General features: G+C 45.6%; 5 protein-coding genes and 2 long non-coding RNA genes across 17 annotated transcripts; 1 reads left to right on the forward strand and 6 right to left on the reverse strand.

The window, feature by feature from the left end:
- Positions 1 to 1,269: 1,269 nt before the first annotated feature.
- DUSP14 (dual specificity phosphatase 14) lies at positions 1,270 to 16,117 on the reverse strand. The gene is made up of 3 exons (XM_052804205.1): positions 15,958 to 16,117; positions 4,906 to 5,004; positions 1,270 to 3,401 (listed from the first exon to the last, which is right to left on the reverse strand). The coding sequence occupies exon 3, from the start codon at positions 3,281 to 3,283 to the stop codon at positions 2,687 to 2,689; it is 597 nt and encodes a 198-aa protein (XP_052660165.1). The 5' UTR covers positions 3,284 to 3,401; positions 4,906 to 5,004; positions 15,958 to 16,117; the 3' UTR covers positions 1,270 to 2,686.
- Positions 16,118 to 24,351: 8,234 nt separating this feature from the next.
- TADA2A (transcriptional adaptor 2A) lies at positions 24,352 to 51,637 on the reverse strand. The gene is made up of 16 exons (XM_052804233.1): positions 51,578 to 51,637; positions 49,450 to 49,634; positions 48,523 to 48,629; positions 47,353 to 47,412; positions 46,630 to 46,721; positions 45,003 to 45,160; positions 43,468 to 43,556; positions 42,612 to 42,684; positions 36,155 to 36,218; positions 34,136 to 34,179; positions 33,489 to 33,599; positions 32,027 to 32,098; positions 31,265 to 31,397; positions 30,511 to 30,554; positions 27,805 to 27,878; positions 24,352 to 25,934 (listed from the first exon to the last, which is right to left on the reverse strand). Exons 2-16 carry the CDS (start codon positions 49,472 to 49,474, stop codon positions 25,749 to 25,751), a joined length of 1,332 nt encoding a protein of 443 aa, XP_052660193.1. The 5' UTR covers positions 49,475 to 49,634; positions 51,578 to 51,637; the 3' UTR covers positions 24,352 to 25,748.
- A 1,439-nt stretch (positions 51,638 to 53,076) lies between these two features.
- LOC128149331 (uncharacterized) lies at positions 53,077 to 56,339 on the reverse strand. The gene is made up of 4 exons (XR_008237610.1): positions 56,270 to 56,339; positions 55,587 to 55,726; positions 54,606 to 54,773; positions 53,077 to 53,445 (listed from the first exon to the last, which is right to left on the reverse strand). It is a non-coding gene; the product is annotated as an uncharacterized LOC128149331 (long non-coding RNA).
- Positions 56,340 to 56,731: 392 nt separating this feature from the next.
- LOC128149332 (uncharacterized) lies at positions 56,732 to 63,143 on the reverse strand. The gene is made up of 3 exons (XR_008237611.1): positions 62,939 to 63,143; positions 57,761 to 57,841; positions 56,732 to 57,126 (listed from the first exon to the last, which is right to left on the reverse strand). It is a non-coding gene; the product is annotated as an uncharacterized LOC128149332 (long non-coding RNA).
- On the forward strand, positions 60,985 to 202,077 carry ACACA (acetyl-CoA carboxylase alpha). 9 transcript variants are annotated; one of them, XM_052804410.1, is made up of 56 exons: positions 60,985 to 61,083; positions 68,861 to 68,907; positions 70,925 to 71,177; positions 85,434 to 85,566; positions 86,213 to 86,351; positions 86,581 to 86,690; positions 87,153 to 87,234; positions 88,375 to 88,473; positions 89,072 to 89,178; positions 89,931 to 90,041; positions 90,548 to 90,757; positions 91,308 to 91,478; positions 93,764 to 93,925; positions 94,221 to 94,384; positions 95,157 to 95,307; positions 95,838 to 95,941; positions 96,831 to 96,912; positions 98,097 to 98,242; positions 99,219 to 99,369; positions 100,701 to 100,835; positions 101,742 to 101,888; positions 102,402 to 102,590; positions 103,187 to 103,287; positions 103,884 to 103,972; positions 105,380 to 105,504; positions 110,041 to 110,154; positions 111,729 to 111,842; positions 112,515 to 112,604; positions 113,103 to 113,221; positions 120,748 to 120,771; positions 123,452 to 123,595; positions 124,210 to 124,306; positions 125,617 to 125,724; positions 127,950 to 128,006; positions 128,316 to 128,360; positions 130,993 to 131,034; positions 131,645 to 131,860; positions 132,384 to 132,539; positions 134,363 to 134,566; positions 136,974 to 137,129; positions 137,732 to 137,878; positions 150,286 to 150,555; positions 150,921 to 151,018; positions 152,228 to 152,348; positions 152,790 to 152,900; positions 166,930 to 167,073; positions 167,839 to 167,959; positions 170,415 to 170,511; positions 174,293 to 174,389; positions 175,075 to 175,210; positions 181,471 to 181,648; positions 183,478 to 183,590; positions 193,463 to 193,617; positions 194,371 to 194,541; positions 197,908 to 198,044; positions 199,400 to 202,077. In XM_052804410.1, exons 3-56 carry the CDS (start codon positions 70,951 to 70,953, stop codon positions 199,524 to 199,526), a joined length of 7,044 nt encoding a protein of 2,347 aa, XP_052660370.1. In that variant the 5' UTR covers positions 60,985 to 61,083; positions 68,861 to 68,907; positions 70,925 to 70,950; the 3' UTR covers positions 199,527 to 202,077. The 9 variants fall into 9 exon arrangements, with proteins under 9 accessions (XP_052660370.1, XP_052660376.1, XP_052660377.1 ...); XM_052804416.1 differs by lacking the exon at positions 60,985 to 61,083 and adding an exon at positions 64,074 to 64,178; XM_052804409.1 differs by lacking the exon at positions 60,985 to 61,083 and adding an exon at positions 65,517 to 65,760.
- A 6,214-nt stretch (positions 202,078 to 208,291) lies between these two features.
- AATF (apoptosis antagonizing transcription factor) lies at positions 208,292 to 265,162 on the reverse strand. 2 transcript variants are annotated; one of them, XM_052803901.1, is made up of 12 exons: positions 265,047 to 265,162; positions 262,343 to 262,531; positions 261,278 to 261,694; positions 260,474 to 260,611; positions 243,980 to 244,094; positions 243,422 to 243,626; positions 242,492 to 242,656; positions 241,631 to 241,714; positions 230,671 to 230,738; positions 228,567 to 228,647; positions 225,198 to 225,269; positions 208,292 to 208,390 (listed from the first exon to the last, which is right to left on the reverse strand). In XM_052803901.1, the coding sequence occupies exons 1-12, from the start codon at positions 265,129 to 265,131 to the stop codon at positions 208,327 to 208,329; spliced, it is 1,683 nt and encodes a 560-aa protein (XP_052659861.1). In that variant the 5' UTR covers positions 265,132 to 265,162; the 3' UTR covers positions 208,292 to 208,326. The 2 variants fall into 2 exon arrangements, with proteins under 2 accessions (XP_052659861.1, XP_052659862.1); XM_052803902.1 differs by lacking the exons at positions 208,292 to 208,390; positions 225,198 to 225,269; positions 228,567 to 228,647; positions 230,671 to 230,738 and adding an exon at positions 232,565 to 233,773.
- Positions 265,163 to 271,067: 5,905 nt separating this feature from the next.
- On the reverse strand, positions 271,068 to 279,790 carry LHX1 (LIM homeobox 1). 2 transcript variants are annotated; one of them, XR_008237663.1, is made up of 6 exons: positions 278,733 to 279,790; positions 277,296 to 277,522; positions 276,565 to 276,842; positions 275,620 to 275,785; positions 274,291 to 275,191; positions 271,068 to 271,207 (listed from the first exon to the last, which is right to left on the reverse strand). XR_008237663.1 is itself a non-coding variant. In XM_052804846.1 (5 exons), the coding sequence occupies exons 1-5, from the start codon at positions 278,900 to 278,902 to the stop codon at positions 274,812 to 274,814; spliced, it is 1,221 nt and encodes a 406-aa protein (XP_052660806.1). In that variant the 5' UTR covers positions 278,903 to 279,790; the 3' UTR covers positions 273,006 to 274,811. The 2 variants fall into 2 exon arrangements, 1 of the variants encoding a protein (XP_052660806.1); XM_052804846.1 differs by lacking the exon at positions 271,068 to 271,207 and having other exon boundaries at positions 273,006 to 275,191.
- Between the last annotated feature and the right edge of the window lie 5,825 nt (positions 279,791 to 285,615).

Consider the following 285,615-nt stretch of genomic DNA (forward strand, 5'->3'; position numbering starts at 1 on the left):
CCCTGGTTGCCATTTAACTCATGATAAAAATAGAGAGATGAGTAGAATGGATTTTTTTTAAATGGACAGTCAGTCTCATGTCTGTTTGTTTGTCACTGAAACCGGGACACAACCGTGAAACCTGAACTGCGCACAGCTGATGGCAAAATTCATTTTTATTTCAGTGGGCCAAAACTTCATTCTTGCTCATCTGCAAAAGCAGGAGGAGACCTCGCTCTGCCAGCGCGGGGCTGCGCTTTGTACTGGTGATACTGAAGGACACCGAGATCCATGCGTTGATACTGTTGGAAAAACTGGTGTTGAAGTATTTGGGTTTTTTTATGTGCGGTTTTGTTAAGCGCATCCTGGATAACAGATGAAAGAAGGGTTTGCAGGGGGAACGGGGGCAATATATACGTGCGTGCAGGAAACTTTTGGGCTTTGGATGCCCTTGCAATGTTGAGGAATTTGCAGTAACTCTTTTCATAGCGGTGTCTCCGTGCGCAGGTTTGGCATTAATGAAGCTCTGGCCAACCTCGTGACTTCCATGCCCGTAGGGGTTGAGAGAGCTCTCTTGTGCCCGCGTGCCACCAAGCCCCCCCAGTAAGGCCTTGGGCCTAATTCAAAGTCTGTGAACTCCTACAGCAGTCCTCGCTGACCTTGTGGACCTCTAACTGGAGCCTGGAAATTACAGAGCACCGTTTCCTTCCCCTGGTGAGTATAAGCAAGTGGCATTTGCCCAGTCTGGTAAAACTCCTGTCTCTGCAGTAAATTTGAAAATTCTGGGTCAGAGCCGGTCAAAGCCTCTGTATCAAATTCACTCTGATCTAGACTTTCATTCCAACCAGGTCTGGTTTTACTCATGATCCACATGAGGTTGAGGCCATTTGTGCAGTTTTGTATCAGCGATAACAGTATTTCAGCCCTTGTGGCTTTTAGTCTGGGGAAACCAGAAACCTACTTGTGCTGCAATCCTCACCCAGTGTGGTTCAGCTTGGAGAAAAACTTTAACCACGTCTACTGTTCCTTAAAACCTCAGCTGTTCAGCTAGGATTTCAGAAGATAAAAATTTTGAAATAGCCAAATTAAATGCCTGGCTTTTGTGATGAGGACCAGGAATTGCAGGACACCTGGACAGATTGTAAACTGATTAGCCAAGTGACGGGAACAGATCACAGTATTTTTCTCGAGACTGAGGTCCAGATTTGTTTAAAGCCACTGCTCAGTATTACACCATGTTCTCGCAGTTACTTGAGATACATTAGCACAGTCCTGAATAGGAAACCAACACATGTTCTTGTTTAATCTTTATTGATTTTTTTTTTTTTTTTACAAGTATAGAATCTCATTTAAATCAGATAGCTATCTCGGCATCCAGCAATCTGCGTATTCCTCCTTCAGAGATGCAACAGAGGACACAAATGTCTCATCGAGGAACGGACTTGCCTTGCTGTCCTGGTGGTCCAGTTAACACTTCAACGAAACCAGTCCCTTCCCATCTGCAGGGAGAGGAGCGACGTCCAGGAGGCAGTGGCTACGCCACAGAAAGGCTTCTCCCACGTCTCCGGTTGGAATCGTTCTTGTCACACACAGAACAAGGCAAAGCCTTCTCCGTAAAGCCATCCTTGTCTGGGAGGTTGAACAGATCGCCATTTTGCGCAGAATAATTCTAGAATGCAGCATAACCTTAAGGACATAATGAAGTGATTTAGAAATGGGCTAAGGCAGATCACGACCATACTTAGAGCTAAGTAATCAAGCGGATTTACCTACTTCCAATTTACTGGTTGATTGAATATTAGAAAACACAGCCCAGCCCCTTTGGAAGGTGGCCATGCACACACAAGTTTCCTAAACATGTCTTTGGCTGTCCAGTGCGGGGAGGGTTAACCTCTCGCTTCGGTATTGAGCCACATTTGGACAAGATCTCTGTTTACTTTCCACCCACAAAAAACACCAGCATTTTTCAGTAGTGTAAGTGTGTTCCAGGACTATTGCCCTGGCATGGAATGAGTGAAAAAGGATCTTGTATTTATTTGATTTGAATCATTCAAATTTTATTTTACTTGTGGCCGACACGGACTGACTTCACTTTTTTTTTTTTTTTTTTTTTAAACTTTTAATACAGATTAAGAGCTGACTAAAGATCTCAAACACTATATACTGAGAGTCACTACGGATGTTAAAGAAAACACCAGCACTAGCACCACAACCCTGCACGCCTGCCTTCCTCCTGGCTCTTGAAAAACCCAGGGCCGTACAGTAGGACCTCGCTCGTTCTGTGCTAGTGCCGCTCCCTAGCCACTACAGGATTTTGCAAGGAAGCAAACAAGCTATTAACGAAATATCCAGGCTACCGCATCACAAAGCGCACTTTGTTCATTAACTCTGCCAAATGCCTTTTAGGCCTTTCCTCATAGGATACTAATAAACTGACTAAAAAAGGGAGGGAGGCTTCATGAAAGGAAGAAACTTATAAGGAGACCTCATTCTGCTAAATCAGAGAAATGCGGATGGGGGAATCCCTGTAGAGAGAAATGCTTTGAAGGGAATCGTTGGCCTTGCAGGTTAGTGAGGTGAGAATTAGTTGAGGTTCTGCTGTATGGTAAAGAACCAAAGTTGGCTGTAGAAGGAGAAGGGAATGTCTCCAGTCTGGTCGACTCAGAACAGCTCGTCCCTTCTGTTGTGCTTCCTGTCTGCAGTCACATTAAATTCCCCAGTAAGGCATCAGGGGTCTCCTCTCTCTCTCATAAACGTCTGGGATGATGCCATATGGTGTCTGTACCATTTTAACCGTCGTCTTCCCAAAGAGCTTCCTCTCGTAGTCTATCAGTTGCCTCCAGAAGCCCACGTTGGGGCGTATAACGGGGCGTCTCGATTTGACCCAGTTGTATGCCTCAAAGAGGGACACCTTGTGGTACTTCATCAGGTAGGCGATGCAGAGGGTGGCCGACCTGCTCACGCCGGCGGCACAATGGACTAAGGTGGCCCCGTGCTTCCGCGCCACGCTGTTTATCTTGTCGGCGACGCTGTCGAAGTACAGGGAGATGGGGGCGTTGGGCATGTCAGCCAAAGGCACTTTCACGTATTCAAACTGGGGCCAGTTAAAATTGGGAATCTCGATGGTCGCATTGATGATGCAGGTGATTCCCCGGGAGAGGAGCAGGTGCCGGTTGGAGGCGACGCTGCCCCGGCTCAGGTACAGCGAGGGGGTGATTTGGGCGATGCCCCCAAGGGCACCTTCGGAAAGCATTCGTGGAGCCATCAGAGTTCTCGGTAAGGAGTTGTGGCTTCTGGAGGTCATGGAGGATCTTGGCACTCACGCTTCCATTATGGGAAGAGATCCAACGGGATCTTCAGCCAAGGGAAGGATTGTCTGGCCCGGTGGTGCTAGGACAGCAAGAGCTTCCTCCGCTTAGTCACTGCAAAACACAAGCAACTCCACATGAGCGGGGCAGCTGTCCGATGAGACCGTGTCTATGCAAGAGAACAGGAAAACCCAACTCGCCCTGCTGTGGCCTGGACAACCTCCTACCGGCAAGCCTCCGTGGGGTAAGGTGGTTCTGGGTTTGCACAGTGCTTATTACCACGGGGCCCCTAGGCATTGCCTGGACAGATATTAACCAAAAAAATCTTCCAGCCTAATTAGCTCCAATTACTTGTCGAGGGTTTAGGCAGCCTACCTGTGGGCCCGGACAGCATTTCACCGGGATTAGCACGTGGAAGATTAGCTACGCCTCTCCCATGCTCAAAAGCAGCAACTTCACAACTGGCCGGAGTCCAAAGGGATGGTGAGAAACAGCTCACTCGGGCTGGATGCAGATGCCAGCAATTTAGATTACCCTGCCCTCTCCCCAATGCCACCCTTCTCCTTTTTTAGGTATATGAAAGGCCCTGCCAAAGTACATCAACAGAGGAAGGTTGCTCATTAGAAAAGGCAGTGAGTCATGTCCATCCAGATCAGTCATCGGCTCTCATCTAGGCAGGGGAAGTGTGGAAAGAGTGACCTGGTTATGTCAGAAGCTGGGAGTAAAACCGAAGCAGAGGCTGGGACAAGGGAGGCTCTTTTCCTGCTGCTTTAATGACTGACTAACGCTTTGGAGAACGACACGCTCTGCGAAGGCTTGGCTTCGCCTGCGTGAACCACGCATCCCCGGCTGCCTCCGCTGTGGCTCCCGGGAAGGACCCCTGCTTTTATTTCCCCTACTTTAGGACTTCTCTGAAGCCAGTGGAGAAGCTGCAAGCAAGAGGACGAGCCCCGGCACATTAATAATTTGCCAGTCCCTTTTAGCTGTGTGTTCTCCAGCTAGAAACGGGCCGTGGGAGAGGCTCTGGTCCGTGCGGGCTGGGGACTCCCTGCTCTGCCCAGGTACGTCTGAGCCCACCAAAGTGTCACTGGGCACCGCGGGGAGGGGATCTGGGGGATGCTCACTGAGAGGGTGTCTGTCCCTCCAGCAGTTAACTCTCCCGGTCAGAGAGTCCTCAAAGGGCTGAGAGACCCCGACTGCGGCTTCCCTGGCCCTGACTCGACAGTGCAGCCATCTGCATCCCGCGCTCCGGGAAACACCGGCAGGTCTCAGCAGCGGCTGGTAATGCTGGCAGCGGATTTTTGGCATGGCTTTGCGGTACGGTAACTTAATGAGCATAACACAGTCTCCTCTGTGGCTTGTTCCCTGCTGGCAGCTACTTGAGCAGCTCCTGAAACCACGGGCCCAAAGTGCTGGTGCTGCAAGAGTTCATGCCCCAACAAGATTTTTGCTGCAGCTGTGAGTGCTCGGCTTTCCCTGCGGACACCCCCACTGCAGTCACCCAGCTGGAGCAGCAATGAAAGGCATGGTTTTTCCAAAGGAATAAAGTCCTTTGAGCAGGGGAAATCCCTGCTCTCAAATAGCCGTTACTGACAACGCAAAGGATTCAGGCACTTACGCTCAGTAACAAACTGTCCTCCTCCAAATCACCGACCGGCACACGGATGCTGTGGGCTGCCGAAGCTGGGATTTCTCATAGACCGTGTCCAACGCTGAGCTGGGGAGAGAAGAGAGCATGGGCTTTATTGGGATCTGTGCTGGACCCAAACAGGACACCAGGCAGCCTCCTCCGCTGAGGTGCATTTAAGCCACCCAATTTAGGTGGTTGTCCAAGAACTGAGAGGGAGGACTACGGCTTCCCTGCCCGCTCCCCAGGGAGAGACAGAGGCCTTGGGAAGGCACTTGCTGCCGACAGCATAATGCCACCAATTGCTGCCAACACAGCATTCAAAATCAGGGTAGGCCCAGAGGAATCCGGGGCTGGCACAAAAGTCATGACTCAAAAAAAAAAAAAAATTAAATAGTTTAAGTAATTAATTTGCTCTAACGTCTCCTTTAGCATCCGCCAAGACGCTCGCCTAGTCCCAGACAGCTGGTGCAGGTCTGCGTTTCTTCCAACGGTGCCTAAAGCACATTCCTGGGAGCCTCGCTGCCGGGGCTCTGCTACCTGGTCCTGTTCCCCGAGGCACTGCTGGAATTACAGGGGCAAACGAGAAGGGGCAGAGCTGGTGCTGTGAGCCACGGCATCCCGCTCCTGGAAAGCGAAGGACAGGGACAGCATCCCTTTCTTTTATTTCTCCAGCCAGACCAGAAATAAGACAAGCCACCAGAGTAAAGCAGCTGCCTGCTGGGAAACGCTGCCGGACGACGGGAGAGGGAGAGTAATGTCTGCCCCCCCCCCAAAATGGCTCTGAGCAAGGCAGACCCTCCCTGCTTTCCTGCAGCTCATCCGTTGGCCATTTCCAGCCCAGCGGGGCTGACAGCGAGGGGCCGGTGGCTGCTCCGTGCCCCCTCCCCAGGGCAGGGGAATGCGGAGGGAGAGCCGGGGAAAGGACTCGCTTTCCCAGCGCATGGCTTTACCACGACGAAGAAACCGCTGGCTGAGCTCCGGGGGGGGGAACTGAGGCGGAAAGGGGCTGGCTTGGCTTTGGAGATGGGGGTCAGAGAAGGGAGGGCTGCCGTGGCCGGTGGGTCTCGGCGCTTCGGGCGGGCTGCGCGGCACGATGGCTGGCCGGGGAGGCTTCGCACGGTGCTGCGGAGAGGCTGGTTCTGGCACGGCGACGGCACAGGGCTGCCGGGAGGCAGGGCGGGCTGGGAGGCTCTGGCAGGCGTTGGGGAGTTGAGACAAGTCAGCCGGAGGCCAAACGACAAACCCAAACGGGATTTTTTTTTTTTTTTTTTTTAACGCCGCGCCGCCCTTGAAGATGGCTGGGAAACGTTAGCGGAGGGCGATCCGCAAACGCGCGGCGGGAGAGGCCGACGGGTGCTGCCGCCGCGCTTCTTGGGAGCAGGGCAGCAGCATCCCGGCTTCGATCCCACGGACCGGGGCACCCACATCTCTGCCCCCGCGGGGGGCCCGAGGGGCTGCTTGGGGTTGAGCACTCTCGCCCGCCCCACGTCCACGCTTGCTGCACCTGGGATCCAGCTGCTCCCCGGCGGGGGGACCCGGAGCGCTCCTCGGGGCGGTTTGGGAATGGCTTTGCTGCTTTCCATAAAGTGGTTCCTCTTTGCAGGCAGCAACTTATCTGAATGTTTGCATGTGACAGGCTGGGCTCGCTCTGCAAACTCCGAGGCCGGCGGGCTGGCAGCAAGCTGCCTGCGAGCAGCCTGCTCCTGAGCAGCCACCTGAGACGGCATCGCGTGGCGGCCGAGACGGACGGTCAGTCCGACGGGATGCGCTGGTCCCCCGGGAAGAGAGGAGCAGCTCAAGGAAGGCGCCTGTCTGTCCCACCTCTGCCTGCTGTCCGCAGCAGTTGGGGAACGGGGTGGATTTTGGGGCTAGCTGGGAACGCAGGTGGGTGCCCACAGTCCCGTGTCCCAGTTTACACACCACTTCTCTGGGGCTCCAAATGGCTGACAGCCAGCAGCACTGCCTCTGCTCGAACCAGAACGGCTCTCCTCCAGAAAGAGTTAATGTTTTGGAGATGAGTTCTTTCTATAAGTGAGAGAGAAGGCTGCTGTGCTCGTCAGACCAAATGCCCGGTAGCCGAGGATGCTGCCCGGCCGGCTGGGGCAGGAGCAGATGCTTGGGGGGGGAAAGCCACCAAGGGAGAGGGGCAGATGCCAGCATCCCTTCCCGCGTTCCACGGCTCTCGCAGCAGGAGCTGGCTGGGATGCCACCGACTGCGACATGCTGTCTCAGGCATGTGACAAAGCCACGTCCTCCTGCCCACACATACCAGGCTGAGCAGCTGCCGGCTTGCAGGGAGCCTGAAAATGAAAGGGGCCTCGTCTGCCTCGGATGGCAGAGGCTGCGTGCTGGGTGCGGTGCCTTTGGCTGACGATTAGGAGCTACCACCAGGCTTGCAGGTGTGAGTCCTTATCTGTCCTGATAGCTGCACCTTCTCCTAAACCTCCTGCCTGGCCCCAGCCAGCTTCAGACAAAGGCTTGCCTAAAGTCTGCTGTTTCGCTCCCGTGAAACTCCATTTGCCTTTCTCAACGCACCCGCTTTATCCTGCCGCGTCCCTGCTGTAATCCAACACTGTTGCTCTTCATGCGGTAGTTCCTGTCATTGTGCTGGGGCACAGAGAGAGAGGAAAAGAGTGAAAAGCCTCTTCCCAGGCGTTGCTGCGTGCGAAAAAAAAGAGAAAAACAGCTGAAGATCGAATGAGGTGCGCACACAGCCCAGCCCTGGCCGTGCCACCTGCAAAGGACAGTGGCAGAACAGGCCAGCACAGCAGCAAACAGGCTCCTTGCACGGGCACGGGGAGAGGTGCTGGCTGCGGGTCCAGCCGTGCCTCATTCAGCCTCTGCACAGAGACTGGGAGAGCTGCACTGATACAGCCAGTTTGCACCATCTCATGCAAAAAAAAAACCCAAACAAAAAACAAACCACCACATCTCCTCCCATTTCTTCTTGGTTTGCATTTCTGAGCGGTTGCGTAGGCTGGGGTGGGCACACAAGCCTGAAGTCGGTGTCCTCGGGGTGCCGGAGCCCGTCTCGGGTGGCTCGTCACCGCATGTCACCCTGCGAAGGGGCCGCGGGCGCTCGCCGGCACGCTGCGCCCGGGCTGCGAGATGGTGCTGGGCGGTGGCGTGGGCTGTTACGCCGAAGGGTGGGAGCCAGGGCTGTCTCTAAAGGAGCAGCTGAAAGGTGCCTTCCAAAGGAGACGGGATGTGGTTGTGGTTTCCTGCAAAGGGCTGAAATTCCCAGAGGGTGCAGCGCGGTCCTTCGGGCAAAAACCAGCTGGTGGTGGGCCAGTAGCAACCAGGTATTCCTGCCATCGCATCCTCGTTTGCTGAGCTGACTCCAATTAATGGATTAATTAGTCTTGTAACAGCCCTGACCCACAGCAAATCCCTTTCTAGACTCTCCCTTGCTCTTCCCCGTGCAAAAAGACCAGCTCCCGCTATATGCTCACCCCGCTGGGCTGCTGGGGAGGGCTGGCACCCCCCGGGGTGGCAGGGGGTCCCTGGCCCTAGTGATACAGGGGCAGGACCAGTGCAGCCTCCTCCCTGCCCGGCAGATTGGTGGGTTCTGCCATTTCCCTAATCTGCATAATCAGGGGTGGGGGAAGCAAGTGGGTAATTACAGCCTGGAGATGACTCTGGTCTTCAAAGCCTCCAGGTCCTCTCCACGCAGCTCCTGGCCCAGCACTGTCCTTGGGTGCAGGTTTATGGAAAGGGGACGCTTCTCCAGCACCCACCGTGGCCGGGACCTCATCCTGCATCCGCTGGCTCTCCGCAGACCCACCGCTCCCAGCTGCGCTGCTCCGGTAAGTCTGGCTGGCTCGTATCGGGCGCTGCGCGTGTCTCTGCCGTACCTGGAGGCTAAGCTGCGTGGTTCACCTGCGGTCGGGTCTGCTGGGAGAAGGGGCAGGCGCTTCGCCCGTGGTCGCTGCTCCCGTGGAAGGCGGGTGGTGTGTGCCTTCGTGGGGCTGACCAGTTTGACACTGGGTCATATCCCAGCTGGGCTGGATTTCCTGGCTTCAGAGCGGCTTCTCTCCAGGCAAGGGGGTTTCAAAAGCAATACAACAATACTGACCTAATGGTTTGCGTAGTGGGTGGTCCGGTCCCTTGGAAAGGTTGTTGCTGGCATCGCTTACGGCTCTGTTCTTCCAAATCCTGCGATAGCTGGGGTTTGTTTCTCTTGCTTTCGTTCCTGGGAACACAGTCCTGCTAACAAAGGCTGAAATTCCCACAGGAAAGTATTCCTGCTTCCTGGACCTCCTGAGAAAGGCTTGAAAACACCTCTGAAAGCTCAGAAGACAGAGGCAAACAGGCAGATATTAGTTAAATACACTGTGATCTCTAGGACCGGAGGAGAGAGCCTTGCTGCTTGGTCTCTAGACCATGAGGTGGCAAGTCTGAGCTCCTGGTTTCTTATTCTGGTGCTGCTAGGTGGTTTTCTCTGATTTTTGGGGTTTGTTTTTTTTACTTCTTTTTTTTTTTTTTTTTTTTTTTTAAGGGCTCCTCTGGCTTGAGAGCAGAGGCTGTGACTTGTTCTTGAGGGACTTGAGTAAGACTTGCAGTTGGTGTCGGACTGTACGTCAGTAACACAGCAATGTAGCTGGTACCTGGCAGAGGTGAGATCATCTCCCAGGCCCTTTTTCCCCTGCACCAGGTAAAATTCTGCAGATGTGTGACTCAGTAGCCAGCTCACCGGGTGGGAAGGGACGGCTGGTCCTGCTCCCAGCTTTGCTGCTACTTGCTGGGTACCCCCGGCTTTCTGGCAGCCGTTCTGCTCCTCTTGCCCTAACGCTGCTGGGAGAGCTGTGGCCGAGCAGGGTGGTCCTCGGACGGGTGCGGAGGGCACGGCCCGAGAGGTACTCGGCAAGTTTCGTGCGTGGGGAGGACCAGGTGAGTCGAAGGTCCTGCTCTGCTGACAGAGCAAAGACACCAAAGCCCCTCGTTTTATCCCCAGAGCAACATCTGGGATTCGAAGCAGGTTTGTGGGCTGGGTGTGTGAAATGTCAGTACTGAAGCAAGCCTTCTCCCCCTTCCCAGGAGAGGAAAAGTTATTCATTTTAGAGATGACAAATGCTCTCTAATGCTGCAGTAAAGAGAAGAGTCAATACTGCAGGCGCTGAATGAATGAGCCTGCTCAGGGCTCTTCCTAGCCAGGCTGAACAGCAAATTGCTTCAGAAACGGTCCTGGAGAACAGCATTTAAAATAAATTTCAGCAGAGAGCACAAACTGCGGCCGTTCTCAGGGTCAGGTCTTGCTTGTGCTGAGTCCATGGGAGTCTGAAGTGGGCTTGAGGCCGTGGGCAGGCCCGCCTCTCCCGGGCATCACAGCAGCGACTGCAGCTCACCGTTTAGCTCCGCTGGGGTTTTTGCTTTCCTGCCTTTGGCTGTCGTGGATGTGCTCCCGAAGCCGTTCCAGACTCCTCTCGGGCGCATGGTTCAGAGCCATCAGCACACCCTCGTGACGGAAGGGACGAGCAGTTTGGTTTTGAAGCGGAAAAGAAGGAAGGGGAAGCAGGAGGGGATGGTGGAGTGATTTGGGCTGTGACAGAGGATGCCTAGACCAAACCCTGATTGATTCCTGCTTGCAGCCTGCGTTACCCTCTCAGGCGAGCAGAGGATGGAAGCTGTCAGATGTTAAATCAAGACAATAATGTGTCTACCCGAAGCTCTGAGCAGGCCTGGCTGCTCCTGCAGCACACAGCACAAACTGGGTCTCCCACACTTGCAAGAACACACTGGTAACTTCCCAAAGCTTTCAATGGCGTGCGTTTCAGGCATGACTCCCCTTTACACGAGAAACTCGCAGGGTATGGCTGCAAAGGGTCCGAGGCTTATCCTTGCTCAGTGACCCCAGACCAAACACATTTAGTCCGTAAGCACAAAGTCTTGTTTCCCCTGGTATGGCGCTGCCTCCTCCACACACCTGGAATTCCGGCTGCTCCCATGACCTGAGCCAGCTCTCCAGGCTGCAGGGCTGACAAACCCTAATTAGCCCGTCCCAGCCTGCTGTGACGCTGCCTTTGGAGGGGTGACAGCAGACGGTCCTGTGTCACGGCTCGTCTCCCTTCCGTGGGCATGGATGGCATGCCTGGTGCTGTGGGCAGGCTTGGGTAAGGGCAGGACTTTGCAAGCCTCACCCAGCTGCCTCCTACAGCCCGGGAGCAGCATCCTCGCTCTTGCAGCCAGTCTCTGCTCACGCTGCAGGAGCATCGCACCGCAAGCCTCGGTCTGTGACCAGGCTGCTGAGGTTAATACACTGAGCAAATTTATGTGGGATTAATGAGCAATTGCAAAATGCGTGGGTAGCTTTGCAGACCATCAGGGCATGCCTTATGGTTGGTGACTTCTAAATCAGCCCAACGTGCCCAGCTGATGAGCTCCTAAATGTCTAGCAGTGCTCTGCCAGACCCTCAGCCCCTCCTCACTCTGTGAGCCAAAGCCTGGCTCCCTGATGTGCTATTCTCCCAGCGCCAAAGGAGCAGAAGAAAAAAAAAAAAAAAAAATGGGTGGTGAGGTTTTTTGGAAGGATCCATCCGAGGACGCTTCTTGGCCCATCGGCCAGGGTCCCCGGCTGCCCGCGTTCCTCTCCCAGGCAGGGGGAGGCAGCTCCGCTGACTCTTTATGCACGCTACCACTATTTCCTCGGCGAGGCAGCGCAGCCTGCCCACGGGCACGTTACACGCTTCCCTGCTGCGCAGCCGCCCCCTCCTCGCCGCCGTGGAGTGGGAACAGGCAGGGCTGCTGCTTCTCCTCTCGACAGCTGGATCCTGCCAGCTGCGAGCAAAACCTCTCGCCACCAGGAGAGCTCCCGGCCGGTGTGCGGCGAGACAGGGAGCAGGCGCGGGTGCAACCGAGAGCACGCTGATATTTATAAATTCCTGCATGATACAGCTGCTCTGCTCTGGGGACAAGCTTCCCTCGGCAACCAGCAAGAGGATTTTATGCAAGAAAAACAAACCATCTTTCTTTTTAAAGCAATGCCTGTTATTTCGGAGCCGCCGGCCCTAACGCGCCATGCTCTGGGTGCCAGTTGGTCGGAGAGAGTGGTGGTGGCACAGGGCTCGCCTGCGGGGCCCCAGTACAAGCCAGTAGCGTGGCCATCCGCATCTTGCTTAAACTCTGGTGGGGTGCACGAAACACTCTCTAAAAACCAAAATTAAGCCTTGAGGAAGCACGAACGGGATCCTACAGTTGCGTGCGGCCTCAGTTCTGTACTCAGCTGAACACCAAGGGCTGGTTTTGAACCCCAAGCGGAGATATCATCTGTTCTGAAGCGCTACAGCTTTTTTCGGCACCAGCTGATGGCATCTGGATTGCAGGTGGAGTTTAGAAAAGCTCCCCTTCTCCATCCCCTGCTCCCTGTGTCCGAGTGTGCGTGACCCTGGGGGGATGCTCGGGGAGCAGACCCACGCCTGGCTCCGGCTCCCGGGGTGCTGCAAGATGGAGCCTTGTTTTTCCTGGGGACGGGCCCTGTGCAGTCACAGCTGACAGGAGGGACACAATTTCTTCCTTATTAGCTGAGCAAAACACAGGGACCTGGTGTGTTTGCTCGTGTGTGACCCTGCTGGGACCGAGGCTGCTCGGCTCGCACCGCAGGGCTCACCCGGGTCTGTGCCTCTTGCTTATGTGGCAGGGTTGTGCACTGGGGCAGCAGCACTGGGCTCTGCCCTGTCCCTGCCGGTCCACCTCAAAACCCAGAAAATTGAAGGCAGCTGCAAATTCACTGCAATGTGCCCTGGAAACTGTCCGGTGCTTCCATGCTGGCACTCACCCGGACCTTTTCCAAGGGCACTGCCAACGGGTGCACGCTCTGAATGGAGCCCGACTCCTCTGGATGAGGGGGGGGTGGGTCTCAAAGCCTGGCACCCCCGGTAAACCTGACTGTGACATAGCCCCCGCCGCAGGAATCCCCCCACAGGCAGGCAGGCAGGGGCTGCCCACGCTTTCCGAGGCCAGGCAGTGGTTCGGCACGGGGCAGTAAAAGCAAGAAGCAAGAGCTGAAGGGAGAGCAGCGAGAAAGCAGGATGGGAACGGGCTGGTCGGCTGTGCCCGGCCACCCGCCCGCAGCAGCTGTAAGGAATGAGGTCACCTTCTGAGCACATCGATGGGGTTGCTTAGGGTAACAGGAAGGGAGGCCAATTTTAATCAATTAGTTGGAAATCAAGTTTACATGCGGCAGCGAATGCTTCCTATGTAAGCAGCGCGGGGCCAGCACCCCTCGCCTCCCGGTACGTAGCTCTGTCTGCTCAAGGCTTGGTGAAACTGTATTTTGCTCAGCAGAAGGGACACGGACCAAATTCAAGTTTCCTTCGTGAACCGGGACTCCTGCCCCCGTGAGCTGCTGCTGCTCAGCCTCCCCGTGAGGGGAAGGGACCCACAGCCACCCTCCGTACCGCAGGGTGGGATATTATCGACAGAGGGAAAAACTAAGTCTCATCAGTCCAGGTACCCCAGCGTGGCCGGCTGTGGGGCGCAGGGCCGGAGTGAGCGCAGCGGCACCTGTTGAGCCTTCCTGCTGGGAAACTACAACCTGCCTGATTTTTTTATTTTTTTTTTTTTTAAAGTGGGCAAGTAGCTGTGTGAGCCTAGCCCATGAGCTGTAGCGGTGGCACCAGGGAGTGCTCTGCAGGCACCACCGCCGGGGCAGCCACCCCCAGCCCTGCGGTGCCCAAGGAAGGGCAGGCAGCACGTTTGCCTTCCAGTTTAAGGCTTTATTCCCAAGCGGCTGGGGAGCCGAGGCCGTTGTTCAAAGGTTTCTCGGCTATTTCCAAGTGCCAGAGCCTTATCTGCTAGATGGTCTCATTTCTGCTTGCGTTACGGTTGCCCGGCGTGTCTTTTTTGAAGGGATAAATCAGCATGCGTGCGGTGAGGGTTGCGTACCTGGAGACGAAAGGGGCTGGGAGAACCTCCCGTACCTGGTTTAAGGCATTACCCCACCTTCTAGGGAAAACCACCCTGGAAGAAACGTCCTGCAGCGGTGGCAGGAAGCCTGGAAGGCTTTTCGGTTGTGCTGGTGAACAGCCTTGTGTAGATGGGTCTGCTGGGGACAGCGCACGGTCAGCGGGAGCAAAGCTGCTCCCGGTACCCGCTGCCTCGCCCGGATGCCTTTTCCCCCTCCTCATCCCTGACTTCTGCCTGGATGCCCAGATGTGCCACGTGGCTGGTTCCCTGGGACAAAGCTGGTACCGACTCTCAGAACAGAGGTCTGTTTGAGACTTTCTTGTTTAGACTTCTGCATTTCTTTCCTCCCTCCCGTAACGTCTGGTTTAGACAGAAGATTTATCCCCCACACCCTGTACATTTCTAGCACTCGAGCAGCGTGAGTTCTCTGCCTTTCCAGCTCTGAGATTCCAGCTGGGATCAGGTACTGAATTAAGCCATGCAAATGTCAATATTGCCCTGACCAACAAGGAAGCAGCGCCAGAGCCCGGAGCAGGCATCGCAGAGCAGCGAGGGCTTGGATGAAATCCCTGGGATTTCACCTTTCCTTTTGGAGGAAGGATGGGACGTGCATGCCCCCGTCCGGGACCCAGGCGAGCCCTCGGGGGCAGGAAGGACAGGCAGAGCTGCCTGTTCATACCTTCTAGGCGTAAATCGATTAAAACCTGCTGCATTACTGCTCCCCTCCTGACGTTCACCAGGGTCGCGTTAGCCAAGTCATGGCAGCAGATCTCTGCCGGTGGGGAATGGCACGCGCTCTCCAAACTGGGGACACTTGTTTTTCATTGCTTGGGAACTGGAGTGCTACAGAACCTGTCCCAGCCACCCGGAACGCGGCACGCACCGAGGTGGATGGGGAGGCCTCGGGGAGGAATCTGCTCCCTGCCAGAGCAGGGCCAGCTGATCCGGTGTATGGTAAGGGAAAACAGTGTTTTGTCAGTGCTAATCCCTCCACCATTCCTGTGGCAGTGGCATTAGGGATAAACTGAACTCGCAACATGATATTAGGACGTCTGTCAATACTCAGAGCTTCAGAATAAAAGACTCATTTGCTGCCCAGTCGAACAGGTTATAATCCTTCCCAATCTCCCTGCAGCCAAATGCCGCTCATTGATTACTAGTGTTGCTCAAAGCAGCTACTTCGGAGCTGAGTCAAGGGCCGCGGCACGCAACCGGTTCGGTTTTGAGGCCAGCCGGCCGCAGGCACGCGCCGGGGTGCTCCGCGAGCCGGGGGGGTGCCGAGGGCGGCCGGCACCCCGACGGGCAGGAGCCGGAGGGATGCTCGCTCCGCTCCGGCGCTGCCAGGAGCGCGGTGTGGGCCGAGGTTTGTTTTCCACGTCGAGGAAAACACCCGACCTCCGCGCTTGGCTATTCCGGTGCGGATCTAGAAGCGAGTCAGTCCCTCTCTCCAGCCAGCTTTGCTCGGGGTTTAACCACCCGCGACCGGGTTTTTGCTTTGCCCTGTTCTTTTGGGGACCTTCTGGCCGAGACCCCTCGGGTGCTCCGCACCGTCCCACCGCGGCCAGCACCCTCGCTGGACACCGGGTCGCCGTCCCGACCCTGACCCTCGCCGCGACCACGGCGCGGGCGGCCGGACCGAAGGCCGCGGGGGCTGCATCCAGCCCCTCTGCGCAGGGTTTGGGGTGGGGTGGGGGGGGCCCTGATCCGCTCTCCCAACGGTACAGCCCCGGTACCCCGGTGTGGAAGGGTGGGTGGGCATCCCCCCCCCCGCTCCGTGGGGTGAAGGAGCAGCGCTGCCCCCTCTGCACGGGCAGACCTGAGGCCACGATGAGGGGCTGGAGCACCGAGGGGGGGGGGGGGTCCGGTGGTCTCCCAGGCAGAAGCCAGAGCTGCCCTGCCTCCCGGGAAAGAAGCACTTTAAGCCCCATTTACCAGGACGGAGCTGTAAATAACACCGAAGCAACATTAGAGCGGCAGGGAAGGCCGGCTGCCGGGGGCTGGGGGGGGACGGGGGACACCCCCGCGGGGCCGGGCAGCCCCCGCAGCTTCCTCGCCCACCGCCTCCCTTCCCGGCAGAGGCCCGGGCGGGCACCTCTCCCCCCAGTTCCCCTTCCCCGGCTCGGCGAGGCCCGCTCTTACCATGGCTCTTCCTCGGCGGCGGCTCCGCGCTTCCCTCCCGGTCGTCGGCGGCGGCGGCGGGGCAGGACTTCTTCTTTTATCCGTCGGCAGCCGGGCTCCGTCTCCCTTCTGGGGCTGCCACCTGACCGCGGCGCTGCCGGGGCCGCCCTCCGCCCGCCGAGCGGCGGTTACCAGGCTACGGCGGGGCCCGGCCCGCCCGGCTCTGCCCCCGGGCGGAGGCAGCTGGCGCCCGGCCCAGCCTTAAAGGCGCCGCTGCGCGACCGGGCCCGGGGGGGGGGGGGGCAGAGATTCCCTCTTCCGTGAGGGGGTCCCTGTGGGGATATGGGAGGGGGTGTGGGGATAAGCGGGGGTCCCCGGGGAGGGGGGGCGGGTGGGGATGTGGGTGGGCCCGTGGAGGAGCATGGTGGGGTCTCTGTTAGGGATGGGATGTGTCGTGTCCCCGCGGGGTCCGTGGCAGAGCGTCTGGGGACACGGTGGGGGTCCCTGTGGGGACACGGTGGGGTTCCTCTGGGGACAGGGATGTGGCAGGGTCCCTGTTAGGGATGGGACATGTCGGGTCCCCACGGGGTCCCTGCCAGCGTGTGTGGGGACACGGTGGGGTCCGTGTTATGGATGGGACATGTCGGGTCCCCACGGGGTCCCTGCCAGCGTGTGTGGGGACACGGTGGGGTCCCTGTGGGGACGGGGATGTGGCAGGGTCCATGGAGGGGCATGGTGGGGTCCCTGTTAGCGATGGGACATGTCGTGTCCCCACGGGGTCCCTGCCAGCGTGTGTGGGGACACGGTGGGGTCCCTGTGGGGACGGGGACGTGCCAGAGTTCCTGTGGGGCCTAGGTGGGTGCCCAGTGGGGAGGGGGACACCCTAGGAGAGAGATCCGAGCCTGTTTTCTGTGGACTCGGGATATCCCCGAGCCACAGCCACTGCTCTCTCCTCCCTGTGCTGGGAACCTGGGTAAAGGAAGGAGGGTGACCCGCGGAGCCCCTCGCTCCCGTTGCTCCCCGTGGGCCCCGTGGGCCCTTGGCAGCGGGAGGGTGGGCTGGGGTCCCCACGGAGGGATGGCGTGGGCAGGGGGACCCGCACGGCAAAGGGGAGAGTTTGGCTTCGGCTGGAAACCGTCGGGCTGAGGTGGAAGGGTCTGCTCCCACCCACCTCACCACCATGGCAGGGATGGGACAAGGCTGCCTGGCACTGGGGAGAGGAGGAGGAGGAGGAGGAGGAGGAGGGCAGCCTTCCTCTTTAACCCCCTGGCTGCTGGAGCGAAGCGTTGCCAGCTCGGCCCGCTTTTCTTCGATTTCTGCTTTTGTTGTCGCACGTTCAGACTGAAATAGCAAAAATCCCTAATAGGAAGCTTCCCCTACCCCGAGCCCTCTGGCTCGTATCGCACTTCAGCAGGTTTCATGACTCAGCAGCCCAGATGGAGCCATCCCTCACAGCCCTCAGCACCAAATCTGTTTATTGCTCCAGAGGCTGTTTTTCCAAGAGCCTCGCTGCTTTGTAACAGCCAGCGCTCTTCCTTAAAACCCTGCCTCTCCAGCGAAGGCTCTCGTCACACTCAGCGCGGAGGTGGGCGAGGAACAAAAATAGACAAATTAAGAAAACCTCAAAAGGCCAAAAAATGAAAATGTAAGGATTTCGGCTCTGCAAGCTCAAGGTTTGCTTTGCCTCCACGTTGCATCGGGCTCTCCTCTGCTCTTCCTCTGCCGCCTTCCTTGGAGCTGCACCATCTCGGGGCAGAGATGAACCCTCGGGTGATCTCAAGTCTACTGAGAAGCTGAGAGACAGCTGAACCTCCGGGGGTGTCTCCTCCTCGGGAGCTGGGCTCGAGGGGGCTCCGAGCCCTTGCAGTGCAAGCCTGGGGTAACGTCGGCCACGGGCGGCGTAGGGAACGATGAGGATGGGGTTTGGGTGGCAGACTCAGCAACCTGTGGCATTTCCTCCCCAAGCATCCAAACCCCTCATTTCCCCCTCATTTGACCGTCATTAAATGAGAAATAGGCTCTTGCACAGCCCTAGCCGCGCATCCCGGACGGTTCTTAACTACTTGCCCAACTGTGGACGTACGTTTTTAATGCTGGTGTAACTTGCGCTTTTAACCTTCATCCTGCCAGGAGCTTTATGTGTTTTTAGTGTGGGTTGAGGGTGCAAAGAGGGAAACTTGGGAGGCCTTTGACCCAAGGACGCAGCAAATGCAGCAGGTACCGGAGCTAAAAAGGAGATGTCGGCTCCTTCCCGCGCTCAGCCCCGGCAAAGGGTTTGCTTGTGGGCAGCTGGGAGCGAGCACGGGGAAGGGGGGGACCCGGGGGCACTCGGTGGGCAGGCTGGGTGCTGCCCAAAGGCTGGTGTCCTCCAGCCCTCCTGCAAAGAGCCATTTTGGCCAGAACGCACGCACGGAGGGGCAGGTGGGACCGCGAGGGTTTGCTCTTGAGCGCGGGCGAGGTGTCGGGCAGCGAGTGCTTTCTCTGATGCCTGCTCGCCCTCTGCTCTGGCATGGGGGGACAGGGGTGCCTCCGTGAGACCCCCCCCTGCCCCAGGAAGGCAGCCTGCGCTCCCATCAAGTACGGTCCAGGTTATGCAGGACAGCAGCAGCTCTCCTGTAAGGCAGAAGTCATGTTGTGGGCCGGTTCCCCCCCTTCCCATAGGAATCTGTGCAGAAGAGGTACGAAGACCGTGTAGGGACAAGATGCTTGAAGCGGGACCGGACCCTCTCGATTACACCCCGTGGTGCTTTTGGGGACAACGGCATTGGAAGGGCTCAAACCCACCTTACCGCAGCCCAGGCTGGCAGATACGCGCCCGGCCGTGCCCAGCGTGCTGGGGTGAGCGCAGCAAGGTGCAGTCCTGGGCGCATTCCCAAAGGGCGCGTCTGGCCCGCAGTCTATTAGCTGGTCATTAGGGCTATTAGCTTAATCACCCGGGTGTTTTCCTGCCACGCTCTGTGATCGGCAGCAGCCGCAGGGTCACGCAGGCCGGCTGAGTGGGGAGCAGAAGGCTGCTTTCCCCACGGCCGTGGCACACGCGTGTGCAGGGATCCGCCGCCATCCATCCATCCATCCTCTCCAGTTTCCATGGCTACGCCAGAGTTTACTTTTCCCCGCCTTCGGCCGCCTGCACGGGCGTGATGCAAAAAAAGGTCCCCACGTGATGCCAAAAAGCCCAGGGACGTGGGACCTCCTGGTTTTTGGTAGCAACGACTGCATCCCGGGGTGGTCAAACCACGGAGCAACAGGCACTGACCGTCCCGGCAGCACTCGTGTCCCAGCCGAACAGCACCTTTACAGCGTTCGGAAGAGCTGCGGCACGGTTTTGGGGTGCTGCCTTCTCCTCCTCGCCTCCCTAACGGCAGCAGGGACCCGGGGGAGGCAGCGAGTCATGTTCTGGGGATAAATCCAGCCGCGGAGCCATCGGCCACCTCTCGTTCAATGCGAGGTGACAGCGTGGAGCAGAGATCCCTGAGCAGGCACTCGGGCTATGGCTTGTTAACGGGGGAAAACAAAACTCGAGCTTTAGGTCACCGCGTGCGATTTAAGCGGCCAAATGGGGGTCACCGGAGGCCTCTCTGGGGAGGCAGGGGGATGTCGCAGCACGGCAGGATTTTTGTTTGCTTTCCAGTGGCACAAGGAGCAGAGAGGGTAGCGCATCCCGACCCCGAGTTCCCCGGGGAAGGGGGAGATTTTGGCTTAGGGGCTCCCGGGACGTGTCTGGGGCGCAGTCGGCTGCGAGGGTGCGTGACCGTTTCCAAATCCACGGGGTGCTCAGATTCACGGGGCCGGTGGGCGAAGCGAGAAGCGTTTCCGTAGCCCAGGTGTGTCGCACCTGGCCGCGTTCGGCTGCAGGGAGCCACGCGTGCCGCAGGCTTGGTCACCGCCGGGGCAATCCTCGTGCCTTGCCCCGGCATCCCGGGCATCCCTGCCTGCTCCTGGCTGCCCGGCCGGGCTGCCCGCGCTGCACAGGGAAAAACACCATCCCCCAAGGCCCGTTTTCCCTCTGCTCCCCTGCCTGATGGGCTATAGGTGACCGTGGACTCTATAGGGTCAGGGGAAGCAGCTCTGCTCCGTATGTTTGTTGCACGGAGGGGTACCCCTGTTGCATGGATGTGCCCCTCGTTAGACAGCGGGGGAGCAGAGACAGGGCGCCTGGGCATGTTGCGCAGGCACCCTGTGGTACGGGCTGCGTTTCGGCAGCTCCTTCGGCGAGACGCTGGGCGCAGAGGGGTGCCGGGGTGCCGTTTGGTCTCCGGAGGCTGGGGTGAGCTTCATCCCGGCGCTCACCTGCTGAGTCACGGTGTGCGTGCCTCCGGCCTGGCTGGCGGGTGATGCTCGGCGTCCTTCCCTGACCCCTCTCCCCGTGCCCCGGGGGAAAGGCTCTGTGGCCAGGCGGGGAAGCGAGGGCTGACGGACTGACGTGGCCCGGCGGCTCAGCTTCCCCGAAGGCGCTTGCTGCTCCTTGCACCTCTCCCGCCGTGGCTCCCTCCCTCCCCATCCTAGCCTGCACATCGCCGCCTGCCTCCCGGGCAGCCGAGCTGGGGTCTCTGCCCCATCGCAGGGACCTCAGACATCTCCTGGAAGCCCAGCCTGCAGCGTGCTCCTGCAGAGCTTGCCCCGCCAGCGCTGCGCAGGGATGCTCCGAGCTCACGTCCCCATCGCGTTTAATGGGAAGGGTTGGGGAGCGCTGGTGCCTGCAGATGCTGGTTCACGAAACATTGACTTTCCAGACAGGCTTTGCAAAAGAAATGAGGTGTTGGTGATTGTACGGAAGGCTCAAGGGATGCCAGGTTGCTTGCTTTGGTGCAAAAGGGTGATCCTTGCTTGGAGCCGGTGGGGAGCCCGCGATGCAGCAGGCGTCGCCTAACAGCTCCCATGCCGTAAAGACCCAAAATGCTGGGCACCCCGCACGCTCCAAGCTCGTGCTTGACTCCCTGTCTGCGTTTCTCACGCTCTTTCCTACTCCATCATTGCCCGTTGGGTTCCCACACGGTCCTGACCCAGCGCTGCCAACACGCAGCTGGGATATATGGTCTGGCCTGTGGTTCCCCTGCGGAAGCACATACGGCTCCGTGGGGAGCAGCCAGAAGGGATGGGGGGGGGTTGCCGGCGTTCATAGCGTGAGGCTGCCGGTGGGTTCGCTCCCTGGCACCCTCCATCGGCTCCAGTCGAAGGGAGCGGGGTGGAAACGCCTGCGCTTTCCCTGTGCCGCTGCACGCACTCTCTCCATGCTCGCTAATAAATCCGCGCTGGTTTTTCCCCGGAAGGTCGCTGAACCTGTTTGTTGGAAGAGCAGAGGAGATCGCTACGGGGCATCGCCGAGTGGTTTGGATTTTTCCCTTTTTCGTGTCGCACCAGCCAGGAGGGCGGCTCTGGTGTTTCTTTAACCGCAGCTGAAAAGCTGCCGTTCCAGCGGGGTGGTGTTTGTCTCCAAAAGTAGGTGGTTTAGGTTTCACCGGCCCCACCTGACGGGAATTCGAGCAGGCGCTAAAACTAGGGCTTCTTGCGCCTTCGTTATCGGCGTTATCTGCTCCGCTGCAGCGGTGGGGAGCGGGGGAGCCCGGTGCTGTGCCGGGGGTGGCGTGAGGCTGAGTCACCCACGGGCCGAGCGCGTTCGCTGCTGGTGTGACGGCAGCTGAGACCCAAAAAAACCCCAGCGCCGATGCTTTTAATGACAGGCGAATAACACAGCCCCGAAGAAGATTCATACCGTGCATACCTCATGCGACAGCTATTAGTGGTGACTAAGACCGTGCCGGGATGGAGCGGCGACAGCCTCCCCGCATCACCCGAGTCCTGGTGTAATTAATTCTGCAGGTACCTGTATCGGCACATTAACCCAAACTGGCCGTCTTCCCGCCTGTCCCCAGCCTTGTTCCATATTTAATCTTTCATGTTCACCTGAGTCTCTAATTAAGCCAACTGCAATCCTTAGCCGAGAGCCCGCAGCGTACTAACGAGGTCTGGCGTTCCCGGAGCGCTGTGTGTGTGAGACCCGCACAGCAGCCCGCCAAAAACAACTCCCAGGCTGATGTTTTTTCCTTTGTTTTCTCTTTCTCTTTCTTCTTCTTTTTTTTTTTTTTTTTTTCCCCCCTCCCTGAACTAACACTGGTCCCAAAGCAGGGTCTGAAGTGAAGGCCCATTAACAGCAAAGCTCTTAAAAAAAGGTGTGTGGGGACTGTCTGGTTTTTTTTTTTTTTCTCTCTTTTTTTTTTAATAGCAAAGTCATGACCGGTTAGTTTGAGGTATCTGAAAAGCGCTTTTATTGGGTTTCTTTTCACTGGCAGCAGCTGTCCGGAGAGCTCGTGTCTGGGTAAGGCAGGGCAGCACGGAAATCCTGTGTGCTGCTTCCCAAGCCGCAATCCAAGCATCCGGCAGCCAGCGGAGGAGCCGGCCCATGGCAGGGGCAGGAGCAGCCGCTGTCCTGCCCCTGACGTCCCGCCTGGCTGCCTTCCTATTCCAGCATCCAGGTTAAAAATAAAACCACACGCCAAGGCGGTGAATGGGGTTCTGATTTCCCTCGGTTGCTGCACGGGTCTGGGTGATGGGAGAGATGTGCGTTGTAAATAGAACAGCATATCCATGGCAACCCCAACTTTTCATTATTGTTAATTACTTGCACAGTGCCAGAGCTGCGCATGGCGCTTCCCGGCGCGGATAAAGATAGATCCCCCCTTTCAAAGCCTCTCCAAATGACATCGAGGCGACAGCTAGCTCTTGGGAGGCTGGAGCTGGGTCTGGCAGGCAGCGACGGAGACATTTTGTGAGGAGTCGGAGAGGAGCCGGGATTTAAAGGAGGAGGGACCGGCGAGGCAGCCAGGAGCTCGGGGGCAGCTTTTCTCCCGAAAAACACCTTCCCCGAGTGTCGGGAAACGGTTCAGAGGGGCCGTAGCAGCGCGCAGCCGGCTGGGAGGAGGGGGACAAAAGCGATGGGGAGAGAGGCCGTCCTGTGCCCGAGCGCTGGCTTTTCTTTCCTCTCCGTTTAATGGCGAGCATGGAGGGGAGGAATCGCCGGCGGCGTTTGTCGCTGAAGGGGCAGGGATCTGTTGGTGTTGGCTTGAGCCCTTGTGCCCTGGAGGAACCTCCTGCAGAAAGCCTGCTCTGTTTCAAAACCAGCGCAGCTGAGCTCGCTTCCGAGCGGACGAGCTCGGCCTCGGCCGGCACCGTTTGGTGGTTTTTTCTTGTCCGTTCGTTGCATTTTGCTTTATTGGAAGTGGTTTAAAAGCTCTTGGGTGAAGAGGTCCCCGTCCTGCCTCCTGCCCGTCGGCCAGTCTGACCCCAGCCGGCCTTACGAGCGGTCAGATTTGTACCCAAAACCCTGCCGTCGGCGTGTCTCTGGTGACCGATCGCTCGCCCGTCCTCAGACCGTGGGTGTGAGCGGCCACGGGATGGTCGTGCCTCGGTGGGCTGTGCACGGCCACGGCGCTGGCCAGCCCCCACGCGCCTCCCCCAGCCCCTGGTCCCCATCTCACCCCCGAGCCTGGCACAGGCACGGATGGAGCTTTTTAACCCGACAGCCTTTTCCCGATGTGACTTTTCTGGCTCGCTTTCTGCAGCACAACAGTACATTGTGTTAGAGCCTGGCAATTAAAGGTAAGAGGAGCAGCGAAGAGGCACTGACCCCGGCATAGGCGTGCTGGAAGCCTGTTATCTCCCTGCTTGGGAGATGCCCTGGGAAAGGGGAAAACCTGTTGCTTGTGTACCTTGATTGCTGTTCGAGGGAAACATCCCAATCCTGCTTCCCCACTGCCTTGCGCTCCCTTACTTACCTTGGAAAAGTCTCTTTTCTGGTTCCCCTCCTGGCCGGCTAAAGGATCGCAGTTCCCACCTTTCCAGAGATCTTTTCTCCCCAGCATTTTCCAAATGGCCAAATTATTTAGCACTGCCCAAAGTACAGGGCTCAGCAACAGCTCGGATTTGGGTAGTTCTGTGTTTGGTCAAAGCACGTCACGCTCACGGTCCCGTTTGGGTCCCTTTGGGGCAAAGGAACGTCACTGAAGTTTGCTGAGTGGAGATGTTGCTGGTCACAGCAGGTACCAGTGTATTTGGCTCACCTACTGCTTTTTTGTACAAGTCACGGCATAGGAGACGGGGCAAGAGGAGAGGTAGTTTGGCTGTTTGTTTAATGTTAAAAGACAACTGGGAAAAACATTCCCAAAGATTTATAGCTTACTTTCCCTTGGCATTCCCAGTCTATACAGTCTCCATTTCTACAGACTTTAATCTTCAACACGTAGTCTATTGCTGTTGCTTTTCTTTAAATAGTAATATATTCTAGGTAATTTAGTGGTCACATCCATACAGCCACTGTTCTGCATTTATCTCTTCTCTGTCATGGTAAGAAGCTGACAGATACAGATGCAGGCAGTTGCACGACCTTTACAGTCTCACTCGAGTCCAGGAACACGGATGTAAAACTGTTTCAAGTAATTTTGATTTTATTACAAACCAAAATACTTCACGTTCAATGGCACCTCAGGTACACAGGATAATTACTCTTGGGGAAAAAAAAAATCCAAAACCTCAACACCTTAAATACCTATCAGTGTAGTTGTAGCTCAGTTAGGCTTTTCCACACGAGACCCCAAACTTGAGAGCACCCAACATCCCACCTGCTCTGGCTGTTAGGTTAGTTATGGGACATTATTTCAGCATTATACGTTAGCAACGGAAGCTGATAAAGACTTTACTGTCTAGTAAACCATGCCAAGCTGCATCTGAAAAGAACCATCTTCTTCACCCAATTATATTTTCAAGTACAAATGTTTTGTCCTGAAGTCGTATGATGGATCATCTGATGTGACAGGGTGGGGGGTGTGTGTGCATAGTAACTTTTTGCACCTCATCGTTGCTTTGTTGGTCAACTGGGTATGTCACCGCTAATGCGGTAAGCTGAGAGAATAAGGCCCCACGAACAGGAGGGCAGGAAGGGCTGAAGTGCGTGCTCTGGGCGGTCTGTCGTGCTCTTTGCTTGTTATCTTTCGTGGGAGAACGTCGGGGCACTGAGCGTGTTTTTATTTACGTTCCGAAAGGCTGCTCTGGTTCTAATATCCAGCCTTTCCAACGAGCTGGAGCAATGAAGACTTAAACTGAGGGATTATATATAACTTGACAATCACAAATCAAGTAGTGAGCAGATGAAGCTTATTGGTTTGTACAGTGCTCTCATGCTGTGATATGTGCTAATATCACATAAAAGTAACAACTGTTGAGGAGCTTCCCTGCAATGTCCTTTCCCATCCTTTATCACAATTAAGTTAAAAAGACTGGACCACTGCAAGCTCTGTTTTTATACCCCCAGGCATGTGCTATCTCCTTTGAAAGCTGCCACTGTTACAGGAAGGAGTACAAGAAGGGAAGGGACTGCATTTCTATACCCCTGTACTCACACAAAGTCAAAGTGTGACTCTCATTACGTGCTGCTCTTCTGTCCTTATTCTGTGTCACTGTCAGCATAAAAGTACCGTGATTCTCTTTTTAGTTAGAGGAGGTGTTAGAAATGAATGCCCATTCACATTTAAGATTAGCTTATACGGCATATGATTCTTTCCAGCGCTACGTGGCAGCATAATTCTGACAACAGCAGTGTTAAACAGCAGAGTCAAAAGGAAACCAGACAAAGAAATGTCAGTACTCATACAATTTAACAAAGCTCCCTACTTGTTTTTACAGAAAAAAAAAGCCCCAAAAGATTTTAAACAAAAGGAAATGTCCTTCATTCAACACTGTTAAAATCTTTCAGCGCTGTCAAAGTGACTTCAAAGCTTCTCCACATCTGTCTGCCCCAGCCAAAGCGCTGATGTCTGTCCTCAGGCTTTCGTGATGTACCCTTCTCTGATAAGGAAGTCATAGATTTTCCTGGTTTTGTTCACATCGATCTTGATGAGTGCTCTAGCCTGCGCTAGTCTCAGGCCTCCTTGTTTGTTACACTCATTCACTAACGCAGCTTTATATTCTAAATAGGCTCCAGGGACCAACCTCACCATCTGACAGAGCTGGAAGACAAAAGGTGAAGTTAATAAACACTAACGCTTGTCATCCTCTTTCATTCTGTGATCCCCGTTGGGGGGGTAACACTGTGAATATTTTTCTGGAAACATTTTAAATGTGGTTTGTTTGGGTTTTTTTTTTTTGTATGGGGGAAGCATACAGTAATTGCATTATGAGTTGTTTCGATCCACAGGTAGGGAGGGGAGGAGCTTGCTGGCTGCTGCATTCAAAAACATTCCTGACTGAAAAATAAACTAGGAGGATGAAAGCAAGCTCTCGGCTCACAGGAGCGTAACTATGAGTGTGTGCTGTGTGGGCGTTGTTCTTTACAAACCAAGGGAAGTACACATGCCAAAGAGACTTGCAACCAGCAATTCAGCATGCTGGATGAGAGCCAGGGAGGGCATCTGTCTATTAATCCCCTGCAGACTAAGTCTTTAATACCTTTCTACAAAAGCAGCTATGCGCACAACGCCTGCCCCCTCCGGAAGTCTAGGATGGAAACGGTGCAGGGAGGGCATTACATATTTGGAAGTTTGGTAGAAGGAATCGCTTTCAGAAGCCCCTGTGCTCTGCTGTTAGGTTGCAATGCTCCTATTTAGCTTCCAAATACCAGCCACCTTCTAGACGGTGTGCTGTATTGCTCCCAATGGAGATAGTGTCTCCTCCTTTTAATAAGGAAATGCTTAATGATTGTTGCTCATTGATAGGAAATTGCAGAATTCAGAGGATCTCAGACTTTATGTCTCAGCTGACGAGGAAATCAGATTCCCCATATACACTAATGCTCTAGTCACGATTATTTATATGCCGAATGGAGCCAGAAATGCCATGTTCCATGGTGAATCTGTGATCTGATTTTCAATGCTGCCATCTCCAGTGAAGGGGAAACAGCTTCCACAGAGGGAAAAGTCTGAAATACATCTGCGTTTCACATACACCGAGATCTGCCTTGTGGGCAATCTAAGGACATATTATGACTTCTAGTAAAAAAAAAAAATCATCTTTTATTTCAATATCTTTCCAGTGTTACCTTTCACTGAATTAGAGGACAGGCCTACATTGGGCTGCAGAAGAAACTGAGCCATAAATACACGGCAGGCCCCTTGCTGTGTTGTTTACCTCTCCTGGGGGTTGCCGGATGGGTTGCATTCCCATTTCTGTCTGCTCTGTTGATCTTTCCTGTGCCTCTGATTGCTTTAGGTGACTGTGCAAGAGCACTCTATATGGAACTGCAAACCTCAACACCAGGCCCAGCTGACAACCCACGGCTCAGAGAAAGCCATTCCCTGCCATGTGTGCATACAAAAAGCTTGGTATATGTACTGTAAAGCAGAAATATGGAAAAAACATGAAAAGAACACTACACTGTTATCACTTCCATGGTTCACATTAGTGTTACAGTGAAAAACCAACCATAACTTGTTGAGGTTGGGCTGTGAGATATCTAGAATATAGAAAGAGCTCTGCTATTCAGGTTCAGTGATCTGTCCAGTGAAGCCCTTGACAAAATCCTCCACCAGTTTTAAAAACAATGTTCATTAAGAAAAAATAACCCTTCTGCTTACCCCAGTTGCACAATGAAGGAAGAGAGGATGTCATACTCTGGATGTTATAATAGCACATAATAGCACCTTAGCACGCTCTGCCTTTCTTTGCTAAATAAGCTAATCTGCTGCAGCTATGCTGTACCTATAGTACAGTAACTGAAATTAAGAAGCCACTGGAAAACCTGAATGATTTTTGTGAGCAGGAAAGAGGAGTCAGGGCATATAACTGAGGTGATATTCACAGCACCTGAGACAGATGGTGGGAGCACCCCTGCGCTGTGAAGATAAAGTTTGACATAGATTATCTTTCCATTCCTTTCCTCACCTCCTTCTCCTTCTCATTAAGTTTCTCTGTCCCTGGGAGACCTGTGAGGTTCAGTGGTGGGGCACTCCGTCTACCTGCGGAGACAAGAAAGGAAAACACTGAAGAACCCCGAGCAGTTTGTTCCTTAGGTGTGTTATCGCAGAGGCAATTAAATCCCCATGATGTTAACCCAGTATGGTCCAAGTGTTTATAGACAGGGTTATTTAGGGCTTAACATAAAAACTGCACCGATTTGATAACGGGTATGATTTTGCAACTGACATAGTTAAGCGCTGTGAGTACTTGCACGAGGACTCTTACGCTGTTAACCCTGGCTCGCTGGCTCTTAGGAGGAACTGAAAGACAACAGCTTTCTGTCAAATTGGCACTGAGCGTGGTTAAGCTGGGCTGTACCTCCTGACTAAAGTGACTCTTCCAGCCGGGGTCAGGGCAGTCAGTGCTGCGTGGAGGGTGTGCCCGGGGTGTGCACAGCGTGCAGGACTAACTCCCAGCAGGTGCGAAACCAGTACCTTGCAAGGATGCTGAGATTACTTATTGGTGTGATTAACAGTGAATTTCTCTGGCATTACTGACAAATTCATGAAGCAGAGTTTTCTTTAAATGCCTTTAAATATGATGCAGATACTGTGCAGCAAATGCAGTTTGTGGATTTATTTTTGTCTGTTATGATAAACAGTACTGAAAAATACCTATAACAAGGTAGTCTGATAGCTCTCACTTTTGCGATTGTAACTGCTGAACTTTAACTGGTGCAGCTTAAACTTTCACCAGGGCCGTCTACTTGCAGGTTTGTTGTTTTTGGTTTTGTTTTTTTTTTCTAAATAGTATTTTTTTTTTAACTTCCAGATCTCAGAACAAAGCTAGGGTTATTTATTTACATTTTTAGAAAGTCTACTGCCCCTGCGCTGTGGGTTGCATATTTAGCACTGTTAGAGGCAGGTCTCTCTATCTTGGGACAGACTTCCCAAATTTGGCAAAGTGATGAGATCTTAGGAAATCTGGAGCTCCATTTTCCCAAGGATTGTGCTGGCTGCTGCTCCAGACCCTGCCCTGCCTGGGTCCTGCCTCTGGGACTGGGGAGTCTCTCTCTCTTTCTCCTGTGCATCTGTAGGAAACAGATGGGAGTCTGGCTGGGTGAGGGGAGCCTGATCAGAGAGAGAACTCAAGAACTAGAAAGAAGCTGGAGTAGTGAGTCTCTGGTAGGCATAGAGGAAGTTATTTCCCAGCGCTGCTCCCTCTTTGTATGGCCTGGAACGGGTGTGCTATGATGAGACATGACAGAATTTGGTTTTACTCTTTTATAAACCTAGGAAATAACACACACACACACACACACAAACTACATTAAAGAAAACATATTAAGGCTGCAAAGTCAAGATCTCAGAATCTAAAGTAAAGTTAAGCAACATTAATTTGCCCTCTTGTATATTCAGTATGATGCAGCCTTTAATTATATAGACACGTGGCAGTTTTTCCACAGTATCCTTGCCTTATTCAGTATGCAGGATGTTTGCTTAATTAGCAACTATATGGTATTTTGTTTGGGTTTTGTTCAACATGTGATACTGGTTGTAAACACCACATGCTATCTGAGTTCCATAGGCAAAACAATTTATGGTTTTTTGGGCCCTTCTCCTTCATGGGCCACTGAATACTTGACAAACAATTTCATTCTTCATACTAGCCCTTCAGCTGGGGGGATACTGTCCCCATTTCATGGACTCTGGATGACCAGCCTGAAATACACAATGCTATTTTCTCTCCAAAATACCAGCTCTTAGCGATCACCAAACATGTTTAAAACATAGCGCAATGATTAATTGCTTGGTATTCTGACCCAAATTTCCAAGGCTCCTGGCAGAAATGAGGAAGAACATATAGACTCAGTGTCCACCTCTGAGAAGTTTGGTTCAAGTGGTTTATTAGCATCCACATAAAAACTGGATGTAGAGGCAGAGCTAGCTAGAAGCTAGTTTTCCCTGGCAACATTTAAGAGCTTTTTTCAACTTTATCCTAGTCTTATTCATTGCATGCCACCCTGTGACCTCAACAAATGAGACGTGATTTTATAGAAGTCTTGTTCACGAGGGCCTTGACTGACCCCTGAATCTGTCCTTACTGGGCACTGAAGTAAGGGGTCCTCTTGGTGGAAAAACCCCATAATTTGTGATTACAGAATTAAAGAATATAAAAGCATATTCATAGAAAACTGAAGTTGCATAGGCAACCTGTATCATCTCATTCTGTCACTCTGGAGTGCTTGATGCTGCAACCATTACCTGCTTCTCAGGCAGCTGGTTTTTGGTGTTCTGCCCTCCCAAATCTGCTTTCTGTCAGCTTCGTATTGCTATGGTACGTGCCATACAGCTTCATTAAAAACCTGGATTAGCTGTATCTTTTAAAGATAAAATTTTCTTCTCAGGTTAAAATTCTTTCCTTTCCTTTCCTGCCTTGTTAATGTAGCTTTAGGATGGGTTTTTCACCTGTAGTCAGAAAAATCTAGAAATTCAGCAAAAAATCCTACAGGATTTGCACGTGGAATGAGTTGCAGATTGAGGTAATGTTGACTTAAGCGATGCTTAACCATGAGGCTTGAGGACTGACGCTTTAGTACTCCAGCAAAAGAGTCACTCCCCAACTGGCTGTAAGAACGGTATTACTGATGTATGGCTGGCTTTTTATCACAGACCATCATCTAACAGTTACCTGAATTTGAAGGAACTGGTACCGTAGGACTCAGGCCGGAATCACTGAAAAGAAAGGGAATTTTCAAATTGCCTTCATGGATTTTTTAAGAATAACTGCACATATCGGCCCTGAAACTACTTTTTCCCCAACTTCTAATAATTATACAGTTCAACTTGCATAACCCAGGCCCTGATCTGAAGTCAAAAGAATTTCTAAATATTTAGCACTCCCAGATTGAAGACCAAGTCTGAAACGTGTTTTTAAAAAAAAAAAAAGGGGGGGGGCAGTGGACAATAAAAAATTCAGTGGAGACTGACTGGGGAGATTACAAATCATCTTCTCAGGCCATGTGGCATACTGGATGCACTTCCTTTGCATTGCAGCTTGCTCCTTAAAGTGCTTGTGCAGGGTGACTACACATTAATAATGCTGCTACATCTAAAATAATCTGAAACATTTCAAGTGTCATCTGTGCCCTCATTAATATCCATAATGACCTCATTTCCCTCCATGACTTTATTAACAGCAGTTAAGTTCCTGAAATATAAAATACAGAAAACTGAGATTTTGAGCCCTTACTAGTCACTTCCTTGTCTGCGCTTCAACAAGCACTATTGCTGTTACCCACAGTTTCTTGCCCTTCTGAATTTTGCAGACTGTTCCTACTGTAATAAATTGGGAATGCATTTGTTACTATCGCACAGAAAAATGTGTTTGCTGCACCCGACTAAAGCATAGGTACGTAAAATGCACAGTCTTACTGTAACCGTACATATCAGCTTGTCGACTGAGCCACTGCTGGCAGGCACTGCTGTCCTGGATGTACTGCAGGACTTCAGAAAGCATAGTGCGCTTCAGGCGTTCCTCATCTCTCGTCTTCTTAAGGTGATCATATGTTCTGGCACCTATGGCAGACACATACCACATTCTCACCCACTGCCTTGGTCAAAGTTTTCAGACTGTTGTTTTTCTACTTTAGGAAATAAGTGAGAAACTGTTCTCTAGCTCTGGACCAGACTCTTCTATTCTCCCTCATGACAACTACTTGGCATCAGAAGGTATTAGATTCCACCCTGCACCCCTCCCTCCATTAATTTCAGGCCAAAACCAAACAAAAACGGCTTCCATGATCCAATTCCAGGATAAAACAGGCCATTTCATTTATGTAGAGGTCTTACGCCTCTCTCCAGATATCACACTTGTTGATAGCCAGTGAAAGTGTCCAGAGATAAAGTACTGGAGACCACTGTGCCATGACATGTTTGGTTTTTTTTTTTTCCTGAATCTTTTGCAAAGTGGTGACTAAAGCAGAGCTCTGCTAGACAGCGTGTTCTCCAAGCTGATGGCTCAAACTAGCTTTAAAGAAGCACAGCTGGACTGAAGCATTATTGCTAAAGCCTTGTTCAGTTAAAGAGCTAGGCAAATGCATTTCAAAAATAAGTGTCTTTTTATTCAACACATCCTAAATGTTGTAAAATCATCCTTCCACACCTTGATGAATGGGAATGGGCTGAATAATGCATCAGGTACTTACTACAGAAATTGGTGATTCCTGCTGCTCTGTATTCCTGTAGTCGCTTTATTTCCCTCCGCAGCTCAAATTCCACTGTTTTACCCCAAGAGTAAGCAGAAGGGAAATCCAAAAAACAAATGTGGGTCAGTGGGGGTGGCAGTGAACTGTGGTGTACTAGGTACATTGCTACTTCTTATTTGTCTACACAGTTTGGATATGAAGTATACAGAACCACAGACAGGGTTTACCTCTCTGCACAAGTCTGTATCAGATCTCAAACTCACTGTGTCCTAACACTCCTTGATCACAGATTTAAGCTGGTTTCTAGTATTTGTGTGCTCAGAAAAGTTATTTTGTCTTCATGCTTTGACAGTTCCTTTGCCATACCCTGGGCAAGACAAGTAACAATAACATAGGATTTCCGGAAGGCATTTCAACAGGTTTGAAAAACTACTCCATCCAGGCTCCTTATAGCATCTAATATTGTCTTTGAACTATGATTTTCATAACTGGACCTTCCAAAATTTTTCTTTGCAGACAACTCCTTTTCTGCAGTCAGTAAGATTAAATACCCATGTTTCTTTTGCTCAGAGATATTTACTGCCTATAGCTTTTATCAGCTGGCTTCCAGGCATTGCTTAGTTTTACAGTGAGCAAGTTGGCTTGCCTCAAATTTGTTTACTCATACTAGTCAGGACATCTGCATAATGCATGTACTTGACTATCAGGTTAACTTGAGGACTTCGCTGTCACTACAACAAAACTAGGTTCTAGGACTAGCACCCACATGTGGGACTCATGATTTTGCAGGATCATGCTTTTGGTATTTCACACAGGGTGTCCTGAAAATTTAGTTGCAACTGTTTAAATGCTTTGTTCCTTCTAATGAACAACAATTTTCCCAGTTTAAGTCACAGAATTAAGCAGGATGTAATGACTCGCATTGGAATTTGACTAAATGCATGCTATGATTATGCATAAAGACTCGAGATGATTCGGTGATGGAACAATGCCTCTCCCTTTAAGGTAAGGGACATAATGACAGCTGTACTATACAATTATGTACACATATAATAGTTTAACATGTATCTTTCAAAGAATTCACAATTTGCTGGCAGCTCCCGATCTCTCAATACGGACATAAATTTTAGGGATTTTGTTCTTTCAGTGATACAGAGTCCCAGTAAATGAACAGTGGTCTTTTGATAAGAAAACACTCCTTCTAACACATGACCAGAATGTTCAGTCAACTGAGAAATCAAACAAAGAACTCAGACACAGTTTAGTGGAAAAAAACACTTCCTGCTCATTTAATGTATCAAACCACAAATGTATTTGTTTTTCTGAGGTAGGTAGATGGGGGAGGAGAAAAATAACTTCCTGCCCTCCAGGAGTGGTATATATTTAGGAAAGATTGTAGGTGATGCAACCCCTCATTATGCCTATTGAAGAACATATATGCTGAAATCCTCAAAATACTTACATGCATGACTTTCAATGAACTTATCATGCTCTACCGGTCCAAGAATTCGTGCAAATCGTCGCATTGTTTCATAAAGGTCTTGAACCTCCTTTGGATATCGCCTTTCCAAAACTAGAGGGGGAAAAAAGTGACACACCTTATCACTCCTACTGTGAGAAGAAAATAAATTCAGTGGAACCTGAAGTGACTACCAGCCTCTGTGAACTGCCCAAAGATCCAGATTTGGTAAACTTCTTGGCCATTTTGGTGGCACAACTACAAATTGCTGAGTAAAAAGCAACAAAATCATACAGCCCTTAAAATTCTAAAAGCATAAAGGATGATATTAAAATGTTGTTTGATCATTTCTTAGAATAGTGAGATGCACTTGAAAGGCCTAGATTTCACCTTCACCGCTCTCCCGACTCAGTGGAGCCCAAAATGCTTCTGAAGAGCAATTCCGAGGCAACAACTAAAACACTGAGCTGGGAGTAGTTAGAGCCAGCCCATTAGAAACAGTCGGGGCAGGAAATCTGCTGGAATTCAGACCATCTGAATATGGTCCAGTATGAATAAACCACACTGGTGCACTGGAAACAGTGAACATGCAAAGATTTCTTCCCAAGCAGAGGCCACTCTAAAGTTAAGCAGTTACACCTGATACTCACTCTGAAATTTTCTGAGGTTGATTAGGCCATGATCTCTTATAATTCTGTAATTGAGAGCAAAGTGGTATTAATAAAAGGCATTAACTCGTGTATTACCTCATAAATAAAAGGCTTCAGAAGAAACTTTGATTTAGACCATCAGAGGGGTCTAAAACTAAACATGTAAGAAATTTCCATAACCCTTGAGCTGGCTAGCTGAGAAACATGGTATAGTGATGCAGTGAGGCTTTAATCAGAGTAAATTTTGGATAGTGGTGTGCATTAGTCCAACTCTGACAGCACTAAGCATGAAGAGAGCTACAATCACTTTAAGAGTTCGAAATTGCTTCTTTAGCCACAGATTTCGCATTTACAGTGTCTTACAACTTGTCCTTCCAAAATTGGAGGTAAAGGAATGTCTCATGAAGCATGATTTCCAGCTTCAGAGAGAGACAAATGTCCTTCTACTAGAGCAAGGGTGAGAGATGGACTGTAAATTTCACCACTGGGAGCAGGATGAAGGAATTTTTCCATGACAGCTTAGATTTTAAAAAGAGGAATATGATTTAGGTAACTCGTAAGTTTGAAATGCTCCTGACAGGATCAGGGAAATGAGCAGAGTAAAAAGGCAGGGAAGATATTTACAGGTGCATGACAAATACATTTGTCACAGGTTTCAGCAAATGTCATGTGGTCATTGCTATGTGGCGATTTGATAAACACCCAACTTTTGCAAATGATAAGAGATACTACAAAGTTGGGCTTGTCAAGGTCAGGTTGGAATTTGCTCAATAAAATCCATTACATTTTCTTTAGTATGCACAAAAGAATATTCCTGTCCCATGTAGAGAAGTCTTTCTGAGAATGACATCAGCATTTTTATGTCATTTTCCAGATTTTTGTCCCATCCTGCTGTAGAAACTTTTCAGAAACTGACACTGATTTATGTAACCGAGCCTTATGGCACTTTCTTTTAGTATGACATGATTTATCGTAATGGAAATCATACCACATAAATATTTTTTATTTATGAATTATAAAGAACCAGGTCAACACATACCAACTCTCACCTGTCATTCAGCAGAACTATGCTGTATTATGAGGAGAAGGAATGGAGGAGTCTTACTCCAAATTACCAGTTCTTCCAGGAGGGAGTAATACAGCAAGATATAATTTTAAATATTGAACAAAGTATTTGAAAGTTATAATAAAATTGAATTTAATGAATAGATTGAGTCATTCTAGAAAGCTGTCAAATGAACTGAATAAATTATTCAAACTCACGTCAGCAATATAGTTATCTTCATTACACATTGTGGAAAACTAACTTATGGACCACTAAGAATTAAAAATAATGATGCAAACATTTCTATGGAGAAAGTGGGGGTCTAGCAATTAGTCACAGACTGGCAGCTTCCCCCCCCCCCCCAAAGCAGAAAATAAATTATGTGTAGTCCATCAGCATTACAGAGGGAACAAAAAGAACAGAGATTTGCCTCTTTTTCTGGTTACTAGCCCTGGACCTGTGACTAATTTCCCAGATAGTATTTCAGTTTCTCCTTCTGCAAAATGGCTACGTGATCTCATAAGGTGTGCTAGAAGCTTAGTTACCAATGTGTAACTGGATTTGGGATAGTAATATGAAGAGCACTGCGTACATGACTTTCATGCACTAAAAAGGACTGGAAAATAGGCTTTTCACAATTAATGACTTGTTTTGAGAGTTTAAAGGAGAGTTATGGTGTGTAGAGGTCCTTTGTCAACCATGTGTGCAAATAAGTATCAGGGTCTGGTAATCTGTGTTTTCTGGGCTGGTTCCATTGCTAAAGCCATGTGCCTGATCTTAACCTGTGCACAGAAGGAGAACCACACATTCAAGATGAAGCCTGTCATGCAAATCTCATAGCAGAAGGTCTCCATGCATAGGAATTGTCTGGAAGGATGCTATAGGAAATCAATTATGTTTTAGTATTAGGACGACACTGGGGACCAAAACATGGTAAAGAAGCACAGGAACACCGTTATTGCTTGAAAACTCACTTTTTTCTTCTCTGTCTTTCCTTTAACCTGGAATGATAGATATCTACAACTGCAATCTTCAGAGCTGCAAAATAATTTAAAAAAAAGATTACAGAATACATAAGTAATCACTGTATTAGGCTAATTTTCAAGCCTTTATGTTCATGGTAGGCTGAAATGCTCACTCTACTTTGCTGTTTTAAAAATCCTGTGGTAATTTTACAGGGCCATAAACTCACTAGAGGCTAACCTTCTGCAGATTATACATGCTACCTGTAGAACCTTTCTTTTGCTTACTCCTTCCAGATACATTACTGCCTGTAAATATGAACCTGTGTAGTTCCTGACAACACTCTTCCTCTTCCTTCTTGGACTGTTTTACTATTAGCACTTATTTGTTCCTTCATACATGCAATTGTTAAGTATTCCTCCTCCTGAAAAGCAAATTTATCAGATTTAAGGATCTGAGGTATCATCTTTGGACAAAGGCTTCTTTGCACAGAACGAGGAACTCCAAAAAAATAGAGACACAGTTCTGAACTGTGAAGATTCAGAGTAGCCTTCGCTACAGTTTTTAAAAACATCTACAAAATTTTAGCTTGTTAACTTCTAAACTTATCTGTCTGCCAGAAGAACAAAGAGAATAGTTCACGACAGTGAAGAAGCACAGGAAAAAGCCATGCTCATGAGAAATCGTATCCTTTTCAAAATCAAATCTATGTGCAGTCTGGCTGATCCACTTGGAGATCCTTTAGCTTCTTTTTCCTGTAACCATTAGGTTAATAAACTTTTTTGGTAAATCCTTGAAAGAAAAGATAAGGAGACTCCTATCACCTTCCCTTCCCTCATTTGGTTAACTAATGCAAAAATTCTAGGTCATTAAATAAGCGTAGAGTTGGCCGATTTCTTGGTTGGCTTTTTTTCCTTTACGTTAATCATTTCAATATGCTCTCGGAAGGAAGAGGCTTAAGACTTGACAGTGGGTTTACAGTCTGTAGAGACAACATGCAGTTCTTTGAAACTAAGCAAAAGCATGTCCCCTTTCAGCCCACGGTGCTGTGTAAACAGGGGTGGCCCAAGTGTGACAGAATCCAGAATCCATTCCTTTCTCTGTAGTTACAAGAAAAGAGCAAAACTGATACCGGCAGTTTATTGATTGCACTCTCCAATAAATAATTAATAAGGCAATTCAAAAAGAAGTGTGGTTATGTGTCTATTTTAAAATATGTATTTATATGTAAACACCAGGAAGCCCCTAGCCTCTAGGCAATTCACCTGTGCAGTGCTCTGGGTAATAAAATTTCTTATGAACAGGGACAGCTAAAGCCCAAAGGCTGTGTGTATTAGCTCAGGAGCCAACAGTTTTGAGTTACACTTACTGATACTGTATTAGCAAAAAAAATCTTCAATTTATACACAACCGATTTGATGTTAATCTAGGAGCAAAAGATTACATATGAAGATAGGAGGGGTGCTACAATAGTCTTGCTTCTTTTTGCAAATTTCTTGCAAAACCAGAGTGTTCAAGAATCGTCATGTACTTTCATGAAGATGTATTTAAGTTTCCTAATTTAAGAACAAGCACAGGTAGCAAATTCTCCTTCTTGCTTAAATGTGGGGACAAGAAATTGGGAAACGCAGCAAGTTAAACATGAATGAAATAGATTAGCAAGTGTTGGAATTGGTGCCAAGTTATGGAAAATATTTTTGTATTTTTAAACCCTCTGCAAGCTAAGCTAACATGTTATTTTCTGGGGTTTGTGTGGGCAGAACTTAATAAGTACATGCAGAAATTGCATTGGGGAACCTCTATAAATATCACAAGTAATTATGCACCTATAACCATTGCATTTTGATGCTTTCACCTGAGTGCACAATATTCTGAAAGAAATTATGATCAACTGGGGAGGGGAAGGAACATTCATGAGAACAAATGAAGGAAAAAAATGGAGCTTCTGCTTACAGAAAAATTAGTATTTGCTGCCACATGCACTTTTGGAGGGGCTTTTGTTTTTAATAGACATATTCACACAGGAACAGCCGATTACAAAATCTGGAATGCATGAATAACTCAGACTACTATACGGTTACATGCTGCATTGAAATGAGAAAAGAGATGCTGTACGAATGAAAATGATTTGCCTGTGCTTTTCCCCATGGATTATACTAGGGAGGCAGTTGTTTGTACTGGTAACTTGAGACAATCCAAGCTGACCGTCTTCAGAGTGTCCATTTTGGGAAATGATAAGGTTCTTTGAGATGGTCAGAGTTAGCTTTGAAGGATCCAGTGATAGGCAGAAATTCAAGGCTCCTTTCTTCATTCCAAAAATTCAAAATATTTTGGTTTCTCAAGACTGTGTCCAAAACAGTTTCTTTGTTTTTCATTCCCCTTCAGCCTCATTTGGTCTGCAAAAACTTTTTTGAACACTAATGAGTGAGACCTTTGTTTCATGCTAGCTAACCTGTTTGGCATGCAAGGCCCAAATAATGGGAAGAATGCAAACTAATCAAAGTAAACAGGCTGTGTATCCAGCGTGTGCCTTGGTTGGTACAAATTTAATGGCTACAATCCAAATTCATCCTCCCTAGAGGAAAGCAGGACCCTAGGCAAACAGAGTATCTGCCTTCAGAGCATGTCAGGAATTTCCACAAAAGAATAAACATCATGTAATATTTAGAAGGACATTGACTGCCTTGTATCTTATAAAATTAAATTTCACTACGGTACAGCCAGAGTTGCAGTCTATTTTCACTCACTTCTAAACTTGTGGTTTCAGCAATTACTTTCCAGTGTTAGAAGTAAGAATCATTTACATGAGGAGGAAAGGGGAGAAAAAGCCAGGAAAAAAGATAAATGACTAAGGTTATAATTCGGTCTGATGAAAACTTGTAATTCATGAAATATTCAAGCACTCCGGCCTGAATTAGATTTGTAACTAGTTGTTTCTTTTGATCTGTCCATTATGTTTTTGTTTAACTGCAACATATATTTGCATGCACTTATTATATTGCAAGTACTGAATAAAAATTAACAGTTCAAGAAGTTAATTGAAATATGAGAGATTTCATACAATTTCTACCATCTCACTAATATCAAGAAACTGAACAAGGTCTGTGACCTCCTGCGTGGTGGGAGGAGCTGGTGAGTCAGCAGGTACAGGTTTCTGTGTTCCTCATAAAAGGCTGCCTGGGAGTCTTTCCACCGAGTATTAAATTGCACTCTTCTTTCTTGTGGGAATACCGAGAACTTGTTTAGAGTGACACAGGAAAATTTAACAGGGAAAATGCAATGATATCAGGAAACAGAGGTCAAGCGGCTTAGATCTAAAACTTTTTATAAAATGATTTCTACAAAATTTTAAGAAAATTTTGCAATGTGGAGGAAAGGGAAGAAGGGGAATTCCGTTCCAATGAAGGCATCAAATATTCCTGTGTTATGTGAAACCTAGACACTGCAGCACTGATCTGTGACTTGTGAAACGAAAGGAAGAGAGACCATAGAAATTATTCTGGTCGGTGTGTTCTCAGGGTCTAGCTTGAGTAACTTTCAGAAAATGGAATATAAAAGTAATTTTCAAAAATTAATCTTGAACCCCGTGAGGTTTAATGTATAGCAGGAAAACAAACTGAGGATTTTTTCACAAACCTGATACTTACTCTGTGCTGCAAGACCCCATTTGTGTTTCTCTGGGCTATAAAATGTGTTAAAACCCTGTTTTGCATCTTTACCTTTTAAAAAAAAAAGTTTGCTGTTTGGCCAGCAAAAATATGTCTTGAGCAGGTGTGGAAGACAGCCACAGAGCTGCTTTTCAAGGACATTTCTCTAAGATCTAGTGTAAGAAGTTTGCCAGTGGGCAAAGCTGGGGTAGAGAGGCATGTTAGAGCCGCTGCCTGAAGTAGTGGGACAGGCACTCTTGGGAGAGACTACGAGAACCTGGGCCTCTGGGGCTGCCTCACAACCTCCTCTGCCTGTTAACTAGAAAGTACGAAGGTTTCTTAAATCATCCAAATGCCCGTCCCTGCCTTCAGATCCAAATGTTGAGCCATTTTCTACAGTATGAAATCCTACAATTAGGTTGCAAAATATTCTCAAGCAATCAAGCAAAATCAGCTTCTGAGATCTTTAAAACTGCAGGACAGGGAGGATGTGGCTCATTCCTTTTTTTGTATTAACTTGGAGAAGGGAAAGATCTAATTCCAAAGTTCTTTAGAAAATAATTCTTTCTCTCCCCAAGATGCCTCATGTAAAAGAAAAACAGCTGGCTAGACCCTGGGACTTCATTTTTTAGAGGCAGTCTCTCTCCCGTGGGCAGATCTAGGACAGCTGTGGGAAGGAAGATGCCAGAGTTCTTGAGCTAAGAGATCGAAAATGTAGTTGGTCACGCTCCATAACCTCTGCCAAACAGTTTTCACAGGGCAAATGCCTGACATCCTATACTAAATACTGAAGACAACTGAAGAATGGACTAGAGAACATCCAATGAAATTATCAGGCAAAAGATATGACAGACAGAAGGAAGTATTTTTTCACACAACACGTAATTAAATTGTAGAACTCCTAACTCAATTGTGGAACTCACTGCTACAGGATGTTATGGGGGCAAAAGTACAAATATATATAGTTCTAACAGTAGTTAGCTAAGTTCATGGAGGACAGGTCCTTTGGTCAAAATGGTCTGAACACAACTTATGGCTCAAGAAGTCTCTAAACTTATCACTGCAGGAAATGTGGAAGATACGCCAGGAAAAGTGTCTGCCTATACTTGCCTCTTCTTACATTCTTCTCCTGCCCATCTCCTATGGGGTACTAACAGGACACTGAGCTAGACAGACTGCAGGGTCTGGCCCTGCATAGCTTTATGATACTCTGAAGAGATGAGGAAAGCTGATTTTTGCATTCACATTGATAACTTAAACAGAAGGCTGGTAGGAGATACCTTAAATGGCTGAACTGTGCAGTGGAAGACAGGTGTGAGGGGTATGGAAGACAGCGCTGGTAAACCAGCTTGAACGAATATTAAGCTACCAATTAATGAACAGAACTAGGAGATTATTTTGCTTTTTCAGTTTACCAGGACTCAGAATAGGACATGGAAGCAAGAAAATGTATCTTTTAATAGTAATAAAAAGAAACAGTAGAGAGATGGCACGATGAATCTGTGGCATGTCCGCAAGCCAGTCCCCTTTTCAATAAACATTAAAAGGGGAGAGAGACTGACATACGATTCTCATAACCTTTTTTGAGCCAAGGGAGTTTGCATTCCTTAAAGCTCTGTGTACACTGCTAAATTTCAAACTGATTTTTTAAGTTGGTAGAGACTGTCTGTACATAACAGGATTGGTCTGTCAACAAGGAATGCTAAGGCTTTAGCTTAGATCTGCCTGACATACATGGGAGAATTCTGAAGCATAGACACGGTACTTTTAAATGCTATATGTACTTACAAATGTGGGGAAAAGTATGATCCTCTCTGTGGATTAAAATATCATTTTAATAACTCCTGTTATTTGGTATTATTAAGGCAGCTATGTTTGCAGAAACTCATTAGCAGCAATTGGACTCATACAACAACTGTCCTCTTTGCAACAAAAAAGTTGTCACATACAGCTAATGCTGCCATAACTCAGTGTGCATGTTTTAACGCATGAAAACCCACACAACTTCAAGAGTAGAACAGTTTCACATGAGTTGCACATAGTCTTAAACTATGTAACTCCTTGCTGCCTGTATTAATACCTATCCTGATATCAGATTTCCTGAACTAACAGAGGTTAGAATAAGTGACAGATCTTCTAAGAAACTAGATATAGTAGGGGAAAGAGGTATTAGCAACAGAGAAGAAAGTGTTCCTCTGTCTGAATCAGAACAAAAGTTGTGCCTTGCTCTGATGCTCTCAGACATTATGTAGATGGAAAGAATATCTTTCAGCAGGGGAGGGGAAGTAATATCAAGGCGTTGATCTTTCTGTTTTTTAATAGGCCTGTAGATCTGTTTATTCAAACACCGATGTACTGCTAGCTGCTTCCAGACAAATTGCTACCTCAGATAATTTGCTTCTACTTAGCTGAACCTTCTCTACTTAGCTGAACTTTCTCTACTTAGCTGAACTTTCTCTACAGTTTATACTGGATAAAACATCATTTGTGTCTTTCCTAAAGAGATGCCTGCTACTGGTGGAGACTATTTGATTTCAGTCATGTTCTGCTTTACAACTGGCTACATTTCAGCAGTGAGTGAAGTGCATTATTCTATATATAAGTACCATTTGTATGTCAGCTGATTAAGAGCTTTTGGAAGAGATTTGAAAGTGAGGACTATAGAAATGCCAGTGCTTAAATCCCAGCACACAGAAGTGAGATCATTAAAAATGTATGTTCCCTTTTAAAAAAGTGTGTAGAGAAAAAGAGACCCAATGAAATGCTCTGTAGGCACTCTGAAACATTGTTTTCAGACAATGTACAAAAATAGGGGACTTACCATGCAAAATGTCTGAATCATCTTCTACAAAATCAATATCTCTCAAATCCCATTCAGCATAGTTGTCAAACTCCTGTTCAGAGGTGATTAATAAATTGTCACTAACTGGCACTAAAAAATTGGTATCAAGTTTCAGTACATGTAGAAGTACGGAAAACAGAGATATTTACTCATACGCAGTTGTACAAGGTTCCATCCTTGAGCAACATACATCACAGGGGAGTTTTAACTAGGGATGTATAATATGCACCCCCATGGCTGGAACTGGAACAGGATGCTGCGATAGGATAATGAGAATTAATCAGGTAATCTCCATGACTCCCAGGCTGTGGTGGAAATTCCGCTCAAATGTACAAAAACAACAAGCCCCTATACGGCTGAATTCATTACTTCATGTACAGGAGCTTGTTTTGCCACAGGAATTGGGGCCCTGGGCCCACCGCTAAAAACACTGAAAACAATGCAGGTCTTTCAAGTGATCTTTGGATCAGGCTCCTGTGTGCTTCTCTGAGGCAAATGAAATAGAAGCGTGCTGAAGCTGACCCCTTTTGCTGAGCATCTAATTCACAACATCTAGTCCGCTTACGTAAAAGCCATTCATGGCTGGACATCTGGTGGTAGCAGCACGCCGTACAGCCCGTCCAGACACAGCCACTGACTCACAGATCGCCTGCTAGCAGCTTCGTGGGCCTGCAGCGCCTCCTCTCTAATTAAATCCTTGGTTTAATCACCCCGTCCTGTCCTCTCGTCTCATGTTTTTTCTATAAAGACCTATAGGCAGGGGCAAACAAGCGTGCGTTTGCTGATCTTGCATTCAGTAGCAGATTTAAAATAATGGGAGAAGAGAGAGTCTTACCTCAACAAAGTCAGCTCTCGCTGGCATGTACCCAGCCATATCCCTGGAGAGCAAGGAATCAAAAGTAGGCCGTGGGGGATCATCAGCAGCTGAAAAAATAAAGGTTTTTAGTTGTTGTGTAGGGCTTGGGGCCTTTTTTTAACAGAAAACGATCTGTAAATAGGTGTTTCTTTTGCAGGAAAAGTGGGAATAATTAGTTGAAGAAAAACACCCTGATTGGGCTTTTGTTCAGCATTATATTCAGAAAAGACTGAGTTCATCCACAGAAAAATGCAGTAATCCGAGATCTTCATATTATTCTCAAAAGTCAAACACAGAGGTAATAAATAGGTTATAAAATGTAAACTCTACATTTCAGAGCTCAGCATCCCCCTGGTAAACCTCTGCAGATCACTCCGACTCAGCGTGCAGGTTCTTTTAGTTAATAGCAACAGGGATGTTAAATCTGCCATCTTCTGGGTGCCATTTACAGAGAGCTGCAATTAAAGCTATACAACTCTGAATTTTTACAGCGCTTCCCAACTGAGGAGCTCAGTGTTTTACAGACAATAATGGACCAAGGCTCACAACACACTTGTGAAGGAGCTAAGCGTTATAAGTCCCATGCTACAGATAAAGCAAGCTGAGGCACAGAGAATTTGTCTTGGCCCAGGTCACATAAAAAAATCAATGACAGCCAGGGACAGAACCAAAATTGTCCAGTTCCTACTGCTTTAGCTCTAACCACTTTATCATGAAATTTAAACCTCCAGATACCAAGAAATCTTTTTACCCAGCCATTCTGGGGAGCTTTGTAATGGAACAGCTGCTAGACTGGGGGAATTCTAAAGATGTTAAATTTAAGGAAAACTGAAAATTTGTTAAATTGCTGAAATTTAACATACACTTTTTAAAAGGTAGTTTTAAAGAGAGAGGTGTGAAATCAGCATAGTTTAAAGGGAATGATTTTATGACAAGTCACATCAGCAGTTAGGCCCAGTACACAGTGGATAATCAGGTGAAATATTTTAAAGGTAGAAATCCCTTCTCAGTTAACATTGCTACGCAGGGTCTGGACAAGACACGTAACTGCCCCAGCATCAGGGTGAGAACTCACACTGGTATTTGCCTCGAAGGACACACTGTTATACTGTGCCACATGTGAAGTAGTTTTGAGGTAGCTTGTCCTTTAAATAAATATGCACATCCAGCCTTTTGCTGTGGTGATGTCTGTGAGTGACCATTTCCATTGGCTGTGCAGGAACTTCTGGTTTTGAGAACCCGATGTTTGTATCAGACCACTCTGTTCCCTCCCTTTTCCCACTGAACTGGCAGTCTGGTTTATTTGATACACCAATGATTTAATACAGTGTGAAGAAAACCCTACTACTAACATTATTCAAGTTAGCCATCAGAACAAGCTCTCCTTTTGGGAATGAAAGCAAACTGCATGTGTGGTGCATGCATTTCTCCACAGGCTGCTCATTCCAGTTTTGGAAGAGCAGAGACCTTGCAGGGAAGCTCCCTGCACATGCTAGCGGGCAGGGGATACTCACGGTGGAAAGGAATGGCTGTTTCGTTGTGCTGCGCCTCCTCCGCCTGCTTCAGGTTCAGTAATGTAGATGCAAACAAGGGATTGTTGATAAAGTGTTTCATATAATGTTTCTCACACTCCTCCTTGGATTTTGTACACATCTGGTTGGCTACATCCTGCCTAAAGTGGGGAGAGGGGGAGGTTTAATAAGAAGAACATAGAAATGTTAAGGGTGTTTTTCTTTCTCTGGTGGGAAAAGATAATTTTGGACAAGAGATTGATCGCATTGTGTGCAGAGAACTGATCTGTGATGATGTCTGAATTCACTTTTTGTGTACTAACGCTGAGCCAATACTTACACCTTTGATACAGTGCTAGGGAGCACTTTTTTGGTGGTCATGAGTAATGCAATTCACTGTCTTCACATGAGAAACTCCCTGGCTGATGGAGTGTACCGAATATTTTATATGCTTGAAATTTAGTATTGTTATTCAAGAGCTTTTTGTACATTTTACTAACTCCAGGTAATGGTAAATTCTAAGTCCAGAATTGCATTCTGCTTCTCAGGTTTCTCTTGCAATTTTAACTGGACAGTGGTTTCCCCTTTCGTGTAGTGATGTTAAACAGTTTTTTTTGAAACACCAAAATGGTTGTACAAAACACATTCTAGAAATCTTTGCCAAACTTTCTTGGAAAAGTGGTTGACTAGAAACATGAAGTATTTTGTCTTAATAAAATGGCTGTGTAAGTTGAGGACTTTAAAACAAACAAAAAAATCCACCAGCAGCAATCATTTTAATTTCTGTTAAACTAAAAACTGGATGCAAGCGATTCCAGGAAGAAAAGTCAGTTTTTCCTTTATTTGGCAAAGGCTGAAAAAAGCCAAGTGTTTAAGGAAAAAGTTAAGATTATTTGTATTGCTAAGTAGGGCAAAGTGTACTAGACAGCATACTCGCAGAACATAACTGCAAACAGTTTTCAGTCTTAATTATGACAGCAATGTACATGTAAGAACTCACAGTTCTGTTTCAGTGAAGTCTGGAGTTCTGTACTTTTAATACAGCTATTTTTTCATGAAGGAGAGGAGAGGTAACTCATGACTACAGATCTCCTTTATTTACGAATGCATAAAAATCCTATAGCAACTACAGAAATTAACTTAACAGAACATAACATAAAAATATTTAATATTTCCAGTGCTCTATCCTAAATATGACAGAGAAGCAGGAAAACTCCAAAAATAACAATACCTAGCTAGTCAACTGTAAGCAAACCGAAACCACAAAAGATAACAAATTCTGTAGTTGGTTTTTACATAGGAGTAAATTGAGGCACAGAAAACCTTGTGCAATAGTTGAGCTCCTTCAAAACTAGTGACTTTAATGCAAACTGAGGGAACTTTGTACTTCACTGGAGGTGCCCTGCATCTCGCAAGAAGCCTTCAACAATTTCCTCGTATATCTAACAGCAGATTTGAAAACAGAATCTGCTACCCCAGTCTTCCACTTTAGCTGCTAAATTAGTGTCTCACCCACAGTAAGTCACTGAACATTCAGTGTGCACCGATGTATTCAACACTAAGATCCAGTGAAATGAAAAGAAAAATCACCCAACATTCACTGAAGCTGGCTGATCTACTAAATTCTCACCAGTTTCCAAATCCACAGTCCATCACAGCTTCTAGGAGAGCCATTTCCTCTTGAGCTGTCCAGTTAGGATCCAAAACAGGGAAATCGGAAGTCTAGAGAAGAAAAAAGCAAATCAAACTGCTGTGATCCTCTGTTATAATCCACCACATGAAGAGCAAAGTTCTAAACTACACGGCACCACAGTATGTAATACTGGTAGTTTTAAATTTTTACTGTGTCCCATGAAACCTGATCAAATAATCGTTGAATTATTTAGGCCATTGGGTCATCAACTACAGTAAAAACTAGTTTGTTGCTACAGATCTTCTGAATATACTGTTACATGTTTTATCTACCAGCTGTAATTCAACAATGTTACACTATGAAACACAATACAAATTACTGAAGACTTTTAAAATGATTTATTTTGGGGAAGAAAAAGAATACAGAAACAGAAGTTGATTAATGTGGTTAAAGAATTGGAAGTCTAGTGGGATGCACTGTGCTATCTAGGCACAATAAAAAAAATGTAGCTTTAAATGTCTCCACTATTCCATTATGTTCCAGGTGGATATTTTTCTTTGCTCTCAAGGAGACTTTTTCTTTTTTTAATAGTTCTAAGCCTCTGAATTAAAGAATTGTATCACTTAACTTTTCAGTGTAGCATTAGTAAGCAAGGGTCTAATGCCTGGGAAGTTATGAAAGCTCAGGATTGATTAGGTGTTATCTAAAAGGAATATTTACCATTATCTCGTAAGTATGATCACTTTGATGTTTCTTGTATTCAAATCCTCGTGTGAAACACTGTAGAACAAAAGATTAGCATTATGTTAGTCTCTTACTTCTGCCCTGAAAACAGTTTAACTGGTTCCTTTTTGACTTGTATTCTCTAACCACTGGGTATCCAAAACTGACCACCTGATATGCTGAAAAAGATATTCGATTTTTCTGATTTCATTTTAGAAAAACCATAAAATGATAGAAAAATCTTTGTTAAAATTGTGTGAAATCTGTCTTTGTATCTTACTTGTCTTTTGCACCAAGACATAACTCCTGTGAATCAACAGAGACATACTTTTTTGTTAAGTATTTATGGCAAAGTTAGGCCAGCGAAAGAAGCTTCGTGGCATGTTTTAAAGTGGATCATTCCAGGAAGAGAGCACAAAGCATTTCCTAAGTATTGAAAACACGGGTTCCCTTTAATCGTGGTTTTCTGTTTAAAAAGCACCAGCACGGTTTGCAGCCATTTTCAACAGTTAAATTTATGGGTTTTTCAGTACAGGTAAATGAACAAAAATATACAAAATATGGGTTTGTGTATTTTGTACATATCTGAGCACAAGGCTAAGCTCCTTTTTCAGTTTTAGAGGTTATTGCCATTTTTTAATCATAAATAATGCAAACTTATTTATTTAATAATTAAAACTAGCACTACTTTCTGTGGTTATCAGATCACACACATAGTTTTTAAAGAACTGTATCTGGTCACAAACAATTATTGTCAATATTGCAAACTTTCCCCAAATTTTCTTTTCCATTTGGGAGGAAAAAACCAACATGTGGTGACAGGGAAAGGGTGTTTCTTGATGGCTTTTCTTCTCCATGCCATAAAAAATGGCAGAAACGATACCTCTCTAGACATGCAGCGGCATGCTCCGTTACACAGTCAGGCTGACTGCATGTCTTTAGGTAGCTTTGACTGCCTTCACAAAGATCTCCTTCAGCTGCTCCTGCCTCAGTTCTTCAGCCTCCAACATTTTCTTTGTCATTTCCCTGTCCCTGAGCAAATAAGTGTGTTGATACAAGTTTACAGAGACCAGTTATTAATGTGTTTATGGAACAGCTTGGCACCGGACAGGCCTTTGATGACTTTCTCAAAGAAATTAATGCCTTTGCTTTTATCCTTGCACTCACCTGCAAACACAGGAGGAAGGGAGGAGGCCCACACTCAGCACACTTAACGTAGGGCTCTGTGAGGTACGAAGAGCAACCTCGGCATGGAGGCTTATCAAAAGGGTCATCTGTGAAGCCAAAAGCAAATCTCATGCAACACAAACAAGGCACTGGTTTTGCAACCACCTAAATTCACTTGTGCCCAGTAATTTTAAGTGAACTCAACTGTATATAACCTCTTTCCTACTGCAGCTTCTCCAAATAGCTGTGAAAAGTTCCTTGTTCAGCTAGAGTTGTGAGAGAGATGTTGGCACTGCATCTCCAATAGAACCAATACACTGAGGGCTAAACCTAAACTTGTGCAACAGTCAAAGGAAAATCTCTGTAGCAGCCTCCTGGTACAACTCAGCAAGCTGCGCTAGCTGGTTGATTTGATCCCGTGCCCACGCTCATCTTCTGCATCGAAGACCAGACCCAAGGCCTTATTTGTGGAGAATGCTGCACAGACAGCTGCAGTCTCCCATCCATCTACCTCAAGTCAGACTCGTAAAGCATATTGCTGTGGTTTCAAAGGCATCAACAAGATTGTTCTGTAACCCGTCCAAACCTCAGACTCTGCTCAGATTGCTGAATGAGGAATGAAACACTGCTCTGCAAGTTTTTCTTATTTTGTTCATTGCAAAGTAGTCAAAATAAATAGACTGTCAAGTTACATGCTGCATTTTTTCCAAGAAAATGGATTTGAACTAGCCCAACTATAAAAAGTAGATAAAAAAAAAGACCTGAATTCCCACTGCATCATTCGTGTACTCATGCTCTTGAGAATTTGATCAAAGAAGTGACCCTGTGGACCAAATATTGCTAGTTTTCCATCTCTCTCCCCCAGATGGCTGCTAATGTCTTTAAACAATGGCAAACACTTTCCAAATGTCATCTTACGGTACTTACTACTGAAGGAGGCCAGGCGCTCCATTCCTTTCCCTTGGCAGTGTTCTTGCTCCTCTGAGTAAAATTTGTCTTGCCTAAAAGCCCGTAGTGTAAGCCTTGCCCCAACCAGTATGTCCAAAACCAGTATTCTCTCCCTGCAGACGTCTCTCACGCAGCCCTCGCAGATAAGATCCTCCCAGAGCGTCCTGAACACAAAAGCAAAAGGGCTGTCAGCAGTCTTTGTAACAGAGACCATCTGACATGGCTGAGAGTCTGTTTGCTGTGTATGAGAAGAAATCAAATGCAGAGAGATGGCATACAGCGTAAGAAGAGATGAGAAGTGATGGGGATATAAGCCAATCCTGAACCGAGGCTTTCAGTGCGAATGTATGTGCTGAGCAGTGCAAGAAAGTGTTTTGCACCTCCAAGAAGCACCGGGAAGAGAACGAACAGGTTAGAGGTGGCATGGACACAGCAGTGCAAAAATCTACCACACTCGTGTCAGCGTTGACTGTGTGACAGCTCCCGTGAACAGGCCTGATTCCCCAGCACCTGTACAGTGAGGTTCTACACCGTTGTCCACCATCAGGGAATTGAGTTGCTTTCCATTGCGGGACCTCTAACACGTCTCACTTTTACACGGTATTTTTGCTGGGAATGGCTCGGGCTTCTCGCTTATTGAAAATCATGTTTCTCTTTCTGCACATGAGCAGCACATGAGGAGACATGGTCCTGCGTCCAGGGACACCACTGAAGCTGTGCAGCCCTCCCCCCGCACATGGCAGCTGCTTCAACCCAGGCTACACATCCCTGCACCTCTGCTTGGATCCTCAGAGAACCAAGAGCAACTTCCAGGCTGGGCTTTTTACCCCGTGGCCCTAAGTGACACCGCACGGCCACCTCTGGGCACTCACTTCACTCTCTGAATTGCAAACCGCTCTAGCCCCGTCTACAGGGCTGCCTGAACCTGTGCACCACTGACCTGCCGGTGCACTGCCAGCACCAAAGGACGTTCCTGCAACAGCCCCGTGCACTCCTCCAAACTCCACTCCCCCATATCCCACTCCCCAAACCCCACTCCCCCATATCCCACTTCTCCCTATCCCACTCTCCCAAATTCCATATCCCACTCTCCCATATCCCACTCCCCCACATCCTACTCTCCCAAACCCCATATCCCACTCCCCCATATCCCACTCTCCCAATTCCCATATCCCACTCCCCCATATCCCACTCTCCCAAACCCCACTCTCTCAAATCCCACTCCCCCATATCCCACTCTCCCAAACCCCACTCCCAAACCCCATATCCCACTCTCCCATATCCCACTCCCCCACATCCTACTCTCCCAAACCCCATATCCCACTCGCCCATACCCCACTCTCCCAAACCCCACTCTCCCAATTCCCATATCCCACTCGCCCATATCCCACTCTCCCAAACCCCACTCTCCCAAATCCCACTCCCCCATATCCCACTCTCCCAAACCCCACTCTCCCAAACCCCATATCCCACTCTCCCATATCCCACTCCCCCACATCCTACTCTCCCAAACCCCATATCCCACTCTCCCAAACCCCACTCTCCCAAACCCCATATCCCACTCTCCCATATCCCACTCCCCCACATCCTACTCTCCCAAACCCCATATCCCATTCCCCCATATCCCACTCTCCCAAACCCCACTCTCCCAATTCCCATATCCCACTCCCCCATATCCCACTCTCCCCTATCCCACTCTCCCAATCCCCACTCTCCCAAATCCCAAACCCCACTCCCCCCTGTCCCAGGCCCCGTCCAGCCCTGGCGGACCCTTCTCCCCATCACCGCCAGGCAGCGCCCTCCGCCCCGCCCGGCCCCGCCCCCTCCGCGGCCCCGCCCCCGGCAGGCGCTAGCGCGGCCCCTCAGGCGGGCGTGGGAAGCGCGCGCTCCCGGCAGCCCGCCCGCTCCCTCCCTCCCTCCCTCCCTCCCTCCCTCCCTCCCCCCCCCCCCCGCCCCGCCGCCGGCTGCCCGGACGCCGCCCTTCCCGCTTCACCCCGCCCCGGATCGGCTCCTCCCCGTTCTGGTACGGTCCTCGACTTCCCTCGCCCCTCACGGGCCAAACCGAGCCGTCGCTCCGCGCCTCTCCCGCCGTCGCCGTCCTCCTCACCTCAAGCCGGGCGGCGGGGAGGGCCCCCCGCGCGCAGCCACGGGCCTTCCGCGGCCGCGCCCCGCGCGTGCGCGTGCGCCGGGCCCGGCCCCGCCCTTCTCGGCGGCAAACGGCCGCAGGTCCCGGCTGTGGGGCTGGGGGGGGGGGGTGTCCGTGGGGGTTCCCCGTCTGTTTTATCCGTCGCTTTCGCGGCTGCACGGTGCGGGGCGTAATGAAGAGGCCTCGGCTCTCCCTGGGACAGGGCGCTGTGCTGCGCGGCAGATCCACCAGGGAGGAATTTAAACTCCTTCCCGTAGCAGTTAATACACCAGGTTTCAGATGGTTCCTGCCAATGAGGTCGTCTTTTTCGGGTTCATCCTTTGAGTTTCTGAGGTAATGAAGGCAAATCCTGGCTGACTTTCACTGGAGAAAGGGCTCTCCGGTCCCTTCCCTGTCTGCCTGCAGGCACTACCCTGCCTGCGAGGTCGTCTGGTGGCTGCGGGCGGCCTTGTGAACTAGGCACACGTGTGGGCTTGGGCGTGTTGAGAACATCCAGTCAGAGGGATTTGAATAGGGCTTAATGAGTCTTGCATTGCATAAAACCCTAAAGCTCGGGAATGGTTTAGCTAGTTGCTTTGTTTAAAATAGTCATTTGTTTTCGTATTAGACAGTCTGCTCAGCCAGCCTGGCGTGGTGGCAACGTACACCTCATGGTATCCCTTGTCGCCTCTGCGGTAGCCTCGTGTGCTGTATGGTGTTCCCGTGGGGACGTGGTACTCATTCAGAGCCTGGTGCAATTGTACAGCAATGCTGACAATTAGAATGTGGTTTAACACAGATATTAAGGAGATTCTCTGTATGTTTGTGGTGCCTTGGTGCTGGCAAATGCAACTGGTATTTCATGGATTTCAAATACTTGCTTATACTTGAGTGCTGTCCTTGCAGTAAACTCGACCTGCCTGGAACACCTCGCATGGCCAGGGCTGTGTGTGCCCCACATAGCTCAGTGACCCCATACCTCTTCCACAAAAACCTGTCATTACTGTTTCTGCGCAACATTTTTTTTATGCTGTTGTGAGATACTAATTTTGTGTGAAATTCTTCTGGTGCCCCTCAGAGCGTGCATGATGTTGATTTAGATGAACAGGATCTGCAGCACTGGGGGGAAGTGGTATATTGTTCACTGCGAGGCTCGAAGGCTGCTTCTGTTCATTTATGCAGATTCTGGGAACTTGAGATGAGAGCCATTCCCTGAAGCAGACAGATGTAGCCTTTGGCAGTTCATATTTGAGAGCTGAAGATTGCATTAGTTATAAGGAGCTTGCAAATAGAGCAGAGATTCATTTTGTATCAGCACATGAAAATGTGATGCACCTACTCAGACTGAGACAAGGGCTAAAGCTCAACAATGAATACCTGCATTATTCCTGTTGAGGCTGGAGGAGAAGGTCTGGTCCTGTAAGATGAGTTTGCTACATGTATGCTCCTTGTCTGAACAATTTAACAGCAAGACTAAAAATACTGGAAATTATTTCCTTTTCCTTTTGCCCAGGTCCCAAACGCATGTGAAAAATTATGGGAAAAAATTAAGAATTTGAGAGAGGCAGAGTTTGGAATGCCAATGAAATATTTATTGCTTATCCTAACAGGTTTTTCCTGTATCTGGGAATTAAAATAAGAAGCTGGGTAGTTAATGGAAAGAATCAGAGTATGGGTGTCTTCTTAGCAGTTGGTTTCTGCTGTTTCCAGTAAGTGGTGAGGGAAAGGTGATGCATCTTTGCAGGTAAAAAAGGTGTTCGTCTGAGGCCTGCAGCTTTTCATGGGTAGGTTTCAGGAATGACAATGACTTTGGATCTTCGTGTGTAAGGGTCTTGCTAGCATGCATCTGTCTGGCAAGGGAAGAAAAAATATTTGTGAGGAATGTTAAACAACCCTACTCCCAGAGTCTTACACCAGTGCTCGTGTTTTTCAGATCAGTAATTTAGTGGTGCGACATCTCCTGGCTGAACTGAACTAAAGAAGTTACAGCACGCCTGATGTCTCCAGGAGGGAGCAATGACATAAAAAATCTTTTGCCTTAAGTCTGTTCAAATGGTTTTCAGCTTAGCAGAGGCCCAAAGGTGTTACCACCTGATGGCTGTTCAATGGCTTGTGTGAAATGGCTCTTAAGGGTCTCAGTTCAATTTCCAAACCTCTCACTATAGCACATTTCTCACTACAGTTACACTCCAAGATCTAAGTGGATAATTTGTAATGAGTAATGTGCTCACATGCTGCCTTTTTCTACTCGGAAGTTTTAACAAATGAGGTAATTTTCATTTGCTATTTGAAATTATTTACTGATAATTTCTGCAAATTAAATGCTTTCAAGCGGTTTGTTCTGCCTGTGTAATATCCAGAGGGCTTCTTGTGTGTCGACAGGGCTAAGCTCTCCGGTCTCACTGCAAGGCAGTTGTTAGAGCTGGGTGACAGACAAGTAATTGGGTAAGCCAAAGTTAAGTGACTTGATCCCAAGTCACAGTGAGAGGTGGGAGTAGAGTATAACTGTTCAACCTCAGCAGTTCACTTAATGGGGTAGGAAGCACAAGATTAAATCATTTCTTCATGAAAAGGCACCTTAATAATTCAGGGATATGTAATTTTTTGCGGGGGAAAAGGTAGGTCTATCTTTAAGCATAGTAATTGCTGCTTAGATGCACCTAAAGCCATGTTACCCTGTGAAGAGCAGAACGGATGAGCCCAGACTGGCCCCATACATCCTCAGCATGCCGTCAGTCCCAGCTTCCCTCCTGTCTCCCTTAGCTCCCTCCCATCTCCGCTTGTGACCACGGGCACGATGGCACGTGCTGCTTGTGCTGTTTGCCCAGGAGGTACGTGAGGCTTGTCACGTGGCTGCCAGCCACCCTGGGGATGGCCGAGCCCACCCAGCTTCCCCCAGGGACAGATTTGGCTGTCTCCTTGCTATCTAATCTGATCTTCACTTGGAAACTTGCTTGCATCGAGGCCTGCTATTCCTTGGTCAAATTTGGTTGACACTGACCAGTAGTACCTGGGGAATGGAGGCAGAGGGTCAGACAAAAGCTTCCAGAGGCTTCTGTTCTGTGCCCTTCAGAAACGAGATTAAAAGTGTTGCTGTTTTGTCATGCACTGAGACACAGGTTGCAGACAGGCTTCTTCTGCTGCTCCATATGCTGTGGATCCAGGCAGGGCACAAGCGCTCGGGAAAGAAGCAAAAGCAGTTAGGGGAGTGTAGGGGATGGTGGGGAATACCAACTGTTCAAAATTAAAAAACGGCTATGCGTTTCTGGAGGGCCTGTGGTGAATGCTACTGGATTTTTAGGCATCAAAGTAATACAGCTTCACAGAAGGAAGTTGGCATATTGCAGCCCCAGATGGCTTTTGTTCTCAGTATCTCCCTCTTGTATATATGCTGTCAACCAGCATGCTTAAGTAGTTCATCCTGCAGCCTAGAAGACTAGAGAGGGTTACCTGTCCTTTGAAAGTCTTGCCTTTTCTCTTCTACCCCTAAACTGTTCTTCCTCTGGCATCAGGAGTACCTCTCCCAGCTAGCCAGCAGCTGTCCATGCACAAGATTGTTCTGGGCTGCGTTTTGACAGAATTGCCTCACATTGACAGCAGTAATTTGGGGAGCAGTTGATTGCAACCAAAAATCAGACATGCCTCCTGTAAACCAGTAGCTGGGTTGCCAGGGGGCTAGTGAATTACTCTGCTGCTAATCTCTGCTGAGGAGGAACAAGGTTTCCTCTAGGAAGAGCAGTGTCCTGATACATCAAGAAGTTTGTGAGATGCTTGCGGTCATCATAGCACAGTAAATTCAAGAGGTCTGTGAATCTCAGACCATGTATTTTTCTTGTCTCACTGTATTGAGCACACAGCTTCTGTCTATATGCAGTTGTCCCTTCCTGAGAACTTGGTAAACATACTTCAACTCATCAGTAATACTGACAAGACTGTATTCTGGGTGAGCGTGGGGGATTAAGACAAGAAGCTATCATGTTCAAAAACTTACCGGGCAGGGAATTTCATATATAACAAACACAATATAGGGTATTGCGAAGGCTAACAGGATGCAAGCGATGAACACTTTAATGACGATACTTAGTTTTTGTCTGTTCAGCATATCTTTGTCATCTGTGGATGGAATTTGCTCTAAAATGAGATAGAGAAGAATATTTAAAATGTGTTTACAAGTCTTTGACCGTTCAAAATTTTCTTCATTTTGGTTAGGTTGGGCTAAGTTAGGGGGACCAGAGCAGAGGAACAATTCAGAGTCTCCTGTAGGCTTTCACAGGAAGCTGTAAATCTCTCTAGAATCTTGGAAACTTTTTATTTTACAGTATTTCAAATATCTTTCAGTTCCTGCCTGGTCCCTGAATGAAACTGGCATATGTGACTTCCCGCTGAAGTCAGGTGAGGTTTTTAAGGGAAGCTAGGAGCCCTGGTGGGGCACGCTTGAACATGGGTAACTTCTTGTGAAGGTCAGTGCTTAAATACTCTTTTCTCATTACAGCCATAGATTCACAAAGCACCTGGGCCAATGTGTTTATTGGTAGAGGCAATACTGCTATTCAAAGAAATTGCTGTTTGGGAGAACTTTGTCAAAGTTGTGTGTGTGAATGCCAGTATCTTTTTCTATCCTTAGACCTACCGCTATGCTACTTTTGTGACTCTGGAGGGAGAATTGGCACTTACTCTCTAAAGTTTGGTTTTCTTGGTGCACACGTGGGATAGTCAAACCCTCTGCAAAAACTTTCAGCTTGGGCAGCTTTGCCGTTATAACACAATTTGATATCCCTGCTAGAAACACTGGAAATAAAAAGAAGTTTTAAAACCAGATGTTTGTTTCTGTTTAAACTGAAGAGCCAGAAGCAGTCGAAGGCTAGAATTACTTGCACGCCAACACAGTTGGCAAGAGGTGGCAGCGTGCCTGGCAATTTGCAGTAAAGTACTAGAGACAGTTAGTTTTCTTGCTTCTATGCAATTTCCCAATGTACAGAATTTTCTATATGTATTAATATTGGAAACTATATTTGCCAAAAACTCCTGGCCCTCCCAAAAGAAGGGAGAACAACAGCATGGAATTGTTCCAAAACTTGAAGATTTCAGTAGTGTTAATTCTGGATCATTACTTTCTCCTAGTTCTTCCCCCCCCCCCCCCAACAAAAAGGTACAAATAGTTTTTTTTTTAATAACTGCTAAGGTATCAGCTATATGAAATTGAAGACTGCCATCCTCTGACATACCTAAACATATATTTGCTACATTGAAGTTTTTACCTTTTTCTCTAAGAATAAATTTTCTCTGAAACTTTTTCCTGGGGCGTGTCAGTAAAACACAGGTGTGGCCAATAGCAGATTTCCTGTCTGCACTGGTGATGACTTTCAGGCTCTGCAGGGTACATTTCTCTACTCTCTGGTCTGTCAAATTTCCATGCATCTTCTCCAAATACAGCAGATTTACTTGCATGGGGCTTCGAAGACTAAAGCATTCCAGAGTGATGACTTTTTGGGTTCTGCTTAACTTTCCCTTGGTTGCTGCTATCCCAGGGGCTGGAAAAGGATAAGAAACATTAGAAATGGCTTCTCTTAAATAATGTGCAATTCTTCTTACAAAAGGTTCAGGCCAGCACAGTTAGCTGTGAGGGATGTACTGCTGTAAAGGAACTTCAGAGACAGCTCGCTGTTCATGTTACAATGAGGAAAATTCAAGCAGGTTCTGTGTGGAATCCCTTTGGTGGTTCGTTCTTGTTGGACTAGCTTTATTCTTAATGCCAAAGCACACAGTAAGTTGTTATGCTCCGGAGGACAACATTCACACTGTTTATAGTAACATAACTACCTATGGGCAACTCCCTGAATAGTTGACAGACCGACCCCTCTGTTTGGGGTCCCTCTTGCCTTTGGGGACTCAAAGGGCTGTGTGGGAGCTGGGGCCCTTAATCGAGACACTCAGATGCTGAAATCTGAAAGTTTCAGATTTTATGCATAATTACTGACAGCAAGTGTCACCAACCCATCAAAGGTTGCTATAATGGTCTTTTTGTTTTTTAGCAAAACAGGTAGAATTTTGCATCATCTTTTATATCCTTTTTGGTCAGGTGGCTGAGGAATAGCTGAGACAGCTGAAAATGTTAACCACACCATTAAGAGCCCTGACAGCTTTCCTCTTCCATTGACTCCTTACCTTGCAGGGAGATGTTCAGGCTTCTTACACTGCCAGATATTTCTGAAGCATTTTCCACATGACATTTGTAGTCTCTGGGGTCTGAGGGAATGGAGTGAAGGGTGAACCACGTTTAATTACAATGCACAGTTAAGTCAGTACTACCCTCTTTGAGTGACTAATTTTAAATGTCAACATTTTGCTGACAGCAAAGGTGCAAGAATTTGAGGTGAGGGCGTATAGATTGAAGAATTAGTTCAGCATATGGTTGAGGAGAGAAAGTTAACATACAAAGATATATTTATTCCTAATACTACATAAGTTAGTCTCTTACAAAATCTTTAGTTTTATTCAGTTAGAACTTGCAAGTATGTGAACAACTCACCTTTTCTGCTGAGATTGTTGAGCACAAACACTAAGCTAAATATTAATATTGTGAACATAATTACATCTTCTCTTGATAATCTCAAAGCCCTTTTTGCCTTTGCTGCTTCCTTTGAGTAATGCTGTTTAAGCAGATACTGAGCTGATGAGTAGAGATCCCCGAATAGCTCTGTAATCACGTATTCCCATTCAAAACTCCTGCACCTTTAACCTGGTCAACATATGGAGGGTTTAAAGTTAGAGCCTTAATTCTCTGTAAATTGTACTAATTTCTAGTTTTGATCCAATCAGGAGAAAAGTGGAATTTGGTAAAAAATGGACCTGAAAAAAAAAAATCTTCTCTGTAGGTCAAATTTCCTTTCAATAGGTCTGTCCTGAACACAAGTCCTAGAGTTAAGCACTGAAACGGGTGAAACAGGTGAACCTGGCGTCTTGTGGGAGAGGGGTCTGGGCCACACTGGGGTCTTGGTGTGGGCTGGGGGCCACTGGTTGCCGTGGGGCTCAGCTCCTTCTAGAACAGGGCACCATGGCAGCCACCCCATTGCTGAGGGGCAAACAGAACCCTTTCCTGAAGCCTTCTGCCCCAAGGAGAGGGTCCTCAGCAACCTCCTGAGAGCTGTGGGGAGCTGCGGGGGGGCTTGAGCCTTCCCAGGCCCTGAACAGCCACAGGCCAAGGGTGAGCCTTGGTGCACAAGTGTGGCTAAATACACCATGCCGCTTGGTGAAGTAAAACCAGCACCACATAATCCCTCAGCCGGCATCGCCTGCCCTCACAGGTCTTTTGTAAAGACGAGCCTTCCCTTGCCTAGGGCAGCTCCAAATGGGGGCAAGGAGCGTGCTGCGAAGGGTCACAAGTGCTGGCAGGGATTTCCACCGGGGCTCTGGCGTGGGGAGAAGTGATGCCAAGCAGGCTGGTCCCAGGCCATTTCAGGCTTTTCAGATTATTGATAAAGCCTAAAACTGCTTAGGAAATGAAGGTAGCCTGTGCTTATCTGCTGGCCCTGGCGCAGGTTGCTCCCAGGAGCTGCGAGGGAGCCCACGCTGAGCCCCACGTGCCGCTGGGTGAAAAGTGATAGCTCTCGGGGGCAGCTGTGCCCAGCAAACTCAGAGGCAGTACATAAAGGCAACATACAGAGATAAGTGGGAAAATTAGCAGGCTACTGTCGGCAGGTTTAATCAAAAAGTTCTGGTGAGATTTCTTTAGGCCGTTGGGTTGATTGTTTTTGGAGAATTGGCATTTTCTATATTAGACACAAGGTGGCGATGGAAATCACTTTTTCCTCCAAAGCCTCTGGCTTTTAAATGCTCAATAACCACAGGTTTATGTCCCCGATCACAGGAGGATAGAATATTGTTGTTCAGTCTAAAATAACCGCTGACATTTCAAATGACTGATACTCTAGAGACTCAAGAAAACGTTTCCATAAGCATTGATAATGCCAGAAGATGTTTAAGTTTAAAAAGAGAGTAGATGGAGTGGCAAGGGCTTGCATGTCAATATTTATTTTGCATGCCTATTTAGTTTAGATATTCATGGTGGGTAAGGATGGATTTTAGTATAAATATTTAATATTTACAATCTGTCAGGTGGTATAAAAAACAGATACTCTTTGCACTCTTCTGGGGGTTTTTTATTTTAGTGTATTCAGCTGCTTTAGTTCAATGATTCTTTTCATTTAAAATTGAAAAGCCAATAGTAGAATTGAAAAAAACCCCCACGATGGTAAAGGTGTGAGAAGGTAGGATAGTTTGAGAATCTTAAATAGCATGGCCAGTGTGAGGTACATTTGATCTGCTTTATACTTAGGAGGGCTTCCTGATAGATTGGCCCTCATATTTATGATTAAGTATTTTTCTGAAGTGCTGTGTTTGTTCATAATTGACATCCAGTTACCGTAAGCTGCAACTTGACAACAACCATAAAGAATGAATGTAGAATAAGGATACCATTCACCATTTGCCAGTGTAAAAAAAATAAGAATGTGAATCTTCCTGAGAAGTATAAAACCCCACACAATCCTCCCTGCGAGTAGCTGCAAATCACACATTTAAATGCTTATCCAGTTGAATGAATCCTTTATTTTGGAAACGGTATATTAATGCAAAATTAAAAAAAAAATGTTCACTCCCATTTCTCTGCCTGTGAAACACAGTGCATAGATCAGGGGAGACCTATTAGGATCCTTTACAGACGAGGACTTCATCAGCTTGTCAGTAAGTGTGTTCTCACTCAGCTAATCAGACACTTCTGTATCCTTTTTTTAAGCTGTGTTTCCATACTTGCTAATTTTTATGCAACTTTCTGAAGATAGAAACCATTAGGAATCCAAAATTCCTCAGCCTTGTAAATAAAACCTCAAAAATATTGGAAAGAGAATAGATTATAAATAATTCCAAACAACTAAATGTTTATTTTTAACATGGTTATCCAATACCATTACTAAATGTTCACCATCCCATCTACAGTGCTCCATTTCACTTTCTGATGAGTTCTGCTGCTTCTCTTCCTGGGCTGGCTATGCCGAGACAAGCCTAACTTTGCAGTTTCACAAGATGATTTAGGGTGCTTCCTGTAGCTGTAAGAAAACTTAGGACCAATAACAGCACATCTTGTGGACCAAGTTAGCGATGGCAGCTAACCTGCTAACTGGAGAGAATGAGGGATTTTGTTAGTGATTATCCTTCAAAACAGGCAGATATTGTCAGCGTTGTGAGGATTAACATTTCATTTCTAATGTTTGACATCTTCTGTAACGTTTTCCAAATAGCTAAAACATGATTTTGCTTTAAAAAGCGATCTGACCTTTCTCTCTTTTACTTGCCTGCCAGGACATGAGCTGTGCCAGGATGGATGGCGTCACTAACCCCCCTAACCTAGGATGATCTTTCCTGTGTTTGCACTGGTGATATTATCAGAGCCTGGGGAATAGATGTGGAACCCTAACTTGGCATCATAGAAGGTAATAACATTTTCCCTGTATTTTTTTTGGCAATTATTTACTTGCATTGTAAAGGCTACACTTGCTTTTTTGAGAAAACGTGTGTGTGGGCGTGTGAGGTTGCACATGTAAACGGTGCATGCACTTGTTAAGTCGTGTGATTAGAGTAAATAATGCACTCTGTCCAATTTCTGAACATAATAGAAAAAGGACATGCATTTAACTGCTCCCTTCCCTCCAAAGCAGAAATGTGGTTACAATTCAAAATCTGATAAAACTATTGGAAAGTATGTCTGAACTTTGTGGAACACTATGTTCGTATTAAAACACACATTATTGCTGCCCACGATGTGAAGCTTGAACACATTTTTAATTAGTCCTTTGTAACTACTTCAATCTAGAATTGAGGGAAATTTTGAACCCATTTCTACTCCTATGTAAGTCAGCTTACAAAATTCACTGCGTGTCCTAAGTGCAGGATTTGATTCAGCATGGCCAGTAATAATTGCTGGGTATTCCTTACCCTGCAGTGTATTCCAAATCAGTTGTGGTAATTCCTCCCAAATTGTACTTCCTTGTAAAAAGTGTTCCACCAACATTTGTTCACAATGAGGTGAGATTTTATTGCTGGCTCCAGTGGGTAAAAGCAGGTGTGAAAGATACAAAGCCCAAAGCTTTTATTTGCTTGTGTAAAATTCACATCATGGAATATTTGGGGATCTATTCTGTGCTGTATGTATATAGGCTGTTAACAACTGTCCTTCTGTATGATGTGCCCTAGGATCCATCTGTGAAAAAGCCCAACAGTTAATGTTATAATGATAAATGAAGTGCTGCTTTAAGGCCATCAAAGCTGAGGGCTATTATTACTGTTTAATTTCAAAAGTATCTTCCAAATCCATGCTTTATTCTTAAGGTTAATGTATTTCATTTGCTCTTTTTCATGTGTTCTTTTCTCTCTTTGCCCTTGAATGGGAGAGTTGCTACAGGATTTAATTATATGTAGCAATCACTCCTCCAGCAGTATTTGAACAGTATTTATTAACTGAATGGATGAAATGGGCAGGGCAGACAAGCAGCATGCAGGTTTTAGCACGACCAGAGTACTCGGAACACTAGATGGGATGAACTAAGCTCCTGTCGTAATCTCTGATTTTGTAAGTTCTGTATATAGTTATTATCAGTGATTTAGGACACAATCCCTCAGCATGCCAAGTACTCCCCCTCACTTTTGCATGAGTTGGGATTTAGCACTGTACGTGATTAGGCTAACATTGACTCGCCTTTTCTTTTAGCTCCTTCATAAAAATATTTAAATGCAGGAAGATTCTTTATGTAAAAGACATATCTACAGAGATATAAATAAAAATGTCTGTGCCTGGAACAATTTGCCAGATTTAGTCCTGAGGGAGATGAGAACGTGGTCTGTTCCCCCTAATAATATTATTAACCACAAAGCCCCAAATAAGATTTTCCAGGTGTGTAATACTTGCCAGCAGCAGGCACATATTCCAGCATGTGCTCCCAAGTCAGTGTACGGTTTCCTGGTAGAGCACAGTCTCACATCCCCAGTAACCATTGGCTCGGTCTTAAAACACATTTTTAAAAGAAATTGCCTGGAGTTTTAAAGGGAAGTCTGTGGCTGAGGAAATTCACTGTTCTGTTATCACTCCTGCTGCTGCAGTGGAGTCTCTGTGAGCCCCAGACAGCTGTCCCCGAGCGGTTCCCCGAGCCGGGACAAGCTCCCTCGGGAGCATCCTCTCAAACCTGACATCACCCTTTAATCGAAGCGCAGGAGTCAAGAGCCCAGCACACATATAAATCGTACAACGAAACCCTATTTCCTCTTGAAGGAGAGGAAGGTACAGTGATGTACCGGTGTCAGTTCTGTCCCTCTGAGCCTGAATGCTGAATAGACCCCGAAACTGTCTGCGCAGATACTTATGCTTTTATACCTCCTGGCACCACTGCCGCTCCCAGCAGGAAGAGGCTCTGCCTCCACAGCGTTAGGAATCCAGCAGCATTAGGAATTAAACTTGCATTGCTTGCTGGATTTACGTTTCAGCAACTCTGTCATGCAACGATCTTGAAACAAAACTTAAAGAAAGCAGAAGGGGTAGTCCTTTAAACCATCATCCGTCTACAGAACAAGCGGCTGAAGGTGAAAGAACAACCAAGGTGAGGCTCTGGCAGCGCCTGGCCCTCTTCGCCGGGCGTTATCTGCTCTGTCCCCCCGCCTCTGCCCCGGGAGGGCACAGGTCAGCGACAGCACGGCGGGCCGGGGGCCGAGGCGCCGGGCCTTGCAGGGCTGGGGGTCGCTCCTGCTCCACGGCCGGCGCCTGATGGGGGCGAGGGTCCCGCTGGGTGCCGGGGGGTGGTGGTGGTCCTGCTGCCTGGGCCAGGCCCCGCTGCGGGCCGGTGTCCGGTCTCACGTGTCGGGGCCTTGGTGGTGGGTGTCCCGGCCCCGTTGTAGGCCCCACCGCCTGCGCCGGGCCCGGGGGTGGGCCGAGCCCCACCGGAGGCTGGGTCCCGTTACCGGTCCCGCAGCCCTCCACCCCTCCACCGTGGAGGTTCGGGACAGCAGGGCCTGCGGGGGCACGCAGGGGACGAGGCCCGCTGCTGCCGGTACGGCCCGCCCGCCCGCGGCTGCCGGGGTTAAGGGGGCGCGGGGGACCGCGCCAACAGAGGCTGGGGGGGGGGGGGGCGGGGGGGGGAGAGGGGCGAGGGGAGTGTGTGTGAGGGAGCCCAGCCAGCAGCAACTCCCCCGCGGCGGGAGCCAGTGGGCGCGCCGCGGCGCCGTCCGCTCAGGCCATAGGCATCTCCTCATTGGGCACGCCCCGCTCTCCCTGCCTGATTGGTCACGCCCCCCCGCCGCGTTCCTCCCGGGAGCCAATGGAAGCGGCGCAAGGGCCGGGCCCGGGAGGGGCGGGGTTAGAGGTGGCTGACCTGAGGTAACCTCCTCGCATCACACCACCGCGGCGGCGGAGCCGTTCGCGGGGGGGAGAGGGGGCGTGGCCGCGCAGTGAATGGGGGGGCCGCGCCGCGCCCCCGCCAGCTCCGCTGCCCAGCGCCAGGCCGGGGGCCCGCCGCGCCTCCGCAGCACCCGGCACCCTGAGGTGAGCGTCCCGGTGGCGGCGGCGGGGCTCGGGAGCCCGCGCCGTGGGGGGACCGGAGGGGAGTCTGTGGGCGCGGGGCTGGGCGGGGCCGGGCCCGGGGGAGCGCGGGCCGCGCCGCGCCGCCGGCTTTGTCAGCGCCGCGCTGGGCGCGGTGCTCGGGGTCCGCTGGCGCCCCGGTTCCGCTCTTCGGCCGGGGAGCGGTCCCGCTCCGCCCGCATGCGGAGGGCGGGAAGGAGGGTTTCTCAGCCGCGGAGGGGAATCCGGCGCGGAGCCGGTTCCTGCCGACCGGAAGCGCCGGGCGGTTTCCTGCCGGTGCCTCGCCGCTGACCCGCGGCGGGGCGAGGTCTGGTGGGGGCCGGAGGGCCGCCGTGCCGCACCGGGGGCGGCTGGTTCCCGTGCGCTACTGCTGCTGCTCTGGTCACTCGCGTGGCCTCCCCGGTTCGTCGTCGTCGTCCCCGTCCCCCCCCCGCCCCGCGCACCTCCCGCCTGCCTCGGCGGAGCTGGTGGTCGCGGTAGCGGCTGCTCCGGCAACGGAACAACAAGTTGGTTGTGGGTTTGCCTCGTGCGAGTGAGTTAATTCGGAAAAAAAAAATCAAATCGAGCGTGTTGGAGCCATCAGATCAGCGTAGGACTAGAGCATGAGGCGCTTGCTTGGCCAGCTTTGGCATCCGTCTTCTCCGTTGTCATCCTTCCGCCCATCTCTGATGGGATTTCGAGATCTTAAGGGAAGAGTTTGGGGCCTGGTTTTTCCGAGGGGCCGAAGGGAGCCCTGGGAATGCCTTCTGGAAGGTGCCGCGGGGCGCTTGAAATAATAAAGTTGTAAAAGCAGATTTGCAGAACAAACCACGCTGTTATTCTCGCCTTGCCTTTCGTGGTGTCTCTTAAATCTTCCTGAGAAAGTTTTAAAATGAAATATACCAAAAAATCCAAAGTAAAATTGTAGTCTGTTCCAATTTAGCAGCCTGTGAATATTCAGCAAACCATTTGAGTTACGACCAGTTCTCTCAAAGACAATGGGATTTAGACACAGTCTCAAGTGTTTTAGCAAACTAGCACAGCTGTAAATATAGGCTCTTTTTTGTCTTTATGTTCTTTCTGGAAGTGACACAGACATATTTTACCTGAGGAAACCTAGGAAGCATGTGTTCCACTTGTATATTTAGCTTTATGTGTCTAATGTTGATACAGTAAATCTGAAAACTAACTAACTAGAACTTCTAACCTGTGGACATATAGTTTGTGAAGTACCTTTCAATACATTAGAACCAAAAGAACTTTACAAGGTATTTGATAGCTGCTGAGAACATTTTGGGATAGGAAGTGAAGCAATGCACGGTTATTAACCAGGAGGCATGGCTCAGGCGGAGTGGAGTTTGAATCCTGGCCCACTGGTTGCGTAGAGATACAGCCTGGCGAAGTTTTGAGACTGAGCGAGTCTTAAAATGCAGCAGCAGCTGGCCTGACAGAACGCAGGCAAGGAGCTCTGCAGGTAAATGGTTTGATGCTTGGTGGCCCGTCTTGGCAGAAAAATCATCCCTTTGACCTCTCCTGATCTGGAAACTCACTTCCAGTCCTGGTATTGGTGAGCATGTTGCTGATTTTTTTGTGTTCAGTAAAAGCAATTAAGTAGTCAACTTGTTACACAGATACCATCTATTTTTACTTTGTTTTTACCTTTTTTGTTCCTTTGTTTTCTATTACCTGTGTTCATTCAGTTAGGGTGGTGAAAGTACACATGTTCGTTTCATTGTTTTAAAATTATTTGTGCTGATTAGCAATACCACAGATCCCTGGGCTTTAAACAGGAGATGTTTAAATAAAACCAGCTTTGTTAATTTCCTTTTTATATGACTTACCAATATTGTAGAGGTGCTATTCTAAGTCTCATTTTCATTGAAATAATAATGTTCTTTTCAGTAGTGTAATTGTCTTCAGAATGGGGTGGTTTGAAAATAAATAGAAGCTTCATTTCCAACTGACATTATGTAAGTTTCATGCCTGGGTGTATTTTACGATAAAAAAAAAGAACTTAAAGAGAAACTGTTATAAAAACTTATGAAGCCTAATATTTTTATATGTGCATAAAAACTTATGAAGTCTAATATTTTTATATGTGCGTTTCACTGTCAAGCCAAAAATTTTACTAATGATAGTAGTAGAGCTGTGGAGAAGTTTCACCTCAGGCAAAACAAGATACGTTACTTTTTGAATTTGGATTGCAGAGTTTTCATTGCTTGTAGCGTGAACACAATTTGGATCTTAAATACCTTGATATCTGCAGAGCTGGGGAGTTATGAAAGTGCTGTGTGTCTTCAGACCTCTAATGTGAGCTGATTTCTTCAGGATGGGGGAGGACAGCATGGCTCGGGTTCTGTAAAGATTCAGCTGTGATTAAACATATTTATGTAACTGAGCAGGCTCAGAGTGCATGATGTTGCCTGTTCTTAAGTCTTTGCAGGATCTCATTCTCAATTTGTATACTTCTGTAACATAAGAGTTTTTTTAGCAAAAATTTTTCTCTCCGCAAAAGTTAGCCTGTTTGACAGGCTATTGACACCTGCAAAAATAAGTGTAGGGGCTGTATATAGTTGAGGATCCAGACAATTTTGGTTTTTAGGGTCTAGTTCAACATTATTAAAACAAACAGTACATCTGCTAAGGTTCGTGGTATACGAACGTTGTCTTGGTGGTCAGCTGAATTCAAGATGCTCGTTAGAAATGGTGGCAGTTACTCTTCAGACAGCGAATACAATAGGCAGAGGTTTGGTGAGACTTGTGCATTCTGTTTGCAGCATTGAAAGCAAAAGGCTTCTGTGAGGAGATCTCTGAGAAAGTCCAGCTTTTATTTGGCCCCAGACAATGCTGAAATTAATTTAAATATGAATAATGAATTTTAGCATGCTGAGAACAAGCTGAGCTTGTGTCTAATTCAATGCAATGTTGAGTTACCAGCCGATTGCAAAACATTGGCGGAACTCATGACTTTGGGACTGGACTACAAGGGGTTGGAAGTGCATTGGTAAATGGACTTGCATGGGGCTTCATGGATAGCTAACTGCTTTTTTACTGAGTTGTACAAACAAGATGTTTGAGTCAAGTTGTTTGAGCATGCCATTGGGGATCAGGAGCCTTGGCATTGGTTTGGTGCTTTCTCATGGAGTATTTGAGTGAAATGTTTCACTGCCTGTTCTTCTGTTTCCTTCTCTGCTTAGAAAAAAAATTGGCCTCAAAACTTGCTTATTAACGTATAAGTTCTTCAAATTAGAAAAAGTTATTCTTCGTTAAGAAAGGATTGAAGTTAGTTTGGCTGTATCCCAGATCCTTCAGCACTGATGGTTGTGCCAACAGTAAATCTGTCTGGATGAAATTCTCCAGGAGTGATCTGATACCAGGATAAATATACACATAAATATTGTCTTCGTGTTTATATGCACAAACAAAATTTGATTAAACTTTGTGCTATCATCTGAGCTGTAAGTCCTGCCCAAGCACCTCAGTTAAAGCAATCTTCCTGTATGGCTTTAGTTTCTGCACGTCAAAGATGGGTATGCAGACTTTACAGTCATGCTTGCCCTTCTTGTCCATCTCTAGCCTCAGAAAAGAGAGATCGATCCACCCTTTTAATGCCTATGTCAGACAGGTATTTGTGGCTTTTCAGTCATAAAATGGTTAAGTACGTCTCTGTAAAATGAACTGCCTGTGGCCCCAGTGAAACTGGAGTTTGTGGGAGTAGTGATGTCAACACAGGGTTTGATCTAAATAATTCAGTCAAGTACCTTCATGGCAAAAGTACATAAGCCAGTTGGATCGGTTTTTAATTCTGAGATGCTGATGAAAAGGAAGAGCATGGTGTTTAAAGATTGCACTGTCTATAAATTCCTTGTCTGTGCTCTAATTAAAACTATGATCATGTCCTATTTGTGTTATAACATGGTCCAGTTTTGCTTGTGTACCGGATGAAAGCTGTCATGTTCATATCAAATCAATTATGCTGCATCCCTGTACTTGGCATAGCATAGCTATAATTAGCAGGACTGATGAGGTTTTGGCACTGGTTTAGGATGTCAGTGTGGTGTGAGAGTTAAGGGTATCAAAATAGACTTTTCTGCATAGTGAAGTACCTGTTGGGAGAATGGGGCCCTGAGATAAATGTCCCCTTGTCTCGTCCTTGTCTGTATTGCTGTATCACAGTTTGTTTTACAGGTAAACTGTTGGGTGTTTTCATGTAAAAATATCATATGTCAGCTGTGTCTTCTAGCCACCAGTTTTTCACGAGATTTTCAGTTATCATTGGGATTTACTCCTGGCCATCAAATTCAGCTGAAATCAGCCAGCAGATTCAGAAGTTGACAGAGAAAAAAAGTTAGGCTTAAGTAGATAGCAGTGGCACAAAGCATAGTTTCTTTTAGAAACAGAACCGAAATATATGTGGGATGATCAGGTGTGTGCTAACACATTGCTCGGAAGTTGCCAGAACAATCGACTAGCAGGAGGTGCCACCGCTTGACTTGGACGTTGCAGGTTCAGTTCCCGGTTTACTCTGTGACCCGGAGCAAGTGATCTAGTCTGTTTTGTACCTGTGTTTTCTTCACGACAGTTTTGTGTTCAAAGATTCACATAGTTGGGAAAACACACAGGGTATTCTTCATAATAATAATATTTACTTGTTAATTCTTTTTCAGTTCATTTTGGAAGTGGATAACTGCTCAGGTTGCAAGAATAACAAGAGGTTAGTGCATTTCTAATTTTATAATGATGTGATTTCCCGCTGTGTGTTGTTATCATGTAAGTGCATCAAAGTCAGGCAGAGCAGGTCGTATCAAATGTTTATTCCCCATCCCACCTGTCTTTGTGCTGTGAGGTGCTCCTTTGTTTCCTCCATCTGTCATGCTCTTTCTCAGTTGTAATTATTACTTTTTTTAATTTTGAAGAAAATGCATTCATTCCCTGTTGGAACAACGCTGAATTTTTGATACTCAGAGTTCCCTGTATTAAGAGATTCTTCTCTATGTAATGATCTTTTTAATGGAAAATGGAGACCTGAACTTCTGTGTTTTCCTCTGACAATTATTAAGTCATGCCGCTAAGTTTCAATATATTACCATAAAGTAGATAGTCCCCTAATTGACACGGGTGATGTGGGACCAAGAGGTTAAAGTCAGGGTGAAGTTACAGAAGATGGCTGAGCCAGTCTGACTGCTCACTGCTGCCAAAAAGGGAAGGTTTTACTTCTGTCCCCATCATTCCTTACCAGTTATCTTCCCATCTGCTCCCTTTGTTGCTCCAATTCCACTTGCTAACCTCGCAGGAAATTACCTTGTTTTGTTGGTTACGGTTCTGATGATTTTGTTGAATCAGATCAGAGAGTGGTCTGGAAAGCACCAGAGCTGGTGGGTAGTAGGCAATGTGAACACACAGCTGGGGTAGAGAAGGGAAGAGGTAGGTATGAATGGAGTGAGACCGTTCCCTTTTACATTGGTGGGTTGTCAGATTTGTTAAAGTCATCCTGGTGGTGACTTACCCTCAGACTTGAATGAGCTTTGAAGACTGAAGTCTTCCTAAAGCTTGATCTTTTCAGGTTAAGGATAAAGCAGATGGCACAACAGTATGTGGAAGAAGCTTAAAATGAATTGCTGCTGATGTTATACCTGTTATGTGTATCGAGAAGTCTTAGAGAATCGTTTTTTTATAAGATATTCAGTTAATCCTATAGTTGTTCCAGAGTCTGTGGATGCTTCTTTAAGTGAAAACTTGAAAATTACTCACTTTGCCTCAGTTGAAACTTTTCATGCCATTAAGGGCAAAGGTAGCAATTCTGGCTTGAGATGTGTTTGAGCTCTTGGCATAGGAAGCTGAGGTCATGTTTTAGGGAAGCAAACTATATGTTCAGCCCATTCTTTTTCTCTTGCCCAAGTGTCTGCTGTTGCCCCACAGTTGGAGGTGGGCTCATGTGCTGAACAGATCTGAGGTCTTGCATAGCCCCACGTGGCTGGCAGGCTGCTGGCCAGTATGCTGTATCTGCTCCCCAGTGTTTGGTAGATCAGCTCAGATTCCTAGAAGAATCCTAAGAAACATGAAGTCTTCTGAAAAAATGTAAGAGATAACGTGTCTTGCACCTGGCAAGGGCTGGGAAAAGGGTGGTTTTGACCAATCAAATCCATCATTTAAATAGCCGTAAATAATGCTATATACAGTACCTAGCACAATGAGTCCCAGTGTTCAGATGCTGTTGAAATTGAAATTTTTAATCCCAGAATCCCAGAATGGCTGATGTTGGAAGGGCCTCTGGAGATATCATCTAGTCCAACCCCCTGCTTAAGCAGGGTCATCTAGAGCAGGTTGCCAAGGACCAGGTCTAGTCAGGTTTTAAATGTCACCAATAATTATCTAACCAAAGAAAAATAGTAAAATAAAAATTTTGGATTTCTAGTCATGCATTTGTATGTGATTTTTTTTATTGTTTTTTTCCTTTAAATACCTACTGCAGCTTTGTCTAAACTAGCAGGTTCTGCAACAGATCAGAACGACCAGCTGCTTTGACCTTACAGTCCTTGTGCAAACAGAAAAGTCAATGATTATAGCAGAAGTAACTATTCTTGATCCTGGACTCCTATCTGGGTTCAGCTATGGTGTTTTAACATTGCATTTCCTATCAGAAGTGAACCTTCCTTTGTCCTGTTCTTTGTTCTGCAATAGCAGGTATTAACCTCAGGTATTGTTTTTTTGCTTTCTTTTGCCTCTTACAGTGCTGAGAGCCCAATTTGTAGGAGCCATGGAAGAGTCTTCCCAACCCACTAAACCCCTGGAGATGAACCCTCACTCTCGCTTTATTATTGGCTCTGTGTCAGAGGATAACTCAGAAGATGAGACAAGCTCCTTGGTGAAACTTGATCTGCTAGAGGAAAAAGAGAGGTCTTTGTCGCCTGTATCTGTCTGCTCGGATTCCCTTTCTGATCTAGGACTTTCTAATGCTCAAGATGGCCTGGCAAGCCATATGAGGTAGGGATAAAATAGTACTCAGATTCAGTCTTCAGTCGTCTTACCCCATCCATTCCAAAGATAACCCAAAGATTCAAGTTTATATCTGGGTTTGGCCTCAAATATTTTTGTTGTGCCAAGACATCTTCCAGCATTCTGTTTCAAAATGACCTCTTGTATGTTTATCTGTATCAAAACCTTCTGCTTTCCATTGGTTTTAATGAAATATCTGTGCCTAAATTCCTTAAGCACCTTTCAGACACCTCAGCTGTTGAGTGTTGTGGTGGGCTTGCTTATACTGCCTGTCTCTTCTCCCGGCTTTCAGAAAATTGATATGTGCTGACTGAGATCTTCAAAGTTTTCACTTGTGTGTGTGTTTTAGATGGGCCGTGTTTGTTGAGAACAAGGACATTATTTGCTTATTTTGTCTTGTATGGAATTTGCTGCTTTATATGTAGCCAAAGAATTGGAAGGACCCCTGGGTAAGATAACAACTCCGTATCACTTGGAATGTTTTTTTGTTTTGGATAGAGAAAATTTTGTTGATAGTTAAAGAAAAGGTTGATGTCCTGCGAAGTGGTGATAAGCCAAGACTTGCAGCTCAGGGAGATGATGGTCTCATGGCTGGTAGAAGGGCTGCTTTGCTCCTAATTCTTTGTGGCTCAAATGAGCTATGAAGTTGGGCTTTTGAGATTGTGCTGTTAATGTTTCCTTGTCAGAAGGCCCCTTTATTTTTATGGTGTTGCTGATTTGCATACCACTAGTGGGATGTGCCCATGGGATTTCTCTGTTATAGGCTAGGTATCTTGTACTTTTCAGTGTGTGTACAGATCGTAGTTCCTCGGTGTCTGATCAGTCTTTTTTCACTCTTCTATGTCCCCTTCATTTGTTTCCCACATTCCAGGAGGTCTGGTGCCCAGGCCTGTACACAGGACTGTACATGAGGCCTTCTCAGTGCTGGGTAGAGTGAGGAGGTATTGTACATGAGGAGCAGCAGTCCATGAACAGTCACCACGCTGAATATTGATAAAGTTATCTTTTACTAGGTGTAATATTTGCACTTGTCACTACTGAATTGCAGCAGCTCATTTCAGGTTATTTTCTCACCTTGTCAAATTCCTTTAGAAATAGATTCTTGATTCGGAAGTGTTTTCAGTCATTCCTAGTTTGATGGTAAGCTCATAACTGATAAATTCAAAAAGAAAATGTTAACCAGTTTTGGCGTTGGAATGGATCCTTACCAAAGCCTCGCTTCTTACATCCTTCCAGTTTAACAGAACAGTTGCTCACCATTGTCTGAATTTCCGAGTACCTTGCAGTTGTTTAACATATACTTGTTCTATTTATGAAAATGTAATTTTGGACAGTGTTAAAAGTCTTCCTAACATCCAAATTTACTGCAGCAATTGACAGTCCCCTGTTTGCAAACCTTTTTAGCATGTAAGGAAGGAAATGCATTTTTGTTTAGGAAAGATTTGTCCTTGACATCTTCCAGCTGGATGTAACTTCCTACCTTTTTGTCTGCTAGGTCCTTACAAATAGGTTTGTGACTGTTCTGGTGCCTTTCAGCCACTGGTTCTCCCAGCAGATCCTCCCAGTGGTCAGAACCAAATCTAGAAGAGCTTCCTCTTAAGCTGCTCTTTCTGCCTGCCTTTTTAAAAGGTGTCATCCCATTCCAGGAACATACAGGACAGTCTGAATCCCACTATCGTTTTTACTGAACAATCCCTCACTACCTTTACTTTGTTGCTTTTGAAGAAACGGTTGGTTCCAAAAAGGCTTCTGGCTTTTACTGACCAGTAGTAGATATTTATATGACCAGCTAATCCTTTTAGTTTGATCTTCTGTTTTGCTGGTTTCTTTGCTTGCGCAGATTAAGGATTTTTCATCTGTCCTTTTATTGGTGGTTCCCTTCCCAATTTAGGGAGACATTCTCTGAAAACAAATAGTAGCAGACTCGTTGGGTTAGGGCACAAGGGGGATAGTAGTCCATACTTTACAGAGTTGTTATGGTCGTACTGATGGATATGTTTAGCCAGCTGGCGCTAATATAACAGTTACAAAATCTTAAAGCAAATTTTAAGGAGATTACTGTTCCAAAGACTGCCAGCTGTAATACTTTGGCAGCACAAAAGGTAAGTTTGAAGCAGGAAAAGATCTAGCCCTGTAACTATATATATTTTAGGAACAGAAGAAACTGGATGAACACACAACCGTTAGTGTGGAAAAGACAATAGGAGAGCAAGAAAATCAAGCAACTTCTAGGACACTGCCTGGCATCAGAGAGCTATAATGCAATAGGTGTGCAACCTTGAGCACCTCTGTTGTAACTTGCTTACTTTGGCACTCTCTTTTGAGGGTACTTGACTTTCAGTTAAATTGGAGAGAAATGCCAACTCAAATAAAAAAAGTTACAGCATTATAGGCTGTTTTTCTAAGATAAAGTAAGATGAATTGAAAGAGTTTTCAAGGATGGTAGTCTCTTTCATCAAAAGATTTCCAAATAATGTTTACAGATGGAGAAACTGAGACAAAGACAAGTTCAACAACTTGCCTGAAGTCACTCTGTGACAGTGAATTAATGGAACACAGGTATTCTTGCTTCCAGCTTCCTCTTGGTAGTTACAAAGGTACGACACTTTCTGAAGTGACAAAGATAAATTCATGGGGAGTTCTGTACGGTTTGACTAATGGGTCAAACAAGGTCCAGGTCCAAGGGAGCATATCTTTTTGAAGAAGTTGCCAAAAATCTTTCCATTTGCCGGTTAGTTTCACACAGGAAATTTTGGTCAGCTGAAGATAGAGATAAGCTTGTATTTGAGGTGAGGGGCTTTGCTGCAGAGAAGTCCTTCTCAGGGAGCAATTATGTCTAAAATCCAGAATTTAGTCATCTGAAAAAGGGTTTGTGGCTGTACCTGAACTATCCTTTTACTTCTTCATAGAGCCTGTCAGGTAGTAAGTCAGTTGCTCTGATAGCTAGAGAAAAGAGATTTCTTCTTACAGCGCAAGAGAGCTAGAAAGTAGTGTTGTCAGCCATCTAATCAAGTTGTTTTTTCCTCTCATACTCTAGGTCACTGAAATTTAGACAGTAAAGCTTTCTTTCTCCTCTAAACTCCATTTTGTTGCTTTGTGGAGGTTGACTGTAAGACTGTCTAATCCATCCTATAATATTCAGTGCCAGTGATTGTTTGCAGCTTTTGTGCAACAGCTGTTCCAGCCCTTATCTTGACATCCCAAGCAGATTTTCACCCCTCTGAGGAGCACTATGTCAATATTAAAATGCCTTTGATAATTAGAAATGCTCTTCCTTGGTCATCAGCTCTCATAAACTGTCCTGTTTGTGCTATTTCATAGCAAACAAACTCATTCTAGTGGAGGCCACATTAACTATCTTTGTGAAAGATGCTTGAGCCTCTGATGCCACAATGGGAGTCTCATGGCAGTTGTGCCTCGCATCAAATCTGGTCATCCGAAAGCCTCTTTCCTGTAGTAACAGGCATTGCTGCTTCTCTCTTGCTCTTAGACATAAGAGCAAAGTGACATCACATTGCCAGTTCCTGAAGCACAGATGTTTCAGTAGACTGTTTGGCATATGTTCAGTACCTGAGATTTGTAGGTCTCCTGCCTGAGCTGGAAAACATTGCTGAGAGCCTTATCATCTGACGGGGTTGTGATGTCTAATCGATATATCCTGACCCAGCTATGGGTAGTCTGTATGCCAACTCATGTTTCTTCATTGGAGCATGCAGAGTGTGTGTGTGTGCCATGTTGTTCCATCTATCACCTTATTGATCTTGTTAAGTGTTTATGCTGTTGCTAAAGACAGTCTTGCTGGGACAGGTTGTACAATAGAGGCTTCCATACCTCTAGAGATCTATGAAGACCTTTGATTGTGCCAGTTGGCTGCTACTACATAGGATTGAGAAAGCCATGCTCTGATAATGAACTTTAAATTGGTGTGTGGAACATCAGTGCTTAACAGAAATTGTGTGTTGGAAGAGTAACCGTGGAGATTAAAATGTTCTGATTCTTTTCTTGCTTGTTGTTCTGCTTTATTTAAAGAGTATCAGTAATAAAAGTCATGTAAATGCCCTCCTTTCTCTGTTAGTTATAGCATCTAACATTGAAAACAAGTGTCTGTGAAGAAAATACTCTACTTGTATACAGTGTACATCAACAAAATTTACTCTTTGTTGCATTTTGCACCTTTAGATAATAAAACCATGCATACCATTTTTTCTTAATCTTTTTGCTTCCAGGCATAATTGTGTTGTCTTTGAGTTCAGAAATTTCCATCACTACTTCCAACCGAAGGCAGTAGTCCTGTTGGGATACAGTTTTTGCTTGTAGTGTAGTGAGCTGTTAGACAGTTGCTATGCTCCTTTCTGAAGTTTTAGTGGTAGGTTAAGTTACTTCTATAAATGCCACTTGGAAAGTACTTTGGGTCTGTTTGTTTTGTTTAAAAAATTGTTCTTGACTATTGCTAAATTTAATTCCTAGCTTCAAAGATGGTATCTTGTATCAAATTCTTGTTTAAAATAGAATAAATCCTGCATGTCTTCTTGTATTTATACATCAGGGCTCTGGTTTCATAAGCAATGAAATGGATGTACAAGGTCACCTGACAATCCACTTGCATCAGCTGAAAGCCAAATTTTTGGAAGTAGCTCAGCTGTTACTCCTGACATTAAGCCCACAGAGACTTTAGCCCTCAGCACCTAACACTATTTGGACTTCTCAGTAAATAGTCTCAATAAATTACTGAGATGCTTAAGAAGAACTAATCATCTATTAAAGTAATTTTGGAAGAAAGCCTCATTTCTAGTCTGGACAGTAGTGTGTAGAATACACCCAGCCTGGCACTGGGACAGGGTGCCTGCTTAGAAACCAGTCGTGGAGTGATTGCACAGAGTACTAAAAGTAATAAAGGATCCTTTTGAGCTTGTTCTGAATTTAAAAAAATTCCGTTCCAGTCCAACTGTTTGTGGTTAGGAGTTTACACTATAGAGCATTGATTTTGTAAAATTATAAGTGCCACTGTAATTTTATGCACAGATGGGTGCATAGAAGTACAAGTATGCTTTAGTGTCTGCAAGGCTGATGCTTTCAGTGCCGCATCCGAGGCTGGTCCAGCTGCATCAAAAAGGATTTCTCCTTTGCTGAACTGATTCCTTCCCGTTGCAGGCTTTCTGCATCATCCTGGCTGTGGGGCCGCTGCTGGAGTTGAAGGCTCCTCCTCTTGCTCTGCTGTCTGTGCTATCAGTTGCCATGGTGCTGCTGAGGTTTTTGTGGAGGGTGACTTGCATGGGTTTGCATCTGAGGGACCAGAAGGCCGTTAATGAAACTGGAATTGCATGCTGCTTCCTGAGACGTTTTCCTTTGCATGCAATCAATTGCTGTTGGCTCGGCAGATAGGGGAGTGTGATAATGCTGCGTATTTCTGCAAGTTACTGAAATAAAGCTAAGCATCCTCAAGGAACCCCTGCCAAAACAGAGGATTTAGTTCCTTTTTGTTGCCAGTACTGCCAGTGAGTGATGTTGTGATTTATGTTTTGAACTTCATCCACCTGGAGCGAAAAGTTGAATTTCCTCCTGTATCTGTTGAAAAAGGAGAAGCTTGTAAGGTGTTTTGGATTCGTAGTTGTTTCTGGTTATGCTGATAACCTGTGAATAATAACTTTTTTCTTCTCTGGAAGCTACTGTTCAGTGAACAAATACACTTTAAAGGACCCTTCGTCTGCATACCTCTCAAAAGTAGCAATCTTATTTTAGTGTAACAGATATTTTACTCCCTTTGACCTCAGTTAACAGGAAATGTCATCTCTAAATTCAGGAATTTCTAGGGAGATTTTGCAAAGATCAGCTGGCTGAGATACCACAGCGGTGACAGTGTCTCCTACTTGCTTACTTATCTGATATTTCTAACTGAAAAGATAACAAAGTATATTTTTGTCCCTATCAGAATACTTTAGGGCCCCTTCCTGTATTTTGCCGAATGCCCTCGCTTTTCACCTAGATTGGGACATGTGGCAAAGGCATTCAAAAACAGCTTTTGCAGAATCCCCTCACATCCTAGTGCTTGTATTTTCAGTGGCTGCAGGAGAAGCTGTCAATGAATGTAGGCTTGCAACAAATCTGGGAAAAGAGTAAGTGTCATTAAACCTGTTGTAGGTAGGGAAAGCAAAGAATCTCCAGGCTGGGGAATAACTTGGATCTCTTGACTCCATGTCATAACTCTGTTTCTAAGACTAGTAGCTGAAATGGGCTTGCACCGTCTTTCTGTACAGGATTCTCTTATACTAGGCAACACCTCTTTCAGTGATAAATTTTATGTAAAACTCCCTCACCTACCCCTTTAATTCTGGTTGTTAAAAAACTTGGATTCTCTCATTCATGCAGATAGATCTGTTCAACACTTGAACTTTGTCAAAAAGCACTGGCAGGCTCCTTGCCAAAGACTTCAATTCTGCTCTCTTCTCAGTTGCAGAACTGTCTTACTGTTGTTGTTATTAACTTTTATCTTGGTGGCAGGGCTTGACCTGGAGAGCATTAGGCTGTTGCTCCAGGAACATGTGAAATTTTGTACTTCATGAGGATGTAAAAGTAAAGATCTTTCAGTACTTTGTGATTTTAGGAACTGGAGTACAGATATCAATTTGATTTTAATTTGGCTATTTATTTGGATTGACATTTAGATTTACTGGGTATTTTTGAGGGGTGAAAATTTGGTGCCATGGATCTAAGTGGGAAGGGCATGATGGAGAAATGGGTTCTGAAAGATAAATTTGAAGGAAAAGGAAGGGGCTTGCAGCGTGCAGGAGGCTAGAGGTTTGTCGAGCATGAAAGTCACAAAGTTGAGCGCAGAATACCTTGGAAGGAACAGTCAGAGGGAATGGGGTATGTTGAAGAGCCTCAGGAGTGAAGTGGTTTTGATCATAGTCCATAAGAGGGTGTGATCCGGTGGAGCTCAGTGATCTTTAAATCATCAGGTTCCCCTCCATGATAACAGCTGTGATGTTACTTTGGAACTTGCAAGGAACACCAGTGATTTGGTGTGTGCATCTTGTGGGTATGGTCCAGTTTAAAATGCGTACAGCATGGCAGATAAAAAGCCAGATACGTGGTTTAGGAAAAGAAAATACCTGACAAACAAGTGTCTCAGCACTTAAAATCTGCATACATTGCAGCTGTTGGTACTTGATTATTTGAGAGGAATCCTGGCAGCTTGTGCCAGTTTGGGCTCTGTAGTTTTGGAACCAAAGTTACTGCTTTAGGCTAAAGACCTGCCTTGATGGCTGTTCACGATCTCTATTAGCATGGCAGTGAAGTTATTTAGCCAGGGAGTAGGGAGAGTGCTGTTTTTGTTTTTTATTCTGCATCCTTTGTTTAATTTCCTGAAATCCTTAGGCTCAATCCTTTGTCAGAGCTGAGTCGAGTCTCATGTTTTTTTTTTGATTTATAGGTTGAAGCACTGATTCCTGGCAGTGTCTGTATTCAAGCCAACTGTTCTGTCTCTTTAAAATCGCAGGCAAAAACTGTCTTTGAATAAGTCCAGATTGCTGCCTCCCAGTGCCTATTACCCAAGACATAGTGAACCATTTACTCCAGCTGCAGAATTCTGCATGGCTTGCTGAACTACATATATGCTTGCTCTTTCTCTCTGGCTTTTTGTGAAATAGGTTGCAAGGGCAGATCTAAAACTGGAGCAGATCTTACAGATGCTTCAACTGGCTTGAGTCTTATCACCAGATCACATACATGTTCACATCAGCGTTTACATATTTACAGAACATAAAGCCCAAATTGATGATGAGAGCTGCCTTCTCTCCACACCCTTTACAGGCCAAATCCGGAGGGGGGGGGGGATCCTTTCTCGGGGGGGGGGGTGTGTGTGTGCGTGTGTGTATGTGCTGCAGTCTCCTTAAGGCTGCCTTTCAAACAAGCCAGCTAATGCATCACTGCCTTTGGAATAAACTGCTACGTCACTGATAGCACTTGGCATGTTACAGTGCTGGGATCAATGCAGGCTCCTAGCTGCGATGTGCGTCAGGTATGTGTCTGTAATGAATGCTTTTTTTCTTGGAGGCTAGAACAGAAGAGAACCGCGCAGGCTTTCCTTTTGTCTTAACAGCAGGCCTAGGGTCTAAAGAGGGGGATGGTTTTCATATGATGTTTGCCATTTGGGTTCTGAGTGGTAGTCTGTTTAGGAAATGAGCTTTGTAGAGAGTGTGTGTGTTCGATGGTAAGTATTGTATCAGAACGACACATCCTTGTGTGGCATATTTTTGTAGGGATGTTGCAGCAGATCGTGTCCATTGATTTCACAGCAGTGAATTCAGCTGGTAGAAGGCACGATGAATAACTTAACCAACGCTGAAGCTGCTCCTCTACCATCAAGCTGTGTGTACATGTAGGATTTGTTTCCTTGCAGCTACAATGGTCAGAAACTGGTTGGATTGGGGGCTGTGGGTGGGGTTTTTTGGAGCACAGGCAAGTATTTGGGAAACTGTTTTCACAAAACCTGAAAAATAAAATTTCAGTTGTACTGTGTATAAATTTTAATCTCGAATCAGAATCAAACACTGAGGAAATCTAATGGAACCATAGATTATGCAATTGTTTTATTTTGAAAATGATGGAATATACCATTTTCTACATGAAATACATATCCAGTAGAGTCTCTGAATGTCAGTTGGGTTTTCCTGGTCTTATGTAGTGATGACCAGAAGAGAAAGTGACACAGATTTTATCAAGCAGAGTCTGTAGGTTCATGATTCTCTACCCTTATGATGGCTTCTTTGGAACTGGTGAAATGGGTTTGTGGTAGCCTCCCTGCAGAGATGAAGGGAAGTAGGAGCCTGGAGAACCTGGGAGAGCAGACTTCCATGGCCAGAGTCATGCGTGCTGGGGTGTGGGAGGCAGGGACCCCGAGTTCGCTTTGGCGGGCTGGGAGTGGGGATCTGTACCACACCTGGGTAAGTGGTGCGGCAGGAGGCCTCTCAAGATAGAGCCAGTGCTGGAAAATATTTCAAGACAAGTTGCTTTTTCTTACATACTTCTGTTTTAAAATGAATTAAACGGGAAATTTCTGGTGTACTTCACAGTTGGGTAGTTCGAGTAGTTCTTCAAAGAGGAGACAAAGGCTGATGTGAGAGAGGCATTTAGTTATTAGGTAGATATATAATGTTGGGGTTTTTTTGTTCGTTTAAACTCTGTTCTTTCCCTGGTATCTCTTGTCTCTGCTGTCTGGTGAAGATTTATTTCCACTGTGACTGCCGCCTTCACTGCCACAGTGTGTCGCTGTCCCCTTTACCCTCCTGCTGACAATGCTTGAAGAAATTGGATCTGCACAGAATTGTTTGCCTGCACTTTATCAGACACATGGCACTTGCTGTTGGTCGTGGCTCGTATCGCCTGTACTGTTTTTAGTTCCCTGTCTCCTGCAGTGACCTCACCTTGCCCTTCAGGGCTCAAGGTTGCATACTGTCATCATGTTAATGTGACACCTTTCCTCTGGGTACTTGTTCCTTTTTTTTTTTTTTTTTTTTTTTTTTTTTTTTGAGTGATTCCCTTCTGGGTGATTGCATAGGGCTTTTCTTCAGACTCTTGGAATGTGTGTGCATCAAATAAAAGCTGTGCTTCCTGGATGTGGCCCTACACCAGGACAGACCCAAATGTTGTCTAATTTGAAAATGTAATCCAGTTGCTGTGTCTAGTTGCAGTTCAGGTTTGAACATCACTGTATTGCTGCGGTCATTGCCCTTGCTTATCCTTTCCCTACCCTGAAATTTGTAATTTATGTTTTTGCATGTGCTCGATACTGAGTAAACATTCTTCCTTTCTCCAGTGATGTTATTGGACCCTGCAGTACTGTAGCACTTTGCGTGTGAGGATATTTATTCTTATAGCATCATGTCCATTTTATAGGTGGAGAAACAGAGGCACAGGAAACTTAAGTGACTTGTCCAGGGTCTCCCAGCTTCCAAGCTGATGTCCAGTGCAATCTGTTGTCTCATGTCTGGATCACCACTGCGCTCTGTGTACCTGTACAAACTGTGCTTCTGACTTTCTTCTCTGCAGCCCTGGAAATGCTTTCCTTGTCACCTCCCCACCCCTACTGAAAATCTGATATTAAATTCTACATGTTGATTGAATTCTTCGGGCAAATCAGCCCCTGGAGTTAGTTGCTCCTTTGCTCTCACAAAGCTAGCTGCTGAGGAGGTGCTCGCCTGCAGTTGTGCCGCCAGCGGTGCAGGGATCCTCTGGATGCTGATGGAGCATGTGGGGAAGCTCAGCAGTCTGCCCTTCCTTGCGTGATCCCCTTTGTGGGGGGCACGAACTGGGGCCGACCATTGCTGCGAACAGCCACCGTGCATTGTGTGGGCTGCAGCGGCGGTGCTGTGTTAAGCCTGATTACGTAACCTGTAGATAATTTTCTCTCTTTCCTGATCAGCTGCTTTCCTCTGAATGCAGAAGAGGGAAGCTGCTACCCTCTCTGTGCATGCTGCGTCACAGAAGAGTGACTGAGAGAGAGGAGGGGTGGAAAGCAAGGGACAAAGGTTAAAAGATTGAAGCAGTCTGGGAAGTGCCACTGCTTTAAGGAGAACCGCATGAGTGCAAGAGGCTCTTTCCAGCTTTCTCCTGCTGGGTTTTGAGCTGCAGTATTGAAAAAAAAAAAAATAGCAGCAGCTACACTAGGCGAGTCATAAAGAAGCCTGAAATCTGTTAATTCCTTCACTGAGACAGCATGGAGGATTCTGCAGAGCAGAGTCAGGAAATGAGATATCACATGCTGCAAAGGTAAGAATTACAGATATGATTGTCTCCTCATAGCAGCAGCTGTCTTGGACTGAGGCAGTTGGGCACTCTGTACTGGGAATGCATACTGATATTTTTCCACGTTAATTTTATCCTCTGAAACCTCACCAGTTACTGTGAGGTATCTGTGCATGCAGTCTGTAAGAAAGATGCTAGAATACATCTTAGTTGGGGAATCAGTGTTAAAAAAGTTTGAGATTCTGCACAACTGCTAACCTCTGTAAACTCTGAGGGATAGATGAGCATTTTGAAAGTTCCTACCTAACAAAACACTGCAGTTGTAACCTGGTGATTAATGGGTATGACTGTTACTAACTCAGCATTTACTCTGTTTTGTTTAGAGCTCACTGTTCTTTCTTCCTTGCTGCCCAACTTCTACCTCATCTTACCCTGCGAAAAAAAAAAAAAAATCTTTCCTGTTTTGATTATAATGTACAGCCTGTGGTTATTAGTAAATAAACTTAATGTTCTTGGTATGCTTACTGTCACAAATTAAACCAAAATATACTTGCTTATAAACAAGTGTTTGTACATTTTTCTGGATGGTGAACCTGGCTTTCCTGACATTTTATCTGTAGCAGTATCTTTATGTGTGTAGTAATTTCAACCTGGCAGGATAGTTCATATTCATATATGTTCACAGATTCTGACCCCAAGATTTTTATCTTTTTTCTATTTTTGTTGAGGCTGCTCTCAATAAACCTGCAATGAATAAACCTGTCTCGCTTGTTGGACTGTGCTCCTTCCTTGCCATGGCATGGATTCTGACCCTCTTTAAATACACAAATTTAGGAGAAATTCAACCTTAACTACACCTTTGCACTTTTTCTTGCCTATTGGCTCCTGTCCTTGAATTCCTGGGCTGAGATTATCACAGAGCAGTTTGTGAACTCGTGCTCATAGGGTCGAGTTTTAAGTTGAATGACAATGTCTATCTCTGAAAGTGCAGCTCCCTGGAAGAAGGGAAAGTACACATGGGAAGAACCTCTGCACACTTAACTTTTTTTTATGCCCTTCTCTGGATATCAGCTAGCAGCTCTTCTTTGAGACAAGTTACTAGACTGGATGTACTTTGGTCTGACCTAGTACAGCCATTTATATGTCCCAAAAGATCACTGGGAGATAGGCATCTGTTTTTTTAGCATGCTTTAAAATCACCCTTTTGATCTTGTTTTTCCTGTTATCTTTACTTCTCCCACTCTTGGCTTCATGGATTGCTTCAAAGTCTCTTTCACTGTGCTTAGACAGGTTAACTTAGAGCAGCTTAACTTCCCAGTTAAGCTCAACATTTGCAAGACTATAACTTGAAGTTCTCCAGTTCTCCAGCAGCATGGCCATTTGTCATGGGCATATCTCACATGTGCAAGAGAAATATTGATGTGTTAACACAGAACACAGGGTCTGAATTTCAAGTGCTGTAAATATGCTTACTTGCTGTTCTGGAAATCCTCACAAAGTCAGGGTTGTGCCACAGTAGGATGTCACAGCCAAAGCGGATGGTGTGCGTGAAGGCGGAGAAGAAGGGAAGGGTCCACTCCATCCTATGTGTGGTAGATAAACTTGTCTTTATGGTCAGATCTGGGTACTGATCTTGCCTTGCCTGAAAGATTGCCTTTCATTCTAGTACAGTTCTTGATTGGTAATACCAGGATTTGGCATGTACCTTTTTGAACAGGTTGTGCTGGGTCAAGATCCTTTTTGTTAATGTGTACTGCAAGGCACAGCATAGTCTGTGTTAGCACCAAGTTCGTTCATAGGAAAGATGGGTAAGAGAAGAATCTGGATTTAAACCAGATACTAGCTACAGTTTGTTCAGGGCTTCTTTCATCAGCAAATTTTTTAGTTAAAATACTGGTTTGAGGTGTTACTGTGCTCCTGATGAAGAGTTAAGGAGGGTCTGCATTCCAGACGGGTAAATCTTTGTAGGCCATAACGTATTTATGAGGGAACGTGAAAGGCAATCTGTGTGTTCCCTCTCAGGCTGTCCCCAAGCACCTCTAACAGCAGCTATTCACGCCAGGATGCTCCAGACCTCACATGGGGCAGTGAACCTCACAGGTACAGCTCTTAGGCTACCCGACCTTGGTGGCTGTGTTTATAAAAGGAGACCTCTAGATGGTGTATGTGGTTTGGCTCGTCCTTGGGTTCGTTTTCCCTTCGTGCCCTCCCCCAGCAATTCCAGTCGCTTTCTGCTGCATCTCATCCCATTTCCCAGTGGAGTTGCTCAATGGCAGCAGCGCTTGGGCAGCTGATTAGGCCAGAGGTTGCTGATGGCTTTCCATGGCTGAAGGGCAGCCAGCAGGGCCCGTGCGGCTCCTGGGGACAGATGCTGCCAGTTACACGGCTGCTCCTATGGCACTGACCCCCTGGGTTGCTGTTGGGTCTTGCCAAAGCATTGAGTATTTTTTTTAAATACCTTCCCAATATTCATCTCTCCTTCCTACAGAAAGGTTCTGTAATCCTACGTGGTGGCAGGGGTAAGGACTTCAGTGTGTTTGTGGGAAAGGAACCCCTTAAGAAAAGCACACTATATACAGTAAGAAAAATGGGTAGACTGTGGGGTGACCTGAGAGGTAAAGCTTCAGAGGCTTTAAAATAAAAAGTATCTTGTTACTTTCCCAGCCATGCTGTACTATGGTAGACACACAGTGTGAAGAGTAGGTCTTTGCTTTTCTACTGAGTTTCTTCTCACAATTTCAGCTTTGTAAATTTTACCAAATCAAATCCTGCAGTGCTTGCAAAAGCAAAGGGTGGTTTATCCATGTGTTATTTCTGTGGAATCTGAAGCATAAGAAAGGGAAGCAACTGTCCCATTCCCACACGGAAAGACAGGGGCAGAGCACAGAGCTGATCTTGTCAGACACAAAACTGTCTTTCACTGTTTGCAGTAGAAGTACTGTGATTAATTTGTCCTCTAGCTCTCAGAACTTTTGAGGAAGATATTAAAGACTGGATGATGGAAAATTCTTGGAAAATTATTTTAAGTAGCCAGTCACAGAGTCTTTCATTTGCACCTGGAGATTTATTTGCTGTGGTTCCCCAGTAGGATTTCCTTATGGAGTCTAATCTTAGCGGCTTGTTTTACCGAAGCTGGAAAACATTGTTGTCATTTTCCAGCTCTCCTAGATGAATTGAAAGCAATGTGGTGGAGCATTGTTGTTCTGTGTTGGGCAGCAATATACACTGAACGTATTTTTACCTATTTATATATTAGCATAACTGGAATTTCTCCAGATGACCTGGTCTTTGCAGAGAGATAACTGAAAGGTAGTTAAAAAACAGAGTCATCTCTGTAAAAGCTGAGGACCAGGCCATGGTGGTCTGGAGGCAAGGAGTGATTCTGCTTGTCTCCATGGGGAATATGGTCAAGGGGAACTTTACAAATTACTCGCACATCTTCTATTTGTGTACATCTACACTGCCAAGTTGCTTTTTTCTGTCTCCCACAAATTTCCTTAGGCCCAGTATGTCTGGTTTACACCTTGTAAAGCAAGGCCGGGACAGGAAGAAAGTTGATGTGCAGCGGGATTTCACTGTGGCTTCTCCAGCAGAATTTGTTACTCGTTTTGGAGGGAATAAAGTTATTGAAAAGGTAAGTTACTGACCTTCTTGACTTTAGCGTATTGCATTTTGTTCCCTTCTCTTGAGCTATGACTTCTATGACTTTTCTCTATATAAGGCTGTACATTGCAGATATCAAAATAGTAATATTCCTGAACTTGAAAGTTGTACTTCTGCCTGTAATCCTTGTGCTTCCATTTTATTTTAGATGTGATAAATAAACATCCCATTGTTTTAGCTTAGTGTGACAGGAAGAAAAAAAATCTGAGCGAGCTAGAGCACTTCTGCTGATACAGAAGGATTTATAGACACATATAACAAAAGTAGACTGGAAAAAACACTAAGAAATGTATTTAAAAATACACAATCATTTAATGGATGAGGTCTCTTCCTTTCAGGTATTGAAAGTTCTAGCTACTCGTTATGCCTATTCTCATGTGTCCTGCTCTCTAATCCAAACAAAGCATAACACATTAAAATCTTTATGGTTGAGCAAGAGCCGTTTTCTAAATTGACTGATGGACCATTAAATGTTCTTGCTGAATTGAATGCTGGCTAACAAAACTGCACAGACCCAAAATTGGACGAAGAGTCTGCAGAGAAGAAAATGTATTCATTATTGTTTAGTGTTTTGTGCTATTTAGACTCTGTTTCATCCCTGCTTCTAATATACTCAGGTCCTGATAGCAAATAATGGCATTGCAGCGGTGAAATGCATGAGATCCATCCGGCGCTGGTCCTATGAGATGTTTCGAAATGAGCGGGCAATCAGATTTGTTGTCATGGTGACTCCTGAGGATCTGAAAGCAAATGCAGGTGAGTTGTAAAGACTGGTGAAGGTGCACAGCCTTCTTGCACAGACCTGTGTGGCCACAAGGACGCAAGAAGTGGAATGTATGTCTACTGCATCACATAGCATTCTGTCAAGCAACACATTTTTCTGGGAGGAGATTAACTACTTCTAGTCCTGCAGATTTAGGGAGTTTTAGACCAAGTACCATTTATTAGATTTGCAATCTAAATGAGACTTTCTTTGTGTTTGCAGAGTATATTAAAATGGCAGATCACTATGTCCCAGTTCCAGGAGGACCGAACAACAACAACTATGCAAATGTGGAACTCATTCTTGATATTGCTAAGCGGATTCCAGTGCAGGTGAGAAGTGTCAAAGATAGTTTTCAAAACAGGAGGTAACACTAAGCAATCTTCTCTCCTTCGATAACAAGTTCTGTCTGGGGAAAAAGACAGGTCAAAGAAGTTGAAATTATAAACCTATACTAGCACCAAAAGGCCATGCATATTACAATGCAGTGGATTTCCCAGTATGAGTATCTGTAGGAGGTAGAAGGTTCCCTTCACCCTTCCACTTCACTACGCTTAGTTCCTCTTCAACAGCTTGCTGCGGCAGCCGCCTTTGACTTGTCTACAAGATGCAAGATGCAAGCCCTTTAAACTAAGCATACTGTGTAGTTCAGGAGGCGGGTCTGGCTTATGAATGTTATGAGGCTGTTTTCAATGAGGAAAAGAAAGACTTGAAGTATCTGCATGCTTTCTATCTCTGCTCACTTGCTTGTTTTACTAAAACAAAGAGTGAATTATGTTATTTTTCTTCTGCAGGCTGTATGGGCTGGCTGGGGCCATGCATCTGAGAACCCTAAACTACCCGAACTTCTCCACAAAAATGGGATTGCTTTCATGGGTGAGGATATGTATTTCTGACCTAATGTCTAGTCCTTATTTTAAGATGGGTAGGTTTAGTGAGATAGAAGATCCTGAGTCTAAAAGAGAGTCATGAGGTATGGTTTACAAGTGCAAGACTGATGATGTGTTCTTTACGGTAGTCAGAGCAACAAACTATGCTGTCTAATGGTGTAGTCTGTTTCCAGTCATCGAGGTTAATGAAACTAGATAAGGTTTGGACACACGCTGGGAAATAGTTCCTGTATGGGAGAAGTGGCAAGTTCTCCAACATATCTTTGAATATTGTGAGATACAAAATCAGAAAAGATTCCTGTTAAAGCAGATTGTTTCAAAAGCTGGTTAGCAGCGTAGTTAACCAAGTGCTGGAGATGTTTGATGTAGTAAGCCTCATCTCCTGAACCACATGGATCTGAATATTGGATAAGGTTTTGGACACGTTTGTGTTTAAAACTAAAGATGGACTTGTGATAAAAGTCATGGTCTGGACCTAGCCTGGGGTTAGTTGTATCATGTTCTGACTTCTAGCAGATCTTTTTATCTGTAGTGTGTTGAGCCATAACCGTGGAAATACTTTGGACCTTTGAAGAGGAGTGGATTTAAAAGCTGTATTTTAGTTCCAGTTTACATCTCTTACCAATCATACACTCCCATGCAAACCACATTTCAAGTGAAATCAGGGCACTGAATTATTATTCCAGTAGCGTGTGATATGCACACCTAAGTACTAGTACAGTTACTAGTACCTGCCATCCCTTTGAGAGCAAGCCCAGCTTGAGGACACATGGGCAGAGAGTGGTGCTTGCAAGCTGAGTGTGCCAAGACTTCTTTAACAGGATGGGCACTTAACAAGCTATTATGATGTGTCTGTGGTTGCACTGCTGTAGTTTCAGTTGCCTTTTCCTCCTTCTTGGTCAAAAGTACTCTAGTCTGTTTGCTTTTAGTTTCCTGGCTGATACAGCTAATGCTCTCTGTTTCCGTTCAGAAATGTTGGTTCATACCAGTCAAGATGTGGCATGCAGCAACCCTGCTAAGAGTGTTTATTTATCCCTCTTACATGGAACCTAAATAAGACTTCTGGACATTTCCCTAATGTCTGATATCTTGTGTCTCTCTCATGTATTGTTTTTGCTCTTTGCAGGTCCTCCAAGCCAAGCAATGTGGGCCTTAGGAGATAAAATTGCTTCTTCAATAGTGGCTCAGACTGCTGGCATTCCAACTCTTCCTTGGAGTGGCAGTGGTAAGAAGGAAATTGCCCTGTGTTTATCAAGATCGTTCTGATCTTTTTTTCTTCAACACATCTAATCTTTAAGAAGTGTCTGCGCTCAAAAAGGTGTTCCGAGAGATTTTCCATCTATTTAGGGTTTCAAATTTGTATTATCTGAGGCTTAGAAATAGTGACTACGGTATATATGGATACGTCAGGCAAAATTTACATGTTGTATAACATGCTGTTAGTCTAACGGTACAGCTGTAATATCTGGTATTTCTGCAGTCTCTACTTTTCTAGCATATAGCGTGTAGTTTTGGGGCACACAGCCAATACTCTGCTTCCGTGGAAGCTCTATGCAGTTTCAAAAGACTGTAAATACCAGCCTGTTTCTCAGAATTGCAGAAGGTAAATGAAGGAGGATATAATTTGTTGGATGAAAAGATCTGCTCCCCAGAAAACAGAAATGTCTGTTTACATTCTGCATTCTCTCTTTTTTAAATGCTTCCAGACAAGTTCCTTGTGAAACTATGACTGCTGTTTGTTTCACCAGTGTCTGACGTGTGAGTTCACACTGAGCCTTGCAGCAGAATGAGCTAAGAATAAGAAGATAATGCTTACGTTTCAGGTCTTCGAGTGGACTGGCAGGAAAATGATCTTCAGAAGCGTATCTTGAATGTTCCTCGGGAGCTATATGAAAAAGGCTACGTGAAAGATGCAGATGATGGACTGCGGGTAAGTGGCTAGTATTTTGGAGGTATTTGAGGTCTTGCTGCATGCACACCTGGAGAGAGCCAGAGGTTTAATTTATTTTTAATGGGAGTACAGACTAGAACTAGGCTGTCAGCCTCACAGAACTGAGTCTTAGAAATAGGAAAGTCATCTTTCACATATCGTCTTTGGGCCCAACCTGCAGAATTAAGTGAGAATTAGGAAAAAGAGACAAAATATGGGACCAAAGTTGTATTTCATTAAGGGCTCTCTTCTTGGTTTTCTTTAATGCAGGAAGAAGGTGCTTTTAATAAAGACCCGTGACCTCACACATGATTTCATCTTTTGTTAGGTTTCTCTTTGTGGAAGATTTCTAGAATAAGAAATATTCCTGGCACAATACAGGATTTGGGAGTTTTCCTTTGTGAAGAGAGGGGGTGGAGTATACGATTTTTTCCCAGCTTAATGATTTTCTGTATTCTACAAAAGCTTTTCTGTGAGTTTGTAAATTTAATGGCATGAAGCACTGACAAAAGATTTTGTGATCACTTTGAGAGGCTAGAGTTCTCTGTAGTCACAAAGTCACTGCTAATTTTTGCAGCTACAGGCACCCTCTCAAACTGGAATATTTGGTTTCTATCCCATTCATGTTTTGGTTGCTAAATAGAGTCAGACATGGAAGCTTGAACACAAACCAACAGGGAAATAATGATCTTTTCAACTTGATTCTGCTACCTTTTTGTACTTACCCATGTTTTTCTGCCCATCTTGATCAGGCTGCTGAGGAGGTTGGCTACCCTGTCATGATCAAGGCTTCTGAAGGAGGAGGAGGAAAAGGAATTAGGAAAGTTAACAATGCAGATGACTTCCCCAACCTATTTAGACAGGTAACTTTTCCCACTGATTTGTGCTGTCTTGTTCTAAATGTTCAGGTTGGGTGATTCTGAGATCACTGTATCAAAAATGTTAAAGAACTGAAAAAGACTGCATTATGGATCAGAGCCTGTTTAGCTACTTTGAATCATGAGTTCATGCTTTCTTTGCTCTGTATGTTGGTAGGATTTCAACATATCTGCATATCCAATACAGTTGTCAAGTGCCCAAACATTATAGGAGATGCTGGATAAATCCAAGTAATGGAGGGTGTCTGCAGTGTAACTCAAAAATGTTGAGGGACATGAGCCTCCTTTAGTTTATGGGTGATTTAGGAAAGCTGAGAGGAATGGAAATGGCACTGTAATTATGTACAAGTGAACACAGGGTATTTTCAGCCTTAAGTGGCCTGGGGGAAATACGGATGTTCCTTGCTTAAAAAGTTAACTTGGGATGATTGTGAGTAAGACGGGTGTTTACAAAAAATGATCTGCCTGTTTATATGCTGTTTCTGCTATAGGTTCAAGCTGAAGTCCCAGGCTCTCCAATCTTCGTAATGAGACTAGCCAAACAGTCCCGCCACTTGGAGGTGCAGATCCTGGCAGATCAGTATGGCAATGCCATCTCTCTCTTTGGCCGGGATTGCTCCGTGCAGCGCAGGCACCAGAAGATTATTGAGGAAGCACCTGCTTCTATTGCGACTTCGGTGGTGTTTGAGCACATGGAACAGGTGAGAGTGGCTCTGCAAGTTCTCTTTTCCTTGTGAGACTCCAGAAACAGGCAGGAGGGGTTTTTTTGACATTGCCAAGAGTTTTGCATTGTTGAATCTTTTAAAGGAGCAATACAGGGTTGCATGTCTTAAACTGCTTGGTGTGGGCAACCACGCACGTGTCCAAAACTGACTGAGTCCACCATGTCCTGACAAACAGCTGTAGAGCTCCCTTCAAAAATGCATGCACCCCAAAAATAGAAGGGAAGTTTGTTTTTAATGTATATTGTCATATTAAAAGCAATCTGCAGGAGTTGCATGAATTGTCTAATGCTGAGTATTATAAATATTTGTTTCAAACTCTGCCTTCTGTAAATTGTAAATGAAATAAGCTGGAAATCAAAACTCCTGTGCCACGTGCTTTTCTTTGAGCCATTCTCGGGCCTGTTACAAGCTTTTGTGTGTTTCAGAATGCCAGCAAAAGTCTGAAGTGGGTGGGGTGGATGAACAGAGCATAGGTAACTGAGCATGGTGCCTGGAAATCAAGTACTCTTTTTTTCCTGTGTCCTAGTGTGCAGTGAAGCTTGCCAAAATGGTGGGATATGTGAGTGCGGGTACTGTGGAATACTTGTACAGCCAGGATGGCAGTTTCTACTTTCTGGAGTTGAATCCCCGCCTGCAAGTAGAGCACCCCTGCACAGAGATGGTAGCTGATGTTAATCTTCCGGCAGCACAGCTCCAGGTGAGTCAGGTGCCCAGGCCCTGTGCTCCTGGAGGCTTTCCGAAGTCCTCAAGCTGTGGTATGCTGGAGGCCTGAGCATGAAAAACCTGTTCTGCTGAAGCCTTAGTAAACCAGGTGGGCGGACTCTTGTCTGAGTCACAGCCAGGGTTCTGTGTTAAAACTGGATCACATACTGACATTATGCAGATGACTAGATCTTGGTACTGATAGAGGAGAGAATATAAAGAAAGTATTAGAGAGTTCTACCAAATATGGCTTATGTCCTCATGTGCAGATAGGTGATATATGACTCCTCCACGTTTCTTCCTCAGCAAAAGTAACCAATAACTCAAAGGCGCATTTTGGTACTTTCTCAGCTTGGGATTTATCTTCTGTGGCTGGACCAAAGCTTCATTCAGTATGCCAAAATATATATGCATTCCTTCTGTTATGACTGTTTCACTAAGTTATAGCGCTACCATTTGGCTCTGTCTGATTTGGAAAGCAAAGAGAGGTGATTTTCTAGTTGTTTCTCCTGGACTGCTCAGGTGGACCTTCGGTTAAAAGGAGTGTGAAGGGAAGCAGTAGAGGAATAAAACATAGAGGTAGGAACTGATTTAAGGAAAGATTGTGTGTAAAAAAAAGCCTGTCTCAACAAGCTTTAGCCATGAGTCGTTCAACTTTTAAGCTCTGAAATTATTTTGTGAAACGAGTTGGCTTCTGAGGCTAGCAGTGCGATCAAATGCTGTGCCAGTTTTGAGCAGTGCATCGCCCACTCTACCTCCAAGGGACAACAGCCTCTTCCCAGAGTTTCTAATGACAAAAGGAGGGAAAAAAGAACAGACAAATGGATTTTTCATCTTTCAGTAAGTTCAGCAGTTGTTTGAAGTTCAGGAAAGTGACTTGGGTCTTTTTAATTTTGATGAGCAGTTCCTGACTTCCAGAGCAATTGTTTCCACCTCTCTAAGCCCCTCACTCATCACACCTCTCCTCCTGGCTGAGGTCCTTGCTCTTTAGCCTTTCTACAAACAGGATTTGTGCCTAATAATTAGGTACTTGAATAGATGTGGCAAAGTGACCAAGAATTTGTCTTGATTATTGCTTTTTCAAGGGGAAGTCATGACAGTGAGTGACAGTTACAGTTTACATGAACCAGTAGGCTTTTTGTTGTGCCGATCTCCAAAGTAATGAGGGAATCCTTCACAGATCCTGTAGAAAGCATTTACTGCATATGCCGTGGCTCACCTGTCCCTTGTGCATCCCCACTGAACTCCCTGTGTGCTGCCATGCTATCTCCCTCTTCTCAGCCCCCATCTTTTCCACCAGTGGATGAATGCCACAGTCCTCTTTCCCTCTTCTCTGTCTTAGACCACATTAGGAGCTCTAGGTGCTTTTCTACTTCCATTTCTTAGCCCTCCCATTCTTACTCTCTCGCTTTCTTTCTAGTTTCTTTCTTCTCCCTTCTGTTTGCATTTTGAAGTTTATTGGATAGATGGTAGAGGAAACAAACAGTTGAACTGTAATGTCTTGTAGGCTGCTTAGGAGCAGGATCGTCTTCATTTTGTGAGAAGGCTATTTGGCTTTGGTCTGAGCCTTCTCTCAGCAGGTGATTCCAGTAGCTCTATGTCTGTATTTGCCAGGCATTGAGAGTTTTGTAACTGGTCAGATGCTTTCCTCATTGTTTGGGCACTGTTCTTCATATTGCTGATGCTAGTTACAGTTTCACAGAATGGCGCATTGATATTGTAACCAGTTTGGTCCTTTGGCTGTTGGTGTCTGGCTAATAGACATCTGAAATTAAAAAAAAATCCCAGCTAATGAACAGAACAAATAGGACTTTACTCCGTAAGGATACAGCCAGCAGCCAGTTCTGTAGGTTACCCTCACTGCAGTTTGTAATTGCAAAATTCCACAGTTTCCTACAACCAATTAGGGGCCTTCTGTCTCACTGGGACCTTAGTGTATTTTTAACAGGCCTAATGCGTGCCCATCCTCAGCTGACCTAGCACTGGCCAGCTTTCTCTGGAGCCTTTTAATCAGTGAATGGAAAATACTGGCTGAAGGGCTTAAGGTGGATATTACACTGAGCTCAGCTGTCCTGAGAAATACTAATGTTCCAAGACGTGTCCATGGAGAAGGCTCACATCAGAAAATAGACATGCATATTTGCTATACTAGAACTGCAGCATCAGCTTCTACAGAGAATTTGTAGAATTAATTCTTCAAGGAATAGGTACTCTCTGTGAGGAGAGAAACTTACTTAGTGGTTTCTTTTTTTAATTCCCCCACCACCCCACCCCGCCCAGATTGCCATGGGGATTCCCCTCCACAGGATCAAGGATATCCGAGTGATGTATGGTGTTTCTCCATGGGGAGATGCATCTATTGATTTTGAGAATTCAGCCCATGTCCCCTGTCCACGTGGCCATGTCATCGCTGCACGTATCACCAGTGAGAATCCTGATGAGGTGAGTATTTTAAATTCTGTAGTTCCTGATCACACTCTGATAACTGTAGGCTCTACGCCTAGGTTCAATCCCTGCTGCTGAAAATTTTGGCAGCAAATTTAAAAGATTATTCCCTTTATCCCACTTAGCTGGCAGTTCTGTAGACTCTGGTTAGACACAGCCTGAACTTATTTGTGTATATATCATGTTGCAGCACAAAGAGGTGCTCTGCCCTTCAGAACTCTAATTACTTCCCTAATTCTGGATTATTTACTTTTTCTTTAGGATGTATAGCAATGTCTGTCTGTCTTTACAGGGATTTAAGCCCAGTTCTGGTACAGTTCAGGAACTGAATTTCCGCAGCAATAAGAATGTCTGGGGCTATTTCAGTGTTGCTGCTGCAGGAGGGCTTCATGAATTTGCTGATTCTCAATTTGGTCACTGCTTCTCTTGGGGAGAAAATCGTGAAGAAGCCATCTCGTAAGTAGTCAGAAAAGTGGTAGAACCTTGGAAACTGCTTGGTTTTGTCCTCTTTGGTCCAAAGTGCCATGGATAAAACAAGACTCCTTACTTCTAGGAGTTTTAAGAGAAGTTTGCCTCTGTTTACCTTGTTTTCCACATCATGGTCAGGCTTCTCATCCTGTCTTGCTTTGCAATTCCAATGTGTTGCACCTATATTTCTACACTTTTTGCTTACTTCTCTTTTTTTTTTTCCTTTCTGTTTCATTCCTGCCTTGTATATGATATAGTTACCATTGTGTTGAAATCTCTCTTTGAAAGCATTCAGGTGGAAGGCTACTAACAGGAAAAACATTGATAACTTGTTATGCTAATGCCTTATAATGTTTATAAACCGTTGAGTGTCCTTATGTGGTGTGGAACATTAAAGCATCTGGTCATAAGACAGGACTGTCTGACCTGTCATCCATACTGTTTTTCATCCAGAGCCTTTCCTCTGTTCCATTCTGGGTGGGATGGAGACCACGTCTGTCTGTCTTATGTATACTTCTGACATGTGGTAGGTGCCTAGATGATGATAACAGTGGGAACTCCTGATCTCATAGCTGGTGCTGCTCTTGTTCACACCAGCTTCATTCATTCCCAAGCATGTCATATAGGATCTTGCTCCACTGCACATGCTCTTCTGCTATTACCTTCAGATGGTTTTTTCCCAACAGCTCATGGGGAGCTATCTAGAGTTACCACATTACTGTTAGTATGGGATAGATAATAGGATTCTTTTCTCTTTCAGAAACATGGTAGTGGCTTTGAAGGAGCTGTCCATCCGAGGGGATTTCCGAACCACTGTTGAGTACTTGATTAAACTGTTGGAAACAGAAAGCTTCCAGCTGAACCGCATTGACACTGGCTGGTTGGATCGGCTTATTGCGGAGAAAGTTCAGGTGCAGCTGCTTGCTTTACAGGATGACAAATTGGAGTGAGGGGGGGAAGGGGGTGGGGAGACAAGCCTGCTGCATGCTGGTTGCAAGAGGACAAGGAATTAGGAGTGGTTAACTTCCACTTACCGCTTTATGAATAAACATTTTCACTGGCCTTAGTTCTTTATTTATATCAAAATCCCAGGTCATCCCTGTCAGAGAATGGTGGTCTTAAAGTTGGCCAGAAAAGCATCTTGGTGTATGTGTGAATTAAGGCTAGTATTTTGGGTTGCGTTTTGGGACAGGTGATAGTGGAAATGTAAGTGGAGCTTCAAGGTTTGATCCAGGAAGAAAAAAATGTGGTTTTCTTTTAAGGAGTTATGGAGGTAACTGCTTCTACATAGTGTTTGCATGGGTGCTACACCAACGTAATTTTAAAGAGAGGTTGGCTGTGAACCAAAGATAGAGCTGAGACTGTTGATTCTTCAAGTGGGTGTCCAGAATGGACTGAAGCTAAAGGAGATGCAACTATGTTATGTACCCTTTCTTTCTAGGCTGAAAGGCCTGATACCATTCTGGGAGTGGTGTGTGGAGCTCTGCATGTGGCTGATGTGAGCTTCCGAAACAGTGTCTCAAACTTCCTGCACTCTCTAGAAAGGTAAAATTGCAAGCTGATCTGGTAGACAGCTGATAAGCAGATAGTAATTAGTTTTGATTTACAAGTTTTGTTCAAGTACAGTCCAGTCCAGAAATGCACAGAGCTTGTTATCTGCTGACTGTTCTCTGGCCCCAGGAAGCTGTTTGTCTACTGGCCTAAGAAAACTGGCAGATATCTGTGCATCTCCCCAAAATATCCCCTGCTGTTTGCACAGATTGGTTTGGTTTCTGGCAGTTTTGGCAGAAGCTCCAAGAAATGGCTCAGAAATGTGGAGTTCTTTCTCTGTGAGCTGCTAGGGCAACATTAGGGAGTCTTGAATCACCAAATACTGTCTTCCTCTTGTTTTGAGGATTGATTTAATTTTCCAGATTTGAGATAATATTCCAAATTAACTGTTTCTCACTAGTACTTAGAAAACCCTCTCTGCTTCTGCAGGCACTGTAGGAAAACTAGTCATAACACTCCATCAGGCTAAACCTGATGTGATCCAGGCAGGTCTGCTCTTAACAGAGTTCTTCCCCTCAGTGTCCTGTTGGTGAGTCCATAGATAAACAGAGCTGCAGGGGGGAAAAGCTGCTTTATCCCTACGTTAAGTCATGCTACATGTTCCGTAATTCAGGCTGTGATGTTCCTTTTGCAGACTCTTCTTTAAGGCAAAAGTGGGTAAATGGAAAGGAGAGTGAAGCTGGTCTGTGTGGCTAGAGAGAGATGGGCTGGCTTTGTCAAACTGTTACGTGTCTTTCCTGAGAAGAGGCAGTTTAAAAGCCTACTCCCATCTCTCTGCTAGTGTTCTCCAAATTCTTGCATGCATCTTGGAACGCGCTTGGGCCCCTGATAGCCATTTAGTGGCCTCTGGAAGACTAGTTTTGTTTTGTACTTCTCTTTCAAGGGGCCAAGTCCTGCCTGCTCATACTCTGCTAAACACTGTGGATGTGGAACTCATCTATGAAGGACGGAAATATGTGCTGAAGGTACGATGCCCAGTGTGGAAACCTATCCTCTTGTCACTTTTAATTGGAAATGTCTGTTTGTGTGCTGCTCTGGCTTAATCTCTGTAATATGTGTACTTATTGGAATTAAATCTGTGCAGGGTTTATTTTCTTTGCTTTACTGGGGTTACGAAATCAGTACTATCTCCCTTATGGTAATACCCTATCACATCTTTCCATTGCAATATCTCTGTGTATCTCTAAACATTTTAACCTTTCGGAGTCAAAAAATGCTCTGCATAGGGTGAAGCATACTTTGTTATAGGCAAAGACTACTGCGTGTTGATTGACCAAAACTTTCAACTGATGTTTCTGAATATGTAGATCTACTCTGTTGGGTGTTTGAGCCCAGTTTCATCAGCATGACAGTATTTGTAGCATTTTTCCCCTTTAGTGTTGCTTTTTCTTTGCTGTGTGCAAAAAACAACGTTAGAAATATTGTTTAAAGGTTGCGAAATGAAACATACAAAAGTTAGGAAATATTAGACTTAAGATTGCCTGTGCAATCTTAATCAGCTTCCTCAGGCAAATTTAGTATGGTGAAGTTTTTAATGACGTGATCATATACTGTTTTTTGCAGCTAGAAGTATTCTGCTCCCCTGCACCTCCATGATTTTATCTTGGCACCCCTTTGATGAGAAGTAGAGAGGCACTGAACAGCAGCTAAAGTATGCTTTAGGTGATTTACCCAGCTTCAGATAGGAACTTAGTGGCAGAGACTGTGATAGAATCCCTTTTTCCAGGAAGAGCTTTAGCTGATTTCTCTGTGAGACAATCTCTCTTTTTTTATTTTTCAAGTTATGTCATTCGTTATGCAATTTTAGTACACGACTGTGACTTGTATGTAGATCGGGGTGAAGAAATGGTATATGATTGCCTAATCAAACCTGTACAATTAATGCAGAAGTGTGAGAGGATTAAATCAAGATTCATGGACAGCATTAGTTCTGGCATCCTGTTGACTGCTAAATGCTTTGCTTTGTGATCCCAAATTTTTTTACTTTTTTTTTTTTTCCATCTAGCGTGAGAACAAATGGCTCTGTTCCCCTTCTTTAATTCCCACTGTGGCAGTACTTGGAAAACTGTGTATGTTGTGGCAACCAAGGCATTATCAATGAATGCTGTGTTTATTTCATGTGATACATACCATTCTTGTGGATTTGCAGGTGACCCGACAGTCTCCCAATTCCTATGTGGTCATCATGAACAGCTCGTGTGTGGAAGTTGATGTGCACCGACTGAGTGATGGAGGACTGCTCCTATCTTATGATGGTAGCAGCTATACTACCTACATGAAAGAAGAGGTGGACAGGTAGCAACCTGTAAAGATTAATGTTTAACATTTATGTACATGCCAAAATTAGATGTACTTGTAACTTTGTGCTTCCCAAAGATCAGCTGGGAATGGAATTCTCTCCTAGGAAGAGGTTACTAGATGTATTATGGGTGAGTTTAAAGGGAGAAGTTGCCTTCACTGGAAGAACAGATCTTGGCTACTGTTAGAAGAAAGATCTGAATGTATTTTGGATTATAAAAATAACCCCACCAACCAACAAAAAACAGAATATGAAAATCTTTAAAATCCTTGAAACTCCACAGCTGCCTTAGAAATAGATGCAAGATTTACTGTTTCAGTGCGTTCCCTCAAAATTCCCTGCAGGGATCATAGCCATAAGGCCAGAAAATCTCCAGCTTCTGGAATGTGAACCACTGCCCCCTCTGCTGGTTTCTTTTCTGTGACAAGTGTAACGAATCTGGTCAGGCGCACAAAGAAAGTTTCGGTAACTTCCTGTGTTGGAAAATGCTGTAAAATCTCAATCTCTCAGTCTGCTACGTGGGTGCATCCTGCTCTTTTCAGCTTTGCTCTGTATACAAGAGGATTTTGCATGAGGTGCACAGTTTGATGAATGTGTTTTGTGTTATGTATGGCAAGTGTAATATCCACTAACATCAGTTTTTGTTTATGTGAAATCTTGAACTTCATTGGTTCTGGTTCTGACAGTGAGTGGTACCTGTTGGTAGAGAAGAAGCACAAAAGTAACATACATACAACCTTGCTAAGGGCTATTCTATCTGGTTTCTGATCCCTGGCTTCCATAGTACTGTTTCGATATGATTAAACTGAACTTTCATATGCAGGGCCATACCATTCAGCTCAGAAGAGCTGGTTGAGGTGTTTTTGTTTAGTTTTGTTCTGAAATAGAATAGGGAAAGAGAGAATGGATTTTTCCCTTCCCATGCTTTCTACAAGAAATTCTGTTGCAGTGATGTGTCCCGTTCTTTCCTAGGTATCGCATCACTATAGGTAACAAGACCTGTGTGTTTGAAAAGGAGAATGATCCCTCCATTCTGCGCTCACCTTCAGCTGGGAAGCTTATCCAGTATGTGGTGGAGGATGGGGGACACGTGTTTGCAGGCCAGTGCTTTGCAGAAATAGAGGTAAAAGAGTCTCAAAGAACTGACTTGGCTGCAGATGTGGAATCTGCCCAGGCAAAAGCTGGGGGGAAAAAAGTTGAATGCTTTGGAACTGGGAATTGAGTTTTGAGGGATTATTCACAATATTTCCTTTCCAAATTTTGTCTGTGTTTTAGCTTGGACTAATGCAGGAATCAGCAGTGAGAGTGATGGGGTGGGGCAGAAATTACTTAGCAGCTGAAATTTGAGTGTTAATGACTGTATACCAACTGATAAGCAAAATTCTCAGCAGCGAGACTGTGGTTATCATCTTGCTGTGATACCAAGGGAGAGTGGGATCCATGTACACTGTGTTTTCTAGCTGAAGTGAAGAAGGCCTTCTACTTGTAGACCACACAACTAACACAGACTCAGAAGCAGAGTTACATGGCAGGATTAAGTAACAAATTAAGACTTCTCTCTGATTATCTGATCATTTACCAGATTGATCGGATGAGTTAGTAAGTGTCACTCCTCCCTTCTCCCTTGGAAGTTACTTAACTCTTAGAGAGGAGGATGATGAACAATTTCTGCATCACTGTGAGGAAAGTGCGAGAGGTTGTGTAGGAGTGCATGGCTCAATACAGATTTGAGGGAGGGGAGGGTGTGTGTTGACAGGGGCGCAATTAAACCAGTTGGGGACAATGTGTAGGAGAAAAATATCAAGCCAGAGATCCAGATACTTTATGTAAGTGCTTTTAAGCTGCAACAGAGCCATGGCTAAGAAGGAACCGCCTACTCAGTTCCTGTGTTCCCAGTTGTGGTGTATAGTATAGGATTGGTAAAACTAGACTGTCTCCTTGCCTTCTGCTCCAAAGGCAAGAGATTCCATGGTTGATCTAAGGAAGCATCCCTGTTTGCGAAGAGCAGTCTGAGACCTGTGACCTCTAGAAAGTAATCCTAGTTCCCTCTGCTAAAAGTGAATGTGTTGCTGTAGCTTTTGAGAGCGGCTCTCCCACTTCTAGCCTTTAGAGTGCAGCAGCTGCAGCAGTAAATTGTATCTGCTTTGTTCATTTTGTTGAATGTGGGACCTTCTTGAGTACCTGTTGGTCCAAGCAGTGTAGAACAGGTGGCATTCCTGAGGATGGCTTCCTGCTGTGCTAATTTGTGGCCAATTATTTTGTCCTACCATTCACTTAAGCGTCCGGGGGTTTGTTCCCAGTGTGTGTGCTTTTAAGCCTTTGAGAAAGCCTGAACGCAAAAGGTGCTCATGCAGGTTAGTTTGTCTGTTGTAGGACACTGGCTGCTGGCTCACAAAACTAGAACCATTTGGAGAACATGGAAGCTGAGTGTGTAACCTGTTTTCCTTGCTACAGGTGATGAAAATGGTGATGACACTAACAGCAGGAGAATCAGGCTGCATCCATTATGTCAAACGCCCAGGGGCAGCCTTGGATCCAGGCTGTGTGATTGCCAAGCTCCAGCTGGATGATCCCAGCAGGGTTCAGCAGGTGAGAAAGTTGCAGGAAGCGCAGATGTTTTTTGTGGTTTTAATAGGGGAGTGATGTTGAGAGTGGTATGAGATGGTCCAGTGTACTGAACCAATTTCAGATTTGTGCATTGTACTGGAATTGTCACTTTACCATTTATTTGTCTCAGATGAGGACTAGGACTCAGATCATTGTCTCTTTCTCTGATTCAGGCTAAGTTTACGTACCATTCTTGTTCTCTTCTTCCCTCTGTGCTATTGTGGGTACATGGCTGTCTAGGATATTGGATGTTGGCCAGATTTTTCTATCTGCTTTATTCCTCTGCAAGTTTATTTAACTTCTTTTTATCATATATTCTTCTTTAAGTGACCCTCTTTGGAAGGACGGGAGTTGATACCCCAACTCCAAGAGTGTCAGGCCCTGTGAAGGCAATTGTAGCAAATGTGGAAATAGAAAAAAAGAGCCTAGGACATGGATCTTTTTTAAGGTGAAAGGCAAAGAGATATATTCATTTAGGGATGGTAGGCTGGGATGTAGCTGGTGGCGGTGGAAGAGAATCTATTGTTCCATTAGCAATAGCTAGTTGAAAATTGTGGGAGGTTGTTGTGCAGGGGGTGGAAAGTGATTGTCAGCACCAAACTGTTGGTTTTTCCTGTGCTTTTCTTAGAGACTTCTGGTCATCCTGGATCTAAACAATGAGATCAACTGTAACGTATTTGGAAGAGAGGCTGGAAGCTTATTTTGTGGGTGTACACAACATAGAACTGTTGGAGATTCCAGCTCATAACTTTTCTGTCTCTCAACCAAGTGCATTTTCCACTCTGGGAATTCTTGCAAATTAAATCTGAGTCGAGGGCAAGATGTTCCCACCATGGCTGATGCCAAACAGGAGGGTTAGTGATGCTGTGCTGTTCACTGTGTTTCCAGGCTGAACTGCACACAGGTGCCTTGCCACAGATCCAGAGCACAGCACTTCGAGGCGAGAAACTGCATCGCATCTTCCATTATGTCCTAGATAACCTGGTCAATGTGATGAATGGATACTGCCTGCCAGAGCCCTACTTCAGCAGCAAGGTACTGGTTACTTCTTGTTTCAGAGCGAGAGCACAAATATTCTTTCAGTTCAAAGTAAGGCTTGCCAATTTCCATGTCACAGCCAGAGGACCAGGAGTCAGGGCAGTACTACCCTGCTAGTGCCAGCTCAATTTGGTTTTCTTTCTTAGACTTCCTTATAGTCAGTCTCACTGGAGAGTCCCACCTGTGGCACCCAAAACAAAGACAAGGAGTTGAGCTTGATCTATACTGCTTATGCTTGCAGCCTTGTACGTGGGAGCTGCGTGCACAGCCAGCTGTGGTTGAAGTCCTAGAGGGAGGAGGAAAGTAGGTGGACGAATCTGAGTCAGCTGTTGGCTTAAGGTAGCACGGCAACTTTGTCATCTACCCCAGTTCTCTCTTTTTAGTCCCTGGACTAGCTGTATGATAAAACAGTATTGAAGAAGACCTCAATGAAAAGCCTTTCCTTTTTTTCCTTATTGCTGCTTATTCTTTTCTTCGTGCTTGTCTTTACACTGACTTGTCTCTCTCTAGGTGAAAGGCTGGGTTGAGCGACTAATGAAGACACTGAGAGATCCATCTTTGCCTCTGCTGGAACTTCAGGACATCATGACCAGTGTTTCTGGACGGATCCCACCCAATGTAGAGAAGTCCATCAAGAAGGAGATGGCCCAATATGCCAGCAACATCACATCAGTCCTTTGCCAGTTTCCCAGCCAACAGGTGATCAACCACACTTATCTAGAGGAATAAAAATTGTTTTGCATTGAGGCAGAGAGAGAGAGAAAGTTCCTTGAGATTATCTGGAGGTTAGTTTGACCTGAATGGTGTGTTTGAACATGGGTTCTTCATGATGAAAGATACTGACCTGTATCACTTGAGCTTAAAGGCTTGCCTCCTTTACCTGTGCTGAAGTGTATGTGTTCCCTGCTCAGTATAGCTTTAAACAGGCAGTTTGGAAGCAGTTTAAACATATCAGTGGCCTTGTGGGCATTTATTTATTTGCTTTTTGCCTGGTACATATGCTGCAGTGCAATTTATAGTGTCAATGTAACCTTACAAAAGAGTGGTTGCACCTAAGGGAGGGCTGATCAGGTAATGAGGTGTTGGAAGATGATTTCTCCAGTATACAATATTGTACGTTGATATTTGTATCATTGTCGGGTCATTAACTTTCTTAGCAGTTTAAGGCTTTGACTTTTGCTGGAGTCTGGTGGAGCTCTGCTCTGGACTGTCTGGAAGTTCTCAGCTTCTCTACTGGTTTTCAGCCAGATTTTCCCATACAGGACTGGAACTGTCATGTGATTGCTCTCTTTCAGATTGCCAATATCTTGGATAGCCATGCAGCCACCTTGAACCGCAAATCAGAGCGTGAGGTCTTCTTCATGAACACTCAGAGCATTGTGCAGCTTGTACAGAGGTGAGACATTTTCAGGGGTGCCCCCTAAATTTTTTTTTTTTGGGGGGGGGGGAGCTGTTTGAAAGACCTGAGCCTGCTTGTCTTTATTCAAATGGTTTTATTACACTCAGAGTCTAAATCACTAGGAATAAGTTCCTTCAGGAACTGCATAGTTCCTTCAGGGAGGTCAACAGTGAGGGGGCTGTGTATGTGGCTCCTGGCTGCCTGTGTGAAGCACACATACAGATTCTTCTTCTTTTTCCCTTTGCCATATGAAAGACAGATTTAACTTCTGTCCTGGCACTGATCACATCTTGGCCATTTCATGAAGCTGCTGGTGTGTGTTATGCCTTTCAGTGTCTAGAGTTTTGAGTATTTTTAGAAGAAAAAGAACATTTTGATGCAAAACATGAGCCATGCTACCCCACAACAGTAATGGCAGGGGTTATGTGTTCACATAACAATTGGGGTTTTTGAGAACCAGGTACTTTGCTTCTTCCCGTAAGCAAACAGGCTTATTCTGCCACTCGTGTTGAGTGTTACTCACTTGTAGGTCTTCAGAAGCAGGTCTGTGCTGGTCTCACTCAGTGCTAGGTTTGATGTATTTGCTTCTGCAGGTACCGGAGTGGTATTCGGGGTCACATGAAAGCAGTGGTGATGGATCTGCTCCGTCAGTATCTGAAGGTGGAGACTCAGTTTCAGCATGGTGAGTCTCTAAGCACATCAAGGATTTGATTTCTGAAAGAGCCACGTTTGCTCCCAGAAGGTCCACATGGACTCCCTTCAATAAAGATTACTCCAACTTTGTGGTGAAGCTAAGCTACACAGGTTTTCTTTTAAAGATCTGTCAGTCAGATCCTGGTTTTTGTAGAGGCGCTTTTGTCCAGTTTGAGTTTTTGTGGTAAGAGTGCTCATAATGCTTATGAGAAGCAAATGACAAACTCTACCCCAAAGCTGTTGTGGTGGTTTTCCACTGTTGGTATACCCATCATCTTGTACATTCCATGTCATCTTACTCACAGTTTACATGGCATAGTATGACTCTGGTCTCTTTTTGGTGTAGGAATGCTCCTTTTCCCTGTAAATCTTCAGAAGAGTAGCTCCTATATGAGTTTATGATCCTCTAAGTGAGGACTTTTGTATGACCTGGAGTAAAAAGACAGACTCACTGAATTATGAGTTTCTTTGTGTTGCCATTTCTAGTCTGTTATTGAGCTTGCTAAGGGTGGCCAGTCTGTGTGGTCTCTGCTTGTTCTAGACAAGAGATGAAGCAGTTCTCCTTTGCGTTCCCTCACTGACTCTGTGGCCCACCACTGGAGAGTTCTCCCACTCGGGTATTCCGCATGTAGAAGCTTCCTGTTAGAAGCTTGATTTTTATTTCCTGATTTCTGAGCATCTGCAGAAAAATTAGAATCAGAAAAACTGTTTAAATTCACCATGCTATTTAGTTCTATCTTGCCTGTTCGTTAAATTCTATAGTAAGAAAATCAAGTGCAGTAAAAAAAAAAAAAGTCACTGAGTTGTTTGCACCTGCTGTAAAATAGCAGGAAGCTGCTGGCTCTTCATAAAGAACAAACCTCAAACCTCAGCCTGAAACTGAGAATTGAAATAAATGCATTGCGCTGCTGTATCCAGGCACAAGATGGCAATGAAGCACTAGCTAATTTTGAGGCTCTAGCTCTTACAGGTAGTTCAGATTCTGCTCTACTTTTCTTTTGTCCTGCTCCAATACCTGCACAAGCCTAACAGTACTGCAGATTCATTTCCACTTCGATTTGCTGGTAGTAGAGGATGGTGCAAGTCTTTTTGCTATTATTTTATTTTGGTTGTCATTTGAATGGAAGACTGAGCTCACCATTCCTCTCTTCATATTGCTCACAGAGGAGGTATTTGGTATTGGAACTGTTTTAATAAGAGTAGGATGTTTAAATTAAAGTTTGCAGTTGAGGGGGTGGTGGTGGGAGGAATGCTTCCTTCCCAGAATTGATTGTGTGGGCCATGCAAAGTAGATTCTGAAAACATATATGTAGAAAAATAAAGACACATCTAGTAACTTGTATTCCTTGACACAGAGGTGTAGAGACTGGAAAAAAATGTGCATTTCTGATTGCAGGTCACTATGACAAGTGTGTCTTTACCCTTCGGGAAGAGAATAAAAGTGATATGAATGCTGTGTTGAACTACATCTTCTCACATGCTCAGGTCACCAAGAAGAACCTGCTTGTTACAATGCTCATTGTAAGTTGTCTATTGGTGCTCTAGAAATTTGTTGGTTCTTGTAGTTTTATGTTTGATGCTTTGAAAGATACTGAATTGACAGCTCTCATCCTTAAAGATGCAAGCCTTCTAGCTATAGAAGCAGTGGCAGCAGTGTAGAGTTTCTTCGTGTGTTCTTAGGGCATGTAAGCCATGCATTAGAGGAGACCCAGAACAAACTGTTCAGCTCAGTGTCTGTACACCTTCTGGTTCATGACTGTCCTGCATTGATTGCCTATCAGAGTGTAGTGAAGGCTAATTATGCAAGCGATTTGTGAGCATCTGTGGGGAGGTAAGAATGCAGACTTAACTCTTACATTGGGAGGATGCTAGAGGCTAACTTTCAGACACTGGGCTGTGACTTTATACTTGGTTTAGTTTGCTTCTTTATCTTCAGGGGTCTCAGAGAGGTTCTGTCTTGATATAGCGCATGGTACTCAAACTGGAGTTGCTTGGAAGGCAAAGCAATATGCTACCAGCACAAAAAGCAGATGATTTTTTGGGGGGTAATAATTCTGTAATAGCAACATTTTTATGGTCCTTCATTACTAATGAGGGTGACTTCCTGGTAGTGAGTGGCATTAGCCAGCCCGTATGGAGGCCCTTGAGGGGTTTCATATGCTCTTCCTTGATGAGCCATAGTTTGGTCTTCTAGGTTTGGCAGTGGCTCTCGTAGCTTCTTCCTGGTTATAGTCTCATGAAGTCTTATCTCAGGTCTGCAGTGGTGCTTTCGGACTGGCTGTACTCTGGGCTGCATGATGGAATCTGACTAGGACTCAATATCTCAGCACAAAGCTGGTCACTCCAGATCAGGCTTCTGACCCTTGGGATGGTGTGCGGCTGTCCAGAGAGCTTGCAAAGGGATGGGGAATCTCCTGGGGTTGGAATTCCTCTTGGACAGACACAGATTCCACCCTAGAAACAAATGAATCCTCATGCCAGGACCTACCACCCATGTTCTTCTGGCTTGTTACTCCATGAAAAATCTCAGTTCTCATTAACTTCAGTCCCACTCTACTGGGTAAAACTCCCAGTAAATTACGTTCCTAGGAAAAATAATTAAAAAACAACAGTTGAGTCTGTCTCTTTCTTCCTGTTTCCTAAAAAGCCTCAAAAAATCCTTGCCCCACATAATGCTTTGAAGCAGAATGAATGCCCACGTTCCTCAAGGCAGGATGAATTTAGCTACAACATGATTTTCAACAGACTGGAGTTTGGTATCCTGCTTTTTAAGAGGCTAATTACAACACTATCTCTCTCTTTCCTCCCCTCCTTTTCTTTTTTTTTTTTTTTTTTTTTTCCCAAACATCATGTGGTCTGTTACTGCCAAAAATACGTCCAAAGTAGCCATCCACAAAATAACTCTCAAAAGCAGAAAAAGAGTCATAATCGTCCTAGGCTGAGGCTGAGTTTCTTAAATTCTAATTTGTAAGATATAAGGACACTGGCATTCTTTCTTTCTGGCTCTCCTTTTTTCCCCCTTTTTTTTTTTTTCTTTCCCTTTTTGGTGTGTGGTGTGATTGTAAGTAACGCTTGCCTTAAGAATCTCATTATTTGAACACGGAGCCATATTTCCTCTGAGAATTCTGGAGTAGCTTTGAGCCGGGGCTGTTCATTTCTCAAGTAATCATGCTGGCGTGATGGAGAGAGAAAATGGCAGCTGTTCGCAGCTCAGGCCTTCAATTTTCTTCAGAGTCCAGTCACTCAAGTGTGTAATTACACGGGGGTGCCGGGGAGGCGTTAGGCCTTGTCAAAGAGCTGGTTTGAGGCTTTGCTCGCTGCCTTTGCCAATCAGTGCAGGCAAAAGCCAGTGCAGCGCCAGCTACCTGCTTTATTTTGTTGTTGTCATCCTGATTATTTCTTGCTAAAATGGGACTGAAACTTTTTGTCTAGTTTTTCACTTCCATGCAAGCCACATCTCGGAGGCAGAGCCTTGCTGTGTCTTCACGTTGGCCGGCACAACGTCCGTCTGAGGGAATGAGGGGTGTGCTGGGAGATAGCGAATGCAGAGAAACGTCAAAGAGTTTTCCTTTTTCCTTCCTGTGTAGTCATTCTTCCCACCGCTGTCAGTTATTTCTACTCAAGTAAAGGCCACCATCCCAGTTTGCTAGAACTTAAAACATGCTGGAGAGATCGTGCTGCCCATGGTGGACGAACAGCCGGGTAGCTAGCCGGTGATCCGAGCGCCATTTGTATGGCCTCTGCCAGCGCGGTGCCCGAGGCCTTGCAAAACGGGTGTCTGCCCTCACACAAACTTCTCGAATCCAGTGGGTAATGGGGGCTCAGGAGGGGCAATGTGCCTTTGGTCACAGTGTCATCTGTGGCACAGCTAGGGATTACCGTCTGCCGAGTTACAGGTCACGCCGTTAACCAAAAGACTGTCATTCCTCTTTCTTCCGACTCACATTATTCTTCATGTCTGAGGGACCCCGTGGCATATTTGGTGTAATCATGGTGAAGGCTGTGGCATTTTAAGGGTTGCCAGGCTATTTATGTGGGATGGTTTAAGTTTGTCCTCCAAGGGCAAACATCATGTCAAAATACCTTGATGCTTATGTTGCTGTTATTGATGTATCCCTAGGAATCCATTATTAACAAGGGGCTCTGAGGATGGTTTTAGTAATAGTGTTATGCTGCCATCATTCACCTTTTTTAGCTAGCAGGCGTTTAAGGCAGGATGGGAACTACTTCATCCTTCATATATTTGTTGAAATATAGTGTGATTTGAAGTTGTATGTTCATTTTATGTACTTAACTGACTGTTGTATGCACATCCTAGTCTTAACTGGACAGAATCGCTTGTGGCATGGCAGATGTCCTGTGTCCTATCGGACTTGTGTTACCTTGAGCAGTAACATTACAACACCCAGGAATTTGTATTTCAAATATGATGAAGGCAGTTCTTGAATTATTCGCTGTCAATTCACACAGTGACCTGGAGTGGATAAATTTACAGAACTGTCTTCGGGAACAACCATTGTAATGTTTGCCGGCCCAAGACTCAGTAGGGCACAACAATCTCATAAGAGTTAGTAGCTTAGATTTTTTAATAAGAGTGTTTTGACTGTGGTCTCTCTCCCTGAGAGATGTATGCCATCATTCCTACAGATGGCATCATGCTTTAGTGGGGTCGGAGAGAAAGGGGTCAAGAGAGATGTGGGGGAAAAGCTATTTAGCTTTGGAATCTCATGTAGTATGAGCTGTTATTTGTTAGTCTATGGGACTTGTAGTATTTGTTTTTTGTCTTTTACTTTATTTTCCCTGGCAGTTAGTTTGATAAACTAACCTACTGCACGGAGGTTTCCCTTTTTCCCCCTTCTATTTCTTGGATCTTCAAAGAACCTTTTCTGGACTGTATGTGTTTAAAATCTCTTAAAACTTTAAGGCACCAACTCTCTTTCCTGTTGCATATCCCTGTTTCATCTCACATTTTCCTCCTATGATTCATTTACCAAGAGAAAAGCTGTTAAGTGCTGTATAGAAAGAAACGCATTAGAGGCTCCTAGAGGGTTTCCAGCTTCGGGAGTGGGAGGGAAGAGGCTCACAAGACAGTGTGAGTAGTTGAAGACTGTGGGATTATTTGTGGGAATTGAAACTATTTCTGGAAGAAAGTATGCGTAAGAGTGCACCTCCTCTGTTCAGAAAACAAAACAGATTAAAGTCTTTACTGTTGGCATTTTTTTGAATGGCTGAATCCAAAAGAGTTTTGAAACAGCATTAACACTGAAAATGATGCTGTTCAGTTTTATTGTTTTATCCAGCCAATTTAGACAGTTAAGTAAGCTAGTGAGCTTCCTCAGAACCAGGATTCTTTGGTTGGAAGAAATACTACGGCGTCAGTCCTGTACTGTGGCAGGAAACACATAATTTATGGTTTTAGTTAGCTTTGCTTAGCCTTGTTAGAGGAACGAGAGGATTTTTTTTTTCTGGTGTTGATGAAGCTGTACAAAGCGTGTGGTTGGTTTGTGGGTGTGAAGTTGTGGGATTTTTTTGGTTTTGAGGTGTTTTTTTAAGTGGTCTTCAGGAGGTTCTCCTGGCAGTTAAACTCTTTCTGTTTGGTCCCCTCTTACGGTGAAAGTTTGCTAATCTTTGCGTGCTACATAAGGCATTTTGCTATAATTAAATGCTCTTTGAATTTTGCGTTGCTGCTAGGGGACAATTCTCGTACAAAGCTGAAATTGGGTAATGAGAAGATGTTTTACTTGAGTCTCTTTGACAAGTCAGTATTTCTCCTGTGTTTGAATGCCAAAACACATGCTACAAATATGAAAATGGGTGATGGTGCCAGTGCCTTCTTTCCTCTCTAGCTTTATTTATATGTGTAAAATTATTGAAAGCCTAATACTTGTACCCTTGTCAGCACAGAATTACAGAATAATTTAGACAGGGACCTCTAGAGGTGATCTGCTCCAGCCCCTGAGTGCATGTGTGTATGTATTTCAGGTTTAAACTCCTTTGTAGGAGGATGGAAGATGGTCTTCCTCTGTTGTAAACATTTTCAGTTCTCCTTATTTTTAGGACCAGCTATGTGGCCGTGACCCCACCTTGACAGATGAGCTGATTAATATTCTGACAGAGCTGACCCAGCTCAGCAAGACAACCAACGCTAAAGTGGCCCTCCGAGCACGCCAGGTAAGGGAGCGTGTTTAGCAATCCAAGCTGATCCCTGCTAGAGACAGACTGTGCCATTGCTGATCAGATCAATAGGGACTGCTCCCACTTGGAGCTTGCTCTTTTGGAAAGTCTATCTCTCTTGATGTTTATTTTGATTACTATGCAAATGTGAAGAGTAGATTACTGTGAGCAGCGCTTTAACAATGAAGCGAATTAACCAATGATTAACCATTGTGACAGTCTAACAAAGATTGCAGTGGATTCCCAATCACTGTAAAATTTGAAGTTAAGATTACATTCCTTTGTCCCTGCTCCTCCAAGAAGTTTTGTCTGGCTCAAATAGGAGTTAATTAAGAGTAGCCTATGTGGTTTGTGTGATAGAGGAAGTCGAAATACATGGTCACTGTAGTTCCTTCTGGCTTTATAATCTGTGAACCCGACAAGCACAGGCTGCCTGGAACGTGCAGGCAGCTGTACAGTAAACAGCCAGGACATGCTATCTGGGTTCATCAGCTACCTTACAATTGCAAATCAGTGTGTGCAGAGGACAGGGAGAGAAATTTACACAAGAACTAGATGTTCTTTGCAACTGCTAAGGAATTATTGCAAAGAATTACGTTGGTCTTTTGCAGGGTTTCTTCTAGCTTTTGAGTTGCGTTTTGTCAATTTCTTTTTAACCTGAAAATAATTGGAAAAACTCTTGATACTGTCAGTCCCAAGAGTCTAGTACAGATAATAATTTGAATGCCAGATATCTACCTGGATATTATTGTGAGCTTCCTCTTTAGCAGTTAGTCTGTAGCCAGGAAGGTGTGAGAGGGCATAATCGTTTCATGGTAATGCTAACCCTGTAGTCTGATCACTCCTCTCACTCGACAGTCCCTATCTCCATTCTAAAAGTCCTAAGTAGGAAAGCTGACACTTTGGGGATCTCTCCTTTTATTTCAGAGCTTGACTGTTGAAAATGAATAGGGTGTTTGAAGCTGCTCAGTGACCTTATGTTTGCTTCAGGATTGTATTTGTGTCCTTGAACCATTCAGTTATTGAACGTCTCAGCAGCATGCAGGGGATGGTGCTGCAGTCCCTGTGTATGTCTTTATGTTGCTCTTTCACTTCATTTTTCCCTGCAAGCTGCTTCCCCTTCCTATCTTCGTATCCTTCGTGTTGGGCATTTAATACCTGGCACCAGTGTCTCTTGCTTCCTCTGCTTGGAAGCTGTGAAAGGCGGTCTCTGTTGCTGGCCTCCCCACAGCTGCTGCCTGCCAGATCTGCTTTCCAATTAACAGCCGGTCAGGCAATCCCCAGGACTAGCAGCTCTGCAGTGCTAAATCACATGCACTGATGGAACTTGATTGAAGCTGTTCCTTTTCTCCATGGGGAATTGCCAATAATACAAACCGAGCAGATACACAAATGAGGCCGGGGAGGGGAGAGAGTTTGCAGCATCACCCAGGTGCCACAGAATTCACAGGAGAAACCAGCTGCCTCTTCTGGGATGGAGCAGACTATTGCTGCCTTGGAGGTAACAGCCTCCTGCTGATGGCCCAGCATAGCTCCTTTCACTGACACTCCTTGTGTTTGCTGTTTACCAGGTTCTCATTGCTTCCCATTTGCCATCCTACGAGCTGCGTCACAACCAGGTGGAGTCCATTTTCCTGTCCGCTATTGACATGTATGGACACCAGTTCTGCATTGAGAACCTGCAGGTATCTACCAAACTTCTCTCCTTGTTTCCCTGCTTTTTTCTCATTGATCTTAATGTTTCTGTATTAAATCTCACTTGCAGTCCCAAGGTCCGTGTGGCTTTGAATTGTATTGTTCTGGTTTCTAGCTTCCCCCTCATTTTTGTTTTCATTCTTACACTGATACCAGAATGACCTCATCACAGTCTACAACTTCCTCAAGGGGGGCAGCAGAGGTGGAGGTGCTGATCTCCTCTTTCTGGTGACCAGTGATAGGACATGAGGAAATGGGGTGAAGCTGCGTCAGGAAAAGTTCAGACTGGACATGAGGAAAAAGTTTTTGACCAAGAGGGTGGTTAGTCACTGGCACAGGCTCACCAGGGAAGTGGTCAAGGCACCAAGCCTATCAGAGTTCAAAGAGCATCTGGAAAATGGTCTTAGTCATATGGTTTAGTTTTAGGTAGTCCTGCGAGGAGCAGGGAGTTGGACTCTGATCCTTATGAGTCCCTTCCAATTTGAGATATTCTATAATTCTATTATTTAATCTAAAAAGGTCATAATCCTTGATGAACAACAGAAAAAGCATGGAAATCAGAACTACTCAGGCTTGATTTGGGGTTTTTGCTTTTTCACCTGATTCTGTTTGCAAGACAGGCAGTTCTCTTTTAAAACCCTGCTTAATGTGATCTCTTCTAGAAACTCATTTTGTCTGAGACATCCATCTTTGATGTGCTACCCAACTTTTTCTACCACAGTAACCAGGTGGTAAGAATGGCAGCTTTGGAGGTAAGTCTATTCCTACTGAAAAAATAAATATTTTTAATTTTTCTGGTTTTTTGTTTGGGTTTTTTTTTTGTTGTTGTTGTTTTGAGCACTGCTACCCTTCAAGATTAAGAGAGCTGTAGGTGGTGTGGAATCTGGCATACTTGGAGTCTGGCATTTAGCAGCATTAATATCCATAACTGACTGAAATTTCAGATTCAAGATATCTTCTTTGCTTGAAGAAGACTTAGGTGGTTGAAAGGATTGGAAGTGAAGCTGCTGTCAGAGAATGTGGTCAGCCTACCCTGTGTGCCTTGTGCTGATGGTTGTATCCTGCCAGACTGGCCTTCCTCAAAGAATTAACTTTAAATTCTAGTTGAATTAGAGTTCTATCTAGATATTCATTTGGAGGTATCTGTTTGGTTTTCAATATTTTTTTAAATCTCTGGGGTATTATTTGTCTTCTTTCTCTCTTTCTGCTTCCTTAGCACAGTTAAGCTGATTGAGTTTCTCTCTAACCAGGTGTACGTTCGAAGGGCATATATTGCCTATGAGTTAAACAGTGTCCAGCATCGCCAGCTGAAGGATAACACTTGTGTGGTGGAGTTCCAGTTCATGCTACCTACCTCCCATCCGAACAGGTCAGATCACGTGTTCAGGTGCCTTTGGAATTGGCGGTTTATCAGGGGCTACATCCTATTTTGGCAAAGAAAGCTTGCAATAGAATTAGTGGAGAAAGGGAGAGTCCCAGTGCCTCAAATAAGCACAAATTATTTAAGATAAACCCCTACATAACCCAGTTCCTTCTCCTAAGTTATTTAAAACCTCAGGAGCTGTGGGTAGTAGTTTCTAGTTTGGATTCATGTAAATATGATACAGTTTTCATGTATTTTCTGATTTTTAAGTTCAGCTTGTGTAGTAACTTTCCTGTAGGACTTTAGTTCTGGCTGAATCCCGAGCCTTCCAAAAGATACAATTCCAGACAGAATAATCAATTACTCAGAATTTTAATAAAGGTCAGTCTCTGTCCCCTTCCTGCAGTGCTCCCCTGCCAGCCCTTTCTAACAGTTTGTGACTGGCGCTACTTTCAAACCTGGCTTTACTGGATAAGGTGAAATCTTTTCTAGCATGTGGTTTTTTGACTGAGAAGACCAAGATGCATGTCTGAATGTATTTTATATAGAAATGCTAGAGTTGACATACTTTGGTTTTCAGTCAGTATTTTCCAGAATGTATTTCTCATGACTGCAACCAAAAGCATCAACTATTCGCTGCCCTATCTTCTAAAAGGGTCGCATCCCCTAGCGTGTGCTAAGATCATTTTAAAAAAAACAAACCCAAACAAACTTGGTTATCAGAACTTCTTCAGCATCTGCCAGGTTAGTCAGTTCCCGTGTTTTTTCATTTGCAACAGGAAGTCAGGAGGGTATTTTAGACGATATTTTATTTTTGTCCCAGGCAGTGGAGAGCATGCTGGAGCCAAGAGGCGCAGTGAGTCTTCGTGGCCGCCGGGTGCCACTGTTGATCTGTGCTGGTTTGGCAGTATGGTACCAGTGCTATTTTTCTCCTTTGTTTCCAAACATCTTTTTCCTTATTTTATTTTTGGTGGGGCTGGGCAACGGGGTCCAGTCTCGCTTCATTGAGAATCCATCAGTACATTTTATGAAATGGTTTTCAGAATCTGGTTTGCTAGAAACAAATGACTGTCCTCAACAAGCAGCACAAAACACTCACGGTACAAATGGGACATGCATTTGGTCTCATCTGTTTCCTACATTTCTAGAATATTTGTAAATAATTGCATACTATTTTTAGTACCCCTTTATAATACTCTCTGCCCACCCCCCATTCTTTCTCCATTTCTTCTCTTTGCTGGTCTCAGTTATCTCTGTTGCTTGGGGGTTGTTTGGCCTGCCCATGCTGACCACTGCTCTATTACTGTGCACAAGCTTAATTGGACAAGGTCAGATGGAAGAGGAGAACTGTTACCTGCTTGGGGAACAGCTTCTTTGTCCTGAAATCTCCTCTCTCCTTTGCGGTGAATTCGCTGGGGCAATGTTCTGAAGCTCAGTTCTGCTTCTCAACCATCGGCGCTACTGATGGTTGACTGAAAATGCATCGCTGTCCTTGTGCAGAGGCAAGTAGGCTTGGGGACAAATTCGCTGCTTGCATAGGCAGGTTCAGTTCCTTTTGAGTTGCACCTCCGTCTGTTAGTGATGAATTTGGTTCCTCTTGCTTGATGCAGCTTCTTGCAGTGTATACCTACTTGTGCAGCTGTTGTGTGGCTGGGTGCTGAAGCACAGCCGGTAGCAGGATGCCTAGGGTCTTAAATTAGCACTAAGTGTGTAGATTCAAGCTAGCTGTAAAGGCAGACCTTATGTTAAGCCCAAGACACTGAAATCTCAAAACTCTGACATTGTCTTGCTTAAGTCTTCTTTGTTGTTTTTGACCATGTTCTACGTCCATCGTATGTTTTTTTGTATCTTCTGTAGCACGAACTTTTAGAGTGAAAAGCTAAAAATGCATTCCAAGGACAACCTGAAAGCCAAAATATCCCAGCTGACCAAGCAAAATGTCCCTTGAGGCTCCGCTGGGTTGGGTCCTGGTGAACCAGGAGTAGATACCAGAGAGCCCTTAAGAGACCATTCTCTTTCAGAACTGGTGTTAGTTGTATGATGCCACATATTTTTCAGCACTTCATCAGATATTTTTAAGCCCTGGTCCCTTTTGTGTCTGATTTCTGTGAACATTTAAGGGCCTGAATTTTACTGGAGCAAATATTCATGTAGAGAAAATTGCAAACTGATAATGGTTGCTATATTTAAATTCTTTCTTATTGGTATTTAACTCCGGTATGTCTTTACTTAATTGTAACAGAAACAATCACAGTCATTACTACTTGTCTGACTCATCACAGCTAGGCACTCAGACTTTGTATTTTTGGCCACTAAATTAATGCCATCAACTACCCATAGGAAAGCTTTACATGGAAGCAGAGAGGAAAGAAAAACTGTTAAATCTGCTAACAAAGTCATAGAAATGCAACCTGCTCCTGGTGGGTTTTGTGGGCAGAAACTGTTTTGGGAATTATTTGTTTAAATTAATAGAAAACATCCTGTTGTAAGAATCCCCACTGATCCCGATTGCAAGGGTAAGACATAGGGAGAAAAACTGCTTATAATTGAAACCATAGAGGGCTTTATAGATCAAAACCAGCATTCCTTATTACCCGGTGCAAGGCAGATGAGGGTACGGTGTAACCATCTGGTGCCTTTTGCAGTAAATGGAGTTTGCAAGCCCTCTCCAAGTAGAGGGCGTTGCAGTAATCCAATCTGGAGGAAGCGATACAAGGGTATCTACGGGATGCTGATCACTACATGCTGCAGCAGGATACTGCAAACAAATGCTTATGTGCAGAGCCCCTTGCATTAGGATAACCTGCCTCTTTCAGTCATCTAGAGTCCTGGTGAGAAAAGATGTGAGGAAGAAATGAGCCCTGTTCTGAGCTGTTCTTTGCTTCCCTCTTGTTCAGACTGCCCTGCTGAGATGGGAAGCTGGTGGAATATTGACTGGTGTTTAGAGAGTTCAGCTTCCTTTGTGAGAATGGCAAGCCAGGTGACAGACACTGAAAGGCCTTTCTTAGGTGTTCAGCACATGAAACAGTGCTTGCCTAATCTTAGCTTAAAATCTTCTGTTCAAAGAAACATTGTGTGTCTAGTATAGGGAGAGGGAATTATAGTGCTTTTTCAACAGGAGAAGTTTTTTTTTCTAATAATCCCCCTCTCCTCTCCTGCTTTCAAACAGCCTTTCTTATGTCTGAAGCTGTAAGGTTTAAATTAAACTGGGACATTGTCTGCTGTAGCCAGCTTTTGGAGCCTGCTCTGCAGAATCGTGCTGCTGCACTGCTCCTCCTAAAGCATCCCCTTTTCTCCAGCTCACTGCATTCCCCCAACCAGGTTGTTCAGCTGCTCTCTTGATCTTTCCTTCCCCAGTAGCAGATGTGCTGGAGGATCAGAAGGGAAGGACTCGGAGGTAAATGTGTTCCCACAAAACAGATCCCTCTGTTTTCCTCAGAGGTGAGGTAAATAAATGTGTTCCCTCTGTCAGATGCTAAGACAATTGCTGACAAGGGTGACTTAGAGATGCTGGATGTATCTTTATTTGGGGGTATGGCAATGATACCACAGGGCTCTGCCTTCTGAATACGTTGAGCCCCAAAGGAAGTTGAAGTGTAACCCAGCCTGTTTTGCTCACTCTGATGCCTTAGCCACTCCTTCCCAATCCATCTGTGCATTGAGCCCACGCCTTCCTTTTGTCCCATGTGCCACCCCTAACTGCCACACTTGGCCTTCAGACGTCCTGAGGAATCTTGAGTCGGGATGTACCGTTGGAAGGTGGAAGTGAAGAAAGGTGTTAGCACTGCAGATTAAGACTTCAAGTTTTGATAGTTGGCTTAATTAGCTTTAAAGCAAGTTTCACTTTTGAAACTTGATAAACAAGATGTCTGATACCACCTAATCCCAATTGCATTTGGAGTTGGGAATGCACACAACTCGGCAAACATGGACATACAGGCAAATGCCTTACTTCGACTTGTCTAGGTTGAATTCGTTCTTGGGACTGCATCCTGCTGTCCGTGATGCTTCCAAGGGTGGAGTTCAGGTCTAGTCATTAGCTGCTTTGTATTTCCAAGGGTATCAGTATAAATGTCTCAACTATCTTGTGCTTGTTTCTGCCCAGTATCTCCTCTTCCTGTGCTTGTGGATGTTTGTTGACACCCTACTTGGACTTTGATGTTGCTGATTTCAAGGCTTAAGAGTGGTGCATGATCTCTCCTTTGCTGTCTCTTGATGTTTTATCATCTATGGAATATTTTGTTTGTTCTTTTTTGTCAGCCTCTTCCTTAGCTTACAGGTAGAAACTATTTTGAAGGCTGAAAGCCAAATTAAATAATGCTGTTTCCAAACAGTGCTTTTTACGGAAGAATAAGAAACCAAAACTCGCTTACACGTAGAGCAGTGTCTGTAGGTTTCTTCCTACTATCATTTTACAACGATATACTCGTAAGATTTCAATTTCTGGCAAAATGGAAGCGTTTTCTGTGGACTAAAGTAGTTGCTAAAACAGCCTCTTGAATCAGTCTTTGGATTGCCAGTATTGAATCAGCTGTGCTGCTTTGGACTCTTAACCGTATGAGCCTGGAGACCTGAGTGTATAACTCGTAGCGTATCATTAGGTAGCCTGAGGTCCCCTCCTTGTTGCGAGAGACTGGCTGATATCTGGAGGGAGGAGGGGAAAATGATTCCAGGACACCTGTAAATCCCTGCAGTTTCGTGCTGAGGGTTTGATGTTAATTAGACAGCAGGCAGCAGTAATGTGTTGCAGTTCCCTTGGCTTGCCTGTTTCAGAAAGGGCAAAATCTTCCAACTGAGCAAAGAAGGGGCTGTTGAAGGGGCAGCAAACTGAATGGAACAATGATAATTTTATGCAAATTGGACTTCAGTAGCAGATTCAGCTTGGCTGAATCACAGAGGGAGCAGAAGAATAAGGAAAGAAAGAGGGAGAGGAAAAACCCAATCAAAATGTATGGTTTGAGGCATGTTTCACAGCCTTCTGTTTAGATTCTTCTACAGAAATGAAGAAACATAAGAGGAATGCCACTGGTCACAGCCAGTGGAATTGCTCTTTCTCCTGTGGTACTGCTGTTAATAACTACAAGTGGGTTATTCAGCCGACCTCTGCTGATTCCGCTTTGCTGCCTGATTTCAAAAGCTTTGCCCTGCGCTGGCACTCAATCACAGCTTGATATAACTAGTGGCGCTTTGCATGCATTGCCATCATTTTCATAGGGGAGTGCTCTTGTTTTAAAAAAAAAAAAGAACAAAAGGGAGGGGCAAAGGGAAACAAGTTCAGATTCAACCAGGAGGTGCAGGGGCGAGCTAAGGGGATTTTTGTCTGCTTGAGCAGAAGGAGTAATTGTAGCAGTAGAGCTTGCATTGGTATGGAGCAGATTCCTAGGGAGATCAGCTTCCCTGGTCAAGAAGGGCCTTTTTAAAAGTTTAAAAGAGATGGGGAGAAGGGCTGGGGCTGGTGTGGTGAAGTTTCTGATCCTGTGATCAGCTGCGTGGAGTTGGCTGTGGAGAACGCTGTCGGCGTGCGCTCCATCAGCTGTGCCTTTATTCGGCTCCCAGAACCATGGTGCTGCTCGTTGGCACTGATGTTGCCACAAGGCTGAGTAGGCTGGCTTGCAGCTGGTGTTTTATTTGTCAGAGCTGCAGAGGTGTAGCTCAGTGGACTGTAGTGCCTTTTCACAAGGCCTGATGGTACTGCAAATGTCAAACCTTTACCTCTTAGTGCGATTCAGTGACAAGTGACAATGCAGCTCCTGTTACGAAAAGCCCTCCACAGCTATGATGATCTGTAGATATAAAGCCAGCCCCATAGCGTGCAGCTTGAAGACTATTTCTCCATTCTTTTCTGACATCTCCAGCCACTGAGTCTTCTGTTTTCCTCATTGCGATTCTTGCCATAGTCTCTTCAGCTCCATACTGAGTGGCTGGAGAACAGTTCCTGGAGCAAAGCGACAGGGTGCTCTTTTTGAGACGGAGAGGAACATTTGTTATGCTGGGGTTTTTTCTGTATGTTTTCTGAAAGCGTTCCAGGGACTGCTACACAAGCCTATCAGGTGTAGGAACTGCCAGTCCTCTCCAGACTGTTTTTTTCAACTGAAGTAGATCACATGCAGCTTTCCCACCATTTGCCAAGCTGGAAAAATAGTCTCAACCCCCTGAGGCCTCATGGCCCTTTTGGTCCTAACCACAGGCTCTACAGCACAATGTCATTCTCCACTGTCTCCAAATGAAATTAAATACTTGTGTTATTTACCACTGAACAGATATGTCTCTAGGCCATTTTGTGCTTTCTCCTGTATGGCTTAAGGAGATCATGAGAACTTTTCATGCCTCTACCAGTAATGCATCAAACATACAACCTTGTAGTGAATATGACTGTGCTGTGACAAAACCAGTTTGAGAACAGGACCAGGTGCAATCAGTGTATTTAGCAGTGTGACCATGGAAACACACTGGTTATTAAGTACCGAAATGTCATGCCCAGTAACTTGGGGTCTTGTCTATGGTTAAGGATGTTAAGAAAGTATGTGGTTTGATCTCCTACAGGTTTCTGCAGGGAAGGGGAGGGTGAATGTCCAGTTACATGCTCCCTGAAGCTTTGCTTTCAATCTTCTCATGTTTGCTAATCTCTTTGCACAAGCCTCACGTGTGCATGTAACTTTTTTTTCAATTTAATCTTTACTGTTTTGAATGTCAGATCACAGCAATTTTTATGTCTTGCATGAAGCAGTATGCCACCTTATGCTTTTGTGAATGTAGCTAGCATGGGCCAGACTGTGCTGTTCTTATGCTGGTTTGAAAATGTGCCCCTCAGCTCCCTTCTGTCTTACGTGCATCACTAAGCCCCAGTCTGCATGCAAATATGTGAAGAGTTGGGCTGATGTTATAAAAGGAACTGTAAAATTTTCCTAAAATTAGCCTTAAGTTCTGCTTGTTCTTTTTTGGTATTCAAGGCCTTGAATGCTGAAAATGCAAAGTATTACATGGTGTTTATGTGCGTGTTTGCTTTATTACTGCATTGTTGTGGGAGCCAGGGCGTGGGCTGCTGCTTAGCGTAGAGGTTTGGCAATGAGGATTTGCCTTGTTTTCCTGAACCTGTTGCAATCTTCCTGTGTGATGCGGTCACTTTTTGCATCTGTGCTGTTTGCCCTTCTGTCGGGGAGTGCAAACTCCCCCCTCTGGTCTTGCTTGTAAAGCTCACTTGGTGTATGCAAAGGGCTTGAAGTGGGTATGATAAAAGATGCTATAGAAATGCAGGGTACCTTGCAAATACAATGTGTTTTCCTGGGGTATATTATTTGCATGTTATGTGCATGGTCTGTGCTCATTCCCATGGCAGCCGTGGCAAGCGAAGTCAGGTGGTGGGTGCCTTCTCAGGGTCAATGAAATTGAATTCTGCCTGATACCTGATGGTTGACAAATTTTGGTTTAGTAAATTGTAAACGTGTTGCTGGTCTGTGTATCAGCTTGATGATGGTTCTTTATTATGGCTTTCACTAACCAATCTGTAACTAACTGTGGTTGTTTGATTACAGAGGGAACATCCCCACGCTAAACAGGTATGGTACTTGTCATCTTTTAAAATTTGAAAAGACAGACTAGAAAGAAGTAGCCTAATACTTATTGTTTTAACATGTTTTGTTTTAGTGCCCTTATCTTTACTTGGGAAGCTCTCAAACATAACTCCTCTTTTTCCTTGCCTTTTCCTCTCCCTTTGTCTAAAACATGTTTTCAGCTTTTCTTTACCCTTTAAAAAAGCTTTGCATGCAGCAATCTTTAAAATTAAATTTGCCAGGTGACTCAGCTCATCTGCAGTATGGTACACAGCAAACTTCTAGCAGAATGCTGTTTCTAGGGTCTCTTTTTTGGAACTGGATTCCCAGCTGTTGACCCTCTGGTAGGGTGTCACAGTTAAACAGGCAGTTATTCCTAGCCAATAGCATACCTGTTGCTACTCTGGTTTCTTGCAACTAGCTTAGAATTTGTCGAGGCTGTTCCACCTCCCTCACACCATAGATGAATCTACATCTCAAACAGCTGACAGCATGTTTTGTTGTGTTTTGGACGCTAATTTTTCCTCCCATGTCTCAGTTGAAAAGTATTTCTTGTTTTAAATAATACATGAAAAATGTCTGCTGTCTTTTTGTTTAGTTACTGTTCTGTGGTATTTTTTGTATTAGTTGTAAGAAATGTACACCAAGGCATGTCCTGAAAAATTTTTCTCTTTCAAAACGTGAATACCTATTATTTATTACTGCTTACAAGACTATTTAGGGAAAAATAGTAAAAATGGGCTTGAAAGTCTCATGGCTCTTAATCAGAGATAAATTATGGAAACATAGAGTGACTTTAAACATGGAGAGCTATTAATCAAACTGATGATACTTTAGACTTGTTAACAGTATACTTAGGACCATATCACAATGGTTTACTGTACGTGGAAAGGAAGAAATCTTAGTAAAGCTGGTAAGTAGCAGTGTCAGCAGTCCACAGTTTGGTCCTGAATCTGTGTGGCTGGCAGCAGTGCCATAGCCAGCATGGCTGGGCTCCTGGTTTGCCTGCTGTGCCACTGGCGTCTGATCCAGCACGGCAGTTGAGCATCTTTTTGACTTTACAAGTTGTAAGTTAAGCACATGCTGTGCTGAATCAGCGCCCTGATTTTTTTCCCATTGCCTTCTGCCTCCTGTTGTGGCACCAGTTGGGTAGGACAGAAACTTAACTTTGTTAATGTCTTCCTAAGCCCTGGGGAGAGCGAAGCAAGTAAGAGTGCACTGTTCCTGTGTCGCAGAGCACTGCCGTGTGCCAGCTCGGCATTTCTGTTTCTTCACAGCAAGCTTGAAGGTCTCACCATGTTGCAGGGAACTTTTGAAGTAGGGCCCTCAGTGAATTAAGATGACTCTGTAGCACAGTTCAGAAATCAGAAATAATTATTGCAGAGGAGGCAAAACCCAATTCTAGTAGCTAGGGAAAGGATGTCTAGGTAGTTGTATGCTTTTTGTTCACTGTGTGAGAAACTTCCTCTGCTAGTCTTGACCATAACATTGTGGGTCTTCAAAAAAACATAATAATAATAGCCCAAACCCCCAAATTACACAAACTATTTCACAGCGGGTGTGTGCTGCCATAGCAGTTGAACTGTATGAGAACTCAGTGATACTTTAATATATTCAGGATCTTGCCCTCTGCCAGGAAGGAATGCTGACCTTTAGTGAACGGTGCTCCTGCTTTAAATAGAAGTCTCTTACTTAGTGCCTTCCTCTAAGCTTGTGTAAATCTGTTCCAGTCCTCCTCACTTAAATAAGGAATTGGTCCTGTGTGAGTGATGTGTGTACTGCAGTGTATCTCAGTGCCTGAACAGCAGACATCAGGCACGTCAGTAAGTATGACAATACTAAGTGTCTGGAGTTCTGCCTTCCTTGCCCCTTAAGATAGATGTGTTCTGTGGCCAACTGCTTGTATTTAGCAGCTGCCACCTTTTAGCAATCAAAACTGAGCAAAATAAATGAGTAAGGGGAGTTGCAATGTTTTTAAAGTATGGATTAAATTAGATGGAGGAGCACATTAATTTGGTCAGCAGTTAAAGTGGAAGGCACTGTAATAAGACTTTATTTAGGGTGGGAATACTAGCGTAAGACTATAGAAAACCCCATTTCCAGTATAGGATTTTAGAGAGGTCACTGGACCACGCTGCATTTGAGGACCATGAATTATAGTATGACCAGAAAAATTGTGGAAGCAATAAGATAATATAGCTTGGTACACTTCAACTTAATTTGTAAAAATTTACTAAGTCTTTAAAGTGTCGAAGCTTAGAATTGTTGTTGTTTATCTCAGTATTCCACCTGTAAAGCAAAACATACATACAGGAGGAAAAATACATTCAGCGCTACATAGTCATAATTCACCTGTCATCCATCTCAAGAAACTCCTTAAGAAATACTTGTTTTAAAGGGTTATAACATTATTTCCTAACTCTTTTAACTGTTCCTGTACATTGGGACAATGTCCAGGTAAGGGCATTAATGGCACCAGAGGCATGCCAGCATTGCAGGGACTTTGGAGAAGACAGTACAGCAGGTCCGGTGTGCTGAAGAATCTAACAAATCATGCAACAGTTATATTGGATAAACAGCCGCGCTTCAAGTGGTCAAAGCATACACACATGCACAAATCTTTTTCCAGTGATATTCTTCTCTCCCTTGTCCCTACTAACTGTGATCTTATTGAATTGCCATTTAGAATGTCCTTCTCTTCCAACCTCAATCACTACGGGATGGTCCATGTAGCTAGCGTGAGTGATGTACTGCTAGACAATTCATTCACTCCACCGTGCCAGCGGATGGGTGGAATGGTGTCCTTCCGCACATTTGAAGATTTTGTCAGGTATGTGGGGAAGGGTGATGATTGTTTGTGTTGCCAGCTTCCTAGGTGGGCCCAAATGGAACTGGACAAAATCTTTGCCTTGTCTAGAGTCAGGTTTAAACTGGTCCTGAGCTTGTTTGCTGAGTTTCAGGTGGTAGTTTGTTTGGATCCCCTTGTCTGTCTCCTTGAGATTACTGAAAGTTTCAGACTGCTGTAAGAGCAGTTTGCAGCCAGAAGGATCAGCATCTTGAATTTCTGCTGATTGGAGCTCATTTGCAAATGTGCTGATTTCTTTTAACGCTCTTCTTCACGCATATATATGTGGGAGGATGTGTTCTTTATGCTTTCAAACTTCGAGGGGTAGGCAAAAAACCCCCAGCAGAGCCCATAGCAGTCGTGAGGGCCTGCAACCATAAGATCCCTGACAAATGTTAGAAGATCCAGGGTCTGCTTTGGTTTGAGGGGTGGAGGAGGTATTGCCTCTTCATCTTTTGAGTTTCAGTCCTGCAAAGGGAAGGGACTCCTTTTGTCCCCCTCCCCTCCTTAGCAACAAGATTTGTGGATTTTAGTGCTATGTGCTTTCAGTGGGCTAGCAGCAGTGTGTTGATAACTAATACTTCTCTGGTGTATTTCAGAATATTTGATGAAGTGATGGGTTGCTTCTGCGACTCTCCTCCCCAGAGCCCAACCTTCCCTGAAGCTGGCCATGCTTCCTTGTATGATGAAGATAAGGTACGGTAGTTTTTTCTCTTGAGATTGCTCTCAGGTTGGAAATAGAAGGCGTGCAGAATGCCGCAGTGACTGCAGGCAAGATACTTTTCACTAGTTCGAGTGCTGGAAGCAGGAGTTAAGAGCTTTATGTATTTATGTATGTGATTTGTTTGCTTGTTTCACAGCAGGTGATTCCAAGTAGGTGGCCATTTTCTGACTCTGTTCTAAAGCTACAGTTAAGTCTCTTACTCTCCATGTAAATTTAGTTTGTAGCTTTTAACATCAGCAGAATTACTGGATCCACAGCAGCATAACTGAGAGTTTAGACCCATGATTAAGTTTCCAGACCTTCTCCGTGCACCGGGGTGTTGAACTGCGTATTCAACTGCCTTTACTTTAAGACTGACTTGCCTTATTTTCTGTCTTACTCCCTTCCTAGTCAGATTACATCCTGATTCTTCTCACTGTTCAACCTCTTAGAACTGTTTTTGCATTGATGTGGAGAGCAGGTGCAGAGGAAGCAGATGGTTTATAATCCTTAGTGACAGAAGACCAGTTTCCCTTAGAGACACAGGTAGCTGCTCCACTGCTCTGTCCTGCCCCCCAACAGCAGGAAGCTCTGTTGGAATACAGTCTGTGTCCAGAATAGGGTTTGGTTTTAAACTGATCCATTGATCTTGATGTGTGTAAGTACTGTAGCCTTGTTCCAGAATATTACCGTCAACCTTAATGTCCTCAGATCTCTCTCTTTACCTCCCCCTCACCTCACCAAGGATAATTTCCTGTTCATGCTCAGTTTTTCACAGTTAACTGCAGGCTCTGAAATGCTAAATTTGTTATTTCTCAGAGCTCTAATGTAACTGATGCTTCCACATTATTTCATTTTGTTGTAGATGTGAAACCACATTGTTTTGCTCCTACACTTCAAATTTGCTTAATTTCATTACCTTTCTTGATGCCAAAGTCCTCTAATGTCCTGCCTGTACTGCATCTTGTAAAGAGAGGACCTGACCCTGCATTCGTTGTGCATCCAAATGAAGCACACTTGAGTTAGCCAAGTCAGATGTGACCGTCAGAATTGGATTCTCCAAATGAAGCTTGTTTGCTATTTGTGGACATTAACTCTTACTTCAGTGAAATTGCAAATTTGTGAGGCTGCTTGGTCAAGAATTCCCTCATAGTTTTCCTTGGCTTATGGCATGATCTGCTGAGGTCATTTTTCCCTAGGGCATCTGTATTTTAGAATTGTATTTAGGGAGCCTCTTTTGAGAACTCACAGGTGTTAAGTTGTTAACTATTTATTTATGGGGAATATTTTCTTTAAATTGCAGGCTGCCCGCGAGGAGCCCATTCACATTCTTAATGTTGCTATTAAAACAGATAGTGACGTTGATGATGATGGCCTGGCAGCCATGTTCAGAGAGTTCACACAAAGCAAGGTAAGTTGCCTTGATCCTCTCTCTGGAACTGTGTGATTGTGCAGGACGGTTCTGTCTGCTTTGGGAAAAATCAGTATGTTCCTCAGTTTTTTGTTTGTTTATTTGTTTTTCAACATCCTTAATTTGTCCCATCTAAAACCTTACCACTTCTTTGACTGGATGTAGCTGCACCTTTCTGAAGCCTCCAGGTCATTGTTTCTCTTTGCAATGCATTCTAACCCATCAGGGCAGGACTTCTTCCCTTTAATTTTTGACAGGGTAAAAGACCTTTAAGGTTTTAAATGCATCAGGTCAATCTTCAGTATCTTTCTCCAGATGCTTGGAAAAAATGTGCTGTATTCCTCTCCCTGGTGGTAAAGTTGTTATATGAGTAACAGAGGCATGGAAAATGACATTAAAATGGCCTATATTTTCTGTATCACGATAGTCTTAATGCAATTAAAATTTGTTCTCCTTGTTGGTGGTGTGCTGGAGTATCCACCTAGTATGATATTTCTGGCACAAGGTGGAATTGATTTGGTATGTTCTGTTGCTCCTTCATAAATACGGGATACACTTTAGAGTACCAAATGTTAGTCCCGTGGTCAGTTGTGAGACAACATGGCTTGGGGATAGCCTCCTCGTGTCCACTCTGCCCTCTGGTTTCTGCCTGCACTTGCTTTTCTGGTTGGTGTGAAGAACTCCTCAACTGACTTGTGGATATAAATAGCCCACGAGGCATTGACTGGGACCCTGCTGCATCCGTGGTACCTGCAATGACTATGGGAGGACTGAGCGAGTAGTTTCTAACTTCACTTCCCAGTGTGGGAGGAGATAATACATTCTGCAGAAATGAGGGGTTCCAAAATGGGGCTGGTATCCATGCAAATTCAGCAGCTTCCTGTCTCTTTAAGCAAAGAAAATAATCAAATATAAAAATTAAAACTAGTTCAGCTTTTCATCTGCTTGATCATGCTCCAGGCGTTTTATGGGAGGGGATAAAAGGAAAGAAATAAAAAAAAAAATTCCAAAACGCATTAAACTATCAAATAGGTTGATCCAAATTGTCCAAATAATCTTCTAGTCCCAGCATGTTGTGTGTGGGTTTTTTAATAGAAATTAGGATCATATACTTGTAAATGACTTGTGGAGGAGATTGAGGCAGTCAGTGTAAATGGAGTTTCTCCAGGTGCTGATGGCTAATCGCTCTGTAATAGCTGTGGACTTGCTGTGAGACCCACATTATTACGATGTAATCAGAATCCTGTTGCTATGCTGTTATTGTCTGCCACTTGTGGAATTTTAAAAGCAATAACAATTTTTGCTTTTTAAATCATGGCATTATTAAAGTTATTTTCTTCCTCTTGCCATGAATATAGTCACTGATGCTCATTTTCAAAGGGCTTAACCTTAGTAAAACATTTCAGTCTGTGCCGAAAGCGGTTGTTTTGTTCCTGGTCTAGCTGAGTTCTTGTTTCTTTTTTCTTCTCTCTCTCTTTTTTTTTCCTTCCCCTTTGCTTTTAAATTGGAAAAAAGAGGAGAAAGGAAAAAGTTTTAGAAAGAGGAGCGGAATTATGAGATCTTAACACCTCAAAAGATCAGTGGTGTGGCATATACTGATGGCAGCACTCATTTGAAATGTGGCTTAGTGGAATTTGGTAGAGAAGCAACCAGAATGGATATTCTCTCATCTGTTTGACAAAACTAAGTAACACCTGTCACTTATCACCTTTGCAATATTGACACATCTGTCCTTTGGTCTGGGTTGTCTGTGTGCATATTGTGCCAAAATCAAGTATGTGCTACATGCTTCCTTGAGGTAGTTCCTTTAAAACTCCTTTTCTATCATTTTCCATGGGCTTACTATGTCTACACTGTGCTCCCTTCAGAAAGTAATCTTTGCAAAAAAGGCCAACTTACTTTGGCAAATGAACAAGAATATTTCCTGCAAGACTTGTGTATGGCTCTTCTGCTGTACTTGTTAGCAAGGCTCAGCTGGAATACTATGTTCTTGTGATTTGGTTACTTAGCTCTTCAGATTTAATATATTTGCTTATGTGTGCTACTAGATGATCATCAGATGAGAAATCTTAGCTATGAGTAGACTGAAGTGGACTAGGAATGTACAGCCTAGATGCAGGGAGGATCTGTAGGGCTTTTTCAGTTCATAGAAGACTTTGACAAGTTTTTGATGTGTTCTTTTTCTGTTAATCCAGTGAGCTGATTCCATCCTTGCCTTTTTACAGAAATCAGTCCTGATTGAACATGGGATTCGGAGGCTGACATTCCTTGTAGCACAGAAGGTATTTTGATATCTCTCATGCTGCTCAGAACTCTTTGGTTTCTAGCTCATAATAGCATTGACATTTGATGTGTTTTTTCCTAAATTAAATGCTGTATTAACTATATTTAGTTCTCTCTTCACTGTTTTTGTTCTCTAAAATTTGAGATGGTTTTGATGAATTCGCTTAAGAGAATTAATTTACAATTGTAAACAATCTTGGCACCTCTTGTATTCTTGAATTAATTGGGTTTTGATTTTTGTCCTAATTGCTAGCTTTCTTCTGCTTTTTTTTTCTTGTCTTCCTGTGTTTGTATGTTTCGTTTGTAAGGACTTCAGGAAACAGGTCAACTATGAGGTGGATCAGAGATTTCATGTAAGTAAAAAGGGCCTAGAACACGGTGGTATTCTTAACCTTAGGCCAGGAGACTCGTAAGTGACTCTAGGCTTCTCATTTGGTTCTTAGTCAGGCATTTAATGCCAACATTGGTGTCAGAGCTGAGTGAAGTATTTAAACATCTGAATTCAAATACAGGAGTGGGCCTTTTGCATTCAGTGGGGCCATTCACACACTAAAGTCTCTCTTGTTACCTGGCTGAACTCATGACTGCCACATTAATAAAGATCTTGTTTGTTTCAGTATTGGTTTGTATTCTAAAATGTAATTCTACAATGAATTTTTTGTGTTTCTTATGTAGTGTGGTGATTTCTTTAGGCTTCTTACTGATTTTAAAATAACTTAGAGGAGTAATGGAAGTGACTTGCTAAATTTCGCCTAATGGCTTAGTGATGTGGGAAATGTTTGATGCTCTTACTGCTAAGAATTACTTTTTACCCCAGGGCTTGGGCATCAGTGAGGGCCATTTCAAGATGGCAATGTAAGGCATAAACCAGATTTTTATCCCTTGTGTATCTGCTTATGTAGGAATCTGGACTCTTTGGAGAGGTGTTGGGACCTTAAGCGAGAAAGTCCAGGCTTTAGATTTAAAAAAGGAAGTTTTAGAGAACTGAATTGGTGTTTGGGGAATGAAAAATAAGAGTCTGTGAATAAGCACTGTAGCATGTGTCAGTGGTCAGAAAGGAGACGAAGAATGAAAGGAGTCATCACAAAAAGTTTTCCCTGAGCTGCCATTTAGAGCGATGGACTGTTGGATGCTCCTGGTTCCTAAGCCAGAGGAGGCAGCGTGGTATGTCATCTGTTTGCAAAGTTTGTAGAGTACCTCTGGGATCTTTTGTGAGTGTCAGTCTTTATTACTATCTCCTATTCTACTCCATTTATTACTGGACCAACTATTAACTTAGCCAGGGCCTGGGCTTGGGTTTGTTTTTGTTTTAATTACAGTCTATATAATTAGTTCCCAGCATGTTGAGGTAATAGAGAGTTGCTCCAGCAAGCTTCCAATTTCCTCATCTCATTAGGTTTTTAACATGATTATTAGTATAATAATCAACTATGATGATTTCTGTTGTAGCTTTTCACATTCTGTGGTTTGCAGGGTGTCTTGATTGGCTAATTTAGGCAAATTATTTTGATTGTCTTGATGATGGTTGGTTGATTAGAACACAGCAGGGGTATAATTCTTCTGCCTAGAAAATGGAGCACTCTTTTGGATTTTGGTACCAGAGCACTGAGAATTTTTGTGTGTGTGCACATCTAATTATTATATTTGCCCACAACACTAGTCAAATGCCTTGAAAGCAATTACATTAGTGATAGAATGAGCATGGATGATGATAGGAGAAATTGGCAGCGTGCAGAGGAGGACAGGTAGGAGGGATTTGGAAGAGAAGTGAGGAAACATGGAAGTGGTTGTTTTCTTAGAGTATAGTTGATGCTCATAGGCTCATCTAATATGCCCACTGCCTGAATTTTCAGGCAGGATTTCTTGTACCACTGGCTAGTCTGGAAAACACACTCCAGGCAAACACAAGTTATTTTGCTCAACTGAGAGTCATCAGGTGAAGTTCTGGGGACTGTTTTTATAGGAGGTAGGGAAGATAACTAGTAGGGAAGGCTAGATTACTTCTAGCCTTAAAAGCTGTGTTGCTCAGTGGAGCCTTATATTCTGTCACCATGCACTGGTTGTTACCTTGAATCAAGCTAGGGTTGCAAGTCTTTCATTGATAGTGAAATGTGATTCAGAAATTCAGTGACTCCAGGTCAGATACATTCTTTTTTTGTTAGTAAGACAGTTCTGACAAGTTGTGTATGCTCTCTCAGGTCACCTTTAGCATAAATGGCTGGTATTCTCATGTTGGTGCAAAACATTCACAGAAGTTCCTCTACCCATTAAAAGTGTAATTCCACAGAAATGGATGGCTTTGCTCAGATGAAACTGGAGGGATACATAGAAGTATGCTGTCTAGTCCTTCTCTCTTCTAAGACACGTGCAATATGCCACAAAAATGTAAAGTCCTTACCATTTGCTGGGATTTTATCTGTGCAATAGAATAACAGAGAAACCTAATCATATTTGGGGGATTTTTCTAAAGTACTATTCAATACATGAGGATAAAATTATTTGATTACAATTCATAGTTTTCCTTGGGAAGAGAGTATTTCTAGCAGTAATAGTATGAAGAGAGCTATGGAATACAGATAATTGTTTTGTGTACATCTGCTTACATAATGGAGTGTTAATATAATTGTATGGCTCCCAAATATTTCCACATTGATCATAATCATAATAGAACTAGAAGAAGTTTCCCACTACTGTCTTGGACAGTTCTGTGTTATTGGCTGTTACTAATTGACAATAATAATCAAAAGCCAATCAAGCAGCCTCTGTTGCATTAGCAGTGAAGACAGGTTTAAACTACCTCTGTTACCTTCTTGAGTGAAACTTGATTTTCCACCACCTTTTGTGATGTTGAAAAAGTAGCTTGTAACAACTTTGGTCATCACCTCTGCTGTGGTGCTATCCCAGGTCTGGCCTGTGAGCACTCTCTGGGTAGATCAAATGGCTTACTTTTGGAGGGCTAACATCATTGTTTTTATTTTCAAACAGAGGGAATTTCCAAAGTTCTTCACGTTCCGTGCCCGGGATAAGGTAGGCTGTATATTCTTAATAGTTTTCTCTGAGTGTTGGCTTTATCCTTCTTTCATGTAGCTCTTCCTTGCCAGTCTAAGAGGGTGGGAACTACTTCAGCCCAACTTCACTACCTAGTGCAGTATTTTCTCTTCCCTTGCTAGGCCAGTCATCCGCACACGCAGCAATTGAAGTCAGTAACAATGATGAGTCTCTGATATTTGGGGATAAAAATTCTTGCATTTGGAAGCCTAACCTGAAGCTTCTGTTTATGCAGATTTTAGTTGCAGTGTAACAAGAGAGTGTTGGAAGCAGTACAGTGATTCAATACCAAACTTTCTGGCTTCTGTGAAAAAGAGGGTTTTGCAGGGGGTGAGCTTGAGAACTTGCTGTCTTGTGATTTGTCTTCTACTCTCAATATTTCAACAATTTCAGTGAGCTCTTAGTGCTAACGACTCTGCGTGAGATAGAAAATTCTGGGTTGGATTCATTTGAATTTTTAGTTTTTTAATTCAATATGAAATTTCATAAGGGGCGTTGTCTAGTTTTTCCCATCCTCAGTGTTTCAGTTTCTTAACCGACCCTCCCCTTTTACACCCTTTTCTACCTGTATGATGCCGGCTGCCTCCAGTTTGAGGAAGATAGGATTTACCGTCATCTGGAGCCAGCTCTGGCTTTTCAGCTAGAGTTGAACCGAATGCGAAACTTTGATCTCACTGCCATTCCATGTGCCAATCACAAAATGCATCTCTACCTGGGAGCAGCTAAAGTTGAAGTGGGAACAGAAGTGACAGACTACAGGTTCTTCGTGAGGGCTATTATAAGGCATTCAGATCTGGTTACCAAGGTGAGTTTTGTCACCCATGCAAGGTCTCTGTCCAAGACAGTGTATGAAACACTGTAAGTCATTCTAGGAACCTGCATGTAAACATATTACCTGTATAGCATACTGTGGATGTTTGCCCTCTTTGCTAGTGTTGGTTCTGCAGAAGCATGTCTTCGAAGACCTAGTATTCCTATGCTTCAAGGAGATTTTTCTATGGCCCAAGTGGATAGTCAGAAATCCTTGCATTTTGAGGCAACAGTTGTTTCTCTGTGTTTCTCCTGCACTACTGCAGTAATGTTTTTCCCTGTCTAGTTTCGGATTTATGCTGACCTAAATGAGGGCACAAGTCAGCGGGGTATGTGAATCCAGGCAGTGGGAGTACTGGCTCTGTGATTGTGATGGATCTGTTTCAGGGTTGCACATCCTGCTGAAATGAATGTAACCTTTTTTCTCAGTCAAGTCCTTCTGCAGTTTTTCAAACACTGTATTCCTGGGCTGTGTTTTTTGAGTAGGAAGTAAATTATTTGTTGACAATATCTGGCAGGAAGCCTCCTTTGAGTATCTGCAGAATGAGGGAGAGCGATTGCTTTTGGAAGCCATGGATGAGTTGGAGGTGGCATTTAATAATACCAATGTGCGGACTGACTGCAATCACATCTTCTTAAATTTCGTGCCTACTGTCATCATGGACCCATCTAAGGTATGGTCTTTTCCCTGGCTCTGAATTGTTTGTTTGTCTTGGGCTTGACTCACCAGAATTAAATGGTCTTTTGTTGCCTTTTTATGCTATGTAAGCGCACCTATTGATTGAGTACATTTTAATACCGTTTGGTGAATGACATGCAGTTTCTACTAGCCATTTCATAACAGAAAGCACAAGAAATTGAGGACCAATATTAGAATTAGTAAGATGAGGGTCAGTTTAGTTACTCTACAAATACTGGAGTTTTGCTTTTCAGTAAAGAAAGTGGAGTCACGTAACTGATGGACATCTCTAAAGATTGCTTGTTGAGCCAAATTCTCTTCAAAAGCAGAGAGAATACTTTTTATTTTAGCTAGTTAAGGCAAGCACTTAGTTTGTTTCACATTAGGAAGCTGTTTGGCAGTGAGGAAGGAAGAAGGTTTTGTTTTTTCTTCCAATCTATGAATAAATATTAAATGTTAATATTTCAGAACTAGCAGAGCTCATATTTTTAGTGGAGTAATGCTGTCCTTCAGGCAATGCAGCTCACTTCCTCTGTGTAAACTAAGGAACAGTTTATTAAAAATATGTTTTGTATTTGAAACTAAACTTATTTTTTCATTGTGTGTTTGACATAAACAATTTTAATAAGGAAATAGCTTTAAATGCTCTTCTGTTTGTTACAAAAGTCCAGATTCTATCCAAATAAAACGTGAGATAAATCATGAACTTAAAAAGAATTTGTAAATTCAGCTACAAAAAGAAGTTCCTCATTTTCATTCTCTGATACAAAACCACAGAGATCAACATTATAAATAAATGAACATTAAGCTTTGTAGATGCATAAATGAAAGTGGTTGGGCATAAAGCATGTTTCTGGTTAGCAGAACCACCACAAAGAAAGTCCCAAATAAACTGTAAAGGCTGCATTTAGTTGGAAATCAACATTCTGTTCATGGTTACGGAAAGATGAGAGCTGACCTTTCCTTATGAGAATAACTGAAAGTTTAAAAAGATGAATTCGTTATCAAAATAAGTATCTCTTGCTTGCTGACTTTTAAATAATGATTAAAAATTGGTGGCTTAAATCGCTTTTGAATAAATCCTTTCTCGGCGCATCCAAAATCTTTGGTTCCTAGGAAGTTCAGAAGAAGCTGGGATATTCAGCCCCTGGAAGTTAGGCTGCCCTCAAATGTGTACCATGACTTTTCCCTGAGCTGCTGTGGAAAAGAGACTTTTTATTTTTTGAAAGAATGTTAAAAACAGCCTATAAATTGCCTTCTTTTAATATGCGCTATTTGCCAACAGTAGTATATTATAAAGTTTAATAGAACACCAGAAGGCCAAGCTCCGAGTAGTAATTGCTTTGTTGATTTAAAGCACCGTACTGCACGTGTAGTGAAACATGATTATTGTGCATATAAGTGCTACATAACTGTTTGTCAAGGATTTCACTTTCCTGCATTTTGTAGTTCTTAGCTGTGAGCTATGCCTGCAGGAAGAAAGGTAGGTGAAGGGGAAGCACTGGGCACGCTGTGCCTTGCTGGGGTGTGATGTGCTGGGAGGAAAAAGGGACGTGAATCCATCAGCAGTCCCCAGGTTGAGTTCAGTTCCTGCCTATCTCCAGGCTCGTTAGGATGAGAACAGACAGACCACCGCGGTCCCATAACAGCACTGGGCACGTGCTGCTGTTTGGTGCTTCCATCTCTCCTCTTCTGTGATGTTCCCCCTGCACGCTGGGGTGTCCCTTTGAGCTGGACCTTAGAGCAGGGGGATGGAGGGGTGACAAAGCGGTGGATGTGTCCAGAAAGGTGAGGGAAATTCTTCTCGTGTGTTTTAAGATCGAAGAATCCGTGCGAAGCATGGTGATGCGCTACGGGAGTCGCCTGTGGAAACTCCGCGTCCTCCAAGCCGAGCTGAAGATCAACATTCGTTTGACACCGACTGGGAAGGCAATTCCCATTCGTCTCTTCTTGACCAATGAGTCAGGCTACTATTTGGACATCAGCCTCTACAAAGAAGTGACAGACTCCAGAACAGGACAGGTATGGTTCCATATGGCTGCATGGTTTGAGGAGCAAATTATTTGGGAGGGGAACGCATTATACGTGATGAAGCTCTTCTGTGGTTTGCAGTGTTTTCAGGTAATATAAAATTGCCGTTCAACTTTGCCAAAGGAAGAAGAATGTAAAGATAACCTTGCAATAGGCACGTAGGTGTGCAAAATGTAATCAATTATGTAAAAGTGCGTATCTTCTAATTGTTTTGTACGTACCTTCAGTCATTTGTACATCTCTCTTCCTCCGTGGCAGAGTGCTTAAAAAAGTAATAGAAAAGTAGTCACTGTTAGTGCTCGTCCTGTAGGTCGTAATAAAAAATATTATTAATTGTACGTTTCCCTGAGTAGATAGAGAAAATCTGTGAACTTGTCTTTTAAATTCTAAAGATATAGGGAATGACCTGGGTAGGATGATATAAAATTATTGAAGGTGCTTTTATATCATTTTTATGAAGCGTAATGGGCTCTTTTGTAATGGTTGTGGCTATTCTGGTATTTCTGCTTTTCATGGCATAGGAATAGTGTGGTTAACTGAAATACCTACATATGCTAAAATACATGGAGCATAGGATGTATGAAAAATATTTAAATACAGAAATGTTTACATCTCCCTCTGTAATAATCTCTCTGCCTTGCAGTAGTAGCAGCAGAATAAATCACTTGGGCACCGTTAATGTTGAACACAAAGTGCTGGGTCACCTTTTCTCCCATTCTTTTCCATTTAAATTTTTCCAGCAAGCTGCCTGGCCTTACAGTCCATCCAGTTCTGGAGATCCTAGAACAGATAGTGTCTGTACGTTTTACTTCATTTCTGCCTTTGAGTGGAGATGAGAAAAGAAAAGAACGTTTTAATAACCTCCAGTAGCTGAGCTTAACACTTGAGTTTTGTTAGTCATTTGTGAAGGTCACCTTTCATCTTAAACTCTGTCTCTGATGAGCTTTATTTTTTTAAAGCTAGGAGAATGCGCTTGTGTATGTACGGTTTCCCAATATTTGACCCCCCCCCCAGGATATTGAACCAGGTTCTATTAAAAAATTATACTGATAGGAATTATTTCAATTAACTCTTTGAGTAGTTGGGAGGAAGGTTTGTCTTACAAAGCTTGAAGGTGTTAGTTTTTTGAGAAACTTCGGTAAATCTTCCCCCTCGCGATGGAAGTTTGTAGGATGGGTTCAGATCTGTGTATTTTTTCCTGTGTTTTCAGAGGGTTATTTTGAACTTAGAGAATTCTTTTTAAAGAATTCAAACATTAGCAATGTACTGGATGCTGAGCACTTTCATGACTTCTGAAGAATGGAAAAATAGATTAATCATGAGAGAATGACCCTGATCTCTTGTTTGGCAGTTTCTGTGGTAATGAGTGGCGATGCTCAGTACAGACTTCTCCAGTTCCCACAGAACTGCTCTGAAACTTTCCAGAGTTCTAAGGAGAATTGGGCCCAAGTGCAGTAACAGATCCTAACACAGGTGCTGTCACAAATACTTGTTACCCTGAATAAATATTTCTCCCATTGAAGAAGCTACTTCACAAAGCAATGTTTGTGAAGACTGAAGAGAGCATGAACTACTATTTTTAATCTAAAAACTAAAATAGGCTTTACTTACTGAATTTTATCATCAGTGGAATTCTTCAATTAATTTATTCTTCAATTGGGAAAAGATCTGCCATTTGTAACATCAGGTCTGATCGCCGTTCTGTTAAAAACAGCCTAATCATGTTGCTTCTGTCAGGTGTGTTTCTATTAAGCAGCATTTGTGCAGTGTTGTCCCAGCTAAGCAGTGCTACTCCTGTTTCTTAGTTGAAATAGATTTCCTTCTGAGTCCTGGCTGAGTGGAATATATAGTGCCATGAAGCATGGCAGCTGATAATTCATGTTGCTACTCTGGGAAAATCTTTTAAACTTATAATATCAAAACTTCAAGCAAAATGACATATGCAAGTCTTGACCTAGCTTCCATGATCAGCCAGCGGAGATACGGATACCGTGCTGTTCGACTACATAAATAACAGAGTTCTCCTCTCTGCTCCCAGCTATCACAATCCATCGGCATAGGTACAGTGTCAGGGGAAATACTGGTGAATGTGAAGTCATCTAAGGCACGGGCTTTTTTCTGTGGGGATGTGGCTCTGTTCGCTTAGCTTTCTGCTGTGATATGGCAATAAGTCAGTGATACTCAGATCCGTGCAGTAATGGTCCAGCACTGTCTCCAAAGGGTAGTAATGCGTGATGAAGCACGGTGTTACAGGATATGCGAGTATTAACATATTTGTAGAGAACAGAAACAAGCCTGATCAGTCTGGAATATCCTGATGATTTTCGGTAAAATCTGGGTGAGATAGGTGTATGGAACCAGTGGATTAAGCAGTAATTGGTCATGTTTTGTGCTGCAGATTATGTTCCAGGCATATGGAGATAAACAGGGACCGCTTCATGGGATGCTGATCAATACCCCCTACGTGACCAAAGACCTGCTGCAGTCCAAGAGATTCCAGGCACAGTCTTTAGGGACATCATATGTCTATGACATTCCTGAGATGTTTCGGCAGGTAAGAGTTCTTAAGGCCCGGTGGATTGTTCTAAACTTTTGTACCTGCAAAGCAGTTCTATCAGTTGCCGTCCTTGCTTGTCAGGGAAACAAGTGGCCTGGAGTGGCTAACAATGGTTCCCCAGGGTCTATACAGCTATGGATTGAGTCTACTTTGAAAGAAATTAGGACTCTTGATACACTGCTGCTGTAGTTCCGTTAATAAGTCAAACGGTAGAAGCTGAAATGTAAACCATCTTCCGTTTCTTGTTTATGTTTCTTTGTTTTCCCACCCTGTTATCTAGCCTTCCTAGAGGATTAGACAGTGCAAGGGTGATAGTTCCTAGGACAGAACTCATACATCATTGAATGTGTTAATGAGTTGCAGAATTTACTGTGTATCTGATTTGCTGGGTTCTATCCTGAATCACATAATTTGAATTACACTGTTGTGGGTGAAACTGTGTTTCATGGTTTAAATTCCAAAGTAAGTTATATCCACTGAATATTGTAAGTAGAAGTGGGGGGAGGGATATTTCTGTCTTGAATATTAAGTCACAGTGGATTGAATAAAAATATTTGCAGATGATGTTCTTAACAAGAATTTATCTTTTCATCATCTAGTCTTTGATTAAACTCTGGGATTCTATGAATGAACATGCATTCCTGCCAACGCCACCGCTGCCTTCTGACATACTAACGTACACTGAGTTGGTGTTGGATGATCAGGGCCAGCTCGTGCACATGAACAGGCTGCCAGGAGGAAATGAGGCAAGTTGCACTTCTTTAATGATACTTTTCTTTCCATGTCCTGCAGTACATTGTATTTTGGACTAGGTTTGACAATTGTAAGGAAAATTTACCAACCAGGCACAAAATCTATTCATTCAGTCTTTCACAGATCAAATCCCTCTCTTGAAAATGAGATTTTTTGTTTCATTAAAAATTAATACCTTCCATACAATGGGTATTTTAGCCTCCATAGTAAATGATGATTCCATTTCAAACCTGTGCCTGTGCTGTTTTTCCTTCATAATTAAAAAGTGCTCATTCAGCTATTCCAGGTAACTGGGGTTTGTATTTGAGCAAAATATGTTTTACAAGACTAAATAGAAATGTTTTCATTTGCTTAAAAAACCGAAAAAACAATTTTATGCTTTCCATTTAAATACTCACCATGCGGTGTTTGTGTAGCACACTGGCAAGGTGTGTGCAACATCCCCCTCTAGTGAATGATTTACTTGAGACTAACAACCTGCTAATGCTGTTGGGTAATAGAGTTACTCCTTCAGTTCCAGCAGGAGGAAGCTGTACTGTTGTTGTGGGCTTTTGCTGGTATGTCTTTACATTAGCAAGCCAAAGATTGCAGCATCGAAATGACTGGAGAATAAAGCTAAATAGCAGAAGACGTGTTTATTTTTTTTGCTTAGGCTAGGTGGGATTCAGTAAGTGAATGTTCCTACAGTTATTTAAATTTGAACCATTCTAAGTGGTGGCATCATTTATTTTGTCTTGGCATCATTGAACTAGCACTGTGCTTTTACTAGATATATAACTTAAGATTTGCAAAAGCTCTGTTCAAAAATGTCAAGTATAGCGATGAGAGGAAATAGGGGTTTTCATCACTGTTTACTGCATGTATCTTGTCAGGGGAAGGTTTTGAATATGATGTTTTCAAATTGAACCTAATCAGCAAATGGTGACTATGGGAGCACTACATCCTTGTCTTTTGCTGGCCTATAGGAGCAATGTTTTAACTAGTATAATTAAATCTGAAATGAGCTATTCTCTGCATTCTTAGTGAAAGCTGAGGCTGCAGTGCTGTGGAGGCTTATGCCATCATCTTTCTCTCTTTCTCTGCTCTCATTCAGCGTTTGAGTGGATGGTGGCTGGGGAAATAGCAAAGTCCCTCAGGGACGTAGCTCTGTTCTTGCTGAAATTACAAGCACAGAGCTGCCTGGGCATGAACATGTAGTGTTTACTCTGCCAGCATGAATACAAATAGTCTTATTATAAGAGATTCTGTACCCAAAGACCACCAAAAAAAATTAGGAGTTTTTTTTAACCCTTGGTAGACTTAGTTGTGTGCAATCTGTAAAGAAATTACATGGCCGTTGTGGTGTGCGTAGTGTTGTTATCTAATGCGCAGGTTCATGCCCTGCCTCTCTGGCTGTTAGGCCGAGGAGCCGAGTCACTGGAAAGTGAGATAAACAAGGGGAAAACATGATGTTCCCCACACATTTCTCAGTCTGGCTGCTGAAGATCACTGCTTGTGGAGGTATATGGCAGACTCTAGCCTGCCTTTCAATGACTTCCCAGAAATGAGGTGAGGACACTGGCCGCAGAGATGAAACCCCAGCCTAGGATTTGGCGTCTCGGGGAAGCCTGGCAAGTGGTCAGACCGAGGAATTGCTCTGTGCCTCCCCAGAGAGGCATGCAGCTCGCAGCTGGTAGTGCTAAACTGTCAGCTCAGCCTGTCTGCAGCTGGACAAGTCGCTGTAGGACCATGTGCAGCTGGAATGAGGTTTGAGGCTTTGGTATTGAATTCTGTTACCAATAGCCCCTGCACACAATAGCGCTCATTCACAGGTGAGAGCGGACAATCTGAGGAAGAGGTTCCAGCAGCAGTCTGAAGGACAGGTGACATTCAGGAGGCGATGAGTTGCCGAACAGATTCATTTCTCCGTGCTGTGCTTTCTTTATCTGGATGAGCTGACTTCAGGCTTTTATGGTTTAATTCCCTTCAGCTGAGGAAACAAATTTTCACAAACGTGTGCTCAAGTTTCTCTTTCCAAAGAAGATGGCTGCAGGGGTGGAGAAGGAAGAGACAGGATGCTAGATAAATTCGGAGCATAAGCCTTTTCTTTGTTAAGGCTCTAAGTGGATCCATTCTGCTTTTTTTGAGAATCAGTCTGCATAGCATCTGGGCAGAGAAACACAGCATCTTATCTGCCAGGAAGCAAAGATCTTTGGGGTGGTCCATCTATGTGGCAGTAGCTGGTAGTATTGCATAGGAAGAGGATACATACCACAAGGAGTAGCAGAAAATATTAATTGGTTCTGCATTTCTTCCAAATGATACAATGGTGAACCATTCTCAAAATATGGCACATTTCCTTGGCTTCCTAAACTTGTGTGAATTTGTTAAGGAAGAGTTTTGTCCTCAGATAGATGTATTTGACTTCAAAATGCCAGAAGCCCATACACACTGAAAGTCGTGTTACAGGGGAGATGATCCCTAAGAAAATGAGTACAGCGGGGAAGTTGAGGTTCCCAAGCTTTGCAGTGCCTTGCTTGGTAGCCGCGGTCAAAGTTTGTACTGCTTCAGTTTGTTCATATCCCAGTAAGGTGGGACTGCTTTGGGGTGTTATGAGGATAATTTAAACAAATATTTTCAGAGAGTCTTTGAATTTGTACTTGCTAAATAAGTGCTGGATGTTATGTTATACAGCATTCCCCCAGTTTTGGTTAGTAACCCTTGATGGTCAGTGCCAATGGAGTCTGTGCCCCAGAGATGCAGAGGTGTGAGCTGTTTCCAGTTCAGACTCCAGTGAGCTGACAGGCGGGAGTGCTTGGTAGGAACTTTCCCAAGTAAATGTGGTTTTTATTTTTTTTTTTTTTTCTTTCTTCCCAGAGAAAGTTGCTGATTTTCTGAATCTAAAGTCTTTTGGGAGATTGTACGTCATGTGTTTTTTACTAGGGAGAAAATCTCTGTTGAAAACTTCTGACTGCGGTAAATATAGCTGCTGTTTAGTGCATTTAGGTTCCTATTACTGTTCTACTTGTTTTAGATCAGAGACTCAAACATAGCTATTCATTCCCCCATTGCAAGTGAGTGCCTTACCATCGTGGTATCAGCTGTTCTGAGGTAAGGCTTGTCTTTCCTGTTGGAGCTGTGCTACACAGTATGAACAATTACATTTTCTCTATGTGAAAAGGGGTCAAGACACTCTTCCTCTTAAAGCATTCAGCTGAGCTGAGTGCCCTAATTGTTTTAGCTAGCAGGCGAAATTGAGAAACCAGCATAAAATCCAGGAGATTTGTGGTCAGTGTGTTCAGCTGGATGTCAACAACCGAAGTTGCAATCCCTGCTCTAATACAGGGCAGAGCAGGAGCTCAAAGCGGAGTTTCTCCTGTCCTCTCAGAGTTTGCAAGCAGCATTCTGGGTTAACCTGGCTAACCTGTCTGCGTCTTCAGGAAAATCTGTGAAATGGGAATTCTCAAGAACTTTCACAATACAAGAGGTCTTCCTCCGCTTAGCTTGTGACCACTTCACGTAGCCCCCCACCTCATTTGGCAGTAATTATCTCTTTGCTAGTAGTCTCAACAAAGAAGCCAAGGACTTAATGGACCATGAAAATATAACTTGCTATTTATTCCTAGGCAGTGCTTGCTCCTTCTGAGCAGAGGATCCTGTGTCTTGTCATGGCCACGCGAGGGAGCCTGCCGTGCTGCTGGCCCTGCCGCGCTGCTGGCCCTGCCGCTTACTCTTGCGGCACAGAAGACATCACTAATTCAGGGCCTTTTTCCAACCTCTTGTTCACCCAGTGCAGCCAGAGTTCTTCCTGAAGGGCATCTGCTGTTTCTTTGGACTGCAGACAGAACCCTGGATGTTGCCTGGAGCTTTCTGCTAGGTGGTTTCTGGTCTGGATCCTTCATGTTAAGCTTGTGACCTGTGTCCTGGTCTATAGTTACTCTTTTTGGGGAAGGGGGGGGGTGTTGTGTGTGTCCTCTATTACTAGTCTGGCTGCTTTGACACCTCTGCTCACATGTGAGACTGTTCTGATAAGCTCTGTCTGCTACCGTAGGATTTCAGTAAGCCAACACCCTTGACAAGACTGAATGTGCCACACTAAAAAGTTGAGAACAGTTTGTAAATAATGCTCAGAGCCAGCAGGTATAGAAAGGAGCTGAAGAAGACAGTATTTTATCAGCAGAATCAAATGCCAGTCAATAGCTCCCTTCTAATGCTCCTGAGTAAAGACTGAATAGACTTTGGGACAAATGGTATATAATTTATTGTACAACTGTGAGCATTTGAAGAACTAAGCACAGTACCAGAGGTGGATGCTCAGCCTGACTCCAGTCTGACACTTAAGATAGACATGGACCATTGAAATGTACAGAGTTTATATAGGTGTGAGGAAAAAAATCCACTTGTAGTTGTTTGTAATCTTACGCATTTTACTCTAAAATGTCTTTAAGAAGACGATTTTAAGTTCATACCACAGCCTGGATGCTTATCTAGATTATAATACAAGACTTTTAACATTTCTGCTGATTTAATTTATTTTTAAGTAAGTGGAAGCCTTTTTTTTTAGTGGCACAATCTTTGGTGTTTTGAGCGAAGAGCTTCATTGGGCATGTGGGGTAGAGGTGTGTGATTGGGACTTTCTATGCTAATATTGGGAGGGATGGGGTTTAAAGGATGCAGCTCCTCACCCTGTTTGACAGTGTAAGAGGAGCTGATGGCTGTCCTCTGGGAGCTTTTTGCCATGGCAGCTGACCTCTGTCAGGCCTGTCATCTAAGCCTCTGGTGTTGCTCTGTAGTTACGTGGTTGTGCTAAAATGGGGAAATCTCTGAGTCAGAAATTGTGTGAACACAGACAAGTGAACAGGGCTAGAGTTCAGATGTGCATGGCAACGTGTACAGTATTTTAAAAAGTGTTGGTTGCAGAAGCTCTGCTGAAGACACGACCTGTAATGTAGTGACACCCTCTTCAAATGCCCATTGAAGACGGCTTTGTTCTGAAGATTAGCATATTAGCTGAAATCTTAGTGTGAAAAGGTAATTCCCTCAGCCTGTTGGAGAACTCAATATATTACTTGTCATTCTTGAGCTGGGCATTCTGATGCTTTTCTATAGCACTTTTTATGTATTTTTACTACAATTTACTGTGATCCTCTGGCACTGGGACTGCACCATCCGCAGATAAAACCCAACTAATCTTCAAGGACAAGGAGAAAGTGAGTGTGAGGAGTGCCTGCAGCAACACCCCACGTTACCCTTCATCTCAGTCTCATGCGGTGTCCATGTAAAATGTGTCGTTTTCCCTATTGGCACTAGATGTCACAGTTTTTCCTTCTCAGTAGCATGAGGATCAGAAATAATCCATAATCGGAGCTGTTAGCTGGAGTGTTGGCAGGCACCCCTTCTTGTGAATGTGGGAAGGTTTGGCCAGGTGAAATTCAGGACGGCAGCGGGCAGAGGGCTGCTGAAACTCTGCTTTGGCAGCTCCCTGGATTGCCTGGGGCTGAAAGGTGTAGCTAATGAATTTTATACAAGCAAAGCTTAATAGTTGAACTGCATGTTCTGCTTTGTCACCCCATGTTCCTGCATTTTATGACAGGCACGGGGTATTAAAACATCCGCTGGGCTACTTATGGTGGATGGTAAGTATTTGAGAAAAATCAGAGAGTGGGTGATGGCAAAGTCAGTGAATTAACATGAAGGTGAAGGAAAACACCCGTGCATCTTCTCCTCCCTGCCCCAGCCCCACCACTATCTTTCCCAGAGATAACTGTAAGAATAGTTGTTTCTCTTTGGGTTTCTCAACACTTCTTGATGAGTTTTGGGAACAATCCTGACCTGAAGGCTCTTCTGGCAGTAGGAATGGGTTTAAATAACAGGGAAGCTGGACAACTATTTGTGCTGCACAGCAGGTGGTGTCTCCTCATCTGAAATACTCGTGATGCAATTTCAGAAGGTGATCCTCCTTTGGCAGAATAATTTTAGCCCCTATCAATTAGATGCTTGGCAGTCACAATGATATGTGGGGGTAGGGATCAGGACAGAGCACGTTTTTGTCATGGACTGGAGAGTGTTATTTTTAGTAAAAGGTGGAATGTCTTGTGACAACTGGAATATAATATAAATTAAAAGAGGGTCCCCCTAGCATCACTGAAAGCTGATTTTTTTTTTTTTTTCTCACTTACATGCCTAGATCATTTAAGGTAACTTTAAGAGTAGCAGGTGTGGGGTCTTTTGAACTCCGTTAGAGTTGGGATGGATGCGTGTCACAGTGTATATGGAGCATCTGCTTAGCTGAAGAGTGGTTGTACAGTTAAGCAGGACTACTCTGTAATACCTTGAATTGTTTGAAGGGTTAATATTCATGCAGATCAGTATCTTCAATGTGCTGTTTCTCACAGTGTTGTAGATGCAGTATCTTCCATGGCCTGATTTTTTAAAAGGTGCATGTATGCTATGGCAGCACTAGAAGTTCAAGATTTGAAAAGGCTTTCCTTACAGAACCAGAGGTTATGAGCCTGTAACATATGCCTTTGAGTTAGAACTTATCATAATTACAAGATGAAGTTTTGGAAGGTTATAAGGAAATCCTTTTTTTTTTTTTTTTTTTTTTTAATTTTATATAATCAGATATGACTGTTGAATTTCATAATGCTATCAAACAAATGCAGAATTTTAATTTTGTTACCTTTCTTGTAATTCTGACTTTTATCAAATGTTTACATTGAAATCACACCTCTAATAAGTGTTAATGCTTTACAAAAATTAAATTCTTGGGCAGGAAATAGCCCCACACATCACAGGTGAGGCTCTCTGAGGACACTGAAAGCAGTGACCGCCCAAATCATGTCTTATTCAAAGAGCAACTAGAGCTCCAAATTTCTTGAAGGGTTTTAAAATCCTCAAATACAAGCATTACTAGATCAGAGATATAAGTGGTGGTGCAAAGAGTTTTATTCTGTATTTTGATATATATGTTTGAACACGTGTATATGGATAATATGGATACTGTAGAGAAGAAAGTTCTTGCCTACAAGAAAGCTCCTAATAAAGGTTATCTGTCGCTCTCTGTAATTTATCTTTATCTGTCTGTAACTTCACCAGATGCAAGCTATTTCAGCTGAAGTTTTCAAGCCTTACACTCTGCATAGGGAGAAGTTATTTATTGTTTAGTTTGGAAAGCTTAATCAAAAATGCTTTTGTTTTGGTGAAAAAGCTGGCAGTGTTGCTCAAAGTTGATTTTTGTGGGCTTGCAGCAGGAACTTGAATTTGATAGAGAATTTGGTTTGAGTTCATCATTATGCCTTTTGCTATCCCCAAGAGAGCTGTCCGAGCTTCATACCTTGCAACACAGATGTGTGTGCAGTGAAAACTACTTTTGCACTGTCCTTAATGGGTTTTTTGAACTTTCCTTTTGGTGCTCTGTGTGTCCATCCGCTTTCCCTGAACATCAGCCAGCCTTTTGCTGATTCGCTTCCTGGCTTGCCATCCGAGTGCCCTTTGGTCTAGCGCAAGGCACAAGACAGTACGAATTCACGTCTCCTTCAGTCCACTGCGCTGCACGACACCCTTTACTGAGCAAGCCTTTGTCACGTCTCATCCTGGAACCGTTTCTTCCCATCTCTCATCCACTTGGCCGCGTGCTGTTCAGAAGAACCATGCCAACATGCGCTTGGCTGTGCCGCCTGCGACCACTGCTTTGATTGCTAAATGACTCCTTTTTCAGAGCCAAGAAGAGAGTGAAGGAATCCTGGGTTTTGGCACTTCACCCTTGTCAAGGCATTAAGTCTGAATGCCTCTGGCAAACCACGTGCATCGTGCCCTTTTTCTGGGAGTTGGTTCACGCTGAAGATAAAAATTTTACAGCTTTTGGTCACAGTATAACTGCAGAGAGTCTCTCTGGGCATCAGAGTCAAATGATGAAATACCGAAATTGCTACGTCTGCATCAAGTAAAATTTCTGGGGATGTCTTTGTTCCCTTTCTAAAACACACCTTGTCCATGGCTATGCAGCAGAGTGATTCAGCATCCTGGGGTCAGTGGACATTGGTTTACCTCCAGAATAGACAGAGGTTGTGAAGGGGGAATAAAGCGCGTGTTCCTTGATTTAACAATGTCAGAACATGTGTGCACAGCAGGGGAGAAATGTGCTTTCATTAACGTTCAGCTTCAGCATTTCCAGCGCTCACATGCTAGACCACTACAACTGTTGCATTTCCTTTCTTATTATAACTTTTGTATGTAGTAAATACTGACATAGAAATGTATTCAAGTTTTATATATATTTTTTACATATAAAACTTGCATACGATACAGATGCAACAGAATGGGAACAGGACAAAATTGTTGTTGGGGATCTGTAAGTTCAGTTGTCCTACTTAGAGATTTTGAGACCCGTGTCCAGGATTCCAGATTTGGACGTAAATAAATAAAATGAAGCATGGCATAAAGTGTCTGGGTTCAAGCATCATCCTTGTTGTGAGAGAAGTAGAATAAACCAACCCAAATGGCATGGGTCAAGCGTAGATGCTGTCAAATAGTAAGCTGTTCTCGTTTACATCAGATTTACTGTCAGCTACGCTTCGCCAGGAATTACAGAAGCTGCTAGAAAGAGACTTAAAAGCCCCCTCTGCCTGAACACCAGCCACCATTTGCATTGGCTTCCCTTCATTCGGAGTCTGTTGTGCTTTCAGGAGGGAGACTGGGATCGGTTTCTTCCCCATTCCCCTCGGTGCCTGTTGTCAACAGCTCCGGCTGCCACTAGCAGTCAATTTGTAACTGCATCAGTGGGTGTATTACTGTTCACATCGATAGCACAATTAATGTTGAAGTCAATTTTGGTGTTAATTTTAGGCCATGATTAGTGTTGACACTGTGTGTCAAACTAATGGCATTTATGAGCACCATGAAAACGAACGTTAGTTAATATCGTGTTTTTACTATCTGTTAATGGTTACATTAAGCCAAAGATCTAGTGGGAGAAGGTGTGTATAAAATTATATATATAAAACTTGTGTGTAATATATGTGTGTCATGCAATTCTGCATTGCTGGTGCTATTCAGGGAGCAAATGACATCTGAGCACTGAATCCTAATCACAGTTTGGAACATCAGAAATAATGATCACTTCTGATCGGAGGTTGTGAATAATTCATCTGGTTTGATTTTCACGTTCTGTCCAGTGATACTTTTCAAACCAAATGTGTTCCTACAGGAGAATAATGGTCCCACTTCTTATGGAAATACTGTGGCACAAATCATTTTGCCAACATAAAAACAGTTAAATAAGACGGTTCCTGCTTTTATTTTTTCCTCCCTCTCGTCTTCATTCCTGGGTGTGCTGGGAATAGAGCTGTGGCAGGAGAAGCACTTCCAAACTGCGCTGGCTATTAAAAAGAGCCTGTTTTGAAGCTACTGCCGCTTACCATTACCCATTATTGTTCTGACAGTGCTCTTAGGTGATTAGCTCAGCCTGTCTAATTAACCTGTGAACTCTCAATTTTTTTGGCATGCTGCCGTTAACTTAAAAATCTCATCTTTTTCTTTTCTGAAATAGAAAGCTATCCTCCACTGCCCATAAATTTAAACAGAATCTACATTGTTCATAGCAAAAAAATCCTTAGTTGTGCCCTGTGATTTTTATTACTGGATAAATGGCACAAAACACGCTATGTATTGGGGAGGCAAAAAGACACACAAGTTAATAAAGTGGTGCACTTTAATTTTTCTTTTCTTAAACTGCGTATGGTTGCTCCACATTTATCAGCTTTAAACTGTTTTCAAGAGTTTGTGTTTACTGTGCCCTGACTAGATAGTTTTTCCTGTTCTACTAGTGAGCATTAACAAAAGGGGGTTTGTTTATTTAGAGGATACATAATCTCGGGTTAGGGAACTATTCCAAGACTTCTGTTACAATCTGAATTTTCTTAATAGGAAATGCTTTTAATTTGCCTGTTTTCTGTACTGTCAAAAATCATCAGGCTGATGAAAGTGAGGAAAATCTCTTAACATCTTGATAAGTGAGACAGACTGTGGGACCAGTCCTGGATACTAACTGAGCTCGGTCACTAGTCCCTAAGCCCTGGAGCAAGTATTAATTCATCTGCCTCACATGTGAGCTGAGGGTGCTAGGATTTTACTTTCAGTATGTTGTGGTTATTGTGTAGGTGTTTGGCAGCGTCTTTATGTGTTCTATCTTGCAGTTTACTGCGGTGACAAGTATTTAGCAAATACAAAGCCTGGGCATTTCTCCTGTTGCTTGTGTGGCTTGTGTTCATCTGATGGTGCTTGAAGCTTCCTGGTGTGGTCCTGGCTGATGGGATCAGTGGTAGCTGTAAGGAAACGACTCCTTAAGCAAAAACGTGGAAATTAGTGTTACTTCTGTGCTGTTTTGGAAGAAGTTTATGGTGCACTTTTAGAGAGAATATTACCCCACCTTCCCTGTGGGTTTCTATCAATAACTAAAGCTGGTTTCTGAGATGGTATCAAAAAGATTGGGTAAGTGCCCTCTTAAGGATTTTAGTTATGGCAGGAAAAAAAAAAAGCCTGTAAAATATGGTAAAGAACTGAGCTGCAGTAGGTGATGGGCTATAGACGTGCATCCCTTATTTCTTAGAGGCTAATCTTGAAGCCTTTAACTTTGGATTTGCGGACTTTTTTAACCTGCTGTTTCTAATTGCAAGCTTGCCCACAGTTGAGAGTTAGAATAGAGACACACTATCCAGCCCCTGGCATCTCTTTTCCTGCAACAGTCAGGTCTGAAGGACAAAGCTTACTTTTTTTCTTCTTTTTTCACCTTTATTCTTCCTTTTTCTGCTATGAAAGTCCAGCAGTAGAAGAGCAGAAGTCCAAGGAACCCCTCTGGCTGTGTAGGTTTGTCTGGGATGAATTAGGTTGCTTTACCAGACTCTGGACTGGTTCTCTGTGTGACCCTGGTCTCTTTGCACACACTTCTGCTCTGTGTGCCTGACCAACAGCTGCACCCACTTGTTTTACAGCATTACAACTTTTCCCTTTAATTTGGCAATAATACTAGTATTTTAACAAAGCGTCCCACTGACTTTTAGGGATTTACGCTCCTGTCTTTGAAACTGCTGCAGTATCTCTCTCTTCCAAACACTGCAGTTGGATGCTAAGATGTAACTGTAAGTCTGCAAATATTCAGAGGCAAACAGATTAATCCCTTACGATGTATCAGTCAAAATAGCAGTGGATGAAACTGAGACCAAGGAGAAGGTGAACTGAAACACCATCATTCTGTTAACTTGCAATCTCAGCTCTCTAAAGGGGAGGTGTAAGGGAAGGATCTGCCAGTAGCCAGTTGTAATATTTTTGGATTGCTGCCTGCTTTACTTCCAGTGACCCTTTGATTAATTCCTCTGCCTTTTTATTTTTTTTAATGAGCCTATTATGGCATATCTTATTGCAGATGCTGATTGGATCTCAACTGTGTATTGTGCCATTTTGATTTGGATTAAATGGCACATATCTATCTGCTGCTTCTCCCCTCTCCCCCTTCCGCTTTAGTTCATCATGTTCAGAATTCACAGTCTCCACAATGAGAGTTTCAACCCTCCTGATTGCAGAGGATGTGCAATCGGCTTGAGGAATGTGTACTCAGAGCTTATGATCCTTGGGCAAGCGGAGACTGGGTGATGCATGTGGCTTTCAAGGGGCACTGCTATTTCCGTCTGTTAATGGCATTCCAGGATGGCCAACTCCCTAGTGCAGTGATATGCAGCAGCTGAGAGATGGGAGATGCAGGGTACAGATGTTGCTGATCTCCATAAGATGGGCCAGAAGAGATCATCCGGTGATTTTAAAAAGAAAAATATGCAGCAAAAAGCATTACTTATCCAGGCAGGTTTGGAAAGAAACTGCTGCAGTATTTGGGAGGGAAAAAGGGAAGAGCCAAAGAAATGAAAGGAAGGACAGAAAAAAATGGAGGTAGCTACGAAATAAAAGGATTATTAAAATGAGAGCAGGGTGAGAGAGAACCAGGGTGATGAGGTTCTGGGGTGATATCTGGGTAGCTTAAGCAGATGGTCAGGAGCCCTGTACAGCAGCACATCCATCCTCACCCTGTGAGCTCTGGCACATGGAATAAATGCAGCGCCCTGCGAGAGCGGCGTTTGCAGAATGTGTTTTGGACCTGTGACAAATCCCTGAATGGGGAGAGGGAGGGCCAATATTAATGTCTTGGGTGGGAAGAGAGCAATGGAGGATGTGCTCCAGTGAGTGTGGAAAGGATCAAGTCCTGCCAGCTGTGCTCTACACTGGCAGTGCGTATCAGAGCTGCTGTTATCCGAGTTCCCGAAGAAAATGTACAAAGTGCAACACACATAAGAAAAACGGCGCCTGCGTGATTCCTGTCTTTCACATCTTGAAGATACGCATTTAGTTTTTGTTCTCTGCTCTTCGATTGCAGATTGGGATGGTGGCCTGGAAGATGACTCTGAAGACCCCTGAGTATCCAGAAGGCCGTGATATCATTGTCATTGGCAATGACATTACATACCGAATAGGTTCTTTTGGGCCTCAAGAGGACATGCTGTTCCTGAGGGCTTCAGAGCTTGCTCGAACACATGGCATCCCCCGTATCTACGTGGCTGCCAACAGTGGAGCCAGGATTGGTTTGGCTGAGGAGATTCGGCACATGTTCCATGTAGCTTGGGAAGACCCAGATGACCCATACAAGGTAAAGGAGGCACAGGAATCGGAGGTGAAGCTCTGCAATAGCTCACAAAATAATCTTATTTTTACACTGCCTCTTGTAATAGAGGTGAGGGTAAACATTTGACAGACTGTTCAGTCCAAAGTTCTCCTTGGTATTGGATCTCTCAGGCAGCAGGATTGGCATCCACAATGAGTTAGTGCTAAATGTTGAAAACATCCCTGGCTTTCAGTGATGTCAGCTGGAGCTCTGACATTATGGGAGGATGTTCCTATCACTATCTGGAATTAAATTCTGCTCTCTTGAAACTTTCTTTTTGGAAGGGTTTATTAGGGATCGGGAAGGGACTACGGGTGGGAATGAGATGAATGAACTGTTTTTCCCTGCAGGGATACAAATACTTGTACCTGACTCCTCAAGACTATAAGAAAGTCAGTGCCCTGAACTCAGTTCACTGTGAACATGTGGAGGACAATGGAGAGTCCAGGTAAGCACAGACAGGTCAGAATGAAAAGCTTTCTGTTCATCCTTGGGTATACGAGGTGATGCCTGTCATGTCCTTGTCTTCAGCTAGGGCATTCTTTAGGATCCAGCTATGTAGAAAGCCATAGCTGTGTGCGGTCAGAGCATGGAACAAGAAAGTTAAAAGTTGTATCATGGCATGCCTTGTTTGAGGTAGTGCTGTGTTGACTCCTACTGCCTAGAGGCCCAAGTCATTACTGAGGGTCCTGCAGTGGTAAGCACTGCATGACCAGGACAATGGTTCTTGCCCAAACACTTGCAGGCTAAATTTTGAAAATTACTTTTCTGCTAGATTCCGTAGAAAGGATAAAAGAATTCTTGAGTGAAGACTAAGCCCTCCTTGCATTTTGAAGCGTTGGGCTGCAGTGATTGCACTAAACTGCCTTATAGCCTATGGTTTTCCACACACGGTCTACTCTAGGTGTCTGCATCTTCCCGCTGCATCCTAAAGGCAGCATATCTGAAAATGAGGTGCAAAGAAGCTTTCAGAGCTAGACTGCAGCTCTAATGGTGCTCCTGGGCAGAGGGAGGAGGATGTACTTAGGAAGAAAAGAAGAGCCTAGTTTGCAGACTGACAAGCTCTGAAAGAACAAAAGGATGGTGCTGGGTGTGGGGATGTGTGTGTGGATGTGTGTGTGGTGGGGAAGCTAGTAGCTCTCTTCAGTGAAGCACTTAAGCACATGCTCAAGTACTTTGCTTAGCAAGGGCCTAGTGGAAAAGATAGAAGCCAGTTTGAGAGCGCTGAGTAAGAAGGGACCGTGCTGGGGAAGGAAGGCATGAAAGAAGAAACTAAAGAAAAGGTAAGTGCCTCATTATAATCTCTTGTTCTATTTCTTTCTCCTTTTGACTGCATTCTCTTCCTTTCTTGCCCTTTTTCCTATAATCAGCCGGCTCCTCACGTCCTGTGGGAATGATAGAAGAACACTTTTCACGGGCATTCCTCTCCCTTGGCATTTCCTCTTTGCAGTGCTGCTTTGGCTGCTCATATGTAGGACTATTCCATGGTGTTCAACAAGGCTGCAGAATGACCCCATGTACAGGTCCTGGCTGGGTTTTACGCACATTACTCTTTGGAGCCTTAATGATATTTAGTCACTTTTCATTTTCTTCGTAGCAAACTGATTCAGCAAATCGCTGGACCTTGTGACTCAAAGGCTGTATGTGTCTCCCTCAGGTATAAGATAACAGATATTATCGGAAAGGAAGACGGACTTGGAGTAGAGAACCTCAGAGGATCTGGCATGATTGCTGGAGAATCGTCTTTAGCCTATGAGAGTATTATCACCATCAACTTGGTAATCCCCCATTGCTTTCTATTCTTCAAACTGTATTGTCTGTTTCAGCTAAAAATCCTGCAGTGATACCCAGAAGGTACACCTGGGATCAGACTTCTGGTTGATGTAAATTGGCTCTTGTAGGCTTTGAGCAACGCTACTGGCACCATTACAGGGCTGGGTCCCTTTCAGACTAAATTTAAAACACTTTCAGAAAACAGTTATTTGGCTTCATGTTTGCTCAGTCTGTAAGTTACTGCTTCTCTTTTTTTAAATAAAATACACATATGTTCAGATACTGTGTTTTACAAAAAAATATATTCTGGAGTTTTGCAGTGAGAGTAGATTTTATAGCCTTGTAATACAAACATGCCTAGTTTTATCTAGATGTTTGAATCAATAGGTTTTGGCTGTGTGGTAAGACAGAAATCAATGTGATTTCTTTTTTTTTCTTTTTTTAAGGTTACATGTCGGGCAATTGGAATTGGGGCTTACCTTGTTCGGCTAGGTCAGAGGACTATCCAGGTTGAGAACTCTCATATAATCCTGACTGGCTGTGGAGCCCTCAACAAAGTAAGTCTTTGCATTTCAGTCTTTAGAGCTATGTGAATTGAGTTGGTGTTTCTGTGAGTTCTGCCGGAGGCTCAAGCTGCTGCCACCACTATACCTGTCATTGTGCTTGGTCCCTTTTGCTTTCTCCTGTCTTGGGCTCCTCCCAGTCAAGGAGGAGAATGGACACAGGGCAGCAGCTGTGAAACTTTCATGACTTTGCAGTCTTTTTCTTTTCTTTCTGGTCAGAAAGCAGTCCTTTCATGCACCTGTTTTTCTTGACAAGAACGTCGTATTGACAGCCAGGGGCACTATTCCAGGCACCCTGGTTGGAGATTGGCAGGGGACCTAGGCAGAACTGCAGATTTAAGGGCTTGAGCATGAACCAGGTGAAGGGGAAGAAGGAGAAGTAGCTTTTAACATAGGTTGTGTGCAGTGACTAAATGACAGAAGTGGAGAAGCCCACCAACTGGGCAGCATCTTCTCCCACCCACTGTGTACTGTGATAGAGGAAACAGGGCTGTCGCCAGTGTCTGGAAGACTGTGTTTCAAAATACACAGGCCAGAATCACCCTGAACTTTCAGCCATCCACAGCATTGCATTAATACTGGGGGAGCACTGAAGCCTGAGAAAGAGTGTGTGGATGGTGATTTTCCAGGGGTCAGACCTGCTGGAAATCTCAGCTTTGGGGGCAGGGAGGAATAACTCGGGCTGTAAGAAAACTTACTGCTTTCACTACTAAAGTGGCTCTTCTTTTTTTTTCCCCACCAGAGGCGGTTTTTCTCCCTTGCTGCCCCAAGCCTATTAATATCACAGCCTCTGGCTCCTTGTCTGTAGCAGACACGGCTCACAGCCGACTCCTCTCTTGTCCCTCTTACTAAGGGCTTTGTTTACGTGGGAGTTAGGATTGTGTGGGCGCAAGTGCCCTTCCCCATTGTGCAGCTTTGTTCTCAGGCACTCTCCAGCACCTGGGGTGGTTGTGCTTCATCGCAAGCTGCGTTTCAAGGAGTGCCTGCCTGACAATGGGAGATAAAAGGAAAATAGTCTGTTGTTGAATTATTCCCCTGAATAAAGGGGGCTCTGCAGAAAATGAAGCATTGATCCTATCAACCCTAGGATGCAGCACCTTCAGTTAGATCTCTTACACACATCACACACACCTGCATCAATGGAAGGAAAAGAGGCATTTGAAGACCCATCCTTTAAAAAGAAATTGAGTCAGTTTAGTGCTTGCTGAAGTGGAGTAAGTTGCCTGGTTCCAGCTGTCATTTGTTGGGGATCGGGGCCCTGCAGAGTTTCCCAGATGGCAGGGCCGGTCTGTTTAGTCCTTCTCTTCTGCTCTCTTCTTTCCAGGTTTAACTGCACTCTCTACCCGTGGAGTGAATGTTTGTTTTTATAGGACTAGATTAATCTTGCTAAATTTTAAGCAGTTAAAAACTAAGGATTTAGTCTAAATTAAGCACCTGACATCTGTCAGCAGGTGTAGGCAGAAGGAGATGCTTTCTGGGGGGTGACTTATCCCATCCCAAGAATTTCAGTGGGCTGAATAATCCCATGTGTCCTTTTCTCTCCTCCCTGCCTGCTCTGTTGGAAAGGCATATATTTTTATGTAGGCACTGAACCTCTGCCTGCCTAAAGGTCAGGCAAAGGAGGAACCTATTGCATCCTGTCCAGCTTTCCCAGTAGGACAGCTAAGCCCAGACCCAACAAGAAGTTTACCTGTCCTTGAATATTGGGAGACTGGGAATTCCGACTCACTCCTGGATGTTGTGTGATGTGTCTTGCTAGTTCATATGATCTTCATTTTCCAGTCCCTGCAGTTCTGGTCAGAGCTTCTTGAATGGATCCAGCTATAATCGTGTCCCAGAAGTATGTCTGAAGTAGTGAAATGATGTCCAGTACTAATGTGAAATGGCCAAGCTCAGTCCAGTTGAGACCTTAAGAAGGGTGTAAAGCAAATGGTGAATGCTAATGCATTTGCATCATCCTGCTATGGAGGCAGTATCTATTTCAGACTTATCCTCTGTCTCCCTGTTCTTATATGGAAACTGTTAAACACTTGTCCCTTGAATTTAGATGGACAGTTTGAATTTTCTTCTGGCTAGAAGTCAGGTCTCTGTCGGCCAGGGGCCAATTAAGCAAAGTCTTCCCTTGTAGGAATGCAGAGGCTATTTGGACATGATATATGATGTGTTCTTGTTCATTCGTGTCAATAAGACTCCAGAAGAGTCTTGCTTCTTGTTCCCTTGGATTAGATGGTGAGAAGAGCCCTGTGCAGCAAAGTCAGTGCTTTACTTTGTGGGAATTAGAAGGTCACCCATCCAACTGGCAGAGTCTTGAGGAAAGATCATGACTGAAACAAACATAAATAAATGGAAACTGCTACCTTGCATGACAGTTGGAAGTGAATGTTTTCTAACACAGTTGCATGTAAATATTCCTTTATCTTTTCCCAATGAGGTGTCAGAGATGCGGGACAATTTTTTTCATTGCTGACTTTTAATTACTGTCTTCATAGAGGATGCTGTACAAAGCTTACACGTAGTCTTGTGTCTGCATACACGTCGTCTTCAAAATGTCTTCTCTCTGCAAGAAGAGAATGTGCAGTGCAAAAATGTTTCTGCAGCAATGGAGACAATTAGGCTTTCAGAGAGCAGTGAGGTTTTTTCTGGAAAGTTGTTTGATTTTTTTTTTTTTTTTTTTTTAATTCCCCCCATGAAATACTGGATTCTTTTTAATTTACAGGGGGAGCAGAGGGGGACTGTGACAAACATTACGTGCCAGCAGATCTGTTGCTGGTCTTGTTCATTATCATTATGTAAAACCAGCCTGAGGGTTTAGGTGTAGAGGGAAAGGTCCAGCTGCCAAAACCAGACTGTAACCTATAACTTAGATGATGAGCTCAAGGTCAATATCATTTTTAGCTGAAGCTAATGTTTGATTCTGGAGGTTGACTAATCACATGCTGGCTGTTCACTGCATCCGTGTCACTGCTTTGTAAGTAGAGAGGCATATCACTGTAAGACACCTGATATCAGGCAGGTTTAAGGATTCTCTCAGCCCCATTGCCTGTCAGGGGTGACAAGAAACTGCACAAGAGCTGTACAAGGTTTCCCTCTGCTCCTGATTAAGCTGTCTTTGTTTATAGTCCGGACCGACAGGCAAGGGAAGGACCTGGGGAAAAGGTGTGATGCTCTGTGATGGGGACAGTGCTCTGTATGTGGGGCACCAGGGCTGCATTTCATCTGTACCCCTTTTGTCTTCACCATTGCATTTCAGCAGGGGGTGGAGAGGTGGAAATGACATTTCATTCCTCTCCTGTGAGTGTGTGCGCGCGCCTGTGCTGAGCCCGCTGACCCCCCTGAAAATTGAAATAATGATAATGCGCGTCTCCTGACTGCATCAAAGTATCAGCACATCAAAAGCCAGGAGGCATGAAATGCAAATGATAAAGTGAAAGCAGATGGATTGTGCATGATCGCCTGATGCCCAATGAATTTTAAAAGATGCTGGTTCACATGGGGAGAGGGGCTGAAATAAACACGTTATCCCTGCAATTTTTTTTTTGTTCTTGCTGCTCACTCCTGACAATATTTTTTCACACTTCAGCGAGCAGCCACTCCATCTCTCTCCCTCCCTCTCCCTCTCTTTCTCTCCCTCTCTCTCTTTCGCTGTCTACCTCACACACGTCTCGGGTCATGTCGCCGCAGCTCCGGTGGAAATAATAAGATATAAACCACGAGGTTGTTATTTGCATAGAAATAGCATGGAGCCCCAGGCAGCATGGGAGAAGGACACAGAGATCATTTGTCTAAAATTTTAATGAAAACTTTTGCTGAGGCAGAGATTTTTTTTTTTTAACTTTCCCTGCCTCCCCCTTTTTCCACCCCCATACCTTCCTCCACCTCCCTGAACTCCCTTTCCTCGTCATAACCTAAACATGGTGCGATTTCATATGAGATAGGTGACGTGCTGCCGCCATGCACTAACAGGTTAATTTCTGTTAGTTTTCTTTTTAATAGAAGTAAGACTGAAGAGCCCAGCACTCCCAATTTATGCATTGCTTATATGGTTCAAGGTTCCAGGACTACATTTAATTTCAGTCCTTATAAGGATGTTCCCAAGTCTGTTGCTGTCCTATTTTTAATTAGTTTGCTCCTCCTTGTCTTTTGTGTTTAAAAGAAATCCTGTCTTTAAGGCTGTTTTGTTAATGTAAACAAATAGTGGCTTTCAATCACATTTTCTTTACAGATACATGTTCTAGGCTTTTTCTAAGGGAAGGCAGGTTTAGCAGAGATTTTCAGGAACCACTACTAACTTGATACACATCAGTTCATTATATAGAAGTTCAACCTGGTATCTCAAACAGTTCATTTTCTGAGTGATGATGAAGAACTGTCCCACACACTGCACTTCACAATAGGACATCTGAAGTGGTCGTCACTTCTGGAGGTGGAGGGAAGAATCTAACCAGCAGACTCTTCTGTTTCCTCTCCCTCATGTTTAGCTTTATTTTCCCCCAAGCTCTCCAGGCTTGACCTGCCTGAATGATGGATCAGGCCCTCAACCTGTCCTCCGGTGTGCTCATCGCTGGGGCCCCATGGCACCATGCTGTTGGCCTGGTTTGTCAAGAACAGCCAAGCGTGAGCTTGACAAGTACCACCTGCCAGGGGTATATGTCCATGTAGGGAAAGAGGCAGTGAAGATGAAGGGTTAGAAACCACTAAAATATGAAATGTTTGAAGCACAGTTCAAAAGCAGAACTCTGGGCTTCATTTCCCAGTCTGCAGCCAACTGCCTGCCTGGTTGTGGTCTGACATTTTTGATCAGAATGGGTATAACGGCAGTTACCTGCTGACAGCTTGGTCTTGAAACTTTAGTTCATTTGTATTTGCAATGCGTTTTGAGCTCATCAGGTGGAAAGTACCTGCTGTCAGTGGTGTGTTGGCAGGGTAGGTAAGCCCATCCTCAGGATTTCTTTCTGTGGAAGTTTTTGCCTTCAGAATGACCGTAATTTAAACAATGCATCTGCTCGTATGACCTATTCTAGACCTGAAAGAGCTCAGGAACCAATTTACCAGATTAGTAATGCACTATTTCTGGCACTGCGAATTGGTGTTTTTTAGGGGGAGAAAACATTTCTGAAGAACAGCTTTAAGAGGGGTGTTTGTGAGGTGAACTGATTAGTGGAAACTTGATGGCTTGCTAATGCAGTATGTAAATATCTAAGAAACTTCTAAGCCTAGTACCAGCAATTGTCCAATGACCTTTCTTGAGTATATCTTTCATTAATGGAGACACTGCTTGGGCATGGTAAAGATGTTAACATGATCAGTGCCATACTGTGTCAGGATCGCGTAGTGTATGTGTCAATCACGTGACTGTGGATGAGTCCCTGAGGACTTGTTGATACAACAGACCATAATTGCTGCAAGGATCGTTTTGACAATCTGCATTTAAAAACCAACACCCCAACAGGCCCTTTGCACGAGGCCAGAAGAGAATATCCTTGTATTTTAAATTCAGCCCTGAATTGTACTGACCGTCAAAGCCAGAACTGAGACCAGTGTGGCTGCTTTTGAGGAGGTACACGGTTTCCTTGGTGTAGATCTGGGGTAGGACTGCAGCTGAACTGTGAACATCCACACGGCAGGCAGAGGAGCAGCGTATACGCGAGCCAGCTTGAAACCAGCTCGCTGGGATGGGGGTTATCCCCGGCTGGTAAGTTGCTCAGTGAGACAAGTTTATTTTGAGGCATTTCGGCCACCATGGCTCTCTGACGTTGGTCGCTCTTCAGCATCTTCTGACTGACGGGGTGGACGTACCCTGCCTGCTTGTCGGGATGTCATTCGGTCTCCGTGCTAAAGCAGCCTGGCACTGACTCGATGTTTGCAGGTTGTGGCTGCGGGAAGCTGCAGAACTTGTTGGGTGTCCTGGGACTCAAATAACGGGGTGAGACAACAGATCAGGGCTTGGGAGGAGCAGGCAGAGCTGCTCGGGGGTGCTGTGGCCATGGGAGAGGCTGCTGGGTCAGGTCTGAGGCTCGCTGGAGGAGCTCTGGTGGGAGGAATAGGAAGCTTACACAGTCTGTCAGTCTGTCTTGTGTGAGCGATCGGTCTTCAGTATCGCAAGCAGTAATATTTACCCTTCATTTTCACAATCTGGAAAAATAAATAGAAGCCCTGTGAGACGGGTGCTGTTTGGGAGTTTTACTGTAAAATACAGAACATGGAAAGCTCTTTTTTTGAGATTCAAGGCAGGGATAGGCAGATATAGATAGGCAGAATCTCAAGGCAGAGATTCAAGGCATCTGCTCAAGATGACTCCAGTCTTGGGATTAGATCAAAGCAATCATGTGAGAGCAATCATGTGAGTTAGAACAGCAAGTGCCATCCCTGTCATTCAAAGAAGCATTATAATTATTAATGCATGATATGAATCTTTCTGTAGTGGCACAGCAAGACTATTAGGAAGATACGTATGGGCGCAGGGTGTTTGAGAATGCTAATCAAAGAGGGTCTAGAAAATGTCAAACAGAAATTGACACTTCAACAGCATTAACCGTCAGTCAGTTCCTCTCGTGGATCTCACCAAGGTTACCCCGCTCTTGGCTCCAGCGGTGGGGGAAGCAGGAGGGGCCGCTCTGCTGTGCCGTGGGTGTTTATGGCAGATGATGTGGTGAGAGCAAGGGTGGCTTCGTGGGTGGAGGTTGGTTTCTTCAGCTCTCTTAGAACCGATGCAGGACCTCGGTGCTGTTAGAGGTCTGCCTGGCATAGGTCACCATTGCTCACACCCCAACAAAGCCAGTCTGCTTTGAGAACCAAGATCAGAATAGAGCTCTTGTAAGAGTCAGTCTCAGTTTAGCCATATTTGGCGATAAGAAGAGAGCAGAATTCATTTCTTTTAACTCCAGTGAGAGGCATTAGCTGCTGGGAGTGTCTGGTTGGTGGCAGTCCTGGTAACACAAAGGTCTTTGCTCTGTGTGGAGAAATTAATATAAGCAGGATGGATGCCTGGACTTCAGGCGAGTGCAAATAAACAAACACCACCTTCCATTTCTACATTTTATTTTTAATTGCCCTTCTTTAAGTGGTGATATTTGTGTATTGTTCCCATTAGAGACAATTTACGTTCCAGGCATCGCATTATCAGTCCCTTTATGTTTGCTTAGGGAAGAAAGTCTAATAGATTTCTGTTGACTTTTTTTTTTTCTCCCTCCTTCTATCATTTTTAATATGGATCTTGATCACTTTATCTATGTGGATGGTGCCTGTGCTGTGGGGGCTGTGTGTGTATTTATTCCTGCTAAAGAGGAGTTCAGCATAGTGGCCCATATTCTGCCTATCTAAATCCCTTCCTGTACCTTCCAGGGAAACTCGTATATATTCTAAACCCTATATATGTTTCATGTAACCAGAACTGTATCCCAGTTCCTGGCGATTCTGCCGGGTATGTTATTACTGGAGTGTTAACTCTGGTACCTGATGTTCCACTGGAGCTCAACAGAAGGCGGCACTTTTCAAACATGTCCCAGAATAACTGGTCCTGACCACCCCTCTCTTAGGGTGTCACTAGGAGGACGTCAGGGTGACCTGCCTGTGGGTCTTTTCTGCAGTGAATTGTGGAGAATTTATCTGCCAGTCTGGACACAGGAGTGGGAACTATAGGAAGGGCATTGGGGAATTGTCACATATCTCATGATTAAGCCTAAACCCACACTGCAAAGCAAGCAAAGTTTCACTGTCATGGTTGAAAGAGGTACCTGCACTGCAGCCTGTCCCCTTGGATGGTCTCTGACTAAGAGGTTCTGTTGGGGTCCAGAAGGTGACCAAGGGAATGACCAAAACAAGTTCTTTAAGTATCATGGAGACAATCATTAATATTGTTCATAGGGCTAGTGTCTAGATTAGGGAACCCCTAACTGAGACAGATGGGATTTATGAGTGTTTGCACCATGTAGAATAGGGGGCTGTAATTTTAGTTTGCAAAGTATATTGAGTCCTTTTGATTTACCACTGACTGATGGAGTGACCTTGAGCAAAACATGCAGTCTCCCTACACTGTGAAAGGAGAGCTAGGCAGGAATTTTTTGACAAGACATTTTTCATTTGAAAATGCCAGTTCACTGAAACTGGAACTCTTCAGGAAAAAGTATCAGTTTTGATGAATTTCTCATTTGGAATTTTTTTCGTCAAATGAAAAGTTTTGGGTTGGGTTTTTTCCCCCCCCCAACTGACTTTTCTTTCCAAATTAATTTTTATTTCTAATACCTACAACAGATATTTCAGAAGTTAAAAGCAAACATCTTGACCCTCTCTGATATTTGTTCAGATCTCAAGATTGCAAAATTTGATTTTCTGTTGCAATCCAGAAATGTTAAAAAATCTTCATCACTTATTGCAAGATGGAAAACCCGTTTTCTCCCAATAACGCTTCGTGTTGCCATCTGCAAACAGAGAGAATGCCTCTTCTGTATCTGATCAGCTGTGGAGCCCTGCTGCCTTTGTATTGGTAAGGTGCTTGGGGATCTTCAGGCAGAAGGTAGTGTAGAAAGGCCAGCTGCAGTTGCAGTGTCCATCTGGATGCATCTTCCCCTGCTGCCTCCGAGGTGAAGTGCAATTGCTTTTTCCCCTTCCCCCTCTGATCTCACCAAATTAAAGCAAGAAAAAGACTCCACCAGCAAGACCTGCTTCTGGATTTGCAGTCAGTAGCCATCTCCAATAACCATCAGGCTGTCAGCTTCCCCCTCACCTCCCCCTACCTCCCACCTCCCCCATCACTCACCAAAGGAAAAAAAGAGCTGGAGCCACAGCTTGAAATATATCATGCAATAGTGTATCATGAATTTCTTGTGAATCACATTGGTGAAGCAGGTTTATTTATTTCTGAGACTTTAAATCAATACAAAGTAGGTCTCTTAGTTCTGAAGCTGGGATGGAGTGTGAAAAAATGAGCCCATTGTACTCTTAAAACTTTGGGGAAAGGAGATGACAGCTATATAATTCCATTTACCAGGCACTAGGGGCTTTAATGTGAAGGTGACGGGGAGCTCTTTGTGCATTTAGAGCACCATATCTTCTAAATAAAAGATCTGTAGACTTGATAGTGGAGTATAGCTCTGACTTTAATAATCTCCAAGCATTAGACCGAGCCAATATGTTCCCAAGTCAGAAGGGTCCCCCACCGAACGCTCGTAAATTAAAAGTGCGGGAACTGCACACATTCATAGATTAGAAATGCAAGAAGTGCAGTCCGTCTCCAGGCAGAGAGGAGGTGTCTGCGCTCGCGCCGCCATGCGAATAGGCTAAAGGCTCGGGAACAGGTCTGTTCAGGAGCACGGCTCTTGCTGGTATCCTACCTCGGCGTGGTTCTCCTCTTTGGCATTGCTGCTATTTTACCCTCTAATGACATGATATGTGTGGGGGAAAAGCTGAGTGATAGAAATGAACACTCTAAGATCTGTTGAGGCTTGACTGCACATAATAACAGTCAGGTTTTAAGTTCCTACATTGTGTTTTCTGATGAGACGTTCGTTCTGATCGTTTCTGCCTGTTTATGAAAAATAGGCTATTTATAGTATGTGCATGTGCCTTTTCTGCTTCAGGTTTCTGGCAGATAATATAAATGGTGGGATGGGAATTGCAATTATTGAAATTATTCGGATAAAAATCTGGCACTTATATTTGATATAAACACATGATATGCTCTGAATAATAACAGCACTTATGTTACATAATGATTCCCATTCAAGCCCTCTGCTGTCATTTTTTCAGATCTTTCATCTTTGATGAAACATATGAGCCAATCAAGTTTGCAGCCAAACCAGCTTTGCAGTGAATGTCTCAACTAACTAGCAGCTCAGTTTCTGAAAAGGAGCACAGAGAAAGCAGCTGGTCATCATGGGTTTGAGTGCTAGAAAATGATTAATATGCATATGACATGCCTATAAACCTGTTGAAGACAGCCTTTTAAAGGCTGAAAAGGCTGCTAGAGTCCTGGCTCTCCTTTGTACTTTCCAAAAGATCCGCTGGAGTAAAAGGAAATGCGGTTTCCCATTACGGTAGGGAGAGTGGCTTTTGGAGGACCAAATGAAGTAAGTGTTGACAATACTGCCCGTGTATTTTGTAAGCATGGGGTATCAAATGTTGCATTATCTGGAAAATAGTGTGTGTTCTTGCAATCACGGGCTGAGCTTTAACACGTGCAGTTCTAGAACTAGCATTGCCTTCTGAGCACTTCACTGATGTCCTCATCCTTCTGTTGAGATGGGGGCACAGAGGAGGCATTTTGTCCTGTGTACCCTGTTAAATGCACTGCTTTCTGCACACTTGAAAGGTTTGTCTTCAGGAGCAAAGGAAGGGGGGACTAAGCGGCTCATCCAAATGCGACCTGGGTCCCTAGTGACCGGGAGGCTGTTTGGCATCAAATGCTCGAGGAGTAGGTGGTGGCAGTCCTGCTTTATTGGTTATGGTTAATGCTAGTGCTTGAAGGGGCAGCAAGGGAAAGACTGCTGGTAGAAGGGAAAGCAGACCTGTTTGCTAACACATTCCAGTGGAGGGAGGAAGCACTCGCTGCACCTCAGTCCAAAAGTCAGACCGGCTGCAGCTGAGTTGGAAAAAAGAAATTATATCCAAAATGCAAAGGCACTGGGATAATGTGCAGGAAAGGAGTAGTAACAGAAGTGAGGGGTCCTCACTAGTGACTTCAGAAAGGGTAAGTTTAGCATCTCTGTGTGGGGCGAGTCACTCGCAGCAGCTTCCTTTGACTGGTAGCATGTCAAACTCCAGTGGACAGAAACATGGTTTCTGGGTTTCTGAGCTTTCATGGGGTGGAAAAAATTTTAATTTAAAGCCAATTTTCTGGTGCCAGAAGCTTACTGTCTGGTGCTTTGCTGTTCATGGCTGCTCTTTTTTGTCCCTTTTTGCCATCGGATTAAGACAAGATCAGAGGTCAAATATTGCCAATATTCAGGTATATATGTATTGTGTATCTCAGCTTTAAAATCCCAGAACCTGTTCCTTCCCACTCTTCTTGCTGGACCTTTCTTGATCTCTGGTCTGTGGCAGCTGACTCTGATAGCTGCATCTTTGTTCCCTGGAGTGCTAATAACCTTTCTGCTAGGAAGGGCCTGCTTTGCAAACTTAACCCTTCCGTGCATGTGTTTGGTCATTAAACAGATGCCTTCTGTAAGCCTTGGGCTAATGCTACTTTCACTTCTTAACCTCTTGCTTTTTGTGATTTGGTGTACCTCCCTGGCAGACCCAGACTCTCAGGGTTTGAAGTTTACCATTTTGACAGATCCTGGTCATATCAGATACAGGGTTTAATCCTGTGCACTTTCTTCTCCCACGAGTTTGCTTCTAGCATTACTTGTCTAACTGATTTAGCAACATGTCTAAATCCACTCTTGTCTCTGCTGACCGTGTGTCTTATTGAGGAATATCTGAATTCTTTAATTGCAGAAGCATCAGTTTTGGTCTTCTCCAGCAGATGTATTCTCTTTCACCCTTGGATATTTTCTTGCAGAAACATTTATACAGCAATATGCATTGCACCATTTAAGATTGTTAATTGGAGATTGAATTACTTGTCAGCCTTTAAAAATGTAGTCCTCTGAGGTCAGAGATGAGGTGGTTAGCAGAGCTGAATGGATGAGCTATTGCATTCATTTTTTTCTCAAGCCCAATGATCATTGTCTATAAGCTGGCTAGCCCTTCAGTGCCTTTTAACCTCTGGCACCCAATTCAGTCTGCAGCTGTATGTGCGAAACAAGTTGGCAGGAACTCTGGTCGTTCCTGAGAAGACAGAAGAGCACACGTGCAGAAGCAGGTTAGGGGACCAGCACCCAGCCTAGCAGTATCCCTGGAAGACAGCCTCTTTAACCCCTTGGCTGCACGGTTTCTGCACCAGGGAGTGGAGCAGCTGGCTTTGCATTTGGACTGTGCTTAAGCCAGGGTATGATTCGGAAGCTTGCGTGTGCCCATGTTACATGTCCCTCCTGCTGCCCTCAGCACAGGTGCAAGCGCACATGTGTGGACATACATGTCATACAAATGAAGGCAGCGAGCGCTCATTGGTACAACTTTTAAATGCAGCTTGGGACTACGTTGCTTCTGCTGACAAACACTGACAAGTAAATACAACGCTCGCTCAGTATTACAGAGGGATTTCATTTGCACAGCCCCTCACAATGCTCTGCCACTTCACTGAAATGTCTGGAGCACTCGGGAAAAGGAACTGCATATTTATCTTGATCTCCAAAAAGGGATTTAAGGGCGAGAGCAGGCGGTATATTAGACTGTTTTCATTGCCTGTCAGCAGTGGTAAACCTGAGCTGTCTACAGTGTCTCTGGATAAGCAGCAGCAGAGGCCCATTTTGCATGTACATACGTTTGCATTAGTTCATAGATGGGGAGTTTAAATCCTCTTTATTTTTATTTTCCTCTGTGGAAAGCATTTAGCTAGGCTTGTGCCTGGTATCTGGAGGCCTGTGCTTTTCTTTTCCTTGAACCTAAATCTATGCTGCTGTCTTTTCTACCATGCCTTGTCATGGCACTGATTTTGTTAGAGGAAGATGAAGGTGTTTGAGCTTAGAAGGGAGACCTAGGTACATCTCTGTGCAAAACCACAGTGCTTCCATTGACTTCTAAATTTTTAGACTAGTTGCGTAACTTCTGTGCCTCGGTTTCTTCTGTACATAAACCTCAACTGACATCTGTCTCACGGGGAGTTTTGTGAGGATCATGTAGTGCTTGCAGAATGCTGAGTTTTGTGAAATGCCAAACCACCGGGCCTTTTCTCGTCCAAAGGAAAATAAATTTGGAGTTAGCAAATGGTAGTGTTGTGCTTTACTGCATAGGCACAGTGGCTCCCTGACCCCAGCTGTGATTAACTGATGTTGTGCAGGAAGAAAGCTAATTGGTCCAGTGTAGTTTTCTAACCAGATCAAAATTTTCTATTTTCATATCCCTTTAGCACCTTCTTACTTTCAGCCCAAAAGGTCAAATCCTGAGAAATGTGGAGTTCCCCTCTACTATGGGTGAGATGAGTTATGTCCTGAGCGCTCATTGCAGGATGTCAGGACAAGGATGAAGTCAGACCTAAGCATCCCTTCCAGAACGACTGGGTTGCCCTGGGCTCTGGGCTGCTCCTCTCTTGGGGTAGCCCTTCTTCCTAAAATGAGCTGCGCTGGTTGTTTGGTGGGGGAGGGCAGGTTGTTTGTGTGTGTTTGAGGGTGGTTTTTTTAAGATCTAAATGAAGCAGGTATGTAATGCCCTCTGTCTGTTAGAAAGACTCAACCCATAAAAATAACAAACGGCATGTATTTGCTAGAATGTCAAAGTTATGAGTTTATTTTGTAATGATGTGCTCCTGCCTTCATGAGGTAAACTGGCCGTGGCAGAGGTGTTATTAGTAATATGGACTCAGTGGAGCAGAAAGCCGAGTGACCGAGAGATCAGTGTATCAGTCAGTGAGAGGGCAAATGGAAAGAGACAGCAGGAGAATGAGAAAAGAGCTGCGGTGCCTGGGCTGAGATTAGAGATGGAGTTGTGCAAGAGAATTAGAAGCCCAGCAGTCGGAGTCTTATTCTTTCCAGTCTCTCTAAGGAGCTGGTGGGGCTTTGTCTTTGCTGTACCTGTCTTTATGCACAGTGTTGGTTTTTTCCCCAGTTAAAGGTTTAAATGGGTCCACCCTACGAGTCGTCTTAGTCAGAGCAATTTTGAATTATTGAGCTGAGCTCGGGTCAGCACCCAGAAGACTTGGTCACATTGGACTTGGACAGCTCCATTGCTGCTGCTTAGGGAAGGGCAAGTTGTGTAACTGCCCCCTGCCTCAGTTTCCCCACTTGTTTCCTTCCCCTTGGGGATCACTATTCATAAGATCTTACCTGCACACAGGGCTTGGGAAGGTCTTTTGTGAGTGGTTTGCTCCATCCGTTGGTGTTGAAGTGATCATGACTTGCTGCAGGGATGGGCTTGTATGTATCTGCTTAGCCAACACCTCCTGGTCACATCCCATCCACTGATGGTTTTCCTGTTTTTCTTTTAAAAGGTGCTTGGACGGGAAGTTTATACCTCCAACAACCAGCTGGGCGGGATCCAGATAATGCACAACAACGGAGTGACACACAGCACTGTGTGTGATGATTTTGAAGGAGTCTACACGATTCTGCAGTGGCTTTCCTACATGCCAAAGGTAATTCCTGGCCCTGCCAGAGTGCAAGGTGCCACTACCTATTCACTTTGTTCATGCGGTTTTGTGGGGTGGGGGGCTCTCTGTATCTGTGGGTTTTTTCTGTGTTAGTATGGTGCCTAGCAAAATGGTTTAGGCTGATGATCAAGGCTGTTAAGCATTATGGTATTGAAGTAAACAAAGTAGGTTTTGTCTTAAAGTGCTGCAGGAGCTGCTATGCGGGACAGCCTGGCACTGCATTTGGGTACTTTCACATCACTCCCCTGGCATGCTGCCCTCAGTGCTCTGAGCAGCAGGATTTTATGTAAGCAGTGGATTGTCTCTTACTGAAAAGAGTCTAAAAGTTCCCCTCTGAGGCAGTAATTTGTAGGAGTTGATGTATATGTGTAAGCTGCTCTGCAGCCAGGAAGGTAGCAACAAGAACAGGCAGGTCACCTTCCTTCAGGAAAGAGTGCATAGAATGAGTCAGGTGGCCTGGTCACCTTTCAAAAATTAAATTGCAACCCCTCGCTAATGCTGGCTATGCCTGAAGTTCAAGAGCAAATGAAGTACAATGTATACCAGAAGATGCCAAAGGAGGGTTTAAAAGAGTGTATGGAGCACCTTGGAAGTTTCTTCAGGCTCTTGCCAAGGTTCTGGGATCCCGTCAGTCGGAGGGTTGTGCAGTGCGGGGGGAAAGAGGACTCTGACTGGGTCCTTTAGAGCTGGTGTTTGGTGCAAAGCCATGCAGGAGAATTACTTCCTTGAATATTTCTCTCTTTCCCTTAGAGTGTATACAGCCCTGTTCCTATCCTCAAAGTCAAGGATCCTATAGACAGAACCGTAGAGTTTGTTCCTACCAAGACTCCCTACGATCCTCGCTGGATGCTGGCTGGACGCCCAAATCCAAGTACGTAGATCATTGGTGGCTGGGGTATGCAATAATGCGTCTTGTTTCAAGACTGTCAAGGCTTTATGTCTGCAATCCAAATGTATTTCAGAGCTTATAAAGTTATTAATTCTAAACAATTTGAATATAATACACAAAAATAGCATGTAAATTCCGAGTGCTTGAGGACACATACAATTATTAGTTACTTCTATAGATTTTTTTTTTTTTATGGTTCAGAGGAGAGTCCATATACAAAGGGTCTGTACGCTAAAGGAATCACAGTATTCCTGCAGATCTTGGAGAGTAATTGCATTGGAAACACTGCAAACCACTGAACCCCCATGCATGCTTTTGGGGTTGTGCAGCCTGTGTACATACAAGCTGCAAACTGGGTGACCATTATGCCTGCTGTTATTAATGAGTTTGGGGGGCTAAAATGAGATTTGTGATAAACTAAGTTTTCTGTTTTTGGATAATATTTTTTCATCATCTCTCAAGTAATTCATCCAGCTGTCTGAGTGCAGCTAACGCTGGCTTCCAAATCGAGTGACTTCAGATTTTAATTTAGTGGAAGCGTTAAGGAAAGCAGATGATTCCCTGTGATAAGTTAAAGCAGATATCTCCTAGGTGAAAAGTTAAAGCCATTTATTAGAGGAGATATTGCCGTGATATTCTTCAAACTGACGCCCGACACGAGGCCAGAATCTAAACGATCAGCTTTGGGCTCACGATAAAGAGATAATTTTGAAATGGATGGTCACATTTTACAGTGGGGCCACAGAGGCAAGGAATGTAGAACACAGTAATTACAAGTTTGGTCTTGATAAAACACTCTCCATCCTGTTTAAGTCAGCAGAGGTTAGCTTGCTTGGATCTCCACTTTTAATTGGTTTTGGACTTGGGTTTGCAGAAGCAGAGGTGCTTGTTCAGATTAAAGCATTCCTCAGAAGCTGTGTGCCAAGGGGTAAAGCTGGGAGGGATTTTGGTTTTTTTTGGTTTGGGTGTTTTTTGCAGAGCTTCATGAAGCCCCAGTGGAAAGCAGGTGCCCCCAGAGACTTGTGATTTCTGTAATTGTCTGGGTGGGTAGAGTATCTCGATGCCTTAACTTTGGGATATACGGCTTATACAGGCTGGAGGACTGCAGAAAGAGAGCTGTCTGCAAATCTTGTCGCTCCCTAATCCAGCATCAGCAGTCAGCCCAAATGGAAGCTCTTCATCGTGGCCTTACCTGTTCACTGGAGTAGGGACCAAGCTGAAATATAGGAAAACCTTCCTGCCATGGTCTTCCTGTCTGGAGAGTGGAAACAGTGCCATGCCACCGCATAGGTCAGCGTAGTGAGGCTTAACTCGTTCCTAGTGTCTTTCATGTCTGCTTAAGAAACACCTGTGGAAAGTGGAGAAATACATTGTAAACTGCCACTCCGCTTCTCGTGGGGGTAGTTGTCATCCTGAGAATTTTATTTGAAGGAATATATGTGGATTGTTAGTGAAGTGATATGTTGTTGCACATGGGGATGGAGAGGTATTGTCAATATTGGAGTTTGTGATGCAGGAGGAACCCCAAGTCTGGTACTGCACTGGCTTTATAAAGGGCAGATAATACTCGTTCATAGTTAGCACGATCAGGGTAATCAAGCCCTCATACTTCAGTGTAGAAGCTGATTGTCTGCAAGGGTCAGGAAAAGTTTATTTCTCTTAGAACTGCAGAGTCATCTTGGTGATGTTCTCTTCGGGAACAGTTTGATTTCTCTCAAGCATTAGGAAGCTGCTGCCGCCTTTGGGCAAGAGAATAGGTCTGATAGCATATGGTCTGGTCCAGGATGGTGACTCTTAAAGCATGCTTTAGTTTAGGGAGAGGTGCATCATCTGGTATCTTCTATGGAGCAATTAGGCTTTTGGTATCAGAATTCAGTTTTTCTAAAAGAATGTGTGAAACATGCTCAGATGTGTTGTCTAGTTTTAAAATATCATAGAAATTTTTACATTTGGTTCCTGAATGTCTTCAGCATTCTTTCTTTAAAGGAAAGATTAGGCAGCATCAAGAAAAAAATGTGAGATAAGTTTTAAAATAGAAATAGGCATTTTGAAAAACATCTTTAATGACTTTACTGCCTTTTGACAAATGTTTGTAGTGTCTTGAAAAAAACAGAGTTATTTATTTAAAAGCATGCAAAGTCCCTTTGCTATCCGAACCCCATCGTTTAACAATAAATGATGCTTTTGCTGATAAATTACTGTCTTTATGCAGACTAGCAAATGAAATAAGACATGATGGCTGAAGGCAGACAAATGCTCAGCTGTCTAATGTTCCCTTGTATTATAATCTATTAAAAAATAAATAAATAAAAAGACAGTGCCACATTCTCCAGTTGGCATTTTTAAGCAAGTTTCAGTTGCTCCTTTGATGTTCTCTCCTCTTTCTTCCCTCCCTCCTCTCTCCTCTGATATTTCCATTTTTTTCCCTTCCCTTTAGGTCAAAAAGGACAGTGGCTAAGTGGTTTCTTTGACAATGGCTCGTTCCTGGAGATCATGCAGCCCTGGGCGCAGACAGTTGTGGTTGGTAGAGCAAGGTAAATTCTAAGAGGCATTTTAGACATTTGTAGAAATCAAGTTTTCATTATGCTTTAAGTTTTTCTAGAACATCCTTTGAAAGTTGGTGGCTATAAGTAAAAATAAGTCATTACTTGAATAGGATACTTCTTTATCACACGAATGAAGCATGGTCTGATCGTTTCTCCTGTTTTGCTTGGAGGTGACAGCTTTAACATGGACAAAAGCCAAAAAGAGAGATATTGTTAAAACTTATGGCAGACAATATATGCGTCCCTAGGTACACGGTGGCACAGTGAGGCCTTCCTGCAGCTCTGACTTAGTGGAAGGTACATTACGCCGTTTATTGTTTTGCATTTTATTTGACTTGCAAGAGAAGTTCAGCTAAAAGTAGAGCAAATTGCAAGAAGCTCTGTGTAGAGAAGAGCTTAGTGTTGAGGTTTGTGTGGAATAACTTGCAACGGTTTCCAAACAAGCACCTGCCACGCCTGATCTTAGTTGTTTTTCATGATGCAGAGATGTGCATGATCCAGAGACCTGTGGCACTCGCCTTCCCCCAAGGGGAGTCACTTCCCCTTACCTTGCTGCGAAGTGGCATCTGTGCAGGATTCTAAAATGTTCCCCATTGCCTCGAGATTTAGATCCCTGCCTTGAAAATATTTGCAGCCTGGGTCATTCTCGGTGTTGCAGGTTCGTGAACTCTCAGAGCTAGCAGGACACAAAAGCCTGGAGATAGGATCGTGTATTTTGACAGAACGCACATCAGAGCTGGGCTCAAAACCCCCTCAATCATCTCTTTTCTAGTTTCTTCTTTAGTTTTTTGGCCCCCCCAAACGGCACTGTGAGTTTCCTGATCCGACTGTGTACTTCCTCTCAGAATAAAGCCATTTTGAAGAGTACATTTGTCTCCCCTGAGTTTCCACTACAAGTGCTTGAGCTGTCCAAATGCAGCGTGCTTATCCTTTGTCACTCCTCATTCCTCAGACTACTGCCAGCTCTCCTCTCAAGACAGAGCTTCATACTCTTGCCTCCAGCAGACTCACAGCTCCTAATTGATGTCAGTGTTTTTGGTTAATTGTCAGCCTTTTTTTTTTTTTTTTTTTCCTTAGCAAGTGAGAGGGGAGAAAAAAACCTGAAGTGCCTGAATGGGATCCTGGAGGCTTCAGGTGTTACACTTAATGAGATACAGTTGTGCCCGTGCATGACGGGTGTTCAGAGTGCCTTAGTTCCTAGCAGAAGTCTGCACCAAAGAAAAATCTTTTATTTACAGACCTTTCACCTACCGTACTGTCAGTATCACAGTGCCAACAATCCAGAGCCAAATTACCTGATAATGCTTACAATCTTCTGGAAATCCTGTGGCCACCCCTGGGGTCTGACTCCATCAGCCTCTAGCCTCACCAGATTGGTGACTCCAGGACTGACCGTAGTACCAGGATATCCCTGGTGATGCTGTGTTTGATTACCAGAGCATTCGGTGGGAGGCAGGGAGAGACACCACTGTTCCTGAAACACACAGCACAACTGTGATAGCCACCTAGGCTCCCAGCCAGTATAGCCATGAATCAATGCTGTTTCTTATCTCCATTGTGTTGATAGCACACGTGGCCCCAGAATATTTGGCACTGGGAGCTCCCATTTCTCTTTTAGCCTGTTTAAAGCCGCAGCTCTACAGAGTCTCCCTAATGAGGGTCAGAGAGCCAGAGGTCGTGCTATAGAATAGCAAAGCTTATGATATTCACTAGAGCTCATGTGCAACATCTCAGAGGATTGTGTCCATTCTGGAAATCTCTGAAACAACCATCAGAAATTCTGTTAATATGTTCATGAAATGCTGCGTAATAACTGAAGGAGGCTTCCAGATACGAGGGTGTGCTCAGCAAAACGTCCCTCTGTTGCTCTTTTCTTAAGACTTTCGAGGGTCTTTGATGGGTTTAGAACAGCCTTTGGACTCTCCTAGTGCAGAATGTGATACGGAGAAACGTACCCATTTCCTCAGATACGATATCAGGGCAGGAGGAGGAGTCTGTGCTCCAGACGGAGCAACGCGGTAGAGTGTGGGCTGTACAAGCCCTGCTGGAGACGAACTGCTGCTGAGCCAAAGCGGCGTTCGTGTGCAGGTGCAGCTCAGCTCTGCCTTCTCGGAGTTTCATGTCTCTGACCGCTGCTGGTCCCAGGGGTCTGAGTGTTATTACCCCTGAAGATCCTTTCCACTCAGAATATTGTCTGATCTTTATACGTTGTTGAGAGGAGCCAAAAATACCTGCTGACTCCACTCCTAATTGTAGCAGGTAACCTTGGGATGTCCTGTGACCTTTTGATACACTTTGGTATTTTTATCTGCCATCCGTGACACTCTAAAGTTTTATCTCACAACATCCTATAATTATTTAAAGGCTTTTAGGTTAAGCAGTATACCGGGGGGTGAGGAGGAGGGGGAAATCAATCATTTGGCAAAGCTAGAAGGTCTCTGTCCAGGCCCATGCTCAGCTTCACTTGCAGTTCCTTTCTTCTGACAAATTCCAAGTTGCTTTGGACTCTCACATACAGGTATATATAATACAAATGAAACTGACTTCTTTCAAAAGCAGTGGCATTTTGAAAAAACAAATAGGAATGTATTCTTCTGGGATTGTTACTGTAAGTGCTGCCAAAACTCATCTTTTGTATGTATGTTTGGAATATGTGTGCTGTTGGCTGTAAATTGTCTTTTATTATTCTATGGCAACTTGTCCAGGGACACACTATAAAACAAGATGTAGCATCTTCATGTGCTAGCCTGATAAAATTTATATGAAGTATAATGGAAAACAGAAGTTGTTTTGAGCTGTTTTCAAGTTCAATAAATAACTGTAATACTTGGATAAAGATGTTCTTTATTAGGTCACATGGGCCCTAATATAGAAGTTATAAGTTACCGATTTAAGACGGCTTCTGCAATTACGGGTTTCTAGGCAGACTCTTAATCATAGTGAATGGGAATATTTTCAACCCCCTAGTGCACATAGGCCTTGTCGCTTTTTCTGCCTGCAGTGCATGTCATCCAGCTTGAGGTGGTTAAGGAGAGAGTGTAGGCTCTGCTGGGACTCCCATCCTGGGAGTAAGCAGTTGTCATCACAAGCAAGATGCCTTTTGTGTAGAGGAGCGGTTAGATGCTGTGGAAAGTGGAGCTGAGCATCCTCCCTGGTGTCTACACTCCCTGCCCATCCCTCTGTCCCTGCACCCTTCCCACGCTTGCAGTCGTCCTGCAGCAGAGGGTCTGGGGAGGAGATAGACAGGCAAACCCAAACCTTTTACCCATCATTCACCCTAACTCTTGGGAGAGGGAGTTTTTGTAAGCAGTGAAGGTTTAGGGTGGCTGAGACATCAGCATTGCTTAGAGACGCAGCCTGTGGATGTACTTAATCAGCTGACAGTGCTTGTGAAAGCAGGGCTTTGGAAGCCTTGGGTCTTCACGTCTATTTTTTGTGGTCAGGACCATCAGTATCAAAACCTTGTGGTGGCAGGTGAAGGGTGGTGGAGATGTAGCTATATTGTTCAAAATTTGGGCTTTGGTTTATTCTATTTAATTTTTAGTGAGGTATGTGCTACTTTTTAGAACTAGATTTTGCTTTGAGAACTGTGACTTCTACTCTGCAATTCTCCATCCACATGCCTAAACTCTCCAAAAAGGCCAAAATGCTTCTTCCGCCATTTGCTTGCATTATTTGTCTCTCTTGAGTATTTTGAAGCAAATTGGAAAAAATGTCTAGTTGTATAACAGTAGAAATACGAATTTTGATTTGTCTCGCATGTTACCAGGCTGGGAGGAATACCTGTAGGAGTAGTTGCCGTAGAAACGAGAACGGTGGAGCTCAGCATCCCTGCTGATCCTGCAAACCTGGACTCTGAGGCTAAGGTAGGTTGAACGTGTGCTTGGTCGCTTGTCTGTCCTCTACAAATGTCTCTGTGGAAAGAGCACTTGTTTTGATGGGATTTTTTTTCCCCAAATACGGAACAAAAAGTATAGCCATTCCTTGGTGAGGTGCTAATGCACAGCAGTTGCTGGGAGGAGTGAATGGATACTTGTGTTGGCCATTCGTACAGGAGACACGTTCCCCAGTAGTCCTGCTTCTCTTACGACTTAGGTGAGGTGCAGGGACTAGGGCCCAGGACACCTGGCAAGCAAAAATCATTTCCCTGTTCTCTTGCTGTGACCATAGCATTTCATGGTCTTTTTGCTCTGACATTTTGCTTTTCTCCTGCCTGATTTCACAGCTCTGGCCCTACATCATCTCTTTGGAGTTTTCTCCTTTGCATATCCTTTTCTCTCTCTTCTCCTTCACCTTCTTGCAGGAGTCATAGTGTCAGGCTTTCCGTACCGTCTCTATACTTCTTCTTAGCTAAATCAGTGGGAACACTCCTGTTGATGTTGGTGACAAAAGGATTGTGCCAATTTTTCTGTGGGCATGCATATCCTAAGCGCTGCGTTCCTCATTGTTAATTCCACGTCACAGCTCTTGTTGCATCTGTTTCTATGTCTTTATGCCAACTGTTATGTTAATGTGTTTCAAGGCTGAATAATCTTTTTTTATTCCCAACAGATAATCCAGCAGGCTGGTCAGGTGTGGCTCCCTGACTCTGCCTTTAAGACTGCGCAGGCTATCAATGATTTTAACAGAGAAGGGCTGCCTCTGATGGTCTTTGCTAACTGGAGAGGCTTCTCTGGTGGAATGAAAGGTAACCATTAATTTGGATCCCCTTTTGGTGTTGTCCTGTAGAATGGCTTGTCTTTTACTGCTCAGGGCACCACTGCTGTTCGCCGCTGTGCTGTACCCAGTGGCACTAGCTCTACTGGTTTAGCATCCTGAAGCAGTTCTCTGGGGACAGGCCAGCAGTGGGAGTGTGTGGCAAGGGACAGAATTAGGTTCTGTCTTTGGGCAGCAGCTAGCTATTAGATTGGCTTAACTGTGGTGACAACTTGTACCCATAAACTTGCAGGGTGGATCTGCTTCACCCGTCTTTGATGCAGCCTGCATCCAGCCCCCCTCTTTCATGGCAAGTATGTGACCTCCCTTAGAAGTGCTAATAAGGGGATACTTTCCTAGGCCTACCAGAGTGTTTGGACATGTCAGCCCTCTGAAATCACGGCAGTGCTCTTCCCGGCTCTCCTGAAAGTCAGTCACGATCGTTGCACAACCAGCTAGAGGAAAGGGACACTCTATGCTGCAGTAGCTGTGGTGACGAAGGGTTTCATTCCTCTCCTCCCTGCGTGTGTCTTGTCTTTGGTAGGCACGTAGTGGGAATAACATAGAATATGCAAGGTGCAAATTTGCTATCAAGTTCTTTTCAAAATATGCAATGCAACTGTGTTTTTAGATGTGCCCTCATACACAGTTATAGGAACTGGCCAGATCGTAGAATCATAGAATCATTTAGGTTGAAAAAGACCTTGAAGATCATCGAGTCAAACTGAGTCTCATCCGCAGTAAGAACAGGTAATTGGATGTTAACAGTTGTCTGGTTGCTAACGAAATTTACACCTGCCAACCTGACCTAGTTAAACAGTAATCTCAGGAAACCCCTTCTGCTCGGAAAGCTTTATATCCTTCTGCCTCAGCTTAAAAGTGGGGCTGGATAAGCCAACAATATTGCCTATCAAAAATGTATAGGCATATTCTGTCAACATTGTCTCATTGATGATTTTTTCCCAATGTAATGTTGTCCTATCAAGGACTGTCTCCCAGCTGACTCTTTCGGTGGTAGTTATGTTCAGGGGAAGTGAACAGTTATAAAACTGCGCAGTTAATACACCAGCAGTTACGTTTTTGCACCACATATTGCTACTTTAAATTTTGTGAAGTGCCAAGGATGTGAGATTGACACTATGAAATTTAAATAAGTAAAAGATTAGGGCCTCTTACCTGCATGTGTCAGTTAACAAACACAGAAGAAAAGTTACAGATGCACTAACGTGGTGAAAGTTCCTGCTCTGGAAAGACTCACAGGGTGATAAAGGCTGTCTTGCTCTGCTGTCTCATTAGCAGGGCAGAAAGCAATGCCATTGAGCTTGCAGATGCAAAGATGGAAGATGGCAAAATTCTTTCCTCTGGAAAATACCTGTTATCTTTCGGGATGGTTTCTACTCCATGTGCTGCTACTGCACTCCCTTTGTGACTTGCTTTCCCTACCGCACAACTTAACGGGGAAGTCGCTGATGTAACTTTACCAAGCATTCGTTAAATATTATTTTGCCTTGGTACGTTGCAAGATCTGCCGGCTTTGCCAGTGCCCTTTGCTGGGTTCCTCAGAAAATGAGTTTGGCTTTGGAGTTAGGACCAGAAGCCCAAGGAGGAGAAGGCACTACAAGGATGCTAATATTTGTATTGCGTATCCCCACTTACTCCACCCCAGCTGGTAGCAGGAGGAGGAGAGAGCTACCACAGAGGAGAGAAGAACAGAGCCATTGCAGTTTGCACCTTGGTCCATGTATTTTCCTGCATCTTGTTTGCTGTTGGGGCCTGCATAGCAAGCGTTGGTCTCTCCTGACACACTCTGTGTTCCTTGGGGAGTTGTTCACAGTTTTGGTTTCAGTGCTGGCTGGGGATTATGCAGGGAGGGAAAATAAACAATTATGCCACCCCTCAGTGCACACAAACACACTGCCAGGAGCCGACTGCACTGTGGGTAAAATGACTCCAAAATTGTGTGTAATGAGTAGGAAAAGATTAGAGACAGCTCTTGCTATGCTGAAAATTGACATTAGTGGAAGGGGGAAAAAAAAAAAGAGAGACACCCCACCCCCCCCTTTCCTCATCGGCCTAGGAGGTGTAATTCAAGCCATAAAATAAATAAATAAATAACATAAATAAAGGCATATCGCAATGGTATTGGTGGTTTCCCCAATGAGCTCTATCTGGCCAGAAGGCTATTCAGCATAATGCAAAATTAAATTATAAAAACTGGCTTGAATATTTAGATGGAGGAGCCATTTGGAAGTGGTTTATTTAGGCGAACCGGCAGTGACCCACAACGGGGAGACATCAAGCGTGAAATTTACTGGAAATTAGCACCAGGGTCTTGGACTCGGCATGAATAGTTTGATAGCATGCAAATCCCCGCGACATTAAACTGCAGCGCTGCTTGTGCTACAGGGTCACTCGCAGTTGGCTTTTCATGTTTTACTTATTATTTTTTCCTGGGACAGGTTATAAATAACAATAAAAAAAATTCCAGCAGAATGAAAAGGCTGTTTTAAATCTCTGATTACCTGGATGTTGAACGACGGTATTGCTTGTGTGTAATGGGTTTATGAGGGACATTATGTGTCTGCAGCCAATATATGCTTGGTGTTTACCTTCAGGTCCTATCTGATAATCCAGCCAAGCTGATGAGATCCGTTCCAGCTTTGGAGGTTCAGGGCACGCTGCCCGACACTATGGAAATGCAAAAAGCGGTCTGCAGCCTTTCGAGCATGCTTGATGCATCTGACTGCCAATATTTACACATACAGTGTAATGATAACAGCTTCCAGCAGATTTCATGTCTATGTGTAGTAGACGCTGATGCACACTGCAGCTGAGCAGGCAGGCAGAGAATGGGAAAGTGTGCTGCGAACACTGTCTGCCCTACTGAATAATGAACAACACTGCTTTTCCTAGAGGACTTCTGCAGCATTTCTGTCTTACAAGTGGCTCATTATGCTGAGGTTTAAATTAATACAGGAATTAAATTTGGCCCACAAATACAATATTTAATTTTAATTTTTCCATTCTCAACATAAGCAACTTCTTTTCAAAGAACAGTTGTGCAAACACCTACTCTTAAAATGTGTGTGGTGTTCTTTGCTGCATGGAAGCAACTAGGTTTTGTTTTAAACATAGTAAGTGTGTTAGTTACAGTATTAACAGTTTATAAAGTCTGCACCGTACCACGGCACTACGGCTCAAGCACAGAGCAGTGGGCACCATTGAGACCTGGCATCATTTACCACCTGCAGCAGTTAAATTTGGTGCACTGTTTTCCATTGTAAGAGTGGAGAATGCAGCAAAACTGGAAATAAGAGACAGTTGTCACAGTGTGGCAAATGTTTCATAGTTTCACACTCAAATACAATATTAACGTAAATCAGGGAGGTTTTGTGTTCTGGTGATTGGGTATGGGGACTGCAGGCAGGTGTCTTGCGTTCTCTTTGCAGTATTTTTATGATCTTCATCAACTCTACTTATATTTTACCTCTTAAAAATACACATTCTTTAAGAGTCCCCATTTTGCTGAAGTGGTAAGTGTAGGCAAATTGAACAGTTGAGATGGTGGGAGGGGAAAACTGTGCAGAAGAGCAGGAGCCCTTCCATAGCCTGTGGATGCTGTGGTTCCCCTTGGCTCGTCTCCGGAGCTGTGCATGGCCACCATGGGGACCCTTCGGTGGTGGCAGTCAGGTTGATTGTCTCTTCCTTATTTGAGCAAAATTTGGTCTCTGTTAGTAGAAGCAGTTACCATAAGAAAAGGGGAAATCCTCTACAGCAGAGGAGTTTACAGCCAGATCTGAAAGTATTAAGGTGTATCTATAGCCCAAGAGTGCAGCAGCAGGTCCATTGACCTCAGTGGCAGTTTTGAGCATGCAAAAGAAGCCAGCAGTTGGTGTAAATCCATATACAAAATATTAAACTAAGGCTGCTGGGACGTTCCAGGAAAATGAAGTGCTGTATTGCAGGATCCCAAAAGGAGTAACTGTGTACAGAACCGCATAGCGGTAAAGTTCATGCTTTGGGCTAGCTTTGACAGTCTGATCCTGAAAATACTGTAGGCACAGAAATACTTCCCTGACCTTGCTCATGCCACCTGGTAAACCTGAAAGAGATTTGGAGCCATGCACAGAAAGCGTCAAGTTTCTCTCAATTTCTCTGCTCCTTCTCCCTCTGCCTTGTTCAAACAAGTAGCACTTCTTTTTTCTACACTTAACCTGAGTAAAATATATACCCTTGGCAGGAGTGAAAAATGTATTGCTAATTACGCAATTATTTTATTATGTAGCACCAGTAAAAAATGTCTAGTAAAGAATTAATTCAGTTAAAATAATTTGAATCAAGCAATTATTTTCTTAACACTAGAATTAGCTGAAAGTACTTCAAGTGGTTTATTACTTGCACTACATAATAAAATAATTGTGTAATTAGTAATAAATTTGTCACCCCTTTTGAGGTCTTTTTCTTTGCTCAGGACAAAGGAAAAGGTTGGAGTTTTGTTTGGTTCTCAGTCCCCACTGTCTCTGCCAGAATTTATGTTTATTTGCAATTAGAAGAAATAAATTGTCCTTCTCTTCATCAGCATTTGACATTTCTTAAATAACATGAAACTCCTTTTCTTGGGTACTTGGACAATGACCTTGCAAATGAACCAGAGAGATCTCATCAGTGTCTATGGTAGTTAAAAATATATATATATATACACACACACACACACACTTAGTTTATATACACCTCTCTCGCTTGCTCTATATATGTTAGTGTTTGTATATGTATATGTAAGAGCGTGTGTGTGTGTGTATTTCCCAATGAGTTAAGTGCTTAAGTATGTTCATGTTAATGCTGAACATTAAACGGATTGGCTGGAGTCTCTTTCTTCCCTGGAAATGATGGCTTTCTGAAATGATTGTAAGGATTTTAGATGAATAAAAGCATCTCAGTCTTTTAAGACTGTTACTGAAGGCCAGCATGTATGCGTGGTACGTATGTGCAACCCACTTAGTTTTTCTGCTCTGTACACTGGTATTTTAATGGCCAGAAAAAATTAGGCGAACTGGGAGGCGCTAAGCAAAGAACAAAAATGTTGAAGGGGATTGAAAATACTGTCCTGGGAGACATGAGAAATGAATACCTATAGTGTGTGTAAGGAAAAAAAAACTGAAAAGCCTACTGCTATTTATAGCAAGCCCGAAGGAGTGAAGAGATTATGTAGGGTGATGCAAGGAGTAGTAGTATGAAATTAATGGGGATGGGCAAGGAGGGAAGTTTGGCTGAATACTGAGGAAAATTTCATCTATTTGGCTGTGGAAGTGTTCCTAAAGAAGTAGTAGATTTATTGTTTGGGATTTCTAAACGAAAGCTTTAAAAAGCACTGGAAAAGAAACGTAGGATACAGTCCTCTGTGAACAAAGAGATGGATTAGATGATCCTAATAAGCATTTTTCATTTCTTGTATCTTTGATTTGATACTTCTATATATAATTATATGTAACAAAATATATATATTCGAGGTTGCCTTTTTCTGTTACAAACTATATCCAATATAAACTATATCATCTCATATAAATTCTTTAGCCTTCCTTTTTTCTCTTTTATTTAAATCACCTTTGGGGCTGATATGTTCAATGCACTGTCTTTACACAGTGGAGTTGTTCTTATTAATTTTGAGCAAAATGCCTTAAATTTTAATGCAAGAAGAGAAGAATGCTGTTTCACATCCTCCACACACACTAATTTTTATAAAGATATGTAAAAGGCCTGCTGCTGTTAGGTGTGCCATGCACATTACATGAATCATGATACAGGTCCATGGTAGTAAGTCTGAAATTGGGCAGCTGCACTCATACTAAGTACAGAAATACCTGGCCTGACTTCCCGAACTGCTGTAATACTCATTGCCTTGGCTGGGAAGTAAGGGATGGATTATCTCCAGGATATCTCCAGGACATGTGGTGTAGGTGTGAACTGAGGACCCTGCAGTCCATGTTTCGTGAATAGATGTGGTTATGTGGGAATTAACTGGACCAGGTCTCCAGACTGGGGGTCCAGTGTCTGGGAGCAGGACCGATGTGGGAACATCTCCTTTCTCAGTCTGTCTTGTCCAGGTCCAGATAACGCCAGCCAGAGCTTGCATTATGGTAGCGGGAGGTGGTTAGAAGAGCTGAATAGCTGTGGTTTTTTTCCAGCTTGACCAAGCGTGGCAGGGCTGAAGCACTGACATGCAGCGACTTCAAGCGCTGTGTCCTTTTTCTGCAGACATGTATGACCAAGTGCTCAAGTTTGGTGCCTACATTGTGGACGGTCTGAGAGAGTATCGTCAACCTGTGCTTATTTACATCCCACCGCAAGCGGAGCTGAGAGGAGGATCCTGGGCTGTGATTGACCCTACCATTAATCCTCGTCATATGGAGATGTACGCAGACCGAGAAAGCAGGTACGGCACCTTTCTCCTCCCTCTGTAACCACCTGCTTTGAGGTATAATTACCTGGCTGAGTGAGAACCTGTCAGTTAAGAGTGTGGCAGTTTGTTACTGAAAGGGACTGACCACTTTCTAGTTATAACTTGTGTCTTGGAGGAGTTTGCTGTGTAGCGATCACAGCTAGGACAACTCGGATAGTCTCCTGACTCAGACTTAGATGGGGGTAATTTCTGCAGCCATTCAGAGCCAGCCTCTGGGAAGGTTCATTACTAACATTCACAAAGCACAGCGAGGTATTGGTGCTTAGGATTTTCTTACCGTTCTGGTGTTGCCACATACTGCTTTGTGCTTTGAAACAAGCGCCTGTGTATACAATTTTGCAAATTAAATAAGTGTAAATGAGTGTGTACTTTAAAATCCCTGAGTGTTGTGCTATCTGTCATATGGGCACTTGGGTAGTTGCACCTTTTTAATTAAATACAACTTGCGTAAGTGAAGTTCTAGTTACTGGTGGTTCAGGATATAAAACTACAGGCAAACTCTTGAAGCAATTTTTAAAAAATATTTTAAAGACTCTCTAAAATATAGAGATACTGAATCATTTGAAGGAAAAAGCCAGCCCTACCTGGGCTATCTGCAGCAGGTAGAAGGAGGGTGTGTGGAAGGACAGCATGAATATTGTGCTATCAGGGTGTCCTCTCAACTCCTACCATCTCAGCAGGGCAAAATGCCTGGGCAGCTGCTCCAAGGGAATTAAAAAAAGCGTATGTGTGGAGGAGTTGAGAAGATGCCCTTTCCAGATGTACATGTCCCTTGCCCTTCCCAGCTGAATTTTGCTCCTGATGGCACATTTGCCTCTCTCTCTGTTCTAAAAAAGCGAGACAGAGAGACCTGTGGTCTGTTGGCCTCGGTAATTCCTGCGTCTTTGAGCAAACATTGTCTAATCTTCGCCTCCTGGAATACAGAAGTTTTTGCTGTTCTTTTTCTACTTGGAAATGTGTAGCCTGTTTGCTTCACAGTCAGGCACAGTATGAGCAGGATTTCTACAAACTCCTTCCCCCACCAAGTGTTTTTCGGGGTGCATGCAGGAACAACTCCCTCGCGCTGCTTCTGCCCCATACCTTTCTAGGATGCCGGCAGTGTGAGCTCGCCTCGTGGAAATCTCAAGCCAGCTCCCCACCTTGCAAGTCATCAGGAAGGACCATGTGTGGTTTGCAGAGCTGTAGTTGGACTCTAGAGGTCTTGAGCTCCAGTAGCCAACAAAGAGATTATTTTGCAAAATATGTCATCCTGTCCCTAAGTACCGTTACGCATTTGTAATAATTCTCATCGCTGTTGCTGTTCCATAACCCTCAGCGCTGACCTTCCTCCTAGACTTTACTCCCCCCTCACAGTTAAAGACTGAAGTGATTTTATTTACCAAGCCCAAGTTTCAAATCACGTGCTCCTCTGTCTTTGACCTGGGAAGTGGGCAGGATCTCTAGTGGAAATGGCTCTTTAATTGGTTTGTTTCATAAAGCTTACCTACCTTTTGAAAGAGCTTTCAGGTCACAGCTTAAAAGAGACTGCTGAAGAGCGTTGCTTGTACCAGGCTGTACTATATACTGTTGGATAGACGTGTTTCTGTGAAGCCTGGTGTGCATTTGCGGCATTGGATAAATAATAGCTAAGATTCTTTCTTTCTTGTTCTCTCTTTCTCTTTGTTTTGTCTCCCTCCCCCCCTTCTCTTCTCTTCTCTTTTTTTACATACTTTCTAGATAACATTGAACCATTCCATTTTGTGTTTCCCCTTGTCTGATGACCTGAAAGTGCCTTTCTTTTCTCTTTTCCCGTCACTGATCAGAGGAGGAATCCTGGAACCAGAGGGGACGGTAGAAATCAAATTCCGCAGGAAGGATCTGGTGAAGACGATGAGGCGAGTGGACCCGGTCTACATCCGCCTGGCAGAGCGGCTAGGTACGTCTGTGCGGGGGCTGGCGGAGCAGTGATCCGTTCAGCTGGTGGCTAATGAATGTGTTTATAGACCTTAAAAAGGGGCACTGAGGCATTTTATCAAATTCATGATAATTTTTATTTACTGTCATCTAACTTGGGAAGAAAACCAGATGAGACAAGCTGCATGTATGTACGTGCGAGAGAGATGATATTCATGTGCATTTAGCGTACCTAGGGTGTGTGTAATCTAGTGTCTTTTCAAACTGATTTTTTTTTTTTTTTATTGAATGGGTCTTAACAACAGACACTTACTACAGATGGTTGAGTCTAGTTTCCATCTCAGCTATTGCTTAGCTCACTAAAAGCTCATGGGCCAAAACTTAAGCTGGTGTCGTTTGGCATAACTAAGAATTTGGTCAAAGACATTTTGGGCTGCTGGTCTGTAACTGTGTGTCTGAGGTAGTTTTGAGTAATGATACCTGTCTGCTCTTCAGTTTCAAGAAAATAAAAAATATTGTTCACCTCCTCAGTAAAATACGGGGTGATGTGCAGTGCTCAGTGGCTAGCACGTCACTGTGTGTTGGATTATTATGGTGCCTTTCGCTGCAAATGATCCCAGCGCTTGGTGTACACCCAACAACCCAAAACACAGAGTGTTCAGCAAAATGCACTTAATATCAGATATGTACTCTCTCAGGGGAATAGACTCTTTAAAGAGTTCTTTACTAGCTCTTACTGTAAGGGTATAATCTCACAGAGCCTCTTTTTACCTCCAAAATTGACTACATTTCAGTAGTGGAAGAAGCATGCTACATGGGTATGGTTTGAATTTATAAAGCCTTTTGGGATCCTTCAGGAGGAAAAGTGTTCTGCAAATGACTGATAAATTGTGGCTATTGCTGCAGTTACATTTTATTATTTGGCTTTTTTTAATTTATGGCAGTGCAACAATTTATATACAAAACAACCATTCTGATATGCCTTGGGAAGCGAATAATAATTGTAAAGGGTGCGGGGAGTGTTAAGCATCAGACTGCTGAAAACCAGGTTCTTACTGATGTCTTTGACAGCATCAAAGACATTTTCTCTCTTTTTTTAATGATAGTATTTTGACACTCTCTTTGTTTTCTCTCACTGTGCCAATTGCTTTCTGGGCAAGAAGCCGGTTAGCAGGTGTTTGAGTTTTGCAGACCAGCACAAGGCAGCAGTTTTATCTGAGTTCAGGTCTTGCTCATGTACATTATGTGTTACTGCGTGAAGAGTGGACACAGATACCCAGATGGATGGATGTGCTGTTCTGTCTGCCTGTGTCTGTTGGAATTAAAACCCAGTTTTAATGTTTGTAGTCGCGGCAAGGAGATTCTTTTCAGAAAACCTTGCTTTTGACCTATGTTAGACTTGACAATGTCCCTTTAGGAGCAAACGGATAGTGTGACTACAGCAAATCGTGGAGACCCAGCAGAGGGTCCCACGAAACGCTCTCCTAAGGTGTTTCACCCTTCACAGTTTAAAGGCTGCAGCCGAGTTCCTTACGCTGTCAGGGCTCACAGCTGCGGCTCCTGCGGGTGTTGGACCTCCACGTCCGATGCAGGAGAGCTGCCGCTCTGGTGCGCAAGTCTCCAAGGGCAGGAGAAATCAGATGTGTGGTTAGAGAAGGCAATATGCTGAGCAGTCAGCTCAGGTCCATGCAGATAAATGGCACTACGGCAGGAGCACTGTTTCTGAGAGTATTTACCTTCGCCCCGCCGTAAAAAGCACCGGCTCTGCCGATGAACAAACCAACCTACTGCCTCTGCAAAGAAACGGTGTCTTCTGTGTGGCAAGTGCCGGATGAATCCTTTCCCAGGAGCGGACTCGCTGGCTGCAGACAAAGAGGGCTGCTGGAGTGTTCAAATCCTGAAGTGGTGGAAGAAGGGGGGGAGCAGAGCAACACCAGCTTAGTCACTGTTGGGTGGCCCCTCCAGAGGGTCCGTCACCCTGGGGTGGGTGCGGGACGCCTGCCTAGCACCCTTGAATCACACCGGTGGGACCTGCACCAGCATCACCGGAAAAAAAGACAGGGAGAAAGAGGGGATACGGTTTTCTGCCAACAGCCTCAAAAATCCAACGCTGCGCTATGTGAGGAGGCAGGAGCCTGTTCAGGGCTTTTTTCCCCTCTTCCTCTACGGGGTAATTACTCCCAGCAAACTCCATACACTTTAATTAAAATGACTGCAACACAAGAGCAAGTCACTTACAACTGTACATACAGAGAGCTCTAAAAGCTTCAGTCACTGATAAGCATCTCACTTAGATGGCTCGTAATTGCTCCCAACATCGGGCGATCATTGCTGTTGTTTTGCCACTAATTCCGTACCATAGCAGGAAAGCCAAGATTGCAGGACACAGTGAATTGCATAATTTTTTTTTTTTTTTGCTGGTTTTCTTTCTGGCCAATTTAAAATTTGTCAAAGTCGGTCTTCTTCTGGATCACTGCCCTTTGATATTTCGCGCACTCCATTTGCCACAAACAAGCCGCAGGGCCGCAGTTCATGCTGACTCCAGCAGAAGCAGAGAAAGCTCCATTTATCTTACACTGCCTGCTGAATTCTTACTCATTAGCTGGGGGTTCACTGCCTCTCTTTAACCCCTGAATGGCTGTCATCCCTCCCTGGAGCTGCTGAATAGCAGGGAAAAGGGAGATGCTCTCAAACGTGTGCCTGTTGCGGAGGGGTGGGGAAGCAGGGCGACGGTGGTCTCATTCCAGGCGTCTTGAGACACTGGGGTTGGACTTGCAATTGGGGAGTGTGAGAGCAGAGAAGGCTGGCAGATATTGAATAATTTGACATAAATCTGTTCATTATCAATTCTCCAGCACTATTGCTGAAATGTTTATTAGCCCCATGTTTTATTAAAATGTCACTCAGAGTTGTGCTATTACAAACCAGCAAACAGTGCGGAGCAAAGGGCAAGGAAAGAAAGGATAGCCCTTATCCTGCCCAAGAGCACGTTTCCACACTGAGTAGGTGTGCAAGGAGAACGGTGATTGCCTAGAAATGTAGGAGCCATTCAGACTGCAAGCCTCAGGCTGTAGTTAAAAATACAGAGATTCAATTTTATTTTCTTTATTTATTAACAATTAGAGTAAAACATGTATGAGTGGAATAAAAATTAGCTTTGTCATGCAGATTCTGGGCGTGTAATGTGTCAGGTGCACAGTGTAATGTACGCAAAAATTTGGTGGAATATGAATGAAAGGAACGGCGAAATGGCTCCAGTTAGAACGAGATTGGATATTACATTTTCACATTTCTCCTATCAGGTATTTATCTCATAGCAAAAGGGAAGCATCTGTTCATCACCTGAAATATGTCATAATAGTGGGAACATCCTCTTCAGCTGATCCTATGAAATGGTTGCCCGTGTGCTGGCATGCGTCTTTAATTTTATGTGAAATTATACGCCCATTTTGCATTTGCCTGTATACACTGTACAAGGTCCAAGAGGGTGGGGGGCACACAGCTCCACATGTACAGCAGCACTTTGGGAAGTGGGAGGCAGTGGTGGTTTTCTGCACAAACTCCAATACTGTAGACAGCCCTGAACTTCCCACAGGTAATATTACCAGTCAGTCTGTGCTGCTGGCTTCTGACTTGCTTCGCACTTTATTAGGCTAAAGAGTGTACAAAACTCTTCTTAAATTTCCAAATAATGAGTGAACACTCAAGCATTGAACCCATAACTCCACTTTAGCATAGCAGTTTCTCTCTGAAAATAAACGTGCCGGGGTGTGGTACCAGAATTGAAGCCGCAGGTCCCTCCCAGCCCCGACTGTACCACCTGGTGAGGACTTTGCTGGTGACCTGGGGACAGCCCTGATGCAGCCTTGGGTTTTGAGTGGCTGAAAACTTCCATCCTGTGACCTGTCTCCTTCCAAGCTTTGCCTTAGAAAGTTAGATTGCAGCTTTAAAGTCTAGTAATTCTTTTCGGGGAGGGAGGCGGTTGGTTTGTTCATTGTTGTAATTAATCAAAATGCCGGCTATTTTCTTGAGCAACAACTAAGAAAAACGCTGCTGTTGTGATTCCATCTCTCACGAAGTCTTGGACAAATGCATTCAGTGCGGTTGTAACTTTGTCTTTTTAGGCGATGGTGATTTCCAGTAACTGCTTCTATATGCAAGTGCTGCTGCATTTAAATTGTTCTTAATTCACAATCATGAGTCTAGAAGAGCAAGTACTGCTTTCTGTCAGCTCCTTCGTGACAATTGGCATCTTGAATATCCTCCCAGGAGGGCTGTATATGTTTCCCCCAAAATAGGAATTTTTTGGAATTACCTACCTGCCACACTTTGCCTGTTTGCTCTGATGCCAGTATGAGGCCTTAGGAGCAAAAGTTGGAAAGGACTAGAGTGGCACATCACATGGTGCAGCCGTACAAGGATATTTCAAGCCCATGTCATGAGCATGTGTGACCTTCACTGCTATTTCATATTGCACCTTTATAACATAAATCCTACTGAATATTTAGTGAAGCAATTACAAGCAGTCTCATTTACAGAAACAAGCGACAATCCAAAAATGCCTGTCTCTCCAGGGACGTGAGTGACTCTGAGTGACCTTCCTTCTGCCCTCTGGAGCGGCTCCCTCCAGCTGGGGTGGGAGATGTGTTGCCTGGACAGCCTGGCTGCGGTTGGCATTCTTGCTGCCTTTGCTGAATTTTTGTCTGCCAAGAGCTTTGTTAAAGGCAGAGGAAAAGATGGTGAGATTCAGGTAGGAGGATTATTGTTGCAGGTGTGGAAATTAGATGGAGCGGTCATAACCATTATGTTAAAATCGACATTTAATTACGTCATTGGACGCAGCGTAACTGCTGTACCTCTCCAGAGTTCATTTCCTAAGGACCTGTCCAGCACATGCTGCGGTGAGATTTAACTGCCTGGCTGAAAACAACGGCCACAAGCAGCACGCTCACGCTCACCAGCCGCTCGTGCCTCTGCTGTGTCACTGGCTGGGGGTGATGGGCTGGAGCCTGGGTCGAAGCCGTCTGCTTTGCCCGACTCTCTGCGTGCAGAGCCTGAGAGTAAGCGTGAGAGCCGTCTCCGCAGATCGGTTGGGTCAGAGGCCTTGATGTTGGGCTTTGCCCAGGTCTTTGAGTGCATGTTTGAGGGAGAGGCAAGAATATGGACAAGTAAATGCTTGGCCATGCTGAGACCGTGCGCCGAGGGTGAGGGAGAAAATCCCACATTTTAACAGCTTAGAAACCATAAACCATCAAATTGATTCAGAAGCTGCCTGGCTTTCCGCAATCAGGGGGAACCTACAATAACATTTCTTGAAGTCATTTTGTCTAACCTGTTAAACTGGTCATATTTAAAAAAAGCACTTTGCTACTAAATGTTATGGGAAGCCGTGATTCATGGTCCTGCTGAGCCATTTCCATCTGGCAGGAACTTTATTAAAGGCAGCCCGCGCCCTGCCACCGCAGCAGGCTGCAGTCACTGCTGGACACGGTGCTGTCGATGGCTCCCTCTGCCAGGCACATACATCGGAGGGATGCTCGGAGACGCCGCTTACTTCAGAGGAGATTTTTTGTTTAATGGGGCACAAATCAAAATAGTTTAGATGTGCTTTCCCTGCCATGATGCTTTCCCTTAACTTTTGGAGAGGAGTATAAATTGATATTCAGTATCAGAGCGCTTTACAGGAGAGGTCTCTGCGTGGATTTATTGAGGCAGCTTTTCCATTTGTCTGCATGGGGAGGGCAAGTCCTCTGAAGCCTTCCTTCCTCCATGATCGCGGGCAGTAAAGCATGCGTGCATGTCCCTGCTGCAGTGGCTGGGAAGTGCTTCTCTGCAGGGTGCTTGAAGGGCTTGTTTTGGCAACCGTAGTATTTGGCATTTATTGTGCTGTGCCAGTGGGGTACTGAGAGCCCCTACCTGAGGTCTGGGGGCCCGTTAGGGGCTGTAGGCCATGGAAAAAAGAGTTTGTAACCCCAAAAGCCAGGCTGTAGCAGCTGGATGGGGAGGCTGGTGTCACCCCGCGGAGAGACGGCATAGGCCAGGGCGGGGAGATGGGGGAGGCATGAGCTGCCAGCTTCCTCCAGGAAGCATTTGGGAACATTTTCGATGAAATACTTCTTATGTGTGGTTTTAAACTAGGTTTTGTTGGTTTAACTGGGTATGTTTGTGCAGAGGGCTTTGGCAACACCCTGGCCACTGCTCTTTTGACGTCAGAAGAGACTCTCTAATCTTTTTGGTACCCCAATGTTACTGCTTCCCCAGGGCATTTTTTCAACTTGTGTGAGGCAGTTTTGCTATTGTTCAAAAAAAAAAAAACCCCAAAAAGAAAAGACACCGTAGAACGAAGCAGTCTTGGTGCATTTACCACTGTGGATGGGCTTCAACGGTGTTGAGAGCAGAATTAAGACATTTACCTGGCCTCTTCCGATCATGCCAATGGCTGTGATCATACCAGCACTATATATAGATACAAGCGTACTTGGAGACTGCAGAGCAAACTGCAATCCAAGATAAATGTGACATTTTATGGCACTTAAGAGTGCTGCCTTAGAAAGTGTCCTGTGCTGCTTGCCAAGTTAGGAAGGTCACACATGTTCTTTCTTCCTTTTAAATTGTCGTCTTGTCTTACCTGCGTGCTCCACCTGCATGCCAAAACCCGCTACACTTTGTGTTTGCATTGTAATGTGGCCATTTCAGAGTGCTGCTTCTTTTGTTTCTCTATTGATTAGTAGCCGATCCATACCTAGAGGTCTATAATGTTCCTATGATTTAAACTTTAACAGTTTCATTAACTGTCAAGTACCTTTAGAGCAAAGGAATCCCATATTTTAACTCCCCTCTCCTTGCCAGTATAAGATTTGTGGAAGGAGACTTCTTTTTCCGAGAAATAAATAAATAAAGCCCCAGCTTTCCGAAAAACCCTGAGGCCTCAAGATCTGACTAGGAAAGAAAGAAAACCATTCCAAGATATTTAATTGTACAGGGGGCTTACAGGATTGATCGAGAGCTTAGCTTTTTACAATAGTCCAGTGAATAAGAAATGCTCCTGACAAACGATCGATGATGGGATAATCACTCTTTATCCCCCCTCCTCATTGTTACCTTCTTTCTTCCAGGAGAACAGGGTTCAGAAGTCAAAAATCTTTATAGACGCTGCTTTTAAATTAAGCAGAAAATAGACATTGACATATTTGTTAATCTCACCTAAATCATTACTGGGCCTGGCTGGTTTGACTGTACACTGTGAGTGTGGCAGATAGGCCAGAATACATGAGCGTTACTGGCTTAAGTGCATGCATTGCCATTTAAAACAGGGAGGTGTAGGAGCCTGTGAATTTAACATGGATAAATATATATAATTTTTTATTCTGAAGGTTATAAGAGTAGCTTCTCTTAATTAAAATCTTCTTACTAGCATTTGAAAGGTTAGGTAACATTTATATTGTTAGGCATATAAAAACATTCCTTCCCTAGAAAGAATCATTGTATGGCTGGCCTGTGGCTTGGAAGTGTGCCTGCATGTGTGTGTGTGTTCAAACCCGTTCTGACTCGGAAGAGAAACTCTGGAAGGAAATGAAAACATAGGTAGTGCAAAGTAGAAAAGAACAGGGCCAGGATGCAGTGGGCCCCTAAAGGTGGGTCTGAGCCAAAGCCCCGGTGTTGCGGTGCTGTGCATGAGCTGCTGTGGTGCTGCACCCACTGGGGAGAGCCACTGGGGTGCTCGGCCCTTCGGTCTGGCAGCCCTGGATCATCGTGTCTGCGGGAGGTCAGCCATGGATGTTCACAGAAAGAGTAGGAGCATCGTGTAAATGCAGCGTGATGCTTTCCCCAGGATGCTCTCTCAGCTTCCAGCAGTCCTGTGGTTTAGAGGCTTCCTGAGAACAGATCAATATCTGATCTTCATGCTTAGAAGCCTGTGATGAACTTCCCTTGCATGAATTTGTCTGATCGCTTTCTGTGAGCCCATTTGTACTTTTGGCACCCAGGACCTCTGGTGGCAGTGAGTTCCACCATTTGATTTTGCGCTGTGTGAAAGTGTTCCTTGTTGTTGGGGTTTTTGTAAAGCTTCTGCCCCCTAATTTAATCTGGTCTTGCTGGGTGGGACTTGGATTCCTCTGGCTTCTCACTGCGATTCCAGAGCCTGCTGTTGTCAGACCAGACAGTGGCCGTGGAGCTGCTGAGGACCCCCATTGCTCAGCTGCCCTCCTGCCTCTCCCCAGCGATTGCCTTCCACGTCACCCAGCCTGGAAGTGTGGCAGTTTAACAGTAAGTGTAGATGTAATGGTAGATGTTGCATTTAATCCCATTGACAATCCTTCTCCAACGATAAAGATTAAAAAAAAAAAAGCTCGGTGGTGGTCACGCACCACAAAATGCAGTCGTGGTACTTGGGCTACAAGATAACTAGGACAGGAACATTGTCCTCCGGCTGAATCACGGCATCAGCTTTTGTCCCAGGTTCTCCCGTTGACTTCTTGTGCTACTGGGTAGGACACCTCTTTGTTTTATATCTCAGTTCTGTACACTGAAGGCGCAGTCATGCTTGCATGTCTCCCAGGCACATGGGCGGTTATATTAACATTTGAATGGAAGGTGCCGTAGGACAGTTGAATGTTACAACCCACCAGTGCTTGGAGCAAGACTTGTCCATGACCCGGCTTCAGATTGCCAGCGACCTTGGCTTTAAAAGGGGAGGTGGGATGGCAGGCAGCTGTGTCTGAGGCCATGAACTTGCAACCAGAGCTTCTGGTGTGGGTGGGAGGTTAAAAAATGGCACAATTCAGCAGAGTATCCAGTACCATATAATTTGACTCAGATTGCAATCTTTGCTTAAATTGAACTAAGATTGGCTCTAAATACTCTGCCTCTGCACAAGGACCTCTTGCACATGTATTGGTGAGGCAGTGTAGGAGAAGCATCAACCTACTCCTGGGCCAGCTTTGACCTGGTGTAAATTACTACAGGTTCAGCGAAGAATTGCACTTATGGTTATGGTCCCTGTGGCCTGTTACAGGGAGAAGAGGGGGATTTACATTCTTGGTTTGATAAAGGGGCAGCTGTGGGAAGGAGCACCTTCTTAGGCTGTGGGAAGCAGCAGGAGCTGTGATGTGCCTCCACAGCATGATGTGTTTCCCTTTGCCTGACTTAGTCCGGGTCAGGTGATTCCGAAATTAATCGGAAACTGTTTAATGCATGTTTTTGTTTTAATCAAAGTTAATTTTAGCTGAGCTGAATGATTTAAAATAAATTAAAAATTATGAACTCCAGAGGACATTATCTTCTTGACACAGTTTTATTCTTGTCCATCATGTTAGTCCGTGATTGAGACTATTGTGTGCCGATCCCTGCTAAACTGAATGTGAGTGGTTTTGGTGTCTCTAGCGTAACCTGTGTTTTCCTTAATGAGGCAGTGGCTCTAACAGCTACTGGTAGGAACCAGCCTGCAGGAAAACTTGAAATTGTGTAGGTGGTTTTACATTGTCCGTGTTTCTTGCTAAATGAACTGCGTGTTGGGACATTATTCTTTTTTAGGAGTAAGTCCAGTAAATGTCACTTAATTGATGGCTCAGCTCATTGGCATTTAAATGGAATAGAGTTTCCATGGTGAAAACTCCTTCGAAGCTCTCGCCTGAATATTGGTGGCAGGAAATCTGGGCTGGAACACTTAGATTTGACTCAAGACTCTGCTTGGCGTTGCTGGAAGCTAGCGGTCTGGTGTTTGTCCTGGCCAAATGCAGTCTGGGTTTCACCTGTATGCAGGAAAAGAAGAAACCTCCATTCTCCCCCTCTGAACTGTCCAGAGCTGCTTGCCTTTCCTCCGTGCAGCAGTCCTTTTTACACCTCTCTGCTTTAACCTGTCAAAGGTCTCTGACGTGTGGCTGTGCCTGGTTGCAGGTACCCCTGAGCTGAGCCCTGCTGACCGAAAAGAGCTGGAGACCAAGCTAAAGGAGCGGGAGGAATTCCTGATTCCCATTTACCACGAGGTAGCCATGCAGTTTGCTGACTTGCACGACACACCCGGTCGGATGCAAGAGAAGGGTGTCATAACTGTGAGTATCACGGAGCTTCCCTTGGGGACATCGTTGGAGGGTTTGACACATGGGAAATGGCAGTCTCCAGTCTGGAGGCAGCCTGTGGGCCTGCAAATAAACCTCTGCCCCAAAGACTCTTGCCACAGGAGCAAACCCTCTCCACCTGCCAGCTGTTTTCTGGTCCCAGAACACAAGTATATCATGTTTTCTAGCACCTTTACCTGATCCGTGTCCATTTGAGACCCCACACTTTCTGGGCTTCACTGGTAGCTCATTAGCAACCACATCAAAAACCCCACAGAGCACGCTGCAGCCTGCCCTGGCAGAAAGGGAGGGCAGGGAAGGTGGTGAGCCTGTACCCGTGGGGACCCTCCGTGATGGGAAGGGCTGTGATGGCACAGCTGAAGGCCAGCTCTCGTGTCAGGATTAGAACCCTGGCTGATTAGATTTTCCTAGTTCCCTCTCCCCTTGGATGTGAGTGTTTTGGGCAGTGCTGCTCACCTGGGAAGCTCTGTCTCTTTTTGCAGAAGGGAGCAGACTTCTGGTAGACGAAAGAGGCTGGATGTAGCTTCTGGTGACTGAATGGTATGACAGGGTGGAAGTCTTCAAAGCTCAGACGTGGCAGTCTTGGTATTTCTCTTGTGCAAGCGGTATAACTAAGTATATCATGAATGCCAGCCTTTTTTTGCCATTGGGAGTAAGGCATATATATTTCTCCATGGAAATGTTGTCCCTCACTCATTTGTCCTTCTCCACTTATGTCTTGGGCAGGACACTCTAGACTGGAAAACTTCCCGTACCTTCTTCTACTGGAGATTAAGACGTCTTCTTCTAGAAGATGTGGTTAAAAAGAAGATCCATGATGCCAATCCTGAGCTGACTGATGGGCAGATCCAGGCTATGCTGAGACGCTGGTTTGTGGAAGTTGAAGGGACAGTGAAGGTAAATGGAAAAGCAGTTTCACCAAGGCATTAGTCTTTCCTGGGCTTAAGTTCAGTGAAGTTCTCCGAGGTGGAGTTTGATCTCTGTTTTTCGATTGTAATGTCCACAAACATTCTAGGTGATGAAAGAAAACTTCTGGGTAATGTTCCAAGTCATGAATTGTTTTATGGGGACACTTTTTATAGCAGGCTAGAAAAGCAAAATAGGTTTTTCCCAAGCACGTAGCACTATTGATACGAAAATCCGAGCATCTTACAAAGATGAACAGCTCGCTCAGCAGAGCGAGGCAGGGCAGCGTGTGGGAAGAAGGCTGCGCAGAGGTGCTGCTGTCTGGCAGAACTGGCAGCAGAAGTCCCAAGAGTCACAACACATGCTCTATATACCAGCCCTGAATATCTCCATCTCCTTGCTTCTGTGCACAGCATCCCTAAAATAGCACTGCGGAGCTGCTCACAGTTACAGAGGCTGTTATGGAGGAGCTGTCCCAGCTGTGCAGACTGCTCCCTGCGTACCCTTGGGATCCTCTGTGGTGTGAACGCAGGGGTTTTATTTTATTTTTAATTATTCTTTCTTACTGAATAATATCCTCAATCCTGCTCTATCCCACTGACACTGAGAAGGGTATGGAGATTCACTGCTTGTATCCAGATGTTTTGTCTGGCCGACGTACAGCCAGCCTATCTTACCCGCCTGTCCTGCTGCTTGCAGAGCCGACCACGGCCATGCTGTCCGCCTTTCCCCTGGGATGCCCTCGCCTTCCTTCCCTTTCCCCAGGCCAGGAACTTAGAGATGGTGGGGACAGATCACGGTGCCTGGCGGTCCATCACCATTGCCACGTCTCAGCCCAGGGGAGCCCCTGCCGTTCTTCCACCAAGTGTCCCATGTCCCCTGGGGTTGTCCCAGGTTTAATGCCAGACGGAGTGGCATACCATCAAAGGCAGGGACACGGATCAGCTGTAAGATCTAACTGGCAGGGCTTGGGGTTGGGGGTCGCCTTGGCATCATCCGCAGTCCTCATCTCATAGCTGTGTTGAGGATTTCTTTTTTAATTGTGCTCAAACTGGGAACCTGGCAATCTCTGAAGAGCAGTCTCTGGACCTGCTCTTAGGTTGTTTTTGTCACAGTCCTCCAATCTGAGGGTTTATTTTATTTTATTTTATTTTATTCTATTTTTAAAGTCACAAACACTCAGGGGTTCCAGAAAAGGGGGAAAGTGTTCTCTGGAGGGCAGCAGGCTTTCCAAGGTAGTGTCTGAGCGTCTTTAAAAGCGGGCATCTCGTTAGCTAATACATTACACCAATCAAGGAGAGTTATCTTAAGCCACAATTAATCTGCTCCCTGGCATATGTTGATAGGAAAGCATCATGCTGTTTCTTAATTAAAAGCAAACGGATTAAAAATGATTAATAAGAGTATTAAATATTCTCCTAAACTAAAAGCTTTGGGATTCTTGGGTAAATCTAGCTTTACGCAGGTCTGCAACTGTAAGGCAGCTTCTTGGGGTTTTTTTTTTCCCTTCCCTGAAATCTTCCTAAGTGCCCTACTTTGTATGCAGGGAGCATTTCTGTCATGTCTAGGGGCAGAAGCAAGGAGCAAAACCTAACGAGTTTAAAATAATAATAAGAAAAAACAATGAAATAAGCAAAATCTTGAGGTTGAAATGACATCACTGATTTAAGACAATCATACACATAAAGAAAAAAAAAATCCCAGTTTCTTATTAAAGCGCGCAGGCAGGACGAATGCTGGGGGCTGGAATAGGGTCTGCACTTCGGGCTTCCTCACAGCAGTGCCGGCTCTCACCCATGGGTGTAACACCACCTTCATCAACACGGGGAAGGTGAGCTGCTCGTGAGAGTCCCAGGGAAGAGGGAAACAATTTCTTGGAGTTTGAAAGTTGATAATTAAATATATAAACAAAGGATGAGCAGTGTGGAGGCTCATCAGTGTGAGTGCTGCCTTTGCGCTCCTCTCCGGTATTGGCAAGGATGGTGCAAAATCAGCTTTGTGAAGGCTTGTAATGGGCTGTCGAGGTGCAGGCATCGCTCTGTCGGGAGAGCAGGAGAGGTGAGACGATGCTTCAGACAGCGTGGCTGGCTGGAGGAACGCATTGCATGCAGTGAAGCAGAGTCCTGGTAGGAGAAGTATTCTGCTGGCTTCACTGCTACTGCTCCAAGGATTTCCAGGACCTTTGCAAACATGCTGCCCCCCCGGCACCGAAGCTTCGCCTTTGGGTGCAAACATCCATCGTGTGCTTCTGCCTCCCGCTCCCCCGCCAGCCCCTGAAATCACCCTGCTCCCGGTCAGGCCACAGAGGCAGCAGGAGGATCAAAGGCGTTTAAGGTTCCTGGTTGGAGCAGTGGTTGCTCTGCTCCCTGCAGCTCCCCAGGGTCTGTGCCCACGCTGGGAGGGTGGCCGCTTGGCCCCACGGTGCATTACTGCACCGAGCTCATTGTCATTCTGACTTTGACTTCGTTAGTGATAACAGAGAAGGATAGTGCACCTTTAAATGACGAGCTTTGTGTTTAATTACCCAAATAAAATGACATAAATATGAATGAGTGCTAATGGCGGTACTTGCTTTTCCGGAAACCATTAACAAAACGATTCTTAAATGATTTGTAAAGAAAATGAGAGGAGAAGAGAGGAGCGAGAAGGCTATTAGGCGTCTAACACACTCCTGAATTATTATGTAGTCAACTACCTAGCAAATATCAGGTGAAATGATCTTGCAAAAGAAAAAAAGGGGTTTGTTGCCAAGGCTTTTCAGGGATGTGGACATCCCGACCTCTTCTGCAGTGCTCACACCTGCTGAAGGGGCTGTTTGCTTTCTGGGCTGAATCGGGGATCCCATGATTGTTGGGGGACACTAACACCAGGTCAGTCTTTAGGTGATGGGGACTTGTGGGTCCCGTGACAGCTTAGTACTGGGAGAAGCCCCAGATCAGCTGCGTCTCTGACCGCCCCTGCCCTCACCTCAGGGTCAGTCGTATTTTACCAGAAGTTGGGCATCTGATCACAGAAGGAAGCTGGGATTTTAGCTGGGACAGCTTCTGGGGCTGATGCAGCTAGTTCAGCTGCAGCCACTGGCAGCACTGCTGCTTCCGTGGTTCCCCTTTAGTCACGTTTATGGAAGGAGATGCAAAAGTAATATATCATCTTTTGACTTCTGCTAATTGTTAGTTGTGTTTATAAAAGCCACGCACACTGGGAAAACCAGAGAAGGCTGCCAGCCAAATGTTTTACCCAAGGCTGCCAATAATTGTGAGTTAAATTTTGGGAACGGTGCGTGGGGAGCGGGACCGTGCTAGCAGTGGTGGTGGCGCAGCACTGGGACACCGGGTGACACGTGTGGTTTGTTCACAGGCATATTTATGGGACAGTAATAAGGACCTGGTGGAGTGGCTGGAAAAACAGCTGACGGAAGAAGAAGGCGTTCGCTCAGTTGTGGATGAAAACATCAAATACATCTCGAGGGACTACATCCTCAAACAGATACGGAGGTAAGCAAACTACACACACTCTGCCCCTGCAGAACAGGGATTTTAAAAAGTTCAGCTTCTGATCTTGGCCATGTGTGCTTCCCCAGCTGAGGAAAATGGATTCGCTGGCCTTTTTTGTGTGGCAAATACATAAGGAGTATGTGGAAATGCACTTTGGAAATGCAAACACAGGGGCATATGTGGAGCTACTGTGCAACAGAGGGATTTGTACAAAGTCTACTTTCCTGTTCCTCCTGCACAGGCTGTAGTGCTACTGTACATGCAGGTGCCTTGAGCAAAATCAGAAAGCAGCAGAGCAGAGATCTAATCCAGCAGTATCCAAACCTCCCTGGCCATGCCCGCCCTTTACTGAAACAGGAGCTGTGAAGAGCCAGGGCACAGAAATTTCACTGCTAATGTGTCTTTTCTCCATTTGAGGCAGATAATGGAAAATTATTTTAGAGGGCTGCATACCATGTGAGGCAAGGAGAGAAAGCAAATCTCTGAGCTGGGCTACTGCTGTCAAAGCAGTGTGTTGACCACACATGGCCAGAATAGCCTTACAGCTTCCTTCTCTTTATTTTTTCTAGCCCCAGACTTTCCAGGCAAGCTACATAGTTTCTTCTGTGCTCAATGTCATAAAATGTCCAGTTCCCTTCAACTGCTGTTTCAAACTACACCAAATAAACCCCCACATTGGTAGAGTATCTGTTCCTCCTGCTTGTAGGAGTTATTGTGTGCATTCGCACAGACATTCATCCAGCGGAGCCAGTTAAGCCTCGTGAGCCAAATGCTTTGCTAGACTTGAACAGATCTAATTTTGATAATTTTTATGTCTTACACTGGAGGTCTCTTAAAGCAGCTTTGCCTCTGAGAGAGCTGGGGGAGGGCACCGAACTGCAGAGTGAAGCTCCTGTTCTTTCCGTGTCTAACTCCGTAGGGCATCTCTTCCCGTCATTTCCACCAGTTTCTCTATCCGTGCTACAGCAGACGGGGCTCTGCATCATCTGGGAGGGGGAGATGTGGGTGCTCTCGGCAGCCTCTGAAGGTGCTGCTGGTGGGATCAGGGCACGCTCCAGAGCTCCCGGCCTCCCCATGTCTGCCCTGGGTCCACATGGTCCGGCCTCTCAGGATTTCAGCCTCCGTGCATGTCTGAGCAGGTCTGCCACCAGCAAATTAAGGGGCACGAAGGACCTCCAAGCGAGCACAGCTCTTGCGCTGCTCGCAATCAGCTCACACAAGTGCCTGCTGCCTCGTCCAGTCTCTCTTACAGACCCCATATTTCAGTCCTCCCCCCCGGGCCTGACGGGGAGCTGTCGGACGCGCTCTGGCGTGAGTGCCAGGGCTGCCGTCACTTAACTCTCGCCTCTTTCCAGCCTGGTCCAGGCCAATCCGGAGGTTGCCATGGATTCGATAGTGCACATGACCCAGCATATATCACCCACCCAGCGAGCCGAGATCGTGCGGATCCTCTCTACAATGGACTCGCCTTCTTCAACGTAAGAGCATCGATTTCCTACACTCCCCCCTGCCCGGTACAGTGGAGGGGAAAAAAAAAGGCTCAGAATTGCCCTTTGTCTGCTCGACTGCGACCACTGTACCGAGACGGGGAGGCTCAGGGAAATGCTGGAAGAGTGACATTTTTATTTTTTCAAATCAGACTGACCAGAGGAAGTGTGTTCTTTGGCCAGAGACATGAGGAAAATGTATAAACACAAGCGCCTGCGGAATTGAGTTACAGCTGTCTAACTGTACCTTATTTATTTAACAAAGCGTGACTGGACCAATGCATCAGTTCGCTGTTCGGCTGCTACCCAAAAGCGCTACAGCCAGGCAATGAAGGGTGCTCCGGTACCGTGAGGTCTTGGCATAGCAAAGCAGGGGCTCGTTTAAATTACACCCCTGTGCCCCTGCCTGCTTCTCTTTTCGCATCCCGCCTGGTAGCGGCAGCTTTGTGCTGACAAGTGCCAATGTTACCCCCTGCGAGAGCGTTGCTGTAGCCGAGGACGGGCTCTGCCTCCCAGGAGTGGGTGGGAGCCCAAGGTCCTCCCGCCTGGCGTCCTGTGGGTGAGTGGAGCCCACCACCGAGTTAACCCTCTTGTCTCTGTCAGCCAGTAGTGATTTGTATTTCCAATGTCTGTCTCGTTACTTAGTAGTAGAGGAAAAACAGCATTTAAGCCGGTGTGGCCAGGGCTGTCCCCGTGCCCCAGGCAGGCTGTGGGGAAGGCTTCTGGGCTTCCCAGGACTGTGAAGGTGGCGGGGCAGGATTTTGGAGGCTAAATCCGCGCTCACTTTGCCTTTGTGCCCAGTTCCTTTAGAACAGGTCAGTAAACTCTGTGAAAAGGCCCTTTAGGAGGAGGTAAAAGAGGAGACCAAAACCCAGCTGCTCAGCCATTTCTGCTCTTCCTTCCCTACTTATTTTGAGGGATAACAGACATGGGCAGTCCCAGTGTTGCATATACTTCATGTAAGTGCTAATCCCTTTCATACGGGTAGGTAACTGAAGCAGAAAGCAGTTACAGCCTGCCAGGGTAAAGGAGGGGAAAGGACAGAGTCAAATACACCAACATGGTTAGAACCGCGCAAGGAAATCTCGGTCTAATGCATCTGAGCAAAGTTTTTCTCCATCGCCCACCTCTGCCCTGGAGCTGGCTCGAGCGGAGCTGCCTGCGCTTGGCTGGTCCTGTTGCGCAGCTGGGGAAGGGACCGCCATTATACACGTGGGAAGACGGAAATATAAGAAAAGTTATTCTTGGTAATCCCGTTCCAATGGTCGCTCTTTGCAACTGGTTGGGAATAATCGTCTCTATGGCAGGTAAGTGCAGCACCGGCACTGAGCCAGGCTGCCCAGGTCGGAGGTGTGGCAGCAGCGCAGATCACCGCAGGCTGACCCCAGCCCCGGTCCTTGGCTTATTTCCACACTGTTTTATTTTCATGGGGCTCCTGACCATAATAAAAGATCAGAGAAGTTGGAACTCTGGAGGGAAGCACGGTCAATCCCTAATACTTAGATACTGTTATGGAACTTGGTCTAAGCAGTACTGGAGAGCTTACACCAATGATTGTCTTAAAAGTATTTCAGATTTTACAGTTCCGCTTTTAGTATAGCGTGAACCAGAAGGGATGTTTTTATGAGAGAATTAGTTAATGATGATGCCAGTGCCTCACACCTGTACTGTTTCCTTCTGAAGTGCAGTGCAGCCCTTGGGTGCACGTGGTGCCAGGCCTTCTGTAAAATCGAGGTTCAGCACCGGGGTCTCTGCTCTCCTCCCCGGGGGGACGAGCAGCAGCAGTGCAGCCCTGCCCCGAGGCCAGCGGAGCTGTGTCGTCTGAAGGACTAGCTTTTTCTTAATAGTTAAGAACCCTAATTTGATTTAAAAGACTTTTTTTCCCACTAGAGCCCCCTGAACAACCCCCAAAGATGCTTTTACTTACGCCAAGGCGGGCTGCAGCAGGACACACAGGACAGACAGAGGATGTCTCAGCCAGGCAGGACCGCTCGGGGGGCATCACGGCACGGGCGACTCGTTGGGCTCCTCCTCCGCTGTCACCGGGATTTCCTACGTGGTACTGTCACAAGTCAGTCCCTTATCCAGGACGTCTGCAGGTGTTACGGCAAGTGTCCTGGCACCCACTGCTCCGTTCCTTCCGCTTGGGGTGGGAGCCATCGCTGCCAAAGTCTCTTGCCTGCTGGGCAAGAGCAGACCCCTGTGTTTCAGTGTTACAGGCACTGGGTCAGGCTCCACTTAATTTGGGGGTAAAGTAGCTCCAAAAAACCAGCCGTTAGGTAACATCGGAGCTGGTCCGAAGTCAAATTCCAGCACTAGCCCTGGGAGCCCCGTGGAGGTCCAGGTCACCGCAGCGTCACCAGCCGACGTCCTGGCCTTTCTCCCCCAGCCCCGGCTGTGGCCGCAGTGCCGGTGCCGCAGGCGTGTGGGTCGGTTACCCAGCGGGGCAGGGGTGGCGGGGAAACCACCCTCGGTACATACGGTTCTCGCTGGTGCTGAAGTATTTCACTTACCTCAATTTCTTTTAATAAAAAGAATGAATTACATCTCTGTTGCCGGGAGTGGAAATCTGTCACCCCTCGTCCCGAGCACCCCTCGGGGAGCTCTGCTTTTCCTTAAGGCAAGAACAAGGAGTTCTATGCGGCACCTCTCGAACGAGGTCTGGTGGCTGCCGATGCCGGGAGGATGGAGCCGAAGTACCTTGTGGGCTCGGCCATGCCCCTCGCCTGAGCTGCTCGGGCTCGCCACAGAACATTGCCTCTCACCAGGCCCCTGTCGCTGCTCTTGTTCCTACCCGTGGTCAGACTCTGCAGATGTTTGAAATAAACCTTCTGAGATGCGACCCCATGGGCCAAAGCCCGTCCTGACACCTCAGCCAGCCAGAGAAAAGCAGTACTCACACAAATCGGGCACGAGTATTTACCTTTCTCCAAGCTTCACCATGTCCCCTTCGCATCCTCAGCAGCAGGAGCAGCTGGCCGGCCAGCGCTGAGCCGTGCTGGAGCCGCGGGTGCCGGGGCAGAAGGACCAGCTCCTCGTCCCACCGCAGGCTCTGGTCTCTGCCCAGCGCTCCAGCCGTAACTCCCAGTCCAGAGCCGCCATCCTAGCGAGCTATTAGCAGGTCCTGTTCCTCCTCCACAGATTTGTCTTTAACATTACAGTGACTTAAAAAAAAAAAAAAAAACCCAGAAAGGAAAAGCCTAGCCCCCGCAGGCAGGGACCCGCTCAGCAGGAGCCCACTGGAAAGGAACCGCCGGGACCTTTGGTTGAAGGGTGTCCCCTGCCAACCCGGCAGCTCGGTGAACACAAACACCTTTCAGAAGTTCCCCACATTAAAGGTGGGTATTAATGTGACATGTTAAATGGGATCACATTAGCAAACACAATTCTAGCAGTTATTTTTCATGCATTTCTCAAACCAGAATCCTGATAGTTAAAAACTGGGGGGTGAGGGGGTGGTGAGGGGAGCAGACCCTACTGAACTCCAGAAACACATTTAAAACTCTTTAGCCTAAAATATCTACATATTAAAATGCCAAGAAAAGAAGTACCAAAGCTGTAAGCTCTCAAAAGCCCAAGATCAAAGTGCCATCATCTTTTAATGTAAACCTTTTGTTGCATCAACAGTCTTAAGAGGGATGAGAGACATCAAAATAAAAACTGAGACAAACTGTGGCTTTGTAGCTGTTTTTTGTTTTAGTCTCTTCTCTCAATTTGGGCCATGAAATAGGTCAGCTCCATTACTGATCAGCCTTCCCACAAATATTTAAAACAAATTGAATTGCACACCCAATACCCATCACAATTACGCCAGGCACAATAACTAAATTAGCAATTCAACAAAATAATTGGAAATGCGATTCTCTCTATTCCACAGCCTCCCTCAGGGGTTTGGCCGATCTATGGGGGGAAAACTCTGCTTTACTAATTCTGCAGCTAATTAGAGACACACTTGTAAATGAAGTTGTTTGTCTGAAAGTTGAAATTCTTTGCTGTTGGGGTTGGGGGGGGGGGATTAACACAACCCCTCTGTCCCCCCCATCGCACACATAATTCCCCAATATACCTTCTAGCTGCTGTGCAATGTTTTGCAAAGGTCTAATGCCCATTTGTGTAGGTACTAATTAGCAGCTGTATCATGAATTGATAAAGAATTAATATTCTATTGGGGGGGAAAAATATCTCACTTGCTGTTAATTGGCAGCATTAGGAAAACTTAGTGGAAATCATCCTGGTTATCTGTGCCCTTATTAACCAGCGCTCAAAGCTTCTGACCACGCCACAGCCCCGCAAGATCAGACGCAACCGCTCGGAACCTGCCGGGGCTGCCGCTGGGCCACCCGCTCCCAGCGGGAACGGGGCAGGAACTGGGTCAGCAGCGCCTGCCCCAGTTCGCCCAGACTGGGGGTGCCGGGCTATAACGCACAGTCCAGCCTCCTCCTGCGCACACGTAGCCCCCTCCCCGGCTGAGCGACCGTCCTTCGGCCACGCTGGGGGCTGCCGGTGTCCGGAGCCGTGCAAGGTGCCCACCACCGCAGCGGCATGCGAGGACGGAGCCGCCGGCTGCCCCGCTGCCGGACACGGGCACGTCGCCGCCGGAGCCTCTCCGGGCGGTGGCTCTGATGGGTTGTTACTGGGGGGTTACAGGGGCTGCGCTTTTCTCCGGCAGCGTATTCAAATCCAGGCGAGGGACCATTTTCATGCCAGGAATAAAGCGCTGCCCTTACCAGCAAGGTCAGCAGATGAAACGGGGGCCTCATAAGCTGACGCTGCCGGCCCAGGTTCTCCCCGTGTATCACACTGCCCAGGTGGGGGGGGGGGATGGCAGGGAGAAAAGCCTGCTTAAACACTGATAAGTAAATTCAAAAGCATGCTTAGTAGGGCTTTGACTCTTATCTCTTCAAACAATACGAACGAGAAGTTATCACATTTAAAGTGTTTCATATTACCCTTTTAACATTACATCCAGCTCGCGCTCTCAAAAAAAAGAAAAAAAAAATCAAGTGCCCTGGTGCTACAACTTTAAAGGACACAGAAGTCAAACTGGAGAGGGGTGGCACAGCTGTAGCGCGTACCATCAGCACCCCCAGCCTCAGCCACAGAGAGGCCAGACAACTTGCCGGCACAGCAAACCCCAAAGTAGGGTAGGGACGTGGTGCTTTCTGTTAAACATCCTTAATGCTTGCGCTGACAGTGCAAGCAGCGTGAAACCATTCCACCGACACAAACTTTGGAAGCAGCTAATTTACTCCCCTTGATGCCTTTCCGAATTGTGGTTATTAAACCATGAGATTTTAATGATGTCGGAAGACCGCGCAGCTTTGCTGCTGCTCAGAAAAGAAGTACGGGTACAGGGCAACGGATGGGGACACGCGCTTCGACTCTCAGCGGGCGGATTGTGCCGATACGGTGCGGTGGAAGGTGCCACCGTCACACACGGGTTTCTGCCCATTGCTGGGGAGCCGGAATTAGTGGGGTGCGGGTGGGCGGGGGGACAGGAGGTGACATTGCCAGGATTTGCCATGGAAGATGCTTACACCCAGAGGACCACAACAGCTGGGGAGGCGTGCGGGTGTAAGCCCTCTGCACTGGAGCAGCCCACTGACAGGCTTCACACGAACCAGCTCGCTAATGACCACGGGATCGCTGCTCACCATACCCTGGTACAGGTGTCTTAAAATAAATCAGCCCTTCCCTGTAGCCACGGACCCTTCAGCTCCCCGGCCGGTGCTTTGCCTGTGACTCTCGCAGCTCGCATGAGCTTCATGGGAGGGACGAGCATCACCGCTGGGCTCTTTGCTGTATGTAAGGTCATTAGTGGGATCCTGAAATAGAAAGGGCAGCAGAGAGAAGCCAACGGTGACATTTAGTGCGTTTCTGCCCGGCAAATTTTGACCAGAGAGCTGTGAGCTGGAGGGGGAACGGGAGAAATCAATGCACTTCCCTGAGAGCTGCAGCTACTGCTTTGCTGCAAGCAAGCATAAAGATTTATTCATCCATGATACGTATGTTTTCCACACAAAGTCAATACTCACCTTGGCACTTACTTATTTCCTGAAGCCAAGAAAAATGCTACATTCTTCCACAGGGCAGGGAGCCTGGCCTCCGCTGCCGCCTCTCCCCACATCGATCGAGAGGGCTAAGGACCAGCACCAGTGAAGAACAGGGAAAAGAAAAGCTCCGATGACTTCATGGAGCCAGCAGCTCCTCCTGGCACAGCCAGCGCTGAGGCACGGGGCCCGCAGCTGCCTAAAGAACAGGCAAAAATCCAGGCAGTACTCCTGGGTGCATTGGTCAGAGGGGCTGGGTTTAACAGTAGCACAGTTTTTCCTCCCTGCTTTAAAAAAAAAAAAAAAACAAACAAAAAACAAAAAAAAAACCCCAAAAACAAAACCTCACAACTCCTCCCAGAGTAGCATGCTGCTTCCTTGCCCAAAGGAAATATTTCCATAACTGGTTAACAGGCCCCTCACATCAGACTGCACCAGGCTGTCCCCAGGCTACTTTACGCCAGGGAATAGAATTCAGCCAAAACTGCATGCCTACCTACACAGGTGTGCTTTTTTTCCTGCTTTTAAACCCAGGATTTCACACACCACCCACTGCTCAAGCCAAGTCTCTGCAGCTAAGCTGGTTCTCCCTTGCTGGGGTGAACCCTTTGCTCCAAACAATATTGAAGGTACTGGGAACCTACTTACTGGAAGCAGGTGACTACAAGGGAGACTTAAATCTGTAATGATGAGGTGCAAAAATGATTAATTAATATCAGCTCTGCAGGCAGCTCCAGGGACACAGTGAAGTGCAACAATGCAGCTACAGAGAAAGTCTTCTAAGGGAAAAAAGGTTAAAAATGTGTTGCAATACTTCCCCTTTCAAGCAGAGGCAGGACTGGGGAGCAGCACTGCAGGAGCAGAGGGAAAGGGGTAACTGCTGTGAGGAGGCACAAGATGGGATCAGCTGCTCCTGCACGCTGGGCCTCGTCTGCTGGGGAAGCATGGGTTGTGGAGTGGGCTTCCCTCCCTCCATATAGATCTGTTACATACTTAAAAACTGAATATATTTCTATTTAAGCTTAATAAGAAAAAATAATTTAAAAAGTAAAATTTAGTTGCCCACTGTAAAGCCGGTAAGCTCTAACTTTTATGCAGGGAAAAAACCCCAAAAAAGCCCTTGCCTTACTAAGAAGTTTGGAAATGGGGCTTTTCAGTCGGTGAACAAAAAAATGTGAATACTATTGCAAGCCTTTGCATTTTCGTGATGTGTGCTGGGTGTCATCAGCACAACACCCACCGCCCGGTCACTGCCGAGCGGCTGTAGCAGCCGCCCTGTGCCTGTAGCTCAGCGGTGACGGGCCCACGGCACCGTACGGACGCTCAGAGACACAAGGTCCCTGCAGAAACTTCCCCATGTCATGACTCCAGCTGCACAAAAAGTTTCCAGCCCCAGTCCCGCAGTGCTCCTGCTTCTCCGTCTTTAAAACTCCCGGCATGTTTTGGCTGTTCGCTGCTCGCTCCGCTGCTGCTCGCGCAGCTCCGGCTCTGGGCAAAGTGACGCCGAAGATGCCAGTTAAATAACACTGTGCTGGTGGGGCCAAGAGAGGCCGTGGCTGCTGGTACCTTTTCTGCACTGATCAAACTTCGCCAGTCAGTTTACAAAGCATTTTAATTAGAGCGCACAAAACATAAAACAAAGACAGTGCAGTTCATGTGGTCACAAGCAATGGCCATCTTACACGCATATATATGCACATATTATTTACGCAAGATAACCTCCATTTCAGATTGGTCACAGCAGGCTAACAAATTCCCCTTACTGGGATTTAATTTCTGGCTTCTGACCTTTGGATATAAAAACCCCACAAAACCCCTCAAGTGAGTCATCTCCTCTGGCCAGTTTTACATTCGTGCTGGCATCCTTCAATAGCGTGTCATGGTGATGGTGAAGACAGGACGGCTCAGAGTCATGATCAGCAGAAATAATTAAGTGTACAGGATCAATGCTGGACTGAAAAATTCACCAATATGTTCTAATTGCAGAAATAGCCCCAGACGTACCCCCCGTGTTGTGCTCATCACCAGTCAGCAAATGTCCCTGTGTGCAGCGAGCGCTCATTCAGAAACGGGAGTGAGAACTGGGAGCTCTGGCTGTCTGCAAGGGAGAGCACCTTTTCCCTGTTTTAAGGCCATGTTAATTATGTAAATGACATTTAAATCCTCTTGACTCGGTGAAAAATAAAAAGTCACACATTTCAGATACGCAGCCAACGACCAGAACAGCACGCTTAAACACTCCCCCCTCCCCCCCAGTCCCCCAAATAAAAATCTCAAAGGATTTAATACAGACGTGGGTGACCTGATTGCAGGGGGGGCTGGTGGTCCCTGCTGGTCTGAATCGCGTGTCCCTCAACCCCCCGGCAGAACACTGTGCCCGTGCTGAGCAGATATTGCAAAATCAAGGTCAGGAATTTAAAGAGAATAGTTGTTAAAAATGGATTGTCTTTGGGAGGAAGCAGAGTTCATTTTAAAGCTAGAGAGGAGGGTGTTCAGCCAGGCTAAGTATCTCCTCACCCCCCCCTTCTTTCTGAGCCTGTGTGATTTAGCAGTAACCGTATTTGATGTTCCTTCAGTGAGGTTTTTGGGAACAAACCAGCAGCTGGAGAGACCTTGCTCTGGGTGCTCCCGGGCGGCTGTGACCACACGAGCGCAGGGAGCGGAACCCCCACGCACTGGCCAGGCCGGGGGGGTGCGCGGTGCGGAGCCTGCCGGCACGGTCGATCCTGGCGCGAAGGGCCGATGCTAATTCTGCGCCGGTTCTTCGGGACTTGTTAGTTTTCCAAACAGCGAACGATAAAGCTCCGTCCTGGCGAAAAGAGGAAGGAGGAAGGGGGGGAAAGTTACTTTTCAAGGTCAAAATGGAAGCAAGAGGCTGCCAGCAAAACCATCCACTCCTTATAATGAAAGGCCTTGTATAATTAAAAATGCATTCAACAATCTTTATTAATAAATACAGGCAAAGGGGAGAACTTGCATAAGACCAATCACATGCAGTACAGAAGTATGTAAATATTTCAGTGTGGCTGGATACTCTATCTCTAGAGAATGATGTTTTCTATAAGTTTGCCCTTTACAGACAGGCTCTTCAAGTAAGAAAACAAGATTGAACATTTTAATAGGATGTACGAGACCACAGAGCCATAAGGAGGATTCAATCAGACAGTCTACGTGGGACTATAATTTAGTTTTCATACATTTTCTTGGACTTGACGGTACTTGACAAACAATGAAAATGACCCAGCAACAAGATTCCAATTAATATCACATATGCAGCAATTCTGATAACAGAGGCAAGTTGCCCCTTAAAAAAAAAAAAAAAAGTGTTATTTATCTTTAATTTTAGAACCAAAGTAACCCGTGAAGAGAGATGGGGGAAAGGAGAGAGCAGTTTTATAAATAATGCGTTTCTGGAAATCAAGAAAAAAGCATCGGGAGAGCCTTATTTTCTACATACGCGCTTTCTAAAGCAACAGCCTGTTATAAGAGGGCGGCACACATAGAGCGAAGTGCTGATTAACTCGGAGGATGGGATTTTTTCCTTCACAGCATGCTAACAACGACCAGGGTTATTAAAGCAATAACCGAACGAGCCCATTGCTGTGGGCCAGCGTCTCGATGGTTCGTCAGGGCCAGCGCCTGGGAAAGCAGCTGCTGCAGAAGCCGGGCCAGGAAAACTGTCAGGACAGGCAAAGAGACTTCTCCACCGCTCAAGAATGAGTAAAACATGGCTTCAAAGGATGAAATTCAGACCTGACAGAGATGACACTGTGATTTTGGCTGCCTCCTCAATTAAGACCACAACAGGGCCCACTCTCGCTAGGGACTGCTTTGATGCCTTGCTCCTTCACAGATCAATAAAAGATGGCAACTGGTTTGAAAACTGTCTGCTTCTTGCAGACACTTCCACTGCAGAAAGTTACCTGTCAGCCTTGTGAAAGAAGGAACTTCTAAGTTTTGAACGGTGATGGCAGAAAACCGCCAGCCATTAATCCCAGAAAGACAAGGAACAAAGTATCCGTTCCAGCAGTGCAGGAGGATGGATGGACGTGCATGGACCACTGAGACAAGAAACCATTCTAATTCACAGGGCCGCATCTCTTTTAAATTAATTTTCATTTAGAAGCTAATTAACCAATCAGCAGCTCTATCCTCAGAAAATGAGTCTTTGGTGAGGGATGCGTCTCCTTACCTAACAAAATGGTTGGCGCCGTGTTTTCTGCACAAAGCTCAGCCGGGACTATGAAACCACAACTGGAGTATCTGTGTTAAATCAGGAGCGTGCACACAGGTTTTGGCAAGTTTCACACAAATGCAAAATCAAAACACTTCTAGAAAACGGAACTGATGATACATGAAAAGCTGAAAACTTTGACACTTAAAAGAAAAAAAAAGGAGGAGGGAGAGGAATGCCTCACCCAAGCCTACAACATTTCCCATCTTTCTTGACTGTTAACTGATAAACATAACTCGTTTTTGCCGTTTCAACTGAGAAATCAGCTGGCAAGCGGCACTACTGCCAACAAGGACATTGCGACTTTAAGGCTCCGTCGAGTGATCGGAAGGAAAATGCAGAGCGATGCTATTTAGTCCTCCCACAATCGCGGCCCTCCAGCCTCGCTTTGCCGGCTCGGCTCAGACCCCGTCATTACACTGAGCAAACATTTCCACTTGTGCTGCATGCCCAGCGGTTCCTGTCCGCAGCAGGGTTCACGTGTTGGGAGCAGAGGGGGAAAAGCTGAAACTGGTGTTTTGATAGAAGATCATTTCACACTCAGGTGGGCAAAGCTGACAAACACTCGCGGCTTGCTCCTGTCAGCGGAGGCTGAGTGGCTTGGGTGCTTTCAACGAAACATCACCGATTTCCTTCTTTCTCCCCTCTCTCTGGTATATGCTTCGTTTTAAAAAGGGTGACTTAATTGCATTGAGGAAAACAATCTAAGGAAGATAAATGACAATACCAAATGCACCCACTTCACTGGTTTCCAGCCCGCAGGTGCCGTAGTGGGAGCCACACGAGGCCTTGGGAAGCTGACAGCAGCAGACTCCAGGCTGTTCATTCCTGTGCCAGAGGGAAGCATCTCTGCAAAGAAGAACCCCCCCAGCAGCCAGCAGGGTCTCGCGGCTCCTCTTCTCGGGATTGTTTCCATTTTCCCTTCCACCGTAGGGATGCTGCTGTTGCCCCGGCTCAGGGCTCGAAGCCTCTAGTCTGTGCCATTCCTGCAGTTTTGTTTGTTTTAATGCACGTGCTGGGCACAGGCAGCACAGCCACTAACCAGACAAGTTTGATTCTCAGCTATTAAATAACACCCCGCTCTCGCACGTGGACTCGCTCCCATCCTTTCTTGCTTTGCTGAGGAAAAACACGGTCTCCACACGATCGCAGCGCTCTGTGTGCTCTCCCGCAGATTTCGTACAGCCGACCTCAACGCTATTTCAGCTCTCGGTCCTCATCCATCTCGTGGCTCTGCAGACACGGCCGTTGCTTGGGAGGATCCACTGCTCCCGCTGCGGATGGCTCCGGTGCCCTCCACCGACGTTAACTGCCCAGTGTGGGGAAATTCTTTATCCTGGCTATAAACCCCACTCCACACTCTCCTCTGGCCGCTGAGTCGCTCGGGCAACACAAAAGGCTGGGCTGAAGAAATCCTGTTTCGGAGCCTGTGGAAGTGCTGCCAGGGGCACGAATCCATTCCCAGGCAGACCCTGTTCAGCCTGAGCACTGCACGCGCTGGCAGCAAACTGCGTGCAGGTCTTCTCCCGCTCCTCGCCCACACCCTGGTGCCAGCCAGCAACAGAAACTGCTTTTATTTTGTCCACGAGCCCCACTGACAGGTAACGGCCTTCAAACCTGCCGAAACCGCTGGTTGCTTGCTGTATTGGTTTTGTGTGGCAAGGTTTTGGTAGCGGGTGGGGTTACAGGGGTGGCTTCTGTAAGAAGCTGCTGGAAGCTTCCCCTGTGTTCGACAGAGCCCATACCAGCCGGCTCTAAGACAGACCCGCCGCCGGCCAAGGCCAAGCCAATCAGCGATAGTGGTAACGCCTCTGTGATAACATTTTTAAGAAGGAAAAAAAGTTGGGACGGCGGTATTCGGCAGCCGGAGAGAGGAGTGAGAACATGTAAGAGAAACAACCCTGCGGACACCAAGGTCAGTGAAGAAGGAGGGGGAGGAGATGCTCCAGGCGCCGGAGCAGAGATTCCCCTGCAGCCCGTGGTGAAGACCATGGTGAGGCAGGCTGTCCCCCTGCAGTCCATGGAGGTCCACAGTGGAGCAGATCTCCACCTGCAGCCCGTGGAGGACCCCACGCCGGAGCAGGTGGGTTCCCGAAGGAGGCTGTGACCCCGTGGGAACCCCGCGCTGGAGCAGGCTCCTGGCAGGACCTGCGGATCTGTGGAGAGAGGAGCCCACAGAGCAGGTTTTCTGGCAGGACTTGTGACCCCGTGGGGGGCTCACGCTGGAGCAGTCTGTGCCTGAAGGACTGCACACTGTGGAAAGGACCCATGCTGGAGCAGTTCGTGAAGAACTGCAGCCCGTGGGAAGGACCCACGTTGGAGAAGTTCGTGGAGGACTGTCTCCCGTGGGTGGGACCCCACGCTGGAGCAGGGGAAGAGTGTGATGAGTCCTCCCCCTGAGGAGGATGAAGCGGCAGAAAATAACGTGTGATGAACTGACCGTAAACCCCATCCCCGTCCCCCTGTGCCGCTGGGGGGGGGTGGTAGAGAATCCGGGAGTGAAGTTGTGCCCGGGAAGAAGGGAGGGGTGGAGGGAAGGTGTTCTGAGATTTGGTTTTATTTCTCATTACCCTACTCCGGTTGATTTGTAATAAATCAAGTTAATTTTTCCCCAAACTGAGTCTGTTTTGCCCGTGACGGTAATTGGTGAGTGATCTCTCCTATCCTTATCTCGACCCACAAGCTCTTTGTTATATTTTCTCTCCCCTGTCCAGTTGAGAAGGAGGGGGAGTGATAGAACAGCTCTGGTGGGCACCTGGCATCCAGCCAGGGTTAACCCATCACACTTGCCAAACACGCCTCAAAGGCATTTTGCAAAATTCAAAGGGGACTTGCTCCCAAACGTCACCTCCGCCGCACAGAGGGGGTCCCGTCTGCAGTTTCTCTACATATGCCCTTCTCCTCTTATACATGCGTTCATGTTTTTTACAGTCCTCAGTAACGTAGGGAAGTTCAAATACAACATGCACGTTCTGGGGAACCCCACAGAAACTAGCCAAAGACAGCAAGAGTTTCTGTGTTTTCACTGGGAAAAGCCAAAAGTAATGTTTCTTTGCAGCCTGCCTTGGCCTTTCCCACTGGTGGAGAACCAGTCTCCACAGGCTTTTGTCTTCATTTTTGTTTTTTGATAGTCTTCTGATAGGTACAAGAGTTCAGGGATCAATGCTGAATTTGCTCCAATCCTACAGATTTTAAATAAACAGTAATTTTTCAAACAAGCAGGGCCCAGGGAGACTTCAAGCAAGAATTTGTCTTTGCCAGCAGAGAACTGTTGCCAGCACTGACAGACTCCGACGTTCGCGCCCCAGGTTTCATGGGTGCAAAGAGGGGTTGCACCCGCAGCTGCAGGCAGGCAGGACCTGCAGCGCCGAGCCCAGCACCCCCATGGCCCCCATCCTGCCGGGCACGATGCTGGCAACCTCTGCTGAAGTAAAAATTCAAAAGTGGAGCTGTTTGGATAATAACGCAGCACGGGTAGACACCCTGGCAGAGAGTGACAGGAGAAGGAGGGAAATCAGGTAACCCCACCAACCCCAAAACAGAACAAATATTTCACCCTGCAAAAAAAAAACCAATCGTAACCCAACCTCATTTTTTCCTCTTCTCATCATCTAGGCTACCTTTATTCTACAGCATCTCCCCTCAGCAGGATTTAACCATGCAGAGAGTAAAACTCATCAATCCTCCAGGTTTAACCTTGTCTCTGTTTCAATTCACTAGGGTAAGTGTGGATTTTAATACTTTCAGCCCCCTTAAGGCTACGCATAATGAACTTGGATTTTGGTTAAAAAATATAAAATTTCTCTCCTCCACCCACATATATTAAACATCAGACTTGAGCCACTGAGTTGAAACAACCCACCCCACTGCAAGTCCGCTACCTCCAGATGAAGGAAAGGTGACTTTAGCACAAAGAGGTACTGGTCTTAGCAATGTGCTGAGGAATAACCTATGCGAGTAATTAACAGTACTTACACCTCAGGTAGAGAGTGTGGAAGAAGCAGGTCGATACAGGGGTCTTCCTTGAATTAAAATTTAACTTACCCTTTATTGCAACCTACAAAAGCAAGTAATGAGCACTAACATTTTTATTTCTTTTAAACTGTCATTTAGGCTGTAGAGGGGATAATTACCTATTTCCACTGTAGTAAGGTTTTATCACCCTTAGTGAGGCATTTTCTAATTTAATATTTTTACTATATTATCATAAAACCTGTTTCTGGAAAAAATGATCACGAACCACACAGCCATTTGCCATAAAACATGTGTGTGTAAGTACCTTGGCTTAATTATTTATGCATTTCTTCTGAGCTGACTCCGAAGGCAGAGGACGGCACAGGTGCTCGATGCACCGGGAGCGCTGTGCCCGGGCACTCACCCCTTCCCAGCTCCAGGGCCCGCTCCACAGGCACCTGGAAAGTTTGTACAGCCCTTTCCTTCAACGCACCGGCAGTCTGAGACAAAAGCTGTACGCGAGGGAGGCGTTTTATTCCGCTCCCCGTGCCCCCGCGCCGTTAGAAGAATCTTGTTTTCGCTGCAATTTGCAACTCGGTTGTGGCTCCGCTGGTTTCGTGGGAAGAGCAAGGAAGGGATGCCCCTGCACTGCTCGCCACGCTGCGGACCCCGGGGAGGGCATTCCCCTCGTAACCCCTAAGCCAGCAGCTCGACTGTCTTCCCATTCACGGCTTAACGCTTGCGCAGCCCTTGGCACGGTCACGGCAACGCTCCCGGCTGCGGGGAGCCCCTGTCACGACGCTGCGACGGTGAGCTTTGCAGACAAAGGAGCTGGCTGCGCGCAGAAGAGGTGCCAAGGCCCAGCTCAACCCGAGCCCCGTGTACAGATCCCACTCCACGGTGCTGCAGAAACGCTGACCGCCTCCCCGGCATGCAAACTGGCGATTTCACATCTACACCAGTGTTTTGAAAAAAATTAAAATAAAAAGAACAGCTACTTCAGACAGTGAACTTTGGGTGCTAACTGACCAGCGGACTTCACCACCCTCCAAATCCCAGGTATTGCTACTACAGCCAAAATCCTTGCAACAGAGAGCAAGGAAACACACAGACAGAGGGCAGGAGTGCCCTGGGTCAATATTAATAGCAATAGCTATTTGATAAATATATGAATCATCAAAATATAAATCGTAAAAACTGTTAACAGTTCCCCAAAAATCTGCTTTGCCCATCTGCAGTAGCACTATTCCACCAAATATACAAAGGGGAAAACAACTACATACCTGCACATGGGAGGGGGGAACAGCTAAGGCTGTACTAATTTGTGTAATTATAGTCATGTTACTTCTTTTTTTAAATATAGTTCTGTGAACTAGTAGAAGAGCAGTATTAAGGGGGAAATTTGAGTTTCTGGTGGGGCTTTGTCAGAGTGTTATTAATATAGCAATACTGCATGAGTCACTGCTGTGCTGTTTTAGTAAAAATACCCTCCAACAAATTTCTCTACCTTTTCCCATGTACCTTTTACTTCTTCTCCTCTTCCAGGCCAAAAAAAAAAAAAATAAAAAAAAATAATTTAGACTATGCCACAAGCACTACTGAAATAACTACTGAAATAACTATAGCTACCCCATTCCTACTGACATCCTCCATTGGGAACAATGAATTTTTAATTCACGAAAACCGGCAAAAGGTAGAACATGAACACCCATGAAGAAAGGGAGGCTGAAAAACACACGTCTCCTGATGAAAACTGAAGCTGGCTGTGGAACAGATCATTTTCTTGGAAAACTTTCTGTCTGTATCCTAAGAAATCTTTTGTCAAGGGGTGTGAAACTCAGACTACTAGGTGCCCAGCAAGGAGAGCAGGTACCCAGGAAGATAAAACAAGCTGAAGCCCTTTATTTCTCAATTTCTAGTCAAAGGCCTTACCCTAAATCAGCACATGGGGTGTGGGATTTGGCTCTGTATTCCACACCTTCCAACTTGCATTCCCCACTCCGGTACTGCCACAGTGACAAACCCACGCTACGGTTGATGACGTGGAGCAAAACAAGCAGCGTCAATCGTCAAAGCAGAATTAAAATACCCATGTCTTTTAAAGCGAGGGGCCTGAAACGCAGAGCAGAGCACTGCTGGGTGTCCGGCGTGCGGTGCTGTGCTGTGCAGTTCGGTTCGGTGCGGTGTGGTTCGGTTCGGTGCTGTGCAGTGTGGTGTGGTTCGGTTCGGTGCTGTGCGGTGCGGTTCGGTGCGGTGCTGTGCGGTGCTGGCCAGGAAGGCAGGCCCACGAGATGGCAGTCTCTCACTCGCTTCCCCGCCATGGCCCAAAACCGGAGCGCGCAACTCCGGCTATAAATTACACAGCCAGACGGCTCTCATCACCGTGGCCCGGCGCTTGAAGGAGATTCAGAAAGGTCTGCTGCAATTCCCTCTCGCTCAGGCAGGTCAGGATTGGGTCCTTCAAGTCTGTGCAAATGCTTTTAGCCCCACGGCTTTAAATTATGAAAGGTGACATGTGACCTCTGGTTTGTCTCATGAGACCAGGCACAAGATTTATAAATATTTCAGAAAGCTGGTTCTTGCCCTAAACAAAGGGACTCTGCACATTTTGAGGCTGGATCTGGGGATGGGGTGGGGAGCAGGAGGACAGCAGAGAGACGGAATGGCTGCTGCTCAAGGTACCGTCCCCCAAACTTACCCAGACCGGGGGTTCAGACCTGCCATCTCTGTCACCAATTCTGAACATTTCCCCCTTACACCAGCACACAGCCACCTGCCTATTGACCTGCCTTGTGCTCAGGACAGCATTAAGGGGAGCAGAGATGCAACCTCTCTCATCCTGATTTTGGTCCCAATAGCAGTCACATTTTCATATGAGCTTTTACAGCACAAAGCATGAAAGATGTGGACAAGTGGCTGGAGAAGTAGCAAAACACAGGGACATGCAGAAGCCTCCAGCTTGCTCCGCTGGCATGCTTTCCAGCAGCTTTAATTTCCCCATGAAATTCACAAAATGTTGCCTTCTCAGTCTCTGTTTTTAAATGGGTATTTGAGCAGAGCAGCCACTGTAATGCTGCATGCGAAGTGCCCTGTGCAGACGTGCACACAGGCGCACGGAGGGGACCATTCTTTGTGTACCTTAACATCCCATATTCCTAGGATGATTTCCCTCTTTCACAGCTTGCCTGTTTTATAACAGATTTGATGCAGGAGAAGACAAATTGTCTCACAAAGGAAGGACGACAAATCATCTTGCAGCTCTTAACAGGTTATTTTTTTTCCCTTTAAAAAGGAAATTTCCATAACAGAGGCGTCTGTCTTCTTACTAGGGATGTCAAACATCAAATGTTGGGACACGATGATTTCAGCCCGTTGGCACTAACCGGGGTCACGTACACCACTTCACTACTGCCAGCTTCAAAACATACAGAAACTCCTTGCTCAAATACCAGCCCTTCTAACAACTATGGTTAAAAGCGATATGGGATACTTAACTGCATCTACATGAGCTGACTTCTAAGGCTAAGTCAAATGTTAGGGGATAAAATCCACCAAAAAACCCGATACACAAAGGGCAGAACGATACCGAAGCCACGGTGCCTCGGGACCAATCATCAAGCCAAGCAGGTTTAGTTTCACAGGAAAACACGTGGGGTTTTTTTGGTTCCCAGTACAGCTCGCATCTCCCCCTCCCTGAGCACCAGGCTCCCGAGCAAGCCAGCTCAGGGTGCGCAGCAGGGTGCACATCACCGCCCCAAGAGAGTCCATACATCTACCCCAAGAGACCGGAGAGGGTCCCTGCCATACCAGGGGGCTCTTTCAGAAGCCAGAGAACCCAGGTAGGCAGCTTGCCCTCCCACTCCTAGACTCATGCCAGAAACACCAGTTTTCCCTAAAATGTCACAGCACTGCACACTCTGAGAGATTGCCCTCCATGTTAGTGCTACTCCCTTTGTTTCCCAAAACAAAGCCAATACAAAGTAGAACGACCTTTCTTCCAGGCTGTGTCTATATAAACTTAGAATAATTTTTCTCACACCAACACGGTCACCTGAGGTTTGTGCTGCGCAGCACAGAAGCCGCTGGTTCAGTTGTTCCAGAAAGAAGGGCTTTGCTTCCTTTCAGGGACTTCTGTCGTGGTGAACGTACTGGATTGACAATCACAGAGCCCAAATTCCTCTATTAATCTAGTCTCATGGTGTTTTAATACCCAAAGTACAAAGTGAGCTAAGTTAAAGGCTGGTATCTCACCAACCTTTTTTTTTTTTTTAAAAATACTAAACTCTTATGTCATATAAGTAAATTAATCTTTTAATACCAGGATTTCCTACTACGTACCCCCCTCTGCTTGCAGGAAGACACACTGTGACAAAGCAACTGCACTAAGTCCAAGAGTGAGAATGCTGATTGGGAAAATACACAACATCCTGGTTGAATCCAAGGGAAATGCTCTAATCCAACCCTCACTGGCAGCTGGATAATCTGTGTCTTAATTCAGATTCCCAGCAGGCACTGGTCTGCTTGTGCAAGAACAAGAGTGGGCTGGATGCTCTTCTACCAAGCATGACCTGAGGCCAACGGGACTGTGGAGTCACGGACTTAATTTCTTGCACTTGGCCGTGGGATTTCAGGCAGTGACTCCTGCCCTGAGCCCAGTTCTGCTGCCTTGCAAGTCTGCGCTTTCAAAGTCAAACACAAAACGTATCACCACAGGCATGGGGAGACTATCTGTATGTGTATGTATGTATATACAGGCATATATGGTAAAGCGCAGTGTGTTGGAACTTGACCATATGCTAAAAAAAAAATATACGTGAGGAAATGCACCATGTCGAGCCCTACAACGCATGGGCAGTACACAGGAGCTGGAAGAAGGGAGCCACAACACAGACACGCAGCCCTAGCTTGAACCCCCCCCTTTGCCGGGGGTTCCTACAGACCAGGGACATGACAATAAAGGAACTTCCACCCCAGGCAAACAGGTTATCTGGCTAAACTAACACCACCAGCTGGTGGGGTATGATCAATACCGCCCGAAGGCAGGGACCAGTTCACTAACTGGTGACAATCACAATGTTGAGAGGTCTGAGAAGCGCAGGGGAAATGTCCCCAGCTCCTGGAAAGGCTTCTGTGCCTCACGTTGCAGTGGAACTGCATGGTTTGACACAGTCCCATTACGGCCATCCTCTTCCCTCTAATCTGGCTCATAATGGATACAAAGTCCTCCTCCGTAATGAAGAACCATTTGCTGACGTAAAAAACAACCCACCTAAAAGCCGATATAGTCTCCCCCACCTTCACCCAGTTATAAATCCCCATTCTGAATTTCAGCTTCCACTTGAGAACACGTCTCTTTTGTCCTGCCTGACTTTACCGCAGAAAAGCCTCCTTTTGCCTCCCATTTCTGCACTGGGTGCCATCTTTAATGATGATGTATGGGTGTCCTTTTCTTCAGCGGTGCTGTGGGGAGGGGGTCAAACATGTGACACCGCCAGCATGTGTATCAACAGCAAATTATAAACCGTGTCAATCCAAGTTAATGCAAAGCTGTAATCCTCTTTAACAAGAGATCAAATCAGTGCCATGAGTTATGTTCATTCTGTAATCTGATAAGAAATAGAGTGAGCCTCTAATAAAAGAGTAATGAGAGCCCTTAATGATGCTGTTAAAAGGTAGCGCCAGTTAAAATATTGCTGTTGTTCCAGCTGATTAGATCACTGTTGCATATTTGCACAATCTTGTTTTACCTGTCAGAATAACCTGAGTCGTCTTGGGAGATAAAGGTGTTTGGACCAAACATCTGTGTCCTTAAAGAACTTGCAGTCTCCTGCAAGTTACTGTCCTCCAGAGGTGAAATAATCGTGTTCATCAAACTTAGCAGTAATTTGATATTATACCTTTTTTTAAAGTGCCTGTGTCTAGTTCCTGTTCCACACACACGCGTACAGTGCAGAGACCTGAAGATCTTTATATCAAAGCTGACAGAGAGATAAAACAAAACCAAAGTCCACACACAGCTCTTACCAGGTACACAGACTTTACCTGACCTTGCCACAACTAGGCTGTTTATAGGATCCACTCATGCAGATACGGCAACTCTGCACGTACTGAAAATACGCTCACTTGTCTATGGACCTGCAGGCCTTCAGTGGGAATCTCTAGCCTCAGTTTGCCCATAAAGAAATACATCTACCTAGCACAGGAGCTTTCTGCGAGTGTGCAGATTTCTGATCTCCTAAAACCAGGAGGCTGTTCAGAGCTAGGCCAACTGAAGGTGACCGCACAGAAAATCTGGGTTCAACTACAGCTCTAGCCCAGACCTGCTGCGGCACCTTTGGCAAGTCACTGAGGCTCTTGACTCATGGATTTCTGGACTCAAATGCCTTTGGAGATACGCGCTATCATTTCTCCGTGCCTCATTTCTCAAAGTGTCAACCAGAGAAGACTGGCACCTTCCCAGCTCTGTTGCATATGGTGGTACTGAAGGATGATTATGTTCAAGATTACACTATGCTGGATACTGGAGCAATGGGATCGGCAAAGTACCCTAGGTCATGAAGATGGGAAAAGCTTATTTCAAGGGAAGTCTAAGAAGTGGCACCCACATGATGCCACCCTCAAACGCAGGTGAAATCACAACCAGAGAGAGATCGACCCTCTTCTAATCCTGGGTAATTCCTGCCCAAGACAGCTACCCTCTCCTCTGGACAACCATCACAGCGCACTCACGTTCAAGCTTTCGCCTTCAGGTTCCTCGTCTTAGGGCAGGCCCATTTACATAGCAATGACCTTGGACCGATTAGAAAAGCCTTGGCCCAAGAGTACAATAAATGTATTTAAGTCTATAAACACATACCCCAAGATAACCATAAAAATCACTTTCCAGTGTATGTTTTAAAATACTGCCAAAGAGGGGTTAAAACAGAGGAGGGCTCGAGGCCACCAGTGTCCCACACATTACAACATAATATATGTGAGCACAAGGTTAAACAGCCATGCCCATGCGTAGGGTGCATGAAAAACTGGCAAGTGGAAGATTAATTGCCTGCACGAATGCTATTATTCCAACCAGCAGCAAGAATAAGAAAGAAAGTGGCAGTGATGTTGACAAAGGCAGTTATTATACTTGTACGTTTCTTTGCTCAAATTCAGGCTGTAAAACAATTGTGGAGTGACTGTTCATCCCCTTCTCTATGCAGTGCTCAGGCTACTTCTCCTCACACGCGTTGGCTCTTTGTTTCCCCAGCCAGTGGCAGCGGCAAGTGATAAACCTGACATGCCAGATTCCCAGAAGTCCTGGGCATCCCACAGCCATGACAACACCACACAGGGACCTTCAGGTGAGTGCTAGCAGTTCCTTGCACTATTTTAAGGTCTCTCTGCACAGCCAGAGTAGTGTAAAATGGCTTAAATGTACAGGAGAATCAGGCCCCAAATGCATTCCTAGGCTGCATTAGCTAATTAAATATACAGAAAACAGCAAGGTGTTACAGTGATACACAAACTTGTGCCTTCAAAAGCACTTACAGCAAGCAAAGCAAGACAACAGTCACGGACAACTCCCCTCTGCTTCTGCCCCAGTGACAAACGGCTTGTGCAGTTCATCACGGGGAGCGAGGACTTTGCACAGCCAAGGAAGAACCAGAACTACACCACCATACGCACCGCTCGGACTCTATGCCATCCCCCCAGGCTTCTGCCCATCCACATCTGCACATACATATTTATTTACTGGCATTTTCCAGGTATCTACCTGCCACTGTAGGCACTGGTAGAATTTAAGGGGAATGTTCTGCCAGCTCTGTTTCTACAACCCTTTTTTATATACAGCTCACTGACACTTTAAAATTTCTCAGACTACAACACAGAGCGCCCCGTTGTTCAGATGTGTATTTATTTTGGGGTCGTGCCTTCTAAGTGCCTGACCAGAAAAAAAACAATGGCTCTGAGCATGATCACATCACTTTGAAGTGTATACTTGCATTTTCAGTCTAGTAATTCACACTTGCAAACAATAAAATTACCTTCTTCTGTCACAAAGGAGAGCTGTTATCATTACTGCTTCCCTCTCATGCGTACAGGCCTGGCCCTTTCTTTTTAATTCACCTGCAGTTTAAAGCAGATGCTGAATTCTTCTTGCCTTCTCCAGTACGGCTGTGTGCTGCTAGAGAGGTATTATGGCCCATGGCAAATGCAGGGGCATTTTAAACAGGCATGTGAAATGAACCCTAGAGAGTGGCTATGATTTTCAAAAAAATGACTGATAGCAGCAGGTATCTTCATTTGGGGAGAGCTGAACCAAAACACCTAAAGAGGCCTAATCTTCAGACACTGGCCACTCCAGAATTGTGAATATGTTGTATGTCTGGATGCAAACACAAATGGTGTAAAGTAGGGAGGAAAAGAAGGAAGCGAAGCTAAGTAACGCCCAGGTTTTCAGTGCACAAAGCAAGAATGCCCACCCAAATGTGCCAGGGCCGCTGCAAACGGGAAGCAAGAATCTGTTCCTAAAGCCCACGTTGAACAGGACAAGAAATAATGAGCTTAGATGACAGCAGAGGGAAATTTAAGCTCAACGTTAGGACTAAACATTGCCAAAGCACATCCCGTCCAGAGGAAGCTACAGAGAAACTGCTTAAGGAAGACTGTAATGCCTGCAGTAGGCAAAGGTAAGGCATATTCTTTGTGTTACAGGTAACCGGCAGGCATTTTGGCAAACAGTGAGGAAAGCTTAGGCTTCTATTTGTGTATCTGTCTCTTGTCTGAAACAAAAGCTTTCCTATGTACGTTAAAAAATGAAATACTACTACTACTACTATTACTAAACCAGTTCTTTACAGGCACTTCTCAACAGCAGGCCGCCATTGCACAGAAGGGGAATCAGTCGCAGAAACACGGAGCGACCTGCTCAAGGTCATCCACGAAGCCACTGGAAGAACTAGGAACAGAACCGGCCCAGCCTGGTTCCGGCATTGCCCCATCCACGTCCAGGGCTTGCTCGAAAGCCTCATCTTGGCAGAATGGGATACAGCTGCCCACATGATACGACCCTCGGGCACACTTGCTGGTGCGCGAGCACATCAACCCACAGTCTCACTCTAGACGGCTAAACCAACATCAGGAGATAAGCGACTAAAATGCCATTAACAGAAAGTATGGCGGGCCTCCAAAGTGACTAATAAACTTAATGTAAGAAATAAGTTCCCGCAGTCAGACAATAAGCAGCAGCAGCTGCTGCCACACTGCTGCCACCAAAGAATCAGTAAAACATGCAAGCGATGTAATAACCCGCTCAATGTGGAGAAAACCCCCAGGAGACATTTTCAGTAAACCAAATGTCAAACACTCTGTCCCTACCACAATGATAACTATGTCGACACAGCATAACGTAGATAGCATCCTATTAGCTGTAATAGCTTCTGAGGGTCAGCCAGACCCCATGCAGTTTGTGGTGGACTCAAGGTGCCTCCTGAGAAGCGAGGGGAATAAGGGTTATGAAGATGGCAGCCAGACGAAGCGTAGCTGAGGCCCAAGAAGGCTATCGTGCAGAACGACTCCACTGTCCCAGCTGTTTCAATGCACTTCACGTTTGGATTGACTTGCTGGAGGATTTTGGCTTACAGAATGCATTTTCTATGCAACTTTTGGAACACAAGTGAGTGCGGTGGACTGCGAAGGAGGAAGCAATGTCACCTCTGGGGACAGCAAACATAGTATGGTAACTCCTAGATTGTTAGGATCGGTCTCACTATTTTTTTTTTACCTTCCTCCTGCTCACGCACACCCCGTGCAAGCTAAGCCTGCCTTCATTCTGGGGACAGAGCAGGGGTCTGTATGCCTGCCTAACCTGTAGGACAGTGCAATATGTAGTATACGCAAAAAATGACAGACATTCTAACCTCATTTGAAATTCTCAAAGCATAAGTAGTAACCAGTCAACTGGACATAATACTAAGAGAAATATTAGAGTCATGCATATTATTAATGAATACGGTATGAATTGGTTCTTCCTATACACACATATGCCACCTGCTAATTACCCCTAGACAAAAAATGGGGGGAACGAGCAGCACATCCCAGAACCATTTCTACAGGATGGTACGACTCCACTAGGAATGTCTCTATCCTGCCCCATGTTTTATTTGGGGCTATCCAAAACAGCAAAGACACCGATTCCATACAGGTAAGGAGGTCCTTGCCAGCTGGGAAGCACTGATAGCTGCTCGCTCAGGCCCTACATATCAGAAAAAAAAAAAAAGCACCCCATTTTCCAAACAGACGAAAGTGTCTGTGTCTAATCTCACAGTGCCCAAGCCACTTCTGTCCCTCTCTTCCTATGATCCAGGTAAGGGGGTGGCAGAACTGACCACCCCCTTATATGGCTGGAGGCATAGCTTTCACCCTACACATCCAACACATTTATTTTTGAGGTGAGAGGATCTAGACAATATTCAGAAATCAGAGCAGTTTTCTCACTTGAAGAAAAAGAAAAAAAGAAAGAGTAAAGAACGTATGAGAAAGATGCATGATGAAACAGCACAGGTCTTATTATGGACACAAAACGTCTTAGTGCCAGCTTACTGGAGAGCTCTCATCCAGAAGCCTGTGCAATATCCCAAAAGGCAACAGTCTAAGAACAGCAGGTATTTGGTTTCCATTTTGCAAACAGACAAATGACATCTCTCTCTCACAAAGCACAAACATGTTCCACAACCCAGGGGAAAGATGTTTCTCAAGCCTTCTACATCCATTCACTGGAAAAATTATTCCACCTCCTTCCCACGAAAAGCTCAGCATTTCCAGATTTAGTTTAAAAATGTAATACTTAAGAAATATGGGTGTACATGTAGAAAAACTATCTAGTAGCTATGCACAAAACTTCACTGATATTTTCTTTACTAATTAGCACGTTAAAACATTATAGTCTTCCAATAAAATTCTTCACTCTTTAAATAGACATAAACACAAGCAACATTTAGGTTTTGAGTGAACCATGACTGAACCATTCCAGTTATTAATTGATCTAAGAAAATGTATACTAAACAGAATTTAAAACAGGTGCCACTTCTGTTAAAAGACAAGTTCTTTGTAAGTTTCGATTATACCTGAAGACACCAGATAATGTAAGTTGTCTATTTCCAAAATAATTCCATAAAACTAGAAGATTTCAAAATCGGAGGAGTTTTAAAGCAGGAGTCAAAATGTGGATACTGAGATTTATGAAAATTTCTTGTTTGGTGTCACAGTAATTACAGAGTGAAAGCTCAGCCAGACTGCCTGGACAGATGTGACCAAGACACCCAGGCTATGATGCCAGTGACAAATGGTTAACTGATAAGAAGAAATGGAGGGGGCGACAGACTGAAGAACAGGTCAATATCATGCTGTCATGAAGCCATTTGAGAAACATAATTAATCTATTACTCACCTGGCATCATCATTCATTGTACAGTGGTCAATAGGTGCCATGAAGCTCACCAGCTTGCTATGGACATGATACCTGAATAGTGCAGGAAATAAGCAGGCAGCACATTAGTAACTATTAATGAAAAGGAAATGTTGCTGCTTGAATAGAAACATACCAGCCCCTGAAATGCAAACCGCTGGCTTTCCTGGTGGCTGATATCTAATGAGTCACTAGTTGTAGCTGGCAATTCCCCCTCCCTTCCCTCCTCCTCCTTTCTTATAACATGGACACAAGAATAATCAGATGATACACTGAACTGAATAGCAAGCCAATCCTTTTTTATCACAGCTAGAAAGAGGACATAGAGCATCCATTAATTGTGTGCGAGTACCTAATCAGACTCCCAGACAGACAACCCTGAAAAGTCAGAGCAAGAAGAACTCGTTTTCAGCCTTCCATTCAGCTGGCATCTTAATCACCTTCTGGAATTTGTGCCCAAAGAGCCCACTGCAGGCAGCAGAAGCGTCAGAGCATCAGACCTTCCAAGCATCCATCTGCTATCACTTTTTCCTTGCTCTGTGGTATCTAGGGCCCTAAAGGATATCAAAATCCCACTCTGCTAGCGATACCTGTAGTTGGAAAGTCTTACCCTGAATACCTTACAAATGGAGCATGTAAAAACAAGCAAAGGAGACAGGAAAAAGATCTGTGCAAAGACGAGATGGGGCATATCCAAGGTGATACAGTGCTGCATCTGTCTCAGCTTCTGATCCACCAAAATATTTCTGCAAGCTGTGCTGCACCTCCAGATACGGGAACCCCTGCCCGCTTTCCACACTGGGCTAGGAACTTCTGGTAGATTTCATGACTTATATTCAAGGACCTGACATAAAATTTAACAGAGTACTGAAAAACTCAGAATGGAAAGGTGGCTTTAAACCCTAGTGTCTAAGGGCAGGGGATTCCAAACCAATGGCTTTTGGTGTACACTACCATGCTGCCGACCCAAGTCTGTAATGTTTTATACGACCAAGCTGCTGCTATTTTTAGAGCTTGACAAATAGCAGGCAAAAGGATTCACAAGCATTTGCCCAGAATCACCTTTCCACTCTGTCACCTCTGCACTCCCTTTTGTTTGCTTATGCAGGAACATTCCCTCGAGGGGATTTTTAGCTCACAAGACTATTTCAGAATGGCTCTTCAGGCACAGCACACACTCACCCTTACACAAGGGCTTCTCTGCACAATCAAGTCTTTCTCACTCGTAATGGAAGCAAATGCCCTGGTCTAACGCTGTAGTGATCGAGTCAGGGAACAGACATAGCTGTGCAGGGCTAGTACTGCAGAAAACAACAGGTCAATAGGCTGGACTATGAAATAGTTTGCTTATGAGACATTAACAACTGATGGATTCATAGAGATCAAACCTTATACAGGGACAGCCTGCGTAGTGGCAAGGGGACTTAGCAATTCTGATAAATTCTCTGACACGAGTTGTTTGTCCAGAACTAATTACTGTCACATTTTTTTAAATCAGGACTTTAAAAATACCAGTCTAGCAGATATAAAATACTTAATTTCATTCACAGAAAGACATCCCATGCAGCACAGGACCAGAAATCACTGTCATGACAAATAGGTGTGCACGCATCACTCCTCCATATCTACCTCAAGAAAAGGCATGTCCTAGTGAGGGATAGCGGAGTTCTAGGCACCAGGTTTCTTAAGCTCGACTGTGGAGTTTTAGGACGAGCTCATTTCCCCTCTTAGTGCCCCAATTTCCCTGTCTATGAAGGGGACAGGTACTCATGTCAAGCGCAAGATCGGCTGCTTTTGAAAGCACTTGGAGACCCTCAGACCCTACAATAAACTAGCACATTTCATCCAAACGTGCTGTAACATTGAAGGTTTGCTAAAGGATTGCTAAAAAGGTAGAATTACGGAGACAGACGAAACTTAGTATGTGATACTTTGCTTTCCAGGATCTCAAAGTCCTTCAGGAAAACAAATCTAAGTACTGCTGCCCCCATTTTAGAGAAGGAAAAAGAAGAACAGAGGATAAGTGATCTGCCTGGGGTGACACTGAGTCTCTCAGTGGAAGAACCAACTATTTAAAAACACCCATTTGGACTCTACTGGACTATTCTGAAAAGATGCTGGAGCTTAACTGCATGTTAATCCTAAACACAGACAATGACACTTTTTTCTTTTATTGATATTTTCCCTGCAGGGTCAGTACAACTTTTATTTAAAGAAGAAAAAAAAGGCACCTAAGATCTAAGAGGCAATTGACTTGGCGAGATAGCTGATCTCTCAGGAATGCTGAAGCGCACAGATTGCACACAATGAGAGACTTCCCCATTATTCCTGGAGGTTTACGAGTCTGACTCAGTTGTGTGATGTTGTCAGTAGTTTTGACTGAATCATGAATATATCCAATTATGTGTGATGCTGACAGAAAAGAATATTGATAGTCAATAATTATAGGCTTTTCAGGCCAACAAAGTAGCTCTTCCCTCTTTTAATAAATTATCTTATGACATCTATCTTAAAAATTGCTATGCCAGGCCTGACCCAGACTGACTCCACTGACTTTCTATCAGATGCCATCTAAACTCACGATTTATAGTTTACTCACAAAAGGATGGTTAATGTTGCAGGTTTTTCAGGAAGCGGTGCAGCTTTTCAGCATGCCTCCCTGCCACAAACACCTCCTCCACTACAAATCATGCAGTCATGCTAAACTCAGGGAGACTAATATATCTGCTCTGCAAAGGGGGAAAAAAAAATCCTATCCTCTCCAGACTGCTTCCCTTTCCACCCTACCGCATGGAAGATTCTTCCACTAGAAACACAACAGGAGAGATCAACCCAAATTAGTGATCCAGGAGTCAGGATGTGAAATGCTTTGAGGCTAAAGAATGCTGCGATGGGACTTATAAAAATAAAGAGAGATTAGACACCAAATTCCAACTGACAGTCAGTGGGAAACAGACATCTACCTCACTGAGGCTTTTCTGCACATCTTCCCCTAGAGCTGCTATTCACGTTTTAGTCAGCTAAATATATATTGCACAAGAGATGTTTATTGGCTTTCACTGGAAATTACGGCCCCAAATCGCTTAGGAACATTTGAACAGCTCTCTCCAGTGTTTTCTGAGACCAATGAACACTCTTGCCAAGACTGATCTGGGCAATGCTCACAGGCTGCATCCAGCCAAGCTCTTATTCTAGGCTCAGAGAACATTAAGATTCCCCTGTGGATGCCCCAGAGCAAGACACGTTGCCCTAAAAGGCATGAATAAGCCTACCAATGCACCCCAGAGCCAACCCAGTCCAGTCAGACTTTATTTGGCAAAATCAGAACTTCTTGCAGAAGCTGTCACCCACCGGATTCTCCTTCCTTTACTGGCTTTTCTGTCCACTTTCTTCTTTATTTTGCTTCGTAACTTCTGGATGGCCAGCCATTGCCTGAGGAATGCAAAACAACAGTTACACAATGTTTAGATCCACTAGGAAAATGAGCATTAGGTACACTGGGGTCTGAGGCCCTTCCCAGCCCTTCTACCTATTGCATTTACACAAGAGAAGGAGATCAGAACCTCAGAAAAACAAGTATGAAACTTCAGGTGCCCGTGGTACTGCTTCACTCCACAGGCATGGCATTTAAACGATAAGCTGTTCTCCTGACTCCAGCCATAATGGGACGCGCAGACCAGACCTGCTGATCCCGATGAGACAGTCACTGTTCAGTGAGAATATTCTACCTGCAGGGAAATCCATGGAGGCTGCAAGCTTGGCTCCATTTTTTATTCTTCCTTGATTACTAAATTTTTTAAAGAATCCTTAGAATTAAAAAGAAAATCTTTACCAAATATAAATGCTAAAATCTGTAAAAAATGTCTTTACAGGTACTGCTTTTTTGTTTCAGCCTTGATTACTAGAATAACTTCTGTTTTGCATATAGAAAGCCCATAACAGAACAGATGGTCTGCCACATCCTAAACTGATTCTTTAAGTGAGATAGGTTATGCTAACTTCATGAACAGAATTACCATGATGCAGTAGATGTTCTGAATTTATTTCCTCCCTCAGTTTTGCAAGGTATATTGAAAATTATAAGCAAGTATTTCTCCTCACTATCTCTGACTTAAACCTGGCAAATCTAGCAAGAAGCCCTATATAATGCTCCAACTATTACTAAACAAAACAGAAGAAAGAAAAGCAATAAACACTTTCAGAAAGTGCTGTCTGATCCCTGACTGTATTTAGAAGGGAAGGTTCAACTTCTCAAACAGAACTTCATCAAGTCAAAGAAGTTTTCAGCAGGGAAAAACTACTAGTTATAAATATTTTTTTATGAAAACGAGCGTCATCTTACCTGATTTATACAATGAAAACTTGACATCAGGGAAAAAAATCTAGCAAAATCCAATTACTGCAATCTTAATATAATCTTAATTACTGTAATCTATTTTATTGTAAAGTCAGATAAATGTACAATGTAATCACCACTTAAATGTAATTTTGTCTATATCATGTTAAATTATAGTGAATAGCTTTCCATAATATTCCAGACATACACAAAATAAATTTGACACATTGCACTAAAATTTGGGTAATATTTTACAAGGATAAAAGTTATTTCACCATCACAAAATTTCCTAATGCATTTTCTCCACCTCCCCATACGCATAGCCCCATAGCACTTTCATTGGAGAGCCCTGCTCCAGCATTTTCAGCCTTCCTCTGCTTATACACTTTTCTAAATTATAGCCCATGGCTACTTAAATGTACACAGTTCACTAAGTGGTATTTGGAAGATTCTTTATTTTCTAACTGTAGAATTAAACAAAGAAATAAGAGCTTCCCTGCATGGAATTACATTTTACTTCCGCATGTAGGAAACATTCCCCGGTACTGTTTTAATTGTATAGTATCTTTTCTTACAGCAGGGAGAGAGCATACACAGGAATTGCTTTAACAGATCTCAGGACAGAAGGTTTGCTCCTCTAAAACAATGACAAATCAGAGCTTGTAATGAGAAAAGGCCAAATTTCAGCAGCTGGCAGTCACTTTGTTTTGTTCCCCCTAGCTAGGGTCACTTAAGACACCCCTCTATGCACTCCCTTTGTGCTGCCTGAACCACTGAGAGACAGAAATATTCGAAGTCTGGAACAAGCCTTTAAAAGGAAAGTATCTTCAGGGGATCGCAGACAAACCAGGGCACAGCTCAAAGGCTGGCAAACTCGGAGTCAGACAGTGTGATCCATAACTAAGGAATACGTTAGAAGGATGACTTTCTTGACTACTGTCATACTGTTTTAATAATTTGTTATGTAATTTCTTACACCCAGATGATTTCTCCAGAGTAATTCAAAATTTTGCCCTCTACAATGAACTGGACTGGAAGCTCACAAGTAGTTTTGAACTTCTGGACTGGAATACAGTGCTGGGGTGAAACTAGTCATGTTACAGACAACTTCCTACTTACCTGCCCATTGCTACCTGGTCATTGGGGTCCAATGAAGTGGTTTTACGTTCTATAAGTTCTCGAAGGAGCTAGAAGAAAGACAACAATCCCATTTAAAAGCACAGTAAAGACAAGTTAATGCAAACACGCTCACAGGTTTCTCAGATGACTTAAGAAATTAGCTGCCAAGTTCCCAAGGGAACCTGTATGCCTCATTTCTTAAAACTCCTGGTAAAACCTCCCAAGCCCAGAACCAAGGCTTTTTAACACTTCCTCTGCACGAGAGAGTTTTCCAAGGGAAAAAGCTGATGGCTATGCTAAAAGTTTAAGTAACTGTAGATCATCTCCCTCTTCCAAAAAGGTCCCCACAGAATATGTGACTGGAGCATAGCACTGAAGGCCACTACAAAGAGTTTCTGTATATAATTTCAGATGGATCTAGGAGTAGTATAGTCTTTCCTTCAATGCATCATGGTTTATTTAGGTGACATGTAGCGTCATGTCATTCATCTGAAGAGAATCTCAAAGGTTATGCAGAGCCGGAGGGGCACAGTTCAGCAGCACCGTGGTCCAAGCACAAGAAGCCCCACACGGGCAAAGCAAACTAACGATCTTAAGTCTAAGCAATGGCAAAGGACTGGAATCCCTGGGGGCACTGCAAAGCCTCTTCTGGGATTGTCAGATGGGCCAACCGTTTGGTAACTGCTGGTCCCAGGAGCCCAGAGCAAAGCGTACAATCCCACAGCGGGCAAAGAGGTGACAAGCCTGAGGGGATGTGAGCAGCTGAGCCTCGGCTTGTATTTCAGAGGCTGGTACTGTTCCTTGGGCTTCGGAAGGATAAAAAAGGCCTGAACGTTCACAGGCTGTTGTGTACACAACTCCCACGGGCAAGAGATGTAATGCAGGCAGATCTGCAGTAACACCTCTGCCCCACAGGTCTTGCCCCACGCTTTGAGTGGGGAGGGCAGGGGAGAACTGAAACACTTCACCAAACAAAAGTCAAGCGTTGCTGGGCAGTAACGCTTGCTCTGAGGAACAGCACAGCAAAATAATTTTTATAGCTGGAGCAGGAATGCTCAAGCAGGCTTTTCTATTTCTTTTCATGTCCTGAGGGTTGGGTTTTGTCCTTTTTGCTTCCTGCAGCCAAAGAATATTGTGAACAGCCTTTTTGGATACTTGACTGGTGCTATATGTTTATCACCACTCACTGTAAATTGTACGTGCCGTGCCTTGGGTATTAGCCAACGTATTAACACAAAGAACAGAAATAAACCCTCCAAAACTGAGGGGCACGGACTGCTTTCTAGATGCCGACATTTCAATGCCTAGGGAAATTACTGCCTCAGCTCAGAAAGCACCCAAACCAGACCCACCTGGAAACCAGAGAGTCCAGGCAATTCCACAAAGATGCTAGAGAAGAAAGGATGAAAGATGCTTTTCCTCCACCCTATACCTTTGCTCAAGTAGGAGAGCTGGACTGCAATGGTCATTCGAGGTACAGTAACAGTCATGGAAAGCAGGGCTTGGGGAGCAGCCACGGTCCTGGCTATAGTCTTCACCTGGCCCAAGACAGCACGCACAGACAAGGCAAGAGGACAAGAAAGAAGCTCCACATCCCCCCCACAGCCAGGGATGTGGAGAAGGAAATACCAGCTCAAGTGAGACGACGGCATTTCTGAGCACAGCTTAGCTCGTGACTACCACTGTGCTCAGGGCAGCCTGCCCTCAAACAGCTTCCCAGGCACCGACGCTGCCCCACCGAGCGCAGCTGACACCAAAAGCTGTCCCGGGCACAGTGCTACATGAGAAACTTGCTGACCCCCATAGTTTCTGATCGCTTAAGTACACTACTGGAGGGAGGGAGGGAAAAGGCATGCACCCCACAAAAGAAAAATGCCATAAAGGTAGATGGGTATCATTTTACGACCCTTTTTTATTTTCAAATAAGAGACACTCAAGCAACAGAGATAATATTTATACCTGTGCACATCTCTTCTCTCCTTCAAGGCATACACCATATTACAAAAACAAAAAAAGAGCAATTCAAGCATAATTAAAAACCTGCCATGACTTTTTTTCTATTTGCTTAGTTTTGGAGATTATTACTGCAGCAATTACATTTAAAAATTCCAGGACGAGAGGCCGCTGGTTTATTATCACAAGAAAACAGCAAGCTACTTCTCTGCCCTGTTTATCTGATTGATTCCCAACATCTTTCTGGCACACAATCTATCAGTTTATCTCTCCCACTTCATCACAGTCACTTCTGGCAGCTAAATACAAGATCCAAATCCAGTGTTACACAGACATACGACACAGTAAACCTATGTAACACCGCTACTCTGTAAACAGCTGCCCTTAAGGCTAAGCAGAAATGGGATCTTGGTTTCTAGTCAATATTCTGTCAAAAGCAAGGTGGGAGGGAGGGTTTTAACAGCAGCGAGAAATGGTGCAGCAAGGGTTTAGTGGTTTCTTCCTGTACCAGCAATGAGGTGTGTTTACTGTCTCCTCTTATCTTGCTTCTTTGGCACGACGCACAGAAAAAACTGCTGAGTAGTAATGGCAGAGGCTAAGGCACAAAACACGGTAACGCACAGACGTCCTACGCTCTTAGAGAACTAAGCAGCAAGATGTTTTTCAGCAGGACTTGCTCGTCCTGGTGGCCCACCAAATCCACAGACTGGTAGACCCAGGACTGCCACCAAGATCTTACACCTATGTCCGCACTGGTTAGAACAAGATGCATTTTTGGGGCAGGTTCCTAATGCTGCACCTGGGAAGTGGGCAGGATCTTCTCAGACAGGATCACTCTCCTTTTGGCAAGGCAGCGTTTCCCGTGATGGTTGTGAAGGGCAAGGAGCCGAACTGTGTGCCACTTAGCAGGGCGACAGCAGGGATCCCATTATTTGCTGGGGGGCATATCCTCTCCTCTGTGTACAGAATTAGCAGGGAAAAGCTTTGCGCAGCAGTAGGAGACTAAACCTTGCACACAGTCGTCTCCTCTGCACTAACTAGGCCACCAGCCGATCAGCCATTAGTTGAGGCAGAGACGGTTTTGTTGACCTTGGGGCTGACAGTGAAATGTTCTTTCGGTGCAGCGTCAACTGCAGGACTGGGGACACTGCTGTGGAGAGGAGAGGGGGACAAAGGTGAGGGGGAAGTAAAAAAAGGCCAGAACAAGAGGGAAATTAGGAAATAGAAATAAAAGCTGCGAAGCATCTTATTACATCTAAATAGTGTACGTCTTAAAGCTAAAGTTATAAATCATGCTAACAATGGTTACTAAAATAAAAGTGGATGTAGCCAGAGGCTACCACTGAAAAAGTCAGTCTAGACCTGCCTCGCTGCCTTTGGTCTTTAAGGATTTGATTAGTTTTTCCGCTTTCTAGTTCAGAGTCTTGCATTCAGCCCATGCTCCAGAGCCAGCTAGGGCTCAGGATACAAAATGAATGATAAATTCATTTACTGAATAAAGCAACACTGTTTTCACAGCACAAGACTTAAAACACTTCCGAAGCTGTAATATTTCATTAAGCTTGGTGATTCTGGTTAAAATTTATTAGTCAAAACAGAAAACTCTCATCAGACCCCATATATTCCATTAGAAGTGATATATGGTGTCTCCCAATCTCTAATTATTAACTAGGAAGTGTAAGTAAATCACTACCAGCATTAAGCCCTGATGTGTGAAGACAGAGTTTGAGTTAGGCAATTTCAGCATCAAAAGGCTTTGATTTGAAACATATCCCTTTTTGCTTTCCTTCCTTCACCTCTTCACATCTTCCCTGAACTTCAAAAACCTAAGCTCAGTCTCCCACGTAAGCAAACACAACTGCCTACCTGCAACCAAGTGCAACCACGTCCAGCCGCCTGCAGCTCAACTACCAACTCCAAGCTGCTCCTACCAAAAGCTGGAACCAGGAGGACAAACTGCGTGCAAAGCGGACAACGGGCAATAGTAAGCAGAAGAAAGTTGCTAACATCAGTTTTATTTGCCTTTGGAATGAAGCAGCGATGCTTGCCACGAGCGCTCCTGCGCGCGCGTTTCTGAACTCAACAGAGCTTCGCTATTAGAACCAACCCAGCCAGACTCCCTAGTCAAAACCAGGGACTACCAACCACACGAGTAAAGAAAAGCACGCAGAAGTCGCGTGGTTTGCCAAGGCCCACAAGCCGTGTTTGCGGAGGGCCGGGACCAGATGGGAACTGACTCTGCCTCCTGTGTCCTGAGCACGTGAGAGAGCTTAAAATCTCCAACTGCTAGCCAAGAGCAAGGCAGCGCTCCCGCAGAACAGGTCTGAAGGCAAGAGCTTCAAAAGCGGTTAGTATTCACCTACCTTTGCTGACACCAAAGCTGGGGTCAGTGATGTGTGCTTTCTAAAGAATTCACCTTAAAAGGACTCCCTCTCTACACTAGTTAAAGAGATGCACACAAAGTACATTGTACAAAATTAGAGGGATTTAGAAATGCCATCAGCGTGTTGTTCAAGGGTAATAGAGATTCATTTCTCATTTTAGAGGTCAATTTTCATTTTAGAGGTTAGGTCTCATTTTCATGCACTATCTATCAGTGTTTCTAATACTACAGTTGCTGACCTTTCTGATTTGCAGACCCCTAAGAATTTCCAGTTGAGACAAAGAGCTAAGTATAGCTGAAATAAGCCTAGTGACAAAAGGCTCACTTTTCTTAGACCTCACAGATCAATTCAAATTAATACCTTGCAAAAGTTGATCTATAGTATATCACAGGAAACAGTTGAGTTTACAAAGCTTAGAAATATAATCGGAACAAAAGGAACACTTTTTCTCTGATGTTATTAAAATCTTCAGAAAAGCCAGCAAAGGCACGGGTCATTTCTGCTACAGTGCATCAAAGCCACCTACTCTGTCTTGCAAGTGGCACTGCTGCCTTTGAATTCACCGAGTCAGGTATGCGAAGAGGTGAGAGGCAGCCTCAGCCCGGCCGTTGTGCTGGCCGCTGTACGGGAAAGTCAAACCAGTCCTCTTGGGCTCCCTGTGCCAGTAATAACATCAAACAAGGGGCCGACAACGTTCGTCTTAAAACAACTGTGCAGAACAATGGAAAAGCAGAGCCTCGTACCGCTTCTGCCATCTTAGTCGTTTGCTGAAAGCAACAGAAACAGAAAAAGATTTGACTATCCGTGGATTCTGAAACAATGAGAAAAATGGGAGAAACCCAGACTTCAGGTTTACCAGCAGCTGCTCACCTTTACTAGACTACTCTATCACTCCTTGGCTAAAAAAATACTCCGTTTATTAGTGAGGAACTCTGTAATATTTGCAAATTGCTTACGTGGACTTTTCTAGCTAAATGTGTATTTGTTACTAGACACAGTAAACAAACAATTATTGTGGTGTGAAGGTCTACTAACAGCACTCTGCTATCTTTTAATACAGAATCCTTTCAAAAGCTCAGGCAAATTACCTTCATCCTGCCTCACAGAGCTGCAACACGATACGTCACACTGAAAATGTGTTATTGTTAAGTTATCTTTTAACAGTTTAAAAAGCAGTTATTTTTTAACAAAATCACCGCAGGAAACAAAAGGAGAGAAGCTAAAGTACAACTTGTCAAGTTCAAGTAAAGTAAGACTGCAAACACCAAATGCTTTTCCTCTTTCCTGGTGAAAATGCAAAGTCACTCCTGAACAGAAAGTTGACAAAGCTGCATTTTATCAATGTAATTTCAATACTTTCTAACTTAATTTTTTTCTCCTTTAGTCTTTGGAGAGACATGGTAAATCACATGACTTTTCCCTTCTTTTTCATATTTATACAGCATATAATTATTTAAAACAGCATAAATTACGAAAAGGTTGCTTCTAGTCCAGGATTCATTCAGCATGCACTCTGTCCCAATGTAGAAACAAGCTGTTTCTTTTCTTCTTTCAAGCTCCCACACAGTAGTAGTGTAACACCATTTGGATTTCTAGCAACACCAGAGAAAATTTAGACTGCAGCTCAAATATTATTTTTAAATCCCCTTGAAACGCTTTTTTTAAATTTAATTTTCTTCAATCTATATAATGTAAAAACCTAAACTGCAGGATGATATCACTGGACAGTGTCTTTTTAAAAAACATTTTATTAAAATTCGGTTTTGTATAAAATAGGCATTGACTTGCGTATTTTCTAATAACCCATTAAGAGAAGTTTCAAATCAAGCTTTAAAACGTGTTATTAACCATCTACCCAGCCATTTGAAAGATACATGCCTGTGATAAGAGTATTGTATTGCCATTAACCTGTGGGATGGTTCGAGACATCTCTTATTCACACAAAACTCTAAATGCATCTAATTAAAGCCACAAGATCAGCTGTCCATATTAATCACTCACCAGTTTAATTAAGGTAAACCAGCTTGTCAGAAAGCCAGTCTTCTCTCTATTCCTCACCATTATCGACTTTTAATAGTTCACTGGATTAGTAATTACTTGTTTACGGCATTATGAAATACCTGGGAGAGAAAACCCCAGTATGTGTCCAGTGCTTTATGCCAACTCTTGCTTGGGAAACGAGGAGAAATTTATCCCATCTGGTAAAGTTTTCTAAAAAGCCATACACTGCGATTTGGACACAAGTACAACAAATTGAGCTAGAAGTATCTTAACATGAGATTCAGACTTGCAACTTTATTTTGTGGTGACTCAGATTAGAGCAGGCATTCTGAACACTAAGCTAGGAAAAAGGCAGTTAGTGAGATCTCTTGCTCACTTTAAAAACCATACCTGTCACACAGGGTGTGCAAGAGTGGGCAGGCACATACAGTGCCACTCCACAAGGGACAACAATAGAGTAAGTTACAAGTCCTACAACTAAACAACGTTTTCTACAGGATCAACTCCTTTCCTAAGTAATTAGGGTATAGGTAAGGAAGGGAGCAAGCCTCTTCCTTGCTGTTCAAGCACGCTCACCTGGGGAGTAAATCCCAAACAGTAACAGTTCACTGCAACATAATGCAGTAGTTGAGGGATGACAGTCCTCTCCAACCTACGGGCAGTCCTGCCTGGCAAACTGCTGCCATCTCTCTTTGCAGACTTCAGTGTTTCGTTAAATGTTCCCCATCCACTTTGGCTCTGCTCAGCTTCTGAGGTTGTGGTGATCACAAACAAGACTGATGACTGCGGGTTGTTATAAAATGCAGTGACATATAACGTAACCAAAATCAGGGGGAGGAGGGAGCAGGAGAGCAGAGAAAAAAAGGGATTATGTATATTCCTAATTCTCCTTAGGCATACCTGCTGCCATCAATGATGAACATTTGTTCTGGGAAGAGCTGCTACCAGTGGAACGCTTAGCATATGAACACTAACCTAATTCCTGTTGGAAATAAACCAATTTCCACTCTCTCCTTTACTAGAGGAGTATTTCAACCTAATAATAAAATCTCCACTGTAGCATGTCAGACCAGCAGCTCTCTGGTAGCAGGCTGGAATTTTAAGTCTTAATGCTGCAGTATCAGCTGTAATGAATTCTACGTAAATATGACTTCTAAAAATAAAAAGCCTTTTTCTTCCCTTAAAACCATGTATGAAGGAGAGTTTAAAAGAAAAGGAAATGGGGTCTAGCCTCTCACTGCTGTCAGTAATGAGGATCCTTCTGAAACAGTTTAACTATTCCCACCCCATGCAACCCAGATAAAAATATTTCACTTGCATTATTCAGCTCAGCTTTACATTACCATTCAACATGGGCCACCACAATAAAAATTATAACTGCTTATAAAACAAGTGAAGAATATGAGAAAAGGCAAAGTGAGATGAACAGACAGAACAGAGTTAAATCCTGAATCATCGTAAAATTCCACCAGCCCCACATAGTGAATTCTATTGAATACCAAGACCTGGACAAGAAAACTGTTTTATCCACAGGAAAAACAGATTCAGTAAAGAGTTTTCTATTATAATCTATAACAAAACAGTACAGCCACTTATTCTGTTATCATTAACTTGTGCACATCCATCAGATCTTGTTCATTTTTACTTGCTTAATTTCACACTGAAATATTCAGGAAGTTGGTTTCCAATGTCCTTCTTTATCTGAACGTTTACCTTTAATAAACCGTAAGCAGTAATCAAAATAAACTAATCATTATAAAATGTTATTTAGAAAAACGAAAGTGATACTAAAAAGAGTCTGGATCTAAATTTAAATACAAAGCAAAAAGCACCCATTGAAATGTACACATATACTTTGCAATAAGTATTACGCACAGAGGTCAGAGCTTCTGAGTAACCTCAGCTCCAACAACCAGAGACGTTGCTGCTGGTTACTCCTGAAGAACCAGTTCCCTTTCCACATTTTATTTATATATGTACATCCACACACGCAATCACACATGCACACACACACAAAAGCGCTGCACAGTTATGACCCATCTGAAAGAAAACACATTCACTGTATTGTCAGCGCTCTATTGTAATGCACTCTACCCTTTCTGAATGCAATGTTCAGCTTCAGCTTACCACCCTGACAAATAAAGGAAAGCACTTTATGAAACCAATTTAATTGGGAGGTGACAGAAAACATACAGCTATTTTCTTTAGCCTTATCACTGAATTGGCTTCAGCTCCAATCTCTGCCAAATCCCACTCAACAGAAGACATTAACCAGGTCAGCGGAACAGGTGCTGTACGGTGTCTGGCAAGGGGCTGGCATCCCCACAATTACTTGCACACAATGAAGCAGTAATCTTTACAGATCATCTCGCCCAAGAAGCATATTGGGGATGGGAAGAGAGGAGAAGGGTGGAAGGGAGGGAGGGAAGGAAGGAAGGAGGGAGGGAGGAAGGGAGGGATGAAAAAAAAAAAAAAAACCAAGAAAGGAAAATGAATGTGTAGCTGCCTTGCGGCTCAGCAGATGTCTGTGCGTGATGTACGAGGCTAGGATAAGCTGTCGTAGCCCGCTGCCAAAGAGTGGTAAGTGATTAAAGCCTCCACCGGGCTAAGCACCATATTTAGAGTCTATGGGGTTTCGAAGTTGCACCCATTCCTTGCTGTGCTGCCAGATGTTGCTGGCTGGTCCGGCTCCTATTCACTGTGCACGGGAGGCAGCAGTTGGTATAGCAAGGAATGCAATCTGGAACGTTTCCGGAGGTGCCGTACATTAAACCGGTGTCACCCATCCTTCACCTCTACCGAATGCTGAAACAACTCCAATTTGCTGCCACTTCCCTCTTGGGAAATGGCCAAGATACAGTTGTGCCTGGCAGACCCATTTGTTTTACTCAGGTGATTCTCTTCCCTCAATGACCTCTATTAGTTTAAGTTTTAATTTAGATTAACCCCAGCACCCCAATTAACCAGTGAGGGGAAAAGCTAAGCTGTGACTAGTCATATTTCTGAAATCACGATTTATCGAAGTTAAAGTTATTAGAAGGAAAGACGGGCCATTCATCTATTGCTATTTTTCTTTTAAAAATTTAACATTTCATGGCCAAGAAGCGCCTTCTCTGCACAGGTCCACGGACTGTCAATCACAGCTATTTCTCCTTGACCACTTCACAACTTCGTTATACTAACTTAATTTGTTTTGTGTTCTTAGGGTCCACTCGGCTCCCAAAGCTGGGTTTCTGGTCCACTTGTACCCCAAATTCCACCTCAGTACTATGTCACTGCCTTACAGATTCGGCCTCTTCAACCACTGCTGCCAACAAGACAGGCACTCTCCGGTGGCCATTTTAGAGCCTACACAAATGAAGCTGGCATCTTCACCTGCCCAAGAGATGCTGCTCAATTCTATAGCAATACTAACAGAGATGCTCTTACAATAAATGCAAAGCCTGGAGAAGAGCTAGCTTGGAATACAATCCTGGCTCTGAGGCAGGCTGCTTTGAGTAGATCCCTCACAAACATTAAATATTCAAATTGCCCTAATTCTGCACTAGGTGAGGTCTACTGCAAAAAGTTTCTTGGACATCTACAGCAGTAGGGTTGGAAGTATGTTGAAGACCTTCTTGGAGGGGGAAAAAAAGGCAGCATTAAAGTTCTCTCTATTTCCTATCTGTAAAACACAGATAAGAATTACCAATTTAATACATATTTTTATTCACCTTTAGTCCTGGCTCTGTACATGAAACCCCAAATTTTGAAAGTATTCAAACGCTTCTGGTTAAATCAGTCGTCAGAGCACAGTCACATGGCAACAGCTCTCTTCCACTGCCCTAACACTTTACTAGCCACTGCCTTTCTAATGATATAATGATATTTGTTTAGTCCTGAAGTTAAAGCTCTCTGTGGATCATCAGTGCAAAACTAGTTTTTCATGCATTGGGGAGGGACTTACAGTGAATCATACTCCTCAATATATGGCAATTTCAGTATTTCATAAAGCTGACACTGTCCTTTATTAAATAAATTACAAACACAAGGTTTCCCTAAGCTGCAGCCTCCATGCACCGGGTGCAGATTCCTTGTTTCTAAGAATTTTGCAAATAAAAAGAATAACTGGCCTAAATCCAAGCTGGCACAACTCCAAGAAAAGTGCTAGAGAAGCCCTGCAGCTTTTTCATTCAGTAGGTAGATGAGATGATTTAGGTTGAGATGAGAGTAACTTAGGTGCTTTTGAGGATCTACTAAAATCGTTTTTCATAACGGGACTCTACCCACAGAGAGCAGTCACCTTTAGAGAATTCAGTAATTTTTCTCTTGTGTAGCCATGTTCACCAGTGAGGACAATAGGCATAGACCTTATCCTGCAGCCCTGACTCACTCAAGTACAGCAGTGCCAGTGACGGCAGTAAGTTTACATCCATAATGCAAGTTTAAGCTCACGTAGCCCTATATCGAAAGTTGAGAGCGAAGCCCTCAGAGGTATCTACAGAGATTTCGGATGTTAAAAACATGTAGCTGAGTTTCACTGGTAAGAGAAACTTAGAGCACAGAACCAACTGCTTTAGCTCTGTAAGTATTAAAAACCAACTGGAGCCATAATTCCAGTACACAGATTTACCGTCACTTACCTGGTGATAAAAGTCATCATCATCAAATATCTCCTCGTCTATGTCCTTCAGGTGCCTGTTGGAATCTGACTGAGGGAGGACTTCCTAGAAGCACAAAGGAAATGCTGAAAGCTCATCTGTGCGTATTTCTGTCCCTAATTCTGATGACACCACATGCAGCGGCTGGTAAACACAATTGAAGATAGGAAGGAATGGAGAAAAGCGCCCAACATAACAAGCTTCTAAGGACTAGGAATACATTTAAAGGCAAGGCAGAAACGCTGCCAATGCCAAAATAGATTTATGATACCTTTACTGGGAAATAAATAGGACTGTGCAAAGTCTTTCTGGCAAAATACTACAGATATTTTTAATGTAATGGCAAAAATATATCTTGCAAGTGCAGTAATTCTACATGATCTCTCAGAATTGAGTATTTATTCATTCTCAAATACTAAATTAATAACAGACTTACTACTAACATATTCTGTAGGTTGTATGCAGTATGATTTTAGAAGTGACTTTCTGGGTTACAGATTCTAAACTCTAGAGTAAAAACAAAGTTTTGTAGCTGCTCCCTCCAAAAGCAGATTTAGTGAGCATCACTTCCTACAGCACAGGAGGGGCACAATCACAGACCAAACCTTGTTTTCCCCTGTCAAGAACTGGCACAGGAGATGATAATGCAAACACCACAAAACTGGAATTGAAATGTCTACATCTTTTTCTTAGCCATTACATTACAGGAATCAAACACTCAAGATATCTCCTCCATAAATCTCTCACAAACAAGAATATTACCTGCTAAAGGCTCAAGCTAATTGTTTTGCAAAGAGTTTCGCTGCTGCTACAGGATGAGTTATATAAACAAAATACCCTTACCGAATTTTCAGGCAAAGATTCAGGGACCGGATGAGATTCCTGTTCCTGCTTTCCCAGCACTGTATACACTGATCGCTTGGTCTGTGTCCGTCGTAGTAATCTCTCCTTGTCCATCATAATATGATCAATCTGAGTCAAGATTGAACGCTCAAAGGCACCGAAACCCTGCAACAACATTAACTAGTGTCAGATAATGCAGAAAGCTTTTCCTCAAGGCAGCAATGTTCCTCTATCTTTCCATGTCAGTGGATAAGCAGACAGCATTCCAAGAGGAGGGGGTTTGGGTTTCGTTGCAGGGATTTCTGCTAGATTTTTTTATTTGTTTCTCCCTCTCTCTCCCTTCCCAAACTGAGGCAATCTGACGCCTGGCTTAATAAAATGCCTTTGCTGTTCTTGTTCAGATGAACTTCTCAATGATTAATACTAACTCACAGATGTTAGGAGACCCTGGATCTTCAGGTGAAATTATTACCCATTGTATTAAAGTGTATACTTCATGGAGGAGGAGAGCCACAGAAGCCCCTAGTTCTGTTCTAGAACACAAACAGCTTGTTGATCAGCAATAGTGGCATTTTCCTAGAGCTTACTTGCTGCTGGAGACTGGCTACGATGAGATGTCTGGTTGGGAGAACACCAGTACTATCCAATAGTTTTTCCCAAAACTTGGGAAACGATTTGGCCCTGAAAAATTTTTTCCTGCCCATTGGCTCAAAACAAAAGAGAGCAGCTTTTGCCTTTGAAATTTTAGGGCTGAGCTTCTTTCCAAACTCCTTTAAGGCTGGGGAAAAGCGTGTACCTGTGTATTTAATTCTTACTGCTGTAACTCTCAGCTTAACTTGGAACATCCATGGTATGAAACTTTCAAATCAACTTGTTCCACAAATCTCTGCTAAACAATAAGCATGTCAGCACACATAAACAAAGACTTGCCTTTCCCATTTTGCCAGATGCCAGCTTTGTCTTGTCATGCCACTTCTGCAAGACATTGTTCCGATACGTCCTGAAGTCAGCATACCGCTTGGCTATGAATTCTGGGTAGTCCTCCATCTTTAGCTTTCGTTTGGGGAGGCTCCTCCTCTTCTCCTGAGCCTTATCCACTTGCTCTTCATCGCTACTGCTAGGGATTTCATCATCACTAGAACAAAAATACAGAGACTAAACACCCTGCACCTCTCTAAGGCAACATGTGTGAATTCTTAATGGCCCCTCCATGACCACCCATGCTTTTTCCACACCATGGTGATATTTATGGCAAAAGACCCATGGTTTAGCCCCTCCTCTGTTATCAGAAAGGTTACAAAGCAGACTTCCCACACTGGCAGAAGGAATTCAAATGGTCATTTGTCCAGAGTGTCTCTCACCCAGAGACAGCAGCAACTGAGAGAACAGCAGCGAGTGAGTACGGTCAGGAAGGCTGTGCATTGTCCTGTTTGTTGGAGAGCTGGAGACCAAAGGATTCAGAAAGCTCTTGTCTCATTTTGTATTTACCTCTCAGTTTTTGATTGCTTTCCATCTACCAGATGCCTCGTGCCTGGGTATTGATAAAGCAGCTCATCCTGAAGGTCCACTAATACTTTCAGCAATGCCTCCAGGGCTTTACAACCTGCAGAACAAGAGATGCAAGTGACAATTTCCCACTGATCCTTGCTTCTGGTGAAGACTTAGCATTGCAGTGCTTAGTTTCTCATTCTGAATCTGAATTTCTGCCACAGCTATGGCATGTCCCATTAACTGTTTTTGTCTGATCAGTTAGAGATGTGGTTTTATCTTCAAACTGATTTATAGTTGTTAATGTCAAACACCACCATGCTGGGAAAGAACACTTCTTTCCTAAATGGGGAGGAAAGGAGGCAGGACTGCCTTCTAAACATCTGCCTGGCTGCACATCGGGAGTATACTGATCTAATGTTTCATCGACAAACATTCAGACTGCAGAGCCTAAAGGATTAACATATTGAAGAAGCAAGTACTGTGTGCAGAAGTGTCTGATGACACACGCATATGACAACCTTTTTTGCTGACTCACTCATTTCTCTCCTGTGTTAAGTTCTGCAGTAGAGGCCAGCTTCAGTTGAAGCAACACAAGGGAAAATGTATGTATGTACATCCCAACTAAACCTGACCTCCAACTTTTCTTTCTTGTACATAATGTGCACGTTATAGGGAGCAGAAGGAGGGAAGGCAAGAAGAAAATCCAAACTCCTGCAGGGCTGTGACTACCGCTGGTTTCTATGGTGCTGTGCTCACCACACAGGAGGTATAAGAAATTAGATTGTAAGTAAAATTAAATGTAGCAAGATCTGATCGAGGGGGGAAACTTAAACAATGACCTGGCAAGTTTAATGAGAATATTCTGGTCAGAAAAGCAGAACTGCAGGCCCAGAGATCCTTAGAAAGAGAGAAAGTGAAGAAAAGACTGGGGTGGAGAGGTATACAAAATGATCAATACATGGTGTGAAGGTTAGTTTTACAGGGATGAGTAGTTGCTTTCCAGGGTATCTGCAGACACAAATCCTAAATGTAGATCTGATGCTGTGCATCCAAAGGCTTTCACAGCTGACAATTTTCCTGTATCTATGCAGATGAGAGAAAACAATCTCTGTTCCAATGAGCTTTTATGTTCTCCAAGGACACACAGTTGCAGGTGACTGTGGGAAGGGTTAAGTGCACACTGTTGCAGCATCTGTTCTTTAAAAATAGTTCTTTTGTGGCAACCAACAAGCCTCCCTGCAGAACGCTCTGATATAAAACAAGTGTTTGTCTAGGTCTACACAAACTCTCCCTTTGTACATTGCTACACATCAATCACAGGGTCAGCTCTTACAGGTAAAACACTTAGCACACTTCCATCCAAAAACCTAAACTGAACTCTACACAGATTAATTTATATTTACCTGGCACTGGTGTATTGCCTTCTACTTTTACAAAGAGGCACCACAGAAAGGAGAAAAAATGCACCGCTTGGAGGAACATAGCAGACCACTTCAGGATCTGTTTTCTTGCAGGACACGTTCACACAGGCTTGGCTTCCCTCCCCATGCACCCAGAGCAAGCATCCTCGCAGGCAGCAGTAACTCTGGTGGACAGAGCACGCGGACTTGTCCGGAGGGCAGGAGGAGCACTGAGGTGGTGGGATGTTCCCCAGAGCTTCCCCTGGTACCCCCTCTCTCCCAGTTCCTCCACTGACCTGAAGTCAGTAGGGCTGTTCTGCTTCACTCCCAAACCTGTTTCTTTCTTTGTAGTTAGCATAAAAGAATGGAAAGAACTTTTCGCCACTCAATTTTTTTCCTTATTTCTTTTTTTAATGGAGGACACAGAGATCATGGGTAGAGTGAACAGCAAATCTTCATCAGCCAGACAGAGACAGTGCAAGCAGAAATCAGCCCAGACATCCAGAGGTCTCAATTTCCCGCATGTTACCACTGTGATATTGCTCAGTTGTCACCATCTTCAGATAAATTACGGCCTGACCTCAGCAACAAGAATGTCAAGGAGAAGATGCTTTAAGATTTTTGTTGCAGATCAGCTGTTGGACTCATCCTCCCCCGGCCTGCGGTTCATTACAGATACGTTCTGACAATTCTTCTATATAAACCTATTAATGGATTAGGTTTGCCGTACTTGTAAAACAGTCATGTGTTAGCATTAAAACAATTCCAAGAGACAAACAAACAAAAGCCCTTAAAAATTCATTTGCTGTATGTGTCTGCAGCTAAAGCATCACTTGCAAAAGGAAAGTGCCCCCACCCTAGCCTGAGTGCACAGCTTACAACAGCAAAATCTTTCCCACTGCCTGCAACACAGCTAAATGTCCCCCGAGCTTCTGAAACTGTTTATTTTCTACCCGCTGCCTATCCTCCAGCAGCAGTGCTAATGCACCCCAGGCGGCTTTGATCCTGTCAATTACAACTGGAGTAGCACTCCAGCTCTTCTGGGGTATATCAGGGCCACAGCAAGCAGGCAAGGAATAAAGACAGGCTCAAGCTCCCCCAGGCTATGAGATATGGACCCCAACAGAAGTGGGGATGGGGAGCAATTTTATTTGGAGTGAAGGGGATGGAGAGGGCAGGGAAGACAATGACCGTGCGTCTAACCAGGTGTGAGGGCTAATTATTCCAGACAGTGGCTTCATCATGAGCCTCTTACAGCTGGGTAATTTCCGTGTTTTCAGTTCTTGTGTATGTAATAGCATTATTGGGTGGCATTCTCATTGTTACTGTTGGGTGCTTAAGTGTGCTGTAAACTCAACTTCAGAAGCCAAGTGTCACCCTCCCCTGCCCTCTTCCCATCCAGCCCTGCCCTATTCATTTCACGTTTAATACCAGAAGGGACTGTTTTCTTCCCAGTCTCCTCTCCCTCTTCATCTTCTCTTCCCTCTAATGCCCTCATCTGCCTTTATACCGTCTGCTTTGGGGAAAAGACTGAATCCATTTGTGAATGAAGGCAACATAAAACAAAACTGTTTCGTCGATGCAAACTGTGTCGGTTTGAAAGCAAGCCGGATGCTAACCCTCCTGCTCTCCTACCACCCCCCCCAGCACATTATTTTTTTTAAATGCTGCTCCTTGTCTGAAACAGACAATTAAACAGAAGAGTCACAAACATGGAGCTTTCAAGCACACCAGTACATTAAGGCAACCAACTAGCAGCTTTCACATGTGATAACCATCAGGTTTGTACCTCCTGCTCCCTTCCCCGCTCTGTTCACAGAACAAAGCCAGCAATACCTCTAAGAGCACAGGCAATGCCAGCCCTGACCATGTAGCTGGGGCCTCCCACTGCCATGAGCTGCATTAGGTCCTAGGCAGTCCCTGATGATTTTCAGTTTCTAAAGCTTTCGGGACCAAGAAGGTATTGATACTATGCTTTTCACAAGCACCACAAACTGGCCAAGGCTGAAACAATGCTGTTAAAGCTCTACAGCTGCCCTCCCACCACTCGTTCACCAGCGGGAAGATCCTGATGCCAACAGCTTATTCCCAGAGCTACTTACACTAACTCTGCCATCAGTACCACTTCTGGGTGTTGCTCTGTTGTGTTCAGCCAACTGCTGCTGCTTAAACGTCCCCAGCTGCCCCCTCCCAGTCCAGCGCAGCAGGCAGCGGTCAGTGACTGCAGGCACAGCGCTGCAAAAGCAGCTGTACGTTGTGGTACATAAAACTCCCCCGAGCTGACTTTGCAGGCACAGCCTATCACTCCAGTGAACCCCAGCCAGTGCCTCTCCCGCTCCTTCTCTCCCACTCTCTGCTGGCAGCTTTGCTGCATCTCTCTTATAATCTACACTGCAATGTGCTGGGGTAAATATTCCATCTTGTATCGACATCAGTGTCACAAATGACGCCTTTAACACTGGGCCATACATCACTAGTGAGAAAAATCTCAAAACTACCTCCTTTTCCAGGAGTTACTTCTGCATGTCCAACCTGTGTTTTTCGAGGACAGGTGGCTCAGCGCTGCCTTAAAAACAAGGAAGCTGGATCCTTTTACAGCATTTCAGTATGAAACTGAAATCCCCAAAACAACAACTCATACTCTGCATGTAGGAGAGGCCAACTAACCCCAGGACAACACGCAACCCCTCCTTCCATTAAACCTTTTCAAAGCTGCCCTTTGGGAAAGAAAAAAAGATGCTGAGTGGGATCCATCTGCAGCTGCTCCAAGAACACAGGAAACGTGGTTTGAATATAACTTCCAGCTTAAATGGGACTCGGAGTGTCTGTGGTGAGATGCTAACTTGTAAGAGTCACTTTTAAGAGTCCACGGGAGCCCCTTCATTTTGTGTACAGGAGTGAAAAAGTTGTTCCAGATCCAGCAGACAGCATATCAATCCACCAAGAAAGCTGGGAGCCAGTATCAGTAAATCAAAGTGTGCCTTTCTGTTAATACTCTCTCATATGTTCTCATTTTATACATCCCTTCACCCAGTCAGAAAGTAGCCCTGGAGTATTTAGCTCCATTCAGGGATAGCACTGCCATGTATCAAAGTGTCAGGAGACCCACCAGAGATGAAATCTGTCCTACTGCTCTCAAACCACAAAAATCAATTTTGTCAATGCCAGTGGTTACGGACAAACTGGCCGTGCTGCTGGCATCCCCCTCTGTGTGGGGTGGCTCCTGGCTGCAGGGTACCGACCCCACGGGGCGCTCCCCCCCACCAGCCCTCTCCCCACGCAGAGGGCAGCCGTGCCTCCGCTGCCGCTGAAACCCAAGCAATGCCGTGCTGGGGACTTGCAGGCGTGACGGCTTCTGTGCTCGCCCATCGCTGTAAGTTCGGCATTTCTACAGCAAGGCAGCTTCCTGCGCAGAAAAATATCTGCGCTCTTTTTCCTGACCTCTAAAAATGGGGTCTCATTTCATCTTCCCAAGCAGCTGCGGAGAGCAGCAGCTGGTGCGGAGCAGCAGGGAGCGGCCTCACGCAGAGACACTTTAAGTCGATGGAAAAAAGCCGGTGCCTCAAGGCCAGGCTTTCAAAGGTATTCACAGAGAGCCAACCAGTGGGATTCCCAAAACTGCTCCACCAGGCGAGATCCTCCCCACCCGACCCTGGTGCATCCCTCCAGCAGATTCAGAGTACGACGGTCAGGGACGGCATCCTAAAAACTGGGGCGAAACTCCCAGATTTTCACTGCATTGCTGTATGTTCGTGGCACTTTACAGGATGTGACGGGGCACTGCCGGGGCAGTGCTCCCCTACAGAACGGTGCATATGCAAACACAAACAGGAGCATCGTTATCGTGATGTACCAGCACGAAACACCGCACGCACAGGACACAGCTGAAATTCAGAGCCCATGCCAAAGCTGGAAATTAACTACCTTTTCCCCTCAATTAAATCCGAGGATCTGGCATCACAGAAATATCATCGGCGTGCAAGCTTTTAATTTTCCATGTACCTCCACAGGCTGTATGAAGTGCTCACACAGAAAAGCTGGAACAATGCTGGTGCTTGAACCACGGTATGCAGAGCAAGAGCTGAGCTGCCAAATATTGGGAGAGTTTCCCCTGCCACCGGGGAGAGTCACCGTGTCACCGCTGCACGGAACAGGCACAGTGCCCAGCACACTGGTCACATTATGCAAAAATAAAGGAGAGGAATCAAACCTCTTTTATTTTAATAGCTGTACGTAATGAAAAGTGTCTTTATCAGGTACACTTATTTATCCCAACGTTCAGATGAAGAGGGGAAATTTTCACTCCTTTCAAACGACTGTGGGACAGGAGTTAAACTACAGGTCAAAATGGCACTCAATACACTGGCCTGAGAACAATACTTCTCATTCAAATCCACAAGCCAGCCACTTGCACTAGTCATCCCCAGCAATTAATCCCCCAAGAAACACGTTTGATTAAATCTTTTCAAGCAAATCCTTTGCTTTGCTTTTGTTAGTTCACTTCTTGTCAACATCTATTAAAATATGCCTTTAATTCTCCCACAATCTTAAAAAACACCGATTCCACTGTCTTCAACTTTAATCAACTGTATGGCCGGCATTTTTCATTTCATAATAATGTGCTGTTTGGAATTCAAGAGGCAGGCTCAACATCAATCATTCGGCAAGAATTTTTCCACTGCAATAAATATGCAAATGAGGAAAGCCAGTCAGTCGTATTTCAGGCCCGACTTGCTAGTGTTTTAAAAAAGACACAAATTTATTAATTGCCGTTGGCCAGCGGAATCCTATTACTTTGGGCATTGATTACAAAGCTGTGTGAGTGATTATTGTGCAACTCGCAGGCTATCCAGGCATGAGGAAAAATTATTAAAGCAAGGCAGAGATTATCAACTCAGAATAACAATAAGCCTTAACATTTTAGGCCTCTAACTTCTTCAACAAAGAATTACGCCAGAGCTCCAGTGTATCATAATTCTGAAGTCTGTCAGTATTACTTTTGGAGCTTGCTCTATATTCCCAACAGCAGAGCAACGTTACCAGCCAGGAAAAGGTGGGGGGAATTCCTCCAGGTATCGCATCTTAAACATGGGGCTTTGGACAACAGCTTTTCTGTAATTCCCGCTGCGGAATGAACTCTAGGAGGAACAATATGGTGCAGGCAGGACTTCCACTCTCTTCAGTTTTGCACCCCTGTATGTCCTGGTGCCCCAAAACCAAGATGGCACAGAAATAAAAGGCTACTACTGATAAGCCTAAGGCAGAAGCTACAAGAGCTAGCCTAGACTAAATTACAGGCTAGCTGCAAGCCCTTTGGCAGCAGAGAGTGATCTGGTTTTTTTAGAGGTGGTGTAGTTATGTATACGTTTCTCACGGACTTTAGCTGAATCCGAGCACAAAGCACTTGTAAATCTGTCCAGGTTATTTTAGGAAATTATGGGAGTAACATTCCCTTCACCCTTCCCAAAACACTGAGTTTGTGAAATTTTATCAAACGATAGTAGGAAAAAGGCCGACTTTTCTGCTGATTGCAATAAAAAGGTCTGCTCCGTACCGAAGGCCCAATTTGCTGGTTCCATTGGAATGCAAATGATGCAAAAGCCTTTGCAGAGGGGAAAATTGTATTCCTTCAGCACAAAGGAGCCAATGCCACAACCCCTTTTCACGCAAGCAGTTCAGCCTACTCCCAAAGAGTTACAGAACAGACTCAATTTAGCCCTTTCACTCTAATATTACTGCGTTTGACAGTAAGGACAACAGGATCGGACATAGATGAGTTTGCTAAAAGTAAAGAAAATAACTAGATGCAACAACAGAATAAAAGGCTTGGTATTCAAGGATTTTATTAGTGGGGACTGGGGGAGGGGGAAAGCTGAGAAGAGAGAGAAAGAGAAACACTTCCATGAAGTTCATGCTCTGCTGATTCGCCTCAACCATCATCTTTTGATATCAGCCCAAACCAGGGAGGGGACAGGGCTTGTAAAAATGAGATTTATAAAAACTGATGTTTTACATTACTGTAAATGTAAAGAAGCTGACAGCATGCATTCCCGTCTCTGCCAGCCAGGAATCCCCAAGTACATATGCAAGAATGAGAAAGGAAGAGGAAATGTGAAATTTCATAGTTATCTAGATATTAAGGCCAGAAGGGAACATTAGCCCATCTAGACTGACCTCCCCATATAATACCAGGCCATTAATTACATTTATCATGACAAGCACTGAGTTTCCATCTCAAGGTAACCAATTGCCAATTAATCCAAGTTAGCTGACATTTGCACATGCTTCTCTGGATGCTTTGCAAGCCTTTGTTTCCCTGCATCTTGTTTGTGGAGTATACAGACTAACATGCAAAAGTATTTAGCTAAACTCAGTTTAATTAGCTGTTAATTATCTTGGGAAACTTAAGTGTAGGCAAACCTATTTGATGTGTTTAAAATGTGGTGTAATCCCACAGTCCAGAGTTCGGGTGTATCAGGTCAACAACTATGGACTCTCCTAGCATTTCTTGCACTAGAATTTAAGACAGCTTTAAAATAAACCTCAAACGCCAATAGTATCCAATACATATGGCTACAAAGATAACCTATAAAATGGGAGCATTTCAATTTTACCACATCTATACAGGAGAAGCAGACAAAAATTCTGCTCAAAAAGACTAAATACCACAAGCTAAAAGCCTTGGCACTCAGTCAGGAAGGGCAAGAGGGTTTTTTTTTCTGAAAAAAAAAACCAAACAAAAAAAACCCCCCAAATTGCACCTTATATAAATATCCTGCACTTCTCCACCACGTCCCACACAGAATTTCTGAACAATTCACAGCCAGTAACAACAAGCCACAACATACTTTCCTGGTACCTTGCACAGCCCAAATTCTGCACATGCACAAAACATCACACCCCCCATTACCCAACTAAACATGCACACAAACAGCAACAGAGCTCCAAAACCAAGACCTGTGCCTTTCTCTAAGGCTCCTCACTTCATATCTCTTCCCTCTCACTCGCTGGCACGCATGCAGAATGGCCACCCACGAGCCTGGGAGCTTATCATCCTTACTGACCCCAGTTCTTACCAAAAGTTCTCCACAGCACAGGATCATTACAACAAAATTTACAAAAAAGGGTCTGATTCATTCATTTATTTTAGCCGAGAGAAAAGTCTTCGTTAAAGTCAACAGGCTTTGGCTGAGTCCCAAAAAGAGTTGACTAGATTCTTCATTAGATCAGAGAGGAAAGGTGAAATTTGGGGACACCTGCATCCACATCCATTTAAATCAAATTCAACCCTGCATGAATTGGCAAGCATGATGTTTTTTGTATTCATAAAGTGTCTACACTAATACAATTCAATTAAAATGAACTACCAGTTTTAAGTGGGCTAGATCTGATCACAATAATTTACACTCAGGCTTGAAACCCAGTTCTGCTGTCACACATTTGTGCAGGCTCCCAGTAAAATCTTCAAAGCAAGAATATATTTAAGTCCATGATCTTGCCTAGCACCAATTAATCCTGTAACTGCTCTATGCCTCTGGAAACTGTGTAATCTGCCTGTGCCTCAGTTCCTCCCCCACTCCCCTGTGACACCTACCCTGCTCTGTATTAGTGCATTATCATCTCCAGATGTATGTATAGATACATTTTAGTTTTAAAAGTGATGCACGAATAGAGATGATAACAAAACTATGAGTGAATTATTGGCAGCTGATTCCTGCAGGCTTCTCTAAAAAATCCCGAGCCTGTGTCAATAAAGCACATTTCATCTGACAGCTTTTCTCTAACCAGATGCGTAAAATGACAACCAGGTGCAGCCGAGGAGCCAGGCAGAGGGTGAGCCCATCAGACAGAGCATGCTGCACAACTGGAGAGGAGAACGCCTTGCCAGACACATCCTCTCTTACAGGAAGTGGAACAGGTTCTCCGGTACCTAAAGCAGACTTGATCTTATTCAAAGTTAGTCAATGCTTGATCAGCTTCTTCGATATGACTTACCTGGATGTTGTATAGAATGTAAATTTTTTTTTTTTTAAAGATCAGGAATCAGAGTAACAGAACCCAGCAAAAATCGTCTATTAAAAAGACACCGAGAACATACAAACATACACTAAATAGATACTAAATAGAATCTTTCCCCCTGTCTTGAGTCCCTTTTCAGTGAAATATTACAGAACCAACCCAAAGAAAATAAAGATATTCAGTGTGAAGCATTCATACAGAAACATTTAATATGCAAGAATGTAAAACCAGAAAACACATGGCATCTTTGGAGGTCTCCTGCTGGCAATGAATGTAAGTGGGATTCTTAATCACATCCTTAAGAGGCCTTGTCCACAAATGTGCTGTTTAGTCACAAGCCACAGATATTTGTCATGGGAGCAGTTAACCAACCTGGCGTACCAAGAGCCCAACTCAGGCAATTATTATAAAGGTCCACATAGCTCCAGGTGGAAGAACAGTCCTTTACCAGCACACCCACTACAAGTGCACCTATTTCCACCCCAGAAATAGACACTTCTGGGTCAGTCGAAGTGTTCGGACTGGACTGTACTTTTAGGAGCAAAAAGTCAAGATCTCTTTCATCTCCCAGAAGGCACTGCACACCCAGCCTTCTGCAGTCCCAGGCAAGTCCTGCAAAGTTTTACAAGTGCTCCTTTTTGCTCTACTTTTCAATAAAACATAATTAAACAGCAACTGTTGGCTAGCTGCACCTGAGACATATAACACCTTAAGGGAATAACTAATCAATGTGCAATATAAGTTATCCAGCAACTGACTCTGAGTTGAAGAAACTGGCTACAGTAAGATTATGAATAGTGGGTCGCTTCCCGCAAACTTTACATGTAGTTCACACTCATTTCCCTTGTTTCATCTTTCCACGTCTTTCTTTTGAATAAAAGTTTCTTTGCGGCACCCCATTTAAAACACACATAGAAGGACGTAAGTAAAAGGTGCACATGCTCTCCTATTCTGCAGTCCACACTCAGTACGGAGAAGGAAAGGCAGGACTGGGAACCACTGTTCAGGCAGTAACTCCCGTTTCCCATTTCAAGGTGTAATTGCATCCCTAGAGTGGCCACAAAGAAACATGCTATCCGTAACGCCACCCAGGCATTGTACCTGGTAGGGTACAAAAAAGGAGTGGTCTCCACCATTACATTTAAGTTACTCCCAAGAGGCAAAACGCACTATTCTACTATCCTCAGGCCCCGGTGCAGCATGCTCATAGGGTGAACAAGGTCGTGCGTTGCAGCATTGCTCATGAGCCAGCTGTGCTAACTGCAGCACTCTTCAACGCCCTGTCTCCAATATAAGCTCATCTCTTTGTGTGAATGAGCCCAACACAACAGTTCTTCTGGAGGGATTTCAAAGGGGATACTATAGAAATGCTATATGATGGGGGAAACAAGGTTTCTTCTGGATAATGCACCCTCCTTGAATACAAGAAATACAGGAATTGAGTTCTGTGCATGGATGCAATGCCACTAGCTCATGGCTACAGAGAATGTCCATGGATGAATCATCTGGAGTAACATCACAGTGACCAGGAAAATAAGATACAATTGACTACAGAGAATACAAACTAAAGTTCAAACATCACTGTGAGTTGAGAAAAGATGCACAAATTTCAGCAGAATTTAAAAAGCTGTACACAATTTGGTATCTATTAGCAGCAGACGAGGCACTGTGCTGAAAAGTTCAGGCCGCTGCTAGGCAGAGCTCACTGCTGCTGCTCCATTAATACATTAATAACCCAGGCAGGTTTGGGGATAATGGCCTTGCAAGCACATGGAGCATTTAATTTGATTTTTTTATCTGATTCACTTTATTCAGGTTTATTTTCTTATTGATCACAAACCTTTGTATAACTTCTCCACAGCTCTACAAAGTGTAAATAACAGTTAATATTTGTTGTCCCCACTTTTGTTCTTTCAGTGAGCAAATCCATTCTTACAGACCCTGCATATCTACCTTTTACCAAAACCAGTATTTTCTCCATTTCTCCAAAACAATTTATCTTGAGCTTATGCTGAAGAATAGAAATGTGGGATTCCAATATTTTCTCTTAATCCGCTGACAGATGGAGTCAAAGCAAAAAAAAAACCCCACAAAAATTCAGCCAGTAGTTTACATTTCAGGGACCTACTGAACTCTTGAGAAGTGAAAGCATATACATATGAAAACATATACAACTATTCGTCCCTTTAAAGTCTTGCAATTTCCATCAGCATCTTGCCTTCTGCAAGATCCTCACCTGGGTTTCTGTATGTTTTTAACTCCTCATCTTGCCAACTAAAAACTGAAAATAACAGATTATACTATTTAAAAGCTAGAATTCCCAGCTCTTTTTGTGGAGCACAAAGTACTAGTCACTGAAACATTCCCAGCTTAGAATTTTTAACCAGAATTATAAAGAGAAAGTAATTAAAATAGCAAGAACAGAGCTACATCACCGTATTGGGAAGCCCAGCTACCCAGGGCACATAGAACAACTAGCTTCTAGCCTTTGTCGATTGAGAGATATCATTTCTTAAAGCTCTTGTTGCCCTCATGCCCACCAATTAGCTGTGGGTTTTTTTGTCACTGAATCAAGATTTAACATAACAAGCCCCAAACCTAGGAACTGTTTAATTCCTGACACTGGATGTAGCTTCACTAATGTTGCTACCACCTCTCCTTTGGCTCTTTCTTGCCCTTGAGGTAATTTTTGGTGACATTTTCACGATATCCACTTCTAACCTTCCTCCCCCTTGAAAACATACATAGAAATATGAATGGCAGGCATGCAATCTGTGCAGAGACACAGCACAGAAACTTGCACCTTGCACTCTTTTTCTATGTAAATAATGCAAGGATCCTGCGGGAACATGCCAGGGATTGGAATTTTTAATTAATGGGTCTCTTTAATGTGCAAATCAGGAGCAGATTGCAAATTCTGACTTGCATTGATTATGAAAAACATTAATTGAACGTGCAAGACCCCAAACAGAGGCAACATCTCAAGCCCTGGACTAGACTGGAAGATAGGGTGCAAGAGAATACAAATGTATCTTGGAGAAACAGACCACTCCAGGCGGCAGCACCTCAGAAACGTAAGCTGTGGGAGTTCACGTGTGCAGTGCATTAAAGGTTAAACATTTGCACTGCATTCAGAGCGCAGCCACTGTAATTTCAGTATTATAAACCACTCAGACTTTCTCCATGGATGCAAAACAGGAATAAACATGAGCTCCATGACCACAGTTCGGTCTCCAATTTGTATGTAAAAAGGGTGACAGAAAAAAATCTGGAATACAATTAAAGATTTAAAAAAAAAAAAGGGGCAAGAAAAAGTAAGACAGTGCAAACAAAGCAATGCTGTCTCTTTAAACAGAAATTCATCCTATATAAATTATGGCCATAAACTTTTCCTGCAGTGCAGCCTAATTAATTCTTGTTCTATACACAAAGGGAAATGCTGGGTGACAAATGGGTGTGAAGCCTGAAAGCTGCCAGGTCTGCAAAACATTTTCTACTTCAATTTATAAGCAATTTTGCAGTAAATCATCCACCAGAACCTGAGATCTCAGGAATCCAAGACTGTCCAAAGCGTGTTGTATCATTTTTTAAAAAAAAATTATTTCATAAAAGATTACAAAAATAATAAATTAAACACTTGAGGTTTTGTAACCTTCAATCTTAAAATTTGGAAAACAAGCATGACCTTACCATTTTCATCTGGCTTTAAAACTGCAAATGTATAAAGCACTGCTGTCCACTCTTTAACACAATTATACTCAAACCCTTAGGGAATTTCACTACCACTACTAGCTGCACAGAGGGTTGTCCCAAGCGGGAGACACCAAAGAAGCAAATATATGAAGGACCATTTTCCATTTCAAAAAATTCCTCCTTCCTGTGAGCACAGAGCAGAAATTTCACGAGCGATGGAAGGACTTGGGATAAATTACTGAAAGCGTTCTGGGGCAGCTTTCAAAGAGATGTGAGGGACTTGTCCAGGACCTCAGAGAGAGCTGGGTGCCGAGACCTCTCTGTGCCCTCCTGCCTTCAGCAGGCTACAGTTTACACCGAGAGTCTGGATTTTTAGCACCAACTGCTTTGTGCAGCTTGAACACCAAATCATTTCCTCCTATTCAATGAAGGTGATGAAAGCATGCCAAATTTATTCTGTGGATTTGGAAAGAAGTGCTGAGGCTTCCCTGAAAGGAGATCATCATCCAGCCCAAAACAGTGTCAATGTCATGATTATCCCAAATCCTGTCCAGGACTGAAGCGCATCACGTACAAGGGAACGAACTCAATGCTCAGTATTTACAAAGTCCTGTCTTCCACTCATCTTTAAACTTACTCACGCGCAGTTCTTCTAATTTTTCCTGTCTGGGGAATGGGATCCTACCCACAAGCTGGTAATACAATTGGGATGAGAACTCAGGAGTTCAGAGATGTTTACCCAGCCCACTACCTCACCGTTCAGAATCGAGTAAAAAAGTTTATTTTTATAGAAGCCACTAAACCACTTGATCAGCTAAAAATTAGGACTTTTATTGGAAGCTGATTTATAATAAATGAGATTTTCCCCCCCTCTCATAAATCAAGGTGCATCAATTCATGAAAGAATGTTAAATACATCATTATCATGTATATTTTCAGAAAGGACTTAGTTTCACCTCCTGAATTGACAGGTCACAGCCCTGTTATCCAGGCAGAAGCTCTGTGAATGAAGACATAACACAGCTCAGACTGCCCATGGGGTAAAGCTCTAGCTGTTGATTAGACATGAATCCCTCTCCCAGGGCCCAACACAGCAAAGAGAGAAATGGGTCTTTGCCACATAATACCAACTACATCCCTAGTCTTTCATAAGATCTTCATGTATAAGTTTACTCCTTATTTCATGCCTGGCACTTTGTAACTTCCGGAAAGAGCATTTTTGCAGGGCAGTGAAAGATAGCTGCACTGGACAATAGTGTAGCTCATCAAAAATGACTATTTGTTGTAACCTACTTTACTATACAATTACAGATTGTATTTTAAAAGAATAGAAATAAAAAAAGTGAATATAACTTTGGTCCTTTAGAGAATACTGGAAAACATGAAACAAGCGTAGTAGTAGCAGAATGTTCCTAAATTCATTACTTCCCGTCTGCTAGTCTGAGCGCTTCCTCTGCTAACTTTGCCCAGGTCACTTTGGCTTTATTTTCTTGCTGTCTTCACAGATGAAATACAGAACACAAACCCAGGCTATGAGGAACATCAGAGTGTACTATTGCAACTTTCCCACCCAGACTTCTCTATGAGAAGAGGGCAGGGAGGGAATCACTGAGTAGTTATTAACAGTGAATTTTCCTTTAGTGTTCTGGACAACTGAAAGATGAGCCTCTCTACTGTACTGTGTACAGTATTATACTCCACGTTCTTGGATGTATTTTGCTTATGGGAAATATCAAAATGTCAACCATTGTTACTGTTAAAGGTCTTTAATGATATTGCATTTTAGACCTGTAATGAAACATGGTGCTCGGTGCAGTTTGTAATGCATCTCATTAAATACATTAATAACATGTATTTCACTGAAAGGTCAGCTTAGTATTATTGGGAGTTCGCCTTTTTTTCCTTAATCACTTCGTTTAAAGCAGCAGAGCTAACTTTAAAATATAAAGTATCTCACCTGCTGTAACTCCAGATAAGCTTATTAGCTACCATGTTCAGATCAAGTATAAGCTGTAAGATGACAGTCAAAACTTGGTGTAGGGGCAAGATTCAGGGTCAAGTTCGATGATGGTCAAAGTTCCTAATCCAGTTTTAAGATGACTTGTGCCAGCCCAGCCCCAAATTTCTCAATGCGCAGGTATCACTACAGCATATACAAACTGGCACATCGTGTGGCTGAATGGATATACAACCACAGCAAACCAGACGGTTCAGATGACATCTCTGATGTTTAGCATGAAGGGCTGTAGACACCATTACAGTGTTTCCCACCAACTGGTTCACATAAGGGGGCTTCTCAGGTGCTCACCTACAGAGCTGAAACATTCTGGAAAGTATCTCAAGATTTGGAAAGAAGAAACAGAAGGGAAAGGGATAACCAACCTGGCAAGCTTTAAAATGCTACTGGGCTTATCTTTATTATTCAAAATCACTGGAAGAACATCCTATGAAGTCTATTCATTTCTGATTAGTGGGATTAGAAAAAAGAACAATCTGTGTATAAACATTGTCATCTGTGTGGTTTTTGACAGAAAACAACAAACATGTCAGGGAGAAATGGACACCAACTCATACCTGCAGTAATCTGTATTTATTTCTGAGGATAACATACCAGACATTTTATCTCCCTGCGCATTTACCTTCAGGCCAGTAAAAAAGGTGTCCAATTCTAAAAATTAAATAGACCCACAACACACTGAAGTTGAGTACTTTGCACTTATCAACTGCAGCGTGCACATTGTATTTGCCATACTGGAGAATCTCCTACAAATCTCATCAGATCAGTATCATTAATAGTGATCCTAAGAAATAAACAGATGAAGCAGCTCCAAGACGAAAAGATATTTGCTGTTGATTTAACAGCACAGGCCCTCTCCTTTGGGCTACATTACTCCTGGTTAGGGCAAATCTTTGCATCCACTGACCCAGCACAAAATTGGTACCGCAAGGTGTCTCTGGACAAAGCAGCATCCCAACTCTGCACCAAAGAGCAATAACCAAACCAATTATTTCTATGATACAGCATGAAACTTAAATTTGATAAGCAAACTTCAATCCCTACGTGAACTAGAAATAGCAGCAGGATCTGAGCTGAGGCTTTTCAACATTACGTAAGTGACGACAGGCCACCAGCAGAGATCAGCTAGGCATACACAGACGTGGGTGACAGGAGGCATTTTCTTTGTCTGGGTAGGAAACAGGTTTTGGTTTCTGTTTGTACAGTACCTAATTAATGATTAAGGCAATACAAACCGACAGCTAATACTACAGACACATGCAACTCAAAGCCCTCACTTTCCCATTAACAATTCCCCACACAGGCTAAACGTACTGGCTACAGCAGAGTCTACCCAAAGTAGAAAGACTGAAGAATTCTTACAGTTCTCGACAGCGTTGTCAAATTCTTGTCCACCTTCCTTTCTGAAGATTGGGTAAGTGTCTGGCTGTGGAAGCCGGTTGGCTGTTACGAGCGCCTTCTGCATCTTGATTCTCCCTTCCAATAGTTGATCCCACAGTGCTTCATAACAAAGAGGAAATAAAACAATTATTTAGCAAGCCAAAGCACTTGCTCCTTGTGAAGGAGCTGTTGACTTAACAGCACAGGCCCTCTCCTTTGTGCTACCTTACTCCTGGTTAGGGCAAATCTTTGCATGCACTGACCCAGCACAAAATTGGTACCGCAAAGTGTCTCTGGACAAAGCAGCATCCCATCCTATGATCCTGACTGCAATTTTGTGATCCACAGGAAAATAATGCTCCCTTTGCTTGACTGTTTAAAAGGACATTCTGCAAATGGAGGTTTGATAGTTTAATAGGACAGATAGGAAGAAATTGCATTCCGTATTACATTTTGAAAAGAAACAGAAGCGGTATCAGCACCCCTGCACAGCCCTACCAGTGTAGGAAGTCCCCATCCCCACCAATACTACAAGTACATTTAGTACTGGTTCAATTAAACCAGTGGATAAATACACTTCATAACATGAGATTTTTGTAGCAGCAGTGACACCAGCTTGCATAGCAGATTTGGCAGAACATTTGCAAATGACTAGGACTGCTGTAGCATGCACATGCAGTATGCTAACAGCATGTTAACATGCTGAAGTGGCTCCTGACGCGGCCAGTTTCCATAGTGTCAGCAAGGTGAAAGTCTTGTCAAAATACAAACCAAACGTGCACAAACCTAGCTGGTTCTTCACAGCTTTTCCTTTTTCTACTTCTTCAGCCTCTTGTCCTTTTGAGAATGTCATCATCCCCCCATCATCTTCGCTGTCTTTGGTTTCCTTTATATTGTCATGGTTTTCACTCCCATATTCCTCCTCCTCATCTCCTTCTTCCATGCTGGCATCATCTTCATCTTCCCCTTCACTGCTTCCTACATCATCCATCCCCTCTGTAAATTTCTCAAAGTCGGTGATATTCTGGAAACTGAACTTCGATGCCTCGGCCTTGACAGACAGATCTGTCTCTTCATCATCTTTGAAGTCATCCTCCTGGTCACTGCCAGCACTGCTGGGTTTCTCCTTTGTTTTAGTGCCTAAGCTGCCATTCTCTTCTGAATCTTCACTGCCGCTGTACCATTCATCTAATGCTTCTTCAGCTAAAGAGACAAAAAGTTAATTTACTTACCAGCAAAATGTGCCACTTTGCAGTATGCATCATCAATCGCTACAGGTTTGGGCTATTTGAGCTCCAAACTCCGATTTATCTGTGTATGATGTTACTCTTTGTTTTGCCTAAATAATGGAAACACCAGGCTGTATTCACAAAAAGATCTCAGCTCACATTTTCTGCAGCAATAATTAGTAGATCCATGGCTTAGCTTTCCCATTAAACAGTGACGTGATAAGCAAACAAGGTGGTCAGAATTCACTATATGCATTTTTTAAATTAGAATCTGTATATACCTGCAGGCCCTGAGATATATTGGCTTAAATATGGGAGCTGTTTCTTTTCCTCCACACAATGTTCTGTCAGTGCACTGAACCTCACCTTACACTTAGTCATACTCTTTCCTCTACCTGTAGAAGTGACCTCCTCTTTGAGATTTCCCCTTCCCTCAGGCCAAAAAATATGGCCTGAATTTCAGGAAGACACTTCAAGACGATGTCCAACTTAACTGTACCCATTTATTGCCCTGTAACAGGGACCCAAAATTTGTCATCTCAGTTCACATGGCACTAGCTCAGCTAACATGCTAACATCAAATTGTGAGTAGTCTAAAGGGGAAAGAAATGAGATTTCTTACCAGATCCTTCTTCAGACAGAGCATCTCCCCAGAGTTCTTCTTGCAAAGCTTTGCGAGACGTAGCTTTTCCACTGTACCTTTTATCAGCTTCCAAGAGAGAGGCTGAAGCTTTTTTCCGTATATTACCAACAGGGAGAATGTCATCTGCAGTTTCATCCTCAAATTTGTCAATCACTTTAGCGACTGTAGCTGTGGGGAAAAAAAAGGTGGGGGAAGGATATCTAAACTGAACTGAATTTCAGACTAGAAGAACTAGCTGCAGGAAGGAGCCATGGAAAACTCCTCATGCTCTACAAACAAAAATATACTGCAAAGGTAAGCTGGATGGCAACACGGCCTCACGTAAGAGTCTGGGTTTTAGACTCTGAGAGGGGGCAAGGCTCTTCCCTGCTTGGTGAAGGAAAGCCAGTACACTACTTTTCGGCAAAGCGGGAAAGGTTGCTGGTGAATCAAAGGTAGAGAAAAAGCCTCAAAGCTGGGGTTTGTGTAGAGCACCACCAGTCCTGCCTAGAAACTACTGAGTAAAGCAACACTTAAGATCTAGCAGAAGAGATAAGACAGCTCCAAGGGTATTTTTCAGAAAACATCCTGTGACTTCTCTGCAGCCAGAGGTGTTCTCCCACCTGCCAGGTTAACCTTTGCAGGAGGAAGGGAGATGTTAGACAAACTGACCAATTCCAACCCCCCTCTCAGTACTATGGTCTTCTCCATATACAGGTTTGGTACCACAGGGCTTACCTGCAAAGTGGAGATGGATGTTTATTAACAAACACCAAAAATCTTGCTGAATTTTTTTTTTTTTGAATGAACGCTGCCTACATTGACACCTTCTTCCTTGCCTCTTCTTTATTTTACAGAACCTGCACAGAGCGCTAGACAAACTAAGCCTATCCAAGCCCTTCCACAAATTCACAAGGGTCTCATGAGAAGTGTAGTCCTCTGGGTGGAAGACTCAGTAAAGCTGGAATGCCTTCACTCACTTCATGCTTACAGATTAAATGAGGAAAACTGCACTTCAGATGCACTTTGGCCTCTTGCTATATATATGATCCACATAAATACATAAACATTTTAGAATGGCTAAACAGAGAACATAATTTCACTGTGGTTATTACCCTCTTTCATACCCATCTTCTCCAGGACACAGGAATGGAGCAGTCCAGCAAAGAGAATACATCATACCATACTCCCTCCTTATTTTCATTCATGTGCAAGACACCCTGTATGCAAAATTACAGGGTTAGCTTTGTTCAACCAATTGAGTGATCCAACTGGCTGAACATCACTAAGTGCTCTTTTAATGTGTGTTTGGAAATGTTAATGCCTCACACATAGTGTTTACTTGAGGCAGGGGGGAAGCAAAAAAAATCTCTTGCTCATAACCTAAGCAACAGGATCAGGTCTAAATATAGTTACTCCAGCTACAAGAGGATGGCAAGATGCGTGGCACCAAGGAATGACTGGGCAAGAGGGGCAGATGCAGAATGACCTGTGGCACTCAACGGATCTTCTGGCATTCTGAGTCTTGGCACCACTGAAGTATGAAGTCTGAAACTAAATCATGATTACTAAAATGGGAAAACGCCTCTGCTGACCACATTAATTTCCTCAATGGTTACTTTGATGTTGCTTACAAGATACTATTGCTCTCACATACACTTGCATAGAAGAACCAGGCCAGCTGGCACAACCTTTACCATGACTGGTGCCTAGTGCCTCCTAAAGCCAGCCGCTGTCGGCGTGTGACGGTGAACTCGCTGTCTCTAAGAGATGAGTGCAGGAACTGTGCGACAGACGTGCCCCAGAGATGAGTCCTGCCCCACGGTCTCCTGACCGGTGGGAAGGCTCTGCCCTGCGGAAGGTAAGTCAAGGAAACACAGGGACCAGCCTGGGCACTGAGGAGATGACACTGCCACCTACATGTCACGGGGCAAAGGATGAAAGTCTCAAAAAAACCACAACTAAGGCAAAAAGAGCGGGATTAAAAACATAAGTTGGTAATGGACCGCTGGTAAGCATCAAACAGGAGACATGCTTGGAGACGGGTGTCACCAGTGCCCGCCGGGCCTCCTCCCTGCTCCCACAGCCGCACCGGCTCCCCTTCACAGGCAGAGGCAAGCGGTCCTGCCCCGACGCTGCGCTTTTATTTCTCTTTTCCTGGTGATTTCCAGCCGGATCCGCTCCCCAGCCTGGCTCCGCAACAGCCCGGCCTGCGGCGGGGCCCGCGCCGGGGCAGCCCTGAGGGGACTCGGCGCTGAGGTAACTCCAGCCGCGGCTCCTGAGGTAACGCCGACCCCTGAGGTAACGCCGATCCCTGAGGTAACGCCGATCCCTGAGGTAACCCCGATCTCTGAGGTAACCCCGATCTCTGACGTAACCCCGGTCCCTGACGTAACCCCGGTCCCTGACGTAACCCCGGTCCCGGAGGCGGGCAGCGCCGGGCGCGGTGCGGCGGGCCGAGCGCCGCTCGCTGTGGGGGCCGCCCGGAGCTGAGGGGGCACAGCGAGGAGACCCGACCTCCGCTGGGGGAGACCGAGGCGCCCAGCGGGGCTGAGGGGGCCGAGCCCCCCGCCACCGCCATCATCATCATCATCATCATCACCGCCACGTGCGGCCGGTCCGCCGGCACCCGGCCCGCCCCGGCCCGCCTCCGCCCGCCCCCGCCGGCCGCGGGTATTAAACCCTCCTCCCGGCCCTCCCTCACCTTCCTCTGCGTCGTCCTCGGGGTCGCGTAAGCTGGGCCGGGGGTTGAGCAGCTCCTCCAGCTGCCGCGCTAAGGGCGCCGCCATCTTGTCGAGGGAGGGAGGAAGGGAAGGAGGGGCGGGGCCGCGGGGCGGAGCCTGGGGGCGGGGCCGGCGGCCCGGGACGGGGCAGCGCGGGGCGGAGGGACGGGCCGGGCCCCGCAGGGTCCTACCGCCCGCCCGCCCGTTGGGAGCGCGGGGTCCCGCCGGGCCCGAGCAGGAGCCGGTGCCGGTGCCCGAGGGCGCAGGCGGGGAGAGCGGCCGGGGGGGGGGGGTGAGGGGGAAGGAACCGGCCCAGCGGGTCTCAGGGGCTTCGTGAGCGTCCCCGCTTTGTCTGGGCTGAGGTGCGTGGGGTGCCCAGCCAGGAGGGACAGGGATAAATAGAAATACCCATAGAGGTACACACGGCCTGGGGAGCGGGGGCTGTCCCAGCACGGGCCGGCTGTCCCAGCCCCTCACCCGTCGTTAATGGGGGGGTAATTATAATTGTGTGCATCGGGGCCGTAAGGGTTGCTGTTGGCCTGGTGCTCTGAAGCTGAGCAGCTCTGGGGTAGCAGTTAGTAGTATAAAAGCATTATATAATGCAAAAAAATCACAACTGTTTCTTCAAGTCAACATTGCACTTTTTTTAGCACCACTAGCTGCCCAGAACCGAATTCTTTCCTTGTCCCATACGTTAAACACTTTGTGGCCCCTGTTGAAGCCAGGGTCCTCTTACAGCAGTGAGAGCTGAAAGGCAAGTTCTTGGGTTAACTCCGGTCCTTACACCAGAGTTACACCAGGCTCAGTGAATCCATACCAGCCCCAAAGCTCCAGACGTGTTTTTGCCCAACTCCAGCCTGGAAGCAGGAGCAAGGCGACGCAGAAGTGACCTGCCGAGAGCGTCAACGAGAAACCGGCTTTTTGGGGGTTTGCCCGCCGAGAGCTTCTCCTGGCCGCTTTGTGGGGTGAGGCAGCCTCAAAGCCCAAGGTCAGACCTGGAATTGGGGAAGACACTAGAGGCTGGCACCTCTTTTGTTACAAGGGAGCGGGGACGCGAATCAGCATCTCAACTCTGAGTTGCAGATGTAGGTCTGAACTTCAGACCCCACAATGAACAGCTTCGGGGGTGGTGTCGAGATTTGGGCTTCCCACCACCGGCGTTGGGATTTTTTGCCTGTGAAGGTGCCAGCAGCAACTCGCAAACACGAGCTGGGTACCGGGTCGAGCCCTTGCTGGGAGACGAATTTACGTAGCCTGCTCGCTCACCCCCTTCTTGTCCGCACAAGACTCTTCTCCACTCCTCATCTGCTTTTTAAATGCTCTAAAAATTAATCCAGGCACGCTTTCTTTCTAAGGCAGCAGCGTTCAGTGCAGGCAGCTCTCCTACAGAGGGCAGAGGAATATCATCCATCACCACCGGCTCCAGCAGCCGCAGCTGGGTTACTGGGATGGGACTGGGGGTCCTGGGAGGCATCATGGGAGGAGACCCCTGCAAAAACCCCAGACATCTCACCCCCTTCTCAATAGCCTGTGACTCTCCCTACAGAGCTGTGCGATACTGTGAAGACAATATACAGTTCAATTTATGTAAAAACTAATGTTTACCAAAAATGCACATTTTCATTGCAAACAGAGCCCTTGGATTTTATGCTGTTGAATATTTCAATCCTGTTTCAACTTTCTTTTGTAGTTTGTAGTTATTTTATCATGGCATGAGTGACAGCTGTAATCCTCTGCATTATATATTATGTGGGTTTGCCATTGCTCCAGCAATGTCAAATTAAGCACTGCTGTGTTGGTTTTGGTTTTTTTTGTTGTTTTTTTTTTTTTTTTTTACCAAGACATGGTTTTATAAAACAAGAAACTTGTACAACGAGAGGTGTGTAGAGTGTGTCTTCCCTGGCTTTGCTTCTAGGTTTGGTTTTTTTCACTTTGAGTTCGTAGGCATTTTGTTTCCAGAGTAAAAGATGCCATTATAAACAAAGGGAGGAGCCTGACGAAATAAATCTATAGAAAATTAAGTAGCAGAAACAAGTGCTTACCTGAACAGTTACTTAGGAGTAACTAACCACTCCCCAAACCAAAGAACTAGTGCCAAGACCCCCCTGCATCATTGCGTTTTCAAACCTCTGTGCTCTTAACAGCGTGAAAAAGGGATGTTCTCTAACCTAACAAATAATAAATAGCCCTGTTAATAAAGGGAGAGAGGCTTTTAGTGATGCTTAAATAAAACATACCCAATATAATTAATAAAAAATACACAGTGAGTTGCATTAGTCCTCCGGAGTAAAAAATGGGCTTCTTGAAGTCGAGAGTGTTTTTGCCACTCACGCCAGTGAGATCAGGATTTCACCCACTGAGACTAATGGGACAATTGTTCAGTATAAATCCCGAATCCAGCAACGCATTAAAATTCACATATGTACAACTGCAAACTCGAGGGCTTCTGACAGAGCTTATAGACCTGTTTCTTTTCCGTCCTCCATCCGTCACTTCTATCGGTGCAAAACAAACGTGGAGGGGGAAAAGCACACGATGCTCAGCTGTAGGCGTCGCGCACCCCTTCCCGTGCGCGGGGGAGAAGGGGAGAGCCCCCACACTCTGGGACTTGCTCGGGGTACCCCAGCTCTGCTGATCAGCACCCAGACGGCTGCAGGAGCTGTTAATTCAAAATTTTTGATAAGGAGATTCAGTCAATGTAAAGCGACATCAAACAGAAAATGCAGCGTATGAAAGTCACGGGTTGTTAAAATATTTCACCAAGAGAGCCTCCTGCTTCGCTGTTTATTCTCTCTCTTTTGCCTTTCACTTAGCAGGGTAATTAAATCAGACTCTCAGGCTCGGTTTTAATTTCTGGTTCACATGCCCTCAAACCATGCTGCCGTGGTTTGGACTCATAATCATGCTGGGGAATATTTGTACAAAAATTGTATCAATACGTTTTAATTTAAGACGATCATGAAAGCCTTTTTATGCATCACGGTCCGTTCTGTAAAACCCTCTGCCTGTTTATAAACTATAAGCAGAAGCCGTCAAACTAACTGACATAATTTCTGTGGCATTTTTCCTCTTAATTTTATTTTTTTATTTACGCGCTTGTTTGCTAAAATGGAAATAACACCCTAAACACAGAACGGATAAACAAGTGAATTTTGAACAGTCTGTACTACAGAAAAGCACTTTTAATTTCTCACACTCAGCTCCTTTTGCTCCCGTGTATTCGTGGAGCTTGTCATCTTTTAGGAAACTGTCAGATTAGATGGTAGCTTTGGCAGTGAAGGACCGTATCATCCTTGTGTGCCTGCAGAATTACAGGTTATTAATACGAATCCATTTTTCAGAGCATTCCTTTACTTAAATATATAAAAAAAGAAACGGGTTGGCAACGCGAAGCCATTCAGACACCACCACCGAGTAATTCGCTGCTCGCCCGCGCAGCCTGCGTTCAGCAGCACCCGGCGCTGGGTCCCTGCCGCCGCGAGCAGAGCGGTGGGAGCGAGGTGGGCTGCAGGCACCGATCTGCGACGGGATTCCCGTGGAGATCCATGGGAATTACACGCGCCAGAGTCGCGTCTACTGAATTTAATTGAATGGCATTATCAACGGCAGAATTTGACCCATATACAGAGGACTGCATGCTGTCCAAAAATAGCTACAAGCTGGAGCTGAGCTTGTCTTTCCAACACTTTGGCTAGCAGATGTAATTTTCCAAACCAACCTTCTTCATTTCAGTCATACTATCTCGTTCAAGATTTTCTTTTTAAATCAGCAGGACAATTTGTCAGTGAAAAAGAGAAAAAAGGAGAGGAAAAAAATTGGGGAGAAGCAGGAAAGAGCACACATCAAACCTACCGACTAAAACAAATTACATAACAGGAAATTTAGATTATGTACATAAAAAATCGCTCTCCTTATAAATATTTATTACTATTTTTCTTCCGTGTTTTTATTTACTTCAGTATTTCTGATATTCCTAACCCATCACTCATTCAAAAACCACAACTGTTTTAAAGATTTAATCAACACTTAATGGTCCTTACATCTGAAAACATAATGAATATTGTGTGTCTGAATGGATGCACAGCCTAAAGATGCTTCCAGCAGATAAGAATTTTAAAGGCCGCCCAGAGACAACTGAAAAACTAGAAGAAAACCTTTTTTTAGACGGAGCCAAAAAGACCTATTTTTTCATCCACAAAAAAAAATCTCCCCGTGCGAACCCCACGTGCGCGCTCTCCTGTGCACAGAAACGCCAGCACGCAGCTATTCTCGAGACGCTAAGCACCATCACGCGAGGCGGCAGCCTTTGCCGTCAGCTTCGCTCCCGGCGATTCACCGCAACACCTCGGCACGCGTCTCGCTCCAGCTCTGTGGAAGTCGCGGGGGTGTTTTCCAGCTCACGTTTACAGCCTGGGCTGCGTGACGATTCTCGCGCCACGTAGCATCCTTTCGACAAAATCACACTAGACCTGTCCTGCAAACTTGGCCTTCCTCGATTAGCAGAGCTAAGGATTTCATTCCAGACCACGTGAGAGACCGTCGGCCTCTTTAAAGGTTCAGATTCTGCCGGAAGCAAGCTTGTATTAAAACCGATCAGGAAAAAAAATCTAATTCTCACAGTGGCCAAAAATGCTCTCTAAGCAGCGCACCAAACGTCATCGAAGCGGAGCTATTCCTGAATTTGAAGACAGCCTGTAACAGAAGACTTAAGAGAGACCGGTTGTGCCCCTCATCCCCAAGGAGGAACGCGTAGAGGGCCAAGGGGATTCTCCGAGAACCGGACGGCGATACGCACAATAAAACCAGCTACGTGCATCACATTCAGTGATCCCGTGCACAAATGGCGAAAACGCTGCCGGAAAATCAGTCGCCCTAAGAGTACCCTTACCATTCCAGTTACAGCAGTCCCAAGCACAGAGATTTAGTAACGTGAAGGTCAGCTAACTGACCTGAAGGCCACATTTACGCTTCAATTTCTGCATTACAATTCCGCATTTAATGAATGAAAAACTCACCAGGCAACAACAAACTTTGCTTTCTAAGCGTGACCCCATGCTCTACAGCTAAAAGCACCACAAATACGATTGAAAAAGAAACAGAAGATAGCAATCTCAGAAGGATTTATAATCAGAATATGTTTTTAACAGTCCCACTAATTTCATTTATAACTTCGTGGGTATTTTGTTGGCATGAGGAACGCTGACCACCCCAGTGCCATGGCAGACGCAAAGACAAGACCTTCCAGAACCCGCTCCAGCATCACGATTCCCTGTTCCCAGCTCAACACCGTCAGCAGCGTTTAAGGACATGTATCAATTGTGTAATCTTAACATACCTGAATTTATCTACTGGGGTAGTAACAGAAAGGGAGACTGCAAATGCTTGCATTTAATATGGTAGGAACATGCAAAGCTTAAATACAACAGTCTTGTTCAGGAAAAAAATCCAGACTATGGCAAAAGGAATCGTTCCTGAGAGGGCACTGCAATATCTGCCACTTCCTAGGATGGCAAAAGCATGTAAATCACCACCGATATTTTTAAATTATATTTATTTATAGATTTGTATCGTGCACCCTTCGCTCAGCATCTGGGTACACACACACACACATATTAAAATAATATACATAATTCGTCCACAAATCGTAATTTAAGTACATTCTTACTCCTGGGATACAGATCTTTTTACAAGTCCCCTGCCGTTCCCCAAGCAAAGGCCTGAGTAAACAGACACCAGCAGCGACTGGAGACGAAGGGAAAGGGCAGCGAGGAGCATCGCGCAGTGGCAGCGCGGGGGGGACGCGGCGCGCGATCACTTTGGGCCAAAAGCAGAGTTGTTTGGATGCTGGAAACTCACGGCATTTCACAGCCGCTTTGATTAGCCTTCAAAATATCTCCTTCGTATAGATGAGCTCAACACGAATAATACTTACAAGATTGGCCTCGCACCTTTTTTCCTAGGAAACGGTCTTACACGCGGGGTTCGCACGAGTCTTCGGTCTCGCGCGTTTGAAGACCGAGCCTCCCTCGGCCGTGCCGGGAGGGCGCGTACCGCTCGCCCCGGCTAACGCCACGGATGCCATCCCGAACGGGGCGAGCAGACGAGGGCCTGTGCGGGGTTTAACGTCACCGGGCTGCACCTTCTGCTGGGACACAGCAACAAGGTGAAGGTCACCGAAACCAGCAGCAGTCAAGGAAGGAAAGATCAAAAGAGAGCAATTACTTCTAAAAAGGCTTTCGAAATTACATTGCGCGTCCGTACAGTCGCATGTTGCGCGGCCGTGTTTCTGCAGTTAAACCCCCTAATACCCGCATGTGAAATCCACCCAAGCAGCACACATTTCTCGAGGCCCTTCTCCTGCAGACCTCTATTCACCCAAGTAACGCTACCGAAGTCAATGGAAATGCTCTTGTAAACAAGGACTTACAAGAACCCAACGTGACAATGATTTCAAAAGGAGTTTTGACTGTGCAATTGTTGCTGGATTAGGGTCTTCAGAAACACCGAGCTCGCTCTGAAGAGCACAGAATTCAAATCTGCAAAGTGCTGGGGCCTCCAGAGCGGATCCCGGCAAGCACTGAAGGACACGCTCAGCCTTAGGCATGGGAACGGCTCCCGGGCTCCCCCCCTGAAGATGGGCAAAACCCCTGCCGAAGGGATGGGAGCTTCGAAAAAAATACAGGCTCTCCTCCCTCCCTTTTATAAGCCACTGACCTACCCTGAACCATATCACATCGCTGCCTAAATTAACAGGGAAGAAACTGTACAAATACCTCGTCACCAAAAAAAAAAAAAAAAAAAAAAAAGGAAAGAAAAAGAAAAAAAAAAAAGAAAAACCACTTGGCAGACAGGTTTTCTACAAAATAAGCCTATTTGGTGAAATTCTCATTTAAAATAATTGATTCAACAATAAACCAGCAGCATAGACCAGAAGCGCAAACAGCAGTATTTATCAATAGCACTTGCCCAGATAAGTAAAAGTTTGTCATAAATAGATCACCCATTACTTTGCTCATATAAATGCAAAACAGAGCAACAAAACAGAGCAACAGTACAAAAGACAAATAAATGAGTTAGACACAGAGTCCGTGAGTTTAAGAAGTCTCCCCTGTATTTAATAAAGCATGAATTTTTTTAGAAACACTAACAGATCCCTTGCAGATAGTTTTTATCTTTATATTATTATATAAGACATTTTGTGTTTAAAGTGAACTATTGCTTCATCTAGGTGGCCCCTCTGCTGGCCATAGAAACTAGGTTGTGAACAAAATAAAAAATCACCATTGAAAATTACAAATCATACAACTTTAAAGCATTTGGATTTTTTTTTTTCCCCCTCAGTCCAAAGAGGTAAATAATTGAATCGCTGGGAATGTAGAAGTCTGTGTTTTAGTGTAAATTTCTGAGTCTACGTAAAATAAAAAAGAAGCCAGCCAGAGTCACGATTAGTTGAGAGACGAAGGAAAATATGCAATTATAGTTCATCCCATCCTATTAGCTCAGCAGGTGGAAAACATTTAGACCAGTGACTTTTCAGAACCGAACCTAATTCTTTGCTTCTAACACAGGTCAAAGTCCTCTCGGAATCAGTGAGACTTTTGCTTTTGAAGAACTGAGTATTTGGGATTCTGCAATCATTTATAATTAAAACATTAAATCTGTCATTTCACAGGGTCCCAGAATTTTTTGTTTTGTTTCATTTTTCTCCCAAGAAAATTAGTATGTATCTAGTGCAAAGCAAAATATTCTCCCCCGCTGCCCTTCAGAGAACTTCACATATACCAAACGCTATTAAACAATTGACTTTGTACCAGCTCTAAAAAAGGATTAAAATTACTTTCATGACATTGAGGTTATGCTGTGTTCAAAACCATCCAATCAGGGAAAAAAAAGAAGAAAAATTACCTTTGGAGAATTAATTTAACTAAAAATGGGTCAGTTAAAAACCGTATCTTTGCAAGTTCTTTACATTTACAATACATTTTTGTTTATGCATGAAATAAGCATTTTGAATATGTTTTCTCTTAGCATAGACCAAGAATAGCTTAATATATTTAACAAATTGCTTAGTTTCCAATTTTGAAATTTAATGTACAGCGTAACATATTATTTGTACTTCAACAACTGAGCCTGCAGATGGGGAGGAAGGCTGGAGCTGCCACTGACTGCTATCTGCATCGACACCAGGGTTTAGACTTCTACCAGAGCAAAAGAGCTATACAGGATTATCAGTAGAGTGGATCGTTCTTTCTCAGGGCTATTTTACTCAAGAGAATCCATTTTAAATTGCTTAAAACATCAAATGAAACACAAGTTATCTAAACATCAGATTTTCTAATTTTATTAAAAACGCACAAATTTTATCCAACATGTTTTCTTTCATACAGTGAATGGTCTAATATGCACTGGAGGTCACACAAGCTTAGGTTTATTAGAACAATAAAAGACATATGAGAAATTTAATATATAAAGAAAAAAGTAGCAGCTGTTGACTGCATATTTGACCATAAAATTTAAATATTTTGGACTTTTATTTTAAAGACACAAAAATAAAACCTGTGTGGGTCTATATAAGTCATATTAACAATTCCATGAATGTTCAACAGGACTAAAAATTAGCAAAGATGTTTTTTGTTTTTTTTTTTTTTTTAACCTTGTAACACTTTTTAAACACCTTCTCGGGTTGCTGGTGCAAAGCACCTTACAGTATTTGTGCTATATATTTACTTTATTTGGCAACTGTCTGGGTTTCGTGGGGTTTTTTTCTTTGCCTTCTGTAAACAACACCTTTTACAAACTAGCACAGTGAACCACAAGCCCTGCAATCTGTTATAACATCTACAGAAAAGAAAATGAACTATTTTGGTTGGTTGCTCAAAATATTTTGCTTTTGAACAAGAGGTTCTAAAACAGGATTTATTAGTAAAACATTGAACTCCTGAATTTAACATTAGACGTAAACAGTTGACTGTTTTTAGTTCAATAGAGTCTTTTTGTTTAGCTTTTCTCTCTCTGTGAAGGTAGAATACTTTTTGTTTGTTTGTTTGTTTGTTTGTTTTTCAAGTCATTTTCGTTAGAGGTCTGGGTGGTGACCTTTGCTATGATGAGGAGGTTTTGTACGTGTAGCTTTGTGAAGGTAGAAGAGTTGGTGCTGAGGGCTTAACATTTAGTATTTGCTATTTTGGAAAACAAAACAAAAACAAAGGAAAAAGAAAGTTGTCCCACCTGGTAGTCAGCAGGCTGAAATGGCTGAAGCTAAAAAGAGTTTCTTGTTGACGAACTTTCTGAGAGACAAAAATTAACAAACAAATTCATAATGCCAGAACCATCCTTAACCGGGAACGCTAGAGTTCTTGCAGCTTTTTTCCCCCTTTTCTTTGACCTTTCCTTCATTCAATTATTAATTTTTTAAACGAGAAGTTTCTAAGGATTGTGGCTCTTAGGATGACATCCAACAGGGTAAGCAAACTTACGCCATCCTACGGTATGGCAGCACTTTACTGTACAGCTTCACCAGTTTCTTTGTCAATGGTACAAAAAAGTCCCCTCGCTTGTTTGATACAACCGTAACATGAAGATTGTCCCGGTCTAGAGCAAAGCTTGCCTTGGAGCGATTTGGATTCAGTTCGTTCCCAAGGTAATATTGTCTTAGGGCAGGAGAGATGTTATATTTATTCATTTCTGTACACCGTAACAATAAGCAGACTAGATGATCATCACTTACTTAGACCCAGTTTGTTTTAAAGCTACCACACAGCCGCTTCGTTCATTTCTGGTGGATGTGACAAGTGATTGCCATAGTTAGCACCACCGTTGACGGATATCGAAGAAAATGGAGGACTGGGGCCAAAAACTTCCGCAGACATGGAGTGCAAGGACCCGGGCAGGTTGGGTTCGGGACTGGGCGAGTCTCCTGGGGGGTGCGACATGATGTCAGTGAAGCGCTGAGCCTCACTGGAGGGGTGATGTCCGGGCAGGGGGTGATCCATGGCCCCCAGGGGAGTGCCTGACGGCCCCGAGGAGGGCACGAAAGGGAGATCCACGGGGGTCTGCGCTTGAGACGAAGGAGGTCCTTGCGGGAAGAAATCGTAATTGCTTCCAGGGCCGTAATACTCGCTCTGATAATCTGGCGGACAAGGAGAGACAGAGGGAAGGTAACACACAGGTCGAGGAACCGAGGGGGAGAGACGCGGGCTGGCGTGGCGGGCGAGGGAAACGCGCTAACGGCTTGGGGGGGGCTCCGGCCCGGTCCCGGGGATCCCTGGCCGGCGGAGCCCCCGGCCAGCACTGGGGACACCGAAATGTGACGGCTCGGTGGGCGAAACCGTCTGGCAGCGGGGGAACTACCCCCCGCTGGGCTCCGAGGGGCAAGGAAACCTGCCGGCTTGGCCCCCCCCACCACCACCCCGGGGGAGACGGAGCGGGGGGACACAGGGGACGGGACCCTGCCGGTTCGGACGGCCCCGGTGCCGAGCAGGGAGCCCGGCTGGGGGCAGCGGGCACCGGACGGCGGTATGGGGGGGTTGAGGGGGGGTGTAGCACGTTATTACCCACCTCCGTAGAAGGAGAAGGGCCCGTTGGGGATGAGCTCCCCGGGCTCCAGCCGGTCCACCAGCGGCCGCATCCTGCGTGGGCTGCGGAAGAAAGCGTGCCGGCGGGCGCCCAGCGCGCTCAGCTGCTTCATCCGCCGCTCCTTGGAGCGCCGGTTCTGGAACCAGACCTGGGGGGTCAGGGTGTGGGGGGGGGGGGAGAAACACCGGTCACGGGAGTTGCCGTCGTGGGGCTCCCCTTCACGGGAACCCGGCACCCACCGCTGCCCCAGCAAGGATGATCCCCCCCCCCCCGGGCCCACCCTGGGGCTGCGCTTTTCCCAGTCTCTTTTGTCCCGGGGGGGGGGGGGGATCGGGGGAAGGGGGGGCCCGATCCGGTGCACCCCGAGCCGCACTCCTCCTCCTCCTCCTCCTCCTCGTTTCAGACGGGGCCGAACCCACGCGTGACAGCGACCCCGCGGCCGGCCGGGCGCTCCCTGCAGCTCGCCGGCTGCAGGTCAAGAATGATTGAGTTAATTCTTATTACCCTGACAAGATTACTCCTAATTACCCTCACACTGAGACTCTCCAATCTAACCTCGTCTTTAATGGTCCTTTAACCCCCCATTACCCCCAGCGCTGCGGGTTTATAAACCTTTTAATAATTCCAGCGTATTGCCATTCTTATTTATCCATTAACCCCTCACATTTCTGGTTATTAATTTCGATACCACTTGCAGCTTTTTTAGGACTTTCTAAAAGAAACCCACAGCTCTGCCCCTGCCCACCGGCCTGGGCTGGGGGGGGGGTACACCTCGGTAATACCGATTTACAAGGCCGGCGGAGCTTTCCCCGGCCCTGCAGTGCGGGGGCTGCCGGTCCCCGCCACACCACCGCATCCCCCGGAGCGAGCGGGCAGGGGTACCCGGTGCCACCGGGGCATTTGGGGGGGTCGGGGGGGTCACGGTACCTGGATGACCCGCATGTTGAGGCCGGTCTCCTGCGCCAGCTGCTCCCTGATGTGCCGGGTGGGTTTGGGGGTGGCCGCGAAGGCGGCTTTCAGAGTCTCTAGCTGTTTGGCTTTGATGGTGGTGCGGGGGCCCCGCCGCTTGGCCCCCAGGTTCTGGTCGTCGTTTTCGTTGCTGCCCGTCTCCTTGTCGGACACGTTGGCGCTTTCCGAGTCCTTGGCGTCGTCCTGGGAAGGGTCTTGGGAGTCGGGGGACAGGCTGGGGTCACTGCCGGTGGTGGCTGGGCGAGAGCAAACCGGGTCACGCTCGGCTGGGGGGCAAATACCGATCGCGGGGGACGGGCGGTGGGTACGACCGGGGGAGAGGAGAGGAGTGAGGGAGAGGAGGAAGAAAGAGAGAGAAGAAAGAAGGGAGAGGAAAAAGAAAGAGAAGAACGAAGGGAGAGGAGAAAGAAAGAGAGAAAAGAACGAAGGGAGAGGAGAAAGAAAGAGAGAAAAGAACGAAGGGAGAGGAGAAAGAAAGAGAGAGAAGAATGGAGAGGGGAAAGGAAAAAAGGAGTGAGGGAGAGAAGGAAGAAGGAAGAAGGGAAAGGAAGAAGGGAGAGGGGAAAAGAAGAAGGGAAAGGAAGAAGGGAGAGGAGAAAGGAAGAAGGGAGAGGACCGGCTCCCACCCCGCGCAGAAGCCGGGGCCGAGCGCTTCCCCCCGCCGCATCGCCCCGGCCGCGCTCCCTCACCTGAATGCAGGCTGTTTTCTTTGGCAGTATTGCTGTTATTTAGGTAATCTTCTTTGCAGACAAACTTGTTTTCGTCTATGATGTAGAGCTCCTCGCCGGTGGAGAGTTGCTTGTTACACATCATACACGTAAAACAGTTCAAGTGGAACACTTTGCTCCGCGCCCTGCGGACCAGGTCGCTGGGGGAGATGCCCTGGGCACAGCCCGCGCACTTGGTCCCGAAACACCTGCGGGGAGAGGAGCCGGGCGCGGGGGTCAGCAGCGCCCACCCGAACCGCCGGGCCCCGCCGGGAGCAGCCCCGGCCCCGCGCCCTTCACCGCGGCCTCCGCTCGCCCCGCCCGGCCGTGCGAAAGGAAAATTTGGAAATAAAATCAAGCGTTCCTCCGGAGCGCTCTAACGAAAGGCTATCTTTAAAAAAAAAAAAAGGGGGGGGGGGAGGAAAAAAAAAAAAAAAAAAAAAGACCCGATCTGGGCAGGGGATGGAGTGCTGAGGGATCAATTCAACACCCGGGCTGCCTTGTCCAGGGTTTCCCCTCCGCGCCCTGCCACGTTGATTAACGACGCTCTAATAAACATTAAGCAGGAATTCTTATATGTTGTTCTTAATCGCTCACGGCCGCGCGTGGGCCGCAGCAGCTGCCGGTACAGGCTCGGCCGGCGCCGGGCAGCCGAGAGCCGGCCGGACCCGGACCCGTTACCGGGGCCCGACCCGTTACCGGGGCCCGGGGCCTCCAGCTCTCCCCTCCGCCCCGCGGGGCTCCCGGCAGCCGGACCCGGGTCAACGCCGGGGGAAGCGGCGGCGGGCGAGCGAGCGCCGGTACCCGGCTCCCCTCTCCATCAACCCGCCGGGGGTCGCCGGGGGGGGGGGGGGGGGGGTTTGTCGCTGCCCTCCGGGGCGGCCTCGGCTCGGTTTGACGGGAAGCGCTGGGCCCGCGGAGCCGCGCACCGAGCCGCGCACCGAGCCTTCCCCGCCGGGGCGGCCCCGGGGCTCCGGCCCGCGGAACGCTGCGCTCACGGCCGCGGAAAATCCCGCCGGGAAAACCCCAGCGAGTACCGCTGCAACGGCGGCGGGGGTCACCCCCGCTCCGCGGCACCGGGACCGGCCCCCGCTATCGCTCCGCCGGTCGATAGTTTCGAGGTAACTTTGGGGAACTCGAGCTCGACCGGTGCCCGCCGAGAGCGGCCGGGCCTCGGCCTGCCGGCCCCGACGGGGAGCCCCTTCCCCGGGCCGGACCCCCGCCCGCCCCGGGAGATCACCCGGGGAAATAACACCGGGGTTCGGGGGCGTTTGCGCGTGGACGGGGCGTTCGTGGGTCACACCGACCAACGGGGGAAAACAAACAAACAAACAAAAAAAAAGCGCGGGGGGGGGGAAAGGGAGATGAAAAATGGATGCGGAGGAGCTACGGCTCCGGGCAGGGGGGGCCGGTACTTACCGAAAGAAGTCGTTTTTGCAGTAAAGCTTGCCTTCTCGCGAAAAGCATTTCTCTGTCAAATTGCATTTACATTCACAGCACTGAACACACTTCACATGCCAAGCCCTGTCCAGTACATTCAACAAAAACCGGTCCAAGATTGGCCTTTTGCAGCCTGCACAGTGAACCATTGTCTTTGGTTATTTCTGAGAGCGGGGGGTAGTGGTTTCCCAGATGTCAAGCAAAAAAAAAAAAAAAAATTAAAAATAAAAAACAACAAAAAAATTTTGAAAAGACGACAACACCGGCGTAGGTTTGCTTTTTTGTGTGTTTGTTTTAAAAGCCTTGGAGAAGTGAAGGAGGAGAAAAAGGAAAGGAGGAAGAAAAAATCTTCGTCCGAGTGTCCTAGGAGGGATACACAGGAGAAACCACCCACTGCCCGAGGAGACCAGCGCTTCAACACAACCGCAGAATCCCGGCCGCTACCAACCACGACAGCAACAATGATAATAATAATAGTAACAATAAAACAACAACGACTATAAAGATCGGCGCTCGTAAAAATTAAAAATTAAAAAAAAAAAAAGAAAAAAAAACCAAACCCAAAGCCAAACGCCAAAAAGCGAGCGTGACGAGTTTTTTCTCAGGTCTGAGGTAGAGCAGTCAGGAGTCAAAGTGCTTTTCCCAAAGAGAAATCAAAGGAGGAGGAAAAAAAAATAAAAATATATATATACAAAAAAAAAAAAGAAAAAGAAAGAACAAACCGGGACATGGAGACCCGACAGCGGTCAGAAGGGCTTTGCCTGCTGCCGCGGCGACATGGCCCTACGCGCCGCGGAGCGGGCCGCCGTCCTTACGCGAGGTGGGAGGGGTGGGGGGGGTCGGGGAGGGGGGTGGAGGGTGGGGGGAAGATGCTCCGCGGCTCCTCGCTCCGTCCCCTGTCTCCTTCTCTTTTTCTCTCTTTTTCGCTCTCCCCCTCGACGTCTCGCCGGTACCGTCGCACCCGCTTCCTACCTACCCCCGCGTACCGCCCTGCTCGCTACCCGCGGCGGCCGGGCGCGTCCCCACCGAGCCGGCGCGGCATCGTCCGGCGCTGCCGCTTTTTTTTTTTTTTTTTTTCTTCTCCCCCCCCAACCCTCTTTTTTTTTTTTTTTCTTCTTTTTTTTTTTTTTTTTGTTCCGCCTCCCGCTTTACCGGACCGGACCGGGACCGTCCCGGACCCGGTGCCGGGAGCGGGGGGGGGAGGGCAGGTTGAGGGGGGGGGTGGGAAAAAGGGGGAGGGGGGGGGGGGGGGGAAAGAAGAAGACCGGGGAGGGCAGGGCAAGGAAGAGCGGCGCTGCCCGCGCCGTCCCGGCAGCGCAGGGCGCACTGCATGTTCCCGGCAGCCCCGCGGCCCGCAGCCTTATGCACCGCGCCTAGACGTCACCGCTGGCTTCGGCCAATCGTCTCTGCCTCCCACTCCCACTCCCACTCTCGCCCTCCCCTCCACTCCCACCCACCCACCCACCCCTCCCCACCCCTACGCTCCCGCCGCGCCGCCGCCGCCGGACGGGGCGTCCGCGCCCCTTTATAGAGCCGCCGGGGCGCCGCCGGCCGCCTCCGCCCGCACCGCGGACGGACAGAGGGACGGGCGGACGGACGGGCGGACGGCCCGCTGCCGCTCGGGCCCGGCCGAAGCGCTCCCCTCTGCTCGGAGGCCCGGGAGCGCGCTGCAGCGGGTAGGTGCGCGGGATGGGGGAAGGAGGTGGGGGGGGGGGGGGGAGCGGGAACGGGGCCGCTCGTTGGGGTCTTGGCACCCCCCCCCCAACCTCCCCCCCCCGTAGAGGTTACGCATCCGTTATAGGGATCCACCGGCCGGTTTCCGCCGCCGAGGAGCGGAACGGTTGGCTGGGGAAGCGGCGTCAAACGAGTTGCCGTGGTTTTTCCCCATCGTAAACGGCGGGACCCGAGGGCGGGGGGGGGGGCGCGGAGCCTGCAGAAAAAAAAAAAAAACCAAACCACAAAAACCCGGCGACGGTTCGGCTTTTCACGGGGAAAAAAAAAAAAAGGCGCGCAAAGGCCGGGGCCGAGGCCCCGGGTAGCTCCGACGTGCCGGGGGGGGCGGGGCGGGGGGGAGGAGGGGGCGGCGGGTCCCGCTGCCGCTCGGCCGCCGCGGGCGGAGGGAAGGCGCCGGTAAATTCGCGGTGATTCCGTTGCCGGCGCTCGCAGCGCCCGTCTGGGGCCGATCGGCACCGGCCGCCGCTGATGTACTTCTTTTTTTCCTTTTTTTTTTTTTTTTTGGCAAATAAAAATTCATTTGCTTTTTACCTTCCAGGGGCTCGGTCGGTGGCCGGGGCGGTTAGGAGGGACGTGATTTCTCTTTCCTCCGCGCTTTGCTGCCCGGCGGGAGCTGCCGCTCCGGGGGAGGTGTCACCGCCCGGCAGACGCCGGCCGGGCCCCCCCCCTCCCCGGACACCCCCCGCACCCTCACTCTCACCTTCCCCTGCGGGCCGATTGATCCGCTGGAGGGGAATTAGGAGGGAAACGGCGGATTAAAATGGCCAGAAGCGCGCCCCGAGGGTTACACACACGGCTGCGAGCCGGGGCGCGCATCCTCCGCGGCCGCGGGAAGCCCCGCTCCGGAGCCCGCAGCATCCCCCACCTCCCCCGCGCCCTTACCCACTGTCCGCGCTCGCTTTCACGTCTGTTTTCCTCGTCCTTGACGGGAGGGGGGAAAGAAAAAAAAAAAAAAAAAGGCGAAGGAGAGGAAGAAATTGGAAAATAAAAAGGAAAACGAAGGCAGGAAAACCCCCTCCGGTGCCGGGGCGCGGAGCCGCGGCTCCGCGCCCTGCCCGCCGCTCCGGCCTGGGGGCGGTCGGGGGGGGTGCAGAGCCCGCCCGGGCCGGTTCTCGGGGCTGACCCCGGGCCGAGGCATCGCCTCGATGCTCCTGCGGGTGTTTAAAAGCCCCGGGGCTGCGTCCGCCATTTACTCTCCCTGCTCCGGCTCTGCCGGTGCCCCCCGCGCCAGTCCGGAGCCGGCCCATCACCGTCCCCGTCGGGGCCGCGCGGGCTTCTCCGCGTCTCTCCGCGTCCCTGCCCTCCCTGCCCAGCTGTTGGGTTGCTTTGCCGTCGCTTACGGGGATCAATAGAGCCCTGGGCACCCCCCGGTCCCCCCGCATATGGGCCACTTCTCATGGCGGAGCGGAGGGGCCGAGGCGGGGCGGGCGGCCCCGCTCCGCCGCCCGGAAGGCGACAGCTGTAGGCTGCCGTCGGGGGACCTCTTCCCTTTGACTGCCGGCCCCCAAGTGACATGTGTTGGTGGGGATGAATGAGGGGAAGGAGATGAGCATCTTATGTCCATCAAGCACCAGTTTTTCACAGAGAATTTTTTTTTTTTTTTTGGTGGTAGGGGTGTTTTGGTTTTTTTTTTTTTTCTTGTTTTTGTTTTCCCTTCTTTTCCCAGGCGTTGGTGAAAGCATCTGGTTGTCCCCTGCCCCCCCTCCCGCCCCGCGCAGGGCCCGGGAACGCCGAGACGGGCACAGACCGCCGTACCCCCCCCCCGGCTGACGGAGGGGGAGCGGAGCCCTCCGGCCCGGGGTACCCGCCGTCCCCCCTGCGGTGGGGCGGGCAGCGCTGATTTACCGGCGGGGCTCCCTGCCCGCCCGCCCACGGCACACGCAAATCCCCCGAAACCCCGCTCCAGAGTGGGGGGAGGACGACCGTGGGGTGCCCTAGGTCCGCCTCCCCCCCCCTCCCCCCCGGGGGACCCCGATCAGCGCAGGCGTTCGAGAGGTGAAAATGCCAGCGCTGTTTCCAGCTGGCTCCGAAAAGAAAAACTCACCAACCCCGGCCTCCCACGGGCCTCCTCTGCCCCGCTGGGACCGGCGTGGGGCACCCACGGGCCGGGGAGTCCGCGGAGCCCGAGGCGGGGGCGGGGGAAATCCTCTCCACACCCCCCGGACCCCAGGGATGGATGGCACGGCAGCCCCCGGCCTGCCGCCGCCCCCCCCCCTCCTAGGGCAGTGCATCTGGGCTGGGGGGGGTGGTTGTTGTTGTTTTTCATTGTATTTTGCAATTCGCCCAGATCCGTTCCCGGCTGGGCCCTTTGCCGGGGCCAAGCCCCCGGTCCCAGAGAGAGCCGGCCGGGGTGTTTCAAAGAGGGAAATTAAAAGGTTAAAAAAAAAAAAACCCTCAAATTTAAAAAAAATCTAATACAGAAGAAAAAAAAACGTCCCTTTCAGGCGAGTTTTGAATTTGCGTTTTCTCGGTGTCGTTCCCGTCTTTTTAGTTAAACATCCCCCTGTTTATCATCAGCCTTTCTACACCGCTGCGCTCCGTAATGGGATTTCACCCTCCTTTACCGGGCACTAGTGCTGTACAAACACCGGAGCCCTCTCGTCCCGGACTCTGCTGGCAAAGCTCCGGGGACCCCCCCTCTTCCCCCCCCCGCCATCCCCGAGCGAAGCCGAAGAAGAAACTTCCCTCCCACCCGGGTCCAGACACTTTCTCTGCCTGTGAGCATCCTCGACGGGGCGGGGAGGGGAAGGCAGCCTAGACCCCTCCTCATCCGGGCAGCGTTGCAAGGGGGACACACACACACACCTTCCCCCCCCCCCCAACTTTTCCCCCGTCGGAAGAGCGCCTGCGCCTGATTAAATATATATGCGGTTAATGCACTCAACAAATATTGAAGTTACGATGTAATTAAGCCTGGAGAACATCCCCGCGCAATAAACCCGTTGCTGGACGGGATCCATCGCTGCGCGCCGCGCCAGGTTTGTGGGGGGAGAGAAAAAAAAAATTTTAAAAATCTTTAAATTACGTATTAGAGGGTCCCCACCCAGTTTATTCTGCCGCACTCGGGTCGGTGCTGAGGGTTAACACGCCCGCTCCGTCCCCGTCCCGTCCCCCCCCCCGGCTCCGCTCGCCTTTCCCCTTTCTTAGGTATTTTTGTGCCCCCCTCCCCTTTGCTGAGCCCTCCCGGGTTTCCTTCTACGTCGCTAAATGTTGTCGCTTACACTCCAAGCTCATGCATTGTTTATGGAAAATATAGTTAATAAATAATTACAAATCCGAGGTGTGCGTCTCTGCCTTTGACTGAGAACTGCCGGCGGAGACGGGAAAGTGCCCGGGAAGGGGCCGGCGGCGGCCCCGGGGGGGGTCGAGCCCGCCCGGGGGGGGGTCCCGGGGGTGTGAGGGGGGGGCTCGGCCGTGACCGGCTGGGGGGGTCGGTCCGGGCCCGGGGCGAGCGGGACAGGGCAGGGGGAGCCCGGCGGGGGAGCCCGGTGTGTGCCAGCTGAAGGGGATTCTTCACGTTGTTAAAGGGCAGATAAAAGACGAATAAAAGAGAAAAGAAAGAAAAGTAAAGAGGTGGCGGGGGCGGGGGGAGACTATAAAAAAAGAGGGTGAAACAAACCCCAGGAGGATGCACCGATCCCGGCTCATCCATCTTCATTGTCTCCGTGTGTGCAAAAGCAACTCCAGTATAAGGAAAAGCCACTATCAAAGCCATGGCTTTATTTTATATCCTATAGATCAGGAGGGAGGCAAAGCTTTATTTTCGCCCAGAGACAGATATTTTATTTCTCTCTTACGGTTTTATGTGTGAGAGATGTCAAAAAGGTAAAATAGATTGCTAATGCATAGGCAAAACGAAGCTGTTTTGGCATGCTCTGTGTCATGAGGTCTCCCAGGGAGAGCAGGCTGGGGATTTAGGGCTGATGGGAGACTCGGGGGGATTTCTGCTAAAACATCTCTCTCCATAAATTCAGCCGCATGGTCAGCTCGAGGGGGAGAAAGAGGTTTTAAAGGGGGAAGCCTTGGAGCAAGGTGGGAAGGCGCGGCTCGGCGGAGCGGGGACCCCGGCTCGCCGGGGAGGCCCGGGCCCGCTCCGGCTCCGGGGGGGGGGCCCGGAGGGTGGTGGGGGGGGGGTTACAGCGGCGGTTTCGATCGTTTCTCTCGGCGGAGCAGGGACCCGCCGGAGCCGCTCCCCGCCGGAGCCCCTGCGCGCAGCCCTCAGCCCCAAACAGCCCCCTCCTCACCTGATGGTATTTGATTTTTTTTTTCTGGTTTTTTTTTTGGTTGCCCCCACCCCCCTGAAACAAGCAACCAGCCCCCGACCTGGGGGTCCAAACCCAGGAGCGGCTGCAGCCGGCCGCCGGAGCGGCACGCTGCTCCGCATCTGCCTCGCCACCGAGCCCCGGCAGCGGGTTTGCGAGGACCTTTTGCAAAGTTAAAATATATCTCCCCAAGCTGCAACAATTTTCGTACTTTTTGACCTCGGGGATTTACTTAGCACGTTAAGTTCAAGGCTCAGAAGCCCAAGGCTATTACTCATTTAGGCACTCCCACCACCACCACTTTTCACCACATATTTTATCATTTGACTTCCCGGCTTAAATTCATGTTATGGCAAATAATGGATTAATACTTTCCCCCTTCCCCATGTTAATTGTCTTGTCTGACAACCTCCGCATTCGAAATGATTTAAAGCAAACAACGGTGCGGCGAGACCGGGAGACAAACCAGCACAAAACATCTGCGGGAGCCCTGCGGCTCCGGCTCTTCCCTCGCAAGTTGGTGGCTGGATCCGGGGGCTGGATCCAGAGCACGGCGAGGCCCCCCCAGAAAGCGTCGCCCAGCTCTTGCTGGGGTCACCGCGGTGCTAAGGCAGCTTCTCCCCCGGCACCCCGCAGCCCCCGGGGTGCCGTGCCGCCGCGCTCGGCCCTGGCCCGGGCCCCTCCGGCTTTGCTACCCCGAAATATTGCTCTTCTTGAGGTGGCTGAAATGGGGAAAGAAAACAGAGTGCTAGTCGCAAATTAAAAAAAGCAAGGTGTAGTTGATTAGCAAATTAATTATTTCAGTACCCCCAGGATTATATTGTTTTTCTAAGTTCTGTGGGCCTGTGTAATTTACTAATTTCACA

Source organism: Harpia harpyja, chromosome 12, assembly GCF_026419915.1.
Source record: "Harpia harpyja isolate bHarHar1 chromosome 12, bHarHar1 primary haplotype, whole genome shotgun sequence".
Taxonomy (NCBI): domain Eukaryota; kingdom Metazoa; phylum Chordata; class Aves; order Accipitriformes; family Accipitridae; genus Harpia; species Harpia harpyja.

Coding starts and splice junctions, on each gene's coding strand:
- DUSP14 (XM_052804205.1), bottom strand. CDS start 3,283: ATGACCTCCAGAAGCCACAACTCCTTACCGAGAACTCTGATGGCTCCA.
- TADA2A (XM_052804233.1), bottom strand. CDS start 49,474: ATGGAGCGCCTGGCCTCCTTCAGTA. Junction 42,685..43,467: donor CGAGAGCTGACTTTGTTGAG/GTAAGACTCTCT, acceptor ACCTCTGAACAG/GAGTTTGACAACTATGCTGA. Junction 30,555..31,264: donor CTCAGTCGACAAGCTGATAT/GTACGGTTACAG, acceptor CTTTCTTTTCAG/TGATTCCGGCCTGAGTCCTA.
- ACACA (XM_052804410.1), top strand. CDS start 70,951: ATGGAAGAGTCTTCCCAACCCACTAAACCCCTGGAGATGAACCCTCAC. Junction 90,042..90,547: donor TCCCCAACCTATTTAGACAG/GTAACTTTTCCC, acceptor TTTCTGCTATAG/GTTCAAGCTGAAGTCCCAGG. Junction 113,222..120,747: donor CCTACCTCCCATCCGAACAG/GTCAGATCACGT, acceptor GTTTGATTACAG/AGGGAACATCCCCACGCTAA.
- AATF (XM_052803901.1), bottom strand. CDS start 265,131: ATGGCGGCGCCCTTAGCGCGGCAGCTGGAGGAGCTGCTCAACCCCCGG. Junction 260,612..261,277: donor AGCTGTGAAGAACCAGCTAG/GTTTGTGCACGT, acceptor TTTGTTATGAAG/CACTGTGGGATCAACTATTG. Junction 228,648..230,670: donor GACCAGGTAGCAATGGGCAG/GTAAGTAGGAAG, acceptor TGCATTCCTCAG/GCAATGGCTGGCCATCCAGA.
- LHX1 (XM_052804846.1), bottom strand. CDS start 278,902: ATGGTTCACTGTGCAGGCTGCAAAAGGCCAATCTTGGACCGGTTTTTG. Junction 277,523..278,732: donor TGCAAAAACGACTTCTTTCG/GTAAGTACCGGC, acceptor CTCTCCCCGCAG/GTGTTTCGGGACCAAGTGCG. Junction 275,786..276,564: donor TCAACATGCGGGTCATCCAG/GTACCGTGACCC, acceptor CTGACCCCCCAG/GTCTGGTTCCAGAACCGGCG.